Source organism: Ovis aries, chromosome 26, assembly GCF_016772045.2.
Source record: "Ovis aries strain OAR_USU_Benz2616 breed Rambouillet chromosome 26, ARS-UI_Ramb_v3.0, whole genome shotgun sequence".
Lineage (NCBI taxonomy): Eukaryota > Metazoa > Chordata > Mammalia > Artiodactyla > Bovidae > Ovis > Ovis aries.
Genome location: NC_056079.1, coordinates 14662329 through 14950686, shown reverse-complemented (window position 1 = coordinate 14950686; position 288358 = coordinate 14662329). Strand labels below are relative to the sequence as shown.

At 41.7% G+C, this 288358-nt stretch overlaps 9 protein-coding genes and 1 long non-coding RNA gene across 23 annotated transcripts; 6 read left to right on the top strand and 4 right to left on the bottom strand.

The window, feature by feature from the left end:
- The first annotated feature begins 19539 nt into the window (after nt 1-19539).
- PDLIM3 (PDZ and LIM domain 3) lies at nt 19540-48301 on the top strand. Of its 3 annotated transcripts, XM_042241504.1 has the most exons (8): nt 19540-19719; nt 28534-28685; nt 29926-30010; nt 37177-37244; nt 42218-42481; nt 44025-44155; nt 45793-45904; nt 47326-48301. In XM_042241504.1, the coding sequence occupies exons 1-8, from the start codon at nt 19627-19629 to the stop codon at nt 47513-47515; spliced, it is 1095 nt and encodes a 364-aa protein (XP_042097438.1). In that variant the 5' UTR covers nt 19540-19626; the 3' UTR covers nt 47516-48301. The 3 variants fall into 3 exon arrangements, with proteins under 3 accessions (XP_042097438.1, XP_042097440.1, XP_042097439.1); XM_042241506.1 differs by lacking the exon at nt 42218-42481; XM_042241505.1 differs by lacking the exons at nt 37177-37244; nt 42218-42481 and adding an exon at nt 36625-36812.
- Nucleotides 48302-56041: 7740 nt separating this feature from the next.
- On the top strand, nt 56042-68745 carry CCDC110 (coiled-coil domain containing 110). Its single transcript, XM_060407060.1, has 7 exons — nt 56042-56126; nt 56457-56561; nt 63355-63410; nt 63844-63909; nt 65344-65454; nt 65550-65609; nt 66291-68745. Exons 1-7 carry the CDS (start codon nt 56117-56119, stop codon nt 68400-68402), a joined length of 2520 nt encoding a protein of 839 aa, XP_060263043.1. The 5' UTR covers nt 56042-56116; the 3' UTR covers nt 68403-68745.
- Nucleotides 68746-71543: 2798 nt separating this feature from the next.
- Nucleotides 71544-87433, bottom strand: CFAP96 (cilia and flagella associated protein 96). 2 transcript variants are annotated; one of them, XM_004021703.5, is made up of 8 exons: nt 87086-87433; nt 82397-82582; nt 81097-81316; nt 79583-79720; nt 79413-79488; nt 77620-77799; nt 73386-73552; nt 71544-71785 (listed from the first exon to the last, which is right to left on the bottom strand). In XM_004021703.5, exons 2-8 carry the CDS (start codon nt 82494-82496, stop codon nt 71737-71739), a joined length of 930 nt encoding a protein of 309 aa, XP_004021752.1. In that variant the 5' UTR covers nt 82497-82582; nt 87086-87433; the 3' UTR covers nt 71544-71736. The 2 variants fall into 2 exon arrangements, with proteins under 2 accessions (XP_004021752.1, XP_042097441.1); XM_042241507.1 differs by lacking the exon at nt 73386-73552.
- A 112-nt stretch (nt 87434-87545) lies between these two features.
- UFSP2 (UFM1 specific peptidase 2) lies at nt 87546-106455 on the top strand. The gene is made up of 12 exons (XM_004021700.4): nt 87546-87614; nt 90485-90563; nt 93455-93638; nt 93720-93786; nt 96450-96607; nt 97002-97194; nt 98760-98906; nt 99323-99487; nt 99687-99811; nt 101301-101377; nt 102287-102411; nt 106289-106455. Exons 1-12 carry the CDS (start codon nt 87612-87614, stop codon nt 106373-106375), a joined length of 1410 nt encoding a protein of 469 aa, XP_004021749.2. The 5' UTR covers nt 87546-87611; the 3' UTR covers nt 106376-106455.
- On the bottom strand, nt 92613-109128 carry ANKRD37 (ankyrin repeat domain 37). 6 transcript variants are annotated; one of them, XM_060407061.1, is made up of 6 exons: nt 109022-109128; nt 108650-108802; nt 107750-107922; nt 107021-107224; nt 103065-103167; nt 99844-100046 (listed from the first exon to the last, which is right to left on the bottom strand). In XM_060407061.1, exons 1-5 carry the CDS (start codon nt 109046-109048, stop codon nt 103161-103163), a joined length of 564 nt encoding a protein of 187 aa, XP_060263044.1. In that variant the 5' UTR covers nt 109049-109128; the 3' UTR covers nt 99844-100046; nt 103065-103160. The 6 variants fall into 6 exon arrangements, with proteins under 6 accessions (XP_042097442.1, XP_060263044.1, XP_060263045.1 ...); XM_060407062.1 differs by having other exon boundaries at nt 107750-107841; XM_042241508.1 differs by lacking the exons at nt 99844-100046; nt 103065-103167 and adding an exon at nt 92613-92787.
- A 6990-nt stretch (nt 109129-116118) lies between these two features.
- Nucleotides 116119-141579, top strand: LRP2BP (LRP2 binding protein). The gene is made up of 8 exons (XM_027962730.3): nt 116119-116224; nt 116947-117059; nt 121459-121572; nt 133609-133751; nt 133832-133937; nt 134847-135070; nt 136447-136621; nt 138581-141579. The coding sequence occupies exons 1-8, from the start codon at nt 116119-116121 to the stop codon at nt 138644-138646; spliced, it is 1047 nt and encodes a 348-aa protein (XP_027818531.3). The 3' UTR covers nt 138647-141579.
- On the bottom strand, nt 141362-239287 carry SNX25 (sorting nexin 25). 5 transcript variants are annotated; one of them, XM_060407059.1, is made up of 19 exons: nt 238632-239287; nt 210017-210101; nt 206577-206793; nt 202230-202402; nt 200143-200329; nt 181810-181880; nt 172637-172818; nt 167670-167801; nt 165686-165958; nt 163169-163333; nt 161789-161920; nt 158354-158494; nt 156813-156926; nt 151791-151955; nt 149977-150094; nt 146065-146131; nt 142990-143183; nt 142430-142530; nt 141362-141942 (listed from the first exon to the last, which is right to left on the bottom strand). In XM_060407059.1, exons 2-19 carry the CDS (start codon nt 210036-210038, stop codon nt 141862-141864), a joined length of 2535 nt encoding a protein of 844 aa, XP_060263042.1. In that variant the 5' UTR covers nt 210039-210101; nt 238632-239287; the 3' UTR covers nt 141362-141861. The 5 variants fall into 5 exon arrangements, with proteins under 5 accessions (XP_060263042.1, XP_027818528.2, XP_027818530.2 ...); XM_027962727.2 differs by lacking the exon at nt 238632-239287 and adding an exon at nt 232892-233503; XM_027962729.2 differs by lacking the exons at nt 151791-151955; nt 238632-239287 and adding an exon at nt 232892-233503.
- LOC132658702 (uncharacterized) lies at nt 152495-157730 on the top strand. Its single transcript, XR_009598642.1, has 3 exons — nt 152495-152651; nt 153044-153902; nt 157049-157730. It is a non-coding gene; the product is annotated as an uncharacterized LOC132658702 (long non-coding RNA).
- On the top strand, nt 239282-266127 carry CFAP97 (cilia and flagella associated protein 97). Of its 2 annotated transcripts, none has more exons than XM_012105740.4 (5): nt 239282-239358; nt 246881-247929; nt 256114-256379; nt 261669-261819; nt 262933-266127. In XM_012105740.4, the coding sequence occupies exons 2-5, from the start codon at nt 246897-246899 to the stop codon at nt 263061-263063; spliced, it is 1581 nt and encodes a 526-aa protein (XP_011961130.1). In that variant the 5' UTR covers nt 239282-239358; nt 246881-246896; the 3' UTR covers nt 263064-266127. The 2 variants fall into 2 exon arrangements, with proteins under 2 accessions (XP_011961130.1, XP_011961128.1); XM_012105738.5 differs by having other exon boundaries at nt 239282-239455.
- Nucleotides 266128-270418: 4291 nt separating this feature from the next.
- On the bottom strand, nt 270419-274148 carry SLC25A4 (solute carrier family 25 member 4). The gene is given in 4 exon segments (NM_001127278.1): nt 270419-270576; nt 271636-271776; nt 272282-272768; nt 274038-274148. Coding segments are annotated over 4 exon segments (897 nt in total).
- Nucleotides 274149-288358: the final 14210 nt, after the last annotated feature.

Here is a 288358-nt window from a genome sequence, read left to right as displayed (position 1 = left end):
CTCAGACTCACATCCATTGAGTCAGTGATGCCATCCAGCCATCTCATCCTCTGTCGTCCCCTTCTCCTCCTGCCCCCAATCCCTCCCAGCATCAGAGTCTTTTCCAATGAGTCAACTCTTTGCATGAGGTGGCCAAAGTACTGGAGTTTCAGCTTCAGCATCATTCCTTCCAAAGAAATCTCAGGCTGATCTCCTTCAGAATGGACTGGTTGGATCTCCTTGCAGTCCAAGGGACTCTCAAGAGTCTTCTCCAACACCACAGTTCAAAAGCAGTTAATTCATATTCTAATCTAAATGGATGTCCATGTGGGTCAGGGAGTTCCCATGAAAGAAAGAACTGACTCTTTTTTATTTGGGAAATAATTTCTCAAGAATTTAAGAGCAGTCAGAAGTCCTTGAAAGAGCATACTAGGAGTGGGTTTGCTCAAACACAGGGCAGTCCTACTTTTGGAACTCTATTGAGGGGGCCAGCTCATCACCGTGAGAAATTTTCCAGAACGTTCAACATCAAATTTAAACTATGTATAGAATCAAGGTTAAGATAAGAGCATGGACTTCAGAGTTGCATCTCCCTGGATTCAAATCTTGCCTCTGGGTGTCCCTTGGTGGCTCAGTGGTAAAGAATCTGCCTGCCCAATCCAGGAAGATCCCACATGCTGCAGAACAACTAAGCCCGCGTACCACAACTACAGAGCCAGCACTCTAGAGCGTGCGTCTCAACTATGGAGCCCAGAGGCTGCAACGGCTGAAGCCCCAGGGCCCGAGAGCCCGTGCTCCACAGCAAGAGAAGGCACCACAATGAGAAACCCCAACTTGCTACAACTAGAGAAAAGCTCACACAACAACAAAGACCCAGCACAGCCAAAAATAAATAAATTATATTTTAAAAATATCTTGCCTCTGCCATTTATTCCCTGGACTTGCCTCAATAAGTACTTAATATTTTTGTGTCCTGGATTCCTCATAAATAAAAGAAGGATATTAAGTGTTTTCTTCATGGTGTTACAGAGAGTATTAAATGAGTTAATATATATCTAAAGTGCTTAGAACAGTGCCTGGATGCGGTAAACTCCTATATACGGCTGAGGACAAAAAAGGAGGAAGAAAAAAATGAATGCTTCTTGAGTGTTCATGAATAAATCACTCTGATAGTGTTTTACATATATTCTCTTAATAACTTTTTATTAGAGATCTTATTAAGTAGATACGATTTGCCCTGTATTTTAAATGAGGAACATGGATAAAGACAGATTAACCATATTTTGTAAGGTTACAGAGCTAATATGTGGTAAGGCAAGGACTTGAAGTCAAAACTAGGCTTAATCCTGCTTTTGCTATAAACACAAGCTCTGTCTTTGAAGAATGAACAATCTACAGTAAAGGTTCACAAGTAAATGACTAAATATAATAAGATGTAAATGCCAAAGCAGAGCTGTATACTAAATCGAGATACGTATCTGTAGGAATGAGGAGTTCCTTGGGGTGTCAGAAAAATGACATTTGAAACATGAATAAGATTTCTCCAGAAGAACAAGGGCTTTCAGGTGGTAGACGGGGAGAGGAGTGAAATACTCACAGACTGAGATGCACAAAATAATATCTGAAGTACTGGAAGGCCAGCAAAGAAAACGACCAAGACTGCCATCTCTGTGAATGGGGACTTGGGTGGCAGTTCAGCGGCCAGCCCACGCAGCATGTTGCTGCTCACAGTGATTCCAGGAATTCATCTCTGCCTTCAATGTCAGCACTTTCTAATTGTAAGCACCAAACTGCTCTGTGTCACTGCCTCTTCCCAGCAGCCCAACCCCAGGCCAACTAAACCCCTAAACTGCACACATCTTTAAGGTGTTTCTTCTGTCCTCCTTGACTGCTAGCACCACTGCACTTTATGTTAGAGTGTGTACGCCTCTCATTGTATCTTGATTTCTATCAGTCTGCAACAGCTTCCAGAGCCTGCTTCATCAGTTCCACCTGCTTAAGAATACATATTTTCCAAAGATTTTTCAGCCCTGCCTCTATCCCAGGCAAAATGAATCTTCTGTATTGTTACAGGCTATTTCCAACAGACCTTTATTATGTTGCAGTGACTGTCTATGTGCCTCTTTTCCCTAATGTCAAGTCATTAGAGCGAGCAATGGGTATATTCATCTCCAATTTTCTTGTCCAGTGCCTCACATATAAACATGTGATAAATAAATGAACAAATGCATGAATGAATGATAACTCAAAGGCCCCTGCCAGACATTGTAAGAACCTCCATCAGATGGATCCACCCATTCTATCCTTGTGAAGGTTATTTCTTCCAATAACCTTCACAAGACAAATTTTAGACTGGTCTTCTTCTTACTCAGTCTTTCTCCTCCCACTCCAACCATTTCCCAAGCTCCCCACCACCTCTTCTGTACCTTCAATCACACAAGATGCGTTTTTCCACCTACATAGGTTTTGCTAATGTTTACCAGCCTGCAAAGCCAAATCCTCTCTTCTCTGCCAACTAATAACAAACATACTCTTCACAACGTACAAAACACCCAGGTATCCTTCCCTGACTATTTCCCATCCTTGAGACTGTTGTTTAGAATTGTCTTTAACTTTTGAAACTGCTAACGCTCATTTGACCCATTTACTGATCTCAAGTTGTTTTGTACAACCATATTTGTCTTCTTGAAGCCAGGGAATGTCATCTTATGTTCCATTTTTTTCTGTCATTATCCAATGCAAGACACATAGGAGTTTTTAAAATAAATGAATAATCGAAAAACTGGCAGATTCAGAATGGCTGCTTAAAGGCTAATCTAACACAGTATTATCCAAAATATTTTCAGTAGGAATAATAAACTACTATTGCAATTAAGTATGATATATGAACAAGGAATTTTAAGAAAAACCAAGCTAATTTTCCTCTGCTAAGAGAACTGAAATATGACTGACCTTTGTCATGTGTAAGTATTTTCAGAGATGATGCAACATACCTAGATTCAAGGCCATGCAATTGTTCCATGAGTGGATTTTGCTGGCTGGAGAGCTCCACATTTGCTCACAGGCACACAGGCTCCTGAGACCGTAGATTCCATCCGCACTCCTGGGTCCAGCTCACATTGTACGTGGACTGCGGCCCTTGCTCTGATCCCTGAAGCTCTGGCTGACGGCCCACCATTTCCATCCAAATCTTCTCATCTGGAATGAGCAGATCCATCTTCTTTGCCAGAATAGGCCTCAGCCCTAAACCAAGTCAGGGCAGCTGTTTGCCAAACTTGGAGATGACGTTTGATTCTATCAATATGGCACTGAGCCACTGAGGAGAAAATGACAGAATGGAAAATAATGACGCCCAATTTCCAGAGAACAGCCATAATGTATTTTTAAAGGATCTATCTAGCTGGCTTTGGCCAGTAGGGCTTCAGTAAATCTCATCCTCATTTATATTCTTTTTACACGTTTGTAAAGAATGTAAACAGAATATTTAGCTTTACAAAAGCTTCTTTCAGTGTAAAGTTAAATTGGATGTTTCTTGAGATTAAGGAACTTTTCAACATTTCTGACATAAACAGAAGAAAGACGGGAAAAAAAACAGGAAAGCAAGGAATGCTTTATAATTCTCCCTTCTTGATTATTCACTGGTTCCCTCTAGATGCCTAAAACTTCAAAACTTCAAAATGTAAGCTGATTATCTGCCCAAACTGGTCAAATCTCATTCTCAGGTTGCTTTAACCTGAGATTAAAAAGAAGGCCACACTCAGTGGCAGAAGACTACTATCTGACTCTGCCCCCACGACTGGGCAGTCCTCCCAACTTCCCTGTTCTCCCCAGGAGTACCTCACTTGTACACCACGATGCCTTCTTTCATGGTCTGGTTCCTAGAACTGTTTATACCAAAAATGACAGCTTCTGCCAATGTAACATGATGAAGTCAAAACCACCAATGCCCAGAGAAGCTTCTATCACTCCTGCCTATGCCCACTGAAGTCACCGATCCAAATAACAGTTCCAAGAAAAGCGGGCAATACAGCTACACCAAGTCCAAAATGTGCCTGCTCCCTCCCAGAAGCAAGGACATTACTGCTAATGTCTACTTTTGTTGTTGGGCCACCAATCCCCAGGAGTGAACCATGCCCGCTGTTGAGGGTACTGCTGGCTAACGAAGTTGCCCTCTGAAACTACCAGTTTGTTCACACTAGAGTAACTGTCAGTTGTTGTTGTTTAGTCACTAAGTCGTGTCTGATTCTTTTCTGACTCCATGGACTGTAGCCTGCCGGGCTCCTCTGTCTATGGAATTTCCCAGTGAAGAATATTGGAGTGCGTTGCCATTTCCTTCTCCAGGGGATCTTCCTGACCCAGAAATCAAACCCATGTCTCCTGCATTGGCAGGCATATTCGTTACCACTGAGCCACCGAGGAAGCCTGTAACTGGCACTATGTGTCTTAAATCACATTGACATTTTCATGAAATCACTCTTTCTCATTCTTATAACTTCTTGCCTTAGGGCTTTGAAACCCACTGATACATGTTTTGATATTGACTGGTGTGGCTGACCTGAAATGATAACTACTAAGTGCAACACACCCACCCTTTTAGATTCTCCCAGCCAGGCTTCAGCAATACACGAACCGTGAACTTCCAGATGTTCAAGCTGGTTTTAGAAAAGGCAGAGGAATCAGAGATCAAATTGCCAACATCCAATGGATCATTGAAAAAGCAAGAGAGTTCCAAAAAGACATCTATTTCTGCTTTATTGACTATGCCAAAGCCTCTGACTGTGTGAATCACGGTAAACTGTGGAAAATCCTGAAAGATGGGAATACCAGACCACCTGAACTGCCTCTTGAGAAACCTGTATGCAGGTCAGGAAGCAACAGTTAGAACTGGACATGGAACAACAGACTGGTTCCAAATAGGAAAAGGAGTACGTCAAGGCTGTATATTGTCACCCTGTTTATTTAACTTATATGCAGAGTACATCATGAGAAATGCTGGGCTGGAGGAAGCACAAGCTGAAATCAAGATTGCCGGGAGAAATAACAGTAACCTCAGATATGCAGATAACACCACCGTTATGGCAGAAAGTGAAGAAGAAGTAAGGATCTTCTTGATGAAAGTGAAAGAGGAGAGTGAAAAAGTTGGCTTAAAGCTCAACATTCAGAAAACTAAGATCATAGGATCCGGTCCCATCACTTCATGGCAAATAGATGGGGTAACAGTGGCTGACTTTATTTTTCTAGATGGTGACTGCAACCATGAAATTAAAAGACGCTTACTCCTTGGAAGGAAAGTTATGGCCAACCTAGATAGCATATTCAAAAGCAGAGACATTACTTCGTCAACAAAGGTCTGTCTAGTCAAGGCTATGGTTTTTCCAGTAGTCATGTATGGATGTAAGAGTTGGACTATAAAGAAAGCTGAGCGCTGAAGAATTGATGCTTTTAAACTGTGGTGTTGGAGAAGACTCTTGAGAGTCCCTTGGACTGCAAGGAGATCCAACCTGTCCATCCTAAAGGAAATCAGTCCTGAATATTCACTAGAAGGACTGATGCTGAAGCTGAAACTCCAATACTTTGGCCACCTGATGCAAAGAGCTGACTCATTTGAAAAGACCCTGGTGCTGGGAAAGATTGAGGGCAGGAGGAGAAGGGGATGACAGAGGATGTTTGGATGGCATCACCGACTCAATGGACATGGGTTTGGGTGGACTCCAGAAGTTGGTGATGGACAGAGAGTACTGTGGTTCATGAGGTCACATGACTGAGTGACTGAACTGAACTGAACTGAACTTATGGACTCACACCAAACCTCTGAGTATTATCCAATTTCTTATTCTCTCTTGCTCTGGGATCAATTTCTTCAGAAGAGGTTACTCACCACAACTACCTGCCAGGCTCGTCTGTCCATGGAACTCTCCAGGCAAGAATACTGGAGTGGGTAGCCATTCCCTTCTCCAGGGGATCTTCCCAACCCAGGGATGGAACCTGGGTCCCTGCATTGAAAACAGATTCTTTACGATCTGAGCCACCAGGGAAGCCCCAACTACATGCAACTGCTGCTGCTGCTGCTGCTGAGTCGCTTCAGTCGTGTCCGACTCTGTGCGACCCCACAGACAGCAGCCCACCAGGCTCCCCCGTCCCTGGGATTCTCCAGGCAAGAGCACTGGAGTGGGTTGCCATTTCCTTCTCCAATGCATGAACGTGAAAAGGGAAAGTGAAGTTGCTCAGTTGTGTCCGACTCTTTGCGACCCCATGGACTGCAGCCCACCAAGCTCCTCCATCCATGGGATTTTCCAGGCAAGAGTACTGGAGTGGGGTGCCATCGCCTTCTCCAATACTGCACCTAGTAGATAGCAACTAACACTTTAGTGCCTGGCCAGCTCATGAGTCCTTTATATATGCCAGACAATCTGGAATTCCATGGCCTGCCTGCTACAACTATGTGTTTTCTTTTTTGGGGAGTATTTACTTCAAAGACAATAAGAAATGGTCTTATCTTTGTTGATGCCAAGTGGTGGACAAACCTAGAAGTTCAAAACTTGAGTTCCAAAAAGCATAGGCTATGGACAGGGAGGCCTGACGTGCTGTGATTCAGGGGGTCACAAAGAGTCGGACATGACTGAGCAACTGAACTGAACTGAACCAGCTCAATTTTGACTACTTGGTAATTTTGTTTTTCTTTGTTTCTTTTGTGGGTGTCTCTAGAAGTAACTTCAGATCTTCTCTAAAGAAGTTAAAATCTGTGTTCTAATTCTGAGAAAACCCACCAAAACCTTAACAGAATATGGTACAGAAAGCTAGTATCAAGAAAAGAAGTTTTGAATTTCTTACCATTCATTTAATACCACAGTAATTAATTGGAATTTGAATTTCATAACCAGATATCACAATGTAAGGATCACAGGACTCTCTTTGACAAATCCGTGATAAAGAGTGCTCTTCTAATTTGAGGGTCACAGAGAAAGACCCACAAGAAGATACACTGCTGTCAGACGTGGATGCCCCGGTTGCCACTGCTCCACCCACTCCCCATCACAGCTGGATCACCAGGCGATATGAAAGCCCCCCAGACAGACTAATTCTTTGTCATCTATTTTAAACTGCTTGGTAAAATGAAATCAGACATGCCTGCAATTCTAAGAATGCCTGCTAAGCCTCCCACCAACCTCTCAAGTCAATCACCATCTCATCCACCTTCAAAAAATATTTAGCTAAAGGGATATCTTGCTTCCAGTGGGGACTTGTGTTATTTAAAAGTATACCATAAGCTATGGGTGGAGATGTGCTAAGTTTAACCCAGGAAAGAGAGAGAAAACTTACGGTGTTTTCCTAGGACAAAAGGGTATGTCTCCACTAAACAGATGAGCATATAAAATATGATTGGCAGGAAGTCTTTATAGTAGAGTCTCTGTGACACTCACAGATGCAGTGTTTTCCTTCTCATGCTGGCTTCTTTTAAACGTCACTCTGCCAGGTAAATGTACAATTCATTATTTACGTTTCACTTGCAGACTAGCATAATCAAACTGTTTCACTGAGATTTTTAAGAAAGACACAATCTTAAGAAATATACATGTATATATCTTAAGAAATACACAATCAACTAACATTTTTCAATATTTGACACATTTCAAAATAGCTTTTAAATCCTTTCATGGTTTCATTTTCAGGAAGCTTTTAATCTGTGGTAGGTCAATTTGCTAGCTGGAGGCGAGAATTTAGGGAAATATAAATCAAAGGATTCAGTTGCCACATTAACAAGCTGGCTACAGCCTATTTCACGCCCTCAGACCACTCCACAAACCCAGTCAACCACCTAAAGTATGCACATACCCAGTAACAGGGAAATTAGACAAAATGTATGTGCAGAGAATTTCCCTGATGGTTCAGCAGTTGGTAAAGAATCTGCCTGCAACGCAGGAGATGCAAGTTCGATCCTTGGGTTGGAACGATCCCCTGGAGGAAGAAAAGGCAGTGCACTCCAGTATTCTTGTCTGGGAAATCCCGTGGACAGATGAGCCTGGTGGGCTACAGTCCATGGGGTCACAAAAGAGTCGGACATGACAGAACAGCAAAAACGCATGTACAGAACAGCAAAAACGCATAACCATTGATAGAAAACTCCCCAAAGACCATGACCTCTTGAAAGGAATTCATTTTTTCACCTAAAGAAATGCATAATTATATCTACCTCTTCTAATTTCTAAGAATATAGATGACCCCAAGAATAATGCTACCATTCACTACCCTGAGAACAGAAAATGTTCACCAAGTTCACGTGCCTCATTAACTTCCAAGCAAACAGCTCCAAGAAGATAGTACTCCCTGATGTAGGAATTCAGAAAACCTTCAAAGAAGACTACAGACTCCGGCTGAGTATCAGGGTGGAGAGTTTATCAAAAGCATGGAAGGACTCCAGTTGCCTCGCTGATCATCTTTGGTAAGCTGAGTAATGACATGTGAATTATGGATCTGATCTCGTTCATGATTCAAGCTAACTTATTTGTGTAGTAAGGACACTTAATACAAGATCTACCCTTTAGCAAAGTTTTAAGCGTACAGTACGGAATTGCTAACTAGAGGCACAGTGTTGTACAACGGACCCAAAACTTATTCACCTTACATAACTGAAATGTTACCCCCACTGAACAGCAGTTCCTCATTTCCTCCTTCCCTCAGGCCCCTGTTTCTATGAGTTTCTGTGGGTTTGACTATTTTAGACACCTCATCTAAATTTCCCTCATGCCCTCATGGCTCAGCTGGTAAAGAATCCTCTTGCAGTGTGTGAGACCTGGGTTTGATCCCTGGGTTGGGAAGATCCCCTGGAGAAGGGAAAGGCTACCCACTCCAGTATTCCAGCCTGGAGTCACAAAAGAGTCACAAAAGAGAGTCAGACATGACTGAGCGACTTTCACACACACACATCTAAGTAATGTTACACAGTATTTGTCCTTTTGTGACCGGTCTATGTCACTTAACATAATGTCCTCCAAGTTCATCCAGAATGCAATTCGGTAGCAGTAAAGGCATTCTCTCTCAGGAACCACTATTTAGTTCCAGAATCTTTTCATCTCCCCCAAAATGAAATCCTGCACCCAAGAAATAGTCACTCCCCATTTCCCATAGTCTCTAGCCCCAGACACAACTAATCTGCTTTCTGTCTCTATGGATATGGCTGTTCTGAATATTCAGATAAATGGAATCATAAAACATGTGGGGAGTGCTCATTAGGTGGCTGCGAGGAGAAGGGGAAGCAACACCTAGGTCTGAGCCTTGACTAGCAACACTGGAGGTGCTCCTCACCAGAACGGAGGGGAGAGGAAGGGAAAGAGGCAGAGGATTCAAATTTTGGACAATCTGAGCCTGCCTTTCTCTGAGGGAAAAGGTTAGCAGACACTTCGATATATGGCTCTTACATCCAGAAAAAGAAAGTAATGACAGAATATATATAGCTCATTAGGGGAGACAGACTTTCAGTTTTGCTTTGAAACTCAATTATATATTATTATCACTCTAACACTTCCTGTAAGTTTAAAAGCCTGGGTACTGACCAGAATTTTAATCTCTTATGAGGCCGTATGGAGATTTGTCTTGGTTTATGGTGACACCTCAGTTTTCAGCTCCCCTTAGGGGCTTACAGGCATTCTCTGTTCACGTCTAGAGCAACTCTGCACACTGTCTGTGAACCCCTCCTTGTCTAAGCATAGACAACATGTATAAGTGCACCACAGGGATACCACATGTACACAAATACTTCCCAGGCTTTGCCTACCTTTACCATGGTCTTGACCCAACACTCTATAACCAGGGAGCTTTGTTTGCAATTATAGGCATACACTAGGCTCTTTTGGACTTCCACAGTAGCTCAGTGGGTAAAGAATCTGCCTGCAATGCAGGAGACTCAGAAGATGCAGGTTCAATCCCTAGATAAGGAAGATCCCCTGGAGGAGGAAATGGCAACCCACTCTGGTATTCTTTCCTGGAGAACCCCATGGACACAGGAGCCTCATGGGCTACAGTCCATGGGGTTGCAAAGAGTTGGACACAATGGAGTATCCATTCATACATACATAGGTTCTTTCAGATTTCAGGAATGACCCATCTCAGAAGCCTCTGATCAGAAATCAGCTCCACATTGAGAACATGGCTTACCTACCCAGAAGGAGTCAACCATGATTCCCATGGCCCCACTCCTCCCCTCTTACACATTGGTCACGATGCCTGTAGTCCTTCTATACATTTATCTCTTAAACATCTACCTTTAAAAAAAATTTTTTTTTTGACATGAATCATTTTAAAGTCTTTACGGAATCTGTTACAACACTGCCTCTGTGGTTTATGTTCCAGTTTTTTGTCCTGGAGGCATGTGGGATCCTGGTTCCCCAATCAGGGATCAAACTCACATTCCCTACATTGGAAGGCCAAGTCTTTCACTACTAGACTACCTGGGAAGTCTCAACATCTATCTTTTTTAGTAGTCTACAAGACTTATACCAAGAGCCACGTGTTATTGCCCACTGTTACTCTATATTCTCATATAGTGACTGAAAGTAATTAATCACATAACTGTTAGTAACATGGCCTAAGAAACTGGTGGTGGGGGTGGTGGTTTAGTCGCTGCTGCTGCTGCTAAGTCACTTCAGTCATGTCCCACTCTGTGCGACCCCATAGACAACAGCCCACCAGGCTCTGGGATTCTCTAAGCAAGAACACTGGAGTGGGTTGCTATTTCCTTAGTCTCTGAGTCGTGTCCAATTCTTGTGACCCCATGAACTGTAGCCTGCTAGTCACCTCTGTTAATGGGATTTTCTGGCAAGAATACTAGAGTGGGTTGCCATTTCCTTCCCCAAGGGATCTTCCCAACCCAGGGATCAAACCTGTATCTCCTGCATTGCAGGAGGATTCCTTACCACTGAAGCACCAGGGAAGGCAGGGAAGTTGATTAGATACATAGGAAAGGGTTTAAGTTGAACTGGGGACTGAGACCAAGAGAGGAGTGAAGGTGAGTGAATGAGACAAAGACAAAGTTGGAACTTATCCACTGACCATCCCCACCCACCATAAACTACAAAGGCATATACAGTATATATCTTTTTCTATAAAAAAATATTTGGAAGGAGGCTCCCAAGCCACTCCAGCCCATTAACCCCTGCCCCTGTTAATGTCCTCTAAACAAAAAGGATGTTGCTACCTCCCAGTACCATGATTAGTAAACATTTGTGTGGACTAGCCAGTATCATTCTAGCTCAAAATAAAGACTCTTCTTGGGGCCTGAAAGTAGATTTTTATAGGGGCCCAGAGGGCAAGCATTGGAGAAGGAAATGGCAACCCACTCCAGTGTTCTTGCCTGGAGAATCCCAGGGACGGGGGAGCCTGGTGGGCTGCCATCTATAGGAGCCCAGAGTCTCGCACAGAGTCGGACACGACTGAAGCGACTTAGCAGCAGCAGCAGCAGAGGGCAAGAGGAAAGCAGTCAAGAAACAAAGACAAAACAGAGATCTAGGGGACTTCCCTGATGATCCAGTGGTTAAGCTTAGGGAACCCAAGTTTGAGCCTTAGTCAGGGAACTGAAATCTCACACGCCAGCAGGACAACTAACCCTATGCACCACAACTGCTGAGACTCCTGAGCTCTGGGGCCCACAAGCCACAGCTGGAGAATTCACACACCCCAAGCACAGCCAAAAAACACAATAGAATAGAATTAAAAACTCAATTAGATACTGCTGCTAAAAATGAGTAAAACCAACCAACCAACCCCAGACATCTGCAATAGTCATAGTCATGCTAGTTAAGAACTAGGTGGCTCACTCAGGCAGGTTTAGAAGCTGGAGGCAGATGGAGAAGCCTAGAAAACCAATGTCTGAGGACTCACCAGTGCTTGATAAACACCATAGAACGTCCACCTGGCTATAGCCATTATCAGTAGAGAGGCTGGGCTAGCAAGGACCCTCTCTGCCCCTCAAGAACTCCTGACCAGTGAGGAGCCCTCCATGGTCTCTGAGGGTGTCCGACTCCCAGGTGACAAGAAGCCCTGGGACCGAGCGGGGTGGGTCCTGAGCGGCTACCAGGCGAGTGGTCCGCATCCCCCTGGCCGCCCTGCCGTCCGGCCCTCAGCTCCTACTCGGAGGTCACCGGGCAGAGGCTCAGGAGCAGTCCGGGCGGGTTGAGTCCCCATCTGCCACGAGGAGATGCTGTCCGCGCACCACACCCGGAAGACAGACACCGGTTTCACCCTTGACCCGGGCAACCTGACCTCTCGGGCGCCGCCTGCACACCTGGCGCTCAGACTGCAAGATGCTCGCTGGGGCAGGACCAGGTACCACGCGGCGGCTGCTCGAGCAGAGGCTTCCTGCGAGAGCCCGCGGCGCATGGTGAAGCCTCCTTGCGTGTCAGGACACACCCAGCCCTCGGCGCAGGCCTCGCGGCACCTGCACTGCTTTTTCCTCCTGCGACCTCCCTCTAGCACCTCACAAACCCGTGGCCTCGCTGGAAAACTACTGCGCCCGACCTCACAGAGCTGAAAAGTTTCCATGCGTGCCGAGAAGGTCCCCAAAGTTTCCTTATGTGCAGAGGCCTGAAGGGGTCGGGGGCCGCAGTGTACACAGAGGGTATCCGTCTCTTGCCGCAGCCTCTTGGGTTCCTCCTGTTCCTCCTCTGCCTCTGGTTTCCGGTCACTCCCTTCCCCAGGTTTCCAGCTCTGCGGAGGCCTTCTCCAGGCCCTCTGCCTCCTTGCTGGCTGATAAGGGAAGCCAGACAGCCATCCAGAATTTTTTTTAAGGTGTTTGGTTTGTTTTTTTTTTTAACATAGGCTATTTTTAAAGCCCTTATTGTGTTCGTTAGAACCTTGCCTCTGTTTTATGTCCTGTTTTTTTGGCATGTAGGATCTTAGTTCCCCAACCAGGGATTGAACCCACACCCCCTGCACAGAAGATGACGTCTTAACCACTGAACCGCAGGGAAGTCCCCAGACTCTAAGTAGGAAAAAAAGCTGCAGGCTCTTATGAAACCTCGCAGTGAGATTCCAGAACATGAGATGAGCCTGGAACCACTGACATTTAAGAGGCAATTATGGAAGGGAGCTTTTGAAGAAACTCAGGAGCTTCCAGTGATACGTGCCAGGAAAATAATCCAGAAAATTCTATGACAGGATCTAACAGATCCATGGGAAATAGATGGGAGAAACAGTGGAAACAGTGTCAGACTTTATTTGGGGGGGCTCCAAAATCACTGCAGATGGTGATTGCAGCCATGAAATTAAAAGACGCTTTCTCCTTGGAAGAAAAGTTATGACCAACCTAGATAGCATATTCAAAAGCAGAGACATTACCTTGCCGACTAAGGTCCATCTAGTCAAGGCTATGGTTTTTCCTGTGGTCATGTATGGATGTGAGAATTGGACTGTGAAGAAGGCTGAGCGCCGAAGAATTGATGCTTTTGAACTGTGGTGTTGGAGAAGACTCTTGAGAGTCCCTTGGACTGCAAGGAGATCCAGCCAGTCCATTCTGAAGGAGATCAACCCTGGGATTTCTTTGGAAGGAATGATGCTAAAGCTGAAACTCCAGTACTTTGGCCACCTGACGCGAAGAATTGACTCATTGGAAAAGACTCTGATTCTGGGAGGGATTGGGGGCAGGAGGAGAAGGGGACGACCTAGGATGAGATGGCTGGATGGCATCACGGACTTGATGGACGTGAGTCTGAGTGAACTCCGGGAGTTGGTGATGGACAGGGAGGCCTGGCGTGCTGCGATTCATGGGGTCACAAAGAGTCAGACACGACTGAGCGACTGAACTGAACTGGACTGAAAAGATGCACAATTTTAATGGAATAAGTAGACCAGAGCCTTCACTGAATTGGTTTTAGTTTGTACCAAGAGCATCCAATTCTACATATAAAACTTAGAAGTTTCATTATCCTGGAGGAAGAGCAAGTGTGTGTGCTTTGCAGATGGTCTTCCTGTAGTGAGAAGGCTTTCCTCCAACTACAACCGCTTGGCCAGGACTTGGAACCTGAAATGTTCATTCTCTTTGTGTGACCAGAAAACTGGGACAAATGGGACAGAAGTACTCATTTCCCTCCACTCGACACAAGTGGAGGCTGAGCCCATTATTCTAGAACAGCAAATAACATTGTCCAAATAATATAAACACAGACTATATATAGTAATTGCTCACTAGTTATTGTCCCCGTTTTTCATCTTAAAAGTCTTGAAGAATTTTAAGAAAAGAAAACATGGGGCCACTAAGATGACTGTGTATGGAACCCAGTTCTAACTGGACTAAACTGATATACCAAGTACAGAACACACACGTTTTATTTGTTCAGACACCAGTCACGCGGCCCAGTGGTGAAGCAGGTGGAAACGCTCAAGGAGATGGCCAAGGCGTCTGTGATAGATTAAATTCTAGCTTTAGTGCTTCCCTGCAAACCTTCTGGGTGACTAAATCCAGGCCAGGCATCCAGCCATCCAAGTCTAGAGCTCCCTGTACATTTCCCTAGGGTTTCCACTCACTCTGTTCTCATCTGAAATGTTTTTATAGTGATGATAAAATGACTCCAAACAGAAAAGCTCCAAAACACATGGTCTCTGTTACCGAAGCATGAGTTCTAATGTATTTCTATTATAACTATTATCTTGGCTCTTCTAATGGCTCGTGAGCGTGTTTAAAAGAGAAATCTAGATAGAATCTGAGGGCGGTTAACCCTACCAAGTAAAATACCATTTGACTGAAGATCAGGTCTTTGATTTCCCAAGACCCATTTAGGCAGGAACTTCTAGGGACCCTGAAACATCAAGAACAGGTTGCGGTGAGCAAGATCAATGCCAACTTTCTGAGGAGTCCTTTTCCACTGGGATTTGTGACTCCACCTAGGTCCTCAGGGAAAACAAGCTTCTGGCTTCTAAAAGACCTCAAACCATGGCACTGAACGGCCAGGAGAGGTTGTTAGAGGCTGTCAGGGGTGGATAAACCTTAGCAAATGTGCATTAAGAGGCAACATGAAAGGACTTCCCTGGTGGTCCAGTGGCTAAGAATCTGCCTTCCAAACGCAGGAGACATGGGTTTTGTCCCTAGTCAGGGAACTAAGATCCCACCTGCTGCAGGGCAGCTAAGCCCATGCACCACAACTACCGAACCCATGCTCTAGAGCCAGGGGCTCCCTAACTAGAGAGCAAGCCTGTACACTGCAGCAAAAATCCAGCACAGCCAAAAAGAAAAAAAAAAAGCACTGTGAAATAATAGAAGAAGCAGGAAGTGGCAGAAAGGAACAGATCTAAGCTTGAATCCAACTCTGCCACTTATCAGGTATGAGATCTTAGGTAGCTTCCTTATCTTCTCACAGTCCCTATTTCTGAATAATAATTTCATAATAATATCTATTCTGCAGGATTGTCTTAGGAATCAGAAATAATTAGCCTGTTAAATGCTTAGCACAATGCCTGACACGCCATAGTAGCTCTTGTGGTCAAGATCAAGTTCACTTTGGCAGAACTAGAAACAGGTAAGTAGTCCACAAAGAAAGAAGATTCTTCCTCAAGCTGCCAGTGCCAGGAAGCAACCTGCCCTCACTCAGCTTGAAGTCCACCCAGAAGACAATCTAGTAAGGATGGAAATACCCCAGATAAGTGGCTGCAATGGGAAAACATGATAAAAACTCTCATCCTCTGACCAACTCTCTCTTTCTCTCTCTGACACTGCAATTCGCAAAGGCCTAGCATGCAAACGGCAGCCACCAGCAGTAAGAGAGGCTGGTACCCAGAAGTCGCCCCTATTTGCTGCTCAGTCCACAGTGCCTCAGTTCTCATTTCCAGCATACTGATAAGTCTCTTGATTGTTATTAGTTAATTCAGTACAAACAGTGGGAAAACTCAGTGACATTTCAGAGGGGAATACCAAATGAACTTGAGCTGAACCATCACATGGTCCCAAGGAGTGTGACAACGTGGGAATGAAACAATGGAGGCTCCTGCCAGCACTGAGGGCAGGCACAGAGCATGGAATTCAGTGTGGTTAATTCTCCAGAAGAGATTTCACAAGGGCCCAAATCCTCCAAAGCATGAAAATCACACGGGCTCTTACCAAAGAGGAAGTCAGATACAATGCAGGGAAGGGCTTGGGAGCACTGGCTGGCTGCCCGGGCCCCTGGATAAGTTGGTTTGTGTGGCCCATACCAGCAAAGACACGCAAATACAGCACCAGCAAGGTAGGGCTGGGGGAGCTGTGAACAATGAGCATAACAGAAGCTGTCAGGAAAGGTGCTTCTTGGTAGGACTATTGTGGAAGGGAGAGTCAAGAAGGAACAATGAGCTTCCCTAATCCAAACAATTCCAGTCAAGACCAAAACCTGCTTCTGCCTATGGAAGATCCCCTGGAGGAGGGCACGGCAACTCACTCCAGTATTCTTGCCTGGAGAATCCCATGGACAGAGGAGCCTGGCGGGCTACAGTCCATGGGATCACAAAGAGTCGGAGACAACTAAAGCGACTTAGCACAGCACGGCACACTTACCGGTAATTACTGACCACCTCCTCAAAGCCCAGTACTAGATGGCAGTTTTGGTAAATTCCAATGAAATAGGACACCTGCCCTGGAGGAACATATTGTCTTGTTGGGAATGCAAAATAACTCTCAGGAAAATGTCAACCTTGGGACTCCCCTGGTGGGCCAGTGGTTAAGACTATGCTTCCAATGCAGGGAAATTCTTGATCCCTGGTCAGGGAACTAAGATCCCACATGCCAAACAGCCAAAAAATAAATAAGTAAATAAAAGTAAAGAATAAAAATAAAACATCATCCTTGGAAGATTATGTGCCTGTCAAAATCCAGACTCATCTCTTGTCCCTGTGTTTAACCCCAGCATCCATCACGTTAGCAGGTGCTTGGTTATACTGGAGAAGAGCTAAATTCAAAATCAGGATGTATTGACGAGAAATAAGAGTTAAGTCAAGAAAATGTTCGGGGTAGATACTGGTGGCCAATCAAGTCTTCCCATAAAATGTGGAAAGGCAGTGGGCTGTGATAGAGAAAAGAGGACATTTCCGAAAGGATGAACCACACACATGAAGCCACAGTATAAGATGTTAGAATCCTATGCGTTGATTTACTTTTTCTTAATGTGTGGTCCACAGACCACCCACAGTGGATTTTGGCCCAAGCAACTGAATTCAGATCTCTGTAGAGTGGAGCCAAGGAGTCCACATCTCTAATAAGCACCCTGGCTGTCTTGTGCTATGTGCTGTGCTGAGTTGGACACAACTGAACAACTGAGTTCCACAGCTGAGTTGTTCAGTCGTGTCCAACACTTTGAGACCCCATGGACTGTAGCCTGCCAGGCTCCTCTGTCCATGAGGATTCTCCAGGCAGGAATACTGGAGTGGGTTGCCATGCCCTCCTCCAGGAGATCTTCCCAAGCCAGGGATAGAACCCAGGCGTCCCGTGTTGCAGGCAGATTCTTTACCATCTGAGCTACCAGGGAAGCCCCCCAGGCTCTCTTGATGCGTATCAAAATTCAGAACCACTGACTGAGGGGGTCTCAGACTTAAACACATACTCTTCCTTTACAGACAGAAAGAGAAGTAGGGAAGGAAGAAAGGATGAAAGAACTGTTTGGGACCAGAAAACACCTATCCTCTAGGATTTTATATAACCCGCCACAGTGGACAAAGTAGTTCCAACCCAGGTTTTGCGATTTACACGATTTCTGGGCTAGTCAACTTTGCTTTCTGCTTCCTGAATCTGTCCCCTCTCTGAGTCTTAAAACCACATACAAATAGACTAGGCTGCTAATAAAGCATACTCTAGCTCTTCTTACCTGAAGTGAGACAGCCCTGTCGTATAGGGCATGAAGTCCAAGACACTCATCCTTGGGCTTTTTAAGCATTTCATACTTCTCCTCCCTTGTCCCTCCCCTTCTCCTTGGGAATCAGAGCATCCTGGAATATAACACAAGAAAAATCTGATTCCACATGGAGCCTAGGCAGGACCCCCCTCAGACTATCCTGGTCTTCAGACCTACACCAGCCACATCCTGGAGTCAGGCAGACCTGAGTTTGTGATTACAACTGTATCACTTATTAGCTATGTGATCTATGCAAGTAACTTCTAAGAAATTACTTCTTTACCAGAAGAAAAAAAATGAGAAGAAAAAGAGCAATCTGATTGGCTTGCCATGGGGATGAAAAGGACAGGGATAAAGCAATCACCGTAGCACCTGGACAACAATTAAGATGTTCACTGAACACCCACCCTCCTCTTTCTCCTCTACCCAGTTTCATCCTGTTCAGGGGTCCTCTTGCACGGCTCACACAGGACAGTCTCAGCTCCTAGGTTTCTGTTACACTTGCCACCCGTGTGTCAAAAACATAAGTTTACAGACTGAATTTGAGGGAAGTACAATTACTCCAATCAAAATTAAACAATACTTTGGGTATACTGGGGTTCCCTGGTGGCTCAGACAGTAAAGAATCTGCCTGCAATGCAGGAGACCTGAGTTCGATCCCTGGGTGGGCAAGATCCCCTGCAGGAGGTCATGGCAACCCACTCAGCATTCTTGCCTGGAGAATTCCATGGACAGAGAAGCCTGGTGCAGGTTACATTCCATGGGGTCGCAAAGAGTCGGACACGGCTGAGCGACTAACACTTTCACTAACACTTTGAGTATACTGACGAATTATCTTTTCATATACACTTTTAGATGACCCATTGGATTGGGGACCTTTGCATAATATTTTCACTTTTAGATTTCTTTGTTTTTTAAAAAAATAGAAGTTTAATATAGTTATACTATCATAGATTACATAAGGGCTTCCCAGGTGGCGTTAGTGCTAAAAAAGAAAAACTGCCTGCCAAGGCAAGAGACATAGGAGATGCAGGTTCTATCCCTGGGTGGGAAAGATCTGGAGTAGGAAATGGCATCCCACTCCATTATTCTTGCCTGGGAAATCCCACGGGCAGAGGAGCCTGGTGGGCTAGAGTCCATGGAGTCACAAAGAGTCAAACTTGACTGAAGTGACTTAGTGCACAGGTACACACCCACATGTGGTGGGAAGCAATGTGCAGAAATAGCTCATTTAATTCTCACAGCAACCCTACCAGAGAAGGACCATAATTCCCTGCAGGGGAAACTGAGGCTTAAGAAATTAAAGTACCTTAGCCAGGGTCACACACTAGTAAGCCACCATCAAAGAACTCAAAATTGCTCAATAACCAATTGCACTGATGATGCTGGTCTTCTTTTAACTTGAAGTATAGAGGCTGTGGTTTAACTGCTTTTAACTTCCAATGAAGTTCCCTGTGGCTCTCCAAGCAGAAGATAAACAGTAGGACAGGTGTTACTTTAAGAGAGGGATGGGAGTTGTAACCCGAAGCCTCCTCCAGCCTTAAGCCCAAGAAGTCTGGGAGGCTGCGCCCGAGCCGGTGCGTCTGTAAACTCCCGCGGGTCTGGCACGTCTCTTTCTTCCAAAGTTGGAGCTCTCCTTGGTGGGAGGGGGCGGGGAGGAGGGGAGGCCAGTGACGTCACTCGGGAGCGGGGATAAAGCTCCCGGGTCGCGGTCCAGCGAGGACACTGCCCCGGGAGTGGAGTGGGCCGTGCCGCTCGGGGACACTCGCTGCGGCCCCGCCCGAGCAAGGCCGTGCCAGGAGGCACCATGCCCCAAAACGTGGTCCTGCCCGGGCCGGCGCCCTGGGGCTTCAGACTTTCGGGGGGCATAGACTTCAACCAGCCTTTGGTCATCACCAGGGTATGTGTTTTCCATCCTTCGGCTGCAAGTCGGGGACTCTGGCGTGCCGCGGGCCCCCTTGGGGGAGGAGAGCGGCCAGTGAGCCACTGGGGTGTGCTGGGTGGGTCCTGGCTTCGGGTTCACAGGTCAAGGGACGGCAGCATCTCAGCGAACAAAGTTCGGAGGATGCGGAGCGGCTTAGAGAATTAACCACGTCCGTCCTGGTGGTCTCTGTCTGCAGCCTCTTGACCTCCCACAGTTTTCCGATGGGGGTGAACTGGCTGCGTGGTTTCCCTGGGAGGTGGGCTGCCTTCTCTCCCTCGAAGCCAGGTTTCCTTTCAGTAACAAACGAGGTGGGATCAGAAAAGCGGAGACGGTAGTGGTGCTTTGTTGGAGAGAGATGCGCGTCTGAATGCTTTCCTTGTCTGGATGAAAAGTTCAGGGCGCAGTTCGCAGGGCACCACCTGGGCTGGCCAAGTTGGAATCTATCATATCAGCCCAGACAGAGGAAAAGTTACTAATTTGTATTACTAGGTTTCCAGGCATTTTGAGTAAATACTTTCCAAAGCTGGAACTTGGCTTAGATATCATCACCTATAACTCAAACTACAAAGAAAACGTGTCAGACAGCTTCCTTCATCTGATGGAGAGCCATCTTTCAGACTAGTAACTCTGAAGATAATACTTCATTATCAAAATCAAGCTTTCCTTAAACTTTCAATTTTCTAAAGTATTGTCCAATTAAGAAAAAAGGAAGTGAAAAAAAATTCAGGATCTGTCCTGTCAGTAAATTTATAGTTGGTCTAGATTTGTTTCTAACATCGTCTTAACATAAAATTGATATTATTTCAATTATCACATATGAATATATATTAAACCTAATTTTCAAACATAAACTTTCAGCATATTTATATCTTTACTATGCTTTATTTTCTTCCTTATTGCTCATACTATATTTTATAAATGTATACTTTATAATCTGACTAACAGACTTTGAACAAAGAATTCTAAATTCTACTTATGGGTTTTAAGAACCAATGGCTTTTTAAAAATATCTCAAAACATACGGATGCATGGAACATTTCAAGCTTTGTTTTACATTTTTTGAAAACATAAACACATCTTGACATGTGTTTTCATATGGACATAAGAACTTAACATACTCCCAAAATGTTCCTAAGTAAATTAGGCAGAAAATGGTTCAATGATCTGGGCCAAGCAATGCCTTTTACGGGTTTACCAAAGGAAACAATTTCCATTATCTCTACAGAGAAATATTTTTAAAGTTTCTAAAGTATAGTGTTCATTTGTTTATATTAAATGAAATAAGCTTTTGAATCCTAACAAATCCTATTTATATTATAAATCCTAACAAATCATATTATAGTAAATCTTAGGGAAACAATTTTGTCACAAAAATCCTTTCAGTGATTTATAAAAGAAGTATCTTGCTATTACTGTGGAACATATCAATATGATTAATCTCATGCTTGAAATGTTGAGTTGTTGACTTTATAAACAATGTTTATTTCAAAGCAGAACTTAACATTTTGCACTTGACTGCAGGAGCTATCAGTAAATATATTTGATATAATGACAACTATTATTTGGTAAGCCAATTCTGTTTGAATTTTTAACTCATAATTAATTTGTGTCACTCACAGTGACACTTGGTTCAATAACAGTGCATATGAACACATATGATTATTTTATTTGACTACTGATTTTCTCTTCAATTAATTTAACTCAAGGACAGCAGGTACCACTACACTGCTTTGTTTTCATCCACTTAATTCATTTCATCCACTTAATTTACCTACAACCTCTTCTTACATTATACCTTGTACCACAATTGTTTGAATACATCTGTATCCCAGATTGCATGCTCCCCTGCTTAGGGCAACAACCAGCAGATTTAGGGGGCTACTCAGTGCCAAGCACAGTGTCTAGTATCTCTTACGTTACAGAATAAAAGTAGACACAATATGAGTGATTAAGTCATTTACTTTTGAGATAACTTTATAAATTTATCCTAATTGGTGTACCTTTTATTATTCTAATAGGTGTACACTTTATTATCCAAGTGTACCCAAAGCCATTCACACGGTAGATTCTTATTCAATAAATGAAAACATAGTCACTTGAACTTTTTTGCTTTAGTGAACACCTAATTGAGAGTACTTCCACTGAAATTATTAGAATACTAAAAATCATTTGGGAAAAAGACTAAAAGATATGAACATACTTATCAGTATTATAATTAGGTGGTAGAATAATTGTATTAATTTCTTAATTTTTATACTGTGTTAAAAGGTACTGGATGAGGTTGTGTGTGCATTAGTATACTTTTGCCTGCCATGCACTCTTCTAAGCCTTTCATACCCACTAACTCACTTGAATATCACAATAATCCTATCAGAGTAGTAGTAGCAATATCCCTTTCTGTAGATGAAGGGAGTAAGGCTTCAAGAGCTTTATAACCTGCCGATGACCACAGTGGTGGGATGGACTTTGATGCAGGTCGACTTGCTTCCAAAGCCTGCATCCTCCAAACACATGAAAGATTCTGCTTATTGTACAGATATTTCCAAAGAGGCATTTTGCGCCATGCAACTCATCACCAGGTCCTGTTGATCCTACGTCTTTCAGATCTACCATTTTCCTCTTTTTCTTCCACTGTCCCCCATCAAGATTTCATAAGTTGAAACCTAGTTGTCTCCCTTCTCGATTCACCATGCGTATTCTCACCAGCCATCTCTGAGATGGTTGCTGGTTGATCCTATCTTCCCCATTTTTAAAAGTCCTTCAGTGGTATCTCCAGTTTATAGAGAATAAAATGTGTGGTTTTTAGCATGACATTCACGGCTTTCACCTTCTCTCTCAACTCAAGTGTCCAACTCCGTTTCCTCCCTCTCTTCTCTCTCCTTTCTTCCTCTCACTCCACAAATATGTAGTGGGGCCCATACTCTGGACCGCTTATGCTTTCTCTAACATAGCTTTGTCTAATGTAGCTTTGCTCTTGCTATCATTTTTCTCCAGAATTCTCTTCCCCACCCATTCCACTGTCCTCTGTGCCTCTGGAAACCCATTTAAATACCACTCCTCCAGCCTGATTCTGGTAGCCATCATTTCATCCACTTAATTACTATAGCTCTTGACCTGCATCTCCTTACATTACTCCTTGTACCACAGTTGTCTGAATACATCTGTATCCCACAGATTGCATGGCCCTCTCTTGGCAACAACCAGCAAATTTGGGAGGGGGGCGCTATTCAGTGCCAAGCACAGCGTCTAGTACCTCATATATGTTACAGAATAAAAATAGACACAATATGAGTTATTAAATTGTTCACTTTTGACATAACTTTATTTTCCTAGTAGGTGCAAGTTATGTTCTCAGAAATATCCCACAATAAATAAAAAGGAAAACTTTTATTGTTCACTGATTTGTTTTATGTAAGTTCTTAAGCAAGCAAAGAATTAAAACACCAGTGCCTGTACTGGACACCAGAATAAGTCCCATGAATGAGATATGGTCCTCAAGACAATTCAATTTTTATCCTGCAAGCAATGCCCACCCTTCCCTTCCTCACACTCTACAAAAGCAGATGATAGCAATGCTACTTAGACAGTGGTCCTCTGCTCCAGCCTCTGCTGGGGAGCATGGCTTACAAAATAACTCTTTCCATCAGTTGAAATTACAGTTCACAAAATTAGGACAAAGGGTCCCCACCCAATAATTGTTTACCATCCAATTAATCAGCCAGGTAAAACTCTGTATCATAAAAAAAACATTAGAAGTAAGATAAATTGGGGCTTCCCTGATGGCTCAGATGATAAATCAAATACCAAACAATCTCAAAAAAATTTTTGAGCAAATTGGTTGTGATCCGATTTGTAGGAAAGTAGTTTCTAGGCAGAGAAGGCAATGGCACCCCACTCCAGTACTCTTGCCTGGAAAATCCCAGGGATGGGGGAGCCTGGTGGGCTGCCGTCTATGGGGTCGCACAGAGTGGGACACGACTGAAGCAACTTAGCAGTAGCAGCAGTTTCTAGGCAAAGGTGCTCTTTACTTGGTGCAATGTGAATTTAAGTTGCGGATGTTTAGTGTGGGAGAGGGCATTGTTACTGCAAACATTGTATACAGCTGGCCTAGGTATTTCACAGAAGGTTCACGTCTCTAAGTGAGCAGCTTTTCTTCTTCTGGAAAAAGTTTCCAAGGAATCTCTCTCTGTCTTAAATGTTTGGACCACCCTGAAGGTAGATCTATTATCATAGCCAAGTTACAGACAGTTTGTTTTCACAAATGGTCCAGTTTGGAATAAAGCACAGGCTTCTTTTGTGCACATGATGTAAAATGACTGTATACATCTCCTGCCAGTATGTCCCTTCCCACTCACTTCCTCTTCCCTCCTTTGTATACCGAGCACACCCAGGATCAAGATCACTGTGACTGAGAATGCTGTATACGGACCCGGGTCCCAACATAGAAAATGTTAGGCTTTAACACGGAATAGTACTTTAATATAAACTATATTGGAAATTTGAACTTTTAGAAAGAAATGTTTACAGTTGAATGTGGTCTTTTCCCACATAGCCCTCGGCAACTACTTACATAGTATATACATCACATTAGGTATTATAAATAATCTAGAGATGATTTCAAGTATACAGGAGGATGTACCTAGGCTTCTGGATTGGACTGGAATCTTTATGTTGAACAAAGACCCCCCCCCTCCCCTCCCCCTCACCCAGTGATTCTTCTCATTTGACAAGTTTGAAACCATGTGTTCAGTGACTGGCGGCAGTACTGTTTCCAATGATCTCTTGAATGCTTTTGACTTTTGAGACACTAATGAAACTGAATAATAATCCATTGAAAACCTCTTGCCTCATTTTACCTCTCTCTTCTCCTAATTTGGGGAAATGTTAAACTATAAGCAATAATATAAATGAAATGCAAAGTAATAATATAAAGTAACGCTGGGAAATAATAGATTCTTGTGATTAAACAGATCGTTTAACTTCCTAAAACCAGGCCAATTTAGTGGTCACTTGCTGATCACTAACCTCGCTGAACCTGAGACCCAGGAAGAAGGGAAGATCCTGTTTTCTCCTTCTCTCGAGTCCATCTCTCGACACACTTTTTTTCTTTCTTATCAACTCTCACCTTGGAAGTCCCAGGAAATCAATGTCCAGGTTGAATGCAAAGTCAGACTCTGGTTCCGGCGTCACCATCAGCCACCTTTCCTATATGACTTAATGAAACCGCTGGCGACAGAGCTCCCAGCTTAGTAAGAAGCCATAGGTTCCTTAGTCACTTTACCTCCTCTCATGGAAAAAAAGCAGCCTCCTTTGTCCAGCCTGTCTTAGAGCTGTAATGATAGAGTTATTAGAAAGAGTTTTGTAAATGTAATATTTTGGGTAATATAAGATAGTTATTAACTTCCATATTAACATTGCTAATTACATTTACTAATGTGTACAAACTAAGTCACTGCAGTCATATCCAACTCTGTGCAACCCCATGGACTGTAGCCCACCAGCCTCCTCTGTCCATGGGATTCTGCAGGCAGGAACACTGGAGTGGGTTGCCATGCCCTCCTCCAGGAATCATCCTTACCCAGGGATAGAACCATCGTCTCCTGCAGCTCCTGCATTGCAGGCTGATTCTTTGCCACTGAGCCACTGGGAAGGCCCACATTTAGTAATATTCAGTATCTAAGTTCAGCACACCAGATGTCTCTGTTTAAAATTTATATAGAGCAATACGCACCAAGCCTACCCTCAGATGTTTACACTCACTGGAACCAGAGCTAAGAAATAACGTTAGGCTTTTCTAAACCAATATTGAGTATTATATGTAAACCAAATTTAAGTATATTAGAATAGCTAGTTGAGTCTTTAAAAGTAAACACATTGAGCCATGCTTTCTCATGTTTTAACTCAAAGAAAAGCATTCTGGTCTGAGAAGTTTTAAAATAGACTGTATTGATTTTGATGAACTATAGCTAGAGAAAATTAAAAGTTTGAGGTTATTTTTATCTCTACAAGCCACACTGGGAATGGAAACTCTTATTCTTCTAACAGTTGTGAGTCTGGGAGAATTTCTAAATGGAAAAATGGCATGCCTCCCAAAAGTTGAGATGTAATAATCTCCAGTTGTCTTCACCCAGGGCCCCATTATGTGTCCCTACTGGAAAATAATCATGATTGCTACTGTGAGGTGATCAGAGACATGAACTGAGTACAATAAACATTTTATTGATGAGACTGAAGATCTAGGACACATGAGAATTTTTTATTTTCTTCTTATGAATATAAATTTATATGAATTATTCATTTATACAGGGCTTCCCTCATAGCTCAGTTGGTAAAGAATCCGCCTGCAATGCAGGAGACCCTGGTTCAATTCCTAGGTCGGGAAGATCCACTGGAGAAGGGAAAGGCTACCCACTCCGGTATTCTCGGGCTTCCCTTGTAGCTCAGCTGGTAAAGAATCCTCCTGCAATGTGGGAGACCTGGGTTCGATCCCTGGATTGGGACGATCCCCTGGAGAAGGGCAAAGCTACCTACTCCAGTATTCTGGGCTGGAGAATTCCATGGACTGTATAGTCCATGGGATTGCAAAGAGTCGGACATGACTGAATGACTCACTTCACTTCATTCAATTATGTGAATCTTGGATCTCTCTTAGAGCCATGAAGTTAATTCAATGACTAGTTATATCGATGACTAGATTAAGCAAGTGGAGAAAAAATGAAATAATGACTGATCCTCAGTTAAACATTAGGAATGATCTAATTTATTCCTGGAGCAGTTTGAGGTTTAAGTCAAGTTCCACATATTATCCAGGCTTCCTGCGTAGCTCAGTTGGTAAAGAATCCGCCTGCAATGCTGGAGACCTGGGTTTGATTCCTGGGTAGGGAAGATCCCCTCGAGAAGGAAATGGCAACCCACTCCAGTATTATTGCCTGGAGAATCCCATGGACAGAAGAGCCTGGCAGGCTACAGTCCACAGGGCCGCAAAAGTCGGACTTGTCTTAGCGCTACCTTTCTTTTCTTTCTTTCCACATATTATCCTGCTCTAACCAGTGGGAACTTGCAAAAGGAGCAGTGACAGATTGACATTAATAGCCATCATCTTTGGGTGTGTGCGGACTAGTTCTTTGTTGTTTCATAAGCTCTGATTAAATGTCCATTTCATTCATCTTTCAAGTAGTTATTCATCAGTTGGGAACACTGAGTATACACTGGGAAGCATTAGGAATATACATAGTATTGTCCTTCAAGAAGTTGAGGTTGGGAAGACACAATACCCAAGTAAATAAACAGACATGCAAGTACAAGTTGTCTTCATAGAGGGAAAGAATGGGGCGTCACAGTGGAGAACGATGGGGAGGGGCTGGAGACGCTGTATCAGAGGTCTGGGGAGGTCCCTTCATGACGTTTAAACCTAAACCAAAAGGATGAGAAGGAGCAACAGGGTGACAAGCATGCGGAGCATTTCAGGCAGAAGGAACAGTGTGTGAAAGCCCAGAAGAGGGTGCAAGCTTGGCCTCTCTGAGGAGCTCAAAGGAAATCTGACTGGCCGTAGGGCAGTGGACGAAGAGGAGCAGAACGTTGTGAGATCACGCTAGAGAAGTAGGCAGGGTGACACCAAGTGAGGACTATTCGTTGTCAATTGGATATACCCAGAAAAGCTGGGAGTGGGTATAGCAATCAAAAGAATCATTACGCTTGTTCCTTGGAAGAATGCTGTGACAATGTAATCAGTGGCACAGTTTAATTGAAAGCTGCCATCTTATTAGTTGTTTTCTACTTATTCCATCTCTTCTTCGTTTATGGAGAAGAGACTCTAAGTGGACACAAACTTCTCTTGTGTCTGTAGTTCCCAGGGGTTCTAGACTCTCACTGTTTAACTCATACTTGGCCTTTAGCAATTTGTTCACAATTTTAGCTAAATTCTTCTCAATAGCTTGTACACTTGGCCCCATCTTCCTTTGTGCTCTGGTACAAGTGAGCTTGTGCTTACATCTCATCTTTCCGTGGAGATGCCCATCTTTCCTTAGATTCCAAGCTAGTTGGTTGCCCTGCAACTTCAGTTCTTTGGAGTCTGTGCAAAGTTATAATTTTGCATATTATCTGGCTTCTTGTTAATACAAGAGTGATTCTCTTTCCAAGCTTTCTATATCCCACCCAAGTGCATTATAGGGATGCTAAAGCTGTTTCAATTCAAATATAAAAGCACCCCAAATATATTAATAGTAAAGTTATATTCCCAAATAGAGAGTCTGGGGTGACCAAAGACTCTAAGAAAGCAAATTTTTATTTAAAGCAAAAATATGATTCAAACAGGGAGTCATGGAAGATGTTTTCAAAGAGAATTAGAAATGTCAAGATGGAGAAAATGTGGTAGAGAAATAGAATTATCTCACATAGCAGGAAAGTAGAATACAATTGGCCAATTAAGAGTTAAGCTAGATATAATATTTTCTGCAGGGGACTTCCCAGGTGGCTCGGTGGTAAAGAATCCACCTGCCAATGCAGGAGCTGCAGGATACTCAGGTTTGATTCTTGGGTCTGGAAGATCCCCTGGAGGAGGAAATGGCAACCTACTCCAATACTCTTGCCTGGGAAATCCCATGGATAGAGGAGCCTGGCAGGCTGCAGTCCATGGGGTCACAAAGAGTCACACAGGGCTGAGCCACTGAGCACAGTAGTTCCTGCCCAGTGAAGCGTTTAGAATGTTACCAAGGTGAAGTACAAATGTCAGGCACAAAACTCAAGATGCCACAGGGTGTTGATTTTTAGCTATGTGATGATTTCTTCCAGATCACTCCAGGAAGCAAGGCGGCAGCTGCCAACCTATGTCCTGGAGATGTCATCCTGGCTATTGATGGCTTCGGGACAGAGTCCATGACTCACGCTGATGCACAGGACAGGATTAAGGCAGCAGGACACCAGCTCTGTCTCAAAGTTGACAGGTGATCTTTAATTAACGGGGGTAAAATTTGATCTGTTTTGCAGGAGAACCTGAACCAGAATGATAAATGACTTCATCCTCCCCGTGAGGAAGAATATTGCAGGACCCAGAATTTTAACTGGCTTTTTTATATGTTGGCCACTTTGGTCTGTCCTTCACTGAAGTCAGTCTGGTAGCTGTTAACAAAGGCTTTCTAAAAAGAATTCTCTGGAATGTCAGAATAATGAAAGAGGCTAAAAGAATTTTTTTTCCTTCACTAACCCAGTTGGTCGACCGAGAAAATAGTACTGGCCGTATAAACACCAAACAGCATGTCTAGCTACACTGCTGTTCTAAACATGGTAGAGAATGGAATGGAATTTCCCAAAAGAATCTTCTGCTTGCCGAAGTGTGATCCTATTAAAATCTGGTTGCTAATGTCCTGTATGCTGTTTTCTGTTTTGTACTGAATTCAGCCCGGAAGAATCTCACAAGGTATGAGAGGACGTGGGCACATGAGGGTTTTTAGACAAGGAGACATTTCTGATCAAAAACAATATTAGGAAATCGAACCTGATCTTTTGCCATCAGACCCGAGATCTGGAACTGAACTGTGAAAAGGATGATCTGTGGCCGTGGTTAGCATGTGTGTCTATTCTGCTGCTGTTGTATCCACAGTTTTCCCTGCTGTGGTCCAGAGGACACAATCCATCAGCCAGTCTGCCATTTCATGGGGTGAAACTGACTCTGTCCCTGTCTCTGCATCACCTGTGTTCCTGCCAAGCACATAGTTCCGCAGGAGCCACACGACCCCGAGTAGATACATGAGAAGAGCTGGACGGAGCCCATTTCCTTGATGCCAGCAGCAAATCCACCTGGCACATCATTCACTGCCTCCTGTGGTGCCCTACATAGGACAGGAGGGAAGTTGAGGAGATCCAGGGGGGTTGCCCTGTGGTCATCTGCAGGGCAGGTCGCCAGGATCTCCCTCTCCCGTATGCTTCCCGCATGCACGGCAGACCCGCTTTCTCCAGAAACTCTACGGTGTCCTTGCCTTAGTCCAAGTTGCTACAATTGAATACCATAGACTGGCTGGCTTAAGCAACAAATATTTATTTCTCACAGTTATGGAGGCTGAAAGTTCAACATCAGGGAGCCAGCATGGTTGGGTTTTCGGGATTCACAAACAGGGGAAATTAAACTGTATTAAGACTAGAAGTCCCATTAGAATTTGGGTTTACAAATTTTATTTTTATTTACAGGGCGGAAGCTCGCTTATGGTCTCCACAGGTAACTGAAGATGGAAAGGCTCATCCTTTCAAAATCAACTTAGAATCAGAACCACAGGTATGAATTTTGGAGTTAAATGATGTTCACATTATGAAGAGAAGTATTCTTAGGTAAATATCTTGTTAAAAGACAAATATGTTCTCATTAGGGAAAAAGAGGCTATATCTATCTATAGTCTGCTTATTTTTTCATTTTTCATGATGGACGTCTGCCAAATGACCATGAGGTAACTCAAGAAATTTAAGATGTTGAAACAAAGCAAAACAAAGAAAGGTCGACCATTTGAAACAGGTGTCTCTAATCTAATAGTTATTGTGACCTTCAATTCCTCAAAGTCTTCACCCAACTCTTAGGTTACATCCTTCTTTAATTATCAGTTCAGGCATTCTATAATTAAGTTTACTCTAGGAAGAGAGTTTTGCATTATGTAATCACAATAATATTCTGCCTATGCAGCTGAATTACAAAAGAAAAGGATTTTCCCTTCAGGCGACTCTAATGAGCTAAATTAATCTAATAATCTGATGCTTATCAGTCTACTTTCAAAATCGCCAAAAAAAAAAAATCTGAAATTAAACTGACCCCCAGTTGTGCTGTGTGGACAGTATAATCAAGAAAAGGAACCTCTGCTTGGTTAGACGCTCCCCCCATTTAGAGAGACAGACAGACATAGTTTGAATAATCCCTTTTAAACAAGTATCACTACTAAACTGATTATATCTAATGAAAATGAACTGAAAATATATTTATAATTTGTGCTTCAGCAAAGTTTCCATTTTCAGGATCATCAACTCCTGAATTTGTGCCTCACATTTTCCCCTTGAGGGCCTAGGCCCCCATTCATTTTATTCTTGGTAAAATACGTGGAGAGTACATACTACATGTGTCTCATAGGGCTTCTAAGGATTGAAATAAAATAAGATAGGAAAATAACTTGGCATACTGCATTGCTCTTAGACTCAGTTCAGTGGGCGCTCTCATTATTGCTGGTGTGCCACCCCCTCCTGCCAGGCTGCGACCGGAAGGGCTCCTGGCCTCTCCTGTCGGTGACATAGGAGGCTGCCTAGGTGACAGAGGCTGAAGGTGGCTTAGCCTGGCCTCAGAGGTGGGTGGGTGAATAGCACCTGTCATCAACATCTTCTCTGATAGAAGAAAAGGTTGGAAGGAGGAGCGAGAGCAAAGTCCTCCAGGCAGAGCGGTCACTTGTGGACAGCCCTTGGCAGTAATGCCCAAACCCACATGCTTCCTCCAACCCTCATCACTCAGAGGCAACACAGGAAAACAGAGAGCATGTGGTGCTTTAAAAAAACAAAAACAAAGAAGGAAATTTACATGCATATATTGACACCCCCATCTCCTATTATCACTAGGATAAACTGGATAGAATTCTGAATTTCCTTGATCCATGTAGAGGACACATTGAAAATTGTACGTCACCCTTCTGCACATTTCTATTCAAACTTTCTCCTAATTTTTTAAACCCAATTTCACTGATATTAAAATAAGGGACCAACTACACATGCTTGACCAAAGTACCAAATCCTCAGTGATCCCTGATCATGTTGGAGCACCCACTCAGGCACATGGATGATTCAGCAAGTATGGATTTTATTAAGCACAGGGTAAGCTGAGAGCTTGCTGCGAGCCTGTGTTTTTCTATCATCTCCCCAGACCAGACTTGGAGCTTATCTGACCTTTATTCTTTATTGTAGATCCATGAGTTTTAATTTATGACTATGGTTATTCCAAGACTTAATTTTAAAAGATAATCCAAATGTTAAATACCCTGGCCTCTTGTCAATCATTTGTTAGCACATGTGTCCTGCATTTTGGGGTCAGACAATATAAATATTTATGATACTACACATGGGGAAAAGATAAAGAATGGGATAGTTTTTATTAAAGAAAAAAAAAAAGAGGTGAAGACTGAGTTAAGGGCTACAGAAGTCAGTCAGATGGAGCCTTTGAACATTCCATTAGACTGAGTCATGACTAACTTCTTACTTGTACCCTCTCTCTAAGAGGCTGGTGTTTGAAGAGCTCAGAGATAAGGACCATTTCTGTTCTTCCCCTAAAGGACCAAAATATTCCTACTCCTTATGACCCTCAGCCAGCTTTCTGCATGACCAGCTCATATAACTTGGCATTTCAGGAAAGACCTTCCCTACAAAATATAGCTAAATTTCAGCATAACCTCGGCTATCTGAAAATCCCATAGCACAAACTGGAACAAAATGTAGGGATAAATATCAAACAGTGAATTAACTTGTAGACTGAGACTGAAGAACTGGCCAAACTGTGCTTATGTCAGTATTCTTTTTCTAAAAAAAATTAACACAAAGCTATGCAAAGAAACATCTTGCAAACAGATATCTTTTCTTTCCCCAAATGAGAATTCCGCAACTAAAGCAACCCCTTCTGAGCAATAAAAGTGTGTCAGTCTGAAAAACAAATGCCAGTAAGTCTTTAAAACGCCATTGTATATGAATGGTAAAATGTTGCATTTGAGTGATAGAATAGTTGAGTTCTTATTTCTCAACCCAAGTCAAACTTCTGTTGTAAGTTATGTGACCTTTGCTATTGAACTAAAACACTATTTTTCATTTTAAAGGCAATATATATTTACTGGAGGGGTGGTGGTAGAAACCATGACACCCTACCATGCAAGTACAGCCACAAATAATAAAATGTTAGTGTATTTTTTTTCCAGCTTTTCCCCTAGGAATAGGTTTAAGCTTTGGGGACTTTTTCTTACACAGTTATAGTAATAAATGATACTAAATTTTAACATCTAGATTTTTTTTTCATTTTTCCATGCTATTATTAAATAGCTAAATTTTGATTTTATGAATTTAGACTCCAATCTTAGGCTTAAAAGAAACCTCAGAGGTTGTTTAGATCAACCCCTGGCCGTTGGATAAACTCCTTCTAGACAATCCTGAACATGCCTAGGAGCAGATGGGTGCATTTTTCTCTATAAAGTATAGAAAAGGACAAAAGGTATGCGTTAGAGTTCTTTGTCCTTCTTCAAAGGTTACATTCTCCAATAAGGTATTACCCTCATCTTTGTTTAATATTAGCTGAACTATTCAAAATTATAATGTAGTTATCACAAGACAGGAAAGATGCTTTTTAGAAATAAAAATGCTGTTTTCTAAATGAGAAAAGACTGCATCCTTTCCATAAAAGGTTTGACAATAAAAACATGCTATCTGCACAGTCAAGTAGGGTACAGAAGTAGGCTAGAAATTGTCAGATTTTCATGAAATAACTTCATTCTGCAATGTTCTGATAACTGGGCAGCAGCCTGCCCAAAATGAGTTTTCATAAAATCCTTGTTTCCCCAAACTCCTCCCCACTGACTTATGGGAGAACACTTGAAACATATCACTGAAGTGAAAATATGAGTGGTTTTGTTCTTCACTTAAGGGGTGAGCATGAGGATGGGACAGGGATTGTTGATAAATTTCAACCATGATAAAGTATAAGCATTTACTAAGTGTACTTTGATCTGAGCGCTTGATATAGTTTGTTTCCTAATTTTGCCACCGTTTTTTCTTATAAGTAGCTCTGCATACTGTCACACATGTATCAGACATGTTGTGTCAAAGCTGGTCATTGCCTCAGTTCTCAGACCAAATATTTATTCAAGTAAAAAACTGAAAGGTGAGCTCTCTTTGAATGACAACATGTCTGAGGTCATTTCAAGGACTGGGGAGATTGCTGTCAAGAGCTGCATTCTCCCAGTGTCAGCAGATCTCTGTTAAGTCTCTTAGCTTTCAACCTGGCAGCTCTAGCATTTCATTAATTCAAAATATTATTCTTTAATATGAGATCCTACCATTTAAAAATAACATTGAAAAATCTAATTAATCGCAATAATTACTTATTGAATTGCTAAGAGAGAAGCGTCATTTAGATGCTTTTGTCTGGGTAGCAGAAACACAAGAGCTGGACTATATTAACTGCTAGATAAAATTTTGACAGTATTTTTCCATTACTAATGATTTTCCAGGAAAATATAAAAAGGAATTAAAGTAGAATAGCAAGCTTCTAATTGGTCTTGTCTTTTGATTCTGTTTGACCATCGATAGTGATGTAAGACTTGGATAGAATGTTGCCTCTCTGTGCCATATTCACATTTTTTGTTTACCTTTAGCGTATACACTTCACTGTGCTTTTTTGGAATAACTCCAGCAACCCATAAACTAATGCTGTGCAAAGCCTGAATACAAATGTTTGAAGCCTGTATTAGAAACATTTCCTTTTGGGATCTGAGTGAAAAAGAGAGAGGGTTTTATTGTTTCATTTTAACCAATTACATTTTTGTGACATTTGCAATATATAACTAAAACTGAAAACAGCAAAGAAAAGCTTGGAGCTAATTAACTTATGTGCTGCTTTTTGAAGTACTACTAGGGGCTATTATTGCACAAATATTTTCAGAGCAGATGCCTCATTTATAGGTCAGTTGCCATCCGTGTTTATTTATCATTTTAAGACTAAGAAATAAGGGCAGAGAATTTTTTTCCCTCATAAAGGGATCACATTATGTTACCTAATTTTTTGTAAAATTGGTATTACATACCAACATCTTTAAGGCTTATCACTCTCACTTTAAAAAAAAAAAAGCTAAATTCCACAAAGCTTGAGTCCTTCAGTACTTCTTTATATACTCTTTTAATTAACCTGAGAGATTTATAATACACCAAAACTAAATTGGGCAATTAGCCTTCTGTCTTCTTTCACATCCAAAGTAACCAAGGCTTGAATCATGTCCTTCGTCATTATTTACAGTTATTTCCCATTTACTTTTTTTCATGCCATAATAACAGCTAATTGGATGGTTAATCATAAAACACAGCCAATCCAAATTCATTATTAAATCAGTCAAAGCAATCAGATGGTAGGTACCACTGTGTCAATCTTTGTACATGTTTTCACATTTTCTGGGATTCAGCACTCTTCTAAAGCCATATTTGATTGTTTCATTCATTCTCCTCTCTAATATCAGCAACTACATTGTCACTCAACCAACTCCTAGGCAGTGAGCCATTATTCTGGAGAGTAAAGATTGAATCAATAAGATATAAGTCAAGTCAATCATACTATAGAATCACAGACCTTGTTTTCAAGTTCAAGAGGCTATTAAAATATGCTGTCCAAAGTAGTTGAGAGAAAAGCTCTTATTCAGCACATTACAGATTTTCAGGTATCATGAGACTTGGGGCAGTTGGAGTCAAAGTCTCTGTTAGAGCTAGTGTTTGAAGCTGCACCCCCATTTGCCTTGTCATAGCTACTTTGTAAGTGGGCTTTTTCCAATAGGCCTAAATGGGGGAACAGGAGTGTATATGATGACTGCCTGCTCAGGAGAACCAAGAAGAAGCATTGTTCTGGCTGGGTCCCTAATGTAAGTTGTTGGCAGTCCCTGAAATCCACGCAAAACTGTGATTCCACCCCTAAGAAAGGAACACAAGCTTTTTTCTAAAAAGCACACTTCCACACCTTACCCTTCTATAATCACAAGGGGAAAATGACACAAATAAGAATATTACTAGATGTTTTTAGTTTTTAAATCAAAATCATCTCCATTAACATTTCAAGTAATCATAAATGTTTGTACTATTTGAGATCTCTGTGAAACACTGTCGGTGAAGTCACAAAAGTAAAGGAGGCTGATGTGAATGTGTGAGTGAAAATAATGTAAAGACGGATCTTAACTAATTCTGCCAAATGAGAAGGTTTGAAAGAGAATCAGCTTGTGTGTATCTTAGCATTTGTTTTTGGTTTTCTTCTGTTGCTTAGAAGAAGAAAAAGTTTAGTGACTTGACAAAATTATCCATCTGTATAAAAATTGGACAACTTGATTCCTACATTGAAAGATAATAACAGAGTTTCAGATCATTCAGGCATGTTTCAAACTCAGAGTTTTGCATGAAGTTTGTTCTTTTTCCCTGAGCAATAAAGTGAAAATGCTTCTGTAAATCACCTACATTCACTGTCTCTGTAAACTTGAACCCACAACATGAAATCAGCACAATAAAAAGTGAGGGTTTTCTGTAAATGTTTTTCCTGCTTTAATAATGGAAGTCCTTTAATTTCTATTATTTTTTCAAAATTTAAGGCTATATCTTAATGCAGATTAAAAATTTTATTTATTGTAGGAATTAAGAAAAAACAGAAAAGACTTGATTAGTTACAATGATGCAGGACAGTTATTCATATATGTTCACTCCCTTTCTGATTGCTTTAGTCTCCCATTTCCTAAAATGGGGGAAATGTTAAAAGAGAAATTTTATCTAAGTTCTACTTAAGACAGTGTGACATAGAATCATTTTTCTAAGCCAAAAATCTTATTTTTGACACAAAATTTCTGGATTGAAATGAGTCCTATGAGACTTTCTTAGATGAAGTCAGTAGCAAGCAGATAAATGGTACAATATTTGCATTATTTTATACTTCAAATAATATCAGCTCCTTTGCACCTTAACATACAGTGACGTTCACAACACATATGTAGTTCACGGCAAACGTAGTCCTCCTTTAACCCTGCCATTAATCTCGTAGTGGATAAAGAAGCCTTGATTAACAAGAGCAATGCTGTTGGTTTGCGCGCTAATGGCTTTGTTGTGCATTCTGTGGCTTTGTGTATTTTGTCTGCCATTGTACAGGAGTTCAAACCCATTGGTGCCGCGCACAACAGAAGGGCCCAGCCTTTTGTTGCAGCAGCAAACATTGATGACAAAAGACAGGTAGTGAGCGCTTCCTATAACTCACCCATTGGGCTCTATTCAACCAGCAACATACAAGATGCACTTCACGGGCAGCTGCGGGGGCTCATTCCTAGTTCGCCTCAAAAGTAAGTATTCCACTGGTTTCTGGCTGCCATGCTCTCCATGGTGATAGTAAGGCTGCTTTTCCTTTCCAAAGTCCAGCTCTTGCTGTTTGATTTTTACTTTCCTGAAGGCACGGATCAGATTTTTCTTTTAAAGACAAGCATCTAGAACATGGTTCTAGGGTCCAGTCTGCCAGTTCCTGAACGTTTAGTGAATAAATGGTTGAGAGGAAGATATCGCTCTGGCTTCATCATCACCCTTCTTACTCATGTCAATATCAGGTGATAAATAATCCTTTCTGTACAATTGTGCATGTAATTTTATCTAAAATATATATATATATATTAATCCTCCACTGAGGGGCTCTTTAACGCTTTGTTTTTACAGGATGTGAACTACTTTGAACACAAGCACAACGTTCGGCCCAAACCTTTCATAATCCCAGGCCGAAGCAGGTCATAAGCTTTAAGATGGTGAAGTGTGGAGTGCATGCCTCCTTAATAAATCCTACTAATCACCAAGATACATAACTCTTAGGTGTTTGGAGTGACTTTTCTTTTTTGAAGCTTACTGCAAAAGCAAAAGAAACAAGAGGCTAGCAGCCAACTCACCTCCATTTCTGAGAGTAAATATTGACAAGATTATAGAGCTGTGAAATATTATGCAATCGCTGTGTGTATTTATAACTGATATGCCGGCTGCTCTGAGAATCCCATCCAGAACACAGTGACCTTTGAGGTTAGCAGACATACCCTGTCCTAGGGCAGGATGGCCCAGTTAGCAGGAACAAACATGAAAACCAGCCCCCAGTCAGGAGTAAAGAAGCAGGTGAGGCAAACGTGGAAAGGCTGGTGCAGTTTCTGTGTTTGACAGACTCCATTCATCCCATCTCAGCACCTAGTTCTCACTGTGTCATCAGAGCCTGCTGGGTAATCCCACTCATTCTAGCTCTTACATAAAAATAAATTTGCCTTCTTATGGATACTTGTGTGGCTTCCCTGGTGGTCAGCTGGTAAAGAACCTGCCTGCAATGCAGGAGACCTGGGTTCAATCCCGAGTTGGGGAGATCCCCTGGAGGAGGAAATGGCTACCCACTCCAGTATTCTGGCCTGGAGAAATCCATGGACAGAGGAGCCTGGCAGGCCACAGTCCATGGTGCCGCAAAGTTGGACACAACCGAGAGACTAGCACACATACGTACACACACACACATATACATGGATACTTGCAAAGGAAGAGAGGCCACTTGGCATTTTTCCACTTGGGGAAAATAAGTATAAAGAGAGAGTTGGGAGGGAGGGAGATTTACTGGGTAACCCTCATGGATAACTGTGCATAGACTGGAATAATAATGAGCAAGATCTCTTCTTGTCTGTCAGAGAAACGGATCATCGTCAGATGATCCTTTACAAATCTCTAGAAATTAAATTCCAACCTACGAGGAAAGAAATGAACATCCTGTATTGCCGCATCAGGAAACAGTGACTTCAGGAAACCTGAAGTCCTCTGACCTCAGCTCCATCAACCAGCCCAGAGGAAGGAAGTGGGGGTTAGGTTGGATCAACCCTAACAGATCAGTGAACAGTGATTTACATCAGGTGTCCCAATTGGTGGTCCATAGGTGGAGTCAATTCACAGACAATGTTTTCTTTAACCCTCCCGTTGTTTAAACGTACGGAATTTAGGTCAGTGCCTTAAGATGGAACATCTACTCTCCATCTTGGCAAAATACCCTTAACTCCCAAGCATATCACACCTGGCCCATTTTCATATACGTGTGACCCTCCTGGCCCCTGGAGACATCTGAGTTTATGCTGCTTGCCATGGATGGTCAGTCATCACTTGATATATGATTTCCATGTGCAGACCTTTCCATGAGCTAGAGTCAGGGCCAGAAAATGACCTCAAAGTAAGCCAATTTTGTGATATCAGACTCAGAAAGAGGAAATGGAGTAAAAGAGCTGGAGAAAGATGCTATTAATAATAAGGCAATGACCACCAAAGACATCTGACCCCACTAGAATGTAAACATATTATATCTCCACTACCAAGAAATGAGGCTAGGACATAAATGCTCAGCAAATGTTCATTAGATAAAGGAACAAAATCTCGAGAGTGCCTAATTAGACTTCCTGAGTAGCAAGAAGAATCAGGAGCTGTTATTCCTCCTGCATACTGGCAACTTTGAACAATCCTTTTTGGCTTCTTTCAGTTTTTTCCTCCTTCATATTTCATTCTCCTCTACATCCCTCTCTATTTCCCCACATTCAACAGTTTTCCAACCCCACTCTCAATAACATTAAAAAAAAACTTGGGTTAAAAGTTAAAATGCTCTTTTACTATTGAATAAATATATATACATACATCTTCCTAAAGAAGCATAGTAAAACAGATACACTTGCATTCTTTTGAGGTTAACATAAATGTAAGCTCACTAACATGAGCTAAAGAACTCCATGAGGCCTGAGTAAAATGATACGAGTAACACAGATCTTGCTTCTGCTAAAGACCAATAACATCTAATAGCAAAATTCAGGGTAAGTCAGAGATTCAGGTACGTAATGCCCTTCTTTTATATTTTCATTTAATTCAAACATGGTGATAATGACAAGCTACTCATAATTTTTTCATTGTAAGGTACCTTTCAATCTAGCTAAGTTTGGAAGAGGGGAGAGGAAAACCAGATATGAAAGGATTTGCTTAAAAAGCAGGTACCAGTAAACAAACCTTAAAAAATTCTAAAATTGCTTCTATTATCCTCCCTGTCTTCCTGTGGCCCCTCACTATTTGCTCTAGCTTCCGGATTTCTTGTTCTTACCAAATAATTCTTCATCAAGGTGGAATTTTGAGTGGCTACTTACCAAGCAATAACTACACCACTAATAAATGACTTTTGAATCAGATATAAGTTGGAGATGCCAATATAGTCATCTCCCTGGGTCTTAATACTAGTTAGGGTTCTTTTAATGGTTTCATCATAACTGACCCATATTAAAAGAAAAGTGTCTTCATATGAAAATATGTAAATGTTTAAAGTCAAAACTAACATTAAAAGTACATATAAGGCAGTTTATAGATCCAAGTGATAAAATACAATCCGGTTAGTGGTTTTTGGACAAGCTGCATCCGAAAGCATGTCCCCAAAAGTCCATATACACAGCAGGGAAATGAGTTCTGTGTCTAATGATCTATCCAGTTGTATGATAGTAATTGAGCGTATCATCAGCCTTACAAGTTGCCAAGTCAATAGCTCAATGTCGTGAAATTTCAGCAGTATCTACCTTTCCAAGTCACAGGAATAGGTCATGCTGACCCATGATTATCTCCGCAGTGACTAGAGTCCATGGAAACTATTTTTTAAGCATCAGTTCAAGAGCTTGTTTAAAATCGTTCCAGAAATGTATAAAAAGATAATTGTCATTTGCTTAGGTTTTATTTCCTATGTGAATAGATAGACATGTGCCCTTAAATAGAGTGATTAAGAAACTAGGAAATAGAAGACACAATCTCTGCTTAAACAAAATTATGTACACAGACATGCATGTATGTAAGAACACTAATAAGAGAGGAAAAATCATATTAATTACAACTATAAAATAAGTTCTATCTGTTAGTTCTGAGTTAACCATAGTTTACATCTCCACTATCTAACACCATGCCGGGGACACAGGAAGGTCAGAGTAGTTATAAAATGCTTGTGGAAAAGGTTCACTATTTTAAGCTCCAGTCTCCCAAGATTGAAATTCAGTGTCTCAAATCCCTAAATTACAATTTAATAAACTTTATTATACTGAGGTCAAATCAGTATGATCCTGACTGAACTGCACTCTAACTGAAATTTCATTTCTACTCTTTTACCAACTGAAGTCAATTTCAGCAACCAGTATAGTGTTAAGCCTATGAAAATGGTGAATAAACCACTTGATATTTTTGTGTGTGATCAGCCAGTTTACTGACTGAGTTTCAAACAGGTTCTCAACAGCCAGGAAGTGAAGGAGCACGTTCATATTAACCTACTTCGTTTAGTCTGTGCAGGTCAAATCAGATAACACAACACAAAAATTTTTTTTGTAATTTATTTAGCGACATGGGTTGCCCAGACTAACCAGGCTGCAACACTGATGAAGCCAACAAAATCAATCCTCAATATATTGGGTTTGGAGTTTTTCCTCTCTGTATGGGCCTGAGGTCGACATTAATAGCCCTAGAGAGTAAATGCAGGCAGGGGCCATACTTGAGCCCTAAGGGAACACTGATTTTGAGATAAACACGCCATATAAACTGTTCTCTGCCTTGAGTTTACAGCAACACTAACTTGCAGACATGATAGAAGCTGACATCAATACTAATATTTCCTTTGGCTTTGTCTTAAATAACTATGCTTTTAAAAAAAACACAATATATTCCATTTCTCAAAAAAATGCATTTGTCATGCTGCACTTAAAATGCATGTAGAAAAATGACTTTTAGTCATCAGCATGTCAGTTATGACTAACCTCATATCTGTAGAGAATTCTATTCATAGAGAATATGAAATTTCTGTAGTTCTTAAAATTGCATGACTGGCCTTTCTGATGTTTTGGTAAGTTCCTTTAACTTGACTTTAAAAGGAAATGAAAAATATGCATGAAAATATATATGTGCTTTCAAAATTTTGCAAGAAATACCTGTGCATTAAAGAAATATATATACATATCTTAGCCCTAAGTCGCATCCAAAGAGTCTGAGATCACTTTATTTGCTCTCTAACTATTAATTTCAAGGTGACAAGCATTTATTGGCTATTTCTAGGACCTATATTAAGTCACCAAACAATTTCTTAATGTGTAGTCTCCACAAAATTAGAGAATTAAATAGAAAAAGTTAAAATAGTAACAAAATATTTATAAAATGTCATAAAACAGAATCTTTATCACATAACCTCAAGTTGCCAGTTACTTTGAATTCAGCCCAACTGTATTTCTGAAAATACATATTTTGCAATGTTTAGCCTAAATATTTGATTGGATCTTCACGCTGCATATTCATATTACTATTTGTGTAGGATCATTCATTAATATTTTAATGTTAAATACTGCAGCTCAGAAATGTAAAAGGATTCCAGCTCATGCTATTCCCCTGAGCCACTTCCTTTATATACCACTCTTTTCCCATGAAGCTTTCACCTAGCAGAGCGTATTTTATAGTACAGTGGAGCCAAAAAATGCAGTATCACCGGTATCTTTTAATTCTGTGAAACTTTTTTCAATCGTGAATTTTTTAAAGTGTTCCCTTTCTAAAACAAATTCTAGCCAGAAATAAACATTTCTTTTCCACTTGGTTTAATTCACCTCTTACTTTTAACCTCTCTGTGCTTGTTCTCTGTGTTCCCCTGTCTGGACTTCCTGGCTCCCGTGTCGTCTTCTGTGTGGCGTGGTCATTAACACAGCGGACGCAGTACTCCGTCCGGTGTTGACGGCGGCAGTGGGCGTAGCACCCCTTCTTCTGTCAGTACTCTTAGTACTATTTGCCCAGGTGACTTGAAAGTTGCTGCTAAGATGGCCCCTAACATTCCTTTGGAAATGGAACTTCCTGGTGTGAAGATTGTACATGCTCAATTTAATACACCCATGCAGTTGTACTCAGATGACAATATTATGGAAACACTTCAGGGTCAGGTTTCAACAGCTCTAGGGGAAACACCCTCGATGAGGTAATAAGAGTCTTTCTGAACCGTGGGCATATTAACTAAACACATGGGCAATGTCGACTTTACTGTTATCTTGTAACATTGTCTTAATCAAAAGAAAGCGTTCAAGAAAAAAAAAAAGTACTAAGGATTTATTGCCGATATCTAGGCCTTGTGATAATGGCAATTTGGGAAATTAAGCAAGCAGAGTTATATGTGACAGATAGCAATGAAATGAAATCATGGCAGGATGCAATGTACATGTCTTTTGAAAAGCTGCAATGTACTTTACAAATCTCTGGTACAGTACTTCTCAAAAGTGATTTATAATCTGGGATACTGTGTTTCTTCTTTGGGTATAAAAAACTGGGGAAGGGATGGGAGGTTCAGAGAAGTTTTAAAAGAAATGATACCTTTTGTCTCTTCTAATGGCAGCTTGTGGAAGAGTTAATTATTTTTCCATTTACTATTTGTGCCATGAGTAAAGGTGTGTAAGTGAATATCTCAGGCCACTAATGTAGATATCTAATTTCCATTGGTCTCTATTTTGACTAATTTCTTCTTTATTATGCATATTTGTTCAAAGTACTTTTCAATTAAAAAGATTAGAAGATAAAACCTAATTACTTCTTTCAATATTATAGAACCATTATAAAGTATTATGATGCTTACAAGTGCTATGTAACAATATCCCAAAGATAGCCCTTGGGATGAGATAATAATAGCATAATGTATTTCAAAGCCATTTGCAAGGAACTTCAGGTAGGTAAGATGATTATTTCCAAATATGATATAGGCAATAAAAATTTGTGCAAATAGCAACTACCTTTTCTAGATAATGCAATTAAATTACAAAATAGTAAAATATTACAGTGCCTGACATGTATTTTTATTGTGGCATTTTTTATTGTTCATCATGAATATATTTGTAGAAAGTCTATTAAAATCTATCATCTATCATTTTTGTAAATGAATTATAATTAGCTATTTAGTAGCCTATACAACTGACTTCTGTGTGAAAGTCACTATATTATGCGTTTTCAAACACTGACAAGTTGAATTCTTCGATTTACAAGCAAAATGTTACTTTGAATCAGGAGTTAACAAAACTAAACCATATTTGATATTTGGTTTAATATCAAAATTGAATCTGAATTTTATTAACATCTTTATGACTGAGATAAACTGGGCTCACTCATGCACTTTCTATCACACATATGTGGTTTTTTATTTCTAAAAGGTTAATTTTGTTCACATTATAATTATATATCCATCAGATGCATGCATTATTTTTTAAATTACTATTTCCTAACAACATTTCAGTTGCCCTCCAAAAGATTCTTCCACATGGAGAAGTGCTGAAGTGACCCCCAGGTTAATCAATTATATTTTTAAGGCAACCCGTGTGAATTCACATTATACTTAGCTGTAATAGAAATTAACTTGAGAATACGGAATCTCTGTTCGGGAGTTGCTATAAATATAGCAGTCACTGCTTATTGATATCTTGTGTCTTCCCGTGCATACGCACACTCCTGATGCAGCTTCGCCCGCCATGTTGTTTCAGTGAACCCACGGCCTCCGTGCCCCCCGAGTCGGATGTGTACCGGATGCTCCACGACAATCGGAATGAACCTAGTCAGCCTCGCCAGTCGGGCTCCTTCAGGGTGCTCCAGGAGCTAGTGAATGATGGCTCTGGTGAGCAGTCCGTGAATGTCTGCTGAGACGTTGTTGACAGAGGTTATTGCAAGGGTCAGGGGAGGGGAGGGCAGCAAGCATAATGGGAATGAAAGTCTAAAAATTTATTTTCATCAGTCATCAAATGACTTTGCTGTAAAAGGATTTGGTGTTGCCTGGTTTAGGAGGAGAACACCCAGAACATATTTAAGGAGCCATCAACTTGATGGTAAAAGATCATCAAAGATAAATCCTATCTCAGTAGTCAAGGGCTAGTTCAGCTTATTGATCATAAAATACTGCAAGATTTCTCAGCCTCCCCCATATCCCAGGCTATCATAATCATCAAATTTTTAGATAACACTGGAATGAACACTCACTCTGTCCCAAATCCTGTGCCGAGCTGCCTTGCACATGTGCCTTGCACATTTAATCCCCAAATAACTCAGTGAGGTAGGAGCTGTTATTTCCCTTATTTAACAAAAGAGAAAATGAGGCATAGAGAGGGTGGATTTGTGCAAAGCCACACAGCCAGTAAGAAACAGAGTTGGGTTTCCAGCCCACTCCTGGGGTCTTCAGAGTTCATGCTCTTACCAATGATTTTCTGGGTCCAAAAGATATATACTGTCCTTCAAAAGTTGCACAGAAATGCAAAATGCCCCATTAGTATAGCCATTATTTAAAAAATGGAAAATAAGTGTTGGTGAGGATGTGGAGAAATGGGGACCCTTGTGCACTGCCGATGGGGAATATGAAATGGTGCAGCCACTGGGAAAAACAGTATGGCGGTTCCTCAAAAAGTGAAACAGAATTGCCACAGGACCCTGCAATTCCGCTCCTAGATGTATGCTCAGAAGAACTGGAAGCAGGGACTCAAACCAATACTTATGCACCAGCATCCACATAATTATTCACAACATCCACATTATTCACAACAGCCAAAAGTTGGGAACAACCTAAATGTCTATTTACACATGAATGGAAAAACATAATGTGGTATATATCCATAAAGTATGCTATTATTCAGCCTTAAAAGGGAATGAAAATTCTGATATATGCTGCAACATGGATGAACCTTGAAAACATTCTGCTAAATAAAATAAACCAGGGACATAGAGACAGATATAGCATGATTCCATTTATATGAGGACCTTAGAATAGTCCAGTCATAGGGACAGAAAGTATAATAGAGGACACCAGAGTCTGGAAGGAGAGTGAAATACAGAGTTAATGTTTCCTGGTTACAGAGTTTCTGTTTTAGATGATGAAAATATTCTAGAAATAGGTATCAGTGATGGCTGCACAAAATTGTGACCATACTTAATGCTACTGAATTACGCACTTAAAATGGCAAAGATGGTCCATTTTATGCTATGTATATTTTACCACAATTTAAAAAAAGAAAGATGCAAAATGTTCTCTGTTCCTTTGGGCATTTGGTAACAGCTTCCTACAACAACAGTTTTTTAACTAATTTTGTTTCCTAAGGTCCTGTTTCAGAATAAATTATGCTTGAAGGAACCCTGGTTCTTTCCAAATGATCATTGTGGGTAGAGCTAAGAATTCCTCAGGTTAAAGTGCACACCTTAAAATAGAAGCAAAGTATCAACCGTAGCCAGCTGCTCCCTGGCCATAAATGGAAGCACTTTGCTTTTCAGATGACCGTCCGGCTGGAACTCGGAGCGTGAGGGCTCCAGTCACAAAGGTCCATGGCGGCGCTGGTGGCACGCAGAAGATGCCATTCTGTGACAAGTGCGGGAGTGGCATCGTGTAAGTTTCGTTTTCAACCCCAAATTCACCATCAGTCTTGGCGTCAGTTCCCTACTTCCTCTAGAAGAGACTTGAAGTTTTACAAAAGACAAATTTCTATTCAGCGAACTGAAATATAAATGTCCACAACACTGAGGGCAGTCTGACCAGAAATCCTTTTAGGGGTACCCCCAAATTAGCATAGAAGGTGAACTGGAAATCCTGACTTATAATTTCAGGTATATGTTCGTAAAAGGAAAATGCCTCAGAAGTATATCCTAAAAGTCATTTCCGAGAATCATGACTTCACTTCAAAAAGCCCTCCCTTTGTTGATGCATAGTCTTTAAATTCTTCCTTTTCTGTTTAAACCCAGGAAAACAAATATGGGGGTCACCCAGTTGTTCATTAAAACACATTATCCTTAGTCAGTTTCTTAAAGTTGCACAAATACTGAAATATGATCTTTAGACACACAGTCAGCTTCCATTTTAAGGGGCTTTAGGTGTAAATAGCCACCCTTGCTAGTTTCAGATCTTCAGGTGAACCAGATCATTGCAGTCCCTCCACCTCCTGGCCTGGGGGAGCACGCCTTCCATCCCCTTTTTCTGTTCCCCTGTCACTAGTTCTCACACTGAGGAGCTATCAGTGTAGTCACCCAGGAGGCATCCCAGGAGGGTAGGGGAAGGAGATAAGCCTGCTTATAGCATAGAGGGGGCTGGGAGACAGAGAAACTAGCAGGACAGGGGGTTGGGGGCAGAGAGGACCTCGTAACACACGACAGGTCGTGATATCACCCAAAGTATTAGGGTGGCCAAAAAGTTTGTTTGGGTTTTTCCATATGCCGCAATGGACAAACCCGAAAGGATTTTTTTTGGCCAATCCAACAATTGTTGCTCCCAAGTTGGAGTAAACTGTCTCAACAGTTTACTGCCGAAATGCAAGTGTACCCACCCATGGAAATTCCATCTCTGCCCTTTGACGTGTTCTGTGTTCCAAAGCGTGGACGCTGGACCACCAAGCTAGACGGTTTAAGCAGAGGCACTTTGGTTGTATAGACAACCTTGGTCACAAGCCGATTCCTTTGCAGAGGATTGATTATCTGCATCATCCTCCTGCTTCCAAAGAAACAATGGGGAGAGATCATGAAGTAAGATCCTATCATTTCTCTAAAAAAAAAAGAAAAGAAAGAAAATTTGTTTGAAAAAAAAAAAATCTGAAAAATATTCACACGTGAACAACAGAGAGAAACCCATGGAGGTTTATTGTTGTCTTGGCTCTCCCTGGTAACTGCATCAGTTCCATAGCTGCGCCCAGTTTTACAGCTATTCTTTCCTGAATGTGAAACACCTGCCTTATCTGTAGTGTTGTCTCCCTTTCGGTCATATTTTTGGCTGTATGTGTGTGTTTGTGTGTTCACGAGGGTCTCCTTTTTCCCCACCAGTGGTGCGGTTGTGAAAGCGCGGGACAAATACCGGCATCCGGAGTGCTTCGTGTGTGCAGACTGTAACCTCAACCTCAAACAGAAGGGCTACTTCTTCGTGGAGGGGGAGCTGTACTGCGAAACTCACGCCCGGGCCCGCATGAGGCCCCCAGAGGGCTACGACACAGTCACCCTTTATCCCAAAGCTTAAGCCTTGGGCAGAACGAGCACGCACACACCCACGCGCATCCACACAGGCTGGTGTTAATGGCTTTGGGGCAGATTTATAGCAAAGTGTTGACGCCAAATCTAGAACCAAGATTTTAGACACTTACTGTATTTTTAGGAGAAAGAATTGGAGGTACATGCCTGTTGTAACACAAACATGCATTCAACTGTTTGGGAGGGAGCTTAGCAATAACTTAATGGCATTTAAAGCAATAATTTTTTCATGCCATTCTCCACAGTTTCCATTTATATTATTATGACCATCAAACATGTAAACATCAAGATATTTGGGGAGTCCAATTGTCTTTCCTTAACCAGCTGATTTTGCAATTCTAGTAAATACCAAATGACAATCTTGTATTCTAACAAAACCTGTAGTGTCTGTTATCTGTTTCAACAATTACAGTGCATGTCAGAAATTTTCTAGATCTCTCTAGTTTCATATTCAATAGTCATACTGCTGGATGCAACATAACATAATAAATACATAAAATATTTTAAAAATACCTAACAAAGTGGCACTCGCTGAATTCAGATAAAATCAACATTCCAATGAGGGAGCCCAGTCCTAACTTGTCATGTACAACCTGAGTTGTACACGAGTGATAACTAGGATATTTTAAGGAAAAAAATATGGTTTCTTTAATTTTTATAACTCATTTGCTCTTTCTTATGAGCCCACAATTTCTGCTGATTGGAGGGGCAGTTTTAAATTTGCTAGTTAAAGGTAATACAGTCTCAGATTAAAACAGTTTCTGTTGCTTTGAAATAGTCTCTTTCATTTTAAATGCCTCTTTCAGATAAATATTCAAAGTTCAGATTCCATCAAGGCTAGTTCTTTATTCTCAAGGCTCACCACCACCGTCTTTACTTCCCAAGGTGGCACCTCCAAGAGGAGACATTCAGGGGACCCTCTGGGGAGGAGAGGGGCTGCTGCATTCCTGGGGTCCTGCTTGTATTCTCTGCTGAAAATCCATGGTTCCACTTGTGCTGTTTTCTCAGCATAGTTGGAACCAGGCAACAAGCCACCTTTACCACCACCTCCAAAAGTCTCAGCTCAGCTTTCCCTGGAGTCATGGTTTCTTTGCATCTCAGACACGAACCCAATCTGGCCCCTGGCTAGCTCGGGCACCTTGCCCTTCACCATGGTGGTGCCATGGCAATGCCCCCTGACATGCATGTCTTACCTACTTCCCAAGCTTGTCCCTGGGGACAGTCAAGGAGGAGTTACGAAACCGTCCTCTCCAAGTATAAACCATGGGAACCAGCAGGCTGGGGAGGTGGGGACTGTCTCAGGTCCTTGGTCTCACCCCCTTGTCACAAAGCCATGTCTACCTGACTGCAGCTGCTGCTTCTGGGCTGGGAGCAAGGATCCTCCTATTGTCCCAGATGGAAACTAGGGCCCATGTTGTACTGCTCTGGGATTCTCCTAAACTTCTCTGATTATTTCTGACTCTGACCGTTCTGGGGTTTTCAACTAGTGACACAAGACAGAATACCTGCCCCACCCCTCTGGGCCATTTGAGATAGAAACCGGAACCCCTGCACCAAAACACAAATTCATCCACAGAGCAATTCAAAGGAAATAGAAAACTATGTGATCAAAGAAATGATTGTGTTCAAACACATTACCTTTTTGGTTCAGATGTTAGTTTTAATTTTTTTTTTTTTTCTGGGAAGGACATAATCTTAAAAGTTTGGAAGCTAGAGAGCAAAGGAGTGGGAACTGATTTAGGAAAGCTGAGAAAGTTAAAATCCAAAGCAGCAATGGAGAAAACTGAAGACTCAACCCTGAATCTCGAAAAGGCGAGGGAACTGATAACATAGGCATTTCTAGACTAGGGGATAAAGGTGGGGTTAATGATAATGAGGGCCACGGACAAGCTGTTTGAGAAGCACTTAATCCCCACTGTATCCCCTCTCTGCCCCTCTCTCACACACCCATAGCCTTTCCTAGTGGAAGTTTGCCTGGTATTATCTGGAGAAAGTAAAACAGCATCTCTGGAGTCAGGAAGCAAAGTTGAGGGTACGTGAATGAAAGACTCATGAGAAGAAAAGTGTACATTAGACATTATGCTATACATTAATGCATACTTTATGTTAGATATCAGACAGTATTTTCCTTAAAATTATATTTTACATATTTTATAATGATATTCTTAAGTTCAGATGTTCAATAATGAGGGGGAAAAGTAGTACAGTTTGAAAAATAGTAGTAGTATAGCTCTAATCTGAAATTCAGGAGCCATATGGCTTAAAGCTGATAATTCAGTCTATGTGACTAAGGTTTGTGATTACTGTTGTTTAGTCACTAGGTCATGTCCAACTCTTTGCAACCCCCTGGACTGTAGCCTATCAGGCTCCTCTGTCTATGGGATTTCCCAGGCAAGAATACAGGAGTGAGTTGCTGTTTCCTCCTCCAGGGGATCTTCCTTACCCAGGATCCAACTCGTGTGTCCCGCATTGGCAGACAGGTTCTTTACCTGGGAAGCCCCAAGGCTTATGAAGCAAATTCTCAAATTGCATGTTCATTATTTTTAATTAAAATTATTCTTTTGATCATTAAACCTAGAATTTGAACATAAAGATAAATTTATGACAATTTAACCAGTAGAAATGAATGCAATATAAAAATCATTTTAAAACATACAAAGTACAGGGTGAAAATAGCAATGTTAAAATGGAAAGGAATTAAAACTTTTTTAAAAAGTAAACAAATAAGAAAGCAATATTTCTCCCTGTACTAGCACTTTGTCTTTCAATAATGAATTCACACCTGGGCTTATATAGGAATTCATGCCACAGACAAAGAATGCCAACTGGTTTTTATTTGGCTCTCAGAATACTATATCTTCTGAGAAAACAGATTAGTCACTGTTTTTAATATTTATAAGCTTATTAAAACCAGCAACGATCAATGAAATCATCTCTGTTTAACAACTCTAGGCTCATGGTTAACTAAATTGCTCTTTTTTCAGAGTAAACCCAGGATAGAGTTGCCACACCCTCTACCAATGGGACAACTGTTTGAATAAAAAACAGTTCTGGTTATCACATACATTTGCCCCTGTGTAAGCAAAGTAAAGTTAATGGCTAATATGATATGCAAACAGTTTATTTATCTCTACATAAGATAATCTAAAGTTTGTCCATCACAGGAACATTCCAAGATAGGCAGGATGGAGCTTGGAGGTTCTTCTACTAACAACCTGAGTTGCAAAAGTTTGTCAAGCTGTCCTTTAAACAGACTTGATTTTAGCCTTGAGAAACTACTACTTTATAACCATTACTCTTTATTACCATGTCATCATGGCCTAATGTCCTTTTTTTTTTTTACTTATGCTGCGATATCTGAATCTTAAGCATAAAAAACAAAATTGGAGAAAGATTGAGAGCATTCAGATAATTCAAGCAAATAAACCATTTACTTGATCTACATGAATATTTCAAGATAATTGTCTTAAGCTTCTATTCATGTTGGAGAGCACTCAATAAATACTTAGTTGACCCCTTACCAAGTAAGATATGTTGACACCGAACCCAACGAAATGGATTTTTGAATACACTGGCTATATTTACAAACTGACATTTTCAAGCTAGCTAGAATGCTTCATGTGGTGAAGGTTAAAACAAAGCACCTATCAGAAGTGGTTGCTTTATCATAATTTCTTTCGTTCAAATTTTGGAGTAATGTTATTCATCACACTTCAGAAGGGCATAAAATGATTATATACAAGTTGTTTCTGAGCCAAGGGCAAGAATATGTTGCAGAGTCTCAGACTTACCTCTTATGAGATCAAATTCCCATTTTATCTCCTTTCCTGAAGTAGAGAGAATTGAAAAACACAACATGAATTACCTATCATGTGCATATATGCTTAAGCGCACGTGTATCTGCGGTTCACTAACGCACCAAGGTTATGCTACTAATGTGGCATGAAAGAGCCTGCTTTGTGTACCATGATGCCTCACACAGGGGCACAGGCTGTTCCGCCTACCCCTTCACGCATCTGGGCTCCAGATGCTGCTGAGTTCCCGAGGCTTTCAGCCTTGACCCTTCCGGAACCCTGCTTCATGTCTCAAACCTTGTCGCTCCTCCACATGAAGACAGTCCTTGATTCCAGTGCTGCTTCTGCCAGCCAATGGAAAAGACTAATTGCCACTAACAAGTACTATTAATTTTCTACCGCCCCCTTTATGTCAAATCAAATACTTGCGTCTTGTTCTGAAGACAGCCCTTTAATCTAAAAAAAAAAAAAAAAAAAGACTTCAAGGGTAGGAATTCTAGATATATGGAAAAAAAAAGTTGGAAAGAGAACTTGAGGAATAGAGTAATGCTCATGATCTGGACCAATAAGGACCAAGTCTCTCTCTCTCCTTTTTTTTTTTTTTTTGACTGTGCTAGGTCTTTGTTGCTACACATGGGCTTTCTCTAGACCCTGCGAGCGAGACTACTCTATAGTAGTAGCCACGCTACTCTAAAGTGTGGCACATGGGCTTAGTTGCCCCAAATCATGCGGAATCTTCCCGGACCAGGAATTGCACCCATGTCCCTTGCATTGGCAGACAGATTCTTAACCACTGGATTACCAGGGAAGTCCAGACCAACAGTCTCTTTGACCTTAGGAAGGTTTGTCCGATCTGTAGAGATGATGATACTGAGCTTGGCTCTCTGACAGAGGCTGAAGCAATATGGAATGCACTTTCTCTGAAACGAGGCACTTCCATTAGGTAAGGCTGTGTTTGTGAATCTTACAGAGGGTGCCTATTTTTCCCACTCAGTCTTTCTGTGTCATGGACTCTTCTCAGCCTGCAAGTATGCTCACATACTCTCCACCATGCTAAAACTCTCTCTTTCCCTTATATCTATCCCTTCTCAAGCTCCCTTGATAATCCTCTGTGTATCTCTTTAGTCCAGGCAGATCAACCCCACTCTCTGAGTTTCCCCACTACACCACTATTTGTAAGTCCCCTAAGGCAGCAATCAACTTCCTAAGAGCCAAAGCTACTGGCTATTCTTAGTGAGTTGTGGGGTCTATTCTCCTATATAGACGAAATCAGGTTAAAATTAACTCCAAAAGATACCTAAAGATGGCTGTGGATTTGCATTTGCACGTAGCAGCCTTTGAGATTGTCCAGTAGCCATACAAGATGTAAGTCACCAGCACAGAGTTCCCCTGACCAAAGCACTAAACTCATGACAATTGTCCAAATTTACGATGTCCCTCGTGGCTCATCTTGTAAGAATTCGCCTGCAATGTGGGAGACCTGGGTTTGATCCCTGGGTTGGGAAGATCCCCTGGAGAAGGGAAAGGCTACCCACTCCAGTATTCTGGCCTGGAGAATTCCATGGACTGTATAGTCCATGGGGTCGCAAAGAGTCAGACACGACTGAGCGACTTTCACTCACTCACTCACTTGGTCACTTTTTCACACTACTATAGACCTCAGCTATGATTAATGATAGCCTTGTGATCTCAGGGTTCTAAAAAGATCTTCTGGAGCTAAAACCCCAGAAGCATTTCAGTCTGGTAATAAATTGCTAAGAATAGCTTTGACTAGCTTGTTTTTGTGCAAGCTCTTGAATTTGTTCCAGATTCTTGATTCTGCAGCTGTTAGTCAACAGGTGAAAATGGATTCCGTAAGAAGAGCTACTATTTGAAGATTCTGAAATATTGTGACTCACAGATTTAAAAACAAACAAACAAACTGGCAGTACAGATTTTAATTCCAACCTTTAGCAATGAGCTTCACAATAAAACATAAATAAACAAATCAGACATTTTCACAGCAGTTTCCGGACTGACTGACATGTATGGCCAGAGAAGGCATATCCCCTGACAGAAAATTCTCCACCGTCCACCTGATATGAGGTCAAATGAAATAGGAACAGTCTCACCATACTGAGAAAATAGTACAGGTGACATGTGACACCATATCAGGGAAACAAACTTTCAGTTCTAACATTAATATTTATACCTCCTCTATACTTTTGTAAAATTTAGATGAAATGTTGCCCTATATCATAAAACTGTGATTTGCTATGGATAAAAACAAAACAAAACAAAATAAACTGATTTATGGCAAAACTAGGGTTTCAGAATCAAGAAGTCTAGCCCTGACCAGTTAGGAGAGTTTTTGAAAAGTTCCTAAACCTTCCCATGTTTCAGTGTTTTCCATACAAATCTGGAAAATAACATTTTTCCATGAAATTCCACACTTCTCAATACCATGAAGTATAAGCTAAGAATATTTCACCAAAAACTTAATTATTGGGGCAATAATTACACTAGGGAGGGAAAAAATTGAGCATCCCTCAGAGTAAGTGTTTTGATTCTAAACTTTGCTCACCAATTTCAGCTGGGATCATCAACCTTTTTAGTGTCACAGGCCCAGGAACTATGATAGGTGGGGCCACGAGTAATCAGATAAGACTTCCCTGGACATACATTCACAAATGCAATAAATACTCCCCAAAGTGACCAAATACGTCCATTTTGGGGGTGACAGTTTCTCTCCTTAACCATCCAGTTTCTCTCTCTCACCAAAGAACAGGGTCTCCACGTGTATCTTGGTGTGAGGCCCTCACAAGGGGCCTCTTCGGAGGGGATACCACTCATATCATAGATACTTTAATTATTAAAGATATTTTAAAAATGTATTATAACTGTTGGCTCCAAAGATGGGCTTGTTTTATATTAATGATAATGATTTTTGGCCAAATAAATTATTTTTAAAAGTTATTCTTTAGTTTACAAAAGAGAAATGAAGCTTGTAATCAAATGATCTTGTTGACCTAACATCTAAAATCAACTGAACTTTGAAGTAAAGAACTGCTGCTCTCATTGATGAATTGATTGGGAAGTATCTTAAAATTAGAGTAGACATCTACTGAAATTAGCACACCGGCCAACTTTGAGTTTTTTGATACTGTAGCTCTTATCGTCTCCTTTTTATATACTGTACTGAACGGTTTGGTTGAATCATCTCATTTAAATCTACAAGTAATTTCTGTGCACACATCTGCCATCCTAACTCACAAACATGACACAGACAAAGCAGCTATTGTAGAATATTACATTATATTAATTATCATGTTATTAGATATTAATATATAATGTTGCATAAAATAAACTATTTTCTAGTAATTTCTTATTTGTTATGGAAATTTCATTAGTATAGTGATTAACTTCCTAAAATGTAATGCTTTTTTGTCTACATTCTCCCTTCAAAATACTGAAGTTTATTCAGAAGAGCAATTTGACAGATACATTGATGAAAATGTTTGCAGCCCTTCAGAAAAAGTTAACTTTGTCACCATCAATCATCAGTGGAGAACCTAAGTTCTCAAAATTACAGTTTGCCAAAACTGTCTACAACACCACAAAAAAGATGGCCAAATCTTCCAGAGGCCATTTCTATAGGCTAGGAAACAAGAAATTTACAGCTAGTAAACAATGAAACTATGATAAAGAACTTAATTTCCATGAAATCGAGGCACATAATTATTACATAATAAATTATTCCATCATGACTTGAAATTCCTTACTGTGACTTAAAATCTGAACTTTCAATTATTTCATATTCCATCTATAATGGCTGTTATCACAAAATAATAACATATACTCATTTAATAGTTTCACTTAAAGAGCTCCATTTTCTGATGGGCAAGGGGATTGACTGTGGCCAGGGTCAACCCGTCTTTACTTGAACAAGCCCCTGCTTCCAAGGCAACATCCGTCTTTTACAAGTGGTTTACCCAGCCGCACAGGAAAGCAGCATGCTCTACAAACGAAGATTGGTGCCTCTGCGACCGCTCTAATGTGGACGTTTCAATACACTGCTATTGTAAGTTCATTACTGGAAATAGGGGTCTTCTTTTAACCGCAGCAAATAGATGTCCCTGTCTAGGATAGCTTGAATCTCAAGTCGCTGAAACTGACCTGACAGATGGGTTGAAACAAGAGGAACCGAAGACAATAAAACAATGAAATGGCAATCAGAGAGATCAGAGCAGGAGGGGAGTTCTTAGGTGTCTGTGTCTCTCCAAACACTCCGCTCTGTCCACACAACTTCGGCTCAACAGGTGCTGCGTTAAGTCAGAGTCTGATCAATTTCTGAATGAGCCGGGGAGACGCGGGGGGGCAGGGAGGGGGGCACCCTAATGAGTTTGTCACTGGATTTGGGGGGCACAGCAAAGGTTGGTGGAGAAGGAAATGGCAAACCACTCCAGTATTCTTGCCTCGAGTATCCCCTAGACAGAGGAGCCTGGTGGGCTGCCGTCTATGGAGTCGCAGAGTCGGACACGACTGAAGCGACTTAGCAGCAGCAGCGAAGGTGGGACGTTCCCAACACGCGACCGTTGCAGGCGCCGCTCGGGCGGGGCGGGCGTTTGGGACCCGGGACCCCAGACCCCAGCGCGCATCTTTCTCCTTCCCACCTCCACCGCTGCGCGCGCCCCCACTGCCCCTCGCGCGGTCCCCTCCACCCCGTTGCCAAGCAACGAGATGCCTGGGCTAGCAGCAACCGAGCAGAATGCCTGGGAGGAGGGAAGGCAGTTGGGAAGAGGCCTTGAGTAGCAGAAATGAGCCCGGGTAAGAGCCAGGCTGGGGTGGAACTGGCCTTTGAGGGGGCGCCCTGGGAGGTGGACGGGTACTGGAGAGCGCCGCCTCCCCGACCCCGGCCCCTTTACTCCCAGAGCGAGTCCGGTCTGGGGTGCGGATCTGCAGGACCAGCCGCGCACCTCCGCCGGCCAGGAGGAAGGCATCCCGGCGCCCGCCCAGCCTCCGGCCCAGCGCGCCCTCCGGTGGCCGCTCAGCGCGCCCGCGCCCGCATCCCCAGGCCTCGTCACCCTCCTCCCCAGGCCTCGTTTCCCTCTTCCCGGCAAAGCCAAAAGGCTGAAGCCCAGTGCTGTTTTATTACAGAAAAGCGTCCTGAGGAAGAGGATGAGGTTGACTGCGTCCTCCTTTCAGCATCCAAGATCCTAAATTCTTCTGAGGGAGTAAAGGAAAATGGTAGCAGTGAAACAGGTAAAAAAAAAAAAAAAAAAAAAACGGCCAAGCTCGGCCCGCAGTGATGCTTCTGCCTTTTTACTGTAGCAAAACTACAATAAATGACGTAGCAACCAGTACGCCGCCTAAATCCCCTGGCCCAGCTGATGCACTTCCGGTAACTGTTCGGCTGGTACTAAGAGTAACTAACACAGAACATTTCCTTTGGGCCACGTGCGGTCCTGAGCACTTAAATGGATCAACTTAATCTTCACAACAACCTTATGAAGTAGGTACGACTGTTATATTACAGGTGAGGAAACTGAGGCACAGAGAGGTTAACTAACTCCCCAAGGTCACACAGCAAGTGATAGAGCCAGCATTCAGCAGGGTAGCTGCAAATGTCCAGGCCTTAACACACCTGCTACACTATACTGCTTCTCTGAATATCAAATAAGAAATTGCTGATTTGTCTGGACAATCACTAAAAAGATAGCAATTCTTTCCAAAAGAACTGCTTTTATAGTAAATATCTGTGGACTACTGGAAGGGTGTATACACTATAGGGAGGGTGTTTGAAATAATTAAAGAGCCGCAGTTTTCAAGCTCCATATAAACCATGAATAAGATGTGCGGGGGTGGGGGAGCATCTAAGCACTCTGAAGTTGGAGTCTGGCTTCCTCCAGAGAGGCTGCAGGAGGCTCCAGGGCTCTCAGAGGGGCCTGGTGTTCATGAGAGATGTCAGGAGAGGTGCAGAGTGCTGGGGGCGGGAGGCTGTCTCTAAACTAATGGGCCACGTTCAGATCTACAGCTGTCCCTAAGCCACACAGGACACGTGGGCCATCTCCACGCAGAGGGGCTGGGAGAAGTAACCGGAGATCTGAGGTCAGGACAGGTTTGTCCACCTTCAGAAACCAGGGACCTTCACAAAGGCTTTGTTAAGGGCTCTGAAAACAGGGCTGGCACAGCCACACCCCTGCAGACAAAGACAGCGGGTTGCCCGTGACCACCAGGATAAGCCATACCTCAGTGGCCCCCATGGGGACAGTGGGCTGACCTGCCCCTTCTCTGCTCTTCTAAGCACAACCCATCTTCTGGGGGGAGGCCAGGCAGGCACCCCTGTGCAATGTGTGGGTGGGTGGGGGTGGTTCCCGAAGTCCTAACCCAGGGAGAAGTCCTCACAGATGGTTTAGACAGTTCCACACCGCAGGGAGCGCGTTTAAGGTCAGAAGAGACTGAGGGCCTTGAATTTGGCAAGACTGTGTTCTCCAACGTGAGCGAGATGTAAGGCTGTGTAGGAAAATGCCAGCATTCACAGAAAATGACGTTACATACAAAATAGCACATAGGCTTGGCTGAGAGAGCCTGTCTTTCTTGCTAGAGCATGGTGGGTATAAGGGCAGGGGCTCAATCAGTGAGAGATATTCCAAGTCAGGCGTGATGAAGGATGGCAGGGATCTTCTGCCTACAGCTAAAGACGAAACTCGGATGTGTGACCCTGTGCCCCACCCTCTTTCTGTTCTCTTAGCTACATTTCATCATCACCACGAGATCTGTTCTTTGGGTACTGACCAACAGAACATTAACGTGATTTGCATAAATAACACCGAATTACAATGCTCTGCAATAGTTCTCAGGTCTCTGATTTTAAGTAGTTAATATATGAAGTGGTGGAGTATATGGAATGTCAGAGGTGGGTGGGGAGTGAGCAATTTTATTTCAAACAGGATGGGAGGAGACTTCATTAGCAGATGACATCTGGGCAAAGGCCTGAAGGAGCTCAACGAGTTGTCAGTGCAGATTTCTGGGGAAAGAACATTCCGGAAAGAGAGGAGAACAGATGCAGGGGCCCTGAGGTGGGAGGAGGCCTGGTATGTTTGAGGAATAGCTAGTGATGGGGGCAGAATGAGCGAGGAGGAGGAGGATGGCAGGAGGGTTCAGAGAGGAAACTGGGCTTTGCAGTTCCATGTACGATGAGAGGGCTTGATCTGAGCAAACCAGGAAGCAGTGGAGAACTGGAGCAATCATCCCTGCTCTCCATCTCAATTAGAAATTTTAAATTTATCAAACCATCATCATATTGATAACATCCTTGCTGCTGCAGTAATATTAGTAACATTTTCTTGAGTACTTACTGTATGCCATGCACTGTGTAAGGCTTTGCCTAGAAACTAGACACTATCCCTCACAGCAAGCTTCTGGCGAAGTCAGGCTTCCAGCCCAGGCAGCCTGGCTGCAGAGCTCCCGGGACAGTGCCTTGTGCAGGGACATACCCTCCCCCGTGCCCTACATTTCCCCCAAAGGAGTTACTCCTGTCCTACACACTCTATCCTCTGTGCCCCTCACTAGAAGGGGAGCTTCACATGGGCAGAGATGTTGCATGTTTTGTTCAACTGTAAGATCGCCAGCACCTTAGACAGTACTTGATAGATACAAGGTGTTCAAAAACAGTTGTTGCATGAATGAATGAAGGTTTGGATGGAGCAGCTCACAAGGCTTCAGAAAACAATTCCTTCTAGGAGTGAATAGGAATTGCCACACCAAAAATCAGTGTTTGAACCTGAGAATTAAAAAGCTTCAATTACGGAGTATCTAACATCATATATAGAATTATTACCACATCGCATTTTAAAAATTCAATTGCTCTCCCTGCTCCGTTAGCTACAGCTATGTCCTTAAAACTTTCTCTATACATTGAATGGGCTGCCCTGGTGGCTCAGTGGTAAAGAATCCACCTGCCAACGCAGGAGACTTGGGTTTGATTCCTTGGTGGGAAAGATGCGCTGGAGAAGGAAACAGCAACCCACTGCAGTTTCTTGCCTCTGAAGTCCTATGGGCAAATCTGGTGGGCTATAGTCCAAGGGGTCAGACATAACTTAGCGACTAAACAACAAAAATATGTCTACTATGACATAAGCTCCTTTAGAATTTAGAATAAATTCCCCATATCTTTACCTAAATTGTCTCAAAAGGCATCCTGTTGCAAACCATCTTGTTTTTAAATTCTGACATTTAAATATGAAACAGCTAGAGAATTTAAGTTGAATCTAATCTGAATAATATTTCTTTCAATCTGAATAGAGATTAGGCCTCTTCAGGACTGGCACCACATCCTCTACTTAGTCTAAATATTTCCCAATATTGTACGTTTAGCAAGGACTTAATAAACCATGATGTGTGATTCTGTTCCCTCTCCTGTGCTTCATAACTTCTCTCCAATTCTAGAATCACAAAATCCTATGTGGTTCTTTAAGTATTGATGAATTTTAAAATCATCTTCCCATTGGGAGTAAGGAGCAGCCAGTGTCTCTGAAACTCATAAGAAAAATAAAAAGTTCTTTTGATAGCTTTTTAAAATAAATGACTCTGTCTGCCTAGCCTGTATCTTCATTGAATCATCAGAACTTTGCTGGAGAAAAACACTGACTTCTGAGTCATACTGTGGATCTCAATGCTATTTGGAAAAGTTACTTTATTTCCCCAGAAAACACTTTATCAAGCCCCCTCCAAGATAACTATTTCACTTTTCTTGTTTCATGAAATCTCCAGCACCTCTCACCACTACCTCTCAATGGGCAACATGATCTCATACTGTATGAAAAAATTAGAAGCAGTCAGACCCAAACACCCTGACCCTCAACCTTAAATTCTGCTAAGCTACCTGGCTGTGTCCCACATTCTCTGCTGCCCCCACTTCCATGGAAGGACTATCCCTGCTCCATCACAGGCCATTTCTTCCAGATCATATCTCTCCTGGAATTCTGTAGTTCTTAACTTTGGCCTCATTCTCCAGAATTATTCTTCTTCTCCATTTCCACTACATGGTTTCCATAGCAAGCAGGTAGATTAGACTCTCTCAAGTTAAAAAATTTCTTGGACCTTCATATCCCTTCCCCCAAATGCCTGCGCCCACCCAGGCACCTTATCCACTGCCACAGTAAAGCCAGAAAATGCTGCCTATATATATATCCAGTGCCACAAACCTCCACCTTCCACAGGAGAATGAGACGGAGGGAGGGAGGTCCATGTAGAAGCCGTCTAGAAAGTCCATGCTCTTTCCTTAAGATCTTCATTCACTTCATCTCTTAACCAAGTCTTTGGATTTCTTTTTGCCCCACATTTCTTACTCCATCTTAGCAAAAGGAGTCCTTATATTCAGCCGTAAGCTTGCAAGTCCTAACAAGACAAAGGAAATCTGCGCAGAAAAGGGAGACTGTTGCTGCGGGTGCAGGAAGAGATAAAATTGTGAATAGGAAATTCATTAAGAATAAAGCTAAAGCGTGGGAATATTTACAGCAATAATATCTTATCTTCAGGTTTAAATAGTTTTGTGAGAATTATAGTTACAGAACAAAGTATGAACGTCATGAAACATGAAAATATCACTATCAAACATCATGACAACTGGGGAGGAAGGACGAGGCCAATTTTCTCATCATTTACCCCCTTTTTGGGCACAGATGGAGTGAATCACACTGAATATTCACATCAGAAATGTATGTTATCTGCAGGCGGCTTCTTTACCTGCTGAGCCATCAGGGAAGCCCCACTTAAAACATAAAATTTCCAATCTCTTAATCTATTTCATGACCCATTTCCAATATTTTATTAGAGGGCTCTCATAAGAAATAATCTCTCATGTAAAGAGTAAAAATCTGAATACTAGCAATAAATTTGACTATCTGCAGTTTTATCAAATAAAGTCTAATATTATTATTTAAAAGTAGAATGTATAATATGATCTCATTGATTGAAAGTCATTTGTTTTCTTCCACATATGTATCTAGACAGCTGACTAAAGGGTAGGTACCTAAAGTTTTGTTGTTGTTGTTGTTGTTTATCAGTCGCTAAGTCATGTCTGACTCTTTGTGACCCCATGGACTGCAGAACACCAGCCTTCCCTGTCCTTCACTGCCTCCTGGAGTTTGCTCAAACTCATGTCCATTGAGTCAGTGATGCTATCTAACCATCTCATCCTCTGTCACCCCCTTCTCTTCCTGCCATCATTCTTTCCCAGCATCAGGGTCTTTTCCAATGAGTCAGCTCTTTGCATCACATGGCCAAAGTATTGGAGCTTCAGCTTTAGCATCGGTCCTTCCAATGAATATTCAGGGTTGATTTCCTTTAGGATGGACTGGTTTGAGCTCCTTGCTGTCCAAGGGACTCTCAAAAGTCTTCTCCAGCACCACCAATTGAAAGCATCAGTTTTTCAGTGCTCAGTCCTCTTTATGGTCCAACTCTTTCACTCGTACATGACTACTGGGAAAACCATACATAGGTTTGACTATACGGACCTTTGTCAGCAAAGTGATGCCTCTGCTTTTAATACGCTGTTTAGGTATGTCATAGCTTTCCTTCCAAGGAGCAAGCATCTTTTATTCTGGATGGTGAGATTCTAGGTGATATATTCGGAGAAGGCAATGGCAACCCACTCCAGTACTCTTGCCTGGAAAATCCCATGGATGGAGGAGCCTGGTAGGCTGCTGTCCATGGGGTCCCTAAGAGTCGGGCACGACTGAGTGACTTCACTTTCACTTTTCACTTTCATGCATTGGAGAAGGAAATGGCAACCCACTCCAGTATTCTTGCCTGGAGAATCCCAGGGACAGAGGAGCCTAGTGGGCTGCCGTCTATGGGGTTGTACAGAGTCGGACATGACTGAAGCAACTTAGCAGCAGCAGGTGATATATTCTTTTTTCATTTGCATTTTGATCTATTAATATTTGAGTTCATCAGAAGAGGTTATTTAATTTATTTATTTTAAAATTTTATTTATTTATTTTAATTGAAGGCTAATTACTTAACAATATTGTAGTGGTTATTTTAGAGTTTGAAAAACTTTGGGATGCCTTACAGGACTGGTCCAGACCTTAACTTGAGTGCCTTTTCTCCTCTCTGAGATGAACATTTCTGACTACCATTTCACTCCCAGTAAGATGCAAAGCTGAGCAGTAACCAGATGGACTCATTGTCCATCCCTGCCCTGTGATGAAGGTGGGATTCTTCAGTTGGCCAAATGACTCCAGGTTGTGAACCAAAGCTGCTCTCTCAGTGATAAGGGCCAGATTGGGACAGGATGGGAGGGAAGAGGCTTTGCAACCAGTTTCTATAACATCTGGCAGACTTCCATTCCAAAGGAGCTATGCTGAACTCTTTAGAAACCTTCTCTTAAACATCAGAAATTGCCAGCCTAGGGGGGACATTCTAATGTAACTTTCATTTCATTCAGGACATGTTTCTAAAATTTTTTAAATAAAATTTTTGCATATGTCATGAAATTTGAAAACATTATATAGTGTCTCTGGCAGATCTATGATCTGTTTTTTAGGAAAGAACACATGAATCTTTATAGCACTTTGCTTAAGAACATGATAAGACCTATGTTCTATTAATCCAAACTGTTTTCCAGATTAAGGAAGAAAAACATCACATGGCTGTTTCATAGACACTGAGACCTACATAGTACTTTGCGAAGGGTCTCCCATCATATGAGAACTGTTCATTTTTATACCAAAAAATATATAGTTTATATCCCTGAAACAAACAAAGATATCTAAGTTTCAGAGTAGTCTAAGTTTGGTGTTACAAGTTAATGATTTATTATAAAAGTAAAACCACTGTTACAACCTCAAGTAGGTGGAGTATTTTAAGTCAGATGAAAATTATTTCTTAACTCGTTATATAGGTAGCACTGGGTTTTTCCTAATGTGAGTATCAATTGTCTCATTATCTCTTTGCCTCACCATCCAAAAAGCTAAAAGATTGCTTTCCATTAACATTGTTTAAAAATAACAAGAATTAAATCACATCATTTTTCAATTTTACTTTTTAGAACACGGCTGTGTATCAGAATCAGAAAATCAAATCCAGCCACAATCAGCATTGAAAGTGAGTATATTTCATTTTCTCAGAAAACCTATGTAAAGTCTTTTCTTTCTTAGAAAACTTGAGAGTGAGCAAGAATGATTAAGAATGTAACCCAGCCACCTGACTCTCCATATGATCCCTGTAATAGACAACTTTGAGGGATATCTTTTTAAAATTCTAACAAAGTGTGCATTCATGCGTGCTAAGTCGTTTCAGTCATGTCCGACTCTGTGCGACCCCACGGACTGTAGCCTGACAGGCTCTTCTGTCCATGGGATTCTCCAGGCAAGAATACCAGAGTGGGTTGTCATACCCTTCTCCAGGGGATCTTCCTGACCCAGGTCTCCTGCATTGCAGGCAGATTCTTTACCATCTGGGCCACTAGGGAATCCCATAACAAAGTGTATGTTCACCTACAGATGTTCAATTGCATCCCTGTATAACTTTGTTATAGGCCCTTCAGCAACAACTGGAATCGTTTCAGGCTCTCCGAATACAGACTCTGCAAAATGTTAGCATGGTATGTTTCTTTTAATTTACATAGAAAATATCCAAACTGAGGACACCATCATACATGTCTAAGCTGACAACCCCTAACCACTTGATTACTTGAAACTAAGTGTGATAAAATAGAGCTGCAATCTATTCTAGACCCCAAATTTGGAGGAAACTACATTCTGTTATACCTGTATTTTTTTTTTAACAAAAAGTATGTTTAAACTGCTCCCTATATACAGTCTACAAATAGGGACTCTCGTCATAATTGATAGAAAATATAACTCAAAGTAAGGGGAAAGTGCACTTTGTTAGCTCTGGTAATGAAAACCCCAGGGATGGTGCACTTGCTGCTGCTGCTGCTGAGTCGCTTCAGTCGTGTCCGACTCTGGGCGACCCCATAGACGGCAGCCCCCATCCCTGGGATTCTCCAGGCAAGAACACTGGAGTGGGTTGCCATTTCCTTCTCTAATGCATGAAAGTGAAAAGTGAAAGTGAAGTCGCTCAGTCGTGTCCAACTCTTTGTGACCCCATGGACCACAGCCTACCAGGCTCCTCTGTCCATGGGATTTTCCAGGCAAGAGTACTGGAGTGGGGTGCCATTGCCTTCTTCTCCGCATAGTGCACTTGGGGACATCTTTATCCATATGACCAGGACTATATCATCTGAGAACCAGCCTCCCTCCTTATCATGGTTCTGCTTTTGACAGTATCGGATTCTCAGACTCTAGGTGGTAGCAAAAGGGTTGCTAAAAGTTCTGGCCTTTATCTTTCCAGACTCTAGTTAGAGAAGAGACTGTGCTTTTCTCTCTTAGCACTTTGTCCTGATTCTGATGGCCCCACATGTATTCTTGAAAGCAGTCCCTGTTCAGAGGGAGGCAACGCTCTAACTGGTCACATGCTCACCCCTTGGAGCTGGAGGTGGGCTCTCTACCATTGCCAAAGGCACAGGGACTTTATCCAGAAGAAACAAGGGGTAGTGTTAAGAGGACAGGGTGTGGACACTGGGGATACAAAACTCAAAACTTCCAACTAGAGGGTTGTAAACCCTCTATAAACTTCATCCTGATATTCCTGTACTAGAAGCAAGTGCAGGGAAATGGGAAGAGAAGATAAAATCCTCCTGAGGCTGACACAACAGATTCCACTCTGATGACAGAGATCAAGGATCTCTGATTTATTCAACAACATAAAAAGCAAACATCTAAAGTTATTTTAATTCAGAAGATTTTACTTTCCTCAGTTAAGTCTTTCTGATTTTGTAATCACATAGTAAAGGCATACTTTTCTTAAAGATTCCTTCAGTGATAGAGATTATAATAAGTTTAACTTATTTATATTTTATATGATGGCCAATAATTTTTATGTATAGGAAATTTAAAGATATCTTTTAATTATAATATCTATTATTCTTGTGCATTCGTAAGTTTATAAGGTCTGATATTCTTGTCTTTTAAAGGTACAGTCTGAAATCAGTGAAATATTGAACAAAAGTATTATTGAAGTAGAAAACCCACAATTTAACCCAGAAAAAAATCTAGTATTCAGCACACACAGTGAAACGGCTTTGGTATGTTCTTCAACATAAAATCATTTCTACATTTCGGTACTTCAGAAATGTTACAACCTTTGATCTTCATCTTTACGTTCTCCCCTTCTTCACAGGATGATTGGATTGTCAGAGGTGAAAATAAGGAAACTCCTGTCCTGAAAACCCTGAAAGATGTATGTTTACCTCCTCCATACTTCTACAGTTTTCTTGTTTCTCTTAGAAGAGCAAATGAGGGGCATTTGACTTAGTCCAGATATCTAAAGAGTCCCAAGTAAACGGAAATGCAAGGCAGCTTTTATGGCCTTTCTGTCCACTTATGAGTTCTCCTACTTTTAGGATTGACTTAGACCTAGAGTGAATTCTCTAGAACAGCTCCAAACCAGAGTCACTGTGTCTCCACTTATTAGAACTCACATTTCCAGAACAGTCACAGCCCTAGATACACTTGAAACTAGGAAGACAGGCTAAGGTTGACGTACAGAAGGAATGAAAATTTTCATTTTCTTTAAACTTCCCTTCGAACTATGGCTGCTCTCTTCCCCATCAATGTATGATGGTCTCTTGAGAAATGCTAGATTTCTATTTCTGAAATTGAGGGATTGACCCTGCTATCTCACTACTTGAGAAAATAAGTATAATTTCTAAGCAACCTGTGAAGACCAGAGTTACAGACCTCAAAATAAAGGTAGATTTTCCTGCAGAAAATGAATCATACTTGTTAGGCTTCTCTGCTGAAGAAATGGATAAAATGTTCATTCTGGTTGTAAAAATATATCCTCCCCAAATATTGTCTTAATTTGTTGGTCATGTAGCAAATGATAGTACATTTACAGTGTGATTTTTATTTTTACTAGCCTGTAGAGAATCAAGAAGAAACCCTTTCTACGGAGAAAATTCACCATTTTGAGGATTCCAGGACTCTTCATTCAGCAGAAGAAAAATTCAGTAGTGACAGTATTGACAGTCTTCCTCAAAGTATAGATGTTCCATGCCAGATACATTTCAAGGACATATTAGCTCTGAGAACTTCAACAGATAATTCAGCTTCAGAAAATTCTGACAGGTTGAAGGATTATAATAACTTTTATAATTTTCTACCTAATGCACCTCAAAATGGGATGTCTCAAGCTGAGACATTAATTCTGGATAAGTCCAGAATGACAATGCCTTTTGTCAAGAATGCATTTTGTGAAAATTTAGATGATATTTGCCATTCCATCAAACAAATGAAGGAAGAGCTTCAAAAGTCACATAATAGGGAACTGGCACTTACAAACGAACTGCAGACTTTAAAAGCTGTTCCAAGGCATGGGAATTATGACCTGCCCCCGGTTCACAAGGAAAAAAACAATTTCATTAAGGAAGAAAATATTGAAAGTAACTTAAGTGAAGATATAAAATCAAAGAGAATTTTGGAATTAGAGGCATTAGTAAACAAATTGCTTCCACTTAGGGAAACTGTGTCAAAATTCCATGTGAATTTTTGTAGGAAATGTAAAAAATTATCTCGGAGCGAAATACACAGGGGAAAAAGGAATGAGAAAAACAATAAAGAAATTCCTATCACTGACAAGAATATTGGAGATTTAAAACTCCATTCCAGAGTCCCGAGACATACATTGGCATTCTTTGACCCAACAAAATATGAAATGAAAGACAAAGAAAAACAACCATTTACAGTAAAACGAGGATCAATAATATTTGAAAATGAGAAAACATCCAAAGCCAATTCTGTTACTGAGCAATGTGTAGCAAAAATTCAGTACTTACAGAATTATTTGAAAGAATCTACGCAAATACAGAAAAAAGTAATGAAACTAGAGAATGAAAACCTAACCCTTAAAACAAAAATTAAACCTCTTGTCTTTACCACACAATCTCTGATACAGAAAATTGAAATGTATGAAAAGCAACTTAAGACATTGGTTGAAGAAAAGAATACTCTCCAGTCCAAGTTAACTAAAACAGAAGAAGATGGCAAAGAATGTCTTAAAGAATTGAAAAAAATAGTTAGCAACTATAATGTTCTCCAAGGACAAAACAAAACCCTCGAGGAAAAAAACAGTCAACTTTCTTTGGAGAATCAACAAATAATAGAAGCATTAGATCAACTGAAAAGCAAGGAACACAAAACTCAAAGTGATATGGCCATTGTCAATAATGAAAACAAACGATTGAGCATAGAAATGGAATCAATGAAAACAAATATTCTATTGATACAAGAGGAAAAAGAAATGTTAGAGAAAAAAACACATCAGCTTCTAAAGGAAAAAGGTGCACTGGAAAATGAACTGAAAGAAACCCGCCTAGAGACAGCACAGCTGAAAGAGAAAGAAAGACTGGCAAAAATCGAACAAGAGACACTTCTTCAAATAGTAGAAACAGTTAAGAATGAAAAGCTTCATCTTGAAACCACCTTACAAGAATCTACTGCTGCAAGAGAGATGATGGCAAGAGAAATTGAGGATATTCAAACATACCAGTCTACCGCAGAAGAGAATTTTCTGCAAGAGATAAAAAATGCAAAGTCAGAAGCAAGTATTTATAAGAATAGTTTGTCAGAAATGGGCAATGAATGTGAACTGTTATCAAAAATGGTAATGGAAATTAAGACCGATAATCAGCTTCTAAAAGAAGAACTAAAAAAAAATAGTCAAGAAAGTATAAAATTTGAAAATAGCATCAGTAGACTTGAGGAAGACAAAATACTCCTAGAAAACTATGTAAGAAGTATAGAGAATGAAAGGGACACCTTGGAATTTGAGATGCGGAATCTTCAAAGAGAATATTCAAATCTAAGTGAAAAAATCTGCAGTCACCATGTTGACCTCTCAAAAATGGGTCACGTTTCAAGGAAAGATAAATTCCATTTTGACATCTATGATATTTATGAAGACACCTCTAGTCCTGGGAATAGGCCTTTAGCCCTTGGTTTGAAAGGTATGTGTATCTTGGTGGATTCATAGAAATGTATTTAAGATTTCTTTTGTTTATCAGGCATTAGCCAGAGGACAGTAATAAGAAGGCAAACATTATTTTTGTAAGATTTGTATCCAATTCATTACACAGTTGAATTACTTAGAGATTTTGGTCCTTTGATGAGATGTGTTATTTATACTACTTCTATATATTGTATATGGCTAAAGCAACTTTGGTAGCAAGCAGGAAATTTTGTTAATTATTATTTTTCCACAGTACACTTAGCAGTCCCATCTTTTCAAAAATTCTCCTTTTTTTCCCCCCAGGAACTCCAAGTAAACTGTATCAACTGCTTCCATCCAAGACATGTAAATAAATTTCTGAAAACAATATTTCAAAATCTTTCATCTGGGTACTTTTTTCAACAAAAAGCTTTAAATTTACCTCCACATATGATCACAATTACCTTATAATTGATTGGGCTAATTTTTTAATTAGAAATTGGAATTAGGTATATATTCTCATGCTGTCAAGAACTATAAACACCTTGAAACTTTATCCAGTTTGTAAGCTAATAATGTGTTATAGCCTGACGCAGTGTTGTGAGTTCCAGTGGAAGACATGAGAATCCTGGATCAGAGACAAAAGGAGCTTGTTGCTCACAGCAACAGCAGTAGGCAGAGTAACAGCACTTTCCCACGGGTTCTTCCAATTCCGACAGGCAACATGAAAAAAGTCACACAGTAGTTATTACAAGAGAGAACTCTGAGCTTTTCCTTTAAATACAATAATAGGTCAAATAGCCATTTTAATGTCTTTATTTGCTAATTCCATCTTCTCTACCACTATGGGGTTCATTTCTATTGACTGATTTTTCTCCCCGTTGTGAGTTACGTTTTCCTGCTTCCTGGCACATCTAGTAGTTGTGTTTTGTTTTTGTTTTTAAACTGGAAGATGGATTTTTTTTTTTAATAATTGTATTTACTTGTTTATTTTTGGCCGCGCTGGGTCTTTGTTGCTGCGCAGGCTTTTCTCCAGCTGCGGTGTGCAGGCAGCCCTGGCAGGTAGGCTTCAGCAGTTGCTGCTCGTGGGCTCTAGGGCACAGGCTCAGTAGTTGTGACACACACAGGCTTAGTAGCTCCATGGCATGTGAGATCTTCCCGGATCAGAGTGCAAAACTGTGTCTCCTGTATTGCCAGGTGGATTCTTCACCACTGAGCCACCAGAGAAACCAGGATTTTTGTGCGTTTTCCATTGTTGAGCGCTGAATTTGGTGTCTTCCTTTACAGACTGTTGGACCTGGTTGTGCTGGGTTGTGCTTGCTTCTGTTAGAACTGGTTGTACTTACCTCTCTTTCAGTCAGATCCTTTTGAGCCTGGTTTTTTAGACTTTCATTAGGGTGGGTGCAGAGTAGCCTCTAGCCTACCCTAGCAGCTCTGGAGCCACCACCGAATGCAGAGGTGGGAACACCCTAGCCTTGGCTTGTTTGGTGACATTTATCACTATGTAACTAAATGAATTTTTATTCATTTATGTCTACCCGGAAAAAGCTTAGCTACTCTGAGACAAACGTATTCCCCTCTGAGGCTCATGATACCCCTGATACTGTCTTTGAGATGTTCATTCCACACTGTCCTTTGGATAGGAAATAAAAATCTTAAATATTCCTTTAGAAAACATTTTTCAGTTTTCTTTAAAAATTTATTCTTTTAGAAAAAAAGTAAACAGTGATGAGGCATGAAATAAAAATACACGTTTGACAACAGGAAAACTTCTCTGTACCCTCTGAATCCCTTCAAAAGTCACATGTGTATCTGGATTGACCAGGCTTCTCCACCATTGGAAAAAATTGGATCTTGAAGCAGAGCACTGCAGCCTCTACACATTCTGATTTTCAGCTCTGGGAGGCCTAGAATGGCAGAGGGGACGAGTACTAAGAAAAAAACCATGAATCAAAAATAACTCCCCCAACACATTGTACTAATCAGTTCAGTTCAGTCGCTCAGTCATATCTGACTCTTTGCGACCCCATGGACTGCAGCATGCCAGGCTTCCCTGTCTATCACCAGCTCCCGGAGCTTACCCAAACTCATGTTCATCAAGTCAGTGATGCCATCCAACCATCTCATCCTCTGTCCTCCCCTCTCTTCCTGCCTTCAGTCTTTCCCAGCATTAGGGTCTTTTCAAATGAGTCAGTTCTTCACATCAGGTGGCCAAAGTATTGGGGCTTCAGCTTCAGCATCAGTCCTTCCAAAGAATATTCAGGACTGATTTCCTTTAGGATTGACTGGTTTGGCCTCCTTGCAGTCCAAGGAACTCTCAAGAGTCTTCTCCAACACCACAGTTTAATTAATAGATACTGTAAACTTCCCTTTTAAATAACACCACTACCCCACCCCAACTGAATGAGAACTATTGAGAGATACCTCACTATGAATTTTGGGAATGTATTTAAATCATAACTTTTGAGAACAGATTTTTTTAAAGTGATAGGGCCAGTGAAGAGGTAACATGGGAAGGAAGAGGATAAGACCTAGAGAGGCAGCTACAGAGGAGAATGAGAGAACACAAGGACCAACTTCATCCATCTTGAAACCTGGCCATTTTTTATAAGATACTGAACTGAAAGTGCATCCCACAGTCTCTCATCTCCCACACACACCCTAGACCCTCACCAACCCTGCTCAGCCTGGGGCTGCCACTGGCAGATCTGACGCTTTACACGGGATATACATGGAAGGCACCATACCATATTAACTGAGCTATCTGCCTCACTATACAACGTATGTATATGAGAATCTATTAAATAAGATTGGATCAGTACTTCCCTGATGTTAAGAATGCTTTAATGGACTGAGACACTTGGATAGCTGTCAATTCAACCTCCAGATACCTCCAAGAAGGAACAGCAAATTAAGAATTTACTGTAAAGCAACTATACTCCAATAAAAATTAATCTTAAAAAAAAAAAACAACCAGAAAAACAGTAACACTTAATAGAAAAATAAGCATTCATTGTCCACGTTCTACCCCTCCAGTCCCCATTTTCATCCCTACCCTCCAACTTGGCAATATTTTTAATGTTAGGAGCAAAATATGTCAAATGAAAGAGTACACTTTGAGATCTTATAACAGTTTCAAACATTCCTAAACATCTCCTCCGAAACACAGATCAAGGAACAGAGCAATTATTAACAAATATTAGTCATTTATTGATATAATAGTATGAAAAGAAGGAAGAGCATTAGAGTCTCAGCCTTAAATTTCTCCTAAATGTTTGAGCTATTTGCTCCACACATCTTACATATTTTTTCAGATAATGAGCACTTGGTAGTATATTTTTGGTAGTCATGACCTGTAAGGTTATTTGTCTTTCAGATGCTAATAGGACTGTACTGAAGCAGTCTTGTAGTTCTTCGTATTTAGTGCCCTAAAATTGGAAAATAAATGCATATTTAATTTGATAGGTACACGTAATAGATCTGTATATTCTTGTAAAAAAAAAAAACATTTTGCAATTATCAGTTAACAATCCAAACAAAACCAAACTTTCTCACTAAAGAAAAAGCTTCATGTATATCAGATATATTTTTTAAATGTAATTTAAAAGGAAAAACTGGTTTATGAGACCAATTTTAAATACTACTTCTCAGAGTTTTAAAACTAGGCTAAAAGAAGCTATAACTTGATTTCGGATAATATTTGTGATAATGTAAAAAAAAGATATTTCAATAAACTCAAAATACTAAACAAATGATAAACTTCTGAACAGTCAGATACTTTTTTCCTTTGCTTTAAACATAAGTGCTAGAGCATCATAGAATTTTCTCAGATCTGGTCTCTGGATAGCCAGAAAACTTGAAACCACACTCCTCCCCACCCCACACAAAATTCCATTTATTTGAGTGTGAGTGTGTTGAGGAAAATTCTAACTTTACTGTCAGTTCGGTTGTCAAAGGATAAAGGTCAAAGGACATGGAAAAAAGGCTCCATATCTTTGTTTCCCAAATGAATCCTCTACCAACTAGCCTACAAAAAAATATTCCTATAGACAACAGTTAAACTATATAAATAATGAAGGGGCAGCCTTACTTTCGTGATTATAATAATGATGTTTTTACAATCACTATCCACAAGTAATAAAGATGTACTAGTGTTTCTACAAAAGGCATGAATTTGATGTCCTTTTCCTAATCCATTGTATGATTACAATTAAGTTAGAAATATGTAAGTTAGTCAAATTGGCATTAAAACTTTTTCAGTGAATAGGCAGAAAGGGAATCAAATGAATTCTTAGTATTATGATCTTTCACATATAACAAAAGAATGACAGGCTGTCCTTTTCTAAATTATATTCTGAACTTCTAAGAACTTTTCAGTTTTGAGAGTGCTCAAAACCTAGGAAAGATTCGAGTTTTATGATACATGAATAATATATACTTTTCCTCGAAGTATTTTTAATTAATCAGAATATTTCCAGTTCTCATAGAGGGTTATTTAAAAGTTTAAGACAGAATAAGTATCATTAAGAGTCCACACAATTACTGAGAGTCTGGGGCCTATACAGAGATAATAATTTAATGAGTCAAAAGATCCTCTTAAGAAATAGACAATGTTAATATGTACTACTAAGTGAAATATATATATATATATATATATATATATGCATGCTAAGTCACTTCAGCTGTATCCAACTCTTTGTGACCCTATGGACTGTAGCCCACCAGGCTCCTCTGTTTATGGGATTCTCCAGGCGAGAATACTGGAGTAGGTTGCCATTTCCTTCTCCAGGGGATCTTCCCAACCCAGGGATTGAACCTTTGTCTGTTTGGTACAGATAAATTAAGCTTTTTCAATTGAGAATTTCAGAAGATGGGAAAGAACTTCTATAGGGGAGGGCAGATATAAAGAAGAAGCTGAGATTTCTACAGTCACCCAGATTTGTCAACTTTTGAAAATGTATGTAAATAAAAGATATTACTCTGAAGAAATCCAAAAGCTGGAAATAATTTATGAGCTAACATTACCACCTTTTGACATTCAAAGCCATTATACTTTCAACTGGTCTGCTTTTTGGTCCACTTGGTGGATGGAAAACCTTAGCACTTTTGCTGGATGGGCTTCTCAATTTAACCACGTAAGGGTCAGCAGAATGTGAAGGGTAAGGATCAAATGTTCCTGCCTTCATTCCACCAGCCTACAAGTAAAAATGAGACAGTTTAATGTGGTTCTGTCAAAATGCTTCTAACAAAAATTAGATGTGAAAAAGGTCATACATATTTGTGTATTGTACATGGAGCTGGTTTTACATTTAAAGAAAACTGTTTATTCTGTTTAATTCAAATACCAACAAAGGGTCTTCCTACCACCAATTTTATGGGTTAAGACACTATAATTCCAAAAGTTCTCTATTAAAATGCATATAGGTATAAGAAGGTAATATTCTCAACTATTGCCAACAGTTAATATACTAGTGAGTTTATCAGATCAGGCTATGAACTACACAGGATATGAGTCCATTCCTGAGGGAGTGAGACCCAGGTCACATGTATTTTGATACAGGAAGAAGTTAGGGTTCAGAACCAGAGGAGGAGAGATGAGGCCAAAGGTAAGGTTTATCCAAAAGGAAGCCTGGCACAACACGAATTCAGTAAACATCAGTAAATGATGGGGAAGATATTGAAAAAAAGTTTTTAATAAAAATAAAGAAACCGTACATAGAAAAAGAGAGTGAGAGGCAAACATAATCCACAATCAGTCCTCCACACCAGCAAGGTCTGCATCCTCAGATTCATCCAATCTCAGGGTGAAAATATTTTTTAAACAAAGAATTTCAGAAAGTTCCCCAAAAGAAAAATTGAACTTGACATGCACAGGAAACTATTTACTTAGCATTTGCATTGTATTAGATATTGTAAGTAGTCTAGAGATGATTTACATTATACAGGAGGATGTGCAAAGGTTACATGCAAATACTAGGCCATTTTATGTAAAGGACCTGAGCATCCTTGAATTTTGGTATTCTGGGGGTAGGGGGCAGTGGTCTTGAAACCAATCCCCCATTGATACTGAGGAATAACTGTACCATACATTGTACTTTTCTTATAATCTATTAAGAGAAGTCAATCATTTTTGACCTATAAGCAAAACAAACATTTGCTTTGACTTTTTAAACTGATACATATCAACAGGATTTCCATCATATATGGTCACCAAGAAAACTCTATTCAATCACAATAATCCATCTAATTAGTCATCCTTTCTCTTACAGTGTCTAAGCCAGATATATAAGAAAATGTGATTTATTTGAAAGATATAGTTGTAATTTTTCAAGTTATCAAGATTGAGACATATGGATTAGTTTAAAAGCAATAAATAATAAGGATTCTAAAGAAAATACAATTGATTAATTAATTGATGTAAAAGCAAAACAGATGAATAGAAAATAGAAAAATATATATGGTAAGTAAACCAACTCACCAGATGATGCTTAAAAAATTAACAGGTAAATCTACATTATAAAGATTGAGAAGCAGGTGGAAGAAACCTATACATATATGGAATATCAAAAACTGTAAGATAATATTTTTTTACACCTCTACATTGACAAATTTGAAAACCTGAATTAAATGAATGGTTCTCAAAGAAAAATATTGTCAAAGTGACTCAAAGAGAGGACACCTACAGAAAATAGGTGGACATCATGTAAGAAATTAAGATCAGAACACTTACTATGAGAAGTCTTTTAAATTTTCAAGGAAAAGATATATTTGATGCTATTAAACTCTTACTTTAAGATGCTAGCATCTACTTATATCAAAATAGAACAAGGAATGTAAAAATATAGACCAGTCACAACACTTATAATAATTGATGCAAAAATACTTAATAAAATATTAGCAAATAAAACACAGTATTACACTTAAAGATTAATACAACACAGTCAAGTGAGAATCATTTCAAGAAATCTATTATTTTTACTCACCTTATAATAAGTTAATGAAGAAAAACAAGATGGTCTAGATAGATTATACCAAAACATTCAACATAATTCTACAAACATTCCTGATTTAGTCTTATTTATTTAAACATGAACGCTAGAGGTATTCCCATGATCCCCATATCATGTCTAAACACTGGGCACAAGCACGACATGAGAGAGAGAAATATTGGCAAGGAAGGAGCAAAATTATTTGCAGATAATATAATCACATATCTAAAGATCCAAAGAGAATCAATGAAATACCTATTAGAATATAAAATTTAATAAAGTGCCAGTTACTTTAAGAAAATCAGATGTTTTAATAAGAGCAAATAATATAAGTGGATTGATGGGGAAAAGAAACATTGACCAGGACCTTAAAATAAGAATAAATATGATACATAAATCTATGTGAAACAAAATATAAAAATCTATAAGACAAATAAAGGTTTCTGTAAGTAGCTTAATTCTAGATAAGAAGATTCAAAGTATAAAAATGCTAATACAAGCTAAAATCTAAAGATCTCATTTTAGAGCAAAACACCAAAGGTCTTTTTTCCCCAGAACTTCACAAAATAATTCCAAAGTTCTAAATAATAACTACTGGGAAACAGTCATATAAACTTATTTTAAAAATAATAAGAAACTAGACCACCCAATATTAAAATGCAATAATTATTAAAAATAGTTTGGTACTGGTAGAAATAAACATCAATTAAATAGAATGAAAATTCAGGGGGAAAAAAACACTAAAAATGGGAATTTTGATTTGATAAAGTGGCATTTCAAAACAGGGGTGTTAATTATTCTATCTGTGAGATCAGGAACAATTGGCTCTTTAAAAAAAATTTAAGTCTCAGTATAATAAGCTGCACCCATTTTAAGTTTACAGGTTCTGTGAGTTTTGACAGATGTGATTTTTCCAGTAGTCATGTATGGATGTGAGAATTGGACTATAAAGAAAGCTGAGTGCTGAAGAATTGATGCTTTTGAACTGTGGTGTTGGAGAAGACTCTTGAGAGTCCCTTGGACTGCAAGGAGATCCAACCAGTCCATCCTAAAGGAGATCAGGGCTGGTGTTCATTGGAAGGACTGATGCTGAAGCTGAAACTCCAATATTTTGGCTGCCTGATGTGAAGAGCTGACTCATTTGAAAAGACCCTGATGCTGGGAAAGATTGAGGGTAGGAGGAGAAGGGGACAACAGAGGATGAGATGGTTGGATGGCATCACTGACTCAATGGACATGAGTTTGGGTAAACTTCAGGAGTTGGTGATGGACAGGAGGGCCTGGCATGCTGCAGTCCATGGGGTTGCAAAGAGTCAGACATGACTGAATGACTGAACTGACTGACTGATACACCCTTGAAACCACAAAGGCAATCAAGATATGGAACATATCCTCCCCTCAAAGCATCCTTCTGTCCATAAAACTGAATTTTGAAAAAGATAAAAGCTGGATCCTTACCTTGTTCTTTCCATCAAAATATATTCCAGATGAAAATTTAAATGCAAAAGGATAAGACTAATTAAGAAATCAAGAATGCATATTTCACTAATGTTGCTGGGAAGGAAAGTCATTCTGAGAATGACATAAACTCAGCACAGAGGACTCATAAAATCATTATTTTATATGATTTTATCATTATAAAGTTTATATTTTATAATGATAAATCATTATTGCTATTTCTGAATAGCACAGAATACTATAACCAAGTCAAAGATTCAATAGACTAGAAAAATTATTTTCAACACAAATGATAAAACAATATCCTTAATATATGAAAAGATCTTACAGATCAATATGAAAAAGACAAATGTCTTAATAGAACATTTGCAAGTAAAAGGAACACACAATTCACCAAAAAAAAACACAAAACACTAAGGTATAAACTAAGTCTGTAAACTGTAAGGGAGATTTTTATTTTTATTCACACTTGTAAACCTCAGCAGAAGGAAGACAGTTCATTTTAATCATCCTTCAAAAACTAAAGATGGTCTGACTTTTTATGGTTTTGAGAAAAACTATACCTAAGATCTAGACAGGTGCTTAGAAAATTCATTGTAAATTAAAATACTTTAGAGATGAGTAATAATTATTTCATAAGGGCATCATTATTCCTTATGGTATCCACATTCTATGACTTTTCATAATTTCATCAAAACAGGTTTCATGATTCATGGCAAGAATATAAACAAATGGGAAATAAAATAATATGACAGCAAGAGGCAACATTTCTTTATGATGCTTAATATTTTTTCATTCTAAAAAATTTAACTTACCTTTTTACCAGGAGAAGAGGGCTTAAAAGGGTTTCCAACTGTTTCTTTCTTCTCTGCTTTTTTAATTGGTGGTAAAGGTTTGTCAGACATGTAAGGATTGGTATCAAAATATTCCCTTGGGTAAAGATTTAATTTGAAAGCTGTCCCTTTAAGTAAACGATGATGTTCTTCATTCTCTTTCTGTAAATTAAGGAGTCTAAAATTACATTAGGTAGCAAAAATTACTCAACACTGCAAGTAACGTAAAGTTAATTTAACTTTAAATTTTAATATAAGCGTGCAGATTTTTAAAGTATATACTTCTGGGTTCACTTTTTTGAAACATTCCTCCGCTATGTTCTGTTTTTATGATACAAAAGATATGCTTGCTTAGGAAGAAGCACAGCTATGATTGTTCATCTTGAATATAAATTTATTTGATGTATATAGATATATTACTTGAGCAAATCTTTATTAACTATCTATAATATGATATAATACATTAAAAATAAAAGTCAGTTTCTAGTTCAAACCCTAACTCCTTCCCGATTTCTAGCATTTCCCAGGGACACTGGGAAAATTACTGACCCTTTTAGTGTTACATTTTCTTCAACTATAAATGACGATTATAACATCCCCCCGATCCTTAATGCTATGATAAAGATTAAATGCGATTATGTGTTCAAAGTACCTGGCACATGGTAGGCCTTCAAAGAAATGTCAGCTTTTCTCCTAAGAATAAGGAATACTTACTTTTTACATTACAACACTTTTATGTTACAATATTATTTTAGGAAATTCAGGGACATAAAATTTCTGACTTAGGAATAGTAAGTTCTAAATGCGGAATGAAAGAGTTTTATTCTAAAGAGAGAAAAATATCTTATATCCATAAACGTAGGATGAAAGACTAATTACTAAGCTATTGATAAAACTGCCTTGTATGTATTTATATATTAGGTATTAACATTCCTACAGAATATATTATTCTATTCTATGTAAAAAGTAGTTTACATAGAATCTTATATAAAGTGAAGAGTCCATACATAGAAATAAGAGATGACTATTTTCAAATGACCAAGGTTTCTGCTCAATTTAATAGAAAACTTTTCCTGGGTTTGGACATGCCCATTTGCAAAATTGGCCACTATTCTTCTATCTCATGCGTGCATGCGTGCTAAGTCACTTCAGTCGTGTCTGACTCCGTGTGACCCTATGGATTATAGCCCGCTAGGCTCCTCTGTCCATGGGGATTCCTCAGGCAAGAATACTGGAGTGGGTTGCCATGCCCTCCTCCATCTATCTCACTGCCATTTAAAGTCACCACAGCCAAAATTATTGAAGACTGCATGCTGAAAAAAAAACGAAAATTTAAAAACTTATATCCTTTTCTAGTCTCCACTTCTTCCCTTCTCCCCAATACTCTTCCATTCTGTTCACTCACCATAATGGCCTGATCAGCCCAAAAGGACTACCACTACTTTCTTATGCACAAAATATTAGGGTGTGTTGGGAATACAGCTAAGGATTAGGATACAATGCTTAGAATCAAAATAGAGCAGAGTTGATCAGGCCATGCTGACAGAAATCTCACAGCTAGTTTAGAGAGATGGAAGATAAACTATAGCACAAATTAAAGCTCATCCAGGGAATCTAAAATCAAAACGGTAAAATCATTACAATTCCTAAACATCAATCTGCCATTGCCAACATAATACAAATAGATAAAATAAACCCTAATTGGATCACAAGTGAATTCTCTAAGTCAACTAAATAAGAGAAAGAGTGAAATAAGTTACAAGAGATTCCTTTACCTTGTTATCTAGTTTTGCTGCATCATAGAGATCAGAAGAGTGTGAAAACTGCTTACCTATGGTAATATTTGCATAGCTAAGGAAGGAAAATAATGATGATGACTTCAGGGTTCAGAAATTAAATTTTTAAAATTCAAAACAAATGATATGAAAGTATTGGAATATCTTACCCATATCCAGTTCCTTTCTTTCCTGGGTTTGTGTATAAATTCTTTCCAGGTGGCTCATATTTGTCTTTGGGTTTAGACTGAGCACTGAAAAACGGGACTGGTCCCCCTATGGTTCCATAGTAACTTCCTAATCCACAGCTTAAATACAGTGTAACAAGAACAAAAAGAAGCAAGTTCAAATAGTGAACTTTGTGTTATATGTATTTTACCAAAATTTATAAAATATTATTGAAAGAGGAGCAAAATATACGCAGTAGATTTGACTTGCTTAACTTCAGTAAGAAAAAAAAAAAAAAAACTCTTGTTATTTTTTTAATCTAATTTTCCCTATTACTCAAAGTCAAAAATTCCATTTTAAATGTGCTACATAAACAAAGCTTTAGCAATCTCTAGGAGGTTAGAAGAGTTTACATTAGTTCAGTTAACCACAAGAATAAATAGACCCTTTGTGTGTTCTTCTGCTGTGTTTTTTCTAAAATTATTTTTTATTTAAGCATAGTTTATTGACAATATTATATTAGTTCCAGGGGATGGGAAAGTTGAACAGGAAAAGTTGTTATAAGGATAAAATACATATGTTACATGAAAAAGAAATAAAGTAGTAGCCCCAAAAATACACATTGGAATTTTACATCTAAGAAGAAAAGTAAGAAACCCAAAAAAAAAGTAGTAATAATAATAATAAATAGTTCACACTTCTCCAAAGTGTACAAAGGTAGGAAAAGATAAAACTATAATAACAGAAAAGAAGACATTCTCTACTCTTAATAAAGACAATTTAACTTGGAAGACTGAAGCTTTACTAATCTCAAAACACAAATAAGCACAAAATTATTTTTCAACCAATCCTCATCTGTCATAAACTCTAGATTGAGAGTCAATGTTACTGAGTGTGAATTAACATCATATTATAAAACTCAGCTATAGTATATCACATAGATTATATGATTTTATCAGTTTAAGGATTTAAAGGTTAAAAAAAAAAGAAACTTATACTGACAATTTTTACAACTAAAATACTGTTAAGCCCCTACATGTAACTTCATCATGATTTTTAAACAATGTACCTTTGATAAATTATCCTTTTTACCCAAAAAAGATTTCTCCTAATTTCACATTTTTTATTTATACTTTTTTAAAGTTTTAAAAAGTAGAAAAAATAGTCAAGGCCACAGACATGATGACCCAAGGCAATTTTTTTTCTAGTCTGACTATTGCAAGATTTTCAACTAAAACTTTTCATTATTTAGTTGGCTTTATTAGTATAAATTGATAGAAAATAGTGACATAGATGACTAAAAATTTAATGTGACAATGAGAATCTACTTAATCAATTACCCTGCAACTTAAATCACCCAATATAACTGTCTCCATCTAAGACAAACTTAACCTAAAAGTCACACTTTAAAAAATGAGTCATACAAAAGTTAGTCCTACAGAAAAATCAACAATTTAGGCTGCAGCAGAGAGAGTGATGCAGGAGATAGATTTAAGATTTTCTCCCCAATACTTACGGCTTTTTCTCTCCACTGCTGGGGAGGAAAGCTTTGCTTAGATTTTTTTTGGCTTCCTCCATCATGTACCGTCTCCTCACTTGATTTGGATTGACATAGCTTTCACCTTCAAAAATCCTTGCAAAATGGGGATCAAAATAACCTGCCTGGAGATTGGACATTTCTTTGGATCCCCCAGGTAGCATCTGTCTATTTTTGCTTGCAGCTTCATTAAAAGGTCCTTTAAAGATAAAATAGGAATGACAATTTTGAGCTCACCATTAATAAAAGGAAATGAAAAATAATAGAAAACTTTCCTGATCCTTGCCACTAGAACACCAGGGCAACAGAGAAAAGTTTCAAAACATGATTTGAGCTGATGAGTTTTGAGCTCTTAAATGCTGTTTCAAAATGGTCACTGAAAGATCCATATCAAAGGCTTCACTGACAATAAGAACTAAGGCATTGCCATAAAACAGTTTAATAATTAGACTGAGATTCTCTTAAACTGAATCTGAGAGCTGGAAGAGGCCTTACAGGTCACTGAATCCAATGCTTTCCCATAAGAAACTGTTTTGCATCTTGCCTTTTTAACAATTTATCTTAGAGATGTTCCATATCAGCGTATTCTTTTTTATTGTTTTATTTATGACTTCTAAAAATCTCTCAGGTATTTATTTGGCACTTCATTTTCAAGAAAGTGATCGTGGATGGCCATTTTAGATGTAAATGTAAACGCTATTTGTATAGTAGAGTGTCCCAACTAAGGGGAAAAAAAAAGCCAACGGTTCAGTCCCTTCATGGCTGTGATTCCCTTTTTGGGCTTTCCAGGAGGGGTGCCAGTGGTAAAGAGTCTGCCTGCCAATGCAGGAGCGACAGGGCACTGGGGCGATTCCTGGGTCCAGAAGATTCCTTGGAGAAGGAAATGGCAACTCACTCTAGTATTCTTGTCTGAGAAATCCCACAGACAGAGGAGCCTGGAGGGCCACAGTCCATGGGCTTGCAAAAGAGCCGAACACAACCTAGCGACTAGACAACAAACAAAATATTCTGGGAGAAAACTGCCATGCACCTTGAGAATAAAATACAAATACCTATGAGGAGAATATATGAAGGTAGGATAGTCCAAGAAAACGAGCTTCCTGATCTAGCTTAAAAAAGTTATCTCTTACCGATACTGAAATTTCACAGGTATTTTCAACTTTATACCTAAAGCTTTAAAATACAGACCATTCAAAAAGACCATTTAACAAACATTAAAATCAAAATTTTATAGAGGGAACATCCACTCAGGCTGTAAAGAAAACAAAATTATACTTACGATTAAACTGTGACACATATTTATCCCCCACAGTGATATATTCCATCTCACTGAAGAGGCCAATCCTCTCCATGTCAGTCTTCCCTCCTTCCACAGGCATGGCTGCTCCCTGTTGGCCGTGTGCTCTATGTTGGTGACTTCAGCGGGTTTCTTAGTGCTACTTCTATAGCAAAATTCTACTCCACACTGAAAAATACAGGAGAAAATGTAGGGAAAGCGTGATTCTAACTTTCAGTCCCAAATAGTTTCAGTCTGAGAAACTATTAGTTACATCATAAAACAATAGTCCCAAGCTATATATGGGGAAAGAATCTACTTTGTGGGGCTGAGGGGGAATAATGGAGATTCAAAATTATCACCACGAACTCTCCCCTTGAGTCTCCAGCTGAAATATCCACAAATTACAAAGGAATGTTTATCTGTGGCACTGCCATTCATCTGTCACAAACAGAAATATTATGACGGTACAGTTCAGTTCAGTTCAGTCACTCAGTCGTGTCTGACTCTTTGCGACCCCATGAATCGCAGCATGCCAGGCCTCCCTGCTCATCACCATCTCCCAGAGTTCACTCAGACTCACGTCCATCGAGTCCGTGATACCATCCAGCCATCTCATCCTCGGTCGCCCCCTTCTCCTCCTGCCCCCAATCCCTCCCAGCTTCAGAGTCTTTTCCAATGAGTCAATTCTTCTCATGAGGTGGTCGAAGTACTGGAGTTTCAGCTTTAGCATCATTCCTTCCAAAGAAATCCCAGGGTTGATCTCCTTTAGAATGGACTGGTTGGATCTCCTTGCAGTCCAAGGACTCTCAAGAGTCTTCTCCAACACCACAGTTCAAAAGCATCAATTTCTTTGGCGCTCAGCCTTCTTCACAGTCCAACTCTCACATCCATACATGACCACTGGAAAACCATAGCCTTGACTAGACGGACCTTAGTCGGCAAAGTAATGTCTCTGCTTTTAAATATGCTATCTAGGTTGGTCATAACTTTTCTTCCAAGGAGTAAGCGTCTTTTAATTTCATGGCTGCAATCACCATCTGCAGTGATTTTGGAGACCCCAAAAATAAAGTCAGACACTGTTTCCACTGTTTCCCCATCTATTTTCCCATGAAGTGATGGGACCAGATGCCATGATCTTTGTTTTCTGAATATTGAGCTTTAAGTCAACTTTTTCACTCTCCTCTTTCACTTTCATCAAGAGGCTTTTTAGTTCCTCTTCACTTTCTGCCATAAGGGTGGTGTCATCTGCATACCTGAGGTTATTGAGATTTCTCCCGGCAATCTTGATTCCAGCTTGTGTTTCTTCCAGTCCAGCGTTTCTCATGATGTACTCTGCATAGAAGTCAAATAAGCAGGGTGACAATATACAGCCTTGACGTACTCCTTTTCCTATTTGGACCAGTCCGTTGTTCCATGTCCAGTTGTAACTGTTGCTTCCTGACCCGCATACAGATTTCTCAAGAGGCAGGTTAGGTGGTCTGGTATTCCCATCTCTTTCAGAATTTTCCACAGTTTATTGTGACCCACACAGTCAAAGGCTTTGGCATAGTCAATAAAGCAGAAATAGATGTTTTTCTGAAACTCTTCAGCTTTTTCCATGATCCAGTGGATGTTAGCAATTTGATCTCTGGTTCCTCTGCCTTTTCTAAAACCAGCTTGAACATCAGGGAGTTCATGGTTCACATATTGCTGAAGCCTGGCTTGGAGAATTTTGAGCATTACTTCACTAGCATGTGAAATGAGTACAATTGTGCGGGAGTTTGAGCATTCTTGGCATTGCGTTTCTTTGGGATTGGAATGAAAACTGACCTTTTCCAGTCCTGTGGCCACTGCTGAGTTTTCCAAATTTGCTGGCATACTGAGTGCAGCACTTTCACAGCATCATCTTTTAGGATTTGAAACAGCTCAACTGGAATTCCATCACCTCCACTAGCTTTGTTCGTAATGATGCTTTCTAAGGCCCACTTGACTTCACTTTCCAAGATGTCTGGCTCTAGATTAGTGATCACATCATCATGATTATCTGGGTTGTGAAGATCCTTTTTGCACAGTTCTTCCATGTATTCTTGCCACCTCTTCTTAATATCTTCTGCTTCTGTTAGGTCCAGACCATTTCTGTCCTTTATCGAGCCCATCTTTGCATGAAATGTTCCCTTGGTATCTCTAATTTTCTTGAAGAGATCTCTAGTCTTTCCCATTCTGTTCTTTTCCTCTATTTCTTTGCATTGATTGCTAAAGAAGGCTTTCTTATCTCTTCTTGCTATTCTTTGGAACTCTGCATTCAGATGCTTATATCTTTCCTTTTCTCCTTTGCTTTTCGCCTCTCTTCTTTTCACAGCTATTTGTAAGGCCTCCCCAGACAGCCACTTTGCCTTTTTGCATTTCTTTTCCATGGGGATGGTCTTGATCCCTGTCTCCTGTACAATGTCACTAACCTCATTCCATAGTTCATCAGGCACTCTACAGTGTGGTATAATTACTGTATAAACAACATCCTTCTTTTGAGAAGTTCAAAGTTGACTGTAAGATCTTAATTATATAAGGCAGTCATTTTTAGTTTAAACCCTTCTATCTAAACATACTACATTGTCCCTTGTATTAAAAATTACAACTTACTTTTACAGAATGCACAACACACCTAGGGCATTACCCTATAATTCTTGAATTTTTTCAAGTTTAATGTATATAACAAATGTGCCACTTGGCGAAATCAGTTCACAACGGGGATAGATAGGAAGAGAGGACAACTGACTAAGCAAGATAAACACAAAGAAGAGCAAAACAAAAATCCACAAAGAATTCAGAGTATTTGTTAAAGAGCAGACTGCAACTATGAGTTCTTGAAATATCACTCTAAATATGCAACTACATATTTGGATGTTTCCTTTAACTAGACACGTTCTAAAAAGTTGGACCAAAGAACTAAGAATGCTTGCCTCCATTTCATGGTAATATTTTTGAAGCACCAACTAGATCTAGGTACTGGACACATAGGGTGATGAATAAAACAAACATCGGCTTACACTTCCCAGTTTATAATCCAAGGCAAGAAACTTCTGCTTTGAATTTATAGCAAGCTGTTTCAATGACAGGATTGTCTATTTGAATCTGTGGCTCATCCTCTCCTCCTCCTTGCCATTCTACCTCTGATCACCTATGCTTTAAAACTAAACGTCAGTCAGTTGGAGGGCACTAATTCGATTTGTTTCATGTTTCAAGGCTCCATCTCCACCGCAACCTTAAAGCCTTCCTGTGCTGCTACAGGGGCTCAAATCCTTTAAATGGCTCATAAGGCCACTATCACCCTCACCTGTCACCATGGCAACCCCTCTCCCTGGAACCTAAGCTCCAATTGTCTTTCAGTTCTCAAGTCAGCCTCTCCAACCACAGGACACTAGCACATGCTGTCTCACTTTTGCCAGGTACTTCACTGTGCCTACTCCATTCTTTCCTCAATAAATACTGATCCTTCTGATTAGCTCATTCTTCACTTCCTTAATTCACTTCATCATAGTGCCATGCACTTCCCTCTCCAAGCCCTGATCATGGATGCTTATTTTATATTGGGTTATTTTACATTCACCTTGTAGGGATCTTGAATTAACTGCTGTTTTCCCTCACTTGGTTTTTCCAGTGGTCATGTATGGATGTGAGAATTGGACTATAAAGAAAGCTGAGCAGTGAAGAATTGATGCTTTTGAACTGTGGTGTTGGAGAGGGCTCTTGAGAGTCCCTTGGACTGCAAGGAAATCCAACCTGTCCATCCTAAAGGAGATCAGTCCTGGGTGTTCATAGGAAGGACTGCTGTTGAGGCTCAAACTCCAATACTTTGGCCACCTGATGCAAAGAGCTGACTAACTGAAAAAGACCCTGATGCTGGGAAAGATTGATGGCTGGATGAGAAGGGGACAGCAGAGGATGAGATGGTTGGATGGCATCATCGACTCGATGGACATGGGTTTGGGTGGACTCCGGGAGTTGGTGATGGACAGGGAGGCCTGGCGTGCTGCGGTTCATGGGATCGCAAAGAGTCGGACACTATTGAGCGACTGAACTGAACTGAACTGTGAAAAGTGAAAGTGAAGTAGCTCAGTCGTGTCCGACTCTTTGCGACCCCATGGACGTTAGCCCACCAGGCTCCCCAGTCCATGGAATTTTCCAGGCAAGAGTACTGGAGTGGGTTGCCATTTCCTTCTCCAGAGGATCTTCCCAACCCAGGGATCGAACACGGGTTTCCCGCACTGCAGGCAGACGCTTTACCGTCCGGGGGGATCTCGAATTAACTGCTGTTTTCCCTCACTAAACTGTGGGCTCCAGTGTGACACAGAGGGAAGAAAGGAAAGGGAACAAAAGGAGAGTTTTTGCCTTGAATTTTTCCACTACTTAACTCTTCTTGAGCAGCATTGGCAAAATTTTTCATTCACTTATTTAACGTTTTGCAAAACCCTCCTCTGAGTAGGGCTTGCTGGTAGAAGTTATAAAACTGAGATTTTTAAAAGGCATAGATACTGCTGTTAGAGAGCTTATACTCTTAGACAAGACCATAAAGTATAACATAGTGGAACACGGCAAGTACCCTTCCAAAGTTATGGATAAAGTGTCTTAGGGGATGAAGGAGGGACAGAAAACTTCTGGGGAAAATGATGTCCCATTAGGGAAATGGAGGTTCAGGTATCTAAAAGACAGTACCTGATAGCTGCGAGTACCAAGTCACCTCGGAGAAGGGTACAAAGATCAGAGATCAGACTGCTTCAGCTTCAGTCCGAGCCAAGCTGCAAGAGCGACCAGCGCCACGAAGCTGCCCCCGCGCGAACGATTCCCGCGCTGGACTTCGCCACGCAGCGGGTCCGCACGCTAGCCGAGCGGCGGAGACCTTCCGCGCCGCGTTGCCCCGGCTACGGGAGAATCCATTCCGAGAACGAACGTAGAGGGAGGCTAGGTGGAGGATTCGCATATGGTCGAGGAAGACACAGACAGAAAGACGCCAAGAGGATGCGGAGGACCTGCGTCCATCATTCGTTAGGACTTCCGCTCCCCGCCCCGTTATCCCCCCGCGAGATCTGGAGTGGTGGTACGCCCCGTGACGCACGCCGCAGGGCATGTTGGGAACGGTAGTCGGCCCTCCCAAATCCCGCCCCCCGGCGGAACCACTTCCGAGCCAGCCTCCTGGGCGGTGGGTGGACCTCGGTGTTGCTGTCGGCGCCGCGTAGCTGATATGGTGAGTATTACCCCCCCAGCCGGCCACCGACTCCTGTGTGGTCACCTCCGACCTCACTAGCTGCCTGCGAGTGGGGCTCTGCGGCCCTTGAAAGAACTGAGACTGCCGGGGACCGGTGGTCCGGGCCTTGGTTCTGGGCCTTCCCGGTAGGGCCGGAGGGAAGCCGCCCCCGGACGACCTTCGGCTGCCCGGCTCCACTGCGCTCCCTGCACCTTTCCCTTGCGCGTACATTTTGAGAACGAGGGAATCATGAGACGTTTTTGAAGGTTTCGAAGAAAGAGTGGACATGGAAAAGAGAAGAGTAACTTTCCACGTAACTCTTGTTCTCTCGGCAGTGTGGTGGTAACACTTCCCTGGTTTCCCCCTGACTGCTCAGGCAGGTTCTGCTGCAATCCGGTATCCCTGGATGTGTGTTCAGTACTTTTCTTTACACCCTGTGCTTTCTCCAGAATTTGTATCTCTAGCTTAGAGATGTATTATGAGCTCCAGAGCCGCATATCTACTAACTGTACCTCCACTTAGTTGGCCCATATATATTTTAAACTCAGCAAGTTCAAAACTGACTTAACCATACCCACCTCACCCTGCTCTTCCTCCAGTGACCCTGTCTCGGGTCATTGCGCCACCACTCACCGCACCGTTGTTCATGCCAAACACCTGGAAATCATTCTTGACATCGCCCTCTTCGCAGCTCCTGAACATCTGTTCCGTGACCAGATCCTATGAAATCTACAGGGGATTCCCTGATAGCTCAGTTGGTAAAGACTCCGCCTGCAATGCAGGAGACCCCGGTTCAATCCCTGGGTTGGGAAGATCCCCTGGAGAAGGGATAGGCTACCCACTCCAGTATTCTTGGGCTTCCCTTGTGGCTCAGCTGGTTAAGAATCCGCCTGCAACGCGGGAGACCTGGGTTGGGAAGATCCCCTGGAGAAGGGAACAGCTACCCGCTCCAGCATTCTGGCCTGACTGTATAGTCCATGGGGTCAGGAAGAGTCGGACACAACTGACACCTAAATGGTTGTCGGTCATCACAGTCTCCAGTTATTCTTGTCCTTGGCATCATGAGATCTAACCCTCTGCTTTGGTCTCTTAAGTGGTCTTCTAAGCAGGCTTTCACAGTCAGAGCCTCTGCCTGGGAAAGGCTTGGCCACCTTCACCCCTATCTTTACTTTAGAATTTGGAATGTTCTTTGGAGTGTTTCCTTTGGAATACTCTTATCTACTTACCCCTCAGATCTCAGTTTAAATATTATTTCCTCAGAGAGAGTCTCAATTCAGAAGTGTAAGGAGATTCTAGTGTGTTCACATAAGATCTCTATGGATCCTTCAGAACAACACTGTGATGTATATTTTTCCAGTATTACAGAAAAGACACACTTGAGTGATTAGTTACAAGGTCATACAGAAAGTCACAGTTAAGGGTTGCTGTTGTTAACTTTTATTGTCAGTATCTTTCAGTGCCATTAAATATTTTTTATTCAAATAGGTACATAGTATTTAACCAACTTCTTATACTTAATAGATTCTTATTGATAGCAATTTAGGTGGGATTTTGTTTGTTTTTTGCTGTGATGAACAAGAGTACGAGAAGTGGACAGCATTCAAGCTAACTTTGTCCTGAACTTTCTTGATTATTTCTTTAGGATAAATTCCAAGAAGTATAACTGGGGCAAAGGGCATGGCCTTTCAATAGGTTATAATTTGGAAAATAGAAGCAGTCGCCTTTGGAACAATGTGACAGAGATTATAAATGAGAAAAATAGTAATGGTACCTATTTTGAGTATCAAAGTTAGTATATGTCCAGTCATTTAGCATAGTGCCTTCTACTTTTTTAAGAGCTCAGTAAATGTACTACTTACTGATTTAGTTAAAAATAGGACTCTTACTGTGTAGTATGGTTCTTCATCTTGTTCGGGGCATATTTTGAGAATCTGATGAAATCTTTGAAACCTTTTCCCAGAGGTTGCCTTCCTCTTTCCCACCCTTCTCCCCAAGCAAAATGATATATCTTTTGTCATATGTCATCAACTACATGAAACTCAACATATGGACCCAAATTAAGAACTGCTAATAATTTCATTTTACAAGTGCTTTTTTTCCCCTTTATAAGTTGTTCACATTTTCCTACAGCATTAAATATTCACATAAAGCATGATTTTTCATTGCTATATAATGTTTGTAATTATTTAATTGGTTTCCTCTTGTTGACAGGCTAACATTCGTATACACTAATCTTTGTGTGTTTTGCAGATTTCCTTAGATTAAATTTCTATATGCAGAATTACTAGACCAAGAATGTGAATGTAAGGCTTTGGATTTTTATTGCTACATCACCCTATGATGAATTCTAAGAGTTTATACTTCCACCATCAGTGATATATTAGTTTCCTCTCATTGTCTTGCCCACCAGTTGTTATCATAATAGGTTCAGTGTTCCTGTCCCATTCTTAAACCATTTCTTGACCGTTGATCTTTTCATGGCATTGTTAAACCCTATGATTGTGAAGACTATAATTTAGAAATACTGTCCCAGAGCAGTGTGGTCCGCAACCTTTTTCCTTTAGAATCACTGATATAGAAGAGTTTTTAAATATCCTCCCCAGACCAATTTATCAGACTCTCTGGGAGTGTAGCCTAGGAATGGGTACTTTAAAGTCCTCAGGTGATTTCAATGCGGAACAAAGGCTGAGAATCTCTAATACAGAATTTATGGTGTTGTGTTTTTCTCCATAAAGCAAGGAATTAACTCAGAAAATAATTTGAAAAGTCACAGTTAATTTATGCCTTAATCTAAATTCAGTTAGAATCTAATTTATATAAGGATGATTTTCTTTTGTTTTACAATGAAATTTTGGTTTTATTTGTCTTAGGTTATTTCAGAGACTATGGATATACTCTTCAGAATAAGAGGTGGCCTTGATCTAGCTTTTCAGCTAGCTACTCCTAATGGTAGGTCTTCCAAGATACTCTCCTTTTTTACTATAAAAGCGACAATGAAATAATGGTGAGATTCTTCCCATTTTGCAAATGAAACTGAGTGTGAGGGTGAATAAACTGTCTAAAGTCAAATAGTAAGTGATATGAATTGGATTTAGACGCTGCATTCCCCTCCACTGCTAGCCCATGGGGCTCCTCTGCACATTAAGGTGTCCCCTTACTTAAGAAGCTTTACTGCCCTCTCCAAGAAAATTGTCACAATAAATATAAATATCCACCCTGAGCATACTGCAAATGAGACAGCTAGACTTACACTTTGCAGACTTAAATAGTATATAACCCTAAGACTCCAGAACCCATTCTCTTGAGGTCGTGTGGTTTAGGAATGGCAGGCAGGTTCTATGGGAGAAAAATCAGCAGTGTTGGTATAAACCAAACTCTAGGATGTCTTCCTGTTTCTGACTGCTGCCACAAACCAAGCTAAAGGATATCAGAGGAGGATGACAAGGAGCTGTGTTTGAGATGTGTTTCATTTGAAATGCCACAGTACATCAAGTGTGAATTCGCAGCAGGCCATTGGTAATTTGAGTCTGAAACTTGGGATAGAGTGGTCAGAATTGGAAATAGAGAACTTAGTATATCCCAAGGATGATAGTTAATGCCTTGTATTAGATGAAATCACTCAAGAAAAGTATGATCAAGGGTGTCAGGAGCCACAGAGAAGTTCAGAAAGGTGAGGAATAAACAGTGTCAGAGTTCCTTCAAGATCACCAGCTGATGATTATTTACTGGCCCCTTGGAAAGAGGAAGGGAGAGAGTGCAAGATGGTCTTTCTGACCCATCCCTTCATATTAAAAAATTGTTCTCTGTGTTGGTCCACATCCTGATCCCCACTCCCCAACCAAATAAGTAAGTCTCAAGGACAGAGACTTGGGCATCAGTAAGTTTTTTAGTTGATTCTTTAATGTGCAATCAAGATGAGAATCATTTTGCAAGAACTAAGTCAAACTCGTTTTTAAGCCTATCTTATCAGTAAAGTATTGTTTCTTGGGCTTCCCTGGTGGCTCAGTGGTGAAGAATCTATCCACCAATGCAGGAGACATGGATTGGATCCCTGAGTTGGGAAGATCCTCTAGAGAAGGAAATGGCAGCTCACTCTGGTATTCTTGCCTGGAAGATCCCATAGACAGGAGCCTGGCAAGGCTGTAGTCCATGGTGTCACAAAGAGCCAGACATGACTTAACTACTGAGCTCCCACACAGTATGTTACTTGTGTGGATAAAGCCTTACATTTTACAGCTCGCTACAAATTGAAGTTATCCTTTGCTATGAACTTAACTGCAAAGTATAACTGATCTATCAGTCAACAGACATAATGATGTAATTTCAAATGTAAATACAGACTGCACATACTTTTTACCCAAATAATTGATGTATTTGAGCTTGTCTTCTGACTTTATAGTATTCCCCCTGCTGTACCCAACTCTTTGAAACACTCCTTGAAGGGAATCATTAATGAGGAAATACTGAGAACGGAGGTGCTTAACTTTAAAGACATCACAATTATTTAGATATTTCATGGTCTTCAGGGATGGGCAGAAGGTAATCCAAGAATTATGTTTGTCTTTTGTAGTGAAACTATAAATCTTTAAATTTGGATTTCTGAAACATATTAGGATGCCTTTATATCTGACTTGTTATAAGTAATCTTTCTCTCCCACAACTTCAAGGTATTTATTTATCAAGATATTGATGTGATAGTTAAATATTTTAACCACAGAGTTAAATAGGTTTAGGATTTAGGAGTATAAAGCTGGGACAAATATTTAAATATTGTCTTCTTCAGATGTATCTTTTTATATAGTTTTGACTCTGGAACCATGAAAATGGTTTTTATATTCAAAAAATTCTATTAAGTAAAAAGGAAATCATTGAAAATGAAGTCAGACAAATACCAGGTTGATGACATACCACATAGAGGAAAAAAGAACATGAGTTAAGAACACAATACTTTGTGCAGTCTTAGTGGGATATAGTTTGAGGAAGAGAACTACTAAGAAATTCATATCTCACTCGAGTTTTATTTCTGTAAGTAATATGATGTTTTGAGAGTAATTAGAATCCTCATCCATTGCTGATGGGAGGGTAAAATGGTGCAGTTCCCCTAGAAAGCAGTTTGACAGGTCCACAGAAAGAGAGTCACTATATGATCCAGCAGTTCCTTCTGGGTTATTACCTAAAAGAATGAAAGACATATCCACACACTAACTTCTGCACAAATATTTGTAAAACCATTATTCATGATAGCTAAAAGATAAACACAACCCAAATATGTATCAGCTTATAAATGAATAAACAGTATATTCTGTTCATATAATAGAATATTATTCAGCTATAGAAAAGAGTGAAGTGCTAATTCCTGCTAGGGATGGATTCACAGTTGGTTGAATCTTGAAAATATTAGGCTGAGTGAAAGAAGCCAGACACAAAAGGCCACAAAATGTGTGATTTTATTCATATGAAGTGTCCAGAGTAAGGCAGTCTATAGAGACCAAAAGTAGGTTAGTGATTGCCATGAGTAAGTGCAGGGGTTTGGGGAGTGACTACTGGGAAGTCCAGGGTTTATTTGGGGGTGACGGAATGTTCTGGGATTAGATAGTGATGATTGTAAACCTTGTGGTATACTAAAAGCAACTGAATTGTACACATTAAAAGAATGAATTTTCTGGTCTATGAATTTTATCTCCATTTTTTTAAAGACAAACAAACCTTTTTATTGAATCTGAGGAATGGATATTTGAGGATCACTTTTACTGTGCTCTATATCTGTGTGCTTGGATGCCTTCATGTTGAAAAGTTTACAGTTTTTCATATTAACTTCTATTTGTGTTCTTCTAATTTAGAAATTTTTATCAAGAACGCACTAAAACATGTACTGAGTGACCTGTCAACCAAGCTTTCTTCAGATGCCCTTGTGTTCAGAATTTGCCATAGTTCAGTGTACATATGGCCTAACAGTGACATGAACACCATTCCAGGAGAGCTGACTGATAGTTCTGCCTGTAAGAACATAATGCGCTTTATTCAGTGAGTATGCTTGAAGATTGCTAGAAATGTCTTTACAATATCATTTCATATTATAAATATCTCCGTATATTAAAATTTTAGATTTGAACAGGAAGAAGATACAAAACGAAAATTCATGAAGAAGAAAGATAAAAAGTTATCAGACATGGTAAGCAAACCACCTGTCTTCTTAGTGATAAAAATTTTCAGCCCTTGAATTTGGAGTTGAGTGAGATCTTAGAAAGTTCTTATTTTTTTTTTTTTTACAGATCAGATGATTCAAGTCCAGAAAGATTAAGTGACATGCCCAAGGTTATACCTCTGTTTTATATATCTAAACTTTTGTCCTTGAGTATGTTTACAGATTACTTAAAAAGGAATCATTCTGAAACTTGACAGTGACACATTATGCTGTATGAAATAGTAAATGATAAGTGATTTACTTTTCTTCAGTTTTGGTTCTGTTGATTTTTGAACCAGTACTCTTGAGTATCTGCCACGTGCCACAAACTTTGCCAGGTATTAGAGATGAAAAACAGAGCAGCTACTTCAAGGCAGGAAGCTATAGAAAGTTAATATTTAATATGACTGTAGCATTTTTCCAGACTAGTAAGAATAATAGAGTGGACATGAGGCTGGAGATGTGGACAGAGACCACTCAGGGAACTCTGAACAAAACCAGTAGCTGTAGTAATAAAGAGAAGGGAATGGATACAAGAAATATTCAGGGAATGAGAAGGATTGTACTTGGAGACTAATTGGATGTGAGATGACCAGCTTCTTGCTTGGATAAAGATGGGAGATGGGGAAGACATGAGGTCAGTGTTGGTCATACTGTTTGAGACACCAGTGAGGTGTTGACCAGAGCTGTGAGATTTTTAAATGTGGAGTGTACAAAAAAACTATTGGCTTTGGATAAGGATTTGAGAGTTACCAGTTGTTGGAGGAAGGCAATGGCACCCCACTCCAGTACTCTTGCCTGGAAAATCCCATGGACGGAGGAGCCTGGTAGGCTGCAGTCCATGGGGTCACTAAGAGTCAGACACGACTGAGCGACTTCACTTTCACTTTTCACCTTCATGCATTGGAGAAGGAAATGGCAACCCACTTCAGTGTTCTTGCCTGGAGAATCGCAGGGACGGGGGAGCCTGGTGGGCTGCCGTCTATGGGGCCGCACAGAGTCGGACACGATGAAGCGACTTAGCAGCAGTAGCAGTAGCAGCGGGAGGTTGACATCTTGAGGGTTACAGGTCAGTTATTTTGTAGAATGTTTCTCAGATTGGGTTTGAGTTTGTTCTAGGCCACCTTATGGTAGGTTCAGGTGGTCATTGTTGATAGGAATACCAAAGAAGTAACGATATCCTCAGCACATCGTATGAAAGAGGCATATACTTAGTTGGTTCTCATATCAATGACGTTAATGTTGATCACTTAATGTGGTAACTGCCACTTTTCTCCACTGTGAGGGTCCTATTTTTTGCCCTGATAATTAGAAGGTATCTCGTGGGAAGATGCTTTGAGTTTATGTATATATCCTATTCCTCATCAAGTTTTTACCCAACACTTCTAACATCAATTGATAATTGTTGTCAGAATCTAGCATTAATCTGATGGTTGCATAGTGGTGATTTTTTTCTAAGTCTTGTTTCCTTTTACATTTACAAGATGACTTTGTACTGTAAGGAAGAGCTTTTCCTCTTCGCTGTGTATTAACTGCGTGGAAGCATGGATTCCTGTTTTATGCAATGAGTTGTCTGTTAACTGTCATCAGTTATTTTGATGCTCATATTTTCTAATTTGGCCAAGAGAAAGTTTATGCTGGCTCCAATGTCCTCTTGATACTGTACTTTTGAATACTTAGTACTTTCTTCCAAGGATGTTCCAGGTTCACATACTTTTGCTATTTCATCTCAAGAATCAGCCATTTCCCCAAGGAAGGCAGACATGTATGCACACATACTATACATATAGAACGCACACATCAATATTTACCCATGTAAATCATATACCTCCAGTTCTACTTCAGTCTCACACAATTCCTAACCTTTTCCTGGTGAGAAACCTGGCTTCCAGTACTCTGTAATATTTTGCTAAATTTGTTTAATATACAGAAAGCATTTTCAGAATTGTTTTTCCATACCACTATCAAAATCAAACCTTCTAATAGAGTTCATTGTTAGTATGTCTTTAGAGCAGAGGTATATAGTCATAATATATGTTTAAAAGTTGTCTTGATGTGTAGTATTGTATCTTGTTTATTCATTTTGTTGGAAAATTTTAAATCTATACAAATATAGTACAATGAACCATGGTGAACTTTTAATGCTTCTGGATACATAATCGGTCTGGTTTCATCTTCACTTCCCACTCACTGTATGCCTCTCCTCAGATTATTTTGAATCAGAGAAGAATTTTTCTTTAAGCTAAAAATTGTGCTTTTAAATAATTTACTGTAATATAGTTTGCTGCTGCTAAGTCGCTTCAGTCGTGTCCAACTCTGTGCGACCCCAGAGATGGCAGCCCACCAGGCTCCCCTGTCCCTGGGATTCTCCAGGCAAGAACACTGGAGTGGGTTGCCGTTTTGTTCTCCAATGCATGAAGGTGAAAAGTGAAAGTGAAGTCACTCAGTTGTGTCCGACTCCTAGTGACCCCATGGACTGCAGCCTACCAGGCTCCTCCATCCATGGGATTTGCCAGGCAAGAGTACTGGAGTGGGGTGCCATTGCCTTCTCCAGTAATATAGTTTATATGGTCCTTAAAAAGTCCTTTTACTTACCTTTTATATTATTGTTCAGTGTGCTTTAAGTTAACTATTACTGTTTATCTTTATAGCATCAAATAGTAAACATAGATCTGATGCTGGAAGTGTCAACCCCTCTGGCCGCTGTAACGCCCATTATTGAAAGAGAAAGCGGAGGACACCACTATGTTAGTATGACTTTACCAGTTGATGCAGTTTTATCTGTTGCTCCAGAAGAAACGTGGGGAAAGTAGGTATCTTCTAATACTACTGTCACCTTTAAATGAGGACCCTCCCCCAAAGTAATCAAAGCCCATTTTTAAGTGTCATTGAGGCATATCTAGGGTGGCAGTTGTTCTTTTTTACTATGATTTACTCCGTGTTTATTATTAAACCAAGAGTCATCTAGTAATTCAGTGTTTATTGAGGAAGTAGGATAATACGCAAAACCTATAGAATTTTCCATTTATCTGCACAGAGGAAATTTAGTTTATTTAACATTAACTTTTTATTATTTAGACTTACTTTAATAAACCCAGTCCTATCAAGGGCATATTAGGAATATATTCACTCTACACTTTCAAGTATCATAACTATTATAACTTTTATTAATGCACTTGTATATTCTGCCTCCCCCCCCACAGAGTTCGTAAACTTCTCGTTGATGCAATTCATAATCAACTAACTGATATGGAAAAATGCATTTTGAAATACATGAAAGGAACATCTATTGTGGTTCCTGAACCACTGCACTTTTTATTACCAGGGGAAAAAAGTCTTGTAACAATTTCATATCCATCAGGAATTCCAGATGGTCAGCTGCAGGCCTATAGAAAGGTAAAACCAATTCATTCTTAGAAAAATAAAAATATCATTCATTTTGTATTTAATTTTGTGCTTCTAATAAATAGCCAGTGTTTTGTGATTTAATTTTATAAAGTGTGGATGCACACTATTGGCTTTACATCTTATTTGATGTCTATTCTCATGTAACTATTTAAAGTCTTTAAAAAAAAATTATGCTAAATTATATATAACATTTTAATTTCATATATTCAGTGAAGTTCATATGTTATTTTTCTGTAGTGAAATTTAAGAATGAAAAGATGCTTACATGCCTAGAGTAGCTGATGAGTGCTATTTAATAACTTCTTTTTCTTTTCCATTACTTGCAGATTTATAAAAAATACAAGATTACAGTTAAAGAAGGGAAATTACATTTTATTCTGTTTCTAATTAAGATTTTTAGTACTACTCCATCCCCCACCTCCCAGGGTCACTTGGGTTTTATTAGAGGCGTTTTGAAGAAAACATGATCAGCATTCAAAGAAATGAGATTTATTGGCAAATGACTGGTTTGATAGTGTGTATATATATATATATATATTTTTTTTTGGTAGTATGTATTTTTTGTTAGTATATATTTTTGATATGTGGCCTTGCCTGCTGCTTCTGCTGCTAAGTTGCTTCAGTCGTGTCTAGCTCTGTGCGACCCCAGAGATGGCAGCCCACCAGGCTCTGCTGCCCCTGGGATTCTCCAGGCAAGAACACTGGAGTGGGTTGCCATTTCCTTCTCCAACGCATGAAAGTGAAACGTGAAAGTGAAGTCGCTCAGTCATGTCCAACCTAGTACCCATCAAATTATACCATGGAAACATCTTCCCAATCTCTGTCCCTGAAAAGAGATGTGACACTGTAACCTTCTGTGCCTCTCTGTAAGTGCCAAATGAATTGATTTGCAGAGGCAAGAGTTACACAAGCTAATGATCTCATTTAAACTGCTTGAATACATAGGAGATATCAAAAAGAAGATGTCAGACTTTCAGAGTAACTATTACATGTTTTTATACATTTAGGAATATGTTACCTTTTAAACATATGTGTGTATTTTTATTTTGATGCCATATTGGTCTTTAAACCACCAATTTCCATTTTGTAATCTAATCATTACCCCTTATATTTGTTAAATACTCTAAGCATGATTTTTAAAAATGAAAACCTAAGCATGACTTTTTTGGTATAGTTATATCATTGTTAATTACTCATTTACAAGACTTTCAAAACTAGTCTTTAGCCTGGATTTATTTTAGCAGACTGTGTTACAATAAGTAATTTTAAATTATCTCAGTTCTTTCACTGTAACAAATTATATTCAATTTTCTATAATCTCTTCCAGTTTCTATCCATATACATAGATAAACAAAAATGAATACTTTTTGGTTTTAGTTTAAATCTCACCCTCTTTGACCTTCATGAATTAAATCATAAGTGTTTGATAACTTGTATAACCAGTATATAGTAAATTTTCTGTTTTGTATCTAGTTTGGGTTTATTTATTGACTAGGAACCTATATCATTTAACCTTTTTTCTCTTATTTTCTGTTGATTCTGGTTTTATTTAGGAATTACACGATGTCTTTAATCTGCCTCATGACAGACCTTATTTCAAAAGGTCTAATGCTTATCATTTTCCAGATGAACCATACAAAGATGGTTACATTAGAAATCCACATACTTATCTCAATCCACCTAACATAGAGACTGGTATGGTGAGTTTAGTCATTATTTATACGAGTTGGTTGATCATTAGTGTCATTAGTTGTTTTTTGCTTGTGCCCAGTGGATGTTTGATTATGATTATTTTTTTATTCTCGGCAGGACTTAGGTTGCTAATATTTTGTTAAGATTTTTGCATTTATGTAATGGTACTGTCTTATAATTTTATTTTCTCATACTGTTCTTAGTTCACTTTTGTATCAGTAATACACTGATACACTGAAAGAGTTGGAGAGTTTTTTTTTTTTAATTTTTTATAAGGCACTAAAAGTAACAGTCTAGCTCTGAAAACAGTAAATGACTCGAGCATGTGTATGTATATGTTATCTTAATAGATGGTATACATATGTATACATATAACATATACATCTACAGTTAATATTTTACTGTGTTTCTTCTTTTTATATAGGTTTGTGTGGTCCAGGGTACATATGGTTACCACCATTATATGCAGGATCGAATAGATGACAATGGCTGGGGCTGTGCTTATCGGTCTCTGCAGACCATCTGCTCCTGGTTCAAACACCAGGGATACACAGAGAGATCCATTCCAACACACAGAGAAATCCAGCAGGTACAGAACATGCCATTGGGAATTATATGGACGTTTCATGAACCCTAATATACCATTAAATAATTATACCTACCTCATGGTCCAGACTTACTTCTGTTTTGAAGGGAAAAAACATACATACTGGTAATCAAGGGAAATGCCCTACACATAATTTTTAATAGCTGTCTTGTCTATGATTTTTTTTGTATTTTTAAATAAGGCTCTAGTTGATGCCGGGGACAAACCAGCAGCGTTTGTTGGATCACGGCAGTGGATTGGATCTATCGAGGTACAGCTGGTGCTGAACCATTTGATTGGTGTAACTTCAAAAATACTGTTTGTCAGGTAAGGAAACTTTAAGAAATTTGAGACATCAGTTCAAAGAGAGTTTGTCACTTTTATTAAAAGAAGTGCATTTTTCCCCCAATTTGTTTTTGCTCTTTTCTCTTCTTCCACATTGCCCCCTTGCTTTATAAACCTCATTTTTTCCAGTCCTAAATTTTTTTGCTGTTATTTTTTAGAAGATGTTGGTGAGTAAACTTTGTGATATGTACTTGTACAATCTAGGCGTAGTCTTAGTCTGGAAGAGGAAAAATTGGAAACGTCAACTTTGAGTAGTTACAGAAGATCTGGTTTTTTAATGCAGAAGTCATTGAATTCTTGGAAGGGAAAAGTCACATATTGATCTATTACCTACCTTTTTGTTTATTCCTACTCTTTTGCTTCCTGAGATCTTAAGAAACTAATCATGTATCCAAATATAATTTTATCTTTTCCTTATCTATTACAATAGGAAATTTTATATAGGAAATAGGAAATTTATAATATAGAAATATAAAACTTATAAATAGGAAATTTATAATAGGAAATTTTCTTTTCCTTATCTATTAAAAATAGAATATTACTATTCTAATCACACTTCTAGTATTAAATATGAGCAAATATTAGATAAGATTGATTTCTATGACCATCTCTAGCTTACTCCTTATATATGAGCTTATGTTTTTAATACATTTATTATGACAGCCTTGATAACTATAATGTCATAATCCTTATTGTCCAAGTACTTTAGTACATCTGATTTCACAGTTGCAATTTGGATTGGATGTGGAAATCAGTGCTAACAAATAAATAATACATTAAGTAGTGAAGTAGATGGTGATTAAAAAGTGAAAGTTTTGACACATGAAAACGTTGCTTCATACATTCCTTACGAAGCAAGAGCTAAGGGTTAGTTAGCACCACCTGGCACCTCCATTCTAAAAAAAACCAAAAATTCATCTATTCATCTTTTCTATTCTCAGAAGTAAAAACTGTATGATATTGAAAGATTCCCTAAAAATAGGTTGTACTTCAAAACGTTTTGCAGTTTTCACACTGGCTTCATAGACATTGTCTGTTTTAGTCCTGGAATCTCCTGTCACAAAGAACGGCAGGTATTTTTGGTCCCAGATTAAAGATGAGGAATTACAGGCTCAGAGTTTGATGGTAAGAAGACAAAATCTCAGGATTTAAAACCTATCCTTCTGAAATTAAATCCACCCATAAGAATCCCCTCAGTATCAAAATGACCACTTTCAATCTTAGGTTAAAAATCCAGAACCTTCTTTATGCAGTTCTAGAAGCAAAGAATCAAGATCTTCTTTCCTAGCTCATTTAGTGACCTTAAATATTTAGAGGTTGTATTGCTTTAAATTGCTCTCAGTTCCCTACCACTTAATTTTACTTAAATTTATATCTATATTTTTAATAACCAAAAAGATAGAAAACATTAGTTCCCAAGCTCATTTGATCTTCAGAATAGTTCATCTGATAGAAACTGGTTTCTTTCTAGCCAAGGTTCTGAAATGGCCTCTCAGGGACGGGAACTGGCTAATCATTTCCAGAGTGAAGGAACTCCAATAATGATTGGTAAGATGTTTTGGAATCTTGTGTTCTTTTGGTAGATGGAGAGTATGTGAAACTTATCATTAATGTAAATACATAATGGCACATAATATCAGTCCTTTGTAAACATATTAAAATTAGCTTTTACATCATGCATACTGACCTCTGGATATTTTTTAAAATTTCCAAGGTGGGAGGAAAGTTATAAAAAAGATTATAATAACTAGAAGTAGTAAAGGGTAAGAAGAGATTTGATAACTGTGTTCAAATAGACTTCAGAGCAGATTGGAAAAGAGACAGTGGTCACTCAGTATAGCATCGGAAGTCATGGCTGTCAGGAACTTGGCTCGCTGTGTGACATTATGCAGATTGCTTAACCTCTCTGGGCTTTCTTTGTAAAATAAGAGAATTGGATTTGCTAATCTGAAGATTCACAATTCTATGAGAAATAAGACTTGTCCTGGGTGACAGAAGGCAAGCTAAGACTGGTGTGTAAAAAATGCAGGTAGGCAGATGTCCACAAACTACAGAAAGTACTGACTGAGTAGACAGGCTGCACCATTGGAGGCACTCAAAGCAGAGATAACGTGGCTTGTCTGCTGAGAGAGACACCAACAGCAATGATTGTCACCCTGCTGTGAGGAGTTTAGACCCTCTCTGGCCCTCTTAAAATCCAGTTTAGGTAATACCATGAATATTAAAGTGACATAGAAACCTAATATGATTATAGATGTGATTGTATCTTTTCTGTCCTAAAGATGTGATTTTGTCTTTTCGGAGTATATTTGACATTATGTCTTTTCTAGTTTAGGGCAATCAATTTTAATATTATGTTAGATCAATTCATAAGCAAAATAATCTTTTTCAACTGAAATTGAATGGAAAGTTGAGACTAATATATGCCCTCTCATTTCTTTATTTCCTCTTCTATAGGGGGAGGAGTTTTGGCTCACACAATACTAGGAGTTGCATGGAATGAAATTACAGGACAGATAAAATTTCTGATTTTAGATCCACATTATACAGGTGCTGAAGATCTGCAGGTTATTTTGGAAAAGGTAAGTGTCTGTTTAACAAATAAATACAAGGAAAAGAACCCAAAACCAGGAGGGAGAACTGGAAGCTAACAGAAAGATGGATTGTAAACTGAGAACAGAGATCCTCACTATAAGGAAGGACTCTAAGCCTGTGATGAGTAACTCTCTCTAGGTATGAAGGCCAGGGGGGAACTAAAGTAATAGAATACGAAACTCATAAATATATTCCTTTGGAGACTTTACAGCATTTTGTGAATATAGTGAGATTTATCAATGCCTCAAAAAAGAGTGAAATATATAACATTTATAATTTTCAAATTAACCAAAAATTGGCAGTATGATGGACATTATGGAGACTTGGCTGCTTTTATATATATATATATATATATATATATACATATATATATATATATTTTTTTTTTTTTACATATAACTTAATCTCATTCTATGAAAGATTTGAATTTGAAACAAATTTAAGAATATTTGTTAATGCTTAAACTACCAGCTCGGAGAAGGCAATGGCACCCTACTCCAGTACTCTTGCCTGGAAAATCCCACGGACAGAGGAGCCTGGTAGGCCGCAGTCCATGGGGTTGCTAAGAGTCAGACACGACTGAGCGACTTCACTTTCACGCATTGGAGAAGGAAATGGCAACCCACTCCAGTGTTCTTACCTGGAGAATCCCAGGGATGGGGGAGCCTGGTGGGCTGCCATCTATGGGGTCACACAGAGTCAGACACCACTGAAGCGACTTAGCAGCAGCAGCAAACTACCAGCTAAAGGAGGTATAAATTTATGTTAATTTATAGGCAACTAATTCAGATTTAGTACTGAGTTTTAATGAGAAATTAGTACTAAATTTCCATGAAACCCGTACTAAATCTTTTGGAGGCAAGTGTTATATGACACAACTTGAATTTTTAAAAAGTTTCATATTTTTTGCCAACTAAGTCATTAGTACCAATAAAAAGATTTCTTAAATCGGAAATACTAGGGAATTCTGGGGAAATGGATGGTTTAACATTGAAATTCACTTATGAGAGATCTTCATAACTGAATAGCTATATGAGATTAGTAAAACCCTATGGATGAGATGTTTATGTAAAGAGTTTTTAGTGTTTTATGTAGCTGAACTCTTATATCCCCACTTTAGTAAAGTCTTTTGCCAATTATTGGAGCATCTATAAGTACAAACAGAATATAAACACATTCTTAAAATTTTAAATGCCACATACACACAGTTTTCTCTTTCAAGGCATTTGGACTTCTATGACATGTTCTTGGCTGGTATACATATCTTCCTGAAAGTAGGAGCAATTTCTGTAGCAAAGTGTTCATTCATTGGACATTCATTAAGTACCTAATATTTACCATCCACTGTCCTAAGCACTGGGGGTATTAAAATGGATCTTTAGAAGGACAAAGAAGGAGAGTCCATAAAGGGCTGCTGTTGCTGCTGCTAAGTCACTTCAGTCACGTCTGACTCTGTGTGACCTCATAGACAGCAGCCACCAGGCTCCTCCGTCCCTGGGATTCTCTAGGCAAGAATACTGGAGTGGGTTGCCATTTCCTTCTCCAATGCATGAAAGTGAAAAGTGAAAGTGAAGATGCTCAGTCATGTCCGACTCTTAGTGACCCCATGGACCGCAGCCTACCAGGCTCCTCTGTCCGTGGGATTTTCCAGGCAAGAATACTGGAGTGGGTTGCTATTTCCTCCTCCACCATAAAGGATTCCTTCCTCCCAAAAATATGGTGTCTTTGGTGGCGCTTACAAGGCTGCCCCTGCAAAGGGATCACTCTAAGTGAAAGGAAAGCTGGGCATTTTCTGAGAACTGTGGCATTTTTAACATGACTTGAGCTGGTGGAGAGGGGTGGCTGATGGCTGGAGGGATCTGCAGGAGCTAAGTCAGGATGGCCGCTGAGAGCCAGGCTGAGACACAGGTGTTCAGATTTTATCTTAAAGGCACTGAGAAGCCTTACAGCTGCTGTAACGGAACACTGTAGAGGGAGCAGCTTCCAGTAGCGGAGGTTTATTTCTCAGGGTTCTGGAGGCTGGGAAATCCAGGATGGAGGTGCCGGCTGATTTGGTGGGTGGTGAGGCCCACTTTCTAGTTCAAAGACGGCAGACTTCCTCACTGTCCCCACGTGGTATAAGGGATGAGGGAGCTCTCTGGGCACTCTAATGATGGCTCTATTGTCATTAACACCACTTCAGATGCCAGCACATTGGAGATTAGGGTTCATCATACAAGTCTTAGACACATTCAGTCTATGTCAGGGGCCAGAGGGATCATCCTCCCTCTGCCTGACCTCTCTACCCACTTGGGGAGCTTTCCTGTGTAAGTTCCCTAAGCCAGTCACCTCAAAAGAAAGGCATCCAGCTCCTCTCCTTACCCCCACAGTTGCTGGTTTGGGCACCGTCTCTACCCACTTTTCTTGAAAAATATTTGAGACCAGTTACCTAGAGATGGCCCATATGTGTGGAAGATTAAAACAGAAAGTGTAAGCCTTTTTCTATCGTTAGGAAAACAGATTTTAGGACATGAAATTCATTAGAGAAAGTTTTGCTGAAAAAATGAGATGATAAAAAGAATTTTATGTAAAGAAACAACTCTCAGTGGAAATAAATGAGACTTAATTGGTGGTATCTGTAGGCAGGGGGAGCAGAACTGATAGAGGACTTTTTAATTTTTACTTTCACCTCATTTGAATTTTTTTATGTGTATCTTATTTTTGCAATCAGAAGAATAATAAAGACCTAAAAAGCATCTCTACTCAACCCTCTCCCCTCCACATTGAAAAACTGGCTAATAGACCATCTTCCTCTGTAGGAACTATGACCTTTGACTTCAGGTCCCTGCCAGAATGCCCAGCAGCCTCCTAGTTAGGTGGGCTTCCCTGATAACTCAGGTGGTAAAGAATCTGCCTACCAATGCAGGAGACACAGGAGACTCGGGTTCCATCTCTGGGTTGGGAAGATCCCTGGAGGAGGAAATGGCAACCCACTCCAGTACTCTTGCCTGGAAAATCCCATGGACAGAGGAGCCAGGTAGGGTCCAAGGGGTCACGAGAGTAGGTCATGACTGAGCACGCACTCATACACTCCCAGCTAGGTAGGGTAAAGGAGCAAGGCCACTGCCTGTCACTCAACGCAATGACATTTTGACTCCTCACTGAACAAGTATGTGTAAGCAAGCGTTTCATTTCAGAATGATGTAAACTCAGACAAGTCATTAGCTGGGTCTTTAAGAAAATAAATCAATGGCCCTAGAAGAAATTTGATGAACTTAACTATATTCACAATGAAATGTTGTTTGAAAGTAATTTTCTCTGCTGGAAAAAAGGATTAATACTGACATGAAGCTAGGAAGTGGCAGTGATTATGGCCTGAGAAAAATGAAGAATGTAGAATGCAACTCCCAAGGGCAGGTTCAGATTCCTTTACTATCTGGTATCACTGCTGAGATGCCACTGCTGGGAAATCAGTGGTTGAGGAGGCGCACTTTCAATGAAAAGGCTCATAGGCTTTCTCACTGTCTCTACAGTCTTCCATGGGACAGATGGCAGTTAAATTATCACATGCCATCGACTACCAGAATTATAAAACCATACATCTTAAAAATCAATAAAATATGACATTGAGTAATAGTACCATAATGAAGGTTTTCCTTTTTAAAATGATTCCTATGATTAAATATCATAGAATTAAAAATTTTTTAATTCTATCTGAAATGAACCCAAATAAGCTACTTTTCTGTGCTTAATAGGAATTCAGATACTTGCTTTGTATAGGTATTTACAGTCTTACTGCAAGATTCAGTTGTCAAATGTTACAATTTCAATTATGTAGTCCTGTAACTTCTTAAAAGGTTTTCCTTTCCCTTCTTCCACATCTAGGGCTGGTGTGGATGGAAGGGCCCAGAGTTTTGGAACAAGGATGCTTACTATAACTTATGTCTCCCTCAGCGACCAAATACTATTTAAAATATCTTGGACTCAAAGACTGTAGTAAAGTTTTACTTTGTAACTTTGTTGATAAAGAATAAATTTAATTTCAAATTTGATGGTTTCTATGAGTTTTTTAATTTCAAGTTTGATGGTTTTTATGAGTTTTTCCAAAGGTTGTAAATATCACGAAGAAAACAGTTTATTCTTTAGACATTCTTTTAAGAAGTTAAGAGACAAAGCATGCACAACTGGAACATTATAGGCATGTAAATACATGTATTCTTGAACGTTATCTTCGCTTAGAAGAAAGGTTTCCTCCTTCTTAGAAGGAGTTTAGACACACTTGATGAGCCTGAAGCCACAGCTTTTAGCTGAGCGGTAAACCTGCATGAAGTGAAGACCTTCTCCACACCTCTTCATGACCAATACATCTGTTGTTGAAAAACATATTAACATTAAAACTTTTTTTTAAAAAAGGTTTCCTCCCCAGTCTTCCACCATGCAGGACAATTTTTGGTCTCTAAAGTCAAGTAGTAGTTACTACATCCAGTATTAAAATGTGTTAATGAGAATGAAAAGATATATAAAACATAAGACTGGCAATATTTAAATGAAACAATAAATTCTGTTTTAAATAAGAAATCCTTCAGTGAGGAAGAACGAAGAAACTGAATTACTTACCAACACTTCCTTTTCCCACTTATATTTTCCTCACTTCCCAAACTTCGTTTCTGTGTGAGCACTTGAACACAATGATCTTTATTGGGGTGTTCCCTTGATTTTATTGTCTGCATACATTTAATTGTTGTAAGAAACTTGGCACATTCTGGAAATCCACATGACCAAGCAAGATCTTCAGCTGTTTGCCCATTCTTATTACATAAACTAAGACCAAAAAAAAAAAAAAAAAAAGTGTTCAAGTAAAAGTTGACAGTTGTTTAGCCTTTTTAAAATATATTTATAACAAAGGTGCTTTGGGCTCATACAAATGTTGGTTGCAGAATAAAAGAGGTAAAGGAAGCACAGAGGAATTCCATGTTTGCTCACTATTTGTCCTTACTTGGCACAGAGGACAGCACAGAATGGGCACTTCATTTCTGCACAAATAAGTATTCTGTTTTCAATACAATGAGTGAGTACACAAAGGAAGTCAGTGAGAACATCTACAGAATGGATTTTTTAAAACTAAGATGTAATACTGCCATGACATATGAAAAGAACTGCACCTCTGATTGCTTAGGATCCATTTTTTAATTTACTTGAGTAGTATCAGGTAATCATTAACAGCCCAAGTTAACATTTAAATGGTTCCACTACATTATCAGTTAGGCAAGCATCATGTAATTGAGCTGCAGGAGTCTGATTAACCCAAGAAAATATAACACTTGAAGTCACTGATTCCATACTCACTCAACTTGGGCATCACTGGCTACAAGCAGGCTGAGGCATTCCATGCTTCCAACTCTTGCTGCCTTGTGTAGTGGAGCTTCTCCAAAAACATCCTTACAGACAAGACAGCATATTTTAGTCTCCCCAAAACACTCTTGTGGAAGTTGATGAGTGAGGTTTATTGCTTGAGGAAGCTATTTGAGGAAGTAGGGTTAGAACTGCATTGTACTGGACTGAATCTTTTAATTCTTCTTTAAAATAAAGTTCACTTGGTGCCCTATTAAATACAGAATTGTCACTAATAAAAGCATGTGCAGTCATAGCTACATACATTAAATTTTAAGTGATTAAAAGCAAAATAGAATCCTACAGAAGTAAAAATTACAATTTAAAATTTAACATTCAATGGAAGATGCAAACTACCCTAAGTTCTATAAGGAATTATATTGATTGTGAGCATGTCTTATAAGTTGTGCTACCTTGAGACTTAATTTTGTAATTGAGCAGTTCCTTTGGAAATGAATGGTAGACCCTGGAAATGTCCGATGTAGTAGCCAGCAGCCATCTATCCGGCTAATGAGCACCTAAAATGTGGCTAGTCCGAACTGAAATGTGCTGTCAATGTAAAATACACGGAGGGTGAGAAGGCATGTCCTATATATATATCAGTTATGTTTTATATTGATTACACATGAAATGATAATATTTTTGATTAATTGGGTCAGTTTACTAAATGTTTCGCTTCATTAATGTGGTTACTGGAAAACTGTAAAGTTACATAGTGTCTCACACTTCTGTGGGCATCGCTGTACTAATGTTTCTAACAACTGAAACGACAATATCTTGATGTCTAAGAAATGTTTGTGTGGATTTGGGGTGAAGGGGAGGGTTGCACACGGCAACAATCAGTTACCTAGTTACCTGCTGGTTGAGGTCAGCGCCCGTCTGCAGCTGCCAGAGAAGAAAGCAAGCAAGGCCACCACCTGCAGCCAAGTGGACAGGCGACTGCTCGCAGGAATCCGGGGGTGCGTTAACGGAGGCCCCGGTCTCCAGCAGATGCTTCAGACTATCCACCTGCGAGAAAAGAACAGCTCCAGCACCCCTTCTCGCTTTTGTCCAGGCTCCTGCCCTCCGGGGATTGAAATCCTCCGCTACTCCAAAAACCCTCCAACTCTGAAGAGGCTTGACTTGGCAGCGCCAAGTGGTCAGTACACCCTCACCCTATCTAGCCCTCTCTAGAAGACAGACATCTGGACGCTTAAGCCTGCCGGACAAAAGAAGCCTGAGTCTCACCTCTGGGTTGCAATCGAGCAGCAGCATCTCCCGCCTAAAGTAGAGGACAGGCGTCCTTGGGAGAGCTGAGCAGTGCGGCGCTCGCTGCAGACGGACAAGTTAAGAGTGGACAGGCAGCCCGAGAGCCGGAGAATTTAAAAGATCACCAGAGCCAGGGAGCCAGCCCCTCCCCGCCGTGCCCCAGCTGCGGCTCGGCCTGAGCAGCCCAACCCTAGGCTCTCAGCCTTTCTCCGCCCAGCAGTAGCCGCACGTACACAAACAGTAGCACGTGTAACCTGGAGCCCAGGGAGGTTGGCTGGGGCAGGGTTGAGGAGGAGGCAGCGAGGATGCGCCAGCTGATTGGCCAAGAGGAGGTGTCAGGCCCGCCCACCTTGGGGCGGAGCCCTAAGGCCGTTCCCTCCCAGGCCTCGTTACGCGTGCGCCATGAAGGACCGGAGTCAGAAATGCTGGGTTTCACCCGCCGCCATGAGGCGCTCAGAGTTCGGCACGTCTCACGCTGCTTGTGCCTAGCTCATTAGTCCCTCTGGGGAAGCGGAAGTCGCGGGTGGAGGTTTTGGTTTCTGCTAGCTCGCACGTAACCAGGAAATGAGGGAGCTACCAGGATCTTGATCTTGGGCGGCAACGCAACCTTTAGAAGCTGCTACTGCGCTTGGTGCTGGACCCCCGCGGCCCCAGCCTCTAGCTCCTGAGGAAAGAAAGCTCTTTCTGAGTCATCGTGTTCAAAGCCGCCCCAGACTTGCCTCTGTCCCTCAGGCCCTGGACATTTAGGAAAGCTAGAGCGGGTGGTGGTGGAGGGGCGGTTAACGTGAGCCAAGGGGCTAGGTTTTCCCACAGGACTGCTTCACCCACACCCCAAAATGACACCATGCCCTTTCCGGGAGTGACGTAAAGTGAGCCTGCCATTGTAATGTGGCCCCTCATAGACAGGTCAGGTACAGTACTGGACTTGTGGCCTGGGGAAATGGTGGTGCCAGCTCTTAGCCCTGAGCTCCCTGAGCCTGGAGCCCCGCACTCAGGCCATGGATGTTTATGACCACTGGGGCTCTTCCCCGTGGGCAGGGCTGACCGTACCTGAGAAAATTGTAGAAACAAGACATCCTGACTTCAAAGCCATAGCCATTGACTGTGTATTTTTATGTCTGGACAGTTCCCAAGCACTTTTTTTTTCTTCCCCAGGTTAAGCTAGCTAAAAGCTAAAGTTCCAACCATGTATTTATTTTCCCTGTTATCTTAATCTGTTCCCCTCTATGTGCTGGTACCTTTTGAGGGCAAGACTGAGTTTATTCTGTTTTTGGAGAACAAGCTCAGTGTCCTCTGAAGATAGATGGGTGGCCTTTTTGTTCTAATTTTGGTTACAGATTCTTGTTTATTTTGTAATAGCCATAAACTAATTTTGCAGTAATTTATATTACCAGATTTATGCAGTTGATCCAAGGTGTCGACTTAGAGAAAAATGTGCAGCATGAGAGGTGTGAGTTAAAGTTTATTCAGGGTTTTACTGAGGACTGTAGACCCAGAGACAGCCTTCAGATAGCGCTGAGGAACTACGCCAAAGAGGTGGGAGTGGGGAAGCTAGTTTATATGTGATTTTTTTGATGTTAGGGAGTACCTACAGTCAACATGTATCTTGGTAAAAGATCTCTGCTAATTACAAAGAACAAATATTCCAAGTTAATGATTATAGTACTTTTCTATGTATGGGAAGCAGAGTTCATTAAAATTCTTCAGGAAATGCATTTAACTAAGGGCCTGGTTGTCCAAAGCACACAGCATCCCCTTTTCATCTTTTACTTCCTCTGTCTGAAGCACTGAGTGCACCTCCTGTTATCACCTTAGTCTCTTCATCTGAAGTATTCAGTGCCTTGCTGCCTAAAAGACTTGGTGAGCAAAATTCTCTTTTCTTTTGTTTGCAAAGGGGTAGTTTTAAACATCTTTGTTTATATGTGTACTTAAGCATACACACACACACACACACACACACACTTATATTCAAACATGTATAGAATCATGCTTGTGTTCTTTTTTTAAATTTAAACTATTCACAGTACTTTTTGTGCTGTTTAAAGACTGTCAGAGATATATGAGAACACATGTCCATATTGCCAGTTTTCCTTTTCTCGTGTTTTTCATCTAGATAAGCACTATTTTTCAAAGCATATAATTAAGCTTCAAGTTTGCACGATGTTCATTTTCAAGAATTCCTAACTAATACAAGGTGTCATCAAAGAAGTTCTTAGAGTTCTAAAACATACATTTTGCAGTTAACATATGAAATGGAATATTTGTGTGATACATGCACCTCCACATTACATCCTTTTTCTTGAAAACAAGATTCTGTTCAGCATGCATTAAATCTGGTACTTATTGTTAACTTCCTGTGACATATTTAAATTTCACAAGGAAAGGGAATTTTGTGAGTAGTTTTTAAATCTTTTGTCCCTTTAATCACTGCATACTTGTCCATCGCTCATAATGTTTCCAGACAACTCTTTATGTCTCAGCTATGTCTCAGCTAAGTATCTGATTTACTCTGAGAAATGGGCCTAAAAGCTTTCTGAAAACTGAATAGAGCTGGTGGAGTACAGAAGTATACAGAATAAATACATTCGGAGAACAATATCGTTTTTCTTTTGTTTTTCTTTTTTGTTGTTTTTTTTCTTTATTTTTAAATTTTTATTAGAGTATAGTTGATTCACAATATTGTGTTAGTCTCAGGTATACAGCAAAGTAAATCAGTTATACATATACAGATATCCACTCTTTGTTTCTTTTTCCACATGGGCTATTAAAGAGTATTGAGTAGAGTTCCCTGTTCTATGTAGTAGGTTCTTTATTATCTATTTTATATAGAGTAGTGTGTGTATACTACAAGCCCCATCTCCCAATTTATCCCTTCCTCACTTATCCCTTGGTAACCATAAGTCTGTTTTCTAAATCTGTTACTCTACTTCTGTTTTGTCAATTAAGTTCATTTATACCTTTGTGTGTGTGTGTGTGTGTGTGTGTGTGTGTGTGTGTGTGTGTGTGTGTGTGTGTGTGACTAGGGGACAGTATCTTACTGGCAAGGGACTGGAGATTTTACAGAACATATAGCAGGTGGGATCAATTTTCTAAAGTGGTAGATGGTCTAAGAAACATATGGAGTAGTCACTCTTCTAAGCATCACCAATTCTACTTATGTGTAGTTTGCTGGTAGTTGTGTTTCCAGAAGGGTGTCATTTAGAGTGAGTTTAAAAAAAAAAAAAAGGTTGAATGATGACTAAGTGACCAAATGAGTGAAAGATGTGTGGACTAAGACTTGAAGGGTAAGAGTTTGCTAGGTCATCCAGAAGAGGAAGAGAATTTATAAGAAGTGTTAAATATCTTCCAGTGTTGAGAACTGTGTGTAATTCAGCCTGGTTGCAATATATGTTACACATATAGCAGTGATGTGAAAAAAAGATATACAAATGGGAAGTTATATTAAGTGACCACTAATGTCTATTCCAATATGTTATTGTGTTGAGGTACATTGACATTAATTGGGCACTTATTATGCCCCATAGTTAATACAGATAGGAAAGGAAACTGATACTTAGGGAGATTTCTATAACTTATCTAAGATCATATCACTATTAAGGAGTGGAGCTGGAACTCAGGCAATTTGACTGCAGAGCCCACATTCTTATACCTATATTTTAAAGAATTGTGGTCATCTTTGGTAGTTCAAAGCTACTAAGATTGACTGCTTTAAAGCAAAATGAAGTCCTCAGAGAAGATTACTACAATCCATTGAAAAACACTCTTAACGATGACTTAATGTAGCCTTGTTTCTAGAACTGAATCTCCCACAGTGCTTAGTCCAATGCCTTCTATTCAAGGAGTTCCTTTTTAATAAATGAATGAATACGTGCCAGTTGGTGAAAATTATTAAAGTATTTGGTGGACAGGCTAATTAATTAGATTAGGCTAATTTCATCTATTTCCTGTTTGCCTTTATTGGCCAAAAAGATGACTAGAAAACATTCCCTAAATGCATAGCATTGAAAGGAGGAGTAATTGGGAATAGCTTCTAATCTCCATTTATCACTATTATGTAATATTTAATTACATTGTATACATTTAGCAATAATGCTATAGAGAACTTTAGCTCTAAAGCAAATGAAGAAATATAAAGTAAAACTAAAAATCTCAATAGTTTACTTGGTTTCACATGTATTATTTAGATCTCTTGAGAATTGTATAACCCCCAAACATATTCAAGTAATATTCCTCAGACATTTCTGAATATGATGTTTCAATTATTTATTGCCAGCTAGGTGCCCTGTTATTTATATTAATGTTGACCAGATTCCAGTGAGCCTTAAAAGTAACTAGATATTAATTATTAATAAACATGTGTGGCAGATATATTTCTATAGCTCATACACTGAAGATAATATATCACTGCAAATAAGAAAACTTTTCAAAGACAGAAGATGATAGTCAGAGATGGAATTTCAATAACTGTTTTTTGATTTTTAAGTTTTTTTTTAATCCACAGATTGAAAATAACTTGACCTAATCAATATAATTATGACCTTCATTGGCATAGGCAGTCAGGAAATCCATATATGATCCTAGTATGATTATAAATGGAGAAGGAACTGGCAGCACACTCCACTGTTCTTGCCTGGAAAATCACATGGACAGAGGAGCCTGGAGAGTTAAGAGTCCATGGGGTTGCAAAGAGTTGGACACCACTGAATGACTAGCACATGTAAAAGCAAAAGGATTTCCCACAAAGAAATTCTTCTTGTGCCTAGTTTATACTGTATAAATCCTTCCAGCCTTGCTTACTCAAACTTCTGGGAAAAGATGATAAATTATATAGTTATTCTAAACAACTACTGCTCCAGGATATTATGGCCCAAAGAATAGATACTGGGTTGGTGAGAAAGTTCGTTCAGGTTTTTCTGTAACATCTTATGGAAAAACCCAAATGGATTTTTTGGCCAACTCAATAGATAACTGATAAAGATAGTAAGGAAAGAAGTAAGGAAAAAGACAGCTCTTCTTTACAAAAGCATTCCAAACACATCATTTAGACATTCCTCACTCCAGAAAGTAGAGGTTAATCCCTACCTCACCCCATCCTCCTCTGAGTGTGGGCTCTGCATAATGACTTGCTTCCAAAAAGTAGAGTATGGGAAGTGAGGGGAAGTGACTTCACAGTGGGGGAACCTGTGAAACACTGCCCTGGCCAGGTGTTTGTTTATCATCAGTGACAAGTCATGCACCCTTGATATGGTCTGCTGAAAAGATACTTCACCTCTGCATCTTCCCAAAAGTCCATAACCCAAGTCTAACCATGAGTAAAATATCAGGTAAACCCTGATTGGGAAACATTCTACAGGATATCTGGCCAGTACAAAACTGTCAAAGTTGTTAAAAACAAGGAAAACCTGAGAATCTGTCATAGACCAGAGGAGGCTAAGGAGACATGATGACTATGGGATCCTGGAACAGAAAGAGGAAATAACAGTAGTCCCCTGTTACCTGCATTTTCAGTTCCTGTGGTTTCAGGCCCATCATCATCTGGAAATAGTAAATGGAAAATTACATAAATAAGCAATTCATAAATTTTAAATTGCATGCTGCTCTGAGTAGTGTGATGAAATTGCACTCCATCCCTCCTGGGAGGTGAATCACCCCTTTTGTCCAGGTTAGTCACCTAGTAGCCACCTGGGTTATCAAATTTACTTGTGTTCTAATAACCCGTATTTACTTACTGATGGCCCCAAAGCATAAGAGTCGAGATATTGGCAATTCAGAGATAACAGAAACATGCTGTGAACATCATCGTATTTGGATTGTCTTAGTTGTTCTAAACGCTTCACCTAATTAACATTTAGTGAAAATATTATCAGGACTTGTACCTTGTAACTACTTCACCCTAAAGTTCTTTGGAAACTTCTATATTTACTAGTACAACCATAGGTTTTTGGAATCATATAATCCAAGAAGTTTACAAATCTAGGAACAGATATTTTGAAATCCTCTAGTTCAAACTATTTATAATCCAAACTACAGATGAGAAAATTAACTCTTAAAAAAATTAAAATCACAGATACTTTGGTGATTTTTTTCCTCTGGTATACTGATTTATCTCCCTTTCTGCACTTCATTCTCATTGTGTGTGTTAGTCATTCAGGCATGTCTGACTCTTTGCGACCCTGTAGACTGTAGCTCACCAGGCTCTTCTCTTCATGGAATTCTCCAGGCAAGCATAGTGGAGTGGGTTGCCATTCCCTTCTCATAAAGCAATTTATTGTCCAAAATAGTATCATAAAATTGTATGATTGTGGCTTTCCAGTCATTCTAAAGATCTATTGAGTTCACCACCAATCAGGAAGCTTTACCGGAAGCTTGTTCCTGATTGGTGAGAGCATGCTGTAACAGTGGAATTCCATGGAGTAAACAAAAAAGCGTAGCAACAACTGAGTTTGCAGTCTCACTATCCTCAGCCTAGACCAACCTGGACTCCTTCATCCCACATGAGGTGGCCTCTACATTTTATATGAAGGCTCTGATTTTCCGTTCAACTGTGATCCACCTTATAACATGGAAACCCAATACAGATGGAAAGATAAAACTGAACAACACAGTTGAAATAAAGTGTATTCCCAGGTAAAATAGACAGGTGCCTTTATTTAAAATGGATTAGTTTGATGAGCTTCAGTTAATGGGAAGATACCGGTGCACAAGAACTGTACCTATGAGCAGTGTCACCAATTCCTACTAGTGGCAGCAGCTGTGGTGGGTGACAGGATTTGCTAGAGCATGTGATTTCACAGCCAGAGAGGACTTGCAGATAGCTCTGATCATTGACCTCATGTGGTGGGAACAGACATGGACAAGGGCTGTGCTGCTCGTAGCTGTGAAAGGTCCTATTTTCTTAAGAAGGAATGCTCATATACCAGAGCTATTAGTTTGGTGCCCTATCCCTCAGTGATGCGGGGAGGATGCTCTTTCTGTCAAGTGGAAATGGAATCTCTTGGTGCATTTTCCTGGAGGAAGATATTTCTACCATATTATTATTTTATTCTCTTTTACAGAATACCCACTGTGGAGACAGGATGAAGTTGACCAGTGAAAAGTTGCCCAAGAACCCCTCTTATACTTCCCTATCCCACTTCGCTGCTAAGAATGCAAAAATCTTCCAGTGGAGAAAGGAAAAGACTGGTACAAGTCCTGATAGTATTTTCACTTAAAGTTAATTACGTACACCAGAGCAAAAGAGACAGGAAATATGAGTCTTATTCCTGGCAAGGAAGTGGTTTACAGTCCTTACTAGCTTTTCTGTAAGAATTTGTGGAATTGCTACCCAGCTTATCTGGTAGCAGATCATCAATGAAGAAGTTTCATCATGAGATCCTGCTCCTGGTTTTACTCTCAGGACTTTAGAACACCCTTCTTGAAAAAAGAAGCCAGATGTCACTTCTGTTAGAGAGGATGGTACCATACTTTATTTGAAATAGGCATTTAAAGCTACCATTTCTTTTTCTATAGACCTAAAAAAAATTGGGGATGGTTAGCTCATTTAGTTAGAGTAGCTCTAATTAAGACTGAAATTAAGAATTTCACACAGAGGCCAGCTTTGTCTAAAGAATTCCACACAGACTACATTGCTAGAGCTCCTGCCTAGTAGGAAAGAGGGTTAGTTTGACAGCCCACCAATACACTTCTTAATTATATAAGGTACAATGTCTGGTATTGTGATAGCACTTTCTTTTTTCTAAGGTGGTGCTTTTTCCTTGAACTAAGGAGGTCAGTTTTAGGAATGAGAACTAGGAAGGAAACCAGTATAAACAGTGTCAGATGAATTCTATATACTTTATTACTTTAAGAGAAAAAATTCACATTGTATGGGTAAAAATGGAATTCTTTACTTTTTTAAAAACCAGATCATTACAGCCATGCTAATTTGGTGGATAAGGCCTTGCAGCTTTTGAAGGAAAGGATAAGAAGAGGGGATACTATGGCATATTTTCTACGAGGTCAACTGTATTTTGAAGAGGTACCAGTTATTGTGGATTTGTTTTCATTTCATATAAAGCCATTGTTAGATCTTCATAGCAAAGTTTCCTATAGAGTTCCTTACCACTGTTAAGCTAGGGAAGCTCTGTCAAATTCCCTAGATTGTTTTTGTGGCTTTGAGCATGATATGTTGGTCCCAGCTTACAGAGCTATTCAACCTTTCTCCATAAGTCATTCTAATAAATGTCATTTATGGGAGTCATTTTGTTATGAAATCCATTTGCACATAATAAATAAAAAGTCTAATTTTTATATTTTGCTAAAATATTCAGTGTCATTTGTAAAATATTTTCTTATTATTAACAATTAAAAATCCTGATTCTTATCAGTTAATAGTACTTAAAGGTAGCTTTAAGTAAGTTTCTCTATGGATTAAGGAGAGAATTTCCCTCTTTATCCACATTATGGTGAGATTTACAAAGTAGGTCTAGGTACACCTGTGCAAGATAACACTCCAGCTTCAGCAAGATAGCTTCAATTGTTCATTGAACCCCAAGGGAAGATGCAAAAAGGGACCAGCTGTCCCCAGCCCCTCACTATCTCTTGAATGCTTGGGTACCCTTCACCTATATCCCACTTGCTAATCTTTTTATAGCTCCTTCCTTCATTCTGACAACAAATATTTGTTGAGGACTCATCATGTACCTGTCACTCTGAGGATCACGTAGCATAATGTTTAAGAAATGATTTTTCAGCTTTGAGCATGGGTTCAATTGCGGTTCTATTGCTTGTTAACTATACCCTTGGACACAAAGGCTTAACCTCTGAGTGCCTCAGTTTCCTCATCTCTAAAGGAAGGGTAATAATATGTGTGCCATAGAGCTATTATGAGGATATATTAATTGTAAAAATACTGACTAATAGGGCCTGCCACTTGATAAGTGCTTTATAAGTATTTGCTACTATTATGCGAGGTACTAACTATACAGTGGTGAGGGAATTAGAATGGTCCCCATTTTATGGAGCTTATAGTCAAGAGTAGGAAAACAAGTTAATATATGATTACAAATAAATTAAAAATACTATGAAAGCAATTAACTGGCTACTCTGATACAGAATAACTTAGGGGTAGGGAAGAAAGACCTGTTGTTGAAACTGAAACTTAAGGAAACGGGCAATGCAAACAGCCACAGGAAAGTACATTCCAGGTAGAAGGGGAAACAAATGCAACATTTCTGAGATGAAGACTTTGGTGAACTCTACAATGTGAATAGAATACAAAGTCAAGTGGGCCTTCGGAAGCATCACTACGAACAAAGCTAGTGGAGGTGATGTAATTCCAGTTGAGCCATTTCAAATCCTAAAAGATGATGCTGTGAAAGTGCTGCACTCAATATGCCAGCAAATTTGGAAAACTCAGCAGTGACCACAGGACTGGAAAGGTGAGTTTTCATTTCAATCCCAAAGAAAGGCAATACCAAAGAATGCTCAAACTACTGCACAATTGTACTCATCTCACACATTAGCAAAGTAATGCTCAAAATTCTCCAAGCCAGGCTTCAATAGTACATGAACCGTGAACTTCCAGATGATCAAGCTGGATTTAGAAAAGGCAGAGGAATCAGAGATCAAATTGCCAACATCCGCTGGATCATGGAAAAAGCAAGAGAGTTCCAGAAAAACATCTACTATGGCTTTATTGACTATACCAAAGCCTTTGACTGTGTGGATCACAACAAACTGTGGAAAATTCTGAAAGAGATGGGAATACCAGACCACCTGACCTGCCTCTTGAGAAATCTGTATGCAGGTCAAAAAGCAATAGTTAGAGCTGTACATGGAACAACTGACTGGTTCCAAATAGGAAAAGGAGTACATTAAGGCTGTATATTGTCACCCTGTTTATTTAACTTATATGCAGAGTACATCATGAGAAATTCTGGGCTGGATGAAGCACAAGCTGAAATCAAGATTGCCGGGAGAAATATCAATAACTCAGATATGTAGATGACAGCACCCTTATGGCAGAAAGCAAAGAAGAACTAAAGAGCCTCTTGATGAAAGTGAAAGAGGGGAGTGAAAAAGTTGGCTTAAAGCTCAACGTTCAGAAAATTAAGATCATGGCATCCGGTCCCATCACTTCATGGCCAATAGATGGGAAACAATGGAAACAGTGACAGACTTTACTTTGGGGGTCTCCAAAATCACTGCAGATGGTGACTGCAGCCATAAAATTAAAAGATGCTTGCTCCTTGGAAGAAAACTTATGACCAACCTAGAGAGCATATTAAAAAGCAGAGACATTACTTTGCCAACAAAGGTCCATCTAGTCAAGGCTATGGTTTTTCCAGTGGTCATGTATGGATGTGAGAGTTGGACTATAAAGAAAGCTGCTGCAGCTAAGTCACTTCAGTCGTGTCCAACTCTGTGCGATCCCATAGACAGCTGAATGTGGAAGAATTGATGCTTTTGAACTGTGGTGTTGGAGAAAACTCTTGAGAGTCCTTTGGACTGTAAGGAGATCCAACCAGTCCATGCTAAAGGAAATCAGTCCTGAATATTCACTAGAACGATTGATGCTGAAGCTGAAACTCCAATACTTTGCCAACAAGCTCCATCTTGTTATAGATATGGTTTTTCCAGTAGTCACATATGGATGTGAGAGTTGGACTATAAAGAAAGCTGAGCGCCAAAGAATTGATGCTTTTGAACTATGGTGTTGGAGAAGACTCTTGAGAGTCCCTCAGACTGCAAGGAGATCCAACCAGTCCATCATAAAGGAAATCAGTCCTGAATATTCATTAGAAGGATTGATGCTGAAGCTGAAACTCCAATACTTTGGCCACCTGATGTGAAGAACTAACTCACTGGAAAAGACCCTGATGCTAGGAAAGATTGAAGGTGGGAGGAGAAGGGGATGGTAGAGGATGAGATGGTTGGATGGCATCACTGACTCAATGGACATGCATTTGAGCAAGCTCCAGGAGTGGGTGATAGACAGGGAGGCCTGGCATGCTGCAGTCCATGGGGTTGCAAAAAGTCGGACACGACTGAGCGACTGAACTGAAGGGCTCTAGACAAACTTTGTTTCAAAAGTAGTGAGAAGCTGTTGGAAGTGTTTTGAGACTGTGACGAATGGACTGGAAGGGACCCCATAGAACCAAGACCAGTTTTAGAGAGAAATTATACTAGTTGGGGCAAGAGAGGATGGTGGTCTTGACCAGAGTGGTGGCAGTGGAACTGGGTCCTGGATTTATTTTGGAGATACAAGGAATGGTGGCATGGACTGAAAAATGGAGAAGTGGGTGAGTTTTGAGGAAACCATCAAGAGTTCAGTTTTTGGACATTTTATGTTTAAGATTCCCCATCGTCATCCAACTATAAGGTTTCAAAGTAGAAACTACATGTAATACTCTAGATCTCAAAAGAAAAGTCAGAAAGTAAATATATATCTGAGATTTTTCCAGCATGTATATGACATTTAAAATCACAAGAACTGTAAGGTCCTCTCTTCTCTTTCTCTGTATAGAGTATTCTGAGTTTTCCAGCCTTCATATCTTGGCCAAACATTAGCCAGAAAAGAGAATGGCTTTACAAGTCATTTACTTATTGTTAGCATTTTGGTGCAATTTTTATTAATTTTATCAATTTGTTGATTAATTACAGTTTAGGAAAAGAGAAATTCAGTAGTTTCTGTGTTTTCCAAAAGTTGTTTTTGTCAGGCCTTCTCATCCTAGTATTGACCTTTCAACTCAGAGACTCTTTTTCCATTGTTTCAAATGATTTATTCTTTAAGGCATTTTCCATGGAGGATTAAGATACAAGCTCCATGTTTGTTCCTTACACTTTAGCATATTTCTTATTATATCCTATGATGCTAAGGAGACTTAAATGAATGACTTGTGACATGGAGGTTTCTATAGGACATATGGGAGGAAGAATAATTTTTGAGAATCACACATTTGCTTTTCTGTGTCTTCTTTAGCTAGAAAATGGCAAAACTGGAAAAGCCATAGTAGAGTGGATATTTAATAATAATAGATGTCCTGATGCTTATCTTTTCTCAGATACTTTGGCCCCAACTCTGAAGTTTCTCAGATTCTGGGAGTGATGAATGATATGGCAGGCTGGGATGAGTACCGAGCTAGGCTATCATTAGAGGGTAGTTCAGTAATAGCCAAGAATAAGAGTGAAAGTCAAAGAAAGCCTCTCCTAGGTTCCTCCTCATTACTTCCCTCAGTTACCATGCTTAGGTTTATTTTACTGATTTTTATAGTGTGTTGGTTGTTGTCAATGGCTCACTTGTAAATTCTATAATTTTCTTTCTGTCTTTTTTTGTTTTATTTGGTGCTGCTAGCTAGATTTAGGTGGGAACTAAGTATCTGTGATTACTTTAAGATAATAAAGAAAATAATTCAATATTTCCCGGGAGCTTACAGGGATGGTATGAAGAAGCATTAGAACAGTTTGAAGAAATCAAGGAAAAGGATCATCAGGCAACTTACCAGCTAGGAGTGATGTATTATGATGGCCTGGGGACAGCCACAGACTCTGTAAGTGATTGTTTTGTTCAGTGTTTAAGATTTCATGGTTTCTGGATTATTCGTAATATTTAAAATTATTTATATTTTAATAATACATATCTGTACTCATATTTTGGAGAAGGCAATGGCACCCCATTCCAATACTCTTGACGCAGGAGCCCAGTAGGCTACAGTCCATGGGGTCGCTAAGAGTCGGACATGACTGAGCGACTTCACTTTCACTTTTCACTTTCATGCATTAGAGAAGGAAATGGCAACCCACTCCAGTGTTCTTGCCTGGAGAATCCCAGGGACGGGGAAGCCTGATGGGCTGCCGTCTATGGGGTCGCACAGAGTCAGACACAACTGAAGCGACTTAGCAGCAGCAGCAGCAGCAGTACTCGTATTTAAATAATTATCTGTTCTTTCAGCATTTACATGAAAACAAAATTTCTTTTTGCCCCCTCCTTGCTACCATTAGCCATCAATAACATTTATGTTTTAAAATGTTTTCCTTTCTTCTTAAAGGTTACTTTAAAGCTACATGAACATGGAGAGAAGTTAGAAAATAAGCAAAATTAAGATCACTCCAAATTTTCCTATCAAATATGAAGTTATTATAGTTATTATTTTAGAGTATATTCTTTCATGTATTACCCTATGCAGAAAAAAATTATGTGTATACACACCTACATTTTTAAATATAAGGCCAAGTATACATACTGTATTGTAATCTTTTTTTTCCACCTGTGTTTTGAATGTCCTTCATTGTCAATAGATAATAGTCTACATTTTCATTTAAATACTTGTCTAATAATCTATTGTATATCAATAGTATTTTTAGGCCTCATATTTTTGTCATGCTCAAAGATGAAAGAATAAGTTAAATTATGAGATTTGGAGATCAGTAATACAATTTTCTCTATGCTTTATGGTTTTCATTTTTAAATTCTTTCCCCTTTTTTTGCCTCATCTTACAAAGAAATTTCCTATGAAATTTATTTTTAAAATTTTCAAAGATACTTAGAATTTAATTTCCCTGTATTCACTTGCGAAGTGTCCTGTCTATACAGGTCTATTACAAATTCTAAAATGTGAAAGTACATCAGGCTTTCAAATTTTGGCTTTACGACTGGTTTCAAATCTTGGTTTCGCCACCTATTAGCACTACAATCTTGGGAAACTTATTTCTAGCTTTCAGTTCAGTTCAGTCGCTCAGTTGTGTCAGAGTCTTTGCGACCCCATGAATCACAGCACACCAGGCCTCCCTGTCCATCACCAACTCCCGGAGTTCACTCAGATTCACATCCATCGAGTCAGTGATGCCATCCAGCCATCTCATCCTCGGTCGTCCCCTTCTTCTCCTGCCCCCAATCCCTCCCAGCGTCAGAGTCTTTTCCAATGAGTCAACTCTTCGCATGAGGTGGCCAAAGTACTGGAGTTTCAGCTTTAGCATCATTCCTTCCAAAGAAATCTCAGGCTGATCTCCTTCAGAATGGACTGGTTGGATCTCCTTGCAGTCCAAGGGACTCTCAAGAGTCTTTTCCAACACTACAGTTCAGAAGCATCAATTCTTCGGTGCTCAGCCTTCTTTACAGTCCAACTCTCACATCCATACATGACTACTGGAAAAACCATAGCCTTGACTAGATGGACCTTTGTTGGCAAAGTAATGTCTCTGCTTTTGAATATGCTATCTAGGTTGGTCATAACTTTTCTTCCAAGGAGTAAGCATCTTTTAATTTCATGGCTGCAGTCACCATCTGCAGTGATTTTAGAGCCCCCAAAAATAAAGTCTGACACTGTTTCCACTGTTTCCCCATCTATTTCCCATGGAGTGATGGGACCAGATGCCATGATCTTAATTTTCTGAATGTTGAGCTTGAAGCCAACTTTTCTAGCTTTAGTGTCCTTATTTGTAAAATGAAGATAAATAACCTCAGAGATACATCTGTCATTTTCCCCTAGCCTTTGGTCATGGCCAGCCTTGATGATTGAGTACAACCCAATCAGCTACAAAGAGTAACTAAGTCCAGACATGGTCTCAGAACTTTTATCAGTACAAAGCTTTAAGGATACATTACCAGGTTAATCCATTGGAGGCAGCATAAAAATTAAAACTCATTAACCTAACTCACATAGTTGTTAATGAGATTGGATGACAACACATAAAAATAACTAACACAAGGCACATGGAGTAAGTGTCCAAGAAGCATTTTCCTCCCTGACTTTATCTTGTATAAAGCTAATAATGAGGACCATACTCCAATTCCTGAAATTCTTCATTTTTCCATATTTATAATCATTGTACCGTATGATGAAATGAATGGTAAAAATAAATATTTGCATTAATTGTAAGATACTCATTGTAACCTATGTATAGTTTAATTTTTGAAAGTTTAGTAACCTACATTATCCGTTACTACATTGCCTGCATTTACTCCAAATTTAATACAGCTGACCACACCCTCCTTGCAACACCCTCCCCCCTTAGCATCTGAGATATCTTTAGTTCATCTGATTCTCCCTCATACTTCGCACACATCATTCTACCATTGTTTGTATATCTGAAATACAGTTTTTTCTGTTTGCCTCTTCACAGCCGCTCCTCAGACCCTTGTGCTAGCTGCTTCTCTCCCATCTAATGTTGAAATATGTCAGAACCTTGGCCTCAGCCCTTCCTGCCTCCTTCTCCTTTCACTCTCTCCTTGAGTAGGCTCATCCAGTCCCATGGCTGACACTTTTAAAAACTTTCTGATCATTGTCTTCATACCAGAAACTAATTCTGAGATCCACATAGCCAGCTGTCTGCCTCTCCCTAAATGATGAATCAGATTTGAATCTATGAATCAAATTCATAGATTTGGTGTTACTTTCCATTCTTTCTGTTTTCTCAGTGAAATAAAAGTGAGGCCATGTGTTTGCTTTAGCAGCATGTATGCAGAGCCTGTGCAAAGATGACACACAAACTCATGAACTGTTCCATACTTTTTATAAAAAAAATATTTTAAAAATCGAAGCCATGAGCTGAGGCTGAGGAGTGGGAGCAGGGAGAGCAGAAGTTTGAAGAGAAAGAAGGTTTGAAATAGTATCCCCTCTTCAAGATAAGTGGGAGAGACTATTGTTGAAACAAATTGATAGTATTACTTGTGAGGGCTGAGAGCTTGCTCTAAAATTTGTAGTCATAAATTTTAAGAAGGACCTGTTAGTATGGTTATTTTTTTTCCAGCCATGTTCAATGGTTTAAGTACAGCAGAGTAGGGAGAAATAGGGTATGTGCCTCATGAGTGAGTGTCATGGAGGGAAAGAGGGACAAAGGAATGAGGACAGTGACAGATATAGAATAAGCTGGTAATGTGGGAAGAACATGAAGGTGTGGAAAGATAAGGAAAATGGGTAGATTCAGTGGGTTGGGATATGGCAACTCCACAAAGTAGAGTGGAGTTGGAGACCAGAGGAGCAAAAAGGAAGCTGGCTTCTGTAAGTCTCTTCAGTTAACCCCAAGGTAAAGGAACAAAGAGCAAATTCTTTTAATTTTTATCACTTTATAAATTTACTGAGTTGTTCTTGAGACTAATTTGGCCCAGAGTCTGGTTGAAGCAAATGTGCTTTGTGTGGTAGACCTGAAATGTCTTGAAATTTACATTATAAATCCCCAAATACAAAATAGTTATGTTTACTTTAATCATATATCTTTGGAAAGAAATTGAGAGGAAAAAATAAATACACACAAGTGACCCAGATAATCACGATGGTGTGATCACTCATCTAGAGCCAGACATCCTGGAATGTGAAGTCAAGTGGGCCTTAGAAAGCATCACTATGAACAAAGCTAGTAGAGGTGATGGCATTCTAGTTGAGCTATTTCAAATCCTGAAAGATGATGCTGTGAAAGTGCTGCACTCAACATGCCAGCAAATTTGGAAAACTCAGCAGTGGCCACAGGACTGGAAAAGGTCAGTTTTCATTCCAATCCCAAAGAAAGGCAATGCAAAAGAATGCTCAAACTACTGCACAATTGCACTCATCTCACATGCTAGTAAAGTAATGCTCAAAATTCTCCAAGCCAGGCTTCAGCAATACGTGAACCGTGAACTTCCTGATGTTCAAGCTGTTTTTAGAAAAGGCAGAGGAACCAGAGATCAAATTGCCAACATCTGCTGGATCATGGAAAAAGCAAGAGAGTTCCAGAAAAACATCTATTTCTGCTTTATTGACTATGCCAAAGCCTTTGACTGTGTAGATCACAATAAACTGTGGAAAATTCGGAGAGAGATGGGAATACCTAACCACCTGACCTGCCTCTTGAGAAATCTGTATGCAGGTCAGGAAGCAACAGTTAGAACTGGACATGGAACAACAGACTGGTAACAAATAGGAAAAGGAGTACGTCAAGGCTGTATATTGTCACCCTGCTTATTTAACTTATATGCAGAGTACATCATGAGAAACGCTGGACTGGAGGAAACACAAGCTGGAATCAAGATTGCTGGGAGAAATCTCAATAACCTCAGATATGCAGATGACACCACCATAATGGCAGAAAGTGAAGAGGAACTGAAAAGCCTCTTGATGAAAGTGAAAGAGGGGAGTGAAAAAGTTGACTTAAAGCTCAACATTCAGAAAATTAAGATCATGGCATCTGGTCCCATCACTTCATGGGAAACAGATGGAGAAACAGTGGAAACAGTGTCAGACTTTATTTCTTTGGGCTCCAAAATCACTGCAGATGGTGATTGCAGCCATGAAATTAAAAGACGCTTACTCCTTGGAAGAAAAGTCATGACCAACCTAGATAGCATATTCAAAAGCAGAGACATTACTTTGCCGACTAAGGTCCATCTAGTCAAGGCTGTGGTTTTTCCAGTAGTCATGTATGGATGTGAGAGTTGGACTGTGAAGAAGGCTGAGCACCGAAGAATTGATGCTTTTGAACTGTGGTGTTGGAGAAGACTCTTGAGAGTCCCTTGGACTGCAAGGAGATCCAACCAGTCCATTCTGAAGGAGATCAGCCTTGGGATTTCTTTGGAAGGAATGATGCTAAAGCTGAAACTCCAGTACTTTGGCCACCTCATGCGAAGAGTTGACTCACTGGAAAAGACTCTGATGCTGGGAGGGATTGGGGGCAGGAGGAGAAGGGGACTACCTAGGATGAGATGGCTGGATGGCATCACTGACTCGATGGATGTGAATCTGAGTGAACTCCGGGAGTTGGTGATAGACAGGGAGGCCTGGTGTGCTGCGATTCATGGGGTTGTAAAGAGTCGGACACGACTGAGTGACTGAACTGAACTGAACTGATGTATAGATGTGGCTGTTTATCTTTTATATTTGTACATATTTACCATTTCTGGGGCTCTTCAGTCCTTCCTATCAAGGTGGGTTCCCATTTGGCACTGTATTCCATTTCTTTTCCACCTGAAAAACTTCCTTTAAAGAGCATTTTTTGTATAATGTGCAGGTGATGAGTTATCTCCAATTGTGAGTACCTGAAAATGTCTTCAATCTACCTTCATTTCTAATGAATTGTTTTGGTGTTGAGGTCTTTCTTACTCCACTTTAAAAATGCCATTCTAAAATCTCCTGGTTTCTCATGAGAAGTCAGTCTGTTTGTGTGTTAGTATTGTGTGTTAGTCACTCAGTCGTGTCCGATTGTTTGTGACTCCATGTACTATAGCCCATCAGGCTCCTCTGTCCATGGAGTTCTCCAGGCAAGAATACTGGAGTGGGTTGTCCTTCCCTTCTCTAGGGGATCTTCCCAACCCAGGGATCAAACCCCTGTCTCCTGCATTGCAGGCAGATACCTTACCATCTGAACCACCAGGGAAGCTCTGTATTATGTTTCCTGTATGTAATGTGGCCTTTTTCTCTGGCTGCTTGCAAGGTGTCTGTAGCTTTCAGCAGTTTGACTATGATGTGTGCCTCGGAGAGGGTTTTTGTGTATCCTCTCTGGGGTTTACTGAATTTCAAGGATCGCTTTCAGTTGCAGTTTTCAAGAGTTATTCCTTTTCCAGTTTATGTTTGCTTTGGTAAACTTCCTAGTGCCTTTAATAAGTGGTTCTATATGTTGGTCCCGGTTTAATCACTGCCATCTGTGGGAGGATTTGCACAAACCTGTCACTCCAGTCTAGTTGTACCCTAAGTTCTCTCTTACTAACAAGCTGGGGAGGGGAATAGTAGACATCTACTTCACACACTCACAGAAATAGATCCATGTGATCTGGGACTCAGTAAAACACTTCATTTTCTCATCTTTTACTGTGGTGTTTAGCCAAGAACAGCATTTTGAGAGAGCAGTGAGGGGTAAAAGTTAGAATGAAGTGTACACAACTGTACATGACTGTTAAATATAATTTTTTTCTTTGGAGTGACTTTTGAAGGTTTTGAAACTGAGGATTAAGTCCATTTCACCTGCCTTCATTTGTCAAGGTTGTTTTAAAGCTAACACGCCCTCCAAGCAGCATGAGCATAAACCGTAAACCATTACCCAAATGGTTGTCTAGAAACTGGGAGTCAGCTGCATCTAGTTTGAGCAGCTGGTTGAGACTGGATCGGGCCCCCCACCCTCCAGCTAGGCATCCACAGGTGTCCATTGCTTGGTGATCTTTTAAATGTGCCGAAGCCTGTAGCTTAGTTACACCTGCACAGAGCGAAAATTATCCACCAGTCACCGCACCTTTCCCCATACCCTCCACGCTCCCCACACCTCCAACTGCCATGCTGTGTTATTCATTATCCTGTGACTACCTGGAGCCACTTGCCTTGGGAAGCTGGTTTGAGGTTTGTTCTTCCTGTCTTGTGGTTTGACTGCCTTGCAAATAAACCCTCTTTTTGCTGCAGACCTTTGTGTCTCAGCGTTTGGCTTACAGTGTGTCTGGCAAGACAAATCTAGCTTGGTAACAGATGTGGTGAGCCAGCCAAGAGGTAAGTAAAAATAAACCTTTCACCTGTGGCTCGTTAGCCCCTTGCAGGCGCTGAGGACCTGGGGACGAGCAGACCCTATGGCCCTTGCTCCCCATCCCCGCATCCTCTGCCTGCCTTTAGTGTGGAGAAAAACTTCCGTCAAAGAATGAATTCAGAGAAATGAAAATGTTGAAGCAAAGGAAAACAAGACCAAATTACACTACTTCAGTCATTAAACGAAGCCAGGGCCCTTCAGTTCCTCCTCAAGGGCTACAGGTAATATTCTAAACCACAGCCCTTGAGCTGTTTTGTAGCCACTGAAACTGCCACCAGGTGGAAGAAGTTAAATACATGATGACCAGACTAGCCATGAGAACTGGCCCCAAAGAAATGGGAACAAACAAACCCTGGAACTGAAGATTAAGTGTACTTAAAACAATCAAGATGACACTGACCATACCACTTCATGACCAATTTCAAGATGACTGTCAGAACTGACGGTGCTGTTCTGCATGCGGCCCCCTCTCCAACTATAAAAGTTCTTGCCCACTGATTGTCAGTAAGGAGTTGGCTTTCAGACTTGAGTCCACCGTTCTCTCCCACTGCTGGCCTCCAGAATAAAAAAAAACTTTCCTTTCCACCAGACTTTTCTGTCAAGTATTGGCTTCTGAGCAGTGAGCAGTCAGACCTGATTTTCAGTAACATATTTTGGAGGTTTTGGGCTTTGGAAGATTTCTTTGGGTGAGTAACTTCGTTAAAGAAACATAACTATGCCTAGATTGTCTTTGCAACCCTGAATGGATCATGGACCAGAGGCCCACTTGGAGGGACTTTGGCAGACAGTACAGACAGTTACAGGCCTCTGTATCTGGGTCACAGGCCCAGGGCCATAGTTTTGTTTTAGTCTTGCTTGTCCATGTGTGTCTGACTGTCTAAATGTTAGGAATTGGCTACTGGGGATTGAGCTGAGGTGTCCAAACAAGCCTTGAAAATGCCTTTTTTTTTTTTTTTTCCAGGAGCTAGACTGTCAGATGGGGAAAAAGCATAACTTTATATATATGCCTGAATGTCCCATTCCCCATCTGAGAGATTTACTAAATACCAGAGTTACCTTTGCACCTGGGCAAATGAGCATTAAAGTGCCACCAGAGCAGGCTTGCAAATTGCAGGCTGTACCCCAAAAAGAAGAGCCTGCAGCTATTCCAGGAGAGATTGCAAAGAAGAGTCCAGAGGCCTGGGTGGACAAGAGATCAGCAAGAGCAGAGAGCTAGGCCTATATAAGTTAGGGCATCACCTGAAGTCAGCTTGTACAAGATTTAAGAGCAGTCAGATTGTAAAAGAGGCTCATGGGGCAGTCCCTAAGCCCTGCACTGTCACTGATCTGTCCGCAAAGTGTGGGTCTACTGTATGAGAGGTGACAGATGATTTTTCTTGCATGTCCTTGTTTTAAATCCTGAGAGTTGTTTGCTTTCAAGTGGGAAGATCTGATACTAAGGTAAACAACAGTACTGCCAGACAGTACTTCCTCAAGGATTTAAAACTTCAGCGATCATATTTGGAGAAATCGTGGCAAAAGATTAAGGGACCCTCAACTAAATGAGGGAGGTAGGATGGTATTCAGATTACCAGTAAGACAAAGGACACTTGAGACCAGAATATGATTTTTATTTCTTTATTTTTTTGGCTATGCTAGGTCTTTGTTGCTGGCGGTGAGCAGGGGCTCCTCTTCGTTGTAGTGCTTGAGCTTCTCATTGCGGTGGCTTCTCCCATTGCTGGGCATGGGCTCTAGGCGTGCGGCCTTCAGTAGTTGCAGCTCCCAGGCTCTAGAGCACAGGCTCAATAGTTGTTGGCACATGGGCTTAGTTGCTCCGAGACCAGGGATCCAACCTGTGTGCTCTACACTGGCAAGCAGGTTCCTATCCATTGTACCACCAGCGAAGTTGCCAGAACATGATTTTGATTTCAGCCTTTTTGGTTGAACGAGGCTATCAGGTATCCAAGAAAAAGCAGAGTTCTCAGCCCTCTGGTAAATATTTGCATTTTGATATTTGTCTCATAAGGACAGAGACTTGCCCTCTGACAGAAGGGGAGCTCTAGGCAGAGCTTCAGCCCCCACCAAGAGACTGCTGCAGGAATCTCTGGGAGTGGCCGGCTTCTGCAAATTTGGGTCCTCAGCTTTGGATGCACAGCAAAACCCCTTTCAGAAGTTCTTAAAGGAGGAGATAATGAACCTCTAGACTGAAGTTGTGGAGAATAAACATTGTGAAGCCCAGCTCCATCTTCAACAACCGGGACCTTATGAGGAACTGGCCAGGAGAGGGAAACCACGCTGCAGCAGGAATATCAACCCCAGCCGCTCCCAGGGGGCCAGTGACCCCCCAACAGATCTTAAGTTTCTCTTGAGGAACTTAAGAGGAAAGAAAGGTGAATGGGGTTGCTGTGGTGGTGGGCTTGAGAAAGTAAAATTCAGAGAGCAATTTAAATAACTCATTAGTTATCGGATTGTTTTTTGTTCCGCTTTCTCTTTGTTTATAACCTCCCAGGCTCGGAAGGATAGTTCAGTGATCAGAATTTTTCAGTCTTTGGCAAAAGTAGGTAATTTCTCTACCTTTTGGCTGTCATCCAAAACCTTCTGTATTTGATCATGTTGACCCCTTAGTTGTGTCTGTCATTAATTGTTGACCATCCCTAACATCACTGTGACCTAAATTTCCTATCCTTTGTATTTTCTTGACTAAGTGAAAATTTGGTCTTCTCCTCTTGTCCTCAGAATAAAAAAACAAAACCAAACCTTTGGCATCTCCCCTTGCCAAGGTTCTGTTTGGTGAGGATATTTCAGAAACCACACTTTACTTTCCCAGCCTGTGTCCCTTCCATATTATCTGAGTGTTTCCATCAACTGATAATGATCAAGACACTCCAATAGGTAAAAAGTATTATTAGACAGAGATCCCTGGCTCGCTGTGTCCCAGTTAAAATCCCCAAGGATGAGAGTCTTAAGTTTTAACATGTCTGGTATTCTGTGTGCCCTCAGAGGGTACATAGTTGTCCCCACTCCCAACCTGCTACATATTTATCTACAATTTTTATTACCAGTGTTGGGCCTGTGAATACCCTGACAGCTGGTGCATAAGTGATATTTGTTTGGGATCACAATGTTAACTTGAGGGACTTGCCTGGTGATTCAGTTGAGATTTCACCTCCGAGTGTTGGGAGTGTGGGTCTGATTCCTGGTTGGGGAGCTAAGACCCCACATGCCTCCCAGCCCAAAAGCCAAAGCATAAAACGGAAGCAATGTCATGACAAATTCAATAAAGACTTTAAAAATCATCCACATTAAAAAAGATGTTCACTTGAAACCAGGAACATATTCTCAAATAAGTGCTTAAGAGACTGATTCAGGCCCATGTTAGGCCTTTTCAGCAGGAATTAGCCAGAGCTGTCCTTGCCCCTTTTCCTCAAGAGTGAGAAATGGTCAAAAGGTAAGGCGGGGACTGAAACCACGTTCAAATCCATTTCGATTGCCTTCACTAATCCAGGTGCTCTGAAGACTGGTATGTCTCCCAGGCAGCATGTAGCCTAAACAAGATGCTTGCCCGAGCTCCTTTTAGGAACCTGGAGTCAGGTATGTCTCCTTCGAGCTGAGCTGGTTCAGACGGGATGGAACCATTGGCCCTTCATCTGGGCATGCCCAAGTATCCATTGCTTGGTGACCTTTTGAACATGTGGAGCCCTATAGCTTAGGTACACTTGCACAGAACAAAGACTCCCACACCTTTTTCCAGTCACTTTTCCCCATGCGCCCCAGGCCTCCAGTGGCTGCTTTCTTCATCCCATAAATACTCAAAACCTCTTGTATGCAGGAATCTGAGATTTGTTCTCCCATCTACTTGGCTGCCTTGTAAACCCTCCTTGCTGCAAACCTTGGTGTCTCAGTGTTTTGGCTTGCTGGGCATTGGGCAAGAGGAACCTGGTTTGGTAAACAGTTAGTGTCTGGGTTTTTGGAGGCAGGGCAAGCCTTTTATTAGCAGTTAGGATGGGAAACAGTGTCAAAGACTTTATTTTGGGGGGCTCCAAAATCACTGCAGATGGTGATTGCAGTCATGAAATTAAAAGACACTCCTTGGAAGGAAAGTTATGACCAACCTAGATAGCATATTCAAAAGCAGACATTACTTTGCCAACAAAGGTCCATCTAGTCAAGGCTATGGTTCTTCCAGTAGTCATGTATGGATGTGAGAGTTGGACTGTGAAGAAGGCTGAGTGCCAAAGAATCGATGCTTTTGAAATGTGGTGTTGGAGAAGGCTCTTGAGAGTTCCTTGGACTGCAAGGAGATCCAACCAGTCCATTCTGAAGGAGATCAGTCCTGGGTGTTCTTTGGAAGGAATGATGCTAAAGCTGAAACTCCAGTACTTTGGCCATCTCGTGCGAGGAGTTGACTCATTGGAAAAGACTCTGATGCTGGGAGGGATTTAGGGGCAGGAAGAGAAGGGGATGATAGAGGATGAGATGGCTGGATGGCATCACCGACTTGATGGACGTGAGTCTGAGTGAACTCCGGGAGTTGGTGATGGACAGGGAAGCCTGGCGTGCTGCAATTCATGGGGTCGCAAAGAGTCACATGAGTGAGTGACTGAGCTGAACTGAGGATGTCGTCTGTGTTTTGTAACTACACAGACATATATGAAGATGAGTGTAGTAGATATAAATTTATCACTGAGCATGGCTAGGGAAAGCGTGCTTAAAGAAGACAGGGTTTAGGGCTCACATGCATCCTGTAAGGGTTAAAAATTTGAAAGTGTCTGGTTATTCTTACACTTTGACAAGTTCTAAGAACTGTGCTGATTCAAAATAAGGACCATGAGAAGAGACAAAGGCACTCATTGAGACGTGATGCAATTGTGGAAGCTGTAATATGGGAGGAATGCCTTACATCCCAGAGCTCCTAGGAACGCTGACTTGGGAGATGGACTTTTACTTTACTTCTAGTTCTGCAAACTCCAGGACAACCATACTGTTAGGTACAGACTCGAGACTCTGCATCATGTCAGAGCGGGAACACTTCATGGCATTGTCAGAAAACTTAGTTTTGGTAAAACTAAACTGGAATTTGGGTAAAACTACACTGAGACTTTCTGTCTTGTTCTTTTCCTTTGTGGAAGGAAAAAGGAGTGGAGTATATGAAGAAAATTGTTGATTCTCCATGCCCCAAAGCAAGACACTTAAAATTTGCAGCAGCTTACAACCTTGGAAGAGCTTATTATGAAGGAAAAGGTGTTAAACGATCGGACAAGGAAGCTGAAAGGTAATCTGGCCTAAGAACAAGATTTTGTTTCAATCAAATGTTCTAAACAAAGAATAACTCACCTTCTCCTTCTCTTCTAGACTGTGGCTTTTTGCTGCAGACAATGGAAACCCAAAAGCTAGTGTGAAGGCTCAGAGTATCCTAGGATTGTATTACTCAACAAAGGAGCCCAGAGAGCTGGAGAAGGTAACAGCGGTGCATTTGATAAACTGTAGTATCATGTGTAGATTAATATTTGGTTCACTATTCCTTCTGTGAATGGAGGATGGTGAGGAATAAGCACGTAGTCCTGTATAGCTCATAATTCTTTAAAATGTAAAGGAAACTTACATATTAGGATCTCCAAGCTCATCTTGCCCTTTCTTCAACCATGAATGCTGCCTCCTTCTACCAAAGGAGACCACAGATATGAGCACTTTGTGTGCTGAGGAAAACACACCTACAATATACTCTACCATAAAAGGTTAAGAGGAGGGTGAGTTAGTACAGTCTCTTAATCATCAGTGATGGGAGCTGTTGCCAAGAAATCTTACAGGGAGGAGGAAATGAGGCGTTCAAGGCAAGCTTGTAGGAGGCACGTAACCACCACCACCCGCTCCCTGGGCCCACCCCACCCCCACCCCCACCCCCCCACCCCCCCACCGCCAGATCCTTGGCAGATAGCTGAACAGCTACCTGGAAATCCCTGTGAACTCAGACTCACAGGGCAGATGTGCCACATGCAAGTTTGTGTCCTTGGTTGTTTTTGGTCCTGACAGAGCTCCAGGTGGGCCTGAGAGATGGCCGCCATCTAACGTCATCAGCTGGTCTCCTTGCTGTGCCGCTTCACAAAGCCTTTCAGACACTTGGCTCCTGTTTCCCACCTTCTCTGTGCTTCCTCTGGAAAACTTGAAAATCCCAAAACCTGAATAGCTGAGCTCAAGCCAGTGACCTGGCCTGCACTGTGGGGAGAGAAAAGGGGAGCCTCCCTCAGCACCCTCTTTGAGGCCTGTGAAACTGGTGCCAGCCTGATCTGTGTTCAAGAGGCTGGAGCTGTGTCCTAGAGATGAATTAAATTCCACCTGGTGAATACTATGGAATTGTGCTTTTTCTTAGGCATTTTATTGGCATTCAGAAGCTTGTGGCAATGGAAACCTGGAGTCCCAGGGTGCCCTGGGGCTCATGTACTTCTATGGACAAGGTATTCGCCAGGATACTGAGGCCGCCCTGCACTGCCTGAGGGAAGCAGCGGAGCGTGGCAACGTCTATGCTCAAGGGAATCTCGTGGAATATTACTATAAGATGAAGTTCTTTACAAAGTGTGTTGCGTTTTCCAAAAGGTGAGTAAGCTGGATAAAAGTATTTACAAAACTTACTAGATGTTCTGTGCCTGGTCTGTTTAATAGAACTCACTGCAGTATTGGAAATGATGGCTATTGGCACTTGCAAAGTGGCCAGTGCAACTGAGGACTTAACCTGTAACTTTCACTGGATTTTAATTTCAACAGACACACATAGCCCATGGCTACCGTATCAGATAGTGATTGATGAAACATCTGTGCCATCAGTCTGCATGATTTCAGTGCTCTTTGCTTTATATGCCGGCTAAGTGATCTTAAGCAAATCTTACTTCTGAGGGCACCAGTTGTTCTTTTGCAATCTTGCAGAAGTATTTTCTTCTTGATTCAAAATAATAGTGAATATAAAGCATGTAACATAGCTTGGCACATGAGAATTTTTTTCTTCCTACACCCTCAGCCACAGGTTCTGTAACTTGTTCTGTTACACTGTAGCTTGATGAGGACAGCAAAATGAGAATGGTTAAAAGACTCAACACTAACATAAAGGATATGGAAATTTGTTTTGAGGCTGTGTACTTTCCCGTCTTTATCCACAATGCACAAGTGCAACATGCCAGGAGAAAGAGACCGTGATGTCCTCTAGAATGGCTGTAAGGCCATGCTGACATCTCCCTCCCCACATGCCCTCCCGCAGAGCCCACAGGCACCCAGTGTGAAGTGGACAGCTACACTGGAGGATGAAGCACCGTCTTTTGCCCTCACCTCCCCAGCATCATGGGCTCCGGCGGCAGGCCACTTGACAGTGTGGTCTCCAGTGTCTCAGATCTCCCAAGTGCCCACCTGGGTAAAACTAAGACTTCAAATAGTCCTTTAAAAATCTTTGGAACTTTCCATTATTGTCCATGTTCCTGTTTCCTACAGTATCACAGCTGACATGGAATGGACTCTTCCATATAATTGTCCATCTCTGTATCTGGGTTATAAAGAATGGCTTTTTATTGCCCACTAACATAGATGTGCAAGTTTCTCAATGTGTTTTCTGGTCCTCTGTGACTGAAGTCCAAATTCAAGGCTGATGTATAAATACCCAGAGAGACAGAAGACTGCTTTTCTTTCCATTGTTTAAATCTGCAAAGTGGTAAGAGTTTTTGTAGTAATATTTTAAACTTAATGTTTTCTAGTGGTTATTAAGCCTGACAACTGTAATCCTAGAGGGGCTATAAAGTAACCACTGTGGTTAGTCCCTCTTCCACTTGTGTTAGTTGACTGTATTTACCCTTCCCCACACAGCAGTTCTAAAACTTGTAGAAACGCTAGGGAAACCACTTGGGGCACAAGGACAATTTCTGGATGCATTTATAAAAATGTAAACCATAAGTGATAGTGTTTTTAAATCTGACAACTGGGTGTTCCAGGATCGCTGACTATGATGAGGTTCACGACATCCCCATGATAGCCCAGGTCACGGACTGTCTCCCGGAATTCATCATCAGAGGCATGGCCCTGGCCTCCTTCTACCACGCGCGCTGTCTGCAGCTCGGCTTGGGGGTCACAAAGGATGAGGCGACAGCTAAATGCTATTATTCTAAAGTAAGCCCTATCACAAACATAAATGGACTCAACTAGAATTTCTAGGTTTTTAGTTGAGACTTTTATAAAACATTTATAAAATATTTTTTATAGTGGTTTTTTTTTACTTACTATGCAGATAACCTCTGTCTACCCAGAAGTTGTCAGACATGCAGCTTGTTTGCAGACAATTTTCTCATTCTTTTTCTAACATAATTAAGCTCAGATGGTAACATTTCTATTGATGCAAATTATTCTATTTCACTGTCTGCAGCCTAAGGCTCAGCACTAAGACCTTAAGGCCTGCACAAGCATGCCTTAGTTCACCCAGAAAAAGTATGAATCTCTATTTTCCTTCTGTATACATTAGAGTACAATTCATTAAGGTTTCTTTATGCATGACATCTACTACAACCAGTTAAAATAAGCCTTTTCATGTTTTAATCCATGTGCTCAGTTTATTTATACCAAATAGATTTCACATTTAAATGCAACTGTTAAAAACTGTAGAGGAAGTGAGAAAGGCAGTCATTATGAATAGTAACTGCAAGTTCATTTTTTAATAAAAAGAAAGCAAAGAATTGTACACTTTAGGTCCATGACATCCATAAGTCCAAACTGGAAGTAGATCATAAACATTTGCATAATACACAAATTGTTCAGCTGGAGCAGGAGAACAGAGCAAAGAAGAATTTTCTAAGTCCCTTGCCTAAAAATCTGATTATGTTATAGCAGTGGTTCTCAAAATTATTTGCATGTTAAAATCACATGGGGATCTCTTAAGAATCCCAAAACCTAGGCCTTATTTCAGAACAATTTAATGTCCTAGAGTGGACACGGGCAGATTTAAGTTCCCCAGGAGGTTGCAATGTGTTGGCAAGTTTGGAACCCTAAATTATTTTGTTGGAAATTAAATGTCCACAGTATTAAACCCATATCAACACAAATATCAGAATATGGTACAAAAATACAACTAACCTTTGAGATATCTACCATTACACCATTCTATGAGTATGGGTAACAGCTGTCTTTTTAAAAATCTAAATATTCTTTTATTATACCAGTTTCCAAACCAAGTCAGTTTTAGATTCTGTACTAGGTGTCCTTTCCAAGTAGACATAAGCAAAGAGAACTCTGGGTGAAAAATATCCAGAAATGTGGTACATGTTCATCCTAAACAAAACAGCATAATGAACAGGTACAACTGTAAAACTGTTTTCCTTAGGTTGGGAGATAAGACAGACCCATTACTCAGTTTTGGTCACTGGATTTTATGGGAGATACTTCCTCTAAATTTTCTGCATTTTAAAAGTATACTCGTGAAGGGTCTGGAATCACATCAGATGAGGCACAATAAGGGAAATTCTAAGCATTTTACTCTGAGAAAAAGGACTTGAGGGGCTTCAGTGGTGGTCTTCAGCAGACTGTGAGGCTGTCCTAGAAGAGAGGCACAGTGGGGAGAGGCTTACAGCCCAGGCAGTTATGGGAAGGGGAGGGCAGCAAGCAGGTGCCCAGTGACCCACTGTTGAGGGGACTAAGGAGACAGTTTCTGCAGGGAGTGAGGTTTGGGCGAGGTGCCTTCTGTCTTTCAAAGTCTTGACATACTATGAAATTATGCACCTTATCACTGATTTAGGCATAACAAAACCATATATTTAAAAATTATCCATGCTACTATTCACATGAGATAGCAAGTTTGAGGTCAAATAGTAATGCTTTCTAGTTTAATTAATAATTCACATCAATGTGTAAATTCATTATTTTGGGCACTGAAAATTCTCTCTCCCCCAAATGATAATAGCATGGTTATTTTTAGTATGATCTATTTTGTGAAGGTTATCTTGAATTCCCCTAATTAAGCAATTAGAGTAGAAATGTATTTTAATTACAAAATTCCCTTAAATCACTGTACTCTACTTCTTAAAAACAAAAGGTTCAACAGTCCAAAATATGTCTAAATAACTTTCTCTGAATTTGAAGGCTTGTCGTCTGAATCCTGCATTGGCAGATGAACTTCACACTTTACTTATTCATCAAAGAATTTAGATCACAATGCATTTCAACAAAGATCATCGATTCTAACAGCTTAGAATGTATGTATTTTTATAATTTTTATAATAGCTATGTTTTCTGCCTCGCACATTAGATTAACCTGGGTATTTCAATGGTGGCATGGTAACCTGGGTATTTTAATGGTATCATGATGGCATGATACCTTCATTCCTGAATTTGTATAATACAACTTGAAGCATAGCTAACAAGATCAAATTGCAGGAAGAGTCCTCAGAGATCCAACTCTTAGTCTAGAGAGTGGCCCAGAATGTGTCAGGTATTGAAAACTATTCTGTAAAGCCAGTGACTTTTTCCATTCTTAAATAGTGTCCTGAAATACTTGATGCAGTCTTAGCTTTAATAGTATAAGTGCTACAAACTTACCCCAAAAATGACAAAGTTTAATTCTTTAAATTTCTTTAATCTTTAGTTTTGTGAATTTTTAATATTCAGTCATCTAAAACTTTAAAATAGAAAATTCCAAATTGAAAGGGAAAACTAGAAATCTAGATTTGAAAATAAGTGGGTTTAAGGAACTGCTTACAATTTTGCCTCTCTATATCCTCCCCTAAACATCTTAGTAAAACTACTATACTGAAACAAGATGTCTCTTTGAACTTCAAGTCCTTGTCTACATTTTAAAACCCTCAGTGTATTTCAAAGATAAAATCTCAAATCATCTACCAGTATAAGACCTAGAAATTGTTAAATCAGCAAGAGGCTTTCCTTATCCGTTACATCTACAAAGGCAAAAGCTGACAGAAAAAATAGAATCCATACACAAAAGATTTTAAAGGAAATACACATCTGTAAAATAAATATTGAAAGTATTGTTTAAGATACCCAAACGACACCTTCTTTGTAAATGTTTTGGCTTTATTTTATAAATCACACCCATCCTTTCTAAAGTGAGTAAGAACTCATCTTAGCACTGGTAAAATACAATTAATATGTAGGTGCTGGTCACTAACGCACTATTAAATGGCACAAAACTACCCGCTTTTGTTTCATGTTCTGGTTTGTCTATATTACTTGAACTTCATTTTGTCTTTATCTAAAGGGAAGAAATTTCAACAAACTTTAGGCCATATACTTCTCCTTAAATCTCTTAGAGTAGAAACTTAAACCATCCCTGAAAACCAGTCCTTTCCTTTTCAGATCTCTACTCAAGACTCTGTTCTCCCCCAGGAACAACTTTTCCATTTCTTTAGCCCACTACAAGATTTCATAAAAACCTAACTTAAATCATTCTACAGTACAAACCCACTTGCTTTGCTCTTGTTTTCTTAATAGCATCCATAGAACATTCCTTCAGTTATTTGAAGATCCATATTCCCAAGTGATATTTTCTTCTCCACACTCAGTCCATTTCCTGGAGCCTCTAAGAATCTTAAACAGAAATGTAATAAGGCCGCGTATGGGGACTTTATTATTTTTTTGCATATGGGGACTTTAATGGCACCTTTAATAGGTCACTCTTCAGTCTCCAGAGTGAAGACGACTTCAACGGCCATCAGGACACAGGTTTGAGAAACCCTAAAGGTAGGCATCTGACATGGCATATTTTGTGATATGCTATGCTTGCATGTCCTAAGTGAATCCAACACAGAAGTTAAAATCTCAGTTTACTGTAGTTGCCATAAGGCTGGCACGTCTAGCCCAAGTGAGCCCCTGAAAACCATTAATACCACTGCCGCCAGCCATGATGCATACCTTGACCTGTGATTGGAGTCAGTCTTTAAGGGAGGTGAAGCGTCAAGATCATTAACTGTTTTCGAAAAAAGAAAAATCTAAACTTTGGTTAAGTCCTTATAGTTGATAACTTATGAAAATGTAAGACTTAAGATTGAGAAGTCAAAACAGCTCTGGTTTAATTACAGAAGATGGACACTTCGAGTAATTGCTGTGAGGTTCCTGGGGCTTGCTGACCTCACTCTGCTTCTCTTCTCGAATGTCTTCTCTATGTCGCTGTGAATGATAATTCCAAGTACAATATCTTGGTTTGAGAAAAGGATCAAAGAGCTGTAGCTAACAGAATCTCAGAGATAAAATTTGCTTTACTAATTTTTAATCATTTCTCTTTCAGAACTTACGTTTTATATCAAGAACTTGGCAGGTATGCTCTAACAATGATATAATCAATACCATTTTAATATACATTTACATAGTATTTTTCTTTCATGGATTTCAAACTGAACTTCTGCTTAATTAGTTTCTTTCAGTATTCCTGGCGGGTAGGAAGGGGAAGTGTTTCCTTATCACTGCATAATAAATGGTAAAACCCAGGAAAATTAAGTCCCTTATCCATGCCCTACTACTGAAAACAAAGCAACATCTGTACACATGATGCCCCTCCTAGTCCCCAAGACTTGATGGCACAGTCAAATTATGAGCAGCATGAAGTAACTTCCCTCCTCTCTGTTTCCCCATCTCATTCCTGCCTGTCTTTCAAAATTTAGCTCCCATCCCACATCCCAAATACAGCTTTTTAAGCACCCATTTGGCTCTTCTCATTCAACTAAAAATCGTATTTTTCACATTCATTCTGGGAGAATGGCACAACCTTTATACATCCTTACAGAAGAACTCCTATGCAAACATTTTCTACAAACAAGGCACTTGATATTTATCTGAACGGCCTTCAGTGTTTCACATTTTTTTTTTTTTTTTGAGAGAAGGAGACAAGCATCTTAAACATCAGAGCGCTGATTCATTTTTATAATTTATTGCTTCAAATGCTTTAAACTATGGGAAATCTTTGGTAAAAATAAAGACAGGAAAATTTTCACAATAACTTCACACAAAGCATTGCACAACAATATTCAGTACACATGAATAGAGGAATGTTCAGAGTCCTCAGTGAGGAGATTAACTGTACAATGTTCAGAGTTCTTCATTTAAAACAAAACTTCATAAATATTTAAAATATTTCCTAGGTTCTTATCACATATCAACATTTATATTTCAAACAGTATGTTGTCCTTTAAAGGATTTATATTAAAATAAAAATAATTAACAAGTGGTTTTTTTTTTTCTCTTGCCTAATATACAGCATCAAGTTTCCTCCCCAATTCTGCTTAATTCACATAAAACTACAGGGAGGTAACTAAAAGTTCAGTATGGTTCTCAGTCAAGCCCTCTGTGGAAAAGAGGAAAATGTTTCATGTCTATTTGTACAGACATTTCTCTGGTGGTTTATTTGTGCAGTCTCAAACCGGACAAGCTTTAAGTTGATCTAAATGAGTTCTCAGCTCAGGACACAATTCAGTTAGCAGCAGTTCCATCAGCACCTGAACCAAGAAAGAAAGAAAGAAAAAGTCTTTTTCTCTGAAGATTTATTCAGATATCTACATCTAAGACTAAAATCTAATTTTAAGCCTGAGATGCTCCTCAGTGAACAAGTTACTCTCCAAAGGAATCCGTATTCTATAAACTCCAGATTGATTTATTTCATGGTCCATTAACCATCATCAGACCATCAGGGTATTTAATATTGCTCACTATTATAAGACAGACAGCTAGGAAACAGTTTGCTTTGTTGAAATAAGAAAGCGAAGCAGTCAGGCAGAGATGTTACGGCATAAGAGAGAAACAGCAGCAGCTAGGAAGAGGAGGGGGCATCCACTGGGAGTGTTGTTTTTTTTTTAAAGCAAATTGAACAGACAAAAATAAAGCAGAGAAAATGATTACGAGTATAAAGAATTAACATCTACCCCCATATGTGAACAGAAATGTACAACTGAAGAAGCAGTGAATCCTCTGGGAGGCTTTACTCACATATAGCAGGTGCTTATTGGCTCTCTTTTCTTGAAGTGCATTGAATATTTTTATTATACCATAACGGGCATTTTGCTGTCCAACAAGGCTCTGAAGCATATCTGAAAAATTAAGTTTATATTCCGAGCGGCCACTGATACAAGTGCCCCATGCACAGACCTTCAGTGAGAGGCCGTGCCCTGCGCACACAGCACGTAAAGGCTCCGAGGAACCTGAGGGGTGGGTTCCTGCCAGCATTTCAGGAAAATATAGTTTTTTGACAGGCATTTAAACAGAGTATAATTTTAATACCCCAATTAAAACCATAGCTCTCAAAACAGGGATTTTTAAAGTATAAAATCCTGTTATCTAAAACATTGTTCTAGTGAAATTATAACCAGTACTGTTCTTTTGGGGACTCTCAGTATAATTTCTTAGCAAGGGACAAGACATGATTTGAGAGAAAAAGGTACGATCACTTTTTTTCACTGTAAATAATGTTTCCTAAGTGGCAAATGCCTTAGTGGGGCTGACGACACTCCCTTTCTGTCCGACTTTCAGGAGCAGAACCCAGACCTCACCTGGAATGTTCTCGAGCAGCTTCTGCTGGGCTCTCCGCTTTGTTTCCTGGCTGCGCGCGCGGCTTTGTTCTTGGCGTGGGATTGTGTTTGGCGGCGCCAGCTTCCCATTGGGCCAAAAAGCATCCCGGAAAAGGTTGATGTAGTAAACCAACATTTGCTCACTGAAAATCCAGTTCACTGTGTCCCGAATTTGTCTTTTAAGAGAAAAATATGTCTCGGATGAGGTTTTTAAAAATTGTATTCTCTGTTTCTCAAAAGGCATTTATCAGTGGGTAGGTTAAGATACAGTGTGATCTTGGCGTTTGATGAATAAACTAGGAATTGGATTTTTAAACACTGACTCTGAAAGTTATTTTTCCTTTTGGTCGTTCATTCCTGCAGCTCACACTTCCACCATTACTGACTTCTCTAAATGTTTGCCACACGGTGTCTTTCAATTTTGAAAGGCAAGAACTGAGAGGGGATGGATTCATTTGAAGCTGGCAACTACTCTAACTGTGCACGGTACTTAACATACTAATTTCTCCATAAAGTGTTGCAAACTGAAAACATCCAACCATGTAAAGACAGCGAAAAATGGCCTGAAGACCTTCCTGATCTCTGGCAATCCCGGGGAGAAGCAAGCTTTTTCACGAGTCGTCCCTTGGGGCTGCTGTGGCAGGGGGTGCTGGGCGGAGTTCTCCAACCTGGGAAGCATCTCACAGGCTCACGAGGCAAAGAGGGGAGAAGATACCCCTTTCCCCACAAAAAGGAGCATTCTGAGAGGATACACTGCCGTCCAGCCACTCCAACCTCCCACAGGAATAAAGACCGACAGACCCTGACCCGCAGAGTTATAAGTAAGTGGCTTTCTCCCCGGTCACTCAGGTCTTCCATAAAGCCAACTTCAGCAGTCCAGTTCCAACCACCCACGGGATCACTGCTGTCAAGAGACCAGCAGAGCTCACAGGGGAGCTGAGGGCAGAGCTCACAGGGGAGCTGAGCTACAGTCCTGAGGGCGGAGGGAGGTCTCTACAGGAAAGGGGAGCAGAATCACCTTCGACTCTTAGCACCAGGAAGGCCTGAGACTTCAAACTTAATTCACAAATAATAAATCAAACAGCCCTTTAAGAATATGACATCCCAACCAGATTTTTAAAGGGCTGATGTCTGGTTTTTAGGAACAGTATCTGCAATAGATGTTTCAAGCCCAGCACTGTGCACAGAGTAACCTAGTCACCAGTGAAGTCCACCATGAGTCAGAACCATGGTAATCCTGTAACTGCATGTCTCCTAAGACACTTCCCAATGCTGCTTAGACTAAATAAAATAACTTTATTTATTCAGTGGGACTTCTGCTTCAGGAGAGAACCTGCTGACCTGCCTAATAAAATCCACATCACTAACAGTCTGTCTTGCCTGGAGTCTTTGGGTTACTCACTGGCACTGCATGAAAAAATGAAGAAGGAAAATTTCAATTCGCAACTTAGAATTAGGTGAGTGGCTTTTACCAAAGGCCATCTCCTACATATGTTCTATCAATTCAAGTCCGACTTTGTATTAGCCAAAACTGTAGGAAGCTTCTGAAGCCATTCTGGCATGTGAATGACAGTCAGTACCAGGCAGGAGGCACGTGGAGCTGCTGCTGAACTTCATGGTGTGGCATCGTCTGCCTGAGGCAGAAGAGCAGAGGGCGAGGTGCTCCGCCACCTCTCTACCCGAGGACAAGCCCCCGCCAGCAGCCTGGAGATGCCTACCCGGTGCCCCTCCCCTGGCCAGGAAAACCACTGAAAACATGTTCACCACTTTCAACCCGCAGCTGCTCATCTTAGCAGTAAGAGCCAACGTCATAAATCGGAGCAAGGAACATACACATGACTTTCTGAAACTGGAAAAGAACTGTGCAAGTCTGGAGTTCTGAGAAAAATGGGGCCATTCTGAAAACTTTATCCAAGGCCTGTCAGTACTAAGGTTAAGAGGTTTTCATCAGACTGAAACTGTAAGTTAAACAGGGCATTTTTCTGTTTAAAACAAAAGCCCACGATACTAAGTCAACCAAACAAGTCACTAACACCATTAAAAAAAAATCTTAAACAGAAGTAAATTTTGAAATATACTCTATTTGCAAATGAATCAAAATATAAAATGTTCTTTATTATGTTTCCCACAAAATTTATAAGATTTGTGTAATAAAACTATCACTTTAGCCTTGTACATACATTTGACAACTAAACCTTTCACTTTGAAAAATATCTGATAATCATCTTAAAACGTATTTTGCTGTTAAATTGATTTTCCCTTCAATTTTAGCATTTGAGTCTCAGTTTTTCTTGTGTGGGGAAGTCATGTTGCTGACAGTCTTGAAGAGTGCTGGGTATAGAGTATACAGAACCTTTATGTATATGGATAATGTGCTACAGTTTAGAATACACATATGGCTTATATAGCAGTGTAACAGGATATACACACCCCTTCGACGGGGGAGCCTGGTGGGCTGCTGTCTATGGGGTCACACAGAGTCGGACACGACTGAAGCGACTTAGCAGCAGCAGCAGCAGCATGGATACTCAGGTATCATCTAACAAGAGAATATACTATTTTAATGCCATCGCAACTCTAAAAAAAAATGTATGGTGTGCACACCCTTCAAATAAATACTGGACATGTGATGCTCATCCTACTTTCCTTTGGCTCAAGAGTCTAAGCCTTTAAACTGATCCCCATCATGTGACATAAAAATGTTGCACGCATGGTACTAAAACCAGTCATCAGGTCAACAGAGAACTTTATAGAACAGTCTTCTGACCCTCATCAGCCAGACAGCGGGAGTATGTGAGTCATCAGGGTCAACAGAGAACTTCACAGGACAGTCTTCCGACCCTCACCAGCCAGACAGCGGGAGCATGCACCAGCTTGTCATCTGGTGCACCGTGTGTTCTGGGGGAGAGATTCTTGCAGAAATTTGCTTCCCTCTCCAGTCTTAGAATCATATCAGAAATACAGAGAGAAACTAAGAGACCTTCATTTGTGGAGGCAATCTGACTGTTGAGGCAAAAGGTAGGGCATGAATTCAAATACTAACTTCATGCAACTTACTTGTTGATGGTTCTTCCAAAAGTGACCTGAACGAGAGCAATCAACGTTCTTCTCACCCATTTAAACACTGAAATACAAATCAGAGGGAAAGCATCACCACGGGCGATCACAGTCATGACGTCTTCACAGCAGCACAAAGCATAAATCTCACCATGTCATTCAACCTGAGTCCTGACACCAAGTCAGGGGCGATGAGCTCCAGGATTTGTGTCTAGGTTAGTAAACTTCTCTACCCAGGAGAATTCTAATAAGCTTTCATTTGCTGCTTAGCAACTGATGAAACCTACAGGTTTTTTGTTTGTTTGTTTGTTTTACAGCTTTTCAATGCCTAACAACAAATGAGCTAGCAAGTGGAACTAAAAACTTCATGAGTCCTTGGGCTGCTGATATCTTGTTTCCAACTAGTGGACGGTGCAAACCCAGACAGAAGATTTCTGTCTGGCTTCTTAAAGCCAATGTTCTAACAGTGCTGTGAATGAGAAGCATCTGTAGTCAAATGTTGATAAATATTTTGAAATATTAATGAACTGCTGGGTCTAACTGCTCCCTTTGAATACTGCTGTGTAGACCAAGGGCTTTATATATGTGGGGGAAGAAAGGGGAACTGGGAAGACCCAGGATCCCGAGTGAGCCATGGACCCGGCGCAGCTGCGCCACTGCCTGGAGCAGGCGGCCGCCATCCCCTCCTCCCAGCCTCCGGCGCCTCACCTGGGAAAGGGCAGTGTTAACACAGACTTTTTTTTTTTTTTTTGCTCAAAGAGTCACATCAATATTTCGTGTCAGAGTTTTGTGAAGGGTCCTTCCTACAGACCTAAACTCTTACCTATTAGCATTAGATTAGGAGACACATTGCTTTAAGTGTAGAATATGAATATAAACCAAAAGAAGGCAAGGAAATGCTGTGAGGATATTTTTGATCTGCAAATTAGAATCAAACCCAAATATTCCCTTTATATATTCACCTCTGTGCACTGAAATGTTTAGCTCCTGACACACGGCTTGGCTATGATGGAGCCAGGAGTTCAGGTCTCCAGCACCAGTAAGAAAAAAAAGGAGTAAATTCACAAACACCTCTGTACAAATATCAACAGCAGTTAACACAGACTTGGAACTAGGCTTGAAAACATTCTCAAGTCATTTCTAACTTTTAAAATGTGTCCAGGTGCAGTAGTGTCAATCCTTCAAGCAAGAGTCCTGTCCTGGAATCAGAACCATGCCTCAGAAGTGCCCTTCATGTTTGATGGAATTCAGAGCACCTGGGAGGCATATGTCTGTTGGGGAGGATCACTGCTGTGCACCTTCTAGGGCAGCAGAGAGGTGGCCACACCCAGAGAGGGTCTAGGACACGAGCAGCTCCAGGAAGAATGCCTGACACCCGAGTGCCTGGTCATAAATGTTTAGAACAGCTGTATTTCTGGTCCCTTTTCATAAACTGAACTAGAGCTCTGCTACAAATTCTCTCCTGCTACCAATTCCCTTGACTCTGGTGTGTTTTCCTAACCTTCTCTAGTCCCCCAACACACACACACAAACCCATTATTCCTTCCAAGGACTCATCCCTTTAAAGCCGCAAGGCAGCTGCAACAACACTAGGACTTAGCTGATGGCAAACAAATCACATCTCATTATCGATGATGTTCTATTTATTGCCCTCTGAAATGTCACTAGCAAAAGCAAACATTCTTCTGAGCAGGAATGAGGAGGAAGTGCACGCTGCAGAGACAGGACTTGGGGCCCGACTCCTGGCCTGACTGCCTCTGACACGTCCTCCTCTCTCTCAGTCTCCCTGTGGCAGAGAGAACACACTGACCAAAGGTGAAGACGGTGCTTTCTCACTGTTACCAGCTCTGGAGGAGTCATGGTTTAACAGACCAGATTTCACTGAGAAAGAGTCAGACTCTCGGTGGGTGGAGGAGAGGTTTTTTCTGCCTATACAAACATTAGCAAACATCTCAAAGTGTCTAAAATACAGACCAGGTATAGCTTTTCATCTGAAAGGATCCTTCAGACTTAGACAATACTCCATCGTGTGGATAGTTCTTAATTTAACTACCACCTGTTTCTGAAGTTTGACTTAGTTCCAAATTTTTATTAAAATTATGCTCAAATGAACATCCTTATATATAAACCTCTGCCTAGAGTTTAGAATTTAATTGTGTCTGTTGCTCAATGTGAATTACATTTTGGGAACCCTGATAGTGTAAATATAACTTATAAAGGTAAATATAAACCCTTATAGTGAAGGAAGATTGTATCTCTGAGATGTTTTTGTTTCCCTTAGGGAGTTATCGCTAAAACCTAAGTTCCTAAAGTGTTTGCTGATTATTTTAGATTTGGTTTAGAGGAAGAAAGAAACCACTGAGCTGCTCTAGTGGCTCAGTCAGTAGAGAATCTGCCTGCTGTACAGGAGATCCAGGTTTGATCCCTGGGTCAGGAAGATCCCCTGGAGAAGGGCATGACAGTCCACTCTAGTATTCTTGCCTGGAGAATTCATGGACAGAGGAACCTGGTGGGCTATATAGTCCATGGGGTCCCAAAGGGTCAGACACAACTGAGTGACTAACACACACAGTAGAGAAAGAAAAACTTAAATGACCAAAGCAAGCCCAGCACCAAAAATTTTCTTGCCTATTCATTTATCTACCCAAGCATTTTCTTAATCACCTACTATGGATCACGGATGAGGCATTATAACAGACACCGAGGATTAAAAGACAAAAAAGATGTGCTCAAGCTTATAACAGCCCTTGAAAGTTTCTTCATCTGCACAGAATTCTTTAAGTGGCATGTTAAGGGGTATATAAGTAAGAAGCTACACACAGCCTAGGACCAACTCTCAGCACTCTTTGCCCCAAGGGAAGAAATGCTCATCCAAGGGGACAGAGGCCAGGACACTCTCAGGGCAACACATACTGGCTAGTGGCATGACTGTGCCTTGTGAAACCTGGCTCCCCCCATGTGCTTCCTCTTCTAGGCACTCAGGTGTGCCTTTAGGCACCTGCTGCATCTCTAGCTAGTACCTGAGGCTCCGGGTGTGCCTGAGTATGCTGGCCTCATGACTCAGAGCTGGGGGCTGTGCAAGGTGAGCGTGGGCAGAGGGTCCCACTCAGGAATCGAGACAAGAGCCGAGCAGTGCAGTCTGACCTTTGACCCAGTGCTGCTCTGGGACAGAGGCACCCGTGCAGGTCTGAGCAGAACAGTCTCCTGATCCTCTCGATGGGGGCCGTCAGGGGAGGAGTTCTCAACATGGCACTGCTGTCACTAGGGTCAGGAGAACCCTGTGTGGTGGGGCTGCCCAGGGCGCTGGGGGTGTACATGCAGCAGCCCTGGCCTCCACCCAGAAGATGCCTGAGGCGCCACCCCACAGGCTGTGACAGCCACGAATGTCTCCAGACATGCCCAGTGTCCCCAGGGACAGAAGTCCCCCACGCCTCTGTGGATGACCACTGCTCTGGGGCAGAGAGGTGGCTGAAAGCACCGTTGGCCACCGTGCATCCCTGGCCACATACCTTCAACAAGTGGCTCTTCCCCTGCTGCGCAAAATCAATTTTTGTATACCTTTTGGCGATAAAGTCATGAGGCTGTGCTAAGTCCCATGAAAAGAAATTCAAAGCATTCCAGCTTTGAATTCAATTCTTTCTATATTCAAATTCTATTTCTTTCAAATTCAAAGCTTTCTATATTCAGAGGAACAGCGGGCAGGGTAAATCAGGACCCTGCATTCCAGGAGCACAGAGATGATACCTGTCCTAAGAGTCGACCTTGGTGTCTGGCTGGCCTGTGAAAGTATCTGCTGGATGGATATAGATACAAGTCTGCTTCAGGAACAAAGGGATGTTAAATATACGTGTGTCCATGTGTGTATAGCCACCCAACCTGAAAACACGACTGAATCGTAACAAAGAGGCTTACTTCCTCGAAGCTCAAAAATCTCCCCAATCAACATGAAACAGGGTTCAGCCAAGGCATCCTTCCTTCCATCCGCATCATCACCATAATCTGATAGGTCACTGTCCTCCTCTGCCTCCTCCTGGGGGAACAGAAAAGTCACAGAAAGCAGGTCACTCACCCAAGACAGATGCAGGCACCATCCCTCTTGCAGTGTCAGTTCTGAATGACGTCAAGGTTCAGCCTCACACGGTCCTTCCACTTCCCTACATGCAGAACTCTAGGCCTTTTCCAGAAAGGTCAAAGTGTATCTAACCCCAGGGAAAACCTTGATCCCAAGGCCTTACTCAAGCTCTGAAACAATTCTGAAAAGCCTCTGTCACTGCATTAATGAGGAGTGAATTCGCAGGTGACAAAATAGCTGTCTAACCATTCGGGGTTTTAAAAGGCTTTTCAGCTTAAGTGATTTTAAATTCACTGTGTTTTACAGGCATGTATCATTTAAAGTAATTTATTTTTAAGGCTCTGAATCAAGCTGTTATTCTGTATTTCAGCTGGTCTCATTTCCTGATCTCCATATCAGCAATCTTCAGTTGAAAACTCATTATATGCCAGGCACCAGGCCAGTGCAAACGAGTATGAGGCGGCTCTGGACTTTGAGAGGCCCTGAGCTCTGTGCGGGGGTGACCAGGAGACACGTGGCTGTTTCTGTAGCGGGGTACAGAGCGGAGGCAGGGGTGCAGACGTCAGCCAGAAGATGACAGCCGAGGAAGTCCACTCTGCTGTCTGCAGAGGGAGCAGCTGGCACTGTGGACCAGGGCTTCGGGGTTGGATAGCAGAGGAGCGGCCGGGAAGTCGCAGAGCAGGAGTCCTCCCACCACCAGAGGCTGCGGAGAGCAGGGAGGAGCCACAGACCAAGGAGGCCTCCCCTTCAGAGGGCAGATTTCTGTAGTAACTGGGCCACAGGGTACATGACAAGAGGTTCAGGGATAAACAGGTGGCAGAGGTGAGGGGGAAAGTCAGGCCAGACACAGCACGTATGGCCGGGAAGGAGAGAGACAGGGAGCTGCTCAGGAGGGAGGGGCACGGGATCCTGTGGGCTCTGCTCCAGCTCCCAATGCAGCGGACGCTCCTTCTGCGGTCACTGCCTTCTGTCCGAACTCATTAAACCAATTCCGGTGCAGAGGCAGAGGGGTCTCTCATTGAACTACAGAGATGGCAGATTTCAGAGACGGGCTCGCGTGATTTGCTGGAGAGCCAGGTGAGGGCCACAGCCCAAGTAAGGAGCCCGCAGGAGGGAAGCCTGAAGCCCGGTTATGAGATCGCCCATGTCCGCTGTCTCCCCCTATTCACTCCTTCAACCCACTAACATCACTGCCAGGTTCATCTTGCTTCACAACACGCCATGGCTTTCCATCCCCTGAGAATAAAGCTTGAACCCCACAGCCTGGCACAGCCTTGCCCCTCCTTCTACCCTCTGCCTCATCAGCCCCCTTCCTGGAGCCGTCCCCCAGTCCAAGACCTGCTGGTTGTCCCCTCATACAGCCTTGTCTCCTGAACCTCATTATCAGCTCCAACTCCTCCATAGTGAAGGTCCCCATCCCAGGGAATGGCCAGGTGGCCTTCCATAGAGGGGCTCCCTCAGAACTTCTGCCGCATTCCACCTACCTACCTGCTTACCCATCCTGTCCCCCAATACGACTGCAATGGTAACTCAAGGGGGTTGCTTTCTCCCCACGTGCAGCAGGCCTGCCACAAACACCTGCTACTTCACACAGCCTGCAAGAAGGTGTTTGCTTAAATACGTTTCAAAGACATACAAGCTTTAGACAGCTCACCTCCTGATGGGAAAAGAAGTCTCGAGGGAGTCTTTCCAAAAATGAGGCTAATGAAAAACTGGCTTTTTTCCCCTGCACGTCAATAACCTTGAGGTAGTCAGGAGAAGGGCTCAAAAAGGCATAAAGTGCTTCACTCTGACACAGTCTTTCATCCGAAAGCAGATTCTGTGGGAGAAAGAGGATTAATTCTTCCTGCATGGTAGGAACACGTCCGTGCACTAGGAACCCCCGACATCAAGATGAAGAGCTGCCTGTCTCAGGAAGTGTACTTCCCTCGCGATTCTGAACCTAAAGCCATTATCCTTTCCCCCGGAAAGAAAATGCATTAGCCCAATTCTCACTGAATCTCAATGGCAAGCAACTCTGGGTAGGTTGACTGGAACTCCCTGACCATTCTGCTGGTGGGAGATGCTGGCCCACAAGAGAACTCACAGCTTGGGGCAACAGAAAAGTCTCGCTTTGCAAACCGCCTGCAGATCCAGGGGCCACCACCTTTCAAAGTCAACTTAACTGTCGCTTGTCTGTGTTGGAACAAGGTACGTATTCGCACAGCACACCAGGATCTCACTCAATCACTGTTTCATGGCTACCTGTGGACTTTGCACATAAGCTGAGCAAAGAGCTCTGTGCTGCCACAAGGTGGTAACTGCCTGCCAGGCGGCAGCTTTCTGTCCCTGGGCTGCCACATTCCCCAGGTGGTGCGTGCTTACATGATTATGTAACTTTTTATTGGCCCCTAAAGTGGAAATTTCCTTCAAGTTCTCTACGTGTTTGTCTGGCCTTAGGAGAGAGGAAAGGAGGACATCGTCAGGTTCATTTCTGTGCTAAGCAGGTGCTCCTGGTTGCGGGATCAACAAACCAGTAAGAAATCCTGTCCCATGGATGGGGTGACCCCCTGGGGGATGGAACTCGGGTTCTAAGGGCAGAACCCTCTCTGCTGGGAGAGAAGAGAGAAGCTGCCCCATGAGATTTGCGTTATCTTTGTTCAGATGCAAGCTGACATCTGATAAACCCTATGACCCTCCCTAGAAAAGCCCCTCTGAGAATGCCTAATACTGCCACACTGGGGACTGGGGTCCTGGGGCACCCTGCCCCCGGCCCCCCACATTCCAGCGGTGGTCAGCTCCCTGTGTCCTGCAGAAGACTGGCCTGAGGCTGCAGGTTCTGCCTCAGGCGTGGGAAGGAGACTGCGGGCACGGGCCGCTGGACTCACTACTGCCTTCCCGGCCCCTGAGCATTTATTCCTTTCACAGAGCCTTAAATGCTCAGCGGTACGTGAGCGTGGATGAGCAGGAGTAAGGTATTCTCCTTCCACCCTGATTTCCTGGCTAATCTACACTCTGACACTCTTTCATAAAGTCATGGAACGGGTAACTAGTGGTAAGCCTCAAATAATACAACAGTCATAAACGTGGAAATGATTCAGGACGCGTCAAATGTTTGGACTGAGTTATATTCTATTATGAAGTTAAATAAACAAATTAATTATGTATGAAAAGTTAGACATGTTCTCAAAGACTATGTCCATGGGGGAAGGTATAATTGGGATTTTATCACATTTTAATGCTGAGAACAGAATTCCAGTCCCAATCCTTCCCCTCGAGGGCTCAGAGCATGTCGTTGCATGTGGCGGAGAGTGGAGGAGGGCTGTGGATAGGAGGGGACAAGTGTACAAGGCATTCTGGGAAGAGCAGATAGCAGGGTCACCCCCAGAAGCAGCTGCAGCATAGTCGGGGGAACGGCTGGAGTAGTGTGTGAGGAACAATCAGCTAGATTACTAAATATCTGTTATTAGTTTGCCTCGACAGAGACCCATATATAAATATTCACATGAACACACACTCAGTGGAAATCCTCTTTTCTAGAAGGTCCTGTGGACCTAATAATATCTGCCTTTCAGACTAAACCTTTTGCATTTTGCTTTTCCCATTTATGGGATGACATTATGAAACTTCAGTCGGCTGTGTAACCTACCTAAATATATCAAACAGTGAGCACTTTCAAATAAAGTCTTTGAGGAAACGAAAAACAGTTTAAACAGTTACTTCCTGACTTACAGTCCTCCTGATCGGAAGACAAGCTGCTCCTTGGGAAGCTGTTGGACCTGTTCAGGTAGGTGGTACCGCCCCCAGCCTCACCCGCGCCACCTAGTGGCAGCGCAGAGCACATGCTCCTCTTGGCACCAGGGCAGGAACCACGACCCTATTTCCATCACCAGCAACCCAAGTGGGGCAAGCCTGGCCCCTCTCCACATCCCCAGAAGTGCAAGGGTGCCCTGGTCTCTGAAGTACAGCTGGAAAGGCGGCTGAAAGGCTGGCAGCACCGAACAACCCTCCCTTCCCAGAGACCCTCCCTCCCCCAACAGCAGAGGCTGCAAGGAAATGCAAGTGTCAGCTGGAGGGTCCCAGAGCCACACACGAAGGACTTCACAACCTGGAACTGTGAATAATGCAGATTCGTTTCACAAACAAGACCTTAAATTTGTCTGAATGATTTAATCAGGTACGATGCTTGAGTGGGTTTAGTATTTCGGAGGAGGCTGGTAGGCTGCAGTCCATGGGGCCACTAAGAGCAACTTCACTTTCACTTTTCACTTTCATGCACTGGAGAAGGAAATGACAACCCACTCCAGTGTTCTCTCCTGGAGAATCCCAGGGACGGGGGAGCCTGGTGGGCTGCCGTCTATGGGGTCGCACAGAGTTGGACACGACTGAAGTGACTTACCAGCAGCAGCAGCACATTCTGAATCAGCAACAAGATAGTAATATTTCTGTAAGACCACTTAAACATAAATGATTCTCTATCCCACTTCTGCCATAATTAAACTCGGAAAGTTTTTCAAAGCTGCAACTATTTTATTTCCTGATGGACACACGCACACACACAAATTTATATATTTATAACAACACATACATGTATCTTTAGAGAGAAATGAATATATGAGAGAAAAGCAGAAACTGACTGGCACCTGTAAGGGAACTCTAGCTAAAATTCACCTAATTTAACTATGATCCGTACACCTGATTCAACTGAATATATTTTAATATAGCCTCTGCTGAGAGATGTTGCGCTGCAACATCTGTGAAGTCCCAGGACTTCCAGCTACTTCTTCATTGGCAAACAGTGTTTTATGAGGCAAAGGTTCATGCCCCCTGCCCCTGAGAACTAGGACTCGGGGGCCCACGGTGTGAGTGACTTAATTATAGTCTGAAGACAGAGGCCCCAGCTAAGGAAAAAATAAATAGTGGTTGCTACTGGAGACAGCATAGCTTTGTCCGGTCTTATTCTCTAAACATAGACTGAAGGAAAACAAGTGTTTAAGGAAATCAGGAGACTATCTTTAGGACCATACAGTAGGCAAAGAGCTCAAAAAGCATTAAGCACAAAAAAGGAAAAAAAAAAAAAAAGGATAGATTGGACTAAAATTGAGAATTATGCTCATTAAAAGAACTCATTAAGAGACTGAAAAGGCGACCCACAGAAAGAGAGAAGAAATCCACAGCACAGGCTTACACAAGAGACTTACATCCAAACCACACACCCAACTCCTGCAAAGCGATATGGAGAAGACAGGTGACACGACAGAAAACCAGACACAATTTTAACTTCACAAAAGAAAACGGTCCAGTGTGGAGCGACCAGAACCCTGCATGCTGCTGATGAGAGTGTACAAACTGCTTTGACTACTGAGGAGAAAGGAAAACCCCCAATCTCCAGGGAACCCCCCAGCAGATATTCACCAAAGACCAGCAGTGGCAGCTTCAGCTTCGCTCCCCTGCACAGCCTCTGGCTGCAAACTCTCTGAACGCCCATCAGCAAAAGGACGAATGAAAACAAGAAGGAAAAGGAAATCAAAGATGGTCTGCAATGAAGAAGTTCGGGACCACCACCCTGAGTGAAAGGAGTCACACAGAAGCGGGTCTACAACCTTCATTCATGTGCAGTTCAAAACCTGCTATAACCACGCGGTTGGGAGTCACGACTCTGGTCCCCTGTGGTGATGCTGGTGGGACAGAAGACACCCTGTTTCTGGGACTGGATGCTAGTTACAAGGTTGTGTCCAGCTACAAAACTGGAGAAAGCCTTACATATGGTATCGGCATATTCTCTATCTATACATCAGGTCCCATCACTTCATGACAAACAGATGGGAAAAAAGTGGAAACAGTGACAGATTTTATTTTCCTGGGCTCCAAAACCACTGCAGATGGTGACCTGCAGCCATGAAATTAAGGACACTTGCTTAATTTAAGGATACATTAAGCAAGGACACTTGCTCCTTGGAAGAAAAGCTGTAACAAACTTAGCGTATTAAAAAGCAGAGGTATCACTTTGCCAACAAAGGTCCATAGAACCAAAAGCTACGGTTTTTCCAGAAGTCATGTATAGATGTGAGAGCTGTAAAGAAGGCAGAGCACCGCCAAAGAATTGCTGCTTTCAAATTGTGCTAGAGAAGACACTTGAGAGTCCCTTGGACTGCAGGGAGATCAAACCAGAAAATCCTAAAGGAAATCAACCTGAATATTCATTGGAAGGACTGATGCTGAAGCTCCAATACTTTAGCCACCTGATGTGAAGAGCTGATTCACTGGAAAAGACCCTGATGCTGATAAAGACTGAACGCAAAAGAATGGGACGACAGAGGATGACAGGGTTGGATGGCATCACTGACTCGATGGACATGAGTTTGGGTGGACTCTGGGAGATGAAGGACAGGGAAGCCTGGCGTGCTGCATGCAGTCCATGGAGTCACAAAGAGTTGGACAGGACTTAGCGACTGAACAACAACAACAATAGTTTAACTACAAACACACACACACACACACACACACACACACACAAATAATAAAAACAAAGAAGAAAAAAAACCCAAATACCCCAAACCCCAAACCAAAGGTATTTTGAGGATCTGGCATGATGTGTGAGAATAGAAGGTGAACAGGCCAACAATTAGAATGGAGTCAGTTTAACCCCAAGTTACTAATGTTTCCTTCCATATCCAAAAAGTTTTCAGTGGCTTACCTGTAAAAACTTATTTAATTGATTCTTTGACTTTTCCATAAACTTTTGATCTATAGATTTGAAAGGCAGCTTGCTAAGAGAAGGCAACTGGACTTTTTTTAAAGAAGGGAAACACTGTGAGAGAAAAGAAATAAATATTAGTTATTGCAAAATTACATTTAAATCTTTAAAAATTTACTTTAGATTTTTAATAAGAACAAACCAAGTAACTTCATCTTGTATTCATTTCCTCTGAGACTGAACACCTTGAAAACCTACCTGTTCTAACCAGGCTCAAAGAATATGGAGGAACAGGACACGTGACGAGAAAAGCTAAGACTCATCCCTAGACTGACAAGTGCCTGGAAGCTGGAAATCTTGGAGCCAGGCTGGGAAGATGGGTCTGCACACAGCACAGAGTTCTGGGTATGGACAACTGACTCACGGCAAGAGTTTTTCTCTTGGAATGTGTTTTGTTTACAACACATCTGTAAAACGTTATCACAGTTAACAAAAGTAGAGCATGGGAAGAACCAGCTTTACAGGGGCAAAGTGCAGAATGTAAATATATTAATAATAATAATAATGGATGTTAATAAATAATAACAACAGGCTTTTCTTTGTGGATTAAATCCTGTGTCCTGCCAGACACTGTACAAGAAGTCTGGTGTGTGTAACAGCTATGCGTGTGTTTAATTGCTCAGTCGTATCTGACTCTTCATGACTCCACAGATGGTAGCCCACCAGGCTCCTCTGTCCATACGATTTCCCAGGCAAGAATACTGGAGTGGGCTGCCATTTCCTCCTCCAGCGAATTGTTCCGACCCAGGGATGGAACCCAAGTCTCCTACACTGGCAGGTGGATTCGTTACCACTGAGTCACCAGGAAAGCCCACTCTGACTGTAATTACTACTAATAAAAACAAATAATGTTTGCTATGTGTAGCACATTCTTCTAAACGCTTTGTGCGTGGTTGCTCCTTTCATTCTCATGACAGCTCTGGGAGGCGGGTGAGAAGACACTGTTAGTATCTGTGCCCACTGATGAGGGCAGAGAGGCAGAAACAGACGGAGTGGCAGGGCCAGTCACAAGCTGGTGACCGGGGAAGCGAGGATCCAAACTGGAGGCAAACTCCGGCAACCTGGCCCCAGAGCCTGTGCCTTCCAACACCGCACTTCACAGACTCGACTCCTTTGTGTGATGCAATGCAATATGTTCTACCCTCTACTGCTGCGACCCCGAACAGATCCCTTTATCCTCTAACGAGTCACAACCAGCAGCTTTGAAACCACTGGCCAGAGATACCCTCAGCTGTCCTCCAGCTCTGGGGTTCTGTTGGATTCAACGGAAGTCAGACAGCGATCTGTGTATTCAAGGACTCCGACTAGACTAGATGGTTGACCTACAGGTAAATTTCCAGCCATCAGGCTGAAAATACCACTGTGCCAGTGTCAACAGCAAAGGGGAAAGAGGGACCAGTTTCCCTGTGTCATTAAAACAGAAATGGGCCGAGATCTCTTCTCGCTCAGTAATTCTAAGCCTGTGCCCCAAGCGTTCATACCTCACTAAGTCTCCGGTGTAAATTCTGAAACTCACTGAGCCTCCTGGGGACTGTCCAGTTCTTGGTTTCAACTCCTCCAACTTCCTGTAAGCTTACCGTTACAAAGTAACAGGGCATTTGCTCGCCGTTCTCTTCTGTGACCTTGGAGAAACGGATAAACGCAACAGCAAGAAAGAGCACGGTGAGCAGACAAGGCAGGCAGGATCCCCAGCACCCCTCCAGGCGCCCTCTCCCGGGCGTGCAGGTCCCGCATCGTCCCCAGGACTTGAAAAGGACGGGCTCTGCTCTGGCTTTAGGCTACCTCAGAGGGCACAGCCCACCTGAAACCGGGTCTATCCTAACCTCAGGGGCCCTTGCAGAAGCATAGGGATTTCTTTGGTGAGTAGAAAAAGAATCAGAGGAAGCACAAGAAGGATCTGACATGCGGTGCAGGCAGAAAGATGGACTGGGCCACGCAGACAGATCCGGAGTATCTCTAGGACCTGAGAACAATGCCAGGCTGATAGCAGGAGAACAGAGAACTCAGCCCCACTGGGAACCAGATTCTGCCAAGAACCTGAATGAACTTGGAGGTAGACTTCCCCCGGATTCTCCAGACAGGAACTTAGTCTGGCTAGCAATCTGACTTCAGCCTTACGATATAGCAAGCAGAGAACCCAATCACATAGCTGGACTCTCAACCTGCAGAATTGTGAGCTAAGAAATGGGTGGTGTTTTGAGCCATGAAATGCGAGAAAATTTGCTCCGCAGCAAAAGAAAACTAGCCCAGTGAACACAACATCCTAACTGCGTTTCCTTGAAAAAGCAAATTAACAGTAAGCAGACAGGTGTGAGAGAGCAAAACCTCTCTCAGAGAAGGATGGGAGGCTTCCCCAGTTTAACACAGGACTCCACACACCGTGGTTTCTGTTTTCATGAAATTTCATGTTGGGAGACATGATTTCCTCTACCTCCCAACTGAAGACAGCTCTTAGGCACTCACACACACACCCTGTCATAATTCAGAAAAGGCCACCATTGCTCCTAACGTAAATGGATAAGAGAAGAAACAAAAAGAAAATATGCTGAACTGAAGCTTGAATTAGCGTCATGAACCGAATTAGAGACAAAGAGTAAACAGAAGAGCAAAGCAAAGGGACGCCATTCTGCTGAGCACCAGCGGAGCCGCACCGGGCAGGAGGACCACCGTCCCTCATGGGAGGCAGGGGGTGGGGCACACACAGCCCACAGCTGTCCCGGGGGCACAGCTCGCGGAGCCTCGCCTGGCTCAGAAATCCAGAGGGGAACACCCCCCCCACCATTCCCACGGGGGCCTGCTTCGCGGATGCTGGGCGGTCAGACGACCCCTCTGTGTCCACTGCCGTTAACTTTCCAGGGACCAAGGTCACAGCAAGCTCCTGAGTAACAACTGATGACCAGGGCAAAGGGCCTTGTGAGGGTTTTTCCTCCTTCCCTCCCCTCCTCAGTATCTGCCTTTGGAAGACAATTATAAGCAACTGTGAAATGCCAGAGGCAGCTCTGGGCAAAGCTGAGGACGCAAGAGAATCGGTTTGTACCCCACCCCCAGGGGCTCCTCTTTCATACCTTTTGACACCACGTGCCCTGAGTGCCCCTTCCTAGACTTCTACACCAAAGGTGATTCCATCAGCAGTGAGCGTTTCTCACGGTGTTCCAGGCTCTGGGCAACCTCACCTGACCCGCTGTCCCCCTCCCCTCAACAAAGGCACCTGGCCTGCACCTTAATGGGAGGACAGTGAGCACCAAAGGCACACGGACGGCGCTGGGTAAGCGCTCACATGGCGTGGCTTTCAGGCCGGCACCTGGAGAACGTGCACGGTTTTGCTTCCTAAACAGGAAGTGAATTTCAGATTGTGAATTCTAAGCCTTTCCCCAAGAAAGAGTGTCAGGCCACTGATGATGGGAAAAGCAGGGATGGACACAGATAAGTTGGGCAGATGGGCCCTTGAAAATCTCAGGAGTTGAGTACTGGTCCAGACATATGAAACAATGATGGAGACCAACAGTCACACTGAGGATCAGTAGTGTGTGTGTGTGTGCCTGTGTGTCTGTGAGTATACGTGTATGTGGGCACAAGTGTGTGTGTATGTGTGTGTGTGTGTGTGTGTATGTGTGTGGGGGCACAAGTGTGTGTGTGTGTGAGTGACAGGGTGTGTGTGTGTGTGGGCACGTGTGTGTGTGTGTGTGTGTGAGATAATTGTAACCTCCTAATTTATACCTCCACCACCCTACACTTTCCCCTTTGGTAACAGTAAGTTTGATGCTTTTGAACTGTGGTGTTGGAGAAGACTCTTAGAGTCCCTTGGACTGCAAGAAGATCAAACCAGTTAATTCTAAAGGAAATCAGTCCTGAATATTCATTGGAAGGACTGATGCTGAAGCTGAAGCTCCGACACTTTGGCCACCTGATGAGAAGAACTGACTCACTGGAAAAGACCCTGATGCTGGGAAACATTGAGGGCAGGGGGAAAAGGTGATAACAGAGGATAATATGGCTGGATGGCATCACCGATTCGATGGACATGAGTCTGAGCAAGCTCTGGGAGTTGGTGATGGACAGGGAAGCCTGGCGTGCTGTGGTCCATGGGGTTGCAAAGAGTCGGACACAACTGAATGACTGAACTGAACTATAAGTTTGTTTTCGAAATCTGTGAGTCTGTTTCTGTTTTATAAATAAATTCATTTATATCATTTTTTAAACTCAGATTCCACGAGTGATATTATATGATATTGACTTTCTCTGCTTAGGGTGATAATCTCTAGGTAGGGTGGACCTGACTTTCTTCTCCAGGTGTCAACAGTTAGATGGAAAAGAAGTTTACACTAATGATATAAATGTATATAAGCATTTTTCCTTCAAATGAAATTATTTTTACATTCAAAAAAAGGGATATGGTATATTCTGAAAACTACTGTCCCATGTCCCTCAGAGAAGAGCAAAATATTTTCTAATTCAGAAGGAAATATTCATTTTTAAAGATCTTAGAGCTACTGATGTTTGAGCCACTGACATCAGCAGGATGGATCAATCAGAAATACACTAAAAAATTTTCATCTCCAAATTTCAAGTAGTGCTTCCCATTTTTTTCCAACCTCGGTAGAAAAGGAAACTGGTAATTTGAGGACATCAACTGTTTCTATCTGAGAGTTGCTTACGATTTGTGAATGAGGACAACCTTCTGTCTCAAGGGGAGGGAGACGAGATCTATACCAGGCAAACCGACAAACAGCTCCCGGTCAGGAAGAGAACGGAGATATGGAGCGAGTCAGGCAGGACGAGGGCAGTCCAGAAGGATGAACATGAGCTTTTGATTCCCAACCCTAATTCTTTGGGACAATATCTAATCTGATAAAGTCAGATTTAACACTCTGGGAACAAATAGGTAATCAACTGGGAAGGGAAGCAGTCAGGCCTACCTCTCCGCTGGTGATGGAGGCTTTCCACAAGCCCAGGTTCTCACACCACCAGTCTGTTCGCGCCATGTGCAACTGGAGGTCTGTGCGTTCTTTCTCTATCAGAATTATCTCCTCTTTCAATTTAGAAACAATCTGTCACAGGGGGAAACATCCTGGGAGTTACAAAACCATCTAAAACACTGTGCAGTTCACGAAAGTAGCACATTACCAAATCAACACACACAAGTGAGCTTTGTTTCTATATACTGACACTGCATACTCCAAAAAGGAAATTAAGAAAACAGTTCCATTTACAATAGCATAAAAAAAAAATCACAAAATACTTAGGAAATTAACTTTAGCAAGGAGGTGAAAGATTCCTACAATGAAAACTACAAAGAAAGAAAGAAAGACATTACGGAAGACACAGATCAAGGGGAAGACACCCTACACAACTCTATCATTTGAAGCCAGTAGCTTTGCCTCAAAACTCTCCTGATCATGCAGTCTACAAGGACCAGTTCCTTCTTGAGGGAGCCTGCAGCAGGCTTGTCCTGCACTGTATCATCAGCACAGGCTGTAATTGTTTCATCTCTGGTTCTACCGTCAGCATGTTTGTGCCCCCCGCGACCCCCCCAACCCCGACCAGGGCAGGTTTCTCTGTTTACTCTGGTTCTTCATCCTGCCCTGCACTTACTCATCACTGAGGTTTCTGAACGCACATACAGAAGGTGCCAGAGGAGATCAGGTTGGCAGAGCAAAGAGCGCCAGCCGTAGCTACATTAAGGGAAACCTCCTTGTCGGACCCAAGAAGCAGGAACACAAAGCAAGAGACCGCACCACTGCCTGGGTGAGATGCTGTTTACATTTTTTTTTAACTTTCAAATTCTGTTGGTTTCTAGCAAAACAATCCTCCCCCACCCCACTTTCTCGCCGCACAGCATGGCATATGGGATCTTAGTTCCCTGACCAGGGATCAAACCTGCGTTGGAAGCAAAGTCTTAACCACTAGACCGCCAGGGGGTCCCCAAACAATCTGTTTCTTGCATAATTCTATGAGATGATCTAAGCTGTGCTTGGAGTGTTTGAAAGAAAAAAAAAAAATTAAGATGGTCCCTGCTTAGCTAACTCACTTCTAGAAATAACTATGGCACAAGGGGCAGTTCAGCCCCTTTCCCAAAGGCACTGCAGACAAGTCAAATAAAAGTCAGAGTTATAGCCCAGGATGGAGAACACAAACCAGACCGTAACAGGTAAAAGACAAATGCCCCCTAATTCTATACTATAAGCAAAAAACCCCAAAACCCATAAAAACAAAAAAAGTGGAACTTAAAGAATTTCTATCTATCAAATTAGAAAAATGGCAACTTTTACAGACAACCTTGAAAATGGAAGAGTTACCTTTTTGTCGGGTTTTGGCGCATTTTGAATAGAATTTAGAGCTTGCCTTTTATACTCAAGTTTCTCATTTAGTTCTCGTAGCTTGTTTACAGCAAAGCTGGCTTGCTCATTAACCCGACTGGAGCCTTCATCCACAGCTTCCTCACCGACCTCACCTCCCAAGTCCTGGGGGAGAATGCCACGTGAACCACCGTATCTCATACAGATGGAATTTTCCCTCAGTATTACCTACACTACAGGCTCTAGGGCATGACAATATACCACTCCAAATCACTGGATTCCACTAAGGAAAGAACCATAGTAGAAAGCCTAAAAGCAGCCTGCTTTTTCTCAGCAAAGTGAAAAATCACAGTATTTAGAACCAAAGTAACTGGTATTTGGAATTGCAGTGAAAAAAGAAATATTTAATAGCCTAAAGAAAGGAGAAAAAAAATTTCATATTGCTATCTCCCAAATGGGAACCTGCACAGAACAAGGGAAGGCAACTGAGTTATCTTTCCAACTAAACCCAGATGTTCTGTGCCTAAACTCTGCCCCCAAAATCCTGAGACCTGGCTTGCTTGCTTTTGGTCTCCTAGGATATTATGAAAAATTCATGCGAGTCTCTTTAAAATCAGTTCAGTTCAGTCGCTCAGTCGTGTCCGACTCTTTGCAACCCCGTGGACTGTAGCACGCCAGGCTTCCCTGTCCACCACCAACTCCAGGAGCTTTTAAAATAAAATTTCCAAATTCCCACTAGTGAACGTATTTTTAGCATACACTTTGCTCAGCCCTTCTTTTAAAGATGTATTTTACTAATCAAGAGGTAGATTATTTTACAAGTTAGGTGGTTAGCACTTGAAAGTGACTTAAGATTCATAAAGAACTACATAATTTGGGAAAAATCTGAATAGATTACCAACAAACAGCATGTTGGTAATCAGATTCATGAGCAGCAAGAGCATGAAAGAACTGCTGAGAACTGTCTTCTGGTTCGTTTACTCCTTAACTTTCTTCCACATTTTTTTCTTCTAGTTTTTCTTACTTGTAACAAACAGTAAAGAAAAAAAAGTCAAAGGAAAATATTAATAATCATAGAATACCAGGCTGTTTTCATTTTTATATATTCTCCCTAATTCTTGTCCATGAGTATATGTATTATGACATTATTCTATGCCTTTATACATTCAAGAGGGTATTCTGCCTTTCTCATAAAATATATTACTACAATGCTGCATATTTGAGGGTACTGTAATCTCCAAAATTATAATTGCTATGGCTGCAGAGTATTCTATGAACTGATAATAAACTGAGGCACATTCCTATTGCTACTCCTGCTGTGGGTTGATTTCTGCTTTTTTTGCCATCCCAGATGTGTTAAAATAAACTCCACAGTGCATAAACCTTCTCCCCCCTACATTTTAATTATTTTCATAGGATAAATTTCTAAAAGTGACTGTACTAAAACAAAGAATAGGAACTTTCAAAAGGTCAGTGACACATGTCACCCTTCTTTGAATCCTAGGTGACGCCGGACATTTTCCATGTTTGTTTACAATTTATTACCTATCGTATCAACGGGCAGTTCAAGTCTTTATTCAATTTATGTGTTGGATACTCATGTTTTTACTAATCTGAATAAACTGTTTACAACATTTACACATCAACCATTTTAATTTTTGAGCTAGAGATAAAGACCAGTTTGTTTTAGCTGTGCTATTCTAAAAATAAAATGCAATGAGTAGTGACCAATTAGTTTAGTGGTTCTGTTCACTGAAAATGTAAAGATCCATAAGAGAACTTTTTTTAAAAAGTCTAAATGAAGTTCAGAGACATCCACTTCTAAAACTATCATGAAGAAGCACCTGATTCCTCAGGGCTTGAGACACAGTGAAGTGGACAGAAAGAGAGAATCCAAGATAAATTACAATCTTTCTATGTAAAGTGACTCTAAAACACTTTTTCTTTGTACTTTCAAAACTTTCAAACTTATATAAATCATTAATAGCGAAAGGGAGATGGCCACTGGGCTACCCAAAATGATCCAATACACTGTAAGAAAATTAGAATTCAGGTATGGTTGGACAAGATTTGTTTCAAAACATCTTAATTTCACCTGATTGTGTTTAAACTCCAAAATATTCCCTGCAGGTCTTCCTACATTCTCTGCCTCTCATCTTTTCCCCATCCTTTTTGTCTGGTCTCAGGCTAGACTGTCAAGCTACTGATTCTCTTACCTGGCCTAAGTCGCAAATGTCTCCCCCACCCGCCAAGAGTCCTGCCCTCACTTTTCAGGCGTCAAACTCACATGTGTCCCAGGCAGGGCAAGGAGGTCTCTGACTCAATGCTAGGTAGCGGTACCCAGCCGGTCAGAAGGACAAAGAAAGAAGCACCGACCAGAAACAGTGAGGTGCTTCGAAGTCCTATATGTTACAAGACGAAGGCGCACACCCTATCTGACTCCCACAGTCTGCGCCCACCTAGTCACGTCCAACGCGTAAGCACTCAAAAGGCAGCAGAAAGGTAAATGAGACTCACCACTTCATCCTTGTTGGAAACCAACTGTGAGACATGTTTTTCTTCCTCTTTCATCATCAGTCTCTCATACAGGTCGCTGACAATAAATGAAGGGTAATACCTATCCTTCAGGGTCTCATAAACGTCTCCCTGGATTTTGCAGAACACTTCGATCCCTTTATTGCCCACAAGACACTGCTGGATTTCTTTGTAAAGTGATTTTTCCACTGATATTTCTTTGCTCTCCACGAAGAAATTCTGGTAAATTTCACCAACTAATTGCGGGATTTCATTCTGAAAAGATGGGAAGATAAGGAAAGAGAAAGTATGAAATACCATCTCTGAGAAAAACTATTTTCTTCCAAATTCTCTGCATTTTAAAGGTGGAAGGAAGACACCTGGAATGCGGGGTGAGTGTGCAGCTTTGTGGGCACATTCAGGGCCAAGGGGTGAGCATCAGACCCTGAAAAAACACCAGTTGAGCCCTTAAAAGGAACACTTTACACTAAACAGTTAACAAATATAAATTCTTTTTAATGCTGAAAGGAAAAAACAAAGAATGAGAACAGTTCTCTTCTTGCAGCGGATTCCCTTCTCATAAATCTCAGTTTCACAGGAATATAATTCATCAGCTAAATTCAATTTGACTTTTCCATCTAATATAAATAGACGTGCCAACTTCCTACTCCAGAAGAAAGTCAATATAATAATTGTGGAAGTAAGAGACATATTCTTCAGAATGATGACTTACTACACTGTAATCAAGCTTGGTCTTAAACACTAGACTTAGGTCACAGCCATCCTACTTTGAATGTACAAACATGTCTTACATCTGATTAATAGAACCTTTGCATTTCTGCTAGAGACAACTCTAGGAATGATGCAAAGTCTTTAACAGCAGCAATAAAATAAAGACAAGCGCCTTAGTGAATACTACAAACGAACATAAACAACGTCGTGGAGCTTTTACATCCTAATCAGTGTTGCTAGATCAAAATAGAGTTATTTGAGGAAGCTATACCTTCTTGCTGTACTGACATTTTTCAACTTGTTTTTAATAGTTTAGGAAATTTTTTTAGATTGCTCTTTACAGTATTCCTCTGATAGCAGCCAAATCCAAGTTTGTAGTCAAGTCTGGTAGATAAAATATGTAACAAAGCTGGCTAGTACAATATTGAGTAAAATGAGGTCATTGGTGGCTTATAAATTAACACTGAAAGAAATTCCTAAGATTTCAAAATAGTACAAGACTGGATTTAGTTCCTTAACCAACACAGCTGTGATTTATGGTTTCTTCTAAGTTGGTGTTACACTCTAGCAATATTCATATTAAGTATAAACAAGTAATTTAATGTAGGTAGTGCTCTTTGGGCTTATTTTAATAAGCCTCTCAGAATGTACATATTATATATGCTGTATATATTATTATATGTTTGTTAGTATAAATTCACAGATATGTATTTCACATTCTTCAACTTAATTCTTAAATATATATTGAGAACTTGCCAAGCACAAAACACAATGCTCATTACTGGGCTTTCCTCTGTAACAGGCATCCGTAATCAAGAATTATTTTTTGTCTTCCTTAACACAATCATTTAAAATAAAAGGACAGTTAAGTGTGCACATTGCAATATTATTAAAAATAACAAGGTTATGAGAATGAGGTACAGGTGATAAAACCAAACTTATAATAGCAAAGTGGGTAAGACTTGCCTTTTGATAATGAATTACAAAAAACTACCTGAAATTAAATTCAGGAACTGGGTACATCTATAAATCTTTTCTCCTTGACTACACATTTAAAAGCACTTTCTATAAAAATAAAATCTAATTTTTATTTACCATTGTGAGCTAGAACATAATGCCAATAATATGTCTGATTTAAAGTATTATTTTAATGTATAGCTTATCTTACGCTTTACTGAAAAACACAGATACACTGCCTAAAACACAAGTTTTCATCAGCCAATGATTAACATTCCTCTGGACCTATATATCCTACCTTGTTAGCATTCTTTAAGTACTCCACAGACTCCCAAAAACTAATTAGAGCTCTCTTGTCCATCCTTTCCATGTACGTTCGAAATTGCTCTCGGTAGACAGTGTTGGCCAAGATATCTTCGAACTGAAGAATCTATGAAGCAAATGTAATTAGGAGTTTTTAAAAATCTGATTTTAAATATCAGTTCACTTTGACTTCCAAAGGATTCATTTCCACATTCAGGGGAAAAAATGCCTCATTTTCTAAGGTCATAGAGTGCCTGTTTCACCTTCCTAAACTTTAAACTGAAAAAGCTTACTGAATATTCAAAGTGCACATATTCAAAAACTACCAATTTTCTATTAACCATTAGCTCATTCAGCAAAGGATTTATTTGGCTTCTATTCTGTATCAGGCACATTTCTAAGAAACAGATAAAAATCCCTGCCTTGCGTGATGAACTGCTGAAAGCAACCATGCTCATAGTAGAAAAAGTCAAGAGAGATGTTTAAAAGACCAGGTAACTGGACTCTAATAAATTGGTATTTTTGTTTTCCATCCTATTTTCATATAGGTAAGGAAATCTATGAATGATTTCATATCTTGCCTTTTTGTTTATAATATCACATTCATTAAAAAAAATCTCTTGTGTATGTATCATATTATTTTAATTAACCCATAAAAAGTCCATTGTATGTCTAGCATTCTATTCACACTAGGTCAAACAAGTGGAATCAAAATGTCATAAATTCTTCAGTTAGGCAAAAATTCATAAATTTTCGAAAACATATATATTGTACACATTATTTATATGTAACAAAAACTTCTCTACTATGCTTGATAAAGGCTTGAGATTTCTAATTTTAAAAAACAGATATGAAACAAGCAACAAAGGTTTACTGTGTAGCACTGGGACCTATAGTCAATATCTTGTAATAATTTATAATGGGAAATAATTTCAAGAGTAATATATGTGTATATGTATTACTGAATCACACACAAAAAATCCTACTTTTTGAAATTAAAAAAAAAAGTCCAATGTATGGAATTTTCAACATTACCCCTTCATTTACTATTTTGAGTGCTTACATCTTGAGAAAAACCACTACCTGAAGACACAGTGCGATCAATCTCGAGCACGGACCACTAAAGAAAAAGTGGATAACCTTTATAGTAATTCAGGACTTAACAAGGAGAAATGCCCCAAATTAGTTTAGAAGGGATTTAACTCCTATATCCTGAGTTATCTATTTAGTAATAAAAATGATGTCTAAGTATAATGCGGAGAGGGCAATGGCACCCCACTCCAGTACTCTCACCTAGAGGATCCCATGGACAGAGGAGCCTGGTGGGGTGCAGTCCATGGGGTCGTTAAGAGTCGGACTTGACTGAGCAACTTCACTTTCACCTTTCACTTTCATGCACTGGAGAAGGAAATGGCAACCCATTCCAGTGTTCTTGCCTAGAGAATCCCAGGGACGGGGGAGCCTGGTGGGCTGCCGTCTCTGGGGTTGCACAGAGTCAGACACGACTGAGGCGACTTAGCAGCAGCAGCAGCAAGTATAAGGCAATAAAAGGAAGACTTATATTTAAGATTCTTTAGACTTTATCTTTTGGGGCTCCAAAATAACTGCAGATGGTGACTGCAGCCATGAAATTAAAAGACCCTTACTCCTTGGAAGAAAAGTCATGACCAACCTAGAGAGCATATTGAAAAGCAGAGACATTACTTTGCCGACTAAGGTCCATCTAGTCAAGGCTATGGTTTTTCCAGTAGTATGGATGGATGTGAGAGTTGGACTGTGAAGAAGACTGAGCACCGAAGAATTGATGCTTTTGAACTGTGGTGTTGGAGAAGACTCTTGAGAGTCCCTTGGACTGCAAGGAGATCCAACCAGTCCATTCTGAAGGAGATCAGCCCTGGGATTTCTTTTGGAAGGAATGATGCTAAAGCTGAAACTCCAGTACTTTGGCCACCTTATGCGAAGAGTTGACTCATTGGAAAAGACTCTGATGCTGGGAGGGATTGGGGGCAGGAGGAGAAGGGGACGACAGAGGATGAGATAGCTAGATGGCATCATGGACTCGATGGACATGAATCTGAGTGAAGTCCGGGAGTTGGTGATGGACAGGGAGGCCTAGCGTGCTGTGGTCCATGGGGTCGCAAAGAGTCAGACACGACTGAGTGACTGAACTGAACTGAACTAAAACTAACATTGTAGCAGATGGAAAAATTTCAGAAATGTTATCAGTAAGATTTTTCTAAAATCAAGTGCATATGATCAATGCATGTTCACCTCCTCTGCCATGCACAGTAAGTCTTCAATCTGTTCTGTGGGCAAAAAGGGGCAGGCATTTTTCTAGCAGCTTTTGGTAACTAATTAAAGGAATGACCATCCCTTGCTACAGATCATTAATACTTAGGATGTAGTGTACTAACTTTGGGAAATCATAGAATGTACCCTCACTTCAGGTAAACCTACCAGTGAAGCATTTTAAAGTACAAATTCTAACTGTACAGGCTCCAAAGAAGTCTGAAAGCTCCCATATCAACTCTGATAGGAATGACAGATGACTCGGAGAACAACCCATTTTCAGCACAGGGAGGAGCTGAGCAGGAGAGACATCCAACAGTTCTAAGGAAGTCTTCCCAGTCTAATCTCATAGACTGAAATGAATTCCAAGTTAGATACAAATTCTTGTATTTGCAAAATTAAGCCCAAAACATCTAGAATACTAGCCGCTTTTATTCTCTTATTGTGTCTTATGAACACTCTTATGTTTAGTTCTAAAAGCGCACACATAAACAAATAAATGAGTAATTTACCATCTGATACATCTCATATCTTAGCTGGTGAATTAACCTTAAGTTCTCTACTCCAGGTTTTTTGTTTCTGTTTCTAATCTTCTCTTGAAGCCTGCATAAGCCTTTCACTGAGGAACGCACACTAACGGTGCAGGTCTGGGTGACCAGGACGAACAGATGGCACACTTGTGAGTCAAATATGTTAACGTGAGGTGAACCCAACCTCCCTGCATTAATCTGAGATGAGCTATTCTCAGAAATTCTGAGACTTCGTACAGAAGTGGGAAAGAGAACACTGGGTAGGTCAAAGTGGACACTACTGCTCAAAAGATGATTTAAAAATACAAGTATGTATACACAACATAATACCAATTACCATTTACTAAGGGCTTCCATACAGCCAACACTATGCTCTTGTGTTAATTTCCTCTGTTGGATTAACACATTTCTTTCTGTCCTAAAACCTCTGGTAATTCTGGGAGGGGTGCTGCCACTGGGCAGAAGGCAAAAAAACTGTCCTGGTGGATGTTTCACGTGCCAAAGGCCATGGAGTGTTTCAGGCTGGAAGGTGCCCTGTGATCATTCTTTATTCCCAGTCAGGGATTTTTATTTACTTCTTTTCACTATGTCCCAGTCCCACTGGATCTGGTTTCATGATGCGTATGCTACTAACTAGTTTTATGTTTTGTGTGTGTTGTCTCTTAACCCACAGGCTAATTTTTTTATAGGAAATACATCCCTATAGCACTCAAAAAGACCACAAGGCCTAGAATAGTAAATAAACATTCTCCTAAAACACCCAACGTGTTACCAAGAGGGACCCAGGCCCAAGATTCTCCGGCCATGGAATATCCACAATATACTCATCAAATTGTCTATAGCAGACTAAAGAGAACGTGGAGAACCAGATCCTGGGAATGATGTTTTATCCTGAAAGGAGAGTTCACAACTGGATTCCTCTTACATTTATGACATCACTAAAACATACCCCCGAATAATTAATGCCAGTTGTAACAGATGTTTATTGAGTGCTCATTATACACCGACTACTGTGCTTATCACTTTATGTGCATTATTTAACTCCATAATTATCATGCCCTGTACGGTCTGTACACCTATCATTACTTTACAAACAGTACAGAGAGGCTAACTGACTTGCCCAAAGTGAATCCCCAGTGAACCTGGGGTTTAAGAGCCAGGCTTTCTGACTCTAGCATAACTTTTTGGTTGTTGTTGAAACTTTTATTTTATACTGGACTATGGCTGATTAACAATGTTATGATATTTTTCAGGTGGACAGCAAAGGGACTCAGCCATACATATACTTGCACCCTTTCCTCCCATCCAGGCTACCACATGACACTGAGCAGAGCTCCCTGCGCTCTACAGTAGGTCCTTGTTGGCTACCCATTTTAAATAGAGCAGTGTGTACATGTCCATCCCAAACTATCCGTTCCCCCCATCCCATAATAAAAGACTTACTCTTCTTAAGAAATTACCTGATTTGTATTCAGGCCAAAAGATTTAGCAAACTAAAAACTGTACGGAAGTCAAGAAAGAAAGGTGGATTGAGAGCTCTGTAAGAACTTCAGGGGAGACAGAGCCGGGGAGTCTTCTCACATTCAAGTACAGGATCCTCAGCTACACTCAGACTTGTGAACCAACCAGATCCGGGTTTTTATATAGTTCTGTCTCTTCCTATCCACGTGGCCTTAATTTACTTACACTAACTGTTTCTTCATCTTGTGTAAAATGGAGACACGGAGTACATATTCATAGCCCTGTGGCGAGAGCTAAGTAAAATAACCTCTAGGAGACCTTCTGCTTCGCTGCTGGTAATTTCTATCCAATTAGTAGTGAGCAATCTGATCGGGCCCTTGAAAATATAAATATGCTCCTCTGGGATGGCGGGAGGACAAAAGGGAGATAGGAAAACACACACAGGCGTGTACACACACACACACACGCATCTCACACCTCCCGATCAAACCAATTACCACTCGCAGAAGTCAAGGACACTAAGAAATGTGGATTCTTGACTCCTAAAAGTCAACATGGGAGTTTGTGTTAGGGAATACATCTTTTAGGTTAAATTACCAAGAAGTGAAAGCACTGTCTACATGGTGACATCAGCGTTCATAACAAACACAAAATGGCAAAACAAGAAACCGCCAGGTTCTACCTTCTGGCTCTGAGGCCCTTCCCCCTCGTCGAAGGCCCCGTCCTCTTGCTGGTCATAGGCAGGGCCTCCCAGGACTCTGATCCTCTTCTCACACTGCTTCTTCGCCACAGTCAGCTGGTTAATGTACCTTTTCATGTTCCTGGCCCTCAGGAGATCAGCCTTCATGGCGGCAGTTTCCTTACCTTGAATGAGACAGATGGGTGGTAGGCAGTCAGAGGAGAAGGTGCCAAAGAGGGAGGGAACATGGTCACGCTGGGCCAAATTTGTGAAAATGTGGGGCTGAAAATTTGCCATTTGTGACACGGATAGACCTGGGGGTCATTATATTTAGTGAAATCAGTCAAAGAGAAAAAAAAAAAAATACTGTATGCTTTCACTTATATATGGAATCTAAAAAAGAGAAACGAATGGATACAACAAAAAAGAAACAGACTCACAAGTAATAAACTCGTGGTTACCGAGCCAAGAGGAGTGTGGGGAGGGTCAACACGGGTGAAGGGGACGAAGAGGTACAAACTGCCAGGAATAAAACAGGTGAGTTACAAGGACAGAACACACAGCGCAGGAAACAGAGCCAATGTTTTATAATAACTATATGGCGTATAATCTGTAAAAACAGTGAATCCCTAGGCTACAGGGCTGTCTTCGGATTTGCCTCTCCTGGACGCTACATGGTCTCCGGTGACCAGCTTCCTGAACACACTGCGTAGCTTCCTGTGGGGCTTCAATAGCCATTATCTCAGCAGATCCCCCAAGAATCTGCCTGGCTGCGTTCCCTGTCCCCTTCAGGTCCCTAGTTCAGAGCTCAGCAAAGACATCTCTGGTCACCCTCCTTCTCCCTGCAACCTCCACCCTAAAACACCAGTCTTCTCCCGCACGGCTTTATACTTTGTCTAGCACGACTGCCATACCACCTATTTTACTTACTTATCCTCCAAGTGTGTCCTCAAAAAGTAGCATTTTGTTTGTTTATACATGGCTGTGCCACCAGCACCCACAACAGTGCCCGGCAATACCGTCGGGACTCAGGGAACGCGCTGAGTGGATGCGTGATCTATGTCAGATGTTACCGAGGGTTCAATGTAACAGAGCTAATGTTCTGCTGAATCCTTGCTATGCATCAGGTACTCTGCTCTCTCTTGAGCCCTGGCTGTGAGAGAGAACCAGGGTGAGACTCCTCACCTCCTGCTCCTTACCTTACTCCAACACGGCATCTAGCCCTCCCTGCCACCAATCAGCTGTGGCCAGGACCACAAGCAGACAAGTCCTGTGGACAGCTGTCAGTAGAGTCTGGAATCAGACCAGAAGCTGGTCTCTGCCACCCCGAGCTCTGTGGTCTTGGGGAGGATATTTTTTTTAATTTAACTTAAAAATATTTACAATGGTTTGCTTCCTTAAGTGGACATTATGTAATTTAAAGCAAAAGCAAAAAATTCACACAAAATTAATTTTTAAAAATCATTAAGCATCGAGCACCTCCTTGTGGAAAAGGGACTAGCTTTGCACATATAACCTGCAGGCAGGGAGGGGCAGGGGTTGAGGGCAGGCTTTTTTCTGTTAAATGGGTGAGAAATGAGCTGGTTTTAATGCTGGTGGAAGGAAGCAGTTAAGAAGGAAACAGGCTACAAGTTGGGAAGGTGGTACCCAGTAGACAGTGAAGAAGGAGGCTAGCTTTGGGGGAGGCCACCCCGCCCTGCGGTGACAGGAAAGCACAGGGACGGATGAAGACACCAGCCAGTCTGGACCTGGTGTCGGGAGCTGCAGCAGTTCCCTTCCTAGGGGTCTGCTGTCTGGAAGCAGTGAGTGAGGTTATCCGCTCAGAGAAGTGTTAGCCGCTGTCGTGTCTGACTCTCTGTGATGTCAAGGACTGTAGCCCACCAGGCTCCTCTCTCTATGGAAATTTTTAGGCAAGAACACTGGAGTGGGAAGCCATTTCCTTCTCCAGGGGATCTTTAGACCCGGGGATCTTTAGACCCAGGAATCGAACCTGCGTCTCAAGCTAGACAGGCAGATTCTTTGCCATGGGCCACCAGGGAAGCCCTCACATGCCGAGGGAGACCTCCAGTTCCCCAGGGTGGTTGTCACACCCTCAGGTCACCGAGTCAGTCTGTGCAGATGCTGACAACCATGCCTGGACAGGCTGCACACGTCCAACAGGAAAAGCTCAGGCAAGGACCACAAGGCACGGATCTATCAGAGCAGCCTTTCCGACATGCATCACCAATGGTCACGCACAGACTTCGGGTCAACAGTCAGCCCTGTTCAAGGGGGTCTGTCGTGTCCCAGGGTGTTTTCAAACGTGTAACTGAGGAGAAGGGGACGAAAGAGGATGAGGTGGTTGGATGGCATCACTGACTCAATGGACATGAATTTGGTGATGCACAGGGAGGCCTGGTGTGCTGCAGTCCACGGGGTCGCAAAGAGTCAAACACGACTGATCAACTGAACTGAACTGAACTGAACTGAGGAGGCATTTTCATCTGATGCCAATGATGGGTTCTCAGTGTGTCCTGTGTTTGGCTGACAGGGAGGCCCTGCTTGAAGAACTGAACTCAGCATCTCGAGAGGAAAAGTAGTAATTCAGAGCCCTCTTTGTTGGAAGATAAACGTTTGATGTATGGCAGAAACCAACAAAATACTGTAAAGCAATCATCCTCCAATTAAAAATTTTAAATAAAGTAATTGTTAGTCTGTCTCCAAATTAGAATACTGCAAACTGAAATTATTTGTGGGTGTACCTGAAGAAATACTTGCTTGAAATTGTGACTTTTTCAGAAAACCTTTCATTTGTTTTCTTCTGCTTTCCATTACACTTAGATTCCAAGGAGCTTAAACTCCCACAGTTGCATTCCACGATTCTGCACTGATTACATTTATTTTAAAAAGATTTAAAGCATATATCCTTAAACTAGTTTGCATTGGTTACGTTTATTTTAAACATGCTACACGTATATTCTTAAACTCTAAATTCTGTGCATAATCTTTAAGCTATTTTAAAATGCAAGGACAAAAAGTTGCCTTTTATAAGATAAACCTAGACTACAATTTTAACTTTGGGTTAAAACAGGCTAATCAAGAGAGACACAGAGGAAGAAACTGATACACAATTAACAACAAACACATTCTTCTCCTGAGAAGGCTTAAAAGTCTTTCTAAAAGGGCAAAAACAGGCAAATTCCAAAGGGAAGGGAGAAAGAGAATAAACCTTCCCCTAAAACCCAGCTGCAGAGCTGAGGAAACATCCCAGAGTCCTGCTGGAGTGCCCCTGCTCGCGTGAATGCCTTCTGTTTGTTGAGGGCCAAAGTCATTGTCTGATCACAAAGCTTGTTGCTAACAAATGCAATGGCAGTTTGTTGCTTAGACAATTCTGTTTATTTTTTTGCCTCGGAAAACTAATGCCACATTCAGGGCTTAATGCCTAACAGGGCGCTGCTGCAGTGCATGCGACTGTTGTGCAAAAATCCTAGGAAATCCAGCGAGAGAGATGAATACACTTCTTTGTGACCTCAGGACCCGTCCAGCCAAGAAACCCTCTCATCAAGAGAAGCGCGGGCCAGCGGGTGGACGACACACTGCCCGGTTCATGCCAGCCTCCTGCGGCCGCGTCTGCTGAGCCCTAGGTAACACATGTGCTGTTGAGCCGGGTGAATCACACAATGTTTATCCAGGTTAAGGAAGAAGGCCGCGACCACGAACGGTGGCAGGCGCCACAATGGGTGCAGCGGCTCTTTACATGGGTGCCCAGAACAGGTGAGTGCCGTAACTGTCTAAAACAATCAGTGTTTACTGGCTTCCCTCCCAGCAAGTCCAGATTCTGCTCAGGTGAGAGCAAAAGGGAAGGGGGTCATTTGCAGGAAGAGAGAGCTGGATCAGACCTCAGAGGAACCCCCTGTGGGCACTGCAGGGGACCGGTGAACTGCGTCACAGAGCCCTTTGGACCGCAAGCCTTCCGCCCACGATACCGGTCCTCCTTGAGGGAGTAAAGTGACTTGCTGCAAAGCAGAAACACCGGGGACAACCGCTAGGCGCTCCCTCCAACGTGGCAAAGGGCAGGGAAGTGACTCACAGAGCAAACCAAGGGCCCCGAAGCGGCACCAGCGCAGCTGGATGAAAACGGCACCCCCGCGTCTGTCGAGCACTAAGAAGCACCCACAGCAGAGTGTTTCTCTTCTCATGTCAGACTCCAAGGCGCAGCCTAACTGCGGCGGCCTCGGCGGGCTAACTGAGGACACAGAGGACACACGGTCTTGGAACCAGTGACCTTCCGGGCAGTGAAACCTTCCCCTGTGGGGCTGTCCCATATGTCGTGGGATGTCTCCCAGTATCCCTGGCCTTTACCACTAGCTGCCAGAGGCATGCCTTCCCCCTGGGTGACAACCAGAAACATCTGCAGACCTTGTTAAATCCCCCATCCCTTGGAAGGCAAACTGTACCCCCCACCACATTGGGAGGATTACTATAGAGGCACAGCTCCGAAGGGGGTGCAGGAGGCAAGGCTGCGCTTGCCCACCCGCACGGGGCTCCCCAGCATGTGATTCCACCCCCCACGATGCACAGGTCTCCTCAGGCCCCCCAGGCAGTGGAGAGAAAGGATTATCGGGGCTCCTCGCTGGCAGAGGTCAGGCCTCCATCCACACTGACAGGCTGACAAGTCTTTGAAATCTCTCCTGTACACTGAAACAAATGTTTCAGTAAAAGGTCCTAAGAAGGGGGTTCAAGAAATGGGTGTGTATTTATTTAGGGATTAGTGAAGTTTCAGCAGAGAAGGCAATGGCACCCCACTCCAATACTCTTGCCTAGAAAATCCCATGGATGGAGGAGCCTGGTGGGCTGCCATCTATGGGGTTGCACAGAGTTGGACACAACTGAAGCAACTTAGCAGCAGCAGCAGTGAAGTTTCAGCAGGAAAAATGCTGTTTCCTTCTGAATGCAGAGCTGATGGCAGTTCTCGGCAGTTACTGATCATCACAGACTTCCTCAAAGTTATCTGAAGATCACCTCAAAAGTTGCCCAGGAACTAACGCAATATTTACCTTACTTTCCAACTTAGGGCCGGTATGCTTAAAAAGAAAAAAAAAAACCAGAACAAGTGGGATTCTCTTATCACAGCAAACACCTGAAGTTTCAGAGTCGAGTGTGCCGCTCCCCTTCAGTAGGAAGGATACTTGAGGAATGAGCAGAGGCCCCAGCAGGAGCTCCCGGCGGAGCCTCTCCTGTTACAGCGGAGAAGACGACAGAGACCTCGAGGGCCAGGCGAGGCCTAGGCCAGGGGTCTGCAGCATACCTTTTATTCATGTTTCCTTCCTTAAATATATCAAGTGCTGAAACTTCCAGCATTTTGCTTGGTTGAAGGCCCTCCAACACGCTGGCAACAGATTTTAAAGTAATAAGGCCCCATCAGTTAAATCCACATGCCAGATTACAGGAGAGGCCTGCTCCCAGATGAGAATGTGACTTGAGCAGAGAGGAGTCAGAAACCGAAGACACAGCTCTGGCGCATGCAGCTTCTGAGTGCCGAGCGCGACCCTCAGAGCACCCGCCTCCGTGAGTGAGCAGGGCGGTGGGAACAGCGCAGGACACGTGGGCTCATGCCCCAGACCAGCACGCGACTGACCACACACTTGCTGAAAGCCCCTGGACCTGAACTTTACTTGAATAAATGCAGGTTCTTAGGACGTACGATGACTCAAGTTTTCTGTGGGGGGGAAGGTGGGAGCAGAGTTGGATATATAAATTATGAGACTAGAGAGCATTCCCTAGCGGCTCAGCCACAATGTGGGAGACCTGGGTTTGACCCCTGGGTTGGGAAGATCCCCTGGAGGAGGGCATGGCAACCCACTCCCATAATCTGGCCTGGAGAATTTCATGGACTGTGCAGTCCATGGGTCACAAAGAGTCGGACACGACTGAGCCACTTTCAATTTCACAGAGAGCACAGGGCTTCCCTTGTGGCTCAGACGGTAAAGAATCCTCCTGCAAAGAACAAGACCTGGGTTCGATCCCTGGGTTGGGAAGATCCCCTGGAGGAGGGGATAGCAACCCACTCCAGTATTCTTGCCTGGGGAATCCCATGGACAGAGGAGCCTGACGGGCTGCAGGCCACGGGGTCACAAAAGAACGAGACGTGACTTAGTCACTAAGCCACCACCACCAGAAGGTGCATAATGGAAGCGGCTGGCCCTTGGCCACAAGCGAGCAATGGGACAGGACTGCGCTGGGTGCTGGGGAAGGGACCGCAGGCTCCGGGCACCGCCGTGCTCAGGGTGGGAGGGCCGGGCAGAGAGAAACCCTAGCAAAGGCCCTGCGGGCAATGGCCTGCGGTGTAAGTTTAGGTCATTCATAAATTAGAAATGTGTCAAATTACTGCAATACTACGAAATCAGAGCATTAGAAAGGACTCTGAAAAGTCCTCTAGAGTCCACAGAATAGTTCCTTCCTTTAGGCAGGGACACTTTTAAATCCAAAATCAGATAAGAAATATGATTCAAAAATTATTCCTAATGGAAATCGTTATGGTTTTTAGCAACAAGTAACTGTGCATGTGTGTATACATATTCAGTATATTCTGAAGTTCTTCCACCTTTCTGCTTGGTATACTCAATTCCAAAACTCTCTACTTACACTCTATACAAGGCGCACGATGGGCACGGCACCCCCAGTGTGCAGCATCTATATAGAGCAGTTTCTATTAGACTCAGATCAACATCCTGTCCTTTGTTGCAGCCAACTAAATAAATATTACTCTTGAATCACTTTATTCTTGCTAACATTTCAGAACCCAGAACAACAGTGAGGGAAAGAAAAAGCCTTAAAGGGAGCTGAAATAGAAAATAATAATTTAGGGTAACACACAGGATACAATCAGATGTTCTGAGATTTTTATTTTAAGTTTCCCACTAAATTGACCTCATACCCCTCTTAACGGGCTGACAGGTTTTGCTCACTGCAGATGTGACGGGAACAGGGAAAAAAGGGGTCCAGGCATTGGGGAGCTATGGTTTCTCAAGCAGCTGTTCTAGTAGTTAAAGCCTAAATGTCCACTCTCTTAATGACATGTCTGAATTTCCAAAGCAGGATTCTGATTCATCCCTGTTGTTACGTGTGCTGACAGGATCCACCCTTCAAAACAACTGACCCGAGGCCAGGTCTGGGGCGGGGAGGCTCCCACCAACCAGCCCCATGGAGACTCCCTGCCCCCTCCACTGCCTTGCAGGGTAAGCGACATCAGACTAGACATCAGGACAGTAAATCCCAGGGCTTGCTTAAAGAACTGTATGGTGATAACCCGGCTGGCTTACACACCTAAGAGAAGCCCATATAATTTAAAATAAAGTTGCCAGTCAATTAAAAACTATAAAGAAAAAAAAAAGAGGGAGCTAAAATACTGGGCTTATTCGCCTTCAACAACAAAGAAGTCGCAGCGTATGTTCCACTACTACCAGAATGCCGGCTCTTGGCCAGTGTCTTAGTTTGGGCAGCTATAACCAAACACCACAGACTGGCCGGCTGTAAACAACACAAACGTGTTTCTCACAGTCTGGAGACTAGGGCGCCAGGGCGGTCCTTGGTGAAGCCCCTCATGCAGGCTGCAGACTGCCAGCTTCCTGCTGTGTCCTCATGGCGGGGGAGATTGGGGATCTCTTTGCAGCCTCTCTCATAAGACACCAAGCCCATCCATGAGGGCCCCTCCCTCCTGAGCAAAGCAAACTTCCCAAATTCCGTGACCATCAACCAGCTGATGGGATTAGTGGATAAAAGTCACGCCTCAGTATGTTTGGCCAGAATGAATGATAAAATAAGGTCAGAGGCAAGGAAATTCTGTGAGCGCACTTAAAACTTCTGAGACCAAGTGCTTCAAAAAATTTATAAATTGTGCAGTATTTATAAATTTGCTCTAAGCACCTGTTTCTCCAAATATTCCTAATTTTTCTTTCTCAGAGGACAAAGATCTGGGTTAGATGGTCTCAAATTTTTTTTATTTCTATGATTACTTAGTTTCCCTAGAACAGTACCAGCAATTAAACTAGTTAAGAGATTGTAAAGAATTCAAAAACCACTTGATACCTTATTTCTTAAAAACATCAAAATTCCAAAAGAAAAAAGCCACCAAAAATCAAATTAAAATTTCTACATTGTTAAAGAGAGTAATTTGGTCTTCTGCTATGAACCTGAAACAGAAATTCTCAGAGTGTTGTGTGGATTTGCTGGAGTTTATTGAAGCCTCAGAAGCTTTATTTGAACATTCCTGAATATACAAAGTAAAGAGGTCCTCCCAGCCCTCCTGTGTTATCCTGAGAAAAGTCCATGCAGAGTCAGCTAGTTGATTCCTTAAGGTTTTAGAGGGCACACAATCAGATATTTTCTCCTTTTAAATCCTCAAAATACTTTCACAATTACATACCAATTCCTAATCAAGGAACAATTATAATTGAAAAAGACTTGCCTGAAATAAATATATTTATATGTAGCAACAAAATTATATTTCAGCATATTCATTCTACCTTCATTTTAAAAAAAAGTTCTCATCTCTAGTTTGAATCCCAAGTATTCTTAGGATCTTCCATCAGTCCATTTTTTTTTTAACACTTCTTCAGTTTACTATTCACAAAGAGAACACGAAACTAAGGCTAAGGAGAAACAACCCTGGACATGAGATTGCTTAGAGCTGTACACACAGCCTGGTGGCACCGCTACATGGTCACTTCGAGCACAGCCCGACTGTCCAGCTTTAAGGACACAGTGTGGGCAGGTGGGGCGGTGGGGAGAGGTTACCATCCAGACGAGGCGCTTCCCAGATGCTGACCAGACTGCACTCTCTCTAAAACAGAGCTCTCCAAAAACTAACAAAACAATTCTATTTGGGGGGAGCCTTTTAATATGAGAAAAAACTATGAAATTACGTTTAGTACGTAAACAGAACAGCAGGATGATTCTACCCGCTGACTTCAATATTCTAAAAATTATCAACACAAAGTTTATCAGGGAACACAGAACTACAAAGGTTTTTGTTAGGATGAAATCATACTTACTTTCTTTTGCTGATATAGCAATATTTTAACACATCTGAAATACTTAAGTGTATACATGTCAAAACTCTGACAGGAGAGATAAGATGGGGAACTAGACCCAGGACCTTCGGGACGTAAAAGCAAAGAAAATGAACTGGTTCTTACCTTTGTGCCTCTTCAGCTGCGGGAAGCTGCTGATTGTTGTTGCCTGGATTATCTCCACTACAATTTGATACCTGAGGATCGGAAAGAGAGAACAATTAAAGATGGAACAGGAAGGAAAGACTATTTTCAGGGAGAATTTCAGACTCTGTTTGTAGTGATCCACTGTAACACGGTGAATCCTGCCTAAGCATCCTGAAAACCATCCAACAGGGATGAAGTCAGCGGGCTGGGTGCTGTGCCATGGGCTCCTCATTCCTGAGGCCTGAATGCAAGAGTCGTGAGCGTACCCCCACCTCCTTTCCCTGTACAGAAGCATTCCCGCCTGCCTCCCGACTCAAGAGGGAAACCCTGAGGTCATGAGCGACTCCTCCCCCTCCTTCACCCCCCACCAGAGCCCTCCCCGACACTGGTCACCAGAGCCCTACTGATTCCACCTCCTAGACCTGCACTGTCCAGGAAGGTGACCATGAGCCCTCCCCGACACTGGTCACCAGAGCCCTACTGATTCCACCTCCTAGACCTGCACTGCCCAGGAAGGTGACCATGAGCCCTCCCCGACACTGGTCACCAGAGCCCTACTGATTCTACCTCCTAGACCTGCACTGTCCAGGAAGGTGACCATGAGCCCCCCCCGTGGGCTACTTAAATCACAATTTTAGTTCCTCATTGCACCATCCACACTTGAAGTGCTGAGCCGCCTCACGGACCTCATAAACCACAGTGGACTGTGCAGATAGCACACTTCCATCTATAACCTTTACTAGAGGTAACACTTAGGGAATACTCCATCATTATAAGATATGGTGGTTCACGGGACGTTTTCCCCCAGGACCTGGGATTGTGTCAACGTGAGGAAGCTGTGGGTGACAGACGGCTCCAGGAATATGTATGTGTGACTGAGAACACCTCTGCTTCAGGAAAAAGAAAACCTTACATTTTTAGACCAAGTATAATCCTAGAACGATGGCTATTTTGAGCACGTTCATGTCAGGTAGGTTATAAACCCAAGTTCTCAGGGGCTATTCAATTATTATTAAGTATTTCCCTAATGAAACTCATCAATCCTGAGTGTTTCTCAGCCCTTAATTATACTAAGAACTTGCTCATAATAAAACTATGTAACATTAACTCTTTATCAGAACACAATCTTAGCAGCATTTTAAGATTTAATGCTACATCTGGCTGGCTTTTTTTTTTTTTTTAACCCCACCACCTGGCTTGCTGGATCCTCATCCCCCAGCCAGAGGTTGAACTCAGGCCTACGGCAGTGAAAGCCCCGAGTCCTTAACCCCTGGGCTGCCAGGGAGTTCCCTTGGCTGGCTTTTAGAGCACAAAATATGTTCTGCTTTTCAACTAATACCTGGATGACTCGAATTCATCAGTTATAGCTCTTCATGGGTTCAGATTCACATCTTTTTATTTATTCCTTTGCGTCATATGAATATCGATGCTACCCCACCCCTCAGAGAACGGGCTGGCAGGAGCGCTGGCTAGCGGTCGCCTGTGGCAGACTGCCGGTTGCCAACACCCTTCATCTCCTTCTTCCCCACTAACTGGATCACGCTGATCGGGGCAAGCAAGGCCCCAGACAAAAATGCTAACCTTCTTCCAAGCAGTTAGGGACAGCCATCTGCAATAGTTTTAGCCGACGAGACATGAGCAGAACTGGCCGGGAAGGGGTTCCAGGAAGGCTTCCTACAGGGGTGGACTCCACGGGAAGGCCCCTTCGTCTTTTGTCCCTGACTTTCCTTAGTTCTCCTGCCTGGGACAAGGACGCAGCGGGACAGAGGCGCAGCACCCCCAAGGATGAAAGCCACGCGTTGATGGGAGAAGATGGGAGGAGCTCAGGTGTCCAGAGACACCACTAAGCCATGACTGCAGCCCTGGCCTGGCCATCTCAGGACTTTCTGGTATTGAGGGTCATAAAGCCCTGACTTGTTCAAGTAACCGTGTCTCGTGGCCAAATGCCACCTGACTGGCAGAGAACTTTCTGAAGTCTCTGTACATGGAGAAGTTATCTCCAGGCTGAACACACACTTGGGTGATGTTCTGCAAAAGGAAGCGTTGCTAGGACATTAGTGACCATCACAGTTGTGGGATAGAGCCACCTGCATGCCTTCATTAATGGTAAAACACAAAGACAGTTTTTCATGTGATTTTTCCCGCCAGCTACTGAACAGATGAGGGAACAGCTTATAAGAAGCAAACACAAACCTGGAATCATCAAAGTCTAACACTCCCTAACCAAGCCTTTATTTTAACCTTGGACTTAGGTTCTACAAGCAGAAAGCACTGACTTTTTCCAGGCAACTCAAATGCATGTCACCAAACTCTATAGGTTTGTTGTAGCAACTTCTACAAAGAAAAAGCACAAGAATAATTTATGTGGTCAATATGCTTTCATTAAACAAACACTTGTTAATCATTTCCTAGGTTCCAGACACACAGAAGTAACACCAGTATGGTGTCTGCTTTCAGAAAGCTCCAGGGATATATCAGACGGAGAAAACAGCCTATAATATCTGTAATTATGAAGACTACATAATAGATTTTAATGATTCTAAAATGCAAAATGGCAGGTATATTTATGATTGCAGGTATCTAAATATGTGGGTCTATGAACCAGGGCTACAATGCAAAACAGAGATATAAAGGAAAGAACAACTGCATTAAAGTGGTAGAATTATAAGTCATCTTAAAACTGTTCCCAAACTACTTCCCTATCTGAGCCAGTTCACACTAGACATACCTTCCTTCCTGCACAATAAGCTTTCCTCCCCTCTCCATTTCCACACGAGCCCCATCATTTCTATCCTGTAGGCTCGAAATACCATCTTTGATATCCGCCCTCCCGTAAATATGAATCTCCAAGTCCTGAATCTTTAAACAAGTTCCTCTCGTCCTCTTCCTCTAGACACCACCCTTCTTATCCATGGGTCAGCTGCATTAGCTGGATGGCCTGTTTCCTTCATGTCAACCTATCTCCCACCCAACCCACGCTGTGCAGCGCTGTCAAAGCCCCTTCCTCAAGGACCACTCTCAGCTCCTCCTCCTCCAGGGAGGCCCCTGGAGGGTTTGAGCCTCCTCCCCAGAAGAGGACCCCTCTGCTCCAGCCTGTGGGTTCCTCAGCAACCGGCGCTGGCCCCCTCGCTCAATCCCCATAGAAACCTGAAGTGAAGTCAGGATGGCTTCCACACAGCTCTCCTCAAACTGTAGCCACTTGCCAGGTTTTGGCTTATGCTGTTTCCTTCTGAAAACAACCTCCCTTTTTGACCACCTAATCAGATCTTGCATATATTATTTCTTCCCTCAGGTTATCCTCAATCCCTCTCATTCACATCAACATTTCTCCTCTCTGAAATCCTAAATTACTTCTGCTCTATAATATCACCCATTTATCTACTATTTTCCACAAAGAATCTTGCGAATAAGTAAGCCAGAAAGAAAAACACCGATACAGTATACTAACACATATATATGGAATTTAGAAAGATGGCAATGACGACCCTGTATGCAAGACAGCAAAAAAGACACAGATGTGTATAGCGGACTTTTGGACTCAGAGGGAGAGGGAGAGGGTGGGATGATTTGGGAAAATGGCACTGAAACATGTATACTATCATGTAAGAATCGAATCACCAGTCTATGTCCGATGCAGGATACAGCATGCTTGGGGCTGGTGCACGGGGATGACCCAGAGGGATGTTGTGGGGAGGGAGGTGGGAGGGGGTTCATGTTTGGGATCGCATGTACACCCATGGTCGATTCATGTCAATGTATGGCAAAACCAATACAGTACTGTAAAGTAAAATAAAGTAAAAATAAAAAGTTAAAAAAAAAAAAAGAAAAGAAAACGGTGTGTTTGGGGCTTTCGGGGCCTCGCCCTTCTTTTTAACATGGTAACAAGTCTTATACTTAAATGTAAGCAGTGAGCTTAATGCCATCTGAGGAAGAAGTGTGTTCAAACGAATCCACAGAATTCTAAAGTAATACCAGCTAACAGATTCCTTTCATCAGGTACCAGGTACCTAACTAAATACTTTATTTTACATTATCTCATTTAATTCTCACAAGGTACTATAATGAACCCCACACTACACAAGGAGAAACTGGAGTTCAGGGGGATTAAGAAATCTATACAATATTAACGCATATTTATGGAATTTAGAAAGATGGTAATGATGACCCTATATGTGAGATAGCAAAAGAGACACAGATGTAAACAACAGACTTTTGGACCCTGTGGGAGAAGGCGAGGGTGGGATGATTTGAGAGAATAGCACTGAAACAAGTATATTTGCATATGTGAAACAGACAGCCAGTCCAGGTTCAACACATGAGACAGCGTGCTCAGGGCTGGTGCACTGGGATGACCCTGAAGGATGGGATGGGGAGGGAGGTGGGAAGGGGGTTCAGCATGGGGAACACATGTACACCCATGGCTGATTCATGTCAATGTATGGCTAAAACCATTACAATATTATAAAGTAATTAGCCTCCAATTAAAATAAATAAATTAACCAAAAAAAATCTATACAAGGTCTCAGTGCTTTTAAGTATAAGTAAAGCCTAAAACAAAAATATTGGAGACTAAAACAAAACTGTAGGTTTGTCTGTGGAAAAAGATATGCTGTTTTTATCTCCAACTAGATCAGGAGCCTTAAGAAAATAGGGACTGAGTCCTGAATTCTTCAACCGAGCCTAACTTGGCAGTAAATATTTCGGAGTGCCAGGGACGGGGTGTGTGTGTCCCCTGCAAAAGTCACAGGTGAAGCCTAAACCCCAGTGTCATGGTGTTTGGAGGCAGGACCTCTGAAAGGTCATTAGGTCTCAAGGGTGGTCCATGCCCATATTAAAGAGACCCCAGAGAGCTCTCTCCACCTCGTAAGGACAGAGCAAGAAGACTACTGTTGAACCAAGAAGCAAGACCCTCACCAGACACCCAGTCTGACTACCAGCGGCTCGATCTCAGACCCTCCAAATTCCAGAACTGGGAGAAAGAAACGTTTGTTCTTTGAGCCCCCCATTCTATGGTTTATTTGTGATAGTGGTCCAAACCAAAGAGCTAAATTCCTAAGTGTTAACATCTGTAACAGTTAACAGGTGCACGTAACATCCTGAACAATCTGTTCTCTGGGTGTTCTCAGTGATTCACACTACGGAACAAATAATTCATCAGTGGTACTGAGATAATACATGCCATCTAAGGAAGAGGCATGTTCAAAGAAGTCCACAGAATTCTAAAGTAACATCAGCTAACTGACTCCTTTGATCAGGTACCAGGTACCTAATTAAATACTTTACACTACCTCATTTAATCCTCACAAGGTACTGTAATGAACCCCACACTACAGAGGGAGAAACTAGAGTTCAGGGGAATTAAGAAGTCTATACAAGGTTTCACTGCTTTTAAGTAGAAGAACCAGCATGATAACCTGGGGCTTGATGATGCTAAAGCTCAAGCTCTTAGCCATTTTCCAGCTTCCCTAAAATTCAACAGGTTAGTGTTTAGCATGTCTAAGGCCCTTCACAGCTTATCAGCACAGCCAAGGCCAGACCATCTTTCCAGCCAAACTGCCTTCCACATCCCTCTCGGGTACCATTTTCCGGGCAAACCAGGCCACATGCAACACTCCAAACACACTCCAGCTCTTTCCTACCAGCCGGGCTCTGCTTCGTTTCTTCTTCCTCCTACACCTCACCTCGCCTCTTCACCTGCTGAAATCCTAATCACTCCAAAACATTCAAGCCTCAGCCAACTCCTCTCTGAAGCTTCCTAGATCCCGCTCACCTACAGCAGGAAATATGTGCTCCTACCCACTTCTTTAGCTCTTCCCACTCTACTTCTGGCCTGACTGTCTTACTTCACATTTAGTGATTTACATCCACAAGGGTCTCCTGTTTTGAACAGCAAACACCCTGATGACAGGGGAAAGAATCGAGGGTCCAGAGTCAATTCATCTTTACAGATACCAGACCCTCCTCACATGGTGCCCAGCACACAGGAGGCACCTGAAGATGCTGACTGAATCTGCGGAACTCACTTTCACTTGATACCAAAAGGCAAAGCAGGAAAGGAAGGACTTTTCATTCCGAATGCTGGCCAAGGCTGATGGCACAGCCTTGCTGGTTGTCTGAGGAGCTATCATGGGGTACCTGGCACTCACTTGGCTCGTCCCCTCCAGAGAATGACACAGCCTTGCTGGTGCCAAGTTCAGTTCAACCACTGGGAGGACTATTATTTGTAGGCTTCCTCTTGATCAGAAGAGCAGATTGTTAGTATCTCTTTTTCCAAAATGATGATGTAAACTCAAGTCTTAGGAGGAAGCAGTATAGTAAGAATTCAGCTCTTTCTAATCCTCGCAAGGTCCTACCCAGAGCATCTTTGTCTCAAGGATAATGAAAAAGTCACCCAAAGCTTGCTGGTGCCTGCTACTGAGTCGCCACCTCACCTCCCTTCACTTTTTTACACTTAGCTAAATTAATAAAGACTTAGACCAACATTATTTGTATAAACTCTCCCCAACGACCTTAATCTCGCCTGAATGCTACACAGTCCTTCAAAACGCGTGCTCGGTCACTCAGTCGTGTCTGACTCTTTGTGGCCCTGTGGACTGTAGCCCTCCAGCTCCTCTGTCCATGGGATTTCCCAGGCAAGAATACTGAGTGGGTTGCCATTTCCTGCTCCAAGGGATCTTCCCGACCCAGGGACTGAACCTGTGTCTCTTGCGTCTCCTGCACTGGCAGGAGGACTCTTGACCACTTGCACTACTTGGGAAGCACCAGCCTTCAAAATAATTACCTTGGAAATCAACACTTTCTACTATCAAATGTTCAGAATAGCTTTGGGATCCTATCAGACTTGATTTCAAAATTATTTAGAAGCCAAACCAAAAAAATTAGTCTCTCCACTTCATTAGGCACATCCTTGAAATATGACTTTAGAGCTGTCTTGGGAGGGTACATGCTGCAACATCTTAGGAGAGTCAAAGGCTGTGGACACATTCAGGTGTACAACATGGTACATGGTTTAAAATACCATCTTATATTAAAATGAGCAAGGTTCTACCATGGAACAGAATACCATATACATACAAATGTTTTAAGAAGAAAATCAGAAATTTTAAAGTAGTGTTTCAGAACTGCCACAGGCTACTCTGTACTAGGCTAGGGATAATGTTTCCATTACAGAGACTTCACGTAAAATGTTTAAAAAATGAAGCCATGGCGATTTCTGCTAGCTAAGCTGGCGCCATCTCCCATGTCCATGACACTACCAAGGTCTGCTGGATAATTTAGAAAGTATATCAGAGTAGTTAAGAATGTGAGCTTTGCGGACTTCTCTGGTGTCCAATGGCTAAGACTCTGTGCTCCCAATGCAAGAACCTGGGTTCGGTCCCTGGTCAGGGAACTAGATCCCACAGCCAAATATTAATATAAAATATAAAATATAAAGAACGTGAGCTCTGGCACCAGATGGGCTTTGTTCAAATGCTGCTTTCAATGCTTACACTGTCACCCTGGGAAAATTTTTCAAGCTTTTAAAACTCAAGAGTCCTCATTTGTAAAAAGAGGAATAGCAGCATTTTTCCTCATAGGATTTTTATGAAGTTACATGAGAGAACGTAAAATATCTGGAACTGCATCTGCCTCACAGTGAGAGTTTAACAATTATTACAATTATTGTCCTTTAACACTGCTGCTGACGCTTTAGATGTGTGTTGTTTAGGGGGATGGTGTGTGTGTGCTTGTAAAATATATATAGAAGCCATTTTATAATAAGTAACCTCACTTTTTTTTTTTTTTCCTATGAGAGTCTCAGCCTGACCACCAGGGTCATTATAGTCCCAGAACATCAGGCTTCCTGACCCACTGCTAGGAACAAGAGGAACCATGCGGCACCTCCCCAAAGAAAAAGATAAAAGTTACCATAGGATTCTGGGGAAAGGCAGGGTGTGGATGAAATGTAAATGAAGCAGTGCTGTGACAAGCTCAAAGCAGGGCTTGTAAAAGGGTCAATTTCAGATGAACCCAGGGCCCTACTGCCTTGGGAACTACAAAGTTAAGGTCCGTGTAGGATGCTGAGTCCAGAAACCCATATCTGCAACTCTGGGTTAAAATGGGGCTGCTGCTCTGTGTCAAAGTGACTGATACCCTCCAGGCAAGAATAGGACGTGTCATTCCTACTGATGTAATTTCAGGCAGCAAAGTTTCTGATAAAATTTAGGGAGGCATGCTTTTCAGTGAATAAGAGAGCAGGGGTTGCTCAGAAGGGAGTATCATCATGACATATTACAGGTGTAGTTGGAAGAAATACTATTTCCTGTTAACTTGGTAGCTGGTTTTAGTGTCTGCTCCCACCAGCTTGATAAATGGACAGGCAGATTTTACTTTCTCGGTCTGAGCCAATTTTTACTTTCTCTGAAGTAACATAACGCTCTTTCAAGAAAATGAGAAAGTACACAAACTACGGAATTCAAAGTTAACTGCTATTAACATGTGGTATCTTTGTAACATTTTTTCTATGCAAACATGATTTTCTGTTTTACAAGATGGAATTTTTGCTATAAATACTGGCTTCAAACCTGTTTTTAGGATTTATTTATTATTTATTTATTTATTGGGCTGCACAGGTCTTATCTGCAGCGTATGGGATCAACTTCCCTGACCTGGAATCAAACTCAGGTCCCCTGCATCGGGAGCTGGGAGTCTAAGCTATTGGACCACCAGGGAAGTTCTCTATAATTTATAAATCTAAAGTTCAGTTCAGCTCAGACGCTCAGTCATGTCGGACTCTTTGCAACCCCATGGACTGCAGCATGCCAGGCTTCCCTGTCCATCACCAACTCTTGGAGCTTACTCAAACTCATGTCCATTGAGTAGTGATGTCATCCAACCATCTCATCCTCTGTCATCGCCTTCTCCTCCTGCCTTCAATTTTTCCCAGCATCAGGGTCTCTTCTAATCAATCTTTTCTTTGCATCAGGTGGCCAAAGTATTGGAGTTTCAGCTTTAGCATCAGTCCTTCCAATGAATATTCAGGACTGATTTCCTTTAGGACTGACTGGTTTGATCTCTTTGCAGTACAATAGTTACTGTCTCCCAATAGTATTAAATATTCTGTTTCCACACTGTTATTATATGGCAATCCACTGTACAGGTGAGCCAAAATCTTTTTAACCGACCCTTATTGTTAGATGTTTTTAATTATCTCAAGCATTTCTCTATTTTAAATAAAATTACAAGAAACATTCTTGGAGAAATCTTTTCTTATATTCCTGATTATTTTCTTAACATAAATTCTTATGAATAGTCAATCTGTCTTAAAGAATGCATATTTTGTGCCCTGTTGCTCAGATTATAAAAGCTGTAACAGAAAGGACATAATTTCAACCCGCAGGACACTCTTGATAACATACTAGGTGTCAAATTTTTAATCTTCACTAATATTATGAACAAAGAGAAGTATCTAATTTTAGCTTTTTGGCCTGAGTACTACTGAGGATGACAACAAGCTCCTGAGCTATCTTTCCAGGAGGTATATTCAATGGTCTTAAGCAGGAAGTACCCAGAGCTATAGCACAAACAGGGGAAATTTTCAGTTAAGATTCAGGAGAAAGAGGCATTTTTTTCCCCCCACTTTTCCAGTGTGCAGAAGGTGGCTGATTTCACCGAGAGTCCAAGGCACGTTTTCCCAGCCTTTTCCCACTCGCAGCACACACAGCGAGTGACAGTATCTGATCAGGACATGGGGTGACCACCATCCCGGCCACCTCATGCGCTTAGGGCACCCTCATCCCTGCACACCCACACATTGTGCTCTAGTCATACTAGCTAGAAAGTTCTGCACCAGAGCAGCCTGAGGAATCCAGAGTGTATGTAAACACACACACACACACACTTCATGTTATATATACAGAAAATAATCTGGAAATGTACATGTCAAGTAGTCGTAGTTTTTATCTGTCTGCAATAAGTAATTTCTATTTTCTTAATCTTGTATCTTTTAATCTTCCTAAAATAACGACTGTACATTCATTTGCTAGTTTCCAGAGTCTCCAGAAATTGCACGTTACAGGAGCAGCCAAAGCTCTGTCACGCTGGCCAGCGGGTGCCCTTGAGTTAACCTCAAGAGTGCCAAAGGTTTCCTCTGCCGCCAGTATCTCATTTCTACCTGTCTTCCTCATATTTTTATGACATTAATACTGTTATAAAGTATTTACAGATGTATTTATAGCACCACTGCTATACGTTCCATTCCCAATTCTTATATAAAGCATTTTCATTGAGAATGTCTCCCACGTATCACCTTCAGTTGCCTAGTTTTATCTTTTATACCAAAAACGTCCTAATGACTTTTCATACGTTTTGAACCAAGTTTTTCTGCAATAAGATATACTGTGTCACGTCATCACCTCCATTAATCATGTCCAAGTCAGGACCTGATAGTGTTCCTCCTCCTTCTGACAACTGTTATTTTTTCAGCTCTTACCTGGAACCTAGCATGCCCTGCCTCACATGCGTTATCTCATTTAATTATCATGACAACCCTAGGCAACAGGAACTATTTTCTCTGTTTCACAGTTAAGACTGAGGCTCAGCGTGGAAGCGACTTGCCTCCGGGCATGCATGCGGCAAGCAGTGAAGCCACAGTGCAAGCCAGGTCAGTGAAATCCAGGCCTGTCAGACCCCTGAGCCGGTGCTGGTGGCCAGGGTCTGCCTCGATGCTTCACAAGACGTTGACCTCTTACACTGTTAACACTCATCTGCCTTTAGAAGAACTGCATTAAGTGCAGGACATCGAAAGACAGGACATGCGTGGCCTCGACTTACTCGCTGCAGGGCTGGAGTCAGCCCGCCAGTCCTGGAGAGCCGGCTGCTGCGTTTCAGGAATTAAGCCCACCATTATTAAAATTACACAAAGTCATGCACGGATGTAAAAGCTGGACTATAAAGAAAGCTGAGCACTGAAGAAATGATGCTTTTGAACTGCGCTGCTGGAAAAGACTCTTGACAAGTCCCTTGGACTGCATGGAGATCCAACCAGTCCATCCTAAAGGAGATCAGTCCTGAATATTCATTGGAAGGACTGATGCTGAAGCTGAAGCTCCAATACTTTGGCCATCTGACGCGAAGAGCTGACTCATTTGAAAAGACCCTGATGATGGGAAAGATTGAAGGTGGGAAAAGAAGGGGACAACAGAGGATGAGATGGCTGGATGGCATCACCAACTCGAGGGACATGAGTTTGGGTAAACTCCGGATGTTGGTGATGGACAGGGAGGCCTGGTGTGCTGCAGTCCATGGGGTCGCAAAGAGTCAGACACCACTGAGCGACTGCACTGACTGAACTGACCATATTTTTTAGGATTGAAAGTACTCAAAACTGACTGGTTCCTAATGATTTCATTGATTTCTTATCTCTGTGGGAGGTTCTTTATACCCACTGGGTCAATGTACTGGAAATGCTACATGAACACATACTCTGTGGGTCTCCTCCCAGCTCCGCATGTGCTGACATCATGCTGGTGGCTTTCCACCGGCCGTGCTGGCAGTGTGGACACTAGGGGAACCGCCAGATGCTGCAAGTCAGGGCTAAGAAAAACCCTCCCGCCACAGAAACCAGATGCTCACAAGGACCAGCAATCCACCTCCACCAGCCTTCACCACTCTTCACTACTCGTAAATCACAAGTTCTTTTGTTCCCACAATCATCTGTAAAAAAATTTTTGTTTTGGTTTTTTGCGCCACACTGCGTGGCATGTGGGACCCTAGCTCCTCTGACCAGGGGTTGAACCTCCTGCAGTGGAAGGGTGGAGTCTTAACCACTGGATGGCAGGGAAGGTCTGTGAGCACCACGATGTTTGTCTCTGTTTTGTTTTGTTTTTAACGAGACAGGCAGTACCCACAGACCTCACCCTACTCTCAAACCCTTCATGTTTAAAGTCCGAGAAGCTCCACCCCTGGCCTCTCTCCATCTGTCTCTCAGTCCTCTCCTCCCGAGACGAAGAGGCTTTTCATGTGATCACAGAGGAGGAGGAACTGGGCAAGTGCCGTGCTGCCCTCCCGTGCCCTTTCCTCTCAGGGGCATGTGTTCCTGCCTCCGGGAACCACATCCCTGTGGCAAGTGGACCACGCCCGCCAGGGATGAGCAGGCACAAGGAGAGGGACTCCAGTCCGGCAGCGCTGGGCAGGAAAGAATGTCTCATGCTGAAACTGAGTTTTAGCCAGTGTGCTGCCCACATATGTAAACCATGGTCTCCATGATCCATCAGTAATAAAAGTGACACTGAGGTCTTCATTTGCCCTATGCCTTTACCCGAAGATGGATCAGATTTCAAGATAGACAAGACCATTGCTATCGATGTTGTTGTTCAGTTGCTCAGTCATGTCTGACTCTTTGCAACACCATGGACTGCAGCACACCAGGCTTCCCTGTCCTTCCCTATCTCCTGGAGTTTGCTCAAACTCATGTCCACCGAGTCAGCTGTATTATCCAACTGTCTCATCCTCTGTTGTCCCCTTCTCCTCCCACCTTCAATCTTTCCCAGCATCAGGGTCTTTTCCAATGAGTCAGCTCTTCATATCAGGTGGCCAAAGTATTGGAGCTTCAGCTTCAGCATCAATCCTTACAATGAACATTCAGGGTTGATTTCCTTTAGGATGGACTGGTTTGACTTCCGTGCTGTCCAAGGGACTCTCGAGAGCCTTCTACAGCACCACAGTTTGAAAGCATCAATTCTTCAGCACTTAGCCTTCTTTATGGTCCAACTCTCACATCCGAAAAGGATTACTGGAAAAACCAAAGCGTTGACTAGATGGGCCTGATCACGACAGCTCCTCAAACCCTAAGATGAAATGCCATATCCTCACAGGCCTTGAGGAGCTGCCCAGTCTTCATAATCATATTAAGTCCACCTGTAAGCCTTGGTCTAGTGATTACAAACAGTAACAATACTAGTACCAGCTAACAATTAGAAATACACAGGTCTTGGGCCAAGTGCTTTACATAAACTGACTTGGAGTTCTGTCATTCGTAAAGCAGAGAACACTTACCCACAACTAACCCAGCGCCAGAGCTGCTCCAAACACAAGCACATAAGAGATCCTTACTTTCAGCGACAGCATCAACTTCACACCAAAATCCCCCTTCTCATGTCACATTTTAATTGCTGCCAACACTTAATCTTGCCTCCTAAATAAAAATAACTTGTGCCCTGGGATATGTTTAACCCTGCCTCAGTGCCCTCTGCTATTTCTCAGACATTGGAAGCAATTATATTCTCAAGTCAGTGCACTTTTATTTTTTCATAAAACTGAGAGATCTTTTAGACATTTTCATAGGCAGTCTCGCATTTTAATGTGTTTTTTAAAACTGAATTTATATTCATTTATTCTTTCCATAAAGATTTGCCAGGCCTCTGTTTTACAGGTTGCATTTCCATCTCCCTGTCCGCCCACACGAGCCTTCCTTAGCGGTTTACACATGCTCACTGATTTCTGACACACTGCAATGGGTTGTCTTAAGTATGCTTGACTTCTTTTTTTCATGTTCCTCAATAACGTGACCGTATCTACTGCTCAAGATTCACATTTTCAGAATCCTGTTCAAAACACTAAACATTCAAATAATTTGAATTTTTCCACACAGCAGCATGAGATTTTAAGAATTTTATTATTTTTAATATTTTATCTTCATGTGCAGATGTACCTAAACTGATTCAGAGTTGAAAAATCCAATGCATTATGATAGCCAAAGAAAAAATAATTAGAAACCCTCTCAGTAACCCATGCTAATGTTAGTCACGCTCTCTTCAGTTAATCCAGTTAGGCCCACTGCCTCTTGCTTTAGTAAAACTGAAAACACCATACCAATCTCAGTATGTGCTAGATAAAAGGTTTCCTTCTCTTCTCCAAGCTAAATAATCTTTAATTTTAACCTTTCATTTATTATTAGAATTTCCTCTCTATTTTTAGGTTCTCCACACTGCTCTCTAAATGAGGGTCAGAAATAAACAAATACAGAACTGAAAAATCTAATAAAGATCAGGCTGGCGGTAAATGAGATTATGGCAGTGACAGGCTGCTCTGATTTACTTCATTACTACTCGTTTCTCTGACAGTCACTGTCTTAATAAAAGGTGATGGTACTTCTGATGGTTATTGCCTGAGTTATACCTAAGCCAGGGTTGGTGCCTGCCAAGCCCCACCAACAGTAGAGTCGTCTCCACGCCAGTAGGCAATCCCACAAGACTGGGGCCGTGTCTCACTGCTGTTCTCTGCCCGCCTGGCTGGCAGGTCACCCAGCTCTACAAATGCGTGTGAAGTCAGACAGACTCGAGTTCAAATCCCAGCTCTGTTACTGATTAGCTTTGATCCAGGGCAAGTCGCTTTGCTCTCCTCAGCCAAGCCTGAGCAACACACACCTATTGTACACGGGGGTTATAAGGATCAGATGATTATTACAAAGAATCTTGCATTGCGCTGGATACACATTAGATTGTCAACAAATGGTAGCTTAAAACAAAAAGAGCTTTCCTTTCTTGAGTAATTGCTTGGCATCTCCTTAACCCTGGCGAATGTCCAGGCCAGGAAAGCACCTTCCCACTGCCTGTGTGGGAAGCAGTGCTGCTCTGCCTTACTCTAACCCACAGCACATAGGACCGGAGCAAACATGCCTACCCGCCTATTCCATACCCATTCTTTAGTCTTCCTTAGTAATAGAACCCTCCATTTATAACTAAGCCTAAGGGTGCCCAGAAAAAGACTCCTTGTTTTTTTTCTCAATTGTTTTGACCAACACAACATAAACAAAAATGTCATGCAGCAGCTTCTAGAAATTTCCTTAAAAGACAAGCAGTGCATGCATGACCTATGCCACCATCTTTCCTGGCCTCCCTCCCACTTCCTGGGATGGGACCCTAGAGAACATCCCGACCATGAGGCCTCTGGAATACAGGAGGGCAGAGCAGTGAGCTAGGAGGAGCCTGGGTCCTTGAGAAGGTGGGGACCCCACTGGGCACTCCAGACTTCTGTGTAAGGAAGAAAACACGCTCTGTTCTTTGACAAGTCATCATTATTCTGTGGGTTTTCTAATTTTCAGCTGAATCTAAACCTAACTAATATAAGACAGGGCTTCCCAGGTGGCACTAGGGGTAAAGAACCTGCCTTCCAATGCAAGAGACATAGACCCCTGGGTCAGGAAGATCCCCTGGAGAAGGGCATGGCAGCCCACGCCAGTATTCTTGTCTGGAGAATTCCACTGACAGAGGAGCCTGGCAGGCAGGGTTGCAAAGAATTGGGCACAACTGAAGAGACCAAGCAAGCATGTACAATGTAAGTACAGTATCTCAAAACTGTTCTTGGAGTTACACCAGTGGCTCTTAAGCAGGAACATTTTTGTCCCCCAGAGGACACACGGCAATGTCCAGAGACATTCTGGGCTGTCACAACTCTGGGGGTGCTGCCGGCATTCAGCAGGTGGAGGCCAGGGGCGCTGCTTATGCTCTACACTAAGTTGAACAACCCCCACAACAAAGGATCATCCAGCTCCACGTGTCAGTTTTGCCAAGGCTGAGAAACCTCAGGTTAAACACGTCTCTTGGGAAGGTCGGGGGTAAGATGCCCTTCGCTCGTGACAGTGACCCAGGCAGAAGACTGAGGGGCCTGGATCAGTTAGTGTTCCCCCATCAGAGTTACCGTGCACCTCACACAGTGTAAGTCGTTTTCAAAGAGTCAGAATAGGATGAATTACATGACAAGACATCTGGCAAAAACTTCAGACTGGCAGCAGGTGAGAGGACATTACATTTAAAAGAGATACCACATTCTTGGGGTCCTAATCGTGTGTTATGATCCCCTGGGAAGCTGACGCCTCAGTTCCACTCCAGACCAGTTATAACAAAGTTCCCAGGGGTGAAGCCTAGGCATCTGTACTTTCCATGGAGGAGCAAATAATTTTCACAGATAACTTTCCATTGAGGAGCAAATAACTGTTCACAAATAACCTTAAGAATTTCAGAAGGCAGACAGCCCTGGATATGCCAGATTCCTGGACCACAATCTGCCTGCTGCTGCTGCTAAGTTATTTCAGTCGTGTCCGACTCTGTGTGACCCCATAGATGGCAGCCCACCAGGCTCCCCCATCCCTGGGATTCTCCAGGCAAGAACACTGGAGTGGGTTGCCATTTCCTTCTCCAATTGCATGAAAGTGAAAAGTGAAAGTGAAGTCGCTCAGTCGTGTCCGACTGTTCGCGACCCCATGGACTGCAGCCTACCAGGCTCCCCCGTCCATGGGATTTTCCAGGCAAGAGTACTGGAGTACTGGAGTAATGAGTGCCATTGCCTTCTCCAACAACCTGCCTACTTGTTTACAAAAGGTTCCATCGGGGACTTTCACTTCTCCTTTGCTTAATGTTCACTTTGATGCCCGCTTTATCTTCAAAATAAAGGAACATGCGGTCTTTTCTCTAGTCCGGCTGTAACTGCCGCATTTCACAGGTGGGTGCATCTTAGCTCTGAAAGAGGCTCTCTGCCTTTCCTTTACGGTGGCCTCACCCCACCAGCCACTCCCCCACTGGAATCTAATCAGCTGCCCTTTAACATCCTGCATCAATACAACATTTAGATTACCGGCTCCTGTTTTGTTAGCAGAGCTGCTCACTGCTCCTACTAGAAGACCCAGAAAATTTAAAATATTAACCCAGTCTAGCTCCCATATCCTCAGTTTGACATCTTGGAGGCTAGAGAAGAAGAATGAGGAAGTAGCCTCAAAGAAACAGTGGGATCTCAAGCTGCAATTTTTAAAAGTCTGGTTGATTCTAATATACAGCCAGGGGTGTGCCTGCCGGATGCATTTCCAGCTCTACAACCCTACCATGAAAGCATCTTGTGCTGACTCAGAAAAAAAGAAAACAAAGTTTTTTTTGTAGTTCTACTGCAGAACTGCAAATAGCACATTCAAGGGTTTTTTTGCTGCTGTTTGTTTATTTTTAATGCATTCTAGTCTAGCAGAGCTGAGTGACTATCTCCTTTAAAAAATACTCATCTTTCTTCCAGGCTTCCCAAGTTATGCAGTGGTAAAGAATCCCCCCGCCAAGCAGGAGATGCGGGTTTGATCCCTGGGTCGGGAAGATCCCAGAGGAAGAAATGGCAACTCATTCCAGCATTCTTGCCTGGGAAATCCTATGGACAGAAGAGCCTGGAATGCTACTGTCTAAGGGGTCGCAAAGAGTCAGACTCGACTGAGCAACTAAGCACGCACCCGTGCATCTTTTTTCAAACATGTATGAAACAAAGATGGTTTCACTTAGTCTAAATAAGATGCAATTCCTGCTTTAGGCAGCCTAGCCCAAAATGTTACTGGGGGCAGTTTGAAGACAGGGACCTAAAATGCTAATAAAAGTCGGAGAGCAGAGTCCTCTAACTGTACAGGAAAAACAACGGGACAGTTGAGATTATGACTGAAGAAAGCAGCTCCATTTGTGCTGATGAGCCTCATCGATGTGGGTTTCAGACAGAAGTCTGATAAAAAGCAATTCTGTCTGTCAATACGAGTGGGCAGAGTTGACCCTTAAATAAGAGGGCAATTTTTTTTTATCAGATGAACAATAAGTAGCTAAGTAACAAGATACTTTATGCAGCGTCACCTCCTCTTTGAGCAGAAAGATCAATCCCTGCCATCACAGAGTTGTTCCTGGCAGCCTCTCCAGTACAAGAAGCCGAGAGTAAGAACTGGTCCTCAGGTCTGTGCCTCAGATACAGCGAACAGGGACAACCACCCAGAGGATGAAACATACACCAGTGCCACCTCAAAGAGAACTGCCCGGGATGCTACGTTTCAGCAAAGCCCACGGAACTCTCCCAGTCACAGGTCAGGGAAGGAGACTAGACTCTCCTATGAAAGAGACTCCTGGGATGTTATTTCCAATGTGTTTTCTCAAGACAATCAGTCAAGAACCCCTTTATTCCCCAAACTGGGCCTCTGTGTTTTCTAAGAAAAAAGAAAATCAACACAAATGTTCTACACTGTAATTTTAAACACACATCAGTTCCTTCCACTGCTTTCCCCAAGGAAGCATCTGAGCAGCTACACAGGTTCTAACAACTGATCGACTTTCTATTATAACCTAATCATTTGAAAAACATGGTACTTTGAACAAACGAACTCCACTACTAAGGGAGAAGCTCGATAAATTTTGTTGTTACTTATTAGTGAGATTTATGGACTTCCTTTATTTCTGCTTCCCTGACAAGCACTTTTTTTTTTTAAACCTAACCAGGCAGAGAAGGATAATTAGTAGCATTGTCATGCTATAATTAAAGACCAAATACCTGAGCTGCTTCAGGAACTCAACATCAGAGTTGCTGTTAATGAGCTTGATGAACTCTTCATAGGAAGGCGCGTACGTGTAGGCTCTCTTGTGATGCTCGTTCATGTGCTCCCTGCGCTCCAGCTGGGCGAGCAGCATCTGGTTAATGTAATCTGGGTTACTGAGCAGCTCCACCACCGGCTTCAAGACTGCGGGACAGAGAAGAGAGCAACACTGACAAGGCCTTCTCCTTCAGAGGAGCTGTGTTCATGCTTCCATAATTGAAACTGCACCTGGCAAACACTGTGAAACTACCCAAGTGGGCTGCACAAGTGTGCATGCATGCGTACACACGCAACACACACATACACACGGACCCACCCTTCTGGGTCTGCTACCAGCTAAGGCTACAACCAAGCGGTCATTTTAACAAACGAGTTACACGGAAAAGGATGATGAAAGAAAGTCATTCGGAACCCAAGCGGTTAACAAAGCTATCAAAATTAAGTACATCCTTTTTTTTTCCTTTTATTTCCATTATAAGGCTCAACATGCTTCATCTGCCAAAAGATTGAAAGTTAACATTCTCCCAACTGGTGAAACCTCAGGGAGAAAGTTGTGAGAAAGCCAAGGACACCATGAAAGAGTCATCCTACAAACTTCAGGTTAAAAAGGTCACCTTCTCTCTATGGTTGGCTGTATCAGCTAATGGGCAGAGCTGGCTAATTCTGAGACAATAAATGAGACATTAAATCAATGCATATAAACACAACGTTCTTTTGAGATTCTGCGGTAGGAAAAGTTTCTCTTTAGATGATATTTTCTTCCATTTTTCTTATCCTAGCTCAGCATTTCCTTGGATACACTTTTTTGCTAATAACCACATTATATTGTGGTAAGCTCCTTTTTTATGTATTCTAAGTCACATATGTTGGTGGTGGTGCTGTGCTCAGTTGTGTCTGACTTTTTGTGACCCCATGGACTGTAGCCCGCCAGGCTCTTCTGTCCATGGAATTCTCCAGGCAAGAACACTGGAGTGGGTTGCCATTTCCAACTCCAGGGGATCTTCCTGATTTAGGGACTGAACCTGCATCTCTTGCATTTCCTGCATTGGCAGGTAGGTTCTTTACTACTGCTCTACCTGTGAAGACCTAACTCACATATAGGTATTACCAATGAATATTGCAGCAAAGGTATTTTAAGTGAATGCATACTAGACCTTGAGTACAGATATTCCTTTGTTTACGCATATAATGGATGCTACATTGTGAAGGGCATAAGGACTGGTTCAGTTCAGTTCAGTTACTCAGTCATATCCAACTCTTTGCGAGCCCATGAACTGCAGCACGCCAGGCCTCCCCGTCCATCACCAAATCCCAAGGTTCACCTAAACTCATGTCCATTGAGTCGGTGATGCCATCCAGCCATCTCATCCTCTGTCGTCCCCTTCTCCTCCTGCCCCCAATCCCTCCCAGAATCAGAGTCTTTTCCAATGAGTCCACTCTTCGCACGAGGTAGCCCAAGTATTGGAGTTTCAGTTTTAGCATCAGTCCTTCCAAAGAACACCCAGGGCTGATCTCCTTTAGAATGGACTGGCTGGATCTCCTTGCAATCCAAGGGACTCTCAAGAGTCTTCTCCAACACCACAGTTCAAAAGCATCAATTTTTCAGCGCTCAGCTTTCTTCACAGTCCAACTCTCACACCCATACATGACCACTGGAAAACCATAGCCTTGACTAGATGGACCTTTGTTGGCAAAGTAATGTCTCTGCTTTTGAATATGCTATCTAGGTTGGTCATAACTTTCCTTCCAAGGAGTAAGTGTCTTTTAATTTCATTAAGGACTGGTTATCTATTATTTTAAAAAAAATGAAATGGACTATGTATTTGGCAATATGTTACATAAAAAAATTTATCACATAGGGCCAAGTGATGTCTTCTTCAAGTGACATTTAAAACTTATCTTTTGAAAATACTTCAATTCCCATACATCCCACAGTATACAAGGTCTGTACAGGTATCACATAAAGTGTTCTCACATTCGTATGGAGCACATTAGTTTGCATTAAGCATCGCATTAGTAATATCGATTAGTTATGAAAGTCTACCTTTTGTTGTCAGGATTTCCGCGAGCATTATGCGTAGACTGAGAGACTGGACGTTCTTCGAAGGGAGGAGACAGAGCACCAGAACCCGAGAACACGTCTGCAGAAATCTGACTTCATCGTTTGAGTTCCTCAAGCAAGAATGCAACACAAAAGGCCTCGGCTGCTCTTCATGTCTGAAAAAATAAATACATGAACAGAGGGAAAAGGAAGGAAAGAAATTTCTAGAAACAATTTGGTCATGTACCATTAGCTTAAAAAAAAAACACTTCAGTTTTAACAACTATGTTCACTCTTCGACTATCAATAGTCAATAATTTTCTCAACCACAGATTAATCTGGAAAAATGGGCTTTTGGGATTTCTAACCTTAAGTAGCATGAACGGTTATACAGAACTCCTGAATCGTAGCAACAACTATCCAGAAAGGGGTGAGTGTCTTTTTAATTCGATTTTAAAATCTTCTAGCTCTCTTTTTAAATGTCATTTAGAGTTTCTTTAAAAAAAAAAAAAATCGAACAAAGCATAAACCAGGGTCACCAGGTCCTGACAGCATCCTTCCGTCAGCGTCCTTACTGCAATTCCTAGTACTTACCTCTGGGTTCTCGTGCCTTGAGTAAGCAAAAGGACGTTAACCTTCTATATATTTCATATGCGCAGTCTTACTTCATCTTCCCACCTACATCAAGAAGTGTATTTATCATCGCCATTTTACAGATGAGAATATTAAGGATCTGAATGATCGAGTGAACAGTTCAGAGTCACAGAGGTAATTAATGGTAAAAGCAATTCAAGTTCTGCTCTGACTCGCACATCCCCAACTCTTTAACACAAAGCCAAAATTAGAGATTAAGATGAAAAGGAAAAAAAAATTCAGAGATAAAGGGAAAAATATGTGAAGAAAAGCATTATTTTGTCCCCTAAACAGCATGCCTGGGCTTTATGAGTAAAAAGAACACACAGACTGTAAAAAGGAGGCTATGAAATTAAAAATGCTATTGATTTAATAGCATAAAAACAATCATTTTTAAATTTCCTCGAAACATGCTAGAACAAGACAGATGGGGCAAAGGAAGAGGAAACAGGCAAGAATTAAGTGTGATCTGGATTGACTCAGGGCAGCCAACGGCATGTCGGTTGGGAAATAAATACGGGCTGACCGGAAAGCTGCCTCCACACAATTGCCCAGCAGTCAACCAGAGGATGTGTCGCTTTTATTAATGCAATTTATTATTCTCTCGCCCGACTGCGGCCAGTTCAACTGGGTGGCTCCTGGCTGCCACTGTCACTTTGCAGTCAGTGGAAATCTGCACCCCAATGGCGATTTCCAGGGCGAAGGCACAGCTTATCTGGGGCAGGTGAGTGCAGAGATAACCACAGAACCTGGATGCATTTCTGCCCAGTCTCATTGTGATGTGTAGAAGGTGATGCACAATCAGATATTAGATCCCCAGCATTCACCTCCAGGGCACCACCATCTATATGCAAAACACCAGTGACCTACTGGCACTTTTCCAAATATCCATAATCTCAGAGAACAATGATAGAGTTCCTTCCTTTAATAAGAATCATCAACTAGAGCTTCTAGGCATAGCCCAGACACCAATAAATCTATCCTTGGCACAAGAAAACTGGAGGTCCAAACAGAAGGCACTTCTAAAATGCAACCAGGTCTCTGCTTCTATTATTCTGATGCTTACTCATAATATCTTTATATAATCCACAAAGGCAGTCATTTCGCAAGATGGTAAATAAATGTCTCAGTGAAAAATATATTCTCATGTTGAAATCAGATAATCATAAAAACACTCCATTTCTCTAACCACTTGCTCTTCTCCCAAACCTAAATTCATCAGTCTTCTAACTGGTATAAAACAATGATCTAAAAATACTGTCCTCTAGTGAGCCATAATTTAAATACTTTAAAATGAGCTTCCACTGATAACTGTATCCACCAGACAGAACTAGGGAGCACTTTATGGAGTGGACGCCATAGCCGATTAGGTGCTGCACGGGCCTCAGAACACTCAGAAGGAGAGGCTGAAGCTTCTGAGACTCCAGCAAGGTGACCCTTATAACTTCCTCATCGGTTCACATACCCCCTCCTTACTGGAAGTTACTTTCTCTAAAAACAATGGTTTTTAAAGGGTGGTTTCCAGGCTCCCGCGTGTCCCCCAGACACTGTCAGGGGGTCTGTGAGATCCAAACCCTATTCATAGCAACGAAACAATTCCCGGTGTCTTGCCTGCTCTCACGAGTTGTAGCGGAGTTTCCCAGAGGTGACAGACTGTGTGGTGACCTTGTCACTGTTGACGGTGAGTGGAAAGTGAACTGTGCGTTCTTACACTTAAAAAAAAGTCTTAGTTTAATATCTGATATGATAAGTATTGACAGATATGATGAGTGCTGAGCTGGTAAATGTTTAACACTGGCCTCTCCAAAGGGGAGAAAAGCTCCCATTTGGAGCATTTGCCCCATTTCACGGGGTCAGTACTTCCTGCTGTGGCCAATTACAAAGTGACAAGGTGCTGCTCACTGACCTCAGGGTTGCTCCTGCACCAGCACAAGCCGGCCCCAGGACCCCACGGCTCTAACTCACACAGACAAAAGTTCTTTCAGGTCCTCAACAACCTTCAAGAGCACAGGGCTATTCTCAGACCAGGAAAACTGAAACCCGCTGCTCCACGGCAAATTTTTCAAACTGTGGATTGGGACTCAAGGAACAAGGTAAAATTTAATCTCAGATGCCATTTTTGTTAATGATAAAGAACCAAAAAAAAAAAAATCAAAGTTATCATAGGTAAAGAGCATTATTTGATGAAACTGGATCACAATATAAAAAGTATTCCCAACTCTCACAATACTGTTAACCCGCTATATTGTAATACAAAATAAAAAGGTTAATAAAACTAAATTTTTAAAGGTATCCCCCATTTTATTTTTAAAATCTGCGAAAAATATGGACATGTACACACTGCTCTATTTAAAACGGATAACCAACAAGGACTTACTGTATAGTACAGGGAATCCTGCTCAATGTTATGTGGCAGCCTGGATGGGAGGGGAGTTTGGGGGAGAGCAGATACATGTATATGCATGGCTGAGTCCCTTTGGTGTCCATCTGAAACTATCGCAATATTGTCAATCGGCTATACTCCAATGCAAAATAAGTAGTTAAAAAAAAAAAAAGAGTTTGCAAAAAACACTAGGGGCAGTGAGCTGGAAAAGAATAGGCATACGGTGGCACTGTGGATTCTGGCCTCGTGAACCTAAGCTGGGTGAGCATGGCGAGAGAGATGACTCCTGGACAGCTGCCACTGCACGACCCCCCTTAACAGCCAGGAGCCCCAACAACCTCATAGGCAGGGCAGCAAGTGCTCGCAGACCAATCCACAAGACAGGGCTTCTTAGGAGGAGGAGAGCTACCACCTGCCTGAGGAAGATGCCTCTGCTTCCTCATCCCCTTACATATCGCAAATACTTTCTCTTCTCCCCTAAAATAGAGGCAGCGCTATATCAGCGAGAAGAGGCCCCAGAAACTGCTGGGACCCTGCTTCTACTCCAACTGAGTGCGTATCCAGTAGGCAGAAGGCTACTCGCTGCAGTGAGACTGCTCTTTATGTCCAGGTTAGAGGTGCTATGAGTCGTCACGCTCTCACTCAGGCAAGAGTAAGACAGACGTTTAGTATCCTATCAGCAAACCTAAGGAAATAACGATTTGTTATGAGTCCCGAGGTCTCGTTGAAGTCTTCTTCCAAAGGAAGAGTCACCTCTCGGGCACAAACCTTTCCTGGCTAATAGTACAAAAGGCTGACAAACCTGAGTGCTGGCAATTTTCACATGAAAACACCTTCTCTAATCACGGCCTGCATGCTCCAATACTGAGTTCCTTTTAAAAATCAAGTTTTAGGATACTACGATGCAACAGAGCTCTTAACAGAGGACTCACAAAGAGAAACATTAACTTTATTTAAACTTTCTCAAAAACTGAAAACTCACTGACACTCTTCAGAGTGTAAAACAACTATATTTAAATGTTCTGTTTCTAGGCACCTTTAATGCTACTAAATAGATTCATGATAGTGCTGGCTCTGTAAAATTAATCTCACTGCTTCAGCTATTTACAAAATCAAACAGGTCTATATCGTGGTTTTCTGGTAAAAAAAATTTTTTTTGATTTGCTCTATCAGAACATTATGATGATTCCCCGCAATGTCAACATTTCCAGCCAAGGGCCAATAAGAGGATGAATATGCTCGAGTTCTGTCTTGACTCTGACCCCTTTTCTCAACAAGGAAGACACTTTAACGTGAGTAAAGGGAGGAGAGGTTGTTCCCACTGTAACAGCTACCTGGCACTCGCCGCCTTCAGGTCACAGAAGTGAGTGAGCAAAGCTCGAACAACATCATTGCAGACGACTTTGACCACGTCCATGTGGCTCAGCCGGTGGCGCAGCTGTCTGGCGACTTCCCAGAAATCCTCGGACAGCAGGTGGTAGAGCCGCCCCTCGTCTCTGCTGAGGTTTCCGTACCAGGACAGAATGTAGTCTCTGTAGCTGTAGTCAAACACTACCAGGAAGAGAAAGGCCGCGCGTCAAACGCAGGTGACGGCCGCAGACACTGAGAGCACGCTCCTGCTGTCTGCTGCTATTTAACAGTCACTTTAAAATATAAAGAGTGGAAGGCAAATCAAGGGAAGACACACTGTTTCCTGAAACCTTTCAAAGGGAGATTCTTATCTAACTCGAATTTTGGGGTTGTGGAGACCCGAGGTATTGGATTTTCTTGGATAGCCCAATCTTTAAATAGTCTACCTTGATACCCAACTCCCTGATTGTGTGTTTAATTTCAAATTGCTCTAGATGGGCGGAAATCACAAGGAAGTTGCTTTTTCCTATTCAACACAAGGAAGAGCTGAACAAAAACATTAAAATTATTCAAGAGATTGCCATATTAGATGATGGATGCGCCATCATAAGAAATTTCAACACAAGCGGAGCATTTAATGGATAAGGATGACATGGAAGAAAGTACTTCCTACGATGGTAAGCTGGGTTACATGACCTTCAGGCTTTCACATCCTTTTATCTTCCTTCTGGGCACCCCAGTGCCAAGCAGCAAGAGCGTGATGACACACACTTTGCCAATAAAAACACTGCTAAGCTCTTCATGTGCAATCCCTTCTCGCTTACTCTTCTATTAAACTAAAAGTTTTCACGCCAGGGAGTTTTAGCTAATAGCAAATAAATCTGCAAACCAAAGCATTTGGAAAATAGAAGCATTTTTTCTTTCATTAAAATTTAATTTCAAATTAAAGCAGGAAATTAAGAGCAATTATAAGAGACTTAATACTTAAAATTAAGATCTTTTCAACATGCTAAAGGATTTATGTGAAGGCCATATTCACCTATGTAATGTTTCATTACATTTGTTAACCACATTGCATATTCTGATTACTGTAACTCTAAAACACTCCTCTGATAATACATTTTGGTGAGAAATGGATAAAAATGAATACTGGCAAAAATCTGTACTTAGTAATAGAGATATGTGCTAGTCACAGGTATATCTTTTTTCAATAGTTCATCAGCACCCCTAAGTATCATAAAAATATAAAAGTACAAAACAAAGACACGATTCTAAGTATGTGTTATATAACTACAGACACTCATTCATACAAGTACAAAAAAAGCCAAAATATTTTAAAATATATCATCTGTGTCAATTCAAGGAGACAGAGAAATTCATGATAGTAAAATCATTTTATGTTCTTCATTAAGAAATATGCATGAGTAATATAACAAACCACAGTAAGAAATGAAGGAACACTTATTCTCACTGCCAAGCAAACAGCTTTTCTTCTAAAGGTGTAACAGCCCACAAAAAATCCAATGCTATTATGACTTAAATACATCTATTTTCTAAGACTGCTCTTCAAGAAATAAGCAGGTAAGAGGGGATCACAGAAGATTAGAGAGAATGGAATAACATGATTAGAACTTCAGTTTTAGTTGGATTAATCTGAAAAGACGATTTAGGGTAACAAGAGAGAAATACTAGAGGTGAGGAGACCAGTTTAAAAGCTACCATTCAGTCTAGAAAATGTGATGTTAGGTAAATCTGTCTATAAATGTTCAGAACAAGGAGTGACTCCGTCTAAGTAAACGGTATGAGAGAGAGCCATTTTTCACCTCTGCCTTCTCCCCACGATAACTCAGGCACAGTCTTCCATGCCCAAGAGGGTAGAGCCCCACAGGTCAAAAGTAGGGTCCATGACCCGAGTCTCTTGGAACACAGAAACAGTCATTCAACCAGGCACTGTCCTAGTGATGATGACAACAGCAATTCCATTGATCACACAGATGTCCCTCTGTGGTTTGCAAAGTTTTCAAAAATGCAATTAGTAATTGCTCTCTGTGTGCAGAAGAAAAGTCATCTTCTGGGAAGATCTGAGGTTATTAGCTTATGTCACTGGTGGATCTATTGATTTATTCAAGAAAAATGAACATGTATTTCATACCACTGGGTAAAGAGACATGAACTAGATAAGTTGAGCCTATAGAGAGGGGGAAAGCCATGCTCTTTGAGGTACCAGCTATGCTTCGTGTCAGCATCTAATCCTTGGACAGTCTGAGTTCTACTGAGCAAACAGCAGGTACTTAATAATTGCTGAATTACATTTCTTGCCCACATTACTGAGATAATTCAGGGCAGTCCAATGAAAATTGGGCTGCAGATCTAGTGAGATTCGATATTAAGTCAAAGAGACTTTTAAAAGTCTACCTTCTGCCAGTTTTCCAGGAAATGTAACTTGAGGAAAAAAACTTTTAAGGGTATCTGATATAGAAGAGTAGTTGCCAGTTCTCTCCTAACTTCATACTTAACACTGTATATTTTCATCTGGAAAACCTCAGACTTTTTTGTGTATATAATAACTGAAACTGTCAGTTTTTAGAAATTTGATTTTTAAAGCACATTTTTAAAACTTTAATTTGATCAAAATATAGTCTCTTTTAAACTTTAATATTCATAATTACACTTACTCATCCCCATTTCCAGACATATAACACTGTACCCGCCACAGTCCCCTTTTCAACCATCTTTAATACAAGTTTCACGTCTCTGTCCATTCTTTTGTCAAGGTTGGACAAGATCCCTTAATTTGGTTAACTGGTTTGTCCATGAGCAAGCCTGAGTGTATTTATTCCCAACACACTTTCCCTATGTATATCTATCGACAAAAGAAAAAAAAAAAAAAAGGCTTCCTGACACCTACTTCAGGTAACAGTCAACAACAGATTCTTGCTTCATATCGTGGAAGCACCCCACTAAGCTGGCTAGTTTCATGCAATCTGCAAATTCCTGTTTAATCAATGTTTAGATCCCATTCATTTAACTGAAACATGGATATATTTGGGGGCTTCCCTGGTGACCCAGTGGTAAAAGAATCTGCCTGCCAATGCAGGAGACACAGGTTTGTTCCCAGGGTTGGGAAGATCACCAGGAGAAGGGCATGGCAACCCACTCTGGTATTCTTGCCTGGAGAATCCCAAGGACAGAGGAGCCTGGCGGGCTACAGTCCATGGGGTCATAAACAGTCAGACACAGCTGGCTGACTAAACAACAACTGGATGTATTTACTATGTCTTCAAGTAAAAATTCATGATGAAAAAAAATCCAAATGCCATCAAACAGAGAGAGGATAGATAAATTTGCTGGAAATTACTATCTTCCTTTTAGAACATAATGAATTGCTTCCCGTGGTAATTATATACCCTCACTTAATCCTTACCTTCTTTTAGAGCTTTGTCCATGTTATGAGAAATGACTACCCTTCTAGACTGAACTGACTCATTTGAGTCTCCATACACAGGACTCTGAAATATAAGAAAAAAAGATACAGATTACTGAATAAATCACATAAATATAAAACCAAAAGTATGAAAAACCATTTAAACAGATGTTAAAATATTGCCTAACAGATTATAAAGTTCTTCTGGAAAAGTAAATACATGCTTAAGGTTCATAAATTTTTGAAAAAGAATTAAGGAAGGATTTTCCCTAGCAGATATCAAGACAGGGTGACGCCAGTGTAGAAATAAACAACTGAATGGCAGAAAGCACAGAAACGTCTATACAGAAATGCAAATATATGAGAATCAAGAGCATAATGAGAAGAATTTGAAATCTGTGAGGAAACCACAGACTATTCAATAAGTAGGGCTGGCATAATTTGATATTCACGTGGGAAGAAAGTTTAGAGTCTTACGCCATACTTCATACATTAATAACTCCAAACTGATTAAAGAGCTAAATATTTTAACTAAAAATGTATTTAAAGGAAACAAAGGAGATGCTGTGTTTAATCCTGGGATGGAGAAGCCCTCTCCAAAATAAGACACAAAAAGATTTATAAAGGAAAAGAAACCTGACAAATATAACTACATAAAATAGGAAATTCCTGTTTGACAAAAGATAACTATAAAATATAACTGACAGACAACATCTGCAAGATGTATAACAAAGGACTATTATTTCATATATACAGAGATCCCCAAACAAGAAAAATAACTCAAAAGAAAAAACCAGGCAAAGAAATTAAAAGAGCAATCATAAAAGATAAACACCAATCAACTTATGAAAAAAAAATTGCAACCTCTTTTTCAATGAGAGAAATGCAAATAAGTGCAATGAGACACCATCAGACTGACAAAGCAGGGGCAAAGTGTCATCTAACCTAATGTTGGCAAAGACATGTGGAAATGGCCATTTTCATACATCGAGAGGGGAAACGTCCATTTCTAAAAGCTTTTAAAAAAACAACTGAGCACATATCAAAATTTAAAAGCACTCTGTTTATTCAGCAATTCTACTTCTAGGAATCTAGCTAAGATAAAATACTTGCACATTAAAAAAAAAAAAGGTACACATACCCAGACTTTCACTGCTATATTGACTCTAAGGGAAGAAATTGGAAATAAATCAAGCGTATCAGTTCAGTTCAGTCACTCAGTCATGTCTAACTCTTTGCGACCCCATGGACTGCAGCACGCCAGGCCTCCCTGTCCATCACCAACTCCCAGAATCAAGTATATATCAATAATCAAAGAGTTAAATTGTAATGGTTCATGTTTTAGAATATAATGCAGCCATGAAAAAAGAATGAATTAGGGATATATATGCCTTCATGAAAAGTTTTCCATGATGGAAAATGTTTGGAAACACATATGCTAAACAATTAAAAATGGTTTCTTCCTCCATATATGTCTGTATAACACAATTTAAAATTTTAATTATAAAAAGGTACTAGATGGCAAAAACAGAGAGGCAACATGCAGGATTTAAACCCCACTATCAGACAGCTAAGGGTACTTTAAACAGAAAAGCTTCTTAACTGATCACATTCCAAAGTGATCAAAAGTATATGTATATTGTAAGCATATGCTGGACCATGAAGAAGGCTCAGTGCCGAAGAATTGATGCTATAGAAATGTGGCGTTGGAGAAGACTCTTGAGAGTCCCTTGGACTGCAAGGAGATCCAACCAGTCAATCCTAAAGGAAATAAATCCTGAATATTCACTGGAGGAACTGGTGCTGAAGCTGAAGCTTCAATACTTTGGCCACCTGATGTGAAGAACTGACTCATTAGAAAAGACCCTGATACTGGGAAAGATTGAAGGTGGGAGGAGAAAGGGACAACAGAGGATGGCATCACCGACTTAATGGACATGAGTTTGAGCAAACTCTGGGAGACGGTGAAGGACAGGGAAGCCTGGCGTACTAGAGTCCATAGAGTCACAAACAGTCGGACACAACTGAGCAACTGAACAACAAATACTGCAATGGGTGTACTTATTGGTTTTAGAGGCTTCCCTGGTGGCTCAGTTGATAAAGAATCCACCTGCAATGCAGAAGACCCAGGTTTGATCTCTGGGTGGGGAAGATCCCCTGGAGAAGGAAATGGCAACCCACTCCAGCCTTTTTGCCTGGGAAATCTCATGGACAGAGGAGCCTGGCAGGCTACGGTCCATGGGGTTGCAAGTCTTACAATGACTTTGTGACTAAACCACCACCACCACTGGTTTCAGAGCATACAAAGAAGCTAGTTATTAGTGGAATGTAGAGAACTTTTTTGTGCATGGGAAATATTGTAAGTGCTTGACTACACAGCCACTGTCACTCAGGAGGTCTAAATGGCTAAGGGCCCTATCAGCTTCATTCAATAAATGAGGGTGAGGAAAGCCCTCCGTTCTCAGGCAGCCACCCCAGCACAGCAGCAAGCAACCCCTGGCCCTGGACCCCCCAATCCTGAGAGCAGAATTTCCAATGCTCAGCTTAGGTTCACACCATCTGTGGGTCAAACGCCAAGACCATCATCCACTTTTGTGATCACTGTTACTAAAAAAAAAAAAAGTCATAGTGTTAAGATTCCTTAGTTGAAATACTTTTAAAAGCCTTAAGATATATGTGTTACACTCAGAAAAGAATCCCTTTAAGCTACAAATTGGGCTTCCCTGGTGGCTCAGACAGTAAAGCATCTGCCTGCAGTGCAGGTGACCTGGGCTCAACCCCTGGGTCGGGAAGATGCCCGGGAAGAGGGTATGGCAACCCACTCCAGTATTCTTGCCTGGGAAATACCATGGACAGAGAAGGTCCTGGCAGGCTACGGTCCGTGCGGTTACAAAGAGTCGGACATGACTGAGTGACTAACACATATATACAATGCTACAAATTAATACATAACATTCAATACTTTCTCAAGGAATCATTTTTTAAAAAGACAAAACCCTTAATCATAATCGTACAGACAAAAGCCACTTACCCTAAAAGAAATATACTCTCATCTATCGAAAACCACTTTCTAGTTTCTGAGTAACTTGTTATAAACTGAAATGGTCAGGACATTTTACTGTAATTTTTAAAATTTTAGTTCATGAAAGGAAAAGACTGAAGAAATGAGAAGAATTTTTAAATTCTAGTGCTTTTTAGAACATCAGGCAGGTATTTAAACAACTTAATACTGTTAGAGCACTAGACTGATAAATAACTTTAACCACAACTTCTCAAGCCTTTGGCAAACACGTTGGTATAGTTTTCCAAATATAGGTACGGCAGTTTCCTGCACAATACTAACCAGATGATGAAACCACAGCCAAATGATGCTTAATTGAGAAGTTCCTGAATTGGGGTTCTTAAAATGGAAACTGTGGTTAACGGCTGGGAGAGAAGCAGGTGTGAATATGACAACACACGCCTATCTGAGCATGTTTTGTACTTACGTGTCTATCTTTACAGCTTCCTTCAGAACAATTTTGTGCTTATTTTTTACCTTTCCTTTCTCTCCCTAGTTGCAGCTTTCCCAATTCTTACCATCTATCTGCACATTTCTTTTCTCTCTCCGCTTCCCACTTAGACGTAATACCTACAATAAACATGTCTGTCCCTACTCACTGTATTTGAATTAGGCGTTTATACGCTTTAACTTAAAAAAGTTTATGAGAGTAACATTTTCTATGTTGGTTCTTTCTCTAAAAGCATTACCAGTTTTTCTGTCTGGTTCTGGATTTCCCTGCAATCTGTCCCCCAGGACTCTTATTAGGGAGGAAAAAACAAACAAAAAAAGAGTTCTTCCGCCCTGTCAGCCCACAGCCTGACTGAGAGTCTGGAAGTAAGGAGAACAGGAAGATCAAAGAAAACATCACGGGCCCAAAGTAACTGGGTAACCACACATGGAAAGTCCTTTTTTAAAGGATTTAATATTTCTGGAGCCAGTGGCAGCTAAGAGTCAGGCACGTGAGCATGGCTGTGGCCCAGAGGGCGGTGAGGCGAAACCTGCCTTCTCTCTCCTTCCATTTATAGGTGTGAAAAGAGGAACCGCTCACGGAAGAGACTTCCGCAAGAGACGTGTTCCAGCGAACGCTCGCCCCCAGGTCTGCGCCTCGCAGTCCCTCCCCCTCCTCAGGGAAAGCCTGCCTCAGACAACCACTCTCCCAATAGCGCTGGTCCTGGGGAGGGTGAAACACGTGCGTGCTGTCCTCAGCCCTCTGCCACAAAGTGTAAGTGACAGGAGGCTTCACCACTCCATCCAGAACTGCAGACTTCGAGTGTCGTCTGAGCGGTCAGCCCTCGCCTGGAGTCTGGCATCAGTATCCCAAAACTGGGCTTCCCTTGGTGGCTCAGACGGTAAAGAATCCGCCTGCAATGCGGGAGACCTGGGTTCGATCCCTGGGTTGGGAAGATCCTCTGGAGGACGGCATGGCAACTCACTCCAGTATCCCTGCCTGGAGAATCCCATGGGCAGAGGAGTCTGACAGGCTACAGTCCATGGGATCACAAAGAGTTGGACACAACTGAGCATGTGCCAATACTAACATAGAGAGACGTCTGGTGAACCAGAATCCCTGCCATGTAAAAAAGATACACCTTATTCTCCATTTCATTAAGATAAATGAAACTTATCTTCATTTTAAGATTTAAAATGATTTAAACCTAGCTTGGACCCTACTTGTTGAGGTCATTTTAATCACTCAGTGAGTTCTCTGGAGAGAGAAAGTGAAAAGCCTCAACAAATAATTGCTCATTCTGAAAACGTTCTCCAAAGACAAGGCAAAACCTGAAGGTTTTGCTCCAATATACAAGTCTCAGCATCAGAGAGTAGAAGTCGGATCAACAGATGCTGTCCTGAGTACCTACGTATCAGCTTTCTGTTTACTCCTGGATGTCAGCTTTTAGTCTACAGCCGTAATACGCTCCAATCGTCTTTGTGTCAGAATTAAGACACCCTCTCCTGAGGGAACAACATCTGGAGAGAGAATCCACGCAGAGAGCTGGGTACCCTGACACCATTAGCAACGAGACAGCCAGGGGTGACCTGGAACCCAGCCGAGACACACACCTCATTTTCCACTGTTTACACGGACGACACTGCTTACTGTGTTGCTTCCTGTGGGAGCAGAGACAGGGCTGGTAATTCCTTTCATGCCTATTACCCGGACGACTCAAATAAACAAGTATCTTTCTCCTTCACTATATGCTTCTATAATAATAAAAAAATTTTTAATGTATTTTGGTTTATTTTAAAAAAGAAAAAAAAAACTGTACAGAGTTGATGGCGTGATGGGCATAATTTCCTGTAAAGCTGCTGAAATGGTGATTTATCTTAGGAAAACAAACACAAAACCCCAACCATCATTACCCACATGGAGCTGTCACATGGCCCAGTCTTCCCAAGTATTCACAGCATCAGACAGTCTACTGGGATCTTGTGACTAATATTCTCATTCTTAAGCTATGTTCTTCTCAAAACCATAGCTCCTTTCAAACCAACCATATTCTGCCTCATCCTCAAAACATCATGTAATCAAAAGCAAAGAAACAAACGACCCACACAGATCCCTTCTCAGGAAGACAGGAAAGGAGTGAGGTACGGAAAGGCCACCGGACTTGACTGAGACCCTGAGGAAAGAGCGTGACGTGAGTGACAGCAGCCCTTCCAGCAATGGCGTCCAGTCTGTAACTGCTGGCTTGCAGAAAGCATTTAGCAGAGGGCCTGGCACCTAGTGGCAAAGTACAACTATCATCACTAATAAAACTCAAAGCAGGCTCAACTTTCAACACACTGAAGTATTTTTGCCTTTGAGGATGTACTTTCCAGAGAGGAAAGTGTCCGTTTCCTGGAGACGTTCTATCGTGTATGGGCCTTTACATTCTCTGAAGTATTCAAGTGTTCAAACAAAACCTGGTTTGATCAGAACCAGTTTCTTGGATTGTGCTTTATAATGTTTAATTGTGAACTAACGAAGGTCTGGTTCACCTTATCTGTATCCAATATGTACTGAAAGGTTATCATTTAAGGAGATTGTACTGATAGAAGGTACTGGTTTTTGGTCTTTTTCCCCCTCTTAATCAAGTATAATTTCTGTTTTAGATAGAAGAAAAGCTACTCTCTGAAATTCAAACCTACAAATGTTCTCAATATGCTTCAGTTTCTTTTAAAATTGCTAGTTCTAATATATCACAAGTAGAGAGGGACACATTCTATAAATGTAAAGAATTAAATCAGCCTATTCACACCAGTATCCACAGATAATCCCTACTGATATTTTGGTCTATTTCCTCCTAGTTGGTGAGTCCATTTCTTACCACGTAACTGTGGACAACTTACTTTTCCGTAATGGCTTCAAAGGCCTCATCCGTAAAACAAAGGTAACAACGGTACCTACCTCTTAGGACTGATATGAGCATTGAATTAATACACATGAAGTCTTTGAAACTGTGCTGGGCAATGTCTTATTAATCATAAATTACTATTGGTACTTTGTTTTCATATACTTTGGAAGAAATTACAACCATCACATTCACACATTTCTGCACCTGGTTTTTCACACTCGGTATTTTATCCTGAGCATCTTTTATGTAATAAAGATTTGGAATGTTTTGTTTTGAATGATTTACACTGCATTTTAACTACTTTCTTATTACTCTGTATTTACTTTGTCCTCAATACGTTTTTCCAATTTTCCATGAAAAACCTATTCATTTCCATGCTATCGACCTAAGTGTAGTATTACCAAAAATGATCTAAACAATGCTGGAAGTATCTATGAACCATACAGTGGATTTGAACTCTGACTTCAAACAACTGTGTGCCTCGAGAATGTTGTTCTTGTCTTTAAGGAGAGTCCTCTACCAGCTAAGGAGAAACTGATCAAACAACAGGGCGTGGTATGTATAGGATGCTGTGAAGCACAAATTACGCAAAGGTTAACAGGAACAGTCCCTGTCCAGCCTTTTGAACCAATAGTAAGTAACCTACGTGCCTTGAAAGTCCAACACTGCAGGGTGTTTCCAGATGGGAAAACGAGTAATGGCCACAAGAGGCAGGTGCAAGTCAGGCTTTCTCTACCCTCGGGGACACTCTTGGGGAGCAGTAAAGGAAACCACCTGTCTTCTAGAAGCATAAATCCCCACCATGATTTCACCTGAAATGAACTTTGGCAAGAGATGAATGGCAGATTACATGGTGAGTACACACCCGTTATCGGAAGTATTGCTGTGTTCAGGCTAAAGGCCAATGCTGCCTGCATGCAAATGTAGGAATCAAGGTTCTGTTTCTATTTCTATAAAGAAAGATAATCAGTTAGGTTAGCTCCTGAGACCTGATCCTATGACTGGGTATGAAGTCAATTAGATCTTTTCTCTGAACAAATATGAAATTCAAGTGTGCTTCAGGCAAGGGCACAATCCCAATTTTACTACGAGGGCAAAAGCACATGACATCACACGACAGCGGCAAGACTTAATTAAGACCCAGAAAAAAGTTGGTTGCAGTCGATTCTTTGCCATTTTCCTGCTGTGTTATGATGAATATGTCCATTTCTCCGAGATTCAGTTTAAATAATGTCTGTACTATTTATACGAAAGGATTGTTATGCATCCCAAGAAGATAATGCACGTGAAAGGGTTTTTTAAAGTGTAAGACTCTTAGTCGCTCAATCGTTGTCAGACTCTTTGAGACCCACGGACTATAGCCCACTAGGCTCCTCTGTCCATGGAATTCTCTAGGCAAGGATACTGGAGTGGGTTGCATTTACAAAGCAGTATTCAAATACAGATCATTTTTACAGTGCCAAAAGTCATAGTCCAAATTTTTTGCAATGTTAATCAAAGAATGATTATTGTTATATTACGTGTGATTAATGTTATGACAGAACATACTTTCAGATTTGACAATCACAAGCAAATTCCTTTCATAATGTTTCTCGGTTATTAATCTACTAAAAAAATGATTATTAATCCAAAGGCAAAATCTGTATTAACTGATTAACAGAGGTATTTTTTGAGACAGGTTAACATACTAAGGGTTGTTTTTCCATTCAGCTGGACAAATTAGGCTCGTGGGAAGAAAAAAAATGTGCTTCATTTCTAATGTCAAGGACTCAGATCTGAAGCTCCTGAGAAAACACATTCCACTTGATTACAAGAGAAATTTCAGTGTATTTCAAACCAGACACAGATTTAGAAACTGAAATTATAGCGTGCACTTGACAGGACACAGGCAGACAGCAGGATGTCTAAACTGGCAAGCACAGAACAAGAGACTAGGGCTGGGGGAGAAGGAGGAGGAAAAAGCAAACTGGCTTAGGAAAGATCACTGATGCCTGGCAGCAGCTTTTTGCATTCCTACGAAGACGTGCGTAAGAAAGATTCTGCAGCCATTTTCTCACTGACTCACACTGTAATTCCGAGCTCAAGAGGGAAATCAGAGGTTTTCACATTTCCATCAACTCATTCAGTCATCTAACCCGCAATGAGGACTGTGCGTCTGCCACTTAGTTGGGTTCCAGAGACAAAGGTAAATGCATTCTCTGTGCTCAAAGGGGCTTAATCTATCCCTGATGGAACAGAAGCTCATCATCGAATAACTGATGAGCCTGAACACTGTGGGAGGCTCTGCTTAGGAATTCTAGCGTTCTTCCTATTCTAGTCTCTCTTCTACATCTCATTCTCCAGCCCAGGTCACGGAAGAAAACTTACTCAAATATGCAATCAATCCAAAAGATCATTTCATAAGAATTCTGAAGTTCAGACACAGTGAAGTAAATTATAAAAATTATTTTCATAAGAGTTCTCACTGAAACCACTGAACTGAAATGGAGAAGATGCCAGAGTGGTTGCCCTCGCTGCAAAGCTACCATGTAACTCGACAACTCGATGAGTCACACAGAACTGCTTTTTTTCACAGAGATGCTTTAATAAAAGCAATCACTTTTTTTTTCTTCATTACTGTCCCAAATACCCATAATACCACTCTTATTAAATTTGTTGACTGGCTTTTAAATGAAAACTGGTGATAAAATATTCAGGATCTAGCTGGAAAAACATCACATTGGTGATTTGATTCAGAGAGATTTCTAATATTTTCATAGCTCCCTTGAAGCAAAAAGCTGAGCTCCAGGCAGCGGCTTTGATAACATACATGTACTAAATACAGATATGCATGAGATGGATTACTGCCATATAAATACTAGCTGCAAAAAAGAAGAAAAGAAAATACAATTCAATGGAATCTACTCAAAGAGATGGACTTTCACGTCCCTTATAACTGGAGAGTAAAAATTATCTACCCCAGCCTAGATCTAGATCATAGAAATTCTTCCGTTTCTATATAAAATAAACGTATAGAAATTCAAAGAATAAAACCTTCTCCTTATGAGAAACGTGGTGTTAAAGATAAGCTTCAGTGCAGCAGCCACTCCACCTCTGAGCAGAGAGGATGGCTGTTGAGTGTGGGTCCACAGGACAGGACCGCCACAGTCCTCCGTCCATGGGATTTTCCAGACAAGGGTACTGGAGTAGAGCCATCGTTTTACGTCAATTGGGACCAGAGTCACAGAAGACTCACGGAATCGCTTACGACATCAATAAAATTACCCCCGACACATCATCCTCCTCACTATCAGCAATCAATCTGCCTCCCACTTACCAAGAAAGTCGAGGCGACCCAGTTTGAAACATCTCAATTCCATGCCAGCCTCTCGGCCTACGAGCTTCTCTCTCTGCTCCTGTTTCTACCTCCTTCCCGTTAGTCTCGAGCCTGAATCCTCCACCCGTGTCCTGACCCTGTCCACCCGGACACTGCCCTCGCCTGTTACCATCCTGTCTCTGGGATCTTCAGGCTCTTCCTCTCTACTTTGCAAGATTTCTCTTTAACCCAAAACTGCACTCAAGTCTCTCCTCAACTAGAAAACTGCCTAAAGCACACCCAGCACACACACACCTGTGAAGGCCGCCTTCTCTCCTTCTCAGCCAAGCTGCTAGGGGGCACCGTGCACCCCATCTCTGCTTCCTCACCTGCCCCTCACCCCTCACCCAAGAGGATCAATACCATGTCTGCTCCGTGTCCACCCTGCCCTCCCAGACGCCACCCACCTGGTCTCCAGTGTCAAATCTGGGGTCACTTTCCTCCCTCTTTCTGGACCACTAGCCAGGGAGAGCCAGGCCCATCCATGGGGAGGGCAGAGCTAACAGAGACAGAGAGAAGTGGTCCTGAGGGGTTGTGTCCACACGCAGCCTGACCTCCTCCACGACTTTCCTACCTCTGGGTTATGTATCCTTTTTTAAAATTTTTTAAGAGCTTCACTCTAGGGATATTGAGAGAGGTGGATCCAGGTTTTACAGAGATTGGAATTTACACAGTATTGAAGCCTTACTTAGGAATAAAAATACACAATTATGAGTACAATGTTAGAGACAGAGATGGATGCTTATTCCGAATAAGGAAATAAATGTAAGAAACTGAGCAGCCCCTGCAGGTGAACTCAAGCTTCACAACCTCACCTACATCCACCTCCAAGATGTAGGTGTTCTCCTTAGCTCCATGTTTATAGATGAGACGACTGAGACCTTGGTTGAGTAAACCAATGTATCATATCTTAAGATAATAAATCTCATTGTTTAAAAAAAAAGGGGGGTGGGATTTACAGGTATAAGTCATGTTTAGAAAACATATTTAGAAAACACCGGGTTAAAAAAAGTTAAATGGGTTCCTTTACTTGGATTTCTCAGAACGTTAGTATAGCAATACACAGTGAAAAGCTTCAAGAATTTACGTCTTCAAATTGATGTGACCCACCCCCCTCGACAAGCCTCTCATCTTGCCTCTTCTGTTTTTGCAGTGTATAATAACTAAAAGCATCTCCAAAATTAAGGGTTTACAGATCACAGTTTAGAGAACTCTGATTTTTCCCAGAACAGAAGAAAAAGAACGCAAGACTAACTGTTTGATACAGTATAGAGAGGGCAGAGTGGGAACCCGGAGGCTTCACGGTCGTTCCACAAGGTTCTCACACAGAATGGCAGATGGGTCTCACATTATATGCCAACTAGTAAAATCTTAGTAGCCTCCTGGAATCCTATGTTGAAAAGGATTCTGAGACTTCATCCGGACTGGGGGGCGGGGGAGAGAAGCAGCCTTACCTGATCAGCAGTGACTGTCATGAGCACAGAAGGGGCAGTTGTGACGTCATTCTGAGACCTCTAAAGTGACACTAATTCCTAAACAGATCCTAGAACCATCCCAAAGATGCTCAAGTTTTCTAAAACCTGAATCAGGCCAGACTAATCTTTAATAATTAAAATCTTTCTTTAATAATGAAATAATTAAAATAACTGTAGAGGCTCCAAAATAAGAAAGACTTGGGTTTAATTTAGCTCTTCCGCTTGCTCTGGGCACATGCTTTAGCCTCTCTAAACTTCAGTTTGGCCTTCCCAGGGGGCTCAGTGGTAAAGAATCCACCTGCCAAGCAGGAGATCTGGGTTTGTTCCCTGAGTCAGGAAGATCCTCTGGAGAAAGAAATGGCAAGCCACTCCAGTTTTCTTGCCTCAGATAGCTCATGGACAGAGAAGCCTGGCAGGTTACAGTCCATGGGGTCGAAGAAAGTGTTATGACTGAACGACTAAACAGCAGAACGGCAAACCTCAGTTTTCCCACGTGTAAAATGAGAGTAACTGGTCCTACCTCACATGGAAGACAAACATTTAACTGGGTAATGCATACACATACATACATACAGTAAGTGTAATAAACATTCAGATTAGCTACAGCAATTACTAAGGCATTCACTTTATAACGCTCACATTATGACTCCTGTGGTGCATGTGTCTGTCCACTATACTCAGAGCCATTGGTTACAGTAAAATGACTCAAACGTCAGCCATAGAAGCCATTTTCCAGAACCCATTATCAATGTCAATTTATAGGCTATAATAAGCAAATGGCAAAGCGCTACTCAAAGTAAGTGTTACCTGCCTTGAAGGAGACACAAGAGTATATAAATCTAACTACTGAGTGGTTATTCTTTGCAAAAGACAGATATCTTACATATTTTTTCCTACCTCTCCATAGAGAAGGCCAAGACACAAAGACCAAACCAACAGCAGCGAGCCTCCCTAACACCTGGACTGGGTCCCCCACCCCCTTGGGGCATAGAGTTTTCGGTGTGAGAACTGTGACAGCCCTGAGCAAACAGGGACAGCTGCTGAAGTCCCAACAGCTACGTCTGAGTCTGGCTGTGCTGCTCAAAAGTGAGACAGAATGAATTCTTGAAATACTATTTCCACTTAAAAAATATCAGGGCTCTTTGTGGAGAAATGGTTAGTTCCAGGTGTGAGCAGAAAACACTCAAAATGAACCTGATCTATCTTGCTAGACCAGACAGCAAGAAAACTCTCAGACTTAGTGGGGTCATATCAAAAGGACCAAGGAATCACCCTGAAAAGACTTCCACTCGCCAGAGATGAGACTGCCTTCAAAAAAGAAACTATGTAATAATAATTACAACTAATTGGAACCCATAAAATATATTCGAATTCATGAGTTCACAATATTTTTTTAAACACATAACTAACTGGCCACCTTCAGAGGATGAGGGGGAACCAATCATTATCTTGGAAAACTGATAATGGGAAAGAATCTAGTATTTATCCTGCTTTTTTATATGAACTGTACCACTGTGCAACCAAAGAGCAGATGATTGGAAAATGTCTCTTTCCAAAAAAAGTCAAACCAATAAATGAGAGAAATGACAGAATTAAAACACCCCTATTTGTCACCCCTAACAAATTAACAGATCCAAGTAACTGAGCATCAACAGCTACTAATAAACCAAAAAAAGATAATCAGATATTATGCACCTCCTGATGAAAGTTCACACACCACCTACAGTCCTGCCAAAGGGGTCAAACACAAGTCTGATCTGGACAACAGGCAGGACATACAAAGGAAGAAACAACAAACTGAGCTGTATCATTCATACATTGTTGTTTTAGTTGCTAAGTCACGTCCGACTCTTTTGCGACTCCAGGGCCTGTAGCCCACCAGGCTCCTCTGTCCATGGAATTCTCTGGGCAAGAATACTGGAGTGGGTAGACATTCCCTTCTCCAGGGATCTTCTTGACCCAGGGATCAAAGCTGTGTCTCCTGCTTGACAGGTAGATTCTTTACCACTGAGCCACGTGGGAAGCATTCATATGGAACCAGCAAAATCCAGATTACAAGATGCTAAAAAAAAAAAAAAAATGCTCCAGGTTCTTCAATAGATAACCCACAGGGAAAAGAAAGGATACAGGGAAGACAATTTTTTTTCAAACGGGCAAGACTAAACTATAACATCCACAGATGCCCATTTGACTGATAAAACTGTAACAACACACAAAGAAGTGATTATTATGGAATCAAGAAGGCATTACTTAGGTGGAAGGGAAGAGGCTGCCATTGGGGTGGACATATAAGGGAGCTTCAGGAAGTTACAAGAGTATTGTCTTTATAATCACTCACCTAACTATACATTTATTTTGTATAATTTTTTTGAAGCTGGATCTTATTTTAAAAGGTTTTTTAAAAAAGGTAAAAGTGGGTAATTCCCTGGCAGTCCAGTGGTTAGGGCTGGGCATTTTTGCTGCCAGGTCCTGGGTTCAATCTTGAGTTGCGGAACTAAGATCCCATAAGCTGCATGATGCGGCCAAGAAATACATTAAAAGGTAAAAGTGTAAAATCCACCTTTTAACACCTTCTAATTCAAAGCACTTTCACAAACACCAGCATTTGTATCTTCAAATACCACCACGTTGTTCCAAACAAACTCTGAAAGTATTTACTACTTCCATGTTTCAGACTGGCAGACTGAGGCTTAGAAATCTTAAGTAAGCTGCCCATTGTCCCACCATTATCAAGGCAGAGTCAGATTGAAATTCAAATGTCTGGCTCACTCCAGGACCATTCTCTGAATGCCTGTGCTCTGCTGATTCCTAGCTATTCATTCACTCAAGAAATGTTTACTGCCCACCTGCTTAATTATGCTAGATGTTAAAGAGACAGAGAGGAGTGTCTGCCTTCACGGAGTTCAGGGGTTAGTGAGAAAGACACAAGGAACTGTGCAAGTATCTACAACTGAGCCGAGTACAGTGAAGGAAAGGTGCATGGTGCTATGAAAATACATGCAGTTGGAAGACAGGGAGAGCCGCTCTGCAGAAGTGACGGCTGAAGTTAATTAGGCAAGCGGGCATCGGAGGCTAGAGACAGCAAGCAATACTCAGAGTCGACGTCGACAGAGCGGGCTTAGCACTCTGATGGCTGAGGATGGAGCATGAGGAGTAAAGGTAACTATGACAGGAGACCAGGCTGGAGAGCTATGAGGACCAGGAAGCTGCTGAGGGCTTTTAATTAAACATGGTGAGGAAGAGGGATGGGACTCGGCTTGCATCTTTAAGAGAATGAATTGGAGGAGAGACAGGGAGGCAGACAGAGATGAACTGAGGGGCTACTGCAGTCACCTGGGAAGCACACGATGATAGCTGGGACCAAGCAGGAGAGATGGGAAGAAGCAGGTGGACCGAAGATACTCCAGAGGTTAAGGAGACAGGTCTGGGGGATGGGACTGCATGTGGGAAGGAAGGAGGAGATGTCAGGAAGGCCTCGGGCCTCCGGACGGAGGACTTGCAGAAGGTACCAAACGCTGACAGGAGCAGTGGGAGAGGGGCGGGGACCGATCACAGGACACACGGAAACCTGGACTTGATGATTCCGGGCCCCACTGAGAGCACCAAGTGGAAAGATCAGGGTAAGCAGTTGAATGAGTGAGTCTGAGCCTGAGCAGATGGTTATTTGGGGGGGAGGGGAGGCGCCCAGGGTAAGACTGCCTAAGAGCCAGATACTTCCACAAATGGGACCTCAAGAATGATCAAAATTCAAATGTAGGAAACAATGCAACTTCCTGTGCTTATCTAGGGGTTGAAAACAGAAAGGTTCAGTGAGGTGGGGGAAAAAGAAAATCAGAAGGACAATACAAGATTAACAGCTGCACCTCAGGAAAAACCCACTGCAATTTCTGGAATGTTTAGGATGTTAATTTCACGTCAAACGAGTTGGCACAATCTGCACAACCATATCTGCATATGAGGAGAGGCCTTTAGAATAGTGGCTCAAGGTTGGAGACTCGAGAAAGCTCTTGACCCCAGGGGCTGCTCTGAGTCCGGGATATGCCCAGCAGCTCAGTCATCTCTTTTGCAGGGATAGAGAGGAGGTAGACAGAGGTGATGAAGTATCTTCACAGGAGATGCAAACAGAGACGTAAGCTCCTCTCAGCTTCCATTACAAGGTAAAAACTAAGTTTAATTATACTCAGTGTGAGAAACAAGGCTATACTGTCAACTTCCTTAAAGCACATAACGTGGCTTCGGCTCAGCGGGGAAAAAAAAAAAGGACCAAGCCCTCCTGGATCTCCAGTTTGAGGGAACTGAGAGAGCAGGAGCCAAAGAAAAAACATGCTTTTTCACAGACTGGCTTGGTGACACAGAGGAGCTTCTCTCAAATGTTCTGCAGTCACCAGGTACAGAAGAACATAAGTGAACGCACCCATGTGTGCAAAATCCTGCCTGTGGGCTGGCAGAAATAAGAAGACTGCAGGATGAAGCTCAGCGTGAGCAGACAGGAGCAAACTCTGTACACTCTGAGTTACTACTATTAACGTAAACTCACCCATACCTACAAGGTGGGTGCAAACTACAGCAAGGCAGGTTATTTTAGAAATGAGTACTTGTTAAAAATGCACCCAAATTTCCAAGAGGTGTAGTCTACACTAAAACAGAAAGCTTACTATTAAATAGATCCTAGTGACCTAAACAAGTTGCACTGTCTTATTCTAAAAGTGCACAATTCTTTCTGGCTTCCCCCTTGGCCTTGGAGCCATTTTACTTGGAGTTACCATATTCATTTTTCTCTACGTCCAGCTCACAGGTGTTCATACATGGAAGCCCCGGGCTGGCTGACAAATGGACTGGGACTGGCCAGTGCCTAGCATCACTAATAAGCACGGGCCAGCCGTGGGGACAGAGCCCACACACGTCACCTCCTAACTGCATTCTCGCAAAGCATTATTCAAGCTGAGGAGCCCACCAGAATGCAACCCAAAACACACTGGGCTTTCTGGAAAGTTCCACTGTGTTTGGAGAAACTAAATAAGCACACACGCTAGGACTAAAGGAGGGTGTAAGAATGACTAACTGAACCCAACCCCCAAGGTGCCCAGCAGAGTCCCCAGGAAGGGCTGTCTATCCACCTCTGTCATCGGTCACTTCCATGCAAACAAGCAGCCCTCATTTAGAAAGTCACCCAGCAGTGAAGTTGGTAAAAAATACAAGTTCCAAGTCTGCAAGTTTTTCTTTCAAAAGCAAAGCTGCAATTAGATTAAAAAAAAAAAAAAAAAAAGGCAAGTTTGTATGTCATGATTTTAATACTAACAGGCTTCCACAGACATTTCCTTTTCTAAAACCTAAGCACCAAACTTGCTGAGTCACTTTTTTTTAGTACAATTGTGTGCACTATTCTGACTGTATGAGGGCTCAAACATTCTAAGAAAGTAGGGCCATTCCTACCCTCAAAATGATAAGGTTGGGAAATGAAACCTAAGATATCTTTAAGAAGGCAACATTTAATTATGAAAGCTGACATCGTAGCATGTGTCCAAAACAAAACTGGCTTAAGATTCAAGGGAATTAGAAATAAATCTCTTGGGAATGATCAGAATTTAGGCTCCAAGTAGCACTGATCAAGCTTGGAGACTTTGGTCTTCACATTTGTGAAGAAATAGTAGCACCCTTAAGTTTGGGGCTGAGTTTATTATATAAAGAGAATGTTAAGATGCTCTTGAGAAGATTCTTGAACCCATCTGTAATAACTACTGATAATTATCATGAAAGAAACCTCTCACAGGAAAGTCACTGGAAATTTCACCCATCATGACATTAACATGAAAGAAACATGAAAGTCATTCTTGGCTGTGATCTCCCTTCACACAGCTTCCGGTCTCCCTTCACACAGCTTCATTAACTCTCACTTTGAATCACTGCAACTGATTAGTGCTTCTCCTCCAGTATCCCCTAATCACATTTCCATTTAGCATGTCCATAACCCAGCTTCAATGCCACACTCCAGAGTTCAAAAGGTATGAGGAGCTGCCTCAACAGCAGGCAACAACCCAGCCCTACTCTCTCACAGCTTCAGACTTCCACAACCCCGCCCAAGCCACCTCTACAATCCCGCCTTCTAAGATTCATCTGATTACACTCACCGGCAACTCAAACCTGGAACAGTACATGTAGTCTGTCTCTAAAACAATTTCCTAGGGGTGCTTCCCAGGTGGCTCAGTGGTAAACAATCTGCCTGCCAAGCAGGAGTCACAGGTTCAATCCCTGGGTTGGGAAGATCCCCTGGAGAAGGACTGGAAACCCACTCTAGTTTTCTTGCCTGGGAAATCCCATGGACAGAGGAGCCTGGCAGGCTACAGTCCATGGGGTTGCAAAGAGACAAGACTTAGGGACTAAACAACAACAAGGGATCATATTCAAAATCTTGTAATAATTTAGGATACAATATGAAAAAATACAATTTTCTGGGTTTATTTTGAAGTGAAGTAAAAGTCGCTTAGTTGTGTCCAGCTCTTTGCGACCCCATCCCATACAGTCCATAGAGTTCTCCAAGCCAGAATACTGGAGTGAGTAGGCTCTCCCTTCTCCAGGGGATCTTCCCAACCCAGGGATTGAACCCAGGTCTCCCACACTGCAGGCAGATTCTTTTCCAGCTGAGCCACCAGGGAAATCCTTTTGGTTTTGTACAAATTGTGAAAATATATATACGCTTCCTTCAGACAGCTTTGCTAAATTCAAAAATACATGTTCATCATTTCTTAGCATATATTTGCTGGTTTTGATGACCATTTTTTTAATGTTCCAGGTTTAATCATGAATTGTAGCTTCCTACTTTGAAGTTATCACTCTTCACATGTAACTTCTGATGTCTACTAACCCTAAGAAATAGTTCCTTCATAATAAAGATACAGAAAATAATTTTCTTTTATGTGTAATCACTGTTTATCTTGTTTTTGAGTATGTATTTGTATTTGCTTGTATATACATAATACATATCTAGAACAATCAACTGTTAATAATGGTTGCCTATAGGGGAGATTTTTTTTCAATGCATATACTTTTATATGTTTTTCTTTTTTCTATTAAAGCCATGTGAATCCATAACCTGCAAAAAAAGTTAAATTCAAAAATTATGAATAGATGAATTTACGGTAAACAATTCTTACACTACAGTTAGATTTAAGGGGGTTTCAAAAGCCATCTTGCTCAAAAACATTTTTCCCAGTAGCCACCCTGACTTAAATCCCCCGGTCAAAAGTCAACCTAATAATCTGAAGACAGTAAGTGTATTACCCCACTATCCACTATCAAATTATTGAGGATTAGTTTATCACATTAGCATAATAAAGGAGCGTCACAAAGAGGCTGTGTATAGTCTCCCTACATCTTGGTTCTTTTCCTTTTTCCCTTGAGTAACTAAATCGAGTTTGTTTTACTCAAAAGAATTTTTGTATCAGTAAAAGAACTCATTTAGGGATTCTAGAAGTCCCACCCAAGCCAAGTGGCGCCTTGGATTGCTGTGTGAATGTTTTTACTGTCTCTATAAACATCTGCCCTCCCCTCCAGTTCTCCCTATCAATCTAATCTACTCAGCCTGAGAAGGCAGAGACACAGGGCATCTTGTTCATCTCTGGATCCTCCCCAACACTGAAAACACTGCCATCCACTTAATGCAAAGCAACTATCGAAGTTCTCAGTGACACCTACCTTGAGATATTCTTGCCTGGGAAATCCCATGAACAGAGGAACCTGGAGGGCTAGCCCACCGGGTCCCAAAGAGTCAGACAAGACTGAGCGACTACACACCGCGAGACTACAATCCCTTCTCTAGGGAACTGTGGCTGAAATTTCAAATTTAAAAATGTCAGTCCGATACTCAAGACTGTTCTCATCTCAAACAATAATCCATTCATTAGGGACAAAAATCCATCCATAGAGAACCTACTATGTGCCTGGCACTGACATTTAGCAACTGACTAGGCCAAGATGATCTCCCAAGATCAGAAAAGCAATATGCAGCAGATATACAGTAAATGCTTATGAGCTTTGATGAACTTCTTGAACTTTTCTGTCTAAACTTGGAAAAGTCTTTCACTAATACTTTCTTCACATAGCAGTGGACTTTAGTTTCCCATTATGCTACTAAGCACCTTTGTGGACCTTCTTGTATCAGGCCCCCAGTCTTCATTTGTCCAGTGCTTATTTTTAACTTAATGGTATAAATCAAGCGTAAATCAAGAAACATCTAATAAATTACCATGTAAAAGAGAAAAATCCATAAACTATGTGAATAACTGACATCTTAAAAAGTTATTCCCTATTTTTATCACCAAAATGTAAGAAATTATTTTTCTTTTTTCCATTATATGAAGATACACTTTGTACCACTGGTCTAGTAACGAAAGTAAGGTTTCTGAAGTATTGATTCATTATTCCCATGTTTTTCTTGCTGTTGCTTTGGGTAGATCATGTGCTAGGGTCAGGTAACCGCAGCTAGTGAATCTGAGGCGTTTGGTCCACGTGAGTTGACAGGTCTGGCACAACACCAAACTACAACCTTGGACTAAGAAGCACCACTCTACGGCAGCCTACTCAGCAAAGCAGGGCTAACAACTGTTGCCCCAGAAGCAGGCCAACCCCAGAGCATCACAGCTCCAGCCAGCTGGCCTGCAACAAAGTTCAAGTTTTTCTAAAGTGGGGCCCAGAAAGCAAATGTCAAGACTTAACCGTCAACCTTCCTGACCTTACACAAAGCTTTTCTTTTTTTTTTTTTTTGCCACCTGAATATACCACTGGATGTTCTTTCCACCCGAATTGAAAAATCAGTTTTACTACTTTAATCAGTAATGATTACCAGCCAAGCAAAATAAAATTCCTTACACATAAGTGATGCTCAATAAACACCAGGTTAACTGAAGGGGAAAAGCCCTCAGTTAGTGACCACAAACTGACCAAATTTTTTTCATTATCATCAGCGAACACTTTTTGGAGGTCCTGCAAGGTACAAGGGATAACAAAAGATATCAGTCAAGGATCTCAACCACAAAGAGTTATGACAGCCAACAGCTACCTTATAAAGCGTGCAGGAGCATTTGAACACGTCTAGACGTGAAAATGCCTTCTCTCTTCTAGTTTAGTCTTCTTTGGTTGCCTACTTTTAATAGTATATGCATTTTTTTCCCTCTAGAGAAGTCAAGAAGGGGAAAAAAAAGGATGGACAGATAGGATAGATCCTAGTGTCTGACACGCTCAGCAGATACTAGAAGAACCTGAAATATACAAGAACAAATGAGGATTCTTTTCTTAATGCTGAATCATAATTTCTGTAGTAAAGTAGTCACTGTATCTTAAGAGACACCATTTGGTTCACTACAAAACAGCCTCCCCCTCCACATATGTTAGATGACCTGTGTGGTCCAGCTCCTACCCCCACAGAACTGACAGATATTTTACACTACCCCACATGCTTATGCTTCCATTCATAAGGAGCATTTTTTAAAAAACTTAAGCATAAGTTATTGGAAATACAGCACAACGGAAGGCTTGAGTAAACTGCACTGGTACTGTAAATATATATAAATAATTTTAGACACGGGCTTGATCCCTGGGTTGGGAAGATCCCCTGCAGGAGGGCATGGCAACCCACTCCAGTATTCTTGCCTGGGAAATCCTATGGACAGAGAAGCCTGGCAGGCTACAGTTCATGGGGTTGCACAGAGGTGAACACAACTGAGTAGGCACAGACATATGAATAGCATATGTGCATACACTTTAATTCTAGGTAACAGAAAGTAAACCTCCTAATGTACTTATTTTCCTACTTAATGCTGTAGGAATCTGAATTCAAAAAGAATGACCAATCATCGCCTGTCCTTAATGTACACGTATACCTCTTCCGCTGCCTGAAATTTTCAGGTAGTATACACGAGAATCACATAAGCTACTTCCTTTTCTGTCACCTCTAATGTAGTATTTTCTCTGCTTCCTCTACTAAAGCATCTTTCTGGATGATAACCTAAGTTTTATCAGAGGTACAAGTGAGCTGGGAGCTTTGGGGGAATGTATTTTCCAGGAAAAAGGGAGGTAAACCACCCGTGAGGTTTCCAGGACAGAGGAGTGACGATACTAAGGCTTAGACCCTGACCCCACCATCTAAACTTCCTGCCCCCACACACCAGGCACTCTTAATCACTTAACTCTTAACTAGTTTTGCTTTCATAAGCATTTAAGCATTTATCACTATCCAAAACTAACGCATTCTTTGTTTAATGCCTGATTCCCTCATAAGTATATAATCTCCAGAAAGGAGGGCTTTTGTTTGTCTTGTTGATTCAACCCCAGCTTCCAAAATAATACCCGGTTTCTGAAAGACTCAATAAATACGATTAAATACACTTGAAATAGATTACAACATCTTAAAATACTCTAAAGAATTATAACGTCATTCACACAACAGTAAAATTCTGGGGTCTTTTATCATTGTAGGGGAAAAGCAAGAGGAAAAATACACCTCCTCACCAACTCTTGCTAAATCAGGTATAATAGCTGGGTGAAGGTTTTTAAGAGAAATAAACACAGCTAGTTTGGGGCTATTTATGAAAACTGAAGTTCCTTTTCCTCAACATACTGGACAGCTGCTTAACTTAGTGGGGATAGGCGCCCCTTTACCTACACCTCTTTACCCATTATTTCAGCTCTGCTTTCTGAACTAACACACTGAGGAAAGGGTCCTTTTGGCGAAGAGGGTGAGATTTAAAAAAAGAAGCAGCAGCAGCAGGTCGTATTATAAACAAACACAAAACCCAGGGAGTAATAATGCTTCTAACAAAATACTCTTACGAAGTTGAGCCACAGCCACTTCTCTTACTACAGAGTGAGCAATTTCAGGTTAATGACAGTAGAATTCAGTCAAGCGGTAAGTCAAGCTACGACAGAACCGAGTTTCTTTTCAAGGGTTGTGAAAATGAAGCTGCTGGGAGGTAGAGAAAAAAGCAGCGGTTTGGCACTAAGGAAGTGGAGAGCTCATTTAAAACACTGTCTTTCCCTGAATTCCTTAACCGCGGTCCTCCACTAGATCGCCACACCCCACTGATGATAACGTTCCTTTCGATGCAAACAAACTACAGTGATTTCGGGCATCCGTTACCTAAACCACTGAAACTGCGATACTTATCCACACGGCGGAGGACAGGACAGCGTAATTTGAAAAAAAAAAAAAAAAAAGCGTACCCGGGCTTTCAGCATGAGGTATACCGGGCAGGGGACCTAAGCCAAGTCAGCCCCTCTGCGCCAAGTTTCCCGGTCTGTACAAGGGCATAAAAGTTACCTCCCACGGGGAACGGTTACCAGAACCCAGCGTGATGACCGGCCCCAGGCGCAGCGCCTGCGTACAGCGGCCGCCCCGCTCCCCAGCGGCAGGGCCACAGCCAAGATCTGGAAGGATTATTCAGCTCCCGAGCCTGGGACTGAGGATGGAGTCGAGCAACTAAGTACATCACCTGCTAGCGTGCATCTCGGCCCGCCCCACGTGGGGGCCGAGAGGACGCGAGCATCTATCTCCCCGCCCGGCCGGCCCGGCCCAGCCCAGCCCCCGCTTCCCCGAGAGGAACGGCCCGCCGCGACCCCCGGCCCTCCCAGAGCGGGCGGGCCGGGCGAGGCCGCGGGTGGACGCCCAGTACTCACCTCCGGCCGGCGGCGTGCGGCCAGCCGTCTCCAGGCGGCGGCGAAGTCGGGCGGCGGGGCTCGCGGGCTCCTGCAGACCAGGGAGAACACGGTCCCCAGCAGGAAGGCGGCCGCGGCGCAACTCAGGTACAGGCTGAGCCTGAGCAGGACCGTGCCCGGCCCCGCGCCTCCCGCCGCCGCCGGCCACCAGCCGGCCAGCAGGCAGGAGGCGCACACGGCGGCGAGGGCGGCCGCCGCCACCCACCAACTCCCGCCGCCGGGTGCCCCTGGGGCCGCCGCGTCCCCCCGGGGCTCCGGCCGCCGCTCGCCCGGGGCGCCCGCGAGGCCGGCGCCGCCGCTGTCGGAGGGATCGGGGTGCATGCTGCTTGCTGGGCCGCTAAGGACAGGCACATCTCCCGCCCCGCTGTCCCCCGGCGCTGCCCCGGACGGTGGCCTCCGCGCGGCGCCTCCTTCCCTCCCCGCTCCCGCCGCGCCGGAGGCAGGAGTCCGCGCTCATGCCCTCGTCGGCGGCCCCCGCCCGACGGAACGGCTCTCACAGACGCCGCCGGCCGGCGCCGGGCCCGCAGCTGCCCGGCCGGGCGCGCCCCAGGTAGCCGGACCGGGATGGGACTCGCGCTGGCGGAGCCCCGGGGGCGGAGCGGGGGCGGGGGCGACCCGGAAAGCGTGTCGGGAGGGGGCGGGGTGGGGGCGGGGAGCCACCGCGACCCGCTGAGTGACAGCCGGGGGCGCCCCGCCCAGCCCGGCCCCCGCCCCGCCCACCCACCGACCGGCCCCGCCCTCCGCCGCGGCCCCCCAAGCCCGGCTCCGCCCCGGCCCCGCCCACCGGCCGCGGGCGCCCCCCCTCCCGGGTAGGGGGCGCCGCCAATCACGTGAAAACGGCTCTTTCCTGCGCTCCTGTCCCCGCCCCCCCCCCCCCCCAGGATACCGTCTGTTAATGGAAAATTCTGCTGCAGGTGTCAGAAGCGTTTGCAGCTCTCCAGCTCAGGTGATCCCTTAATCCTCGGCCCGCTCATCTCTTGACAAGTAACCTCCCCGTGGGTGGGGGTTTAACAGCCTTTCCTTCAAAATTTCTGCCTCTTTTGCACCTGCTGTTTGAATAGGCAACCCTTCTTGATCCTCACTTTTAGCCTAGTTCCCCTGACAACCTTCTCTTTTTCCCACCCAGCCGCCTCCGGGACGGGACCAAGACAAACGGGGAGCAGTAAATGCTGCCTGCAAAATTCCTAGGTACAGAGAGGTCCCCCTCAAAAGTCTGCCTGGCGCCAGGGGGCGTGCACAGCTGCCATCCTCACTGTGGCTCCAACTCCCTGTATTTTTGTCGCCAACGATTCAGTACAAATGCCAGTGCCCACACGCAAGTGAAAGTGCTCCAAGTAATTTTGAGAATACATATTTTCTTCTCGTACCACGGCCCCCGCGTTAATATACAGATAATGCTTACTGAGAAGATGCCAACATGCTAAACACTAGAAATTACTAAGATCAACAAAACAGATATATCTTTAATGAATAAAGGAATTCTAAGGGAGATGAAGGAACTGGAAAGAGATTAATGCTTACTTAAAAGGGGGTGATAGAATAGAGAGGGCAAATCAAGAATAGAAAGGGGAAGAAAGGGAAGGGGGTAAATAGATGAGGATGTGGGAGACAGACATCAAAAAGCAAAACAGTTTAAAAGCACTAGCACTTTCCAATAAATTGAGTTACAGCCTGCTTCCTAGGAAACAGAGTTAAGTAAGCATTAAAATATATTTTCAAATACTGTGACTATACTGTGCTTTTCTGTAAGGAATCTCTATAGTTTCAACTGAGAAAAAATACAACATTCATACAAAGTAAACTAGTGGATATTTTATTATTTTAACTATTAAAATTTGGCTGGGCCCGATCTTCATTGCTGCACGTGGGATCTCCAGCTATGGCATTTGGGATCCAGCTTGCAACCAGGTGATCAAACCTGGGTCCCCTGAATTGAGAACGCAGTCTTGGTCACTGGACCACCAGGGAACTCCCTGTTTATTCTTTTAAAACAAAGTATTATCCAAGAGGTTATCATTCAAACAAAAAAATACTAGTGTCCATAGACATACAAAGGGCACCCATGTATTCATGTTTTTGTAATAAATTTCCCTGGAATGGCATGGATTACAAGTGGGAGATGAAGTAGGAGGCCAAAAAAAAAAAAATCATCCCTAATATTAAGCTCTAATAAAACAGTACAGAAATGAATTATTTTATGTATCTACATAAAAACAAATATGTTCACATTTGTCATTTTTAAAAAGCTGATTGTTTTAAATATTAGTATTCATGGACCACTTTATTCTTATTCCTTGTAAGTCAAGGACAAGGAGGTAATGAGTGCCTTAGGCCAGATGTGACTTTGCCATGCCTAGGTGATGACAGGGGATGACTTCAAAAGTAGTTACTACCTTCCTGTCTTCCTTGTCTTCTCTTTTTTATTTTTAAATTAAGCAGTGTAACTGATCTTGAAGGAGCCCTTTTGCCCCTAAAATAGTTAATGTTCATCCCACTGGGGGTCCTCAAAGTGTACCCTACAATTCCAAATTATTTCAAATAAAGCATGGTAATCTGATATTACCGACAATAAGATACATTTGTGTGTGTGTGATCCTTTACATGCAAGGGACAGCATGCTGAGCGCTTTACATACTTTATATATATTTTAAATTTTACAAAATATGGGTTTACTGCAGTTGACAATAATAGTAACTAACTGAGCACTAACTGTGTCAGATACTGTTCTAAGCACCAGATATACTTCATTTAATCTTCACAATCACCCGTGAATGTAATCTCCACCTATCCATGAGGAAACTGAGGCACAGAAGGCAAAATAACTTGCTCAACTGTTACAGAGTTATCAGACTTTCGTTTTATCACCCACCTGCTCTGGCTCTAAGGCTTGTGCATTTAAGCACTAACTCATGGTACTTTCTAAAAACTCTGTCTCGTTTAGTCATCCCATATGACAGACGAGAAAAAAACAGGGTTTAAATCCATGAGCTTATTAGTCCCTGTATTCCATGCTTTTGTAAGTGTTTAGTTTTGTTGCTTTTTGAGTATGGCTGGTATCATAGCCAGCCACCCGACAAGTGCAAAATGATTTATAGTAATCCCCAAAGTTGGTAAAATCGTATAATCACTAAAGAGGAAACTGTCTAACATTTATTGAGAGCCCTGGTCTATAACTCATGATCTTTCCAGCACACTATATATATTGTTCCCAAGAATGAGATCTGGAGAAATGTACACTTGTGGTCAGGAAACTGCCTTAAAGCAAATGTCATATTGCTGCGAAGTCAGCACAGACAATTCAAACATTTATTTAAAAGTAGTAGTTTGGTTTCTACCCTGTGCAAGGTTTGAGGAACACTGGGAGGTGACAAGGGAGTGCCTGAGATCAAGAGGTATTGAGGGAGATGTCAGGTATTAAATTAGAATCCAGGAAGTCAGTTCCTTCCTGGAAGTCAGTGCTGAGTCCTCCCAGGTCTAACTTAAGACCAAATTAAGTAGAGATGCCTTATTTATTATATTCCTTATGGCCAGCACATTCTGACAGCTTTGTAATTAAACACTCCATGGGCTATCTTCATTATTCTTTTTGGTAAGCTGGGAATGGTGTCTGTCTGAATTCATTGGGATACTATAGGGATAAATTAAGTGAAAATTTGACATTTAAAGTACTAGAGTGTAAATAGGTATACAACACCCAATCTCTGTCGATAATATGTAATGAATCTTCCTCTTCACTATTTAGTATTGCGCTAGCTGCTCAGTCATGTCCAACTCTGCAAACCCATGAACTGTAGCCCACCAGGCTCCTCTGTCCATGGAATTCTCCAGGCAAGAATACTGGAGTGGGTTGCCATTTCCTTCTCCAGAGGATCTTTCCAACCCAGGGATTGAACCCCGCTCTCCTGCATTGTAGGCAGATGCTTTACTGTCTGAGGTACTAGGGAAGCCCATTTGTATACTTCTTAAAGCCCCTGGATCTCCTTAAAGGTAGCCGTAGGATTAGAGAGAAAAACACTGTATTTGCCTTTGCCCACCTTGGGTAAAATTTTGTATAGGCATTAATAGGAATCAAAATACCTAGATATCATTATCGTTTCTTCTGCTGATTTACCACAAGAACATAACAGGTCTGTTAACCTAACTCTCTCTCTTGTAAACTTTCAAGCAGAGTGTAGTTTACAGAAAATATGGTTGTAAGTGGGGCCAAACTTCAAAAGGAGAAGTGAAAAAATTATAAAACACTTTAAAAACAAATAGACTGCTAAAGCTTAAAGGAAACATACTATAGCATTTGGAAGAGGAAAAGTAATCTGCGAACAAAATTTTAGGACATTGATATACAAATTACGCTTAGTGGGCCTCTTCAAGTAAAAATATTCATTTTGGGAAACTTTCAGGCAGAAGTGTCTTGTATTAAACTTCAAAGAGAAAGAGAATTACAAAGCAAAGTAGTATACACTGAATTAGCTGGTATCAAGACAAAGAATTGACAAGGGTAGATCCTCAAAAGAGGATAATTTCAACTTATCCAAGTTTCGACCTGAAATTTAGGGAAACAGAGTATGTCAGTTATCTACTGTCATATAACAAACTACCACCAAATAACCATCACTGGATATGCTTATGATTTTGCAGGTCAGTCAATGGTCTGGGGTCAGTTGGCTCAGTTCTCCTCTTCTTGTCTGAGTCACTAACGATGCTGTGATCTCCTGGTGCACAAGCTAGGACTACTCTGGCTATGGAGCCTCCATTAACAGGGCTTGTCTCTGTTCCCTGAGTTCTCATCCTTCCAGAGATTGCTTGGGTCTCTTCACATGACCAAGCCAGAGATGTGATATACAAGTTCTTTTTAAGCTTTTGCTTGTGTTACATTTGTTAACATCCCATTGGCCAAAGCAAATCATATTGGCCCAGCCAGGAATTAAATGAGAGGGGGCCTACATACACGTGTGCTCAGCTTTGTCTGTCTTTGGAACCAATGAATTACATCTCTCCATGTTTAAATCCATGTGAAGGTCCCCTCCCAGGTGGTGCAGCAGTAAAGAATCTGCTTCCAATGCAGGAGACTCAGGTGCAGTCCCTGGGTGGGGAAGACTCCCTGGAGGAGGGCATTGCAACCCACTCCAGTATTCCTGTCTGGAGAATCCCACGGTCAGGGGAGGTTCACGGGCTACAGTCCACAGGGTTGCAAAGAATCCAGGAGGACTGAAGTGACTGGGCATGCACAATATGGCTTACCAGGTGTTCCTTTCTCTACACTTTCATGAAAAAAATATTGGGTACCTATTGTATTAATTTCCTGTTGCTGCTATAACAAATTACTACAAACTTAGTGGTTTAAAACATGACTTTATCTTACCGTTCTGCAGGTCAAAAGTAAAATTAAGGTGTGACCCGGGCTGCTTTTCTTCTGGAAGCTTCAAGGGGAGAATCCTTTTTCTTCCCTTTGTCAGTTTCCAGTGCATGACAAGTTGCCTCAGTGGTGTGGGACTCTTGGCAACCCTATGGACTGTAGCCCACCAGGCTCCTCTGTCCATGGGGAATCTCCAGCTTCTATCAGATATACAGCAGGGTATTAACTGTAGTCACCACGGTGTATATTACAAGCTCTTGCTTCCATGGCCATGTTTTGTTTTTATTACTGACTTCAAATCTCCTGTCTCCCCTCCTATAAAGACACTTGGGATTACATTGAGCTCACCTGGGATAACCTAGGTTGATGTTCTCATCTGAAGATCCTTAATCACAGCACAGGTTTGAGATTAGCAGGCCGGCATCTGTGGGGTGCCACTGCTCTGTCGCACCTACTATGTGCTTGCGAGTTGAAACAAAAAAGGGCTGCATTCAATACAGTGGACGGAGATCATTTTTCCCAGATTGTTTGAACTACCCATCTCATTTACCAGCAGTCAGAGGACTTTCTCACGTGTTTACCAGCCCCTGGCCCACAGGGCTGTTTAAACCGAACTTTGCTGATATAAGCATATTTATATCAGCTGCCTCCATATTTATTATTACTCTTGCTGTTTGGGTACATCACAAGACCATCAAAGCGGCTTTCCTCGTCAGCAGCGGAGGCGGCAGCAGTTAACACCTGGGCGCTGCAGGACACAGCCGAGGGTCCGGAGGTCACTTTCTTCCCGCGTCCCTTTCCATCCGAGAGGGCGCCCGCTGGCCAGGCCCCGCGCGCCCGGGAGCGGGGCGGGCCCGCCGCGCTCTGTGACGCCCGCCTCGAGGAGCCTCGGCACCGCCCGGTTCCCGCGGGCCCAGCGGCGCGGGCCCAGGCGACCTCCTTTCCAGTTCCGCTCTCTCCGCCTCCGGAAGCTCCGGCGGCCGCTGGGGTCGCCTGGAGGGGCTTCGGGAGCGCGCGCGCGCGGGCGCACGCCCGGGACGCCGGCGGCGCGAGGAGGTTGCGGCTACGGCGCCCGGTGAGCTGCGCGCGGGCGACCCTTCCTCCGCGCCCCGCGCCCCGCGTTCGGGATCCGTTTCCCCTCTCCGAGGCCCAGGCCGCGGCGAGCGCACAGGGTCGGTATGCGGAAGGCGGACGGACCAGGCCGCCCCTCGCTCTCCCTGCCCCAGCCCTCCAGGCCCCGCCGCCTCTGCGGCCCGGGCAGACTTGTCGGTAGGCGGGTGTAACCCACACTGAGGCGTCCGGAGCCGGCGCGATCGCAGGGCCAGCGCCCCTCGTCGGCAGCGCTGGGATGGCCGGGCCTAACCTCGGGGCGCGTTCGCGGGTGGTGTGGGGTCGGGGTCGGCCGTGAATTAAGATGTGATCGCCCCCCACCCCGTCCCGGGAGATCCTGGCTCAGGTCTCCCCCGCCCACCTCCGCAGAACTTGACCCTGAACTCAGAGGAGGGAGGGTGATGTCAGTTATCCGCTACGTCGTGGCTTCCGGAGTGGGTAGTGTAAGGAACCTCAGATCCTGAAAGACAGGTGTTTCCTTTGGGCTGAGATTTTCGGGTATCCAGTAGGTTACCTTCTTTGGACCAAATCATATGTCTTAACTACAGAAACGTCATGTCCCAGTACCTAAAATGACAGTTAAAAATGCCGGATTCCTCTGTGTTGTTTTCCTGATGTAAGGAGAAAGCGTTGGTATTTGTATTGCTGGTTCTGCAAGGGCTCTACGAACCATGAGTGTCTAAATGAAAAGCAAAGATTACTTTACCAACAAATGTCCGTTTAGTCAAGGCTATGGTTTTTCCAGTGGTCATGTATGGATGTGAGAGTTGGACTGTGAAGAAAGCTGAGCGCCAAAGAATTGATGCTTTTGAACTCTGGTATTGGAAAAGACTCTTGAGAGTCCCTTGGACTGCAAGGAGATCCAACCAGTCCATTCTAAAGGAGATCAGCCCTGGGTGTTCTTTGGAAGGAATGATGCTAAAGCTGAAACTCCAGTACTTTGGCCACCTCATGCGAAGAGTTGACTCGTTGGAAAAGACTCTGATGCTGAGAGGGATTGGGGGCAGGAGGAAAAGGGGACGACAGAGGATGAGGTGGCTGGATGGCATCAGCGACTCGATGGACGTGAGTTTGAGTGAACTCTGGGAGTTGGTGATGGACAGGGAGGCCTGGCATGCTGCGATTCATGGGGTGGCTAAAAGTCAGACACGACTGAGCGGCTGAACTGAACTGAACTGAACTAACTCCTGGGCAGCTTTGGCAAGTACTTGTTCTTATTGAGTATCAGCAGGGTTATTGCAGTCTAATGAACTGTCATTTGATTTTTACGCTTTCCCAATATGTTGTAAAGAGAAACTTTACTATCTTATTAAGTCCATGTTTTTATTACTCTTTAATGTAAATTGAATCTCACTAACTGAAGTGATGGTTATCAAAAGGACTGCTTAGTGGTTGGGACAGTTAGATATTTTTTCTGTTCATTTAAGTCACCTGAATGCTTCAGTTCAGTTGCTCAGTCATATGCCAACTCTTTGCAGCCCCATGGCCTGCAGCACATCAAGCCTCCCTGTCCATCACCAACTCCCCGAGCTTACTCAAACTCATGTCCATCGAGTTGCTGATGCCATCCAACCATCTCATCCTCTGTCGTCCCCTTCTCCTCCTGCCTTCAATCTTTCCCAGCATCAAGGTCTTTTCTAAGGAGTCAGTTCTTCGCATTACGTGGCCAAAGAATTGGAGTTTCAGCTTAAGCATCAGTCCTTCCAATGAATATTCAGGACTGATTTCCTTTAGGATGGACTGGTTGGATCTCCTTGCAGTCCAAGGGACTCCCAAGAGTCTTCTCCAACTCCACAGTTCAAAAGCATCAATTTTTTGGCACTCAGCTTTCTTTATAGTCCATCTCTCACATCCATACATGACTACTGGAAAAACCTGAACGTTTAAATCTTTACAATAACCCATCTGTTGGATGTTAGGAACCTAAATCTATAAACCTGAAAAGCCTCTCAGACACTCATCTCCACACCCCTTCTCATGAACTGTGACCATGTAGGGAGACAGATGCTTACAGTTGTTGGGGACTACAGGGACCTTGTGGGGCTTCCCTGGTGGCTCAGATGGTAAAGAATCCACCTGCAATGCAGGATACCTGAGTTTGATCCTTGGGTTGGGAAGATCCCCTGCAGAAGGGAACGTCTACCCACTCTAGTATTCTTGCCTGGAGAATTCCATGGACAGAGGAGCCTAACAGACTTCCGTCCGAGGGGTCGCAAAGAGTCAGACATGACTGAGTGACTTTCACACTCACAGGGATCTTGTAAATGCAGATAAGGGGATAGTTGCTTCTAGTGTGTGGGGTAGGAAGGGAATGAAGGACAGCTATGGAAAACTATCCAGGAAAAAAACTCAGGTGAAAGAGGTGATTTTTCAGCTTACATAGCTGGCTGTGCTCAATCGTGTCCAACTTTGCAACCCCATGGACTGTAGCCTACCAGGCTTCTCGCTCCATGGAATTTTCCAGACAAAAATACTGGAGCAGGTTGCCATTTCCTCCTCTAAGGGGATCTTCCCAACCCAGGGATTGAACCCATGTCTCCAGTGTCCCCTGCATTGGTAGGCATATTCTTTACTACTGCGCCACCTGGAAAGCCCTACATAGCTGGCTCAATCTTAAATCTCCTAACTCCAAACTCCTTCATCAGATAAACATTCTTTGAATATCTAGTATTTTTTAGGTTTGACTTTAGGTGCTAGGATATAAAGATGAGCAAGGTACCAGGAGTTCCCAGTTTGGTAAGAAGACAGGGAAGGCAGGAAACAGCTATGAAAAATGGATTTCACAGAAGTATCTGTACTCATTTGGCTTAGGGATAGACTTTGGGATTTAGACCTAGCTCATGTTAGGGTTGCGAAAGGTCATATCCTCCAGACACACAAATTCCCTCTGCAGCACCCCAGCAAATAGCCATCTCGTCTTTGCTCCAGCGATACTAGTGACTTGTGGCTAGATGACTTATGGCTCATAATCCTTGAAGGGAGCTCATTCCATTTTTGAGCGATTCTAATGTTAAACTCAGAACAGCTTTCTTATGCATTCTATTTGTTGATGCAAGTTCTGCCTCTGGAGCTGCAAATAATAGCTCTCAAGTCTGTTTCATATCACTACTCTTCAAGTATCTGAACACACCCTTTCCCTTAGTTATTTATTTCTGTGACCCCTTGGTTGGTAAACCATTAATCATAACTCAGGTTCTAGACTCTTTGCCATAGCACTCAAAGCTAAGTGCTTCATCCAAAAGGTGGTTTGACCAAACAGAATATGATACAGGTTGTACAGTGCTACCCCAGGTTTGTCACCCTCCTTGCCAGAAATACCTGGGAAAATGTTTACTGTCTTTGGAAAGGTGGTTTGATCACAAGCTCAGTTTGGGATAGAGAGTCACAAATCAGTTCAAAGTTCTGAATTCTTATTACCTACGTTAACACTTAAATTTACCTAAGGCTACTGGTTTATGGCAGAAAGTGAAGAAGAACTAAAGCACCTCTTGATGAAAATGAAAGAAGAAAGTGGAAAAGTTGGCTTAAAGTTCAACATTCAGAAAATTAAGATCATGGCATCCGGTGGGGATGGCAAATAGATGGGGAAACAGTGGCTCCCTTTATTTTTCTGGGCTCCAAAATCACTGCAGATGGTGATTGCAGCCATGAAATTAAAAGACACTTAACTCCTTGGAAGGAAAGTTATGACCAACCTAGACAGCATATTAAAAAGCAGAGACATTACTTTGCTTGACATAGTCAAGGCTATGGTTTTCCAGTGGTCATGTATGGATGTGAGAGTTGGACTATAAAGAAAGCTGAGTGCCAAAGAATTGATGCCTTTGTACTGTGGTGTTGGAGAAGACTCTTGAGAGTCCCTTGGAGTGCAAGGAGATCCAACCAGTCCATCCTAAAGGAGATCAGTCCTGGGTGTTCATTGGAAGGACTGATGCTTAAGCTGAAACTCCAATACTTTGGCCCACCTGGTGCCAAGAGCTGACTCATTTGAAAAGACCCTGGTGCTGGGAAAGATTGAGGGCAGGAGGAGAAGGGGACGGACAGAGGATGAGATGCTTGGATGACATCACCAACTCGATGGACATGGGTTTGGGTGGACTCTGGGATTTGGTGATGGACAGGGAGGCCTGGCGTGCTGCGGTTCATGGGGTCGCAAAGAGTCGGACACAACTGAGCAGCTGAACTGAACTAGTTTATTCAGTTTGTGATGCCAGTGAGATTTGTTCCTGATTATTTTGCTAGAGGAAAACTGCTGCACGGCAAATATATCCAGCAAAATGTGTGGCAAACACTAGCATGTGTATCTAATTTTCACTGGGCAGGCCATCCTTTTTTGCAAAGAACTGTTTCTAAAGCCAAATTGCTAAACAAATCCCACTTTCTCTTAAAACTTCCTACCATGGGAGGGATTATTTTACTATCTTGGCCCCTATTTACTGTCAAATAAATCATAGATAATACAACAATGTGTTTTACAGTTCAAAGAAGGAAGGTCTCAGTTTTTTTCTTTCCGTAAGTCTAGGACCATATTTCTAAAGCAGAATAGAACAGTGGTTAGTCACGTGATCCTCAAAGCTGCCCACTTTAGAATCCTGGTAGGTCACTTAACTAGCTGTGTGGCTTCAGGCAAGTCCCCACTTACCAGAGAGTGACAAAATATCTTAAAAGTTGTTGTCAAAAGTCCGTGAGTTAGTACTTCTTTTGCACTTAGAACAATCAAACCTGAATATTCATTAGAAGGACTGATGCTGAAGCCCCAGTACTGTGGCCACCTGATGTGAAGAGACTCATTGGAAAAGATGAGGGTAGGAGGAGAAGGGGATGACAGAAGATGAAATGGTGGGATGGCATCACTGACTCAATGCACATGAGTTTAAGCAAACTCCGGGAAATAGTAAAGGACAGGGAAGCCTGGTGTGCTACAGTCCATGGGGTCATAAAGAGTTGGATGTGACTTAGCAACTGAACAGCAACAACATATAAGTACTCAGTTAATGAGTACTAAGTTAATGTTTTAACTATTAGTAGTAGTAGAATAACAACACTAATACAAATGAGACTTAGGTTAGTAATTTTATTTCCTGAAAAATGTAAACAAGTTTTGCAGAGGGACGGAAGTTAGAATAATTTGGATGATTTGTTTTTGAAAAGATTTATGTTTTAAACTGGCTAAGAAAATTTGCTCTGGGCTGTGCTATGAAACTGTTTGATTTTAGAATTTGAAGAAACTTGTTAAAATTTTTTTAATCCTTAAAGGCATTAAGCAGTGGGATAAAACGGCTACCACAGCTCTTTTATTCCTTGACATTTTAAAGTGTGAATTATCTTACAAAAAAGGATAGCTTTGGGTAGAATTTAATGACTATTAATAAGCACTGTCTATCATTCAATAGCTTATTTGCTGTTTTTCTCTTTGAACTCAGGTGGGCAGAATTAGATCGATAATGATCAGTCATACCTTTTTGTATTTGTAATGATTCATGATCACAGAAAACAAATTCTTAATTCTTCCCCTTTGTCCCCTTTTCCAGCTTCATTCCTCCTCCCTCCCTGTATAGGCTCTCGTACTCTTAGATATTTAATGCATGTCTTCCCAGGCCAGGCTGGTAGAATTTTATGTATATGTTTGTCCACTTGAAGAGGTTAGCGCTGTTTTGTCTGTGTGTGTATGTGTGTTAAGTTTTTCATGATTATATTGTCATTCAACTCCACTCTCTTGGTAGACATGCTTTTTGTGGCTCTCAGCTCAGCATTTTTGACTGATACACAGTATATAATACACAACATTTCTCTTCTCTGCTTTCCTCCGACTGGACATTGAGTTTTTCCCTCCGTCAGCACTGCTGCAGACAGGGCCGTGATGCCCCTTCTTGTCCATGTGCCCAGGAACACACAACTGAGAAGCAGTAACACCAAGTTTTGAGCCTTGGTATCTGAGCCAGTTGGTTCTTTTTCACTGTGCAGACTCCCTGTCATCGCTTCCTTGCTTAGTTTATTACATGAACACTATCACAATAACAGTAGTAGAAACATTAAAAATGCAGTGGGATTGTTGATTTTTCAACTCTTCATTGTTTGTCCAAATGTCTAAATTGTATTATTAATCCAATATAGCCAACAAGTTTATATTAATGCATTTTTCACGCTGATAATAGCACCAACATCAGGGGGCCACAAAGGATCCGTTGGTAAATATATTAGCCTGTATGGGCCCTGTGGTATCTGCCACAGCTACTTAACTCTACAGATGCAGTGGGAAAGCTGTCAGAGACAGTTCTTCAACCTGTGAGTGGGGCTGTGTCCCAATAAAACTTTTTTTTAATGAAACAAGTGGTGGGCCAGATTTAGCCCATTCACAGTAGTTTGCTGACCTGTGATTTAAATAATGATTTTAATGGGCTCAAAATATTCCTCTATTCAAGTTTTGGGGTTTTTTCTTTTTTTTTAGTATTAAAAGTAATGCTGTAATTGCACATTCATAGCCAGTAACCATCAAGTATTCTCCCTAAGACTGAACCTCAGAAAAATGGAGAAGGGAATGCCTGGCTTTAAGACTGTGAGCCTGAAGCTGTGACCTGTGACTGTCACACGGGTTAACCAAAAATGCCATAATCTACGGATGCCACACAGAGGGACAACAAAAAGTTTAAGAACTTAAGAACAGTAGCTGAGACTGTTGCTAATGCCTTAGATTTTGATCACATCTCTCATCTTTTAAACTGAGTCTGATTGAAAACTGCAGGCTCCAAATGGAGTCCTGACTGCTGGGCCATCCCACCAAACTGGAGCTTTCATAACTAACCTTGAGGCTTCAGCCTGCCCCAGAAATGTGAGTCTTTAACCGGCCAGTCTACCAGAATGATGTCTGTTTGGGCTGGCTTAGCATGCCAAGATCTGCTGCTGCTGCTAAGTTGTTTCAGTCGTGTCCAACTCTGTGCGACCCCATAGACGGCAGCCCACCAGGCTCCGCCGTCCCTGGGATTCTCTAGGCAAGAACACTGGAGTGTGTAGCCGTTTCTTTCTCCAATGCATGAAAGTGAAAAGTGAAAGTGAAGTTGCTCAGTCGTGTCCGACTCTTAGCGCCAGGGACTACAGCCCACCAGGTTCCTCCGTCCATGGGATTTTCTAGGCAAGAGAACTGGAGTGGGTTGCCATTGTCTTCTCTGATTCTAAGCTCTAGCTGTACTTAATTTATGGAAATCAGTTTTTCTTTGGCGTTCATCTACATATCCACGTTTGTAATATACTTGCCTTGATGATCTCTTATTATTGTTCAGATCATTGGTATAACTTGTTATTACTCCTCTAGCCCCCATTATCATTTCACTGAGTTACTATTTTTATGGTAGGTTTTTTCTTTTTCATATTTCCCTTTATATATTACCCAGACTTCTCAGTTTGGGAAAATTTGCAATTACTGTATAAAAATAAAAAGAGTAATTTGGAAATTACTCTTAGTCTGATGGTTACACTTTCCTCCTTTTCAGATATATTGTTGCCAGCATGGATCGGTTTGACGATATATCAGAAGGTGAAGTGGACCATTCTTTCTTTGACAGTGACTTCGAAGAAGCAAAGAAAGGTGACAGCAGCTCAGTTTTTGACAAGCAGGATGATGACGCTGAAGAGAGAATAGACAAAGATACGGAAAATGTAAACTTGAAACTTGGACTACAAAGAAAGGAAGATGATCTTACTGAGAAGGGAACGGAGAGCAATGGGGAAACTCCTCCAGAGGATCACCCTATAGACGATGGTAATGCACAAGCTGGAAATTCCTCGTCCTCGACCACTTCTTCAAGATCAAAATTGTGTGATGCTAGAGTGGAACATAAAATACGCTTGCCCACTCCAAATAGCCTTCCCCAAACTGTAAAAGACGGTGAGCACGACTACTATACAGATGGAGAGGAGAGCACTGACGATGAGAAAAAGCATCATGTCAGGTCCAAGTCAGCTAAGCTGCCGAATAACTTCAAGAAAAGCCTAAGTAAAAAGTATTCCAGAAGCAGTTCCTCTTCCTCTTTGTCCTCCTCTTCAAGTTCTGATACAGGCTGTTCAGATAACGGATCTGATGTCGGCCTGTCTGATTCATCTCCGTCACGGAAGAAGTGTCTCCCTGGCGCCACCCACTTGTCACCCAAACTGAAATATAAACCAGGAGAAAAATCACCAGGAGCCCACACTTCAGGTACAAAACCCAAGGTTGGTGATGACACTGAAGAATCGGAAGACACTGTGACGGACGTCACCCCTTTATCGACCCCGGACATCAGCCCGGTTCAGTCTTTCGAACTGGGTGCCTCAAGCGACAGAAAAATGAAAGTTAAAAGGCAAGAAAATGTGAGGCAAGAAGTATATGAAAATGTTGAAGATTCGAAAAATAACTCGAAATCTTTGAAATCAGCCAAAAAAGGGAAGGAAAAACATGAACCCAGTCTCACCTCAAAGTCAGCGCCATTGGATTCCAGTTTAGACCACAGATATAAACAAAAAGTCTTACATGACACAATGGACCTGAGTCATCTCTTAAAAGGTAATTTTCAACACTGTGTTGGGAATTTATTTTTTAAATCACTACATCTGGAGATAGGGCCTTTATTTTGTAATTTATTTTTGGCTGCATGGACTAGTTGTGGCAAGGGGTGGGGGCTACCCTCTAGTTGGGGTGCACAGGCTTCTTATTTTGGTGGCTTCTCGTTGCAGAGCGCCCGTTCTAGGTGCATGGGCTTCATAGCTGCAGCACGTGGGCTCAGTAGTTGTGGTATATGTGCTTAGTTACTCCTTGGCATGCGGGATCCACCCAGACCAGGGATCGAAACCCTGTCCCCTGCATTGGCTGGTGGATTCTTATCCACTGTACCCCCAGGGAAGTCCTGTGTATTGAAGGTAAATATTAAACCTAATATTATATTGAGCTGAAATATTAAATGCTATGAATTTGCCTCGATTTTTCTAGTAGGTGTGTTTTATTGTTTGAGATCATGGATATATTATTATAATGTAACCAAGTTATTTCATTTAAAGATACCTGGAATATCATTATTTATATTACTGTGAAACTGATCAACTGGGACTAGAAAGTCCTTCACAGTGATTCTTAGAAACTCAAAATGCCTCAAAATGCGTGGAGAGCGGATAATATTTTCCTACGTTTCATGGAGACATGGGTGTAAGATACATTTCACTTTCTTTAAGGAAGAAAGCAAGAGCACCAAGTTTAAGGGAAGGTGGCATGAATGCTGGCAAATTAAGAGAGCTCAGAGTAAACTGTAGGAGACAATTCAGATTTTAAGTTAAGTCTAGAGAGAATTACTGGAAAATAATTACCAAGTTGATGAAATAGCATGATTCAAGTTTTAGTTACTTTTAAGATAGAAGGATTTAAGAATTAAGATAATCCTGACTACTGTATTTCTGACTCAATATGTTTATACCCATTATTTAGTTTGAAAGAAACAGTATATTCCAGGTGAAGAAAAAGCAACCTCAAACTTCATCTGTGACTAGTTAATACAAAACTAAAAATATTGAGCTTGCAGGTTAGGTTTTAGGGCAATTGAAGATAAAGTTTTTAAGTTGCAAATAAGACTCTCTTGTCTTCATTTGTTTGAAATGTTAGTTGAAAGAATAAATCTTCAGCTACATAATTTACATTATGTAAATTCCTATCATGGCCTGATAGAAGGGCATAAATAAGTCCCTTATTTGGTCAAATGAGTCTTATAGATTGATAAAATGTATTTTGGAGCAACTTACACTTGTGAATGTCCCCTCTTTTATAGGTTTTCTTTGATTGTTACTCATTGATTGCTTAATTATTTAAAATATCAATAGTATAAGGAAGAATACTCAGAAAGTAAAGTCTTGAAAAAGATATACCAGGCTGATAAGAAAGAGAAAATAAAGTATCAATCTTGTTAGTACACAAAGTAGAATTCAAAATCAGATTTTTTACATTGCCTATTACCATCTAGTGGCTAAGTCTCCACTCAGCATGCCTTTCCTGATAAATGCTCATTCAATCTCTTAAAACTTTCAAGACTGAGTTTTCTATTCTTGCCCATCTGCTTCTTCCCCTAACAATGGGAATGATCTTTAAAAAAGTAGATCAGACCTAGTAGTTTCCTTCTTAACTCTTCAGTGCGCTTAACTCTTAGGTTAAAAATAAATACCAAATTTCTTACCATAGGCTAACAGACTATTTAAGGGCTTCCCTGGTGGCACAGAGGTTAAAGCATCAGCCTGCAATGTGGGAGACCTGGGTTCGATCCCTGGGTCAGGAAGATCCTCTAGAGAAGGAAATGGCAACCCACTCCAGTATTCTTGCCTGGAGAATCCCATGGACGGAGGAGCTTGGTGGGCTACAGTCCACGGGTCGCAAAGAGTCGGACACGACTGAGCGACTTCACTTTCACTTTCAACAGACTATTCATTCAGTGACTCTTCATCCCAGGAAGTATGTGAGCATCTCTTGGAGAACTACGCAAATTATTAAAACAAACTATTAAGTACTGATGCTTGGGCCATGGAGAGCCTGGTGCACTTGTCTAATATGCAGTTAAAGTTGATGAACCATGGCTCGCCATCATATGTTTACTGCCTTCAGCTCCTCTTTCTCTCATTACCTCTCTGTCCAGTCACAGTACTTCCTTACTGTTCACAGAATGTTAATACTTTGCACTTGTGGGGTATTTGCACTTGAGGTTGGCCTCTCTGTCTGTAGAGGCTACTTCAGTCTGTTGCTCGGCCCTCAGCTTATCCATCACCTTCTCAGAAGTACTCTTCTGAACGTGCTGTGCAGAAGTTTCACACCCACCCCTGCCTCACGGTCACAAAAGCCCATTTCCTTTCAGGAGACTCTGGAGTTAGTGTAAGCAACATGAGGGCAGGATCTTATTCTTTGCTGGAATCCCTGCATTAGACACTATTTGTTACCTAAAGGACTGTGGGACACTTCTGTCCGAAGTGCTAACGGTCAGGAAGTATGCATCTTAAGTTTCACTGAAATTGGATTTTGTAACAGTTACTCACTAGTCTTAGGTTTGCCGTCTGAAATACATACAGTAAGTCTCTGCCTCCTGCTTCTACCTTATAATCTTATCCTGCTTTGACTCGGAAACAGAGCTAAAATGTGGCTCAGTCTCTAGGCACATGGGCTAGGGCTTTATTCAGTCTGCTGCCCTCTGGGGATCCCTGATCCCAGGACCCGCCCATACAGTACGTGGTGCTCAGGGTTACTACAAGCCCAAGAACAAAGTGGCATTTTTACCCCTTGATGCATCTGTTTTTGGAGTCACCAATATATCCCACCAAAGATTCTTTATAGCAGTAGAGTATGTTTTAAATACTAATTGTGGCATCAGTCTATGCATACGGTGTTTCTTGAGGTTTCTCAAATTATTATTCCTGCTGAATTTGCCCAGTGAAGCTTTCAGATCCAAGAACATTTTTGTTTTTCTTTTTTTCATTTTCCCCATGGAGCTAAGCCAGGGACATGTGAGATGCGTGTGCATGGCCAAGCTGTGTCGCTCTGGCCGTCTTCTATTTAGGCAGGCAGTAAAAGATTACAGAAATGTTTAACTCTGCTTCTCTTCTCACTGATTTTTTATTTTTATAAAATGTGATATTTACATAGAACTGGTTTATTATTTTCAGATGAATTAACAGATATCTTTCAGTTTTTTACCATTAATTTCTAACATGGTAAACATTGATAGATATAACCTACATAAACATTATTTGGGGTCCTCAGTAAACCTGTGGTGTGAGGTCTGTTTAAGAACTTCTATACCTGAAGAATGGATTTATAATCTATTAGAGAAAAAATAAATTAGCATAGTCAGTCTTCGAAAAGGGGGAAAATGGGGGAAAAGAACCAAAAAAAAGCACTTTTTTGAAGATATAAAATTGTGAGAAGAGATCAAACAATATAAGTAAATTGTTTTGACTTATCAGAAGGTATTATCAGAGGGGATAAATTTTTTTAATCAAGTCCAACCTGCAAAGATGTTTAAAATGTCAGTAGTATAGGAAGAATGAAAGTAAAGGTTTGAAAAAGTTATGCCAGGCAGGTAACAAGGAGGAAATAGAAATATCAATCTTATTAGTACACAAAATAGAATTTAAGATGTGAAGATCGCTGAAAGGGACAAAGAAGAGTATTTTACATGAACCAACTGACCAGGTACACTAAAAAAGATTTAATAGTCGTTGATTTGAAGTGTTTGATAAAAGCCAAACAGAGCTAGATGATGAAATTGATAAAGCCGTAATCACTATGGAAGATTGGTAGATGTTAGACAAAAAAAAAGTATGAACTACCCACTTATGGGCTGCACTTGGCCCATGGTTTGTTTTTTTTCTATTACATAATATATATTTTTAAGTGATGAGATAGCAGTTTCTATTGCTACATAACAAATTACCCTAGTACTTAGGGTATAGTCATAGTCGCTCAGTCGTGTCCAACTCTTTGGGATCCCATGGACTAATGTGGCCCACCAGGCTCAATTCTCGAGGCAAGAATAGTGGAGTGGGTAGCCATTCCCTTTTCCAGGGGATCCTCCTGACCCAGGGATCGAACCCCGGTCTCCCACACTGGAAGCAGATTCTTTACCGTCTGAGCCACCAGGGAAGTCCCTTAGGGTATAGAGAGAGACTCAAAGGTGGGGATGATTTGACAGGTGGGGCCTGGGATCATCTGAGTGCTGGTGTACTCACACATCAAGTGTCTGGGCTTGGGGTGACTTGGAGACCAGGACTTGCTGAACAGAGGGCTCGTGCATGGCCTCTCCCTGTGGTCTAGCTACTTCAGGTACCGTAGCCTCAGTGCAGATGGTTCAGAGCCCCGAGGACAGTGTTCCAGGAAACAAGGCGCAAACCTTACCACCTTTTATGACCTAGCATCGGAAGCAATGTGGCATCATTTCTTCCATGTTCTATTGGCTATACACCTTCCCAGATTTAAGAGCTGGGGCGTAGACCCTCCTTCTTAATGGGAGGAGTGTCAAATAACACAGACACTCTGCAAAACTTCTTTAGTCCACCCTCTGGCCATACATTGATTTACATTCCTCCCAAGTGCAAAACTATGTTCCCCCTTTTCAAAGATCCCTCCCACCTGGTGATCCAGGGTTAAAGCAAGTCCCAAGGGCAGCTGTGGCTCCTTGGGCGTGGTTCCTCAATTTTAGCTCGAGTACTGTGAGAATCTTCTGCCAGGAGAGACTAGGAAGCCGACATAGTAATAATTTTGAACCCCAAAAGTCCCAACTGTGATATTCTCTATAAATCCTGCTTGAAAACTGACCGATTCCTTTTTTAGTTCATCTGTTTTCTATCCTGTCTTCTTATGGTGGTAAAACAAACTATTGATACTTTAAAGATTTTCCCTGGAGATCTGCTTTAGCAAAATCCACCAATGGCAGAAGGTACGTTTTCCATTTTCCTTGCTGTCAGAGCCAACAGTGTTGCTAAAATTCTGCCACTTGATCATCTTCACCAGCAGTCTTCTCCAACCCTTTCTAGCTCCACTTACTATCTGGTCTCAAAGCTAGTGCTCCAGATGTTAGGTTTTTGTTGAAGTAGTACCCTACTCCTGGTACTCTGTTCTGTGTGTTAGTTACTATTGCTCTGATGACAGACCACAATCCTAGATGGGTAAAGTGGCAGCCTAGGATGACCTGAAGGCTGGGATCACAGTGCCCACGCCACACATAGCCCCTCTATGTGGTTTTGATGTCCTCACAGGGTAGTCAGCCTCACAGCCTCAGGGCAGCCAGACACAGGGTGGCCCAGGGCCCCAAGCACAAGGATTCCAGAGACAAGGAGGGGTGGGCTGCATCTATCTCTATTTTTGCCCAGCCTTGGGCTGTATCATGTTGGTCCGCGCCATCACAGACCTGCCCAGATGCAAAGGAAGGAGACTGGAAGAATGTCTCAGAAGTTCTCATCTGACAAGATGTTCATAAAGAAGATAAAGAAACTTAGTAAATTTAGTTATTATTCCTTGAATCATCACCTCTCAGTTACAAGAGTTGGGATTTAAAAAAAAAAAACCTTTGAAACATCATTTTAAAAAGCAAATATCATTGGTTTTTTTAAATCGGGATCATGAATATGCCTACAGGGTGGATTTTTTTACAAGAAAAACTAGTATTATGTAAATAAGGACATAATATGGCTTGGGATAAATTTTCCATTAATAGTATTCACATAAACATTTTAAGTGCTGTCTGTGTCACAGTTTAGGTGCAAGTTAAGCTGGTACTTCTAGTAAATGGTGTTACTGAGTCAAGAAGTGGCTCTAGTGATAATGGACATATTGAAATACTGTAAAGAGTTTGAGCAAAATGTTTCATTAACGAAAATTAGGGAAAAGCAGTATTTCTTAAATGTGTCATTTAAATAATGTACATATTTATATTAATATATTTTTATCCCTGAAACTTTATTCAAATTAATATTATTTTCAATCTTAATTGGAAAGACAGTGGATCATATATTGGAGGTTGCCTCGTACTAAAGTATATAGTAGCCACTTTAGAAAAATGTGTTAATGATACCTGGCATCAGTATGTAAGCACTCAACATATACTTTTCCCATCAAGGGAGGTTAGAATGCTGTTTTGTTTTGTTTTTTTAAATGAATTAATTTGAAATCCTTCCTTTATTTTATTTTTAGCTGTTGCCTTATTTTACTTATAAAAGCTTTTTGTAAATGACATTAGGAAAATAGCTTACTTTTAATTCCCTCTAGAACTTAATTTTAAAGGCTAAATTAATCTAGAAACCTTATTCAATTCTACAAAATAGATATTTCTTGGAAGTAAGATAATTTATATATCTCCTTCTAAATGTGTTCCTATTCAGGTTTCGTGATTAGTTTGGCGAGCTTTTCAGCAAATTACTAGTCATTAATTTCCTAATTTTTCCTATCGGGAAGTCACTGTTAATATTTTTTTTTTTAAAGTTTCCTTAATTTCTGACCGTCTGGTTTAAGCATTGAGATGTAGATTTACAGTTTTGTGACCTTGCTCAAAGGATTTAACTTTTCTGCACCAGTCACATTTTTAAATGGGGTTAAAAATGTTTGTAACAGCATAAAATACTAAGCAGGTAAAAGAGTGTACTTGCTTAGTACAAGTACAACAGCAAGATGGTTGTTGTTCAGTCACTAAGTGTGCCTGACTTCGCAGTGCCGTGGGCTGCAGCACGCCAGGCTTCTCTGAGCTTCACTATCTCCCGGAGTTTGCTCAAATTCATGTCCATTGAGTCCATGATGCTATCTTAACGATCTCCTGCTCTGTCATCCTCTTCTCCTTTTGCCTTCAGTCTTTCCCAGCATCAGGGTCTTTTCCAATGAGGAGGAAATGGCAAACAGCACCAGTATTCTTTCCATGAGAACCCCATGAATATAAAGGTACTCTGATATAATGAAAGCAAATAATGGGGGACTTCCAGTGGCTAAGACTCCACACTTCCAGTGCAGGGGGCCTGGGGTCAATCCCTGGTCAGGGAATTAGATCCTGTATGCCTCAACTAAGACCCAGTGTAGCCAAATAAATGATTAATTTAAAACAAACAATGGTTACTTTAAAAACATATTGTTAAAACAAATGTACCAAATTTGTCCAAAAAAATGTACCAAATTATATCAAATGTTAATCTGATATAATACATTCATTTTTAGCAGAAACTTTAGGTGAAACAAGCTTAATATGTTTAGAAATTTCTGATAACTGTTCAGTAATAATTGTGACTTGCTGAAAATTGTTCTAGTAATATGAAATACTGATAATTTAGCATGTCGATAAAAATTTCATTTGATAATCATAGTATACAAAATATTTTTCTTGATTAAAAGCTCTTTTTATATAAGGTATTCATTTGGCTTATGTCTAGTCAGGAATAATAGTTTGACTTTTATAGTAGAAGTATTTGTTACAATGCCAATATCAAGACCATAAGTCTTGTAGAGTAAAATTCTTTCAGGTTAAGTTGAAAGTTTCAGAATATTCTAGGTTTGCTTTTGCCATTTTCTGGCCACTGTTTGCGTTGCTGAGAACATTTTATTTTTTTGAATTATGTGTGTCGGTGTGTTCAGTCGTTCAATTGTATCCAATTCCCTGCTACCCCATGGACTGTAGCCGGCCAGGTTTCTCTGTCCATGGGACTTTCCAGGCAAGAGGACTGGAGTGGGTTGCCACTTCCTACTCCAGGGGATTTTCCCGACCCAGGGTTCGAACCCGCATCTCCTGCATTGCACATGGAATCTTGTGCACCACTTGGGATGCCTTTCTGACTGATAAAAACCATCTCAACTGAGTATTCTGTCAATGCAATCCACCAGAGGTTTCTAACTTTTAAGCTTCCTTTAGGAGAACATACAATGAACACGACAAAAGCATTTTCCATAAATTATATCTGCAGTCTACACCCAGTGCCTTGTTCATTTCTTATTAAAATGTTTTCATGATTTTGTGTATAGCGTTTATTCCCAAAGAACCCAATGAGCATAAACCTCTAAGCTGCCTCTGTATTTTTTTCTACCCAGTTGTAGTCTGGATGTCGTTGAAATTATTCCATACATCCCTTATCGTGAATTAATGTAGTTTCCGTTTATAAAAGTTAAAGCATATACCATTATGCCATCATATTGCTGTTTATTTAGCCATTTTTCCTTTTTTTGTTCACTTTTTTTTGTTGTTCACTTCTGTAGCCTTTCTGCACTTAGATAAAAAGAGACCACAAAAACATCACTTTGATCAGCCTTCAGTAGCACCTAGGAAAAACTACTCTTTCACAAGAGAGGAAGTGAGGCAGATTGATCGAGAAAATCAGAGGCTTTTGAAAGAACTGTCGAGACAGGCTGAGAAACCAGGAAGCAAGAGTATGATTCCAAGATCGACTGGTCCTCCCCCTAAGTTGTATCATAGTGCTCTCAACAGACAGAGGGAACAGCAAAGGATTGAAAGAGAAAATTTGGTAAGTGACTGATTAACATTTTAGTCATCAAATAAAGTGCATTTATACTGATTTGTAAGCCCAACTTTCAGCAAACCCAATACAGCCAAATTTTCTAAATGATATAAAAGTAGGAATAGGTTTGTATGGCATAAAACATAGGACGAGCCATGAGCCTGGAAGGTAACAGTATGTGCTTTTTCTTTATCCAGGAAACTGTATTTTAAGGGAGTATTAAATGAAAATACTGGAAGCTCTATTATTTATTTGACTAGATCTGTTAAATTACTATAGCAATATAGGAAAAGGTGTCCAAGGGTTAGATACATACATCTTCTGTGAAGTACTCAGTCACTAGCTTAATCTATTTTACTTCATTTTATCCTCAAAAGCTAAAATAATTTATATATCATTTATTTTAAATAATACACACATTCTCAGAGAGGTGCCCTGCTGCTTGAATGTATGAAAGACATTGATTATTAAAAATCATACAGTAATAGTCCTTTGATATCCTAAGAAATATATATATGGAAACTGTTGAAAATCTTCACATTAAAAAACTACTATTCATAGCATATCATTTTCTTTATAAAATGCAATTCATAATTGCCGATATTTACAGAGCTTTTTAATGCTGGGCGTTGTTCCAAGTGTCTTCTAAATATTAGCTAATTGAATCCAGACAATAATTCTTTCAGGGACATACTTTATTTTTATCCACATCTTACAGGTAGAATAATTGAGACCTAAAAGGGTTAAATAATTAACCCCTGGACAAAGAGCTGCTAAGCAAGTGACTGAGCCAAGATTTTAAACCGAGGTCGCATCTTCAACTAAAGTTAGACTCTTAATGAACAGATACATTCAGAGTTAACATAAGTGATAAAGCTGTTATTAAAATTACTAGAACAGTTCCCCAAATTCATCCTTATTATGTTTCATCATCAGTACAGTTCTACTTACCCTGAATTTGTAAGAGTAACTTTTATGAATTTATTACTATCACTAACACCGAGAGTTGGTGAGCTAGGGTAGTATATTTGCAAAAAATAGTAAAATATTGGTCAAGAGAGTTACCCTGAACATGGCAGGGAGTAGATTATAGCAGAACAAGTTGAAATGAGGTTGGTGGGTAGTGAACTAGATGGTAACTTTCTACGTATCACTCTAGCAAGTTCAGGATTCAGTTACATTTTATGATAATGGGTAAACAGCTAGAGCAGGTGGTAGAATCATATCCAGGTTTCCTCGCTTCAGGATTACTTTTTATTTTTAACATCTTTTTTGAGGTATAATTTACCCATGCTATACCCATCTAAAGTATACAGTTCAGAGGGTTCTGATAAAACAAAATTTGCCACTTGAGCTTTTTAAAATTTTCGGTGTCTTCTTCCTTATTATTTTGGTATGTGCATACTGCCATGTTTATTTCTGGTCCGCTCCTGGCAGGGCTATGTCTTTGTCGCGGCACGCGGGCTTTCTCTAGTTGCGGGGAGCAGGGGCCCCTCGTTAGTGTGGCGTGAGCTTCTCGCTGTGGCAGCTTCTCTCGCTGCAGAGCACACGGGCGCTCGGGCACAGGGGCTCCTTAGCTGTGGCTCACGGGCCGCAGAGCGTGCAGGCTTCAGTCGTTGTGGCGCACAAGCCCGGTTGCCCCACGGCCCGTGAAGTCCTCCAGGACCAGGGATTGAGCCTGTGTCCTTTGCATTGGCAGGCAGGATTCTTATCCATACACCCCCAGGGAGGTTCGCCGCTTTACCTGTTTTGAGTGATTGGTCAGTGACATTAATTACATTCACAATGTTGTGAATTGTGAGTAAATACTACTTATTTCCAAAACTATTTTGATCACTCCGTACAGAAACACTGTGCCAAACAGTAATGCTCTGTTCTCCCTTCCCCTCAGCCCTGGGCAACTCTACCTTCTGTCTCTATTTGTCTATTCCAGATACTTCATATTAGTAGAATAGTAGACTCTTGGGTCATTTTGTCCCTGGCTCATTTTGCTCCATTATGTTTCCAAGGTCCATCCTTAGCCTGTATCGGAACTTCATTCCTTTTTGTGGCTGAGTAATAGTCCATGTCTGTATATATGCCACAGTTTGATTCCGGGTTCATCTGACCATGGACACTTGGATTGTTTGCACATTTAGGCTATTGTGAATAGTGCTGCACTATAGGTGTCTCTTCAGGTCCCAGCTTTCAGTTCCTTCAGCTGTGTGCCTATGAGTGGAATGGCTGGGTCATATGGTAATTCTATATTTATTGTTTTGAGGAACTTGGGTTTGAGAAATTGAAGCCATTAATATCTAGGGACTATTCTAGATACAAACGAGATGAAAACTGGCAAACAGCTTCTATTATACCCCATATCAATTGTACATCTCCGCTATTTTAATAAGCAATGGAAAATTACCGCTTTTTTCTTTTTATTTTGTTACTTAGTAATTTGTATATGTGAACAATATTTGTCTCCATTTCGTAGTAGGATCTTATTTGTTATACTCAGAACAGTAGAACATAAAGTGAACCACGTGTTTAATTTAAATTTTCCTAACAGTTACATTAGAAACATCAAAGAAACAGGTGAAATTATTCTACTATAATATTTACCTGACTATATAAAAAATATTACACTTTAACATGTAATAAATATAAAAAATTGTTGAGAGATATTTTACGTTTTTTGGTACTAAGTCTCTGAAGTCTGTTGTATATTTTATACTTAGAGCATATCTCAATTTGAACTAGCCACATTAAATGTTCTGTAACAATATGTGGCTTGTGGCCTTGGACAGTGCAGCTCTGGATCAAAAGCTTAATTCACAAGAAATAGAAAAAGTAGCTTAAAGCTAAATGGTGAAATAAGCATAATTTATTAAACAAATTATTATGTTATTGTAAGGAATAGTATCTTCATGGGAAATAGATGGGGAAACAGTGTCAGACTTGATTTTTGGGGGCTCCAAAGGAGATCAACCCTGGGATTTCTTTGGAAGGAATGATGCTAAAGCTGAAACTCCAGTACTTTGGCCACCTCATGCGAAGAGTTGACTCATTGGAAAAGACTCTGATGCTGGGAGGGATTGAGGGCAGGAGGAGAAGGGGATGACCGAGGATGAGATGGCTGGATGGTATCACAGACTCGATGGACGTGAGTCTGAGTGAACTCCAAGAGATGGTGATGGACAGGGAGGACTGGCGTGCTGCGATTCATGGGGTCACAAAGAGTCGGACACGACTAAGCGTCTGAATTGAACTGAAAATCACTGCAGATGGTGACTGCGGCCATGAAATTAAAGAAAAGTTATGACCAACCTAGACAGCATATTCAAAAGCAGAGACATTACTTTGCCAACTAAGGTCCGTCTAGTCAAGGCTATGGTTTTTCCAGTAGTCATGCATGGATGTGAAAGTTGGACTGTGAAGAAGGCTGAGCACCGAAGAATTGATGCTTTTGAACTGTGGTGTTGGCGAAGACTCTTGAGAGTCCCTTGCACTGCAAGGAGATCCAACCAGTCCATTCTGAAGGAGATCAGCCCTGGGATTTCTTTGGAAGAAATGATGCTAAAGCTGAAACTCCAGTACTTTGGCCACCTCATGTGAAGAGTTGACTCATTGGAAAAGACTCTGATGCTGGGAGGGACTAGGGGCAGGAGGAGAAGGGGACGGACAGAGGATGAGATGGCTAGATGGCATCACTGCCTCGATGGACGTGAGTCTGAGTGAACTATGGGAGTTGGTGATGGACAGGGAGGCCTGGCATGCTGAGATTCATGGGTTCGCAAAGAGTCAGACACGACTGAGCGACTGAACTGAACTGAAGGAATAGTAATTGTCCAGATTTATGTTTAACTCTTCTTTATTAAGCAAATATTTGCTTTATTAAGCAAAATAAAACTAATTCTATATATTGTAATATTTTTTTCTTGGCTGGTCCTTTGCATTTATTCTTCAAAATAGCTGATTATTTTTTCTTTATAAAATTTTTTAATTAAATTTTTGTTGGAATTGTGTTGAATTTACATTTTAATTGCAAAGTGTTGGGTATTCTTAAAATATTACCTTTTAATCTAGAAATATGGTATGTCCTTCTGTTTACTCAAGCCTTCTTAACACTTGACCTTAGTAAGGTTTTGTAGTTTTCTTTAAAACTGTATTTTTTATGTTATTGCCATGACATTTTTCATTTTGTCTTCTGATTGGTTATTTTCATAAACCATCAACTTTTGTGTATTCATTGTATAACCAGCCACCTACCAAACCCTTATATAGAGCCGAATTGGCTCAAATGGTTCGTCAGTGTGAGATAATGCACTTTTTAACCTGTTTGCCGGAGTGTTGTAATCAAAACACACATGCAAGGGTGCACACGTGCACACACACACCACTTTTGTGTCCAATGTACTGCACAACCAGGGTCCATTACTTTGTAATTTTCATGATTCATAATCCTTCATTTGCTCCATCTCCAGTGATAGAGACCAGTTCACATGGCCCACAGGCATGATGACTAAAGCAATTCTGTTCCAGGTCCCTAACATCAGCTCCTTAGCAATCCCAGAGGCTGCAAGCCTCCAGGCAAAAGGAGTGGTGCTGTGCAGAACAGGTGAAGAGGACAGCCCTCTCCAGTAGAGGGCGTACTTGCGACATAAAGACCCAACTGTACTAGAACTTTGTTACTTCAAAAGGGATAATTTTTTTAATTCATAAAATTTGAAACTGTTCTTGTTAAACCATGTTTCCATATATTCATTTGGACACAATATGAATTCTATTTTTAAGAAAAATTGCAAGAATAATCTTAGCAGAAGGAGAAGGGAAGAGGTCAAGGAGGGTACTTTATAGTTTCCTATAGTACGGCTTAGTTTCACTTTACTCGCTGAAAGAAATGACATTATTTCATGCTCTTAAATGTATATATGTCAGTTCCTCTCTAAGCATATGTTCACAGTCATTTCTAGGGTTGAACACTGGGCTCTTAGCATTATTACTCCCATAATGTAATTTCTATGAGAAAGTAAGGTTTAATATTTTTCAACTTACAGCATCTTTTCTCTAAGATTGTAACCTGACAAGCAAGAGAGCTGTGTCTATAATTAGTTGTTAAAATCATAGTGGTTTTGGTTAGCTGTAGGACAGGTAGAGACTTTTAGATTTTCCACATTATTGTTGAAATATCTTTTCCGTATGACTTGAAGTCTTTTCTACTTTATTTTGTGAATTTCAGGTTCTAGAAAGTGTTTGCCTTTTTAAAAAATGATTGTGATTTATCTAACGTTAGCTTTTAAATTGTTACTTTAAATGAAGGCTTTTCTGAAAAGGCTTGAAGCTGTGAAGCCAACAGTTGGCATGAAACGCTCAGAGCAGCTGATGGACTATCACCGCAACATGGGTTATCTCAGCTCATCCCCAATCTCCAGACGAGTGAGGTCCACCCTCAGCCAGTACAGCTCACTAAGTAAGCACACGTATAACGTGTTTTGTACTTGTTCGTACCCTTTTCCCTTTTAAAAGTATATGACTTAAGTTCTTCTGATAGAGTTTTAAATGCTGACTTGCGGGATGCAGTCTGTTCTGTTTCACTGGCATGCCTTGATTTGTGTTAGTTCACTTAACTTCAGGTTTCATTTTTTCACAGCGTATAATGGCAACATAGGAAGGAAACCAGGAGGTTAAACAGCTGAAAATATCAGTAGTCTCTTAGGTAATGAGGAGAAACTTTTAATTTCAGTGTGCTTATTAAAGGAAGAAATAAACAGATAGACTGTTTAAAAGTGGCCAAAGCAGTCTCTTTAGCCGGTGAAGAATTTTCAGTAGTATCTTCCGGCCCTAGTGCATGCTGCTGCTTCTTCACTGGTAACTAAGACAAGAATTAGCAATCTGTAGTCCTCAGATCAATCCCTCTTAATGCTCAGTATATGATCTGTTACACACCCAGAGAATACAGGTGGGAGTGACCGCTGAGTGTTGGAGTGTACAACACACGGAAAGGCCAGACCGCTTTCCCTACAGAAGCCTGTGCCATTACTTTATGTATGTGTTCTAAGCTATAAAGTCTGTAAAAGTTAGTCCTGACAGAAAGTTGGAACCACTTGTAGTCTTAAACACTCTGATAACTAGTTTAATTCCATTCATTCATCCTCCACGCATCATTTCCTTGGTAGAGTTAGTGACTAAGACAGCATCTTATTCCAGTAACTCACACTTAATATCATGCCTTGAATGTGCAAAATTATTTGTTGAATAAATGTATAAATGGTTATACCAAGAGATTTTATTTTTCCCACTTGAATCCTTTGAGAGGCTTTTAAAAACACTTACTCCCACCCCAAATCTATCGCATCAAAATGCCCTTGTATAGAGTTTGGTTATGTTTGTTATTTCAAGTTCCACAGGGAATTCTGAAGTACATTCCTGGTTGAGAATAGAATTAGACTATTAAAAACACATGTGAGATAGAGAAGGCAGTTTTATTTTAATCTGGGCTTCGGATTAGGAAAGGAAGTGTATCAGATGATGATTTGTGTATTTAGTTAGTTCAGATAATTTCTTGCTCTTTGTCTATTTTCAGAAGGAGCTTCCAGGACGTCCAGTGCTACCAGTGGCCTCAGCTGTAAGAGTGAGCGATCTGCTTTTGACACAACTGGTGGTGGCCTGTTGCTAAGACCTAAGCCCCCGAATGTCCGTACAGCTTGGTTATAAAAACTCTTTTTACTTTAAACATTGTTCATCCAATTCTTAGTTGAAGTGCTCTTGTATAATGCTGTGATTCTCTGTGTAGACATCTAAATACTGGTTTCAGCAATTTAAGGTGTACAAATAGTGACTTGTAATTCGAGGCAAAATGGTTTTCAAAAAGACAACTTAATATAAAAATCAGTGTTTCCTGCGAGGAGGTGTTTATATGAGCCATGTGTATATTTCGTAGAGAAATGGTAGTATACCTGTGTCTTTTCTCAACATAGAAACTGGTTCAGCTGTCAGACTGATGAGGCAGTTGTGATAGCATCCTGCACGTTGGACCAAAATGTTAGCTATATAGTTCTCATTTAACGTGTTTCTGTTTTGTTTTCATTTTCTGTAAGTTGTATACAGTGAGCGTAGCTCTTGACTGACTTGGTTTTCTGTTTGCTTCAGAACTTGGGTGGTGTGACTTATACCTTGATTGTAAGATAGTTATTATGAAACTGATCTTGAAATTTGTTCTCATTGGTGGCGCTGATTTAGATTTGAGGAGAAGACAGAAGCTTGCACTAGGGCAGTCCTTGTGATTCACCAGAGGTGCCTACTACCTCTATAGATGTGCGCACTGAGTTAGATCTTAAAAATTTTATCAACCATTCCAGACCATTTCAAACTGTGAGTCTTAGAAAGCTCAATTTAGAAGCTCCTCTTTGTGTTTTCCGGGGGAAGTAGGTAAGGATTCTGAGAAGTTAGGTTTCTTTAGAGCTCCTGCATTGTGAATAGTTTGTCCAAGGACCAGATCCTCATAAGCAAAAGCAAGTATTTGTTGAATTAGCAAATGAGCACCACCAGCTTGAGGAACCAAGATGCAGATCCCAAGTTGTGTCAGGACAGCGTTTTAAGGGGTGTTGTTAATGGGTTTTGCTGTATTCAGCGTTTATTGTTTTAAGTGAGAGGAAACATAAGAAACAAATGCATTGTTCTCAGCCCTTTAGAAGCTCCAGCTACTGTTTTTAAAGGCTGACAAAGAAAACTAAAAATATGAATGATAAAGGAGGAAAAAAATCCCGTATTTGTTGAGGCTACTTTATAAATGTCAGCCAATTTTTTTGTTTTGTTTTGGCCTTTTGTATTGAATCCTGGAAGTACCATTTTTGCCAGTTTCACTTTCAAAGACCTTTTGAAATTAGTGATGTGTGAGTAGGGTGTAATATAGTTGACTCTTGAAATTAGAGTATTTTTCCTGTCAATCTGTAGGCTCTTGTACAACGAAGTATATCTCTGTCATGTTGCTTCTGTTGTTCTAGTTATCACCGTTTTCACTACTGGCCTTTTCTGTATACATTAAAATGTATTGCAAAATTTCTATATTAAATGCCAAATCTGTCTTTTTTTTTTTTTTAGTGTGAATTTTTGATCTGTAAACACAGTAAGATTTGTTTTTTGTTTTTCTGGGTTGCTCAAGCTCTGCAGCGTGTATGCCAAACTTAACTTTTCTTAAACACCTTCAGCAGTAAGCCAAACTGCATTTTGCTAAACACCAATTCAGAATGTCTTGGTCTTAGTTTGTATTGATAGATTTTGTTTCGGGTAGGGCTTGAGAAGGGTGGGGAGAGTGGAGTTAAAAAAAATTCATGGGAAAACAACCTGACCGTAAGATTTTTCTGCTGCTTTCCTTGAGTTATAATGTTCATTTGTTGTTATTTGATATTCTGGTGTATAGGTTTTTACATCACTTAGTGCTTTACTTTATGAACTTTAGCTGTACTAAATCAAGGTTTTGTTTTTTACCTTATTGCGCTTTTCGATGTTTGTGTAACAACCTGTGTTTAAGGAGAGATAAGATAATGCTAAATTTTAAAATTCAGCATTTGAATATATTCCCAGTAGTGAGTTAGCCAATTTTATTCAATTGGTTTTTAAGTTGTTAGGGGAGAAAAGAATCCTTTTATGTAATAGCATTAGTCTCTGAATACATTTTATATAGTCTTTGCTGCCATATGTCATATGCCATATGGTACAATTTTACTTTTATACATAAAAGCTGTACTTTTTTTTTTCTTTGATCTTAAAAATTTTTTTTTCCTCTGTACTTTGATTTTAGATTCTAAATTAACGCCTTCAGTTTTTACTACTTAGGCAGGGGAGTTTCGTCTAAGTGTTACTGATAACAGGGACTCAGCTTGAAGCAAAAGTCAGAAAGAACAACAATACTTATCTTTTCAAAGAGAAATTTACAACAGTTGTCATGATTAGTTTGCACTGATAAGTGTAAGTAAAGGGATAGGGGTTGAAAAATGTGACATTCTCCGATGTAAGTCAAGATACCTTTTAAGTTGTTTCGATTTAAAGGATATTTTTATGAAGAAATCAGAAGCCTATTATTTTCATTTTCAAGAACATAAAAAATGTGGACTGTCTAGCACTGCTTTATATTTGGTTCACTTGTACCTAAGATATATATTTTTAAGATTTACACATGCAACTAGAAATGATACTCATCCAAGGTCAGCAATTAATAGGCAAGGTTCTTACTGAGAGTTACTTTCATGTCTGTTAAATGTTATACTGGTATTGGATCCTTCTTAATAAGATCCTATGAAAAATTTTGAATTATTAAAATTATTTCCTAAGGATAGCAATTACCCTCATACTTCCCCTACTTCCTTTTTTTTTTTTCAGTCTCCATAAAAAGCTGCTTTCTTAGCTACTACCCCAAATAAAAGTTTTCTTGTTTGCTTGTAAATGTAGTGTAATGCAGTTGTTTTCAGCCCATTAACCCAAATGTCCAAAATGGACATCTAGGTAACTTTAAAAAGAGGTCACTGGGATGGATATGTGTGTGTACTTTCATCTTCAAATTCAAATCCTGTACACTATGAAAAGTATTATGGCCAATGTAAAGTTGGGGACACAAGTTTAAGTTACTCTATTATTTTAATAATTAAATTCATAAAATGTTTAATATCTTAAATGCCAAAGTTGGAACCTATATACATGATTGTAAACCATCCAAAAAAAATGTGCTTAATGCTCCTGACTACTTTATTTGTATGAATAAAGATAGTAAGAAACTTAAAAATCAACATTCTTTTTTAATTTCCCAGTCTACTATAATGTCTTTTAGGCATGAAGAACTTATCCTTGGCACAGTGAAGAAAAGAGTCAAAGATAACTGAGTTTTGATCCTATGTCTGTCTCTCAAATGCACTGTCTTCTTGTTCCCATTGTAAAAATTAGAAGAATAACTTTTACATGTCTCCATGACTAAGAATTAGTGAGAATGAAATTGGAAAGAGGATATTAAGTTATTTATATCTTTGGAAGTATGATGTTTATGTGGGAAAATGCTTAAAATTACATTCTTGATCATCTCTTTAAACCACATCATAATTGTTATGTTGCTACAATGTTGTTCAGGCAGTACGTCGTGTCCAACCCTTGGTGACCCCATGGACGGCAGCACACCGGGCTCGCCCGTCCTGCACTGTCACCTGGAGTTTGCTCAAATTTATGTCCCATTGAGTTTATGGTGCTGTATACCCATCTCATCCTCTGCTGCCCCCCTTTCCTTTTGCCTTCAGTCTTTCCCAGCATCAGGGTCTTTTCCAGTGAGTGGGCTCTTTGTATCAGGTGGCCAAAGTATTGGAGCTTCAGCAACAGTCCTTCCAATGAATATACAGGATTGATTTCCTTTAGGAAATCACTCTTTTATAGCTTGAATACAATAGACAACTCATAGCTTGAAGGAGTGTTTTTTTTTAAGTTCACATCAACATTCCATATGTATAATGTGTATTATGAATGATAAGAAATACTCTCTTTAAAACTTGCTGCTAAAACATTATGAATTTTTTTGATAAGGGTTAAATAACAATAGTGCCAGTGGAGTATAAATTACTGAGTAGTTCCTGCTGGTAGTATATTTGAGCTCTAGCAAATGAGACTACATTATAGCAGAAATTTGTACTTGGTTTTAAAATTCTGCTGACTGTTTTAATCCACTTAGAGATATTTCTGGAACCACCATAATACAGTCTTAATGTTCTGTGTCTCTATTTCAGAATCTGATTTGTCGGTCTTTTCTTGCACGGTTAGTACTTTTTTAAATGTTAGATTTTATAAATTTTCATTTACCTGAGGACTTGAAAAAGTGCTGCTTTATTACCTTCTGGAAATGTTGCCTTTCACACTTAGATATGCAGTTCACCTAGCATTGTTGGGTGTCTCTTTTTCATTCATGCTGTTATCTAAGTTGTTTAGTTCCAGCTTTATTCTTTGGGCTTAATTTGCTGTCATTTTTTAAAACTTGGAATGGACGTATAGTTCACTGATTTTCAGCCCTTCTTTTCTAATGTTGTTGTTGTCTTTTCTAATAAATGCATCAAAGGCTGTAAGTTTCTTCTGAGCATAACTTTAGCTGTTCCCTACAAGTTTTGATAACATGGTATTTTTGTTGTTTAGTGATTAAGTCATGTCTGACTTCTGCAATCCCATGGAGCGTAGCCTGCCAGGCTCCTCTCTGCCCATGGGATTTCCCAGGCAAGAATACTACAGGATTGGGTTGCCATTTCCTCCTCCAAGGAATCTTCCCAACCCAGCAATCAAACCTGAGTCTCTTGCAATGGCAGGCAGATTCTTTACCACTGAACCACCAGGGAAGACCCCATTTTTATCAAGTTCAAAACATTTTTTAATATCTCTTCTGATTTTCACGTTTTACTTTGTGGCTGTTTAGAATGTATTTTTATAGGCTGTTTTAAAGTTATATTTGTGGTTTATGTTTATATGAAAAATTGTAGGAAAAATCTGAAGCCCTAGATCGGGGTACAGAGTTACAGCCTGTTGGCCATTTCAGCAGCCCAGAGCCCATTTTTGTGGCCTTTACCTTTTTAAGTATTTTTTAAAATGAAAAGAATATTTTGTGACATGTCAGTACTCTAAGAAGTGCACAATTCAGTGTCTGTACGTGAACTTTTGCAGACCAGCCACCCTGGGTTCGTGTCTAGTCCAAGGTGCTGTTGCAATAGGGCAGAGCTGCCCTATCAAAAACCATCTGGTCGACACAGCCTGAACTATTACTACCTTGCCCTTCAGAGAAAAAGTTTGTTGACCCCTGCTCTAGGTGGTATTTTCTTCCAGAGATTTACTTTTGCTTTTGACAGCAGGCAGCAGGGGTGCTCACAATCTCCAGTCTCCCATATCCAGCTAAAGGGATGAGATAGCTGAAAGCCAGCCTCCGGGACTGCAGGGGCTGCCCTGTCCCTGGTTCCCTCTTCCTGCTTCGGGAGGCCACCCAGAGGTGTGACCCTTCCCTCCCCACCCGCAAGACACTCTCAGAATCACGCTCCAATTCTCAGCCTTCCAGCCGCATCTCCACAACTTTCACACACCTCCTGGGAGAACGGGCCCTCAGTGAGGGGATTGAAAAGACAGGGCAGTTCAGGGAGGTGCTGCCCATCCAGGGTTGAGGGGCCTGGGGGCTCCGGGTCGTTAAGGAGCTGGGGTGAAGGCTGACTGCACAGGCTCCTTATACATCCATTCCTGAGGCCACGGAGGTTAACACTCGCAGGAAGCGGGGAGGCTGACTTGTGGGTCACACGCAGAAGGGAGACAATCACACGGTCGAGTAAATGTTGAATCCTCTTCTCCACTTCTTGTTCCTGCCAGAGAGGGCTCAGGGGTCTCCCACCGCTCGCTCTGCCCACCTGCTTCCATATCCTCCCCCCCACCCACCCTCCCCCTGCGCTAGCTTAGGGCGGGCCTTCTCTGGAGAGCCACTCCACAGAAGCATTTGTCCTAGCCTGCCCTCTCTTCTCTCCATCAGCAGCAGCGCTCGGACTTTTCAGATCACCTTTAGGACAGAAAGCCAATGAGACACGTATCCAAAGGCCCCTAACGACCCGTACTTGTGACCTGGCTTTGAGATGGGCTTGAGAGGCTTTCTGTTGGCAGAGACAACTGCTAGATTAAGATGGATGTAACCTTGGACATGGCAAAACTCAGACCTTAGCTACTGGAGTAGAACAAGGCAGCCAATGTTTTTGTTTTTGTTTTTTTTAACCGGGAAGGTAGGAGTGAGAAGGTGGGAGAGCCTGGGGAGGAGGCAGATCAAGAACAGAGCGTGCAGAGGCACCCCTCAGCCACCTGTCAGGACTGCGAAGACACGTGCCTGCCCTCCAGGCTTCACCCTGCACATAGGGGCTTGTGTCTGCAGGCCACACCCAGCAAGCGAGGAGCCTATGAACCGTGTGGTCTTCTGGACCCAAAACGCTTACTTTCCAATGTGGAATTGTCCCTGTTTTCCTCTTGCTCACAGACTTAACCAGGGTCAAGTCCCAAACTGACTTTCCTCCAGGTCTTGATAAATTGTTGCAGAAAAGAAGTGCTGGCAGAGATTTTCTATACCCATGTATCTAAGTCTAGTTATTTTCTTTCAAGACCTATCTTCTATCCTTCCCCCCAGTTCCCTCTGGCTTCTAATTCTCCTCAGCCAAGATTTATTGTATTGATATTAAATGTTATACTATTTAACAATGCCAAGTCCCGCCTCTCTCCTAACCCCACTTAAGCTTTTTTTTCCCCCAATGGGCTTCTGCCTTTTTGTATCTTCCACAGGATCCAACAGGATTTCAGTGCTAGCTTGCTAACTGATTTCAATGACTACTGTCCACCTGTCATAAAATTCCAAGTATCACAGTTCTCTAAAGGCACTGATGGCCCTTCCTAACCATGCAAAGCTCCTGAAACTGTGATTTAAAGCTTTTAGTGGAATCTCAGAATTCCTGAAGACTATGTGAAAAGTGCATAAAAATACGCTGAGATTATGGAAGCCACAATCCATGTTACCACTACGAGGCTACAGCAGTATGGTATAAGGTGAAGAGAAAGAACGTAACCTATTTCAGTTTGAAAACCATAACTCTGAAGTACTCTAGGTGTTCACATGATAACACAGTGTAATATCTGATATTTAGAAGCTTGTCCACTGAGTTATATAAATGAGTCATGCTAGGAAATAAGATTTATGGTCTCATGATTTTAATCCATTTGGCAGTTAATAAGAATTCAGTAAAATAGAGAACATGCATTAAGTGGTCTTTATTGACATTTCACATTAAGTTATTCATGATCAGTTCTTCAGTTAATTATATAAGTATGATAAGTTATTTTCTATTGGCTGTGGAAATTTAAATGTAAAATAAATATAAAATACATTTGTGGTTTAATGAATACTCAAGCTTTTTTTCCCCCCTCTGAGGTATTCCTTTCAATCTGGTTTCATCCCAGATCTGTCTTTTTACTTCCCCTTAGGAAGAGTCTATTAAACCACACAATGGATCTGGAACCAATGAAATCGAGTTTTAATCACATTAGACAAACTTTTTGATCTCATCATACAATACCAATACAAAAGCACCACCCATGCCTCTCAATACATTGGACCAGGCGCCTTTGAAGAAAGCCTTGGGTCCTTCATCTTTTGCAATCTTCCGCCAGCAGTCCACTGTCCCCGTGTACATGATATCCGCTGTTGAAACAAACATCATTGGTAAGGGCTGCATAATTCTGGAGGAAAGAGACTTTTCCTCTGAAAGACACCTGCACAGTTTGTTTTCAGTGTTATAAAAGGTCACTTCGAGTCTTCTGCCCAGCTCTAAGCACATTCAATGGGACAGCCCCTCCCCTCGCATAACTGCTGGGTAGGGTCTCTAGATTCCTAGTTCAACTCAAGATCAAGTGAAAAATGGGCAATGAACCAGCTAATTCACATAAGCCAAACAGAGAAACACGAAGGGAGCAGTGGGGAGCAGAAGTATTAAGCTGGAGGCGGGGGGGGGGGGGGGTCCTGTTTATTATTGATGAGAAAACTGAGATCCAATCTCAGATTATACTCTTACAAAGCAAGAGATACAATTATTAGGTTGAAGCTGCTGCTGCTGCTAAGTCACGTCAGTCGTGTCCGACTCTGTGCGACCCCACAGACTGCAGCCCACCAGGCTCCCCCATCCCTGGGATTCTCCAGGCAAGAACACTGGAGTGGGTTGCCATTTCCTTCTCCAAGGCATGAAAGTGAAAAGTCAAAGTGAGGTAGGCTGAAGCAGATGAAACTAATTATACTCGGTGTTTCTTACTGTTACAATGGCAATTTCTTATGTTTCAACCTGTTGAAGCCAAAACTTCCTATTGCCACAAACTGCTGGAGGCCATCTCTCCCCCAGCTAAATCACTCTCCCCAATAATACGTGTAAAACTAGGTAGGAAACATTTAAAAATAAACTAGCTGATTACTTCAATTTCTGCACCCAGGCTCTAAGGGAAAAAGGCCTAAGGCCTCTATGATGCTAGCTACCTAGTTAAGTTCACAAACCAGGTGAACCAAACAATATCCCATTTTTGGTGTTCTTACTTCTTTGATAAAAACAAACCAAATCTTTAAAGGAATAGTTTAGAACATTAGGGAGGATTCATCACAATCTTTCTTAAATTTTTATCTCAATTCTAACAACTTAGAAGAATGCAGGCTGTAAAGAGCACTGACTAGCGTTCTTGAGCAGAAAAGTAAGATTCTCATGGGTCTCGGGCTTACCCCCTTTCCGGCCAGACTGCATCATCATCCTACGGCGGACGGTGTCAAAGGGGTAGGACACCAGGCCCGCGACCGCCGTCACAGTCTGGGCGATCATCCAGCTCACGATAATGTGCACATTCTTGGGGTCAGGCAGCATCCCTGTGGGCAGAGCCAAGAAGCCAAATGGCCATGACGCGATTCCTCCTCCAAGCAGCTGAGCAAAAAGCAGGTGGGGACGGAGAATAGGGCACTGCAACTCCATGCCCCACCCTCCCAGAAAAGCCTGCCCCGTGAGGGGTGTCTCAGGAGTAACCAAGCAGCCAACGCAAGTTGGTGCCGCCAACCCTCCCTGGACCCGCAAAGCCCGAGCGGTGCCCCGCGCACAGGCCGTGTTGAAGTGGCTCCAAGTTAAACTTGGTAACTGATAAAAGGAGCCAGGCACCCCGTTTGCCCTCTCCGAGTAACTTAAGGCCAGGGTAGTTCAGGAGAGGACAAGGAGAGTCCCCCAGCTATTGATCCCCACCTCACCACCTCCGCAGTTTAGCCCAGGGACTAGGGGAAAGTGAGATTAACAAGACAAAGTCCTTTATGAGTTAGACACCCCTCAGGATCCTCTCTGCACACATCCTCCTCAGCTCTGCGCCCCCTGATGCCCTTCTCTCACCCTTGGCCGTATCATAGACTCCAAAGTAGGCGGCTCTGTAGATAATGATGCCCTGGACCGAGACGTTGAAACCCTGGTAGAGGCCTCTCAGGCCATCAGACTTGAAGATCTTGGTGATACAGTTGCCCAGACCAGTGAACTCCCGCTGGGCGGCACCCTTGCCCACGTCGGCAGCCAGCCTGGTCCTAGCGAAGTCCAGCGGGTAGACAAAGCAGAGGGAGGTGGCCCCAGCTGCCCCACCGGAGGCCAGGTTACCAGCAAAGTAGCGCCAGAACTGCTTATGCCGGTCCACACCCCCCAGGAAGATCTGCTTGTACTTGTCCTTGAAGGCGAAGTTGAGAGCTTGGGTGGGGAAGTAACGGATCACGTTGGCCAGGTTACCCCTCCAGAAGGAGAGAAAGCCCTGCTCTTTAGGGATTCTCACCACGCAATCAATGATCCCTTTGTACTGCTTCTCGGCACTGATCTGTTTGCTGGCATGCTGGACCTGCAGCAGGGAGAGGGGCGGGGGAGGAGGGAGATGGGGGGGACAGGGAGGGCCGAGAGAAGAGGGCAGGAGAACAAGGTTTGTGCTTCCTGATTTCCTTGTTTAAAAAGTACGGGGAAATCAAATGAACACTGAGTAAACTGAGGTCTTAGCTACTTGGACACTGAGTCCCCTAAACCCAGTTTACCTCAATTACCAGGGCAGGGCATTTGAGAGAAACAGTTCTCCAAAATACACTGAAAAGGATGATCTGATTACGTAAAGGGAGACATTGATTTGCTGCATTTTCCCTAGGTGCCAGAACTGTACTAGGGGTTTATTACTGGGAGACAGAAATAATTAAAGATCCCTGGCCCAAAGGACACCTGCTCTGATCTGACAGATATGATCGGCAGGAGGTGAGGATTCCTCAGTCTCTCTTTAGTGTCCCTGAAGACACAATCTCTGAGTAGTAAAGAAGAAGGAATCCACTCAGCATTGGAGCCTGACATTTTCCAAGCATATCCAAATAATCAATTATTGAGGAGTTGTTGCTGTGGGCCATTTGTTGGGGTTTTTTCTTGTTATTGATCATTTTGACTCCCAAATTGAGAATGCCCAGTTCCTCATGGAGGGGTCCTTGCTTTTTGCAGGGGGGGGAGCGGGGCGGTGAGATGATGAGAACAAGCCATTCAGAGATCAGGGCTGGGGAGGAAAAGATTTGGGGAAAGGATGAATAAGGCCATCTGAGTTTATTTTGAAAAGTGTTGGTCTCTCAAGACCTGTTCCTTTATGTGCAAAATGGGGGAAACAGTATCTGTTTTACAGAGGTCATACCAAGATGAATGAATAATAGAATAATGTCGGCTATAGCATGGCACACTGGACACTGTAATAATCTTGAGTAGTAATTATTTCGATGATGTTAATCGTAAAAGGTGGATGCTGAGAAGAGGGTGCAAGGGGGTCTGAAAATCAAGAGGTGAGGCTGACCCAGGCCTGAGTGCCCGCGCTGTCCCCGGAGCAGGATCTGGCTGGCTGCAACCTACTCGGGGTGGGTTTCCATATATAGACACCCGCACGCGGGGCGCCACCCGACACCAGGAATCCGCTACTGACGCTGGACCTGTCTCTGCGCAGAGGGCACCTTCCCCTTCGTGCAGGCCGTGCGCCGGGCCCGGGGCCTAGCGCGGATCTGGGGGACAGCCCCGCGCCCCGCGACTCGCCGGGGCCCCGCGCGCCCGGTCCCGCGCGCCCGCGCCCCGCTCGCCGCGCCCGCAAGGTCCTCACCTGCAGCAGCAGTTTGACCCTCTCGATGGGCGCGACAGCAGTCTTGGAGATGGCAGCGGCCACGCCGCCGGCCAAGAAATCCTTCAGGAAGCTCAGAGCCTGATCGCTCATGGTGACAGCCGGGCGCACACCGCCTCCGCGAGACGCGCTCTCGCTGTCTCCGCCCGGGCAGCCCCGGCTTCCCCTGCTCCAGACCCTGCGCGACGCAAAGGGGCCGCTCACCTCACCCCGCTGCCCGCTTTATATACCCCGCCCAGGCTATCGCGAGAGGAGGCGGGGCCCCAGGGCCCCGCTCGCCCCTCTCATTGGCTGGGCGGGTGCTCGGAGCCCCGCCTCCTGACCCGCCCCCTCTTCTGCAGAGGGCAACGGGGGCGAAGGCGCTTCCGGGAGGCAGGGGTGGGCTAGGGGCTGTGCCTGTACTTGGGACGTTTAAAGGGCAAATTCATGTTATCTGTCCCGCGAGTGCAAGGAACACCGTGTCTCTGCAGCATGTGGGCCGCTGTATTTATAGCACAGGAGGCCTAGGCCGACCTGGACACGGACACGGGACCCGCGGCCTCCAGCCCCGCTCGCCTTAACCCCGGGTTTGCACGCGACCCGCCCCCGGCCGAGGCGTGGAAGGCTCTCTTTTCTTCTTTGTTACTGTGTCCCTCCCCAGAGCTCCCTGCCTGTATGCGGGCCCTTAAAGAGTCGTGTGCGCTCACAAATAAATTAAGATCCGCCAGAATAAATACACTAACGTCACTTGATGCTGTGATTGCTTCATCTAATGTGGCAACCTGCTGAATCCCCTCTTCTGTCCATTCAGATCGGTCAATCATTCATTCCACTAGCAAGTGTTCCTGTGCCCGGCACTCAGCGCCACCAGGACAGGCCGAGTGGTAGGGGGGCCACTAGGTCAACACTTACTTAGCAAGTATTTAGTATGTGTGTGTGTCGTTTGTCTATTGGATCTGCCTGTCACCCCATGATGCACAGCCCCTGATAACTCAAATAACGAGGACCTTATAGGTCTCTCTCTTTTTTTTAAATCCCTTAAGGGTTTAATGTTCCACTCTGCTCTCAATAGAATCTCAGCAAATATTCTGGGCAGAATGTTCGCAGGCAGCTGGCAGCTTCTTGAGAGTCGATGCTGTTACCCTTCCCATCAGAGTAGCCGGATGACTGGGGAATGTTAAGTAAGAGAAGGTCGAATGCTTGACTGCTTTTGCCTCTTTTTTAATAGAAACCTGGCTTTGGGGAGATATAGTCTATCTAGTTCTGGGAACTGATTGCAATTAGTTTTTGTATTTAAGAAAATAAATTAGTGTGAACTTTGATTTTCCTTATTTTTTGACAGTTCATAGAATCATACAACTTTTCAAATACAGCTGTTCTTTCCCCTAGAATGATTGATCTAAACTCTCTTCAGTATTCAGTCTCTTGCCATGTTTGTTAATGTTCCTTTGTACACTGGACAAAGTTTAATTCATTTTTTTTTCATGAGCTTGGTGCAGACAGACATCATGCTAGGCACTGAGTGAGCAGCAGCCATGTGTCATCCTGGGTTTGGAGGCTTCAGTAGAGCAGAGGTCACTTAGCTGGATGCCAGCACCATAAAGGGTACACATTTATTTGAGGATGGAGCAGGCTAGAGTTCAGAAACCCAGGTGAGCTGTATGAGAGTGCACATTCACCAAGGTCAGGAAGAAGGTCAAGAATTCAGCATAAACAGAAAAGTCATTTATGCATCTATTCAAAAAATACTTGAGCACTTACTGAGTACCAGGAACCAAGTTTGTCCCTGTGGATTCAATATGGCTCAGTCCCCAAGAACCCCCAAATACGTCCATGGCTGAAATAAGTTCAGCCAAGGACATATTTGTTACTTGTTCAGATTTATCACAGCTTCACATAGAGATTTCCGTGGATCAACATAATTCACATATTAGTCATTTTAATTAAATAGTGTAATTAATTACATTCTGATGATACAGAGAAGTTGTCTAAACCATTTTTCTTTTAACTATGCATTAGAGATGTTTCTTGTTTTTATTATGAAAAGTAATGCTGCTATACAGATACTTCTGCACAGATTTTATTTTCCCCTTCAATTTTTTGCTTATCATGTATCCCCAAGATGAACTTAATAGACTGAACAATTTAAACATTTTTTTCTTAGCTCCTGCTACAGATTGACAAATTGCTCTTCAGAAAAACTGTACAATATGACTTTTATGTAGAATCTAGAAGTTACAGCAAACTAGTGAATATAGCACAAAAGAAACAAGCTCACAGATACAGAGAACAAATTAGTGGTTGCCAGTGGGGAGAGGGAAGGGAGGCGGGGCAAGAGAGGGGTAAGGGGTAAGCTACAAAATATGGTACAACATGGGGAACATAGCCGATATTTTATAATGACTGTAAATGGACTATAACCTTTAAAAACTATGAATCACTATGTTGTGCATCTGAAACTTATACAGTGTTGTACATCAAGGACATTGCTGTTCAGTCACCCAGTCGTGTCTGACTATGACTCCATGGGCTGCAGCATGCCAGGCCTCCCTATAATTCAATTTAAAAAAAGAGGAAGACGAAATGTGGAGTCCACCAGCTATGTAAACAGGCTCATTTCCCACAGATCCTCCACCAACAATGACTTAAAAAAAGAAAGATCTTTTTGCTATTTGTAACATTTTATGAATTCTAATTTGCACCTCGTTAATTACTATGAACCTATACATATTCCACATGTTTCAACTTAGTTTGCTAGCATTTATCTTTTGTTTAAAATCTTAATCTTCCTTGACTACTTATGGCATGAAAGCAGAGTATTTATACTTACAACTGTTCTTTATAGATTTGGGACAATAAATATGTTTTGAGCATTTTCATTTTTTAAAATATTTATTTTCTTGCATTGTTTTAATCATGTTATTTAAATAGGAGCAGATCCAGAATATGATGATATACTTTCTGTTCTGGTGTAAATGTATCTCTTTTGTAGATATACTAGTCTGTTTGCCCTAAATCATAATTAGTCTATCTTCTACTTCTTTTGATAGTCATTTTTTAAAAATATAACACTACATTACATATTATAAAGTGGTATAATCCAACTTCATTTTTCTCCATACCATTCTTGGGTAACCCAACACTGATTTTCAAGTAGGCATTTTCTCCTCCCCATTATTTCTCTTATATTACTAATTCTAGTTTGTTGTATAAGTGCTTATGATAGCTTTAATTTAGGAAATCACCAGTCACATTTATTTGATCATCAGTCTTTAAAAACAACTGTTTTTTTAGTCTATTAAGAACAACATCAGCCTAGGAAGAACAACTTTTTAGGTGATTCCACAGCCATTTAAAACAAAAAGTTTTATCTGCCTGTATGCCTGGATTTATTTTTTACCGTCAAGGTGTTCAATTATTTAAACATAACAGACGTTTACGTTAAATTAGCATATTGATTCAAGAAGTTTTATTGTCTTTGTTACACTTCATTTTACTGATCAGAATTTTTTGTATTTTCTAAGTGGGAGATACCGTATTTCTCCTTGGCTTCTGTCCGATTCTCCTGTCACCTCAGGGGAGCTGTAGCTGGAATCCTTGACAGGGGTTTTTCCATGGAAATCCGTACACTGTCCTTTCCTTCCGTGGACTTTCTCAGAAAAGAGAGGCCTCAGATGCCCCCAGGAGCATGAGCTGTCTGCGGTCACAGGGTCTGGGTATCACTTTACACAGGCAGGGGAGAGAATGGTGCTCAGCAGAACCATGTGTCTGCCCGCCAATCCCAGTACATGGTGGCTTTCTGCCAGCCTGAGAATGGACACGGCATCTGAGATAAGAGAGAAAAGTCTGCCTTCAAATGTGGCGTGGTATCCTGGAGATTTGGGTGGGGTGGGGGGAGGGTTACATAGAAAAGAGAGTAGGGTATTGAGAAAGTCTTTTGGATTTTAATGGCAGCTTATACACACACATATGTATTTTGTATATAATATTTATATATTATATATAATATAAAATACAATAGATAATAGAAATATATAATATATATATTTTTTAATTTTCTGGCTACACCACACGGCACATGGGATCTTAGTTCCCTCACCAGGGATCGAACCTAAGTGCCCCCGCTTTGGAAGCACTGGAGTCTTAACTACTGACTACCAGGGAAGTCCCAGTGGCAGCTTTGAAAGAATTAGTGTTTTCTTTTTACCAAATTGGAGCTAGAGTCTGGGAGCTACTAAAGAGGAAAATGACACTAGAAACAAAAACACTTAAGAACTTGCTGACAATGGGGCTAACGAATTGCCTGCGTGTAGTCAGCTAAATACTTTTGATTGAAATTCAGCAATTCATGTATGGTCTTTTATGGTCAAAAAATAAATTTTCAGAATTCACTCCTCTTTGCTTAGGGCTGAAGTTTACGACCAGAACAAATAGTAATAGTGGGTTCTAAGCCATACATTGATGCATTGTTTCAAAAAGACCAATAAAAACAAATGCATTATTTCTCTACCATTCTCACTTAGGGTAGCTCCATTAATCAGAACAATACCTTAATTAACAAACTCTTTATAAGAATCTTAATAGTCAAGCCCTTAATGAAGTGCACACACACATCACATGCCTTCAGAAATCATGTGTATTCATGCAAAACACTCCAACTACCAGTTCCTAGTTAGCTCCTGCCAAGAAAATTATGCAACTACAAAATGTGTCCTTTTTTTAACCCATTGTTTCATTGTAGAAACGTTTAACACTTTAATGATAAACTCCCTTGGGTATCTACTCTCCTCCTACCTTCATCCATCAAAATAGAAATTACCTGAACCATTCACACATCATTCATTCAAATTCACTTCCTTTCATCTTTCAACAAGCATTTTTGCATGCCTAGTCTAGACACCAAATACTGTTGAGCCCTGGTGATACAAAAACCAAAAAGGTAAGATTGTTGCCCTGAAGAAGCTCACTCGGCAGACACAAATATACACGTGCTGCCTGCAAGGCTGTTCCGACATCATGGGACAAGATCCAAGTAGGACTTTCATGTGCTACCCCAATCAGACTTGTGTTCTTAACATTTTAGGAATGCTTATGACACAAAAGTTTTATTTAAAAAGATATTAGGCATTGTTAATTTTTTTCCTAATCCATTCTAACTCGAAAACAATTATTCATTTACTTGTTTTGGCTGTACTAGGTCTTCATTGCTGTGCATGGGCTTTCTCTAGTTGCAGCGGGTGACAGCTACGCTGGCAGCGCACTGGCTTCTCATTGTGATTGCTTCTCTTGTTGCACAAAGCACGGGCTCTAGGCGTGCAAGCTTCAGTAGTTCCAGCACCCAGGCTCAGTAACTGTGGCTTACATTCTTAGTTGCTCTGAGGCACGTGGAATCCTCCCAGACCAAGGAGTGACCCAGTGTCCCCTGCATTGGAAGGCACATTCTTAACCACTGAATCACCAGGGAAGTACCAGGCACTGTTACTTAAAGGAGGTGATTTTGGAGGCAGAGGAACCCCTGAATCATGAAAAAAAAAAGATGTTTAGAGGGATTTCTTCTCCAGAAGGCCCTCCACCCTGGAGAAGCTGGCTCAGCAGTTGCTGAAGGCAGGGAACCTGCATGCTTTTAGCCCCAGCAGCCTGTCTCCCACAAGCAGGGGTGGGTATCCCCTTGCTAAAGAGATCCATAATTTCTTCTCACCCACCCAATCATAGTACCCCTCCTTTACTTTATCCATGACCCCGGTAAGCATTTTCAGTCTTCTGTAGTACAGTTACACTTATTTCTATGATTGTGTAATAATGTCTTCCAACCATAATCATCCACACTTCATTTTTCACTGACTTGCTGGTTTCACCGAATTATGGCTTCTATGAATAAAGCCACTACTCACCTGGAGTTGACTTGATGGTTTTCTAAGTACATTTTGAGCTGGTTTCCCCAGTATTTAGTGTTTCCTTATCCTAGGATTTTTTTTTTTCATAACACTTGCTTTATTCCTGTTATTACTTAAATCAGTGTTTAATAGATGTTATCTAAGAGACCTGTTTTGTTCATCTGTACTATTGAATAGCAATATGTTGCTATTTTAATATAGGATGTCATTTTCTCCATATACTTGCTTTTACCCTCTCTTTCCTTTTTCAGTCAGCAAGACACTCTGTCTTTACCTCCAAAAAAGAAAACATTCAGAAAACAAAGAAAACAAGGAGTCTATTGTTAACATTCAGATTTCCCAAGGAAGAGAAAGAAATCACATCTACACAGGAGATTTGGTAGAGTACCAGAGGGAAAGCAGAACTCCTTGCCGATCCCACACCTTTCCAAAAATTATATCAAGTTCCAGGACCTGGGGAGAAAGGAGGCGCTAGAGAGAACGCAAGGAGTGAGATGTTCATTTGGGTCTTGAGAAGACCAGGCCCTGTTCACTTCTCAGTCCAGGGAGGCAGCGAGCAGCCAGGGAGACGCGGCTGGGTGGAGTTTTAGGACACAGACCAGAGACAGCCTTGCAGAGTTCATTCAGCATGAAACGGAACAGGAGAACACATTCCAGGCCCCTGCAGGTTAGCCTGTGTGCGTGAAGGACTCTAGAAAACCCCAGCGTGTTCCTCCTGCCCCCGCGTGGTGGGGGAGCAACCCCAGAACATTCTGTAGCCAAGGACACCAAAGTCAGCTGAGGCCGAGCCAGATCCGAAGAGCCCCGGGGCTGAAAATGAGGCGAGTGTCGGGCGTGACCTTGAGGGGCAATGACACGAGATCAGAAGGGAATAAGGAAGGGCCTGGCAGCTGGGGCCAGCGCCGGGAAATCCAGGCCACACGCCCTTCCTCCCCAGCGTTGGCGCTGCCGTCAGACATCCCTGGAATGTAGATGGAATCCATCCAAAGGCGGTGGAGAAGTAAACGGGAACCCAAACTTCTTCCACCGCTCGGCAGAATGGAGTCCGCTGAGTTTGTGGGGCAACTTTTATACTTACAATAGTATTTTATTAGTTTTAAAAAACAATATACTAAAGGCATATCATGATTTTGGAAACCACTGAGGTTCATCCCATCAAACAGATTTCTTTAAGAAGGAGATGCAGAAGACTTAGTTGGGGAAGGGAGGACCTTCAGGGTGGTTTACGCTATAAATCTCTGCAAAACTCCAGCTTATGCCTTCCTTGTTCTTGTTGTTGTTTAGTCTCTAACTTGTGTCTGACTTTTCTGACACCCACCAGGCTCCTCTCTGTCCATGGGATTTTCCAGCAAGAATACTGGAGTAGGGTACCATTTCCATCTCCAGGGGATCTTCCTGACCCAGGGATTGAACCCAAATCTCCTGCACTGGCAAGCAGATTCTTCTCCACTGAGCCACCAGGGTAGCCTTTATGCATTTTCATTATATGGCTAAACTAAATAAGTGCAGTAACTGACTCTTTTTAACATATAAGCTCCATGATGTGTTAAACATAATAATTGTTCAACAAATGGTTGTTAAATGAATAGGGAAATAGCACACTTAAGTTTCTAATCCACTGGTTCTTTTATTTTTTTACAATGAAACTGTGTGACATTTTATTTATTTTTATTGAAGTATAATTGATTTACAATGTTGTGTTAATTTCTGCTATACAACAAAGTGATTTATCTATATATGAATCACACACATATATATAAGAATACATCTTTTTAACATTCTTTATATATTATTTTCCATTATGGTTTATCACAGGGTATTGAACATAGGTCCCTGTGCTATACAGTAACACACTGTTGTTTATCCATTCCATATGTAATATGTGTGCGTGCGCACTTAGTCGCTCAGTTGTGTCCGATTCTTTGTGACCCCATGGACTGCAGCCTGCCAGGTTCCTCTGTCCATGGAGATTCTCCAGGCAAAATGGAGTGGGTTGCATATTCCAACCTCAGACTCCCAACCCATCCCTTCCCCGTTTTCCCCTCCTTGGCAACCGCAAGTCTGTTTCTGTCTATGAGTCTATTTCCATTTTGTAGATAAGGTCATCTGGGTCTTATTTTAGATCCCATGTATAAATGATGCCATATGGTATTCATCTTTCTCTTTCTGTCTAGTGCACTAGCTCTTAAATTTGTCAATAATGGAGCGCCTGAAGCCCACCCTATCTTCTGTGGAGCACTATGAAATGCAGGTGGTTGAAATTTCATCAGATAAAGCAGGAGTAAACTAGCAGAAACACAGTGTCTACAATGTGTGTCTGCCGTGCAAAATCATCGCCACTTCAGGGGTTGATTTGTCAGTTTCTCCTTGTAGTTCCGTCAAATTTTTCTTTATATATTTTAAAGCTTTGTTCTTAAAGACATATAAAATTTGAATTGCTATACCTTCTCGGTGAATCTAGCTTTTATCCTTAAGTTTCAGTCCTCTTTATCTGTAGTGATATTTGTCCCCTAAATTCTCCATCTCCTAAAGGAACAGAGCAATAACTGATTTTCTTTGGTTCGCGTTTGTCTAGTTTCTCCTTTTCTATTCCTTTTCTTTCAACCATGCTGTATGTTTGAGGTATGTTTTCTTTTTCCTTTTTTAAAAAAGTCTAAATTGATACTTTTATCTTTTAGTTGGAGAGCCTGGATCCATTTCCATTTGCTGTGACCACTGGTATCTTTAAAATTTTATTTTGAAATAGTTATAGGCTCAAAGGAAGTTGCAAAGGAATCACTACGCATCTTTAAAATTTTTATTTCTGCTACTTTATTTTATAATTTCTTTTTGTCCTCCTTGTTCATGTCCTTGAAAGTTACAATTTACATTACTTTTTACCATGAATATTCTATGTCAACCATTATATATGTATCTGAGTTACATATCAAGGTGCTAATAACATTATGCTGCTTCTGCTAAGTCGCTTCAGTCGTGTCTGACTCTGTGCGACCCCATAGATGGCAGCCCACCAGGCTCCCCCATCCCTGGGATTCTCTAGGCAAGAATACTGAAGTAGGTTGCCATTTCCTTCTCCAATGCATGAAAGTGAAAAGTCAAAATGAATTCTCTCAGTCGTGTCCGACTCTCCGCGACCCCATAGACTGCAGCCCACCAGGCTCCTCCGTCCATGGGATTTTCCAGGCAAGTGTACTGGAGTGGGGTGCCATTGCCTTGCTGGTGGTTAATTATTTTAGGTGGCTACGGTTTTGCCAGTTTCTGAGAGTGCCAAGTTTCCCCTCTTGGTCTATTTAGGCACTGAGTATCTCTCTGGACTGTGATGCCAACTTACTGCCTGCTGCAGGAAACACTAAAGTAAAATGAATAAGGAATTGACACAGCGATCAAATATGTGTAGCTTGTCCTGAATAGTAAACGCTCAGGAAAAAGTTTGAATGTCATAGCATTACTCAATGTGGCCACTAGAGGGAGATCTCATACAGCCATTATGTTTGTGAGGGATGGCATAAGAAAATTCTTAACGCAACAGATTGCTTGGCTTAAATAAAAAATGGATTTTCTCACAATTCTAGAGGGTAGGAGTCCCAAATCCAGTATATCAAAAACTTTGGTTTCTGATGGCTGCCTTCTTGCTGTGTCCTGATCACATCTCCCCTGGGGGAGGGAGTGGGGTGCACTCGGGCGCGGGGCGGCAAACACAGCCAGGGGTGCCCCAAGCCGACCTCCTGCACTCTTCGCTCCTCTCCGTCTTGCCAGGCCTCTGCCTCCGGCTTCTGGAGAGGCGATCCGCGAGGGATGCTGGGGCTGGCGTGTTGCCGTGGCAACCCGATCCCTGCAGGGAGCGGCGCCCAGCGCCTCCCGGCTCCTCGGAACAGGAGAGGGGACTCCGGGGGACCTGCGGCCGGGCCGCGCGGCTGAGGGTGTGTGCTCTAGGGGCGCGGCGCGGGCCGCAGGGAGGCCGGGAGGAAGCCGGGTGAGAGAGGTCAGCGCCTCCTGCCTTCTCAGCGCCTGACTTTCAGCCCCAGGAGCCCGGCGCGCGCGGACTCCCGGCGGCGCCGACAGGCCGCTGGGGAGCGCGGGTCAGCCTGGAACACTGGTCCGGGATGCGCGCGCCCCCTTCCTCTCCCCTAGGGCGGTCTGCGCGCGGACCTGAGCAGGAGAAGACTGTGCCCGGAGAGCCTCGCAGTGGCTCCCTGGGGTGGGGTGGGGGGGGGGGTCCGGGGCGGGGGCGGCCCCCGGTGGCCCCCGCCCGCAGGTACTGGCGGGCAACAGGCATCCCGGGGTGAGCGCCGCCGAGCTTCCGCGGCCGCGCACAGGATGCTCGTCCTGCATCCGTGAGACGCGGAAACACCTGCATTATGAACTTGCTAAATCCAGCCTCCTACCCACTCCAGTACTCTTGCCTGGAGTGTCCCATGGACAGAGGAGCCTGGCAGGCTACAGTCCATGGGGTCGCACAGAGTCGGACACGACTGAGTCGGATACACACACACGCACTGGACCCTCATCCGTTCCCAGAGGGTTCCTTGATTCGGTTGTAGAATCTGCCACCCTGCAGGCCACTGATCTCCCCCTAAACTTGACTTAGCCCTGACTTTGTGCTGCACACTGTACTTAAGCCTTTACAGCCATCATGGCATTTAATTCTTTCAGCAAAATCCAGGTAGGTGGTTCAGTTCACTACAGTCGCACAGTTGTGTCAGGCTCTTTGCGACCGCATAAACCGCAGCACGCAAGGCCTTCCTGTCCATCACCAACTCCGGGAGTTTACCCAAACTTATGTCTATTGAGTCGGTGATGCCATCCAACCATCCTACCCTCTTTCATCCCCTTCTCCTGCCTTCGATCTTTCCCAACATCAGGGTCTTTTCAAATGTGTCAGTTCAGGTGGCCAAAGGATTGGAATTTCAGCTTCAGCATCAGTCCTTCCCATGAATATTCAGGACTTATTTCCTTTAGAATGGACTGGTTGGATCTCCTTGCAGTTTAAGGGACTCTCAAGAGTCTTCAACATCACAGTTCAAAAGCATTAATCCTTCTGCGCTCAGCTTTCCTTATAGTCCAACTCTCACATCCATACATGACCACTGGAAAAACCATAGCCTTGACTAAATGGACCTTTGTTGGCAAAGTAATGTCTCTGCTTTTCAATATGCTGTCTGAGTTGGTCATAACTTTCCTTCCAAGGAGTAAACATCTTTTAATTTCATGTTTACAGTCACCATCTGCAGTGATCTTCTAGCCCCCCCCCAAAAATAAAGTCAGCCACTGTTCCCACTGTTTCCCCATCTATTTGCCATGAAGTCATGGGACCAGATGCCATGATCTTTGTTTTCTGAATGTTGAGCTTTAAGCCAACTTTTTCACTCTCCTCTTTCACTTTCATCAAAAGGCTCTTTAACTCTTCTTCACTTTCTGCCTCAAGGGTGGTGTCATCTGCATATCTGAGGTTATTGATATTTCTCCCGGCAATCTTGATTTCAGCTTGTGCTTCCTCCAGCCTACTGTTTCTCGTGATGTACTCTGCATAGAAGTTAAATAAGCAGGGTGACAATATACGGCCTTGACGTACTCCTTTTCCTATTTGGAACCAGTCTGTTGTTCCATGTCCAGTTCTAACTGTTGCTTCCTGGCCTGCATACAGGTTTCTCAAGAGGCAGGTCAGGTGGTCTGGTATTCCCATCTCTTGAAGAATTTTCCACAGTTTATTGTGATCCACACAGTCAAAGGCTTTGGCATAGTCAAAGCAGAAATAGATGTTTTTCTGGAACTCTCTTGCTTTTTCCATGATCCAGTGTATGTTGGCAATTTGATCTCTGGTTCCTCTGCCTTTTCTAAATCCAGCTTGAACATCTGGAAGTTCATGGTTCACGTATTGCTGAAGCCTGGCTTGGAAAATTTTGAGCATTACTTTATTAGTGTGTGAGATGAGTGCAATTGTGTGGTAGTTTGAGCATTTTTTGGCATTGCCTTTTTTTGGGACTGGAATGAGAAGTATTTTCATTCCAAAAGGTAGGTGGTATTACCTCTATTTTGAGGGGAAGAAGCTGCAGGCTGGGAAGAGACCCCTGCCCTGTACAACCTCTAGGCCTGGGCGGAAGTACCAAGCCCCTCCAGCTGTGGCCTGGTCTCCATGGCCACATGAGTGCAGCTCGTAAAAAAGCCCAGCCACTCTTCCTCAGGGAGAATTTCATTCAGTTCAGCAGTTGAGACCAAGCAGAAGCCTATGTTCGTAGGTGGCTCTCTCCTTACCCTCCAACAGGGGACTGGAGACTATCTAAGCTCTGTTCAAACCAGAGATATAATGTGTCACAGATTTATGGCATTATACTTCATTGACATATAATAACCAACTTTTAATATCTTCCCTGGTGGGCAGATGGTAAAGCATCTGCCTACAATGAGGGAGACCTGGGTTCAATCCCTGGGTCGGGAAGATCCTCTGGAGAAGGAAATGGCAACCCACTCCAGTATGCCTGCCTGGAGAATCTCATGGATGGAGGAGCGTGGTAGGCTACAGTCCATGGGGTCGCAGAGAGTTGGACAGGACTGAGCAACTTCACTTTCACCTTAATAACACTTTATCATTGGAAGGGTCTCTCCTTACTTTATTATATTTCATGTGATAATCACAATTCACACCATGAAGCGAGTGATTGTCTTTATTTTACGTGGATTTAAACTGAAGCCCAGAGAGGGTCAGCAGTTTTGCCCAAGGTCACACACCTATTAGGCAGTTGGTTCCTTATTTCATGCCCCCCATACCTGCAGTAATATAGATATTCCTCTAAAGTAGTCCACATTCCAGCCATCACAATGTACACAAATGTTGTCCCACCGATCATACAGTAGGGAGGGTCCAGGGGTAGGGACCGTCTGCCCTCGGCTCTCATTCCTCCCTTCTCCTTTCTGACCGCAGCACCCAGCATGGCACCTGGCATACGGTGGACTCTCAGTGAATGCTTGTTGAATGGATGAATCCTAGCCTTACTTTGTAATCATCTCTCAGCTTTCCCTTCTGTTAGCCGGGCCCCTGTGTTAGATTCCTCTTCCAGTTCTCGTAAGCTTCAACACAGATGTCATAAAAGCCATTTGTCAGATTGCTACACTCTTTCCTAGGCTCTTTATACAATGTACCATTTATTCCTTGGCTTCCCTGGTGGCTTCCCTGGTGGGTCAGATGGTGAAGAATCCACTTGCAAAGCAGGAGACCTGGGTTTGATCCCTAGGTTGGGAAGATCCCCTGGAAGAGGGCATAGCAACCCACTCCAGTATTATTTCCTGGAGAATCTCCGTGGACAGAGGAGCCTGGAGGGCTACAGCCCATAGCACATAGCATTTACTTCTTAACAACCCTGTGAGGTGAGAGTTATTTCTTCCATTTTGCAGAAGAAGAGACAGACTCAGAGAGAGAATTAGAAGTTACAAATTGTAAGTCACAGAGTCTATTCAGTGTCAAACCCCAGGGCCTGTACTATTGAATCACCTTGTTGGCACTGGTTTTTTTTTTTTTTTTTTTTTGATATTACATTTCTGATCTCGACCTTGAGCCAAGAATGAATCATATATATATACATATATATATATATGTAAAATTATGATTGCTCTAAGGGCAAGGAGGGAGCAGTTACTTGATGTATTTCTCGATAATTGTGTGTTAGTCGCTCAGTTATGTCTGACTCTTTGAGACCCCATGGACTGTAGCCAGCCAAATTCCTTTGTCCATGAAATTCTCCAGGCAAGAATACTGGAGTGGTTTGCCAGTATATAATGGGTATATATGGTCCTGCAACAGAAATAATATTTTTTGTCAAGCCTCACATCAAGACACACGGTCTGTTAAAGAATTTTAAAATAATTATTCATTTTTTAAAAATTTTAAGTCTTTTTTTAATTTTTATTTTTACTTTATTTTACTTTACAATACTGTATTGGTTTTGCCATACATTGACATGAATCCGCCACGGGTGTACATGAGTTCCCAATCATGAACTCCCCTCCCACCTCCCACCCCATGTCATCTCTCTGGATCATCCCCGTGCACCAAATTATTCATCTTTTAACTTTTTTATTTTATTTTTTAAATTTTACTCATCTTTTTAAATGAAATGAAGAGAGAAATCTGTTACACTTTTATTTTCTACTCAGTAGTTAGATGTTTAAAAATAATTGTGTCTTCTAATATTCCATTTCATCTTTGAAACATGATCACCCTTCCAGGTTATTTCTTTGTTCAGAAGGTACCCAGTACTTTGTTAGGGATTATGCTTCTTCAGTTTTGTTTGGAAGATGCATTCCACACATGGTCAAGACTTTCCCTTCTGGGCATGGGGCTTCTATTGGTGGGATGAAAGGATTCTTTAGGTTAATGGGGAAATTTGATTCATGGGCCACACGGATCCAATAAGGTGGAGTTACCAGCAAAGCACC

Excerpts from the sequence above, each read along its gene's own strand:
- UFSP2 (XM_004021700.4), top strand. Across the intron at positions 90,564-93,454 it reads TCAGCTAGCTACTCCTAATG|AAATTTTTATCAAGAACGCA; the intron begins GTAGGTCTTCCA and ends CTTCTAATTTAG. Across the intron at positions 99,488-99,686 it reads CACACAGAGAAATCCAGCAG|GCTCTAGTTGATGCCGGGGA; the intron begins GTACAGAACATG and ends TTTTTAAATAAG.
- CFAP97 (XM_012105740.4), top strand. The coding sequence starts at position 246,897 with ATGGATCGGTTTGACGATATATCAGAAGGTGAAGTGGACCATTCTTTC. Across the intron at positions 247,930-256,113 it reads CCTGAGTCATCTCTTAAAAG|CCTTTCTGCACTTAGATAAA; the intron begins GTAATTTTCAAC and ends TCACTTCTGTAG. Across the intron at positions 261,820-262,932 it reads CAGCCAGTACAGCTCACTAA|AAGGAGCTTCCAGGACGTCC; the intron begins GTAAGCACACGT and ends GTCTATTTTCAG.
- ANKRD37 (XM_060407061.1), bottom strand. The coding sequence starts at position 109,048 with ATGCTGCTGCTCGATTGCAACCCAGAG. Across the intron at positions 108,803-109,021 it reads TGCTCGATTGCAACCCAGAG|GTGGATAGTCTGAAGCATCT; the intron begins GTGAGACTCAGG and ends CTTTTCTCGCAG. Across the intron at positions 107,923-108,649 it reads GCGCTGACCTCAACCAGCAG|CTTCCTCAAGCAATAAACCT; the intron begins GTAACTAGGTAA and ends TTCCTCAAATAG.
- CFAP96 (XM_004021703.5), bottom strand. The coding sequence starts at position 82,496 with ATGCCTGTGGAAGGAGGGAAGACTGACATGGAGAGGATTGGCCTCTTC. Across the intron at positions 79,721-81,096 it reads AGCAGTGGAGAGAAAAAGCC|CTGTGGATTAGGAAGTTACT; the intron begins GTAAGTATTGGG and ends ACTGTATTTAAG. Across the intron at positions 79,489-79,582 it reads AAGAAAGGAACTGGATATGG|CTATGCAAATATTACCATAG; the intron begins GTAAGATATTCC and ends TTCCTTCCTTAG.
- CCDC110 (XM_060407060.1), top strand. Across the intron at positions 56,562-63,354 it reads AAATGGTAGCAGTGAAACAG|AACACGGCTGTGTATCAGAA; the intron begins GTAAAAAAAAAA and ends TTTACTTTTTAG. Across the intron at positions 65,455-65,549 it reads CACACAGTGAAACGGCTTTG|GATGATTGGATTGTCAGAGG; the intron begins GTATGTTCTTCA and ends CCTTCTTCACAG.
- LRP2BP (XM_027962730.3), top strand. The coding sequence starts at position 116,119 with ATGAAGTTGACCAGTGAAAAGTTGCCCAAGAACCCCTCTTATACTTCC. Across the intron at positions 133,752-133,831 it reads TCGGACAAGGAAGCTGAAAG|ACTGTGGCTTTTTGCTGCAG; the intron begins GTAATCTGGCCT and ends CTTCTCTTCTAG. Across the intron at positions 135,071-136,446 it reads TGTGTTGCGTTTTCCAAAAG|GATCGCTGACTATGATGAGG; the intron begins GTGAGTAAGCTG and ends TGGGTGTTCCAG.
- SNX25 (XM_027962727.2), bottom strand. The coding sequence starts at position 233,251 with ATGCACCCCGATCCCTCCGACAGCGGCGGCGCCGGCCTCGCGGGCGCC. Across the intron at positions 161,921-163,168 it reads CGCCAAAACCCGACAAAAAG|ATTGTTTCTAAATTGAAAGA; the intron begins GTAACTCTTCCA and ends CCCCTGTGACAG. Across the intron at positions 142,531-142,989 it reads GCTGCTCGAGAACATTCCAG|ATATGCTTCAGAGCCTTGTT; the intron begins GTGAGGTCTGGG and ends TTAATTTTTCAG.
- PDLIM3 (XM_042241504.1), top strand. The coding sequence starts at position 19,627 with ATGCCCCAAAACGTGGTCCTGCCCGGGCCGGCGCCCTGGGGCTTCAGA. Across the intron at positions 30,011-37,176 it reads ACTTAGAATCAGAACCACAG|GATGTGAACTACTTTGAACA; the intron begins GTATGAATTTTG and ends TTGTTTTTACAG. Across the intron at positions 37,245-42,217 it reads ATAATCCCAGGCCGAAGCAG|CGGACGCAGTACTCCGTCCG; the intron begins GTCATAAGCTTT and ends TCATTAACACAG.